This window comes from Asterias amurensis, chromosome 8 (genome assembly GCF_032118995.1).
Source record: "Asterias amurensis chromosome 8, ASM3211899v1".
Lineage (NCBI taxonomy): Eukaryota > Metazoa > Echinodermata > Asteroidea > Forcipulatida > Asteriidae > Asterias > Asterias amurensis.
The window spans coordinates 21,168,115-21,377,148 of NC_092655.1; the positions used below are offsets into that span (position 1 = coordinate 21,168,115).

The 209,034-nt window shown below is 37.2% G+C and overlaps 4 protein-coding genes and 1 long non-coding RNA gene across 9 annotated transcripts; 3 read left to right on the plus strand and 2 right to left on the minus strand.

Moving 5' to 3' along the window:
- Positions 1-413: 413 nt before the first annotated feature.
- LOC139940952 (tRNA (34-2'-O)-methyltransferase regulator WDR6-like) lies at positions 414-32,862 on the plus strand. Its single transcript, XM_071937357.1, has 25 exons — positions 414-555; positions 1,611-1,709; positions 2,591-2,666; positions 3,030-3,218; positions 6,019-6,166; positions 6,621-6,824; positions 7,316-7,378; positions 7,726-7,773; positions 8,459-8,519; positions 10,026-10,179; positions 10,717-10,868; positions 12,075-12,181; positions 13,167-13,370; positions 13,871-14,029; positions 15,204-15,281; positions 17,032-17,283; positions 18,956-19,019; positions 19,820-19,882; positions 20,424-20,653; positions 21,734-21,963; positions 22,807-23,342; positions 24,420-24,569; positions 26,210-26,313; positions 27,826-27,893; positions 29,280-32,862. Exons 1-25 carry the CDS (start codon positions 477-479, stop codon positions 29,344-29,346), a joined length of 3,585 nt encoding a protein of 1,194 aa, XP_071793458.1. The 5' UTR covers positions 414-476; the 3' UTR covers positions 29,347-32,862.
- Positions 32,863-35,735: 2,873 nt separating this feature from the next.
- Positions 35,736-182,842, plus strand: LOC139941150 (cGMP-specific 3',5'-cyclic phosphodiesterase-like). Of its 5 annotated transcripts, none has more exons than XM_071937604.1 (20): positions 35,737-36,910; positions 67,293-67,451; positions 96,437-96,526; positions 100,796-100,936; positions 110,985-111,080; positions 116,912-116,982; positions 134,310-134,373; positions 137,080-137,280; positions 138,595-138,738; positions 139,787-139,936; positions 151,573-151,680; positions 152,211-152,320; positions 154,150-154,237; positions 160,424-160,524; positions 162,123-162,200; positions 165,035-165,173; positions 166,355-166,438; positions 170,450-170,624; positions 172,845-172,896; positions 176,798-176,932. In XM_071937604.1, exons 1-19 carry the CDS (start codon positions 36,266-36,268, stop codon positions 172,847-172,849), a joined length of 2,649 nt encoding a protein of 882 aa, XP_071793705.1. In that variant the 5' UTR covers positions 35,737-36,265; the 3' UTR covers positions 172,850-172,896; positions 176,798-176,932. The 5 variants fall into 5 exon arrangements, with proteins under 5 accessions (XP_071793704.1, XP_071793705.1, XP_071793701.1 ...); XM_071937605.1 differs by lacking the exon at positions 170,450-170,624 and adding an exon at positions 170,006-170,105 and having other exon boundaries at positions 35,738-36,910; XM_071937600.1 differs by lacking the exon at positions 172,845-172,896 and having other exon boundaries at positions 176,798-177,021.
- Positions 56,142-58,047, minus strand: LOC139941152 (uncharacterized). Its single transcript, XR_011786542.1, has 2 exons — positions 57,845-58,047; positions 56,142-57,209 (listed from the first exon to the last, which is right to left on the minus strand). It is a non-coding gene; the product is annotated as an uncharacterized lncRNA (long non-coding RNA).
- Positions 182,843-184,607: 1,765 nt separating the features above from the next.
- On the minus strand, positions 184,608-192,754 carry LOC139941151 (protein FRA10AC1-like). Its single transcript, XM_071937606.1, has 10 exons — positions 192,711-192,754; positions 191,892-191,959; positions 191,225-191,308; positions 190,179-190,224; positions 189,286-189,365; positions 188,043-188,211; positions 187,518-187,677; positions 186,621-186,878; positions 185,939-186,014; positions 184,608-184,745 (listed from the first exon to the last, which is right to left on the minus strand). The coding sequence occupies exons 1-10, from the start codon at positions 192,738-192,740 to the stop codon at positions 184,703-184,705; spliced, it is 1,014 nt and encodes a 337-aa protein (XP_071793707.1). The 5' UTR covers positions 192,741-192,754; the 3' UTR covers positions 184,608-184,702.
- Positions 192,755-192,949: 195 nt separating this feature from the next.
- On the plus strand, positions 192,950-207,051 carry LOC139940401 (N-acetyl-D-glucosamine kinase-like). Its single transcript, XM_071936630.1, has 10 exons — positions 192,950-193,150; positions 194,661-194,745; positions 196,325-196,423; positions 197,128-197,269; positions 199,084-199,194; positions 199,912-200,024; positions 201,212-201,299; positions 203,491-203,591; positions 203,946-204,024; positions 204,613-207,051. Exons 1-10 carry the CDS (start codon positions 193,113-193,115, stop codon positions 204,792-204,794), a joined length of 1,038 nt encoding a protein of 345 aa, XP_071792731.1. The 5' UTR covers positions 192,950-193,112; the 3' UTR covers positions 204,795-207,051.
- The last annotated feature ends 1,983 nt before the right edge of the window (positions 207,052-209,034 follow it).

Here is a 209,034-nt window from a genome sequence, read left to right on the forward strand (position 1 = left end):
CCAGCCAGACTTACAGTTACCATTTCGGCTGCAACTTGTACCCCACTCATTTCATGCTTGGCAAAGAAATTTGCTGAGCAGTATTTCGTGCTTTTGAAACACGGTTTCTCCATGAAATTGCCCCCCCCCCCCCCTCTTTCGTTGTTCTTTATCTGTGGTTGTGGAAGCCGACGACTCTCAGCTCAGAAGCGAACATCATTGTACTAGCCAAGAATCCGATGGAGAGAAGAAAAATGAAAATTAAGTTTCTGTTTTAGATTTGGGACGAACATTAGGGAGCAGAACGGAAAACCCATGACAGTCACAGGTGGGCGGGACAACCCCACCACACACACCAAGGAGAGTGTGTTAATGGTATTGGTCAATTGGTGGCGCTGTTCATTTTTTAGAAGTCCGTCGTCTGTTCTGTTGTGTTGTGTACTTCTTCAGACATGCTGGATATTTTTTATTAGTTGTTCGCTTTTATTTCTGCAGACATGATGAGAAACCTCATTCCAGAACTAGTTTCTGCTCCTATATCAGCTCTAGAAGTGCAGGGAAGTCATATTTTATCAGGTAATTATGTTAGTGTTAGTGTTAGTGTTATCGAATTTAATTAATCAAAACGAGGAACGCACGACACGAGAGATCGAATGTCAATATCCATGTTAGGCTCCAGGCCTGATAATTACGCATTAGTCATTGAAATAATTATTGCATTGCATTTGTTTGTGGGAAATGTTTCCGTATCGCGCCACCACTTTTTCATTCGATATTCTAATTTACCTCAATATGATATTCCTTTTTTGTAAATAAAAATGATTTAAAAAGAGTAGCCCCACTTGTGTGGCCAAGGATAGCTGAATCCTTGGCCATACAAGTGGGGCTAGAAAAAGGGGTGGCGTGATACGGAACGTGCAGAGACACGAAAAAAACCAAAGCATTGCTGTTGTTTAATCAAATCAGCGCATGTGATCATGTGAGTAGAGTTGTGCGTTGGTGAACTCTCATTATACCATGAGGGTGTATTATCTTGGCGCTCATGTTTTTCATCCATGCGGTGAAAATAAAACACTTTCGAATCTCTGGTCGATGAGACTGTCTGCCAAAAAGGTAGTTGAGATAACGTAACCCTCCTCCCGGCGGCAGAGCCGGAGGGTTACAAGCCAAATTTGACTCGTACAGGGCGAGATGGTCTAGTCAACAGATTTGCTCAATTTTTACCACTTTCAAAAATCATGACACAAATTTTAGGAACACGAACTTAATCCTCAATCAGTGGCTTATGAATAACACTCAAAACACAATTGAGAAAATATTTTGAAGAAAAAAAGAAAAAAACTTACCAGATACCGGAGCGAAACAGTCACAAATTTCCCAGGTTCTATTTTAAACTTTTCACATTGAAGATTTTTGACTTCCCGATATGTTCAACGCTTTATTTTGTGGTCACCAAGCGCTGAGCCGCAGAGACCAGCCTGTTGGATTCAACCCAGGGTCTCCAGAGGTGGGAGGCGAGGCAAGACACCACTACGCCAACCTGACTTTTAGTCTTGTGCTTCACAATTCAGCTTCTCTGCCAGTTAAGATGACTAACCTCCCAAAATATTTTTGTTTCAACACAATTACAGGGGAGACGTCTTATCTTCATATTTACAACTTGAATACAGGAAATCATTTGCATCAATTACGCGTCTTGGGACCTCACATCATCCATGGCATTTGTAAAGGTATTCTTTGGGAGTTGTCAATGACTGGCAGTATTTTCACTTATGAGAAGAACTGGTCGTTGACAGCTCAATAATTTAATCAGTGTGCTGTGATCTTTTTCAAGCGAAAAAAACATTGGTTCTTTTGAAACAACTGGTTAATTTTAGAACCTAAAAGAGGTTTCACACATGGTGTCATTGCAAACCTTGGTTATCATACTTAGCATTAATGGCAGTGGACACTATTGGTTACTCTCAAAGACCAGTCTCCTCGCTTGGTGTATCTCAACATATGCATAAAATTACGAACCTGTGAAAATTTGAGCTCAATTGGTCATCGTAGTTGCGGGATAATAATGAAAGAAAAAACGCCCTTGTCACACGAAGTTGTGTGCTTTCTTATGCTTGATATTGAGACCTCAAAATCTAAACTTGAGGTCTCGAAATCAAATTCGTGGAAAATTACTTCGTTCTTGAAAACTACGTTACTTCATAGGGAGCCGTTTCTCACAATGTTTTATACCACCAACAGCTCTCCATTACTCTTTACCAAGTAAGATTTTATGCTAATAGTTATTTTGAGTAATTACCAATAGTGTCCACTGCCTTTAAAGGACATTGAGAAAAACAAACGAAAGTCAAAGGCCCTATAAACATGACTTTTTAAAGTAATTTGTGACTTATTACAAGTCAGCTTATTACTTATTACCTAAAGTATGAAATAATCTCACAATATGACTTGTTTAATGTCATAAATGTTTCACACAGGCATAGTTATGACTCTTCTACCTTCTTGTACTAATACATCATTATGAGATGTAATATTCATAACTATTACTTGGCATTAGACAATTTACTTATAAAACAAACATTTGACCTTTGAATTCTCTCATAATATTCAGGTAAAGATGGTGTTTGTGCAGTATTTGGACAGAAAGCAGTTTGCATTATCCATCTAGACTTGGAGGAGAACATCAGGTAAACAAACAGCGTTATTATTACAATATTGTTTTGTTTTTTACCCTTACCCTGATGTGTGTTAGCACTGTATACTCAGTAGGCTCCAGAGTTCTTTGGAAAAAAATCACAGGCATATTACTTGTTTTTCTCAACGAACTTTGGAAAGTACTTAGTATGTAGCGCCAACACACATTGGTGAAAGAGTAAAACCAAAAACAAAATTCTCTATCCTTGATGCAAATTTAACATTATTATTATTCTTTTACTTCTGTTTTTAATGTTTTGATGTTTCAATGTTTTTACTGTATGCGAGCATTTGAATTACCCTTTTTGGAATGTAATAAAGATTAATTGAATTTAATTGAATTGGTGTGTACACAGGATCAAGACACTTTGTGACACTCCGGAGTTTCCAGATTGGATCTTAGATGTGTCTTTCCTGTCGCATGAGACGTCCGAGACGTCTTCAAACTGTCTTGGTATCGTCTTGGCTCATAATTCCGTCATGCTCTGGGATTGGGAGCTCAAAGTCTGCATAGAACACGTCCATTGTGCTGAAAACTGTATTCTGTATCCTTTTATGTGATTGAATCTGTCCTCAAATTGGCTCATTGCTTGTGTTTTGTTAGTTTGTTTGGTTGGTTTGATTTGGAGATATTCTGAAACTACAAGTTGACTTGTTTGTTTATGGGATCGCTACCGTAATCCAAGTCCTGCATTGACAACATGTACAGTGCTTATGTTGTTGCTTGTGTCCAAATTTAGAATAAAACAACTAGGTTCCAACTTAATATAAAATGATAAAAGTAAGGGGTCTCAAAGTTGTATATTAAAAAAATGAAAATCTGGGGTTTCAAATTATTTTAAAAGTATACATGTTGGGCGCGATCGGTCCATCTGCGCGATCAACCGATCGCGCTGCGCTATTGAACGATCAAATTAAGATCAATTGGTCGCGCAGCAATCGGTCGATCGCGCAACAATCGGTCGATCGCGCAATGACATGTTTGCGCGATTGACCGATTGCGCTACGAGTATTTTTTCCCCGTTATCAGCGGATCGCGCAGGAAAGGCTTTGCGCGATCTACCGATCGTGCAGGAATGGGTTTGCGCGATCGACCGATAGTGCAGGAAAAGTTTTGCGCGATCAACCGATCAGGCAGGAAAAGTTTTGCGCGATCTACCGATCGTGCAGGAATGGGTTTGCGCGATCGACCGATCGTGCAGGAATGGTTTCGCGCGTTCAACCGATCGTGCAGGTAAACTATTCCTTGGGGCAATTTCTCAAAGCAATAAAATTCATAGCAGGACAAATTTTCAGTATCACCATAGTGATTTATATAGTGACGTCACACTACGATTGATTTGCAGTTACAATCAATGTTACATCTTTGTGAATTCGGCCCCTGAACATCAGCCGATCGCGCCAAACCATTCCTGCACAATCGGCCGATCACTCATAACCATTCCTGCACAATCGGCCGATCGCGCCGAGCCATTCCCGCACAATCGGTTGATCGCGCATGCTCGTTTCCGAATGTTGCACGATCGACCGATTGTTGCGCGATCGACCGATTGCTGCGCGACCAATAGATATTTCAATAGCGCAGCGCGATCGGTTGATAGCGCAGCGCGATCAACCGATCGCGCAGATTGACCGATCGCGCCCAACATATACATTTCTCACTTCCAATTAGTTTACTTGTAAGAAACTATGATTTGAAAAATATTAGTTTTGGTTTTTACCCATACACTGATGTGTGTTAGCACTGTATACTCAGTACTTTCCCGAGTCCTGTGAACAAATATCACAGGCATGTTACTTGGGTGGGATTCAAACCCACAACCCTTGCAATTCTAGAGCAGTGTCTCACCGACTAGACTACCGAGGTTGCCCGGTATGTTTTGGCAGCGGGTACCGCAACGATTATAAGAGATGTTAAATTTGCATCGGGGATAAAGAATATTAATTTTTTTTTTTTTTATTTTTTTTTTATAGGTAAAAATACCAAAATTAATATTCTTTATCCCCGATGCAAATTTAACATCTCTTATGAATTGAAACTTTGCATGGCAGGAGTACATTTAGGTGATTTGCAGTGGCACCATGTGCATTAATCTCTTTTGAGAAGTTTTGGTTCTGAGCAGAACTGGTTGATTGTCCTCAGGAGAATGCTGGTTTCCTTCTAGAACATGAGTTATCTCTAAGATACTAAGATATCAATATAAACCACAAGGGAAACTGACTGGGTAAATTTTGAAATGATTTTTGGGGTTAAACAAAGAATTGACTAGAGTGGGATTCGAACCAACGACCTCCGGATTAACGTGCCGGCGCTCTATCAACTGAGCTATCTAATGTTGTTGGTGTCCCTATTTTGTCAATATCTTTGTTCAGGGTGCCAGTCAGAAGCCATACAACCGTTAACTGCCGTGTAGCCAGGGATCACAGCCAAATTACGATACAACCTGGGAAGCGGCAGCCAGGGGATCACCTTAAGGGGATGCGACTTTTTGTTTCAGATATCAATATCAAAATACCAAGAGGCAACTCTGGCAGATACCATCTGTATTTCTACACTCTATAATTCAAGCCCCTTTTCCTTAGCCCAATTTTCTTCTAGTATTATTTCATTATTTCAATTCAGATTTGAACAGAAGAAATTAAGAAAAAAACACTGAAATGTAACATTTAAGATTCCGGACGAGAGAACAGATTGGAGAAAGTCTCCTGTCCATGACTCTGCGGGATGGACAATTACAAAACAGAAAAGAAAGACATACAGTATAAAACAACATTTTTGTAAAAAGGCAACACAAGAAAAGGAGAAAGGGGTAAAAGCTGATACAAACTTGGGCTTTGTGGGCCTGCGACAATTTAATATTTGTTTGGAATATTCCCAAAACACCCAAATTCACCTCTGGGCGGTGCCATGAGTGTTTGGAGACACTTTATAATTCAAGCTCCTTCCTTAAAGACAATGGACACCATTGGTAATTGTCAAAGACCAGTCTTCTCACTTGGTGTATCTCAACAATATGCATAAAATAACAAACCTGTGAAAATTTTAGCTCAATTGGTCGTCCAAGTTGCGAGATAATAATGAAAGAAAAAACACCCTAGTCGCACGTTGTGTGCTTTTAGATGCTTGATTTCGAGACCTCAAAATCTAATTCTGAGGTCTTGAAATCAATTCTTGGAAAATTACTTCTTTCTCGAAAACTATGTTACTTCAGAGGTAGACGTGTCTCACAATGTTTTATACTATCAACAGCTCTCTTTTGCTCATTACCAAATAAGGGTCTATGCTATCAGTTTATTTGAGTAATAACCAATAGTTTCCAGTGCATTTAATCTTAACATTGCTAGTTACTCAGCTAAGATTCTTGGTGACACATGGCAAGGTATGACGGTGTGTGCTGGTACAGTGTTTAATCAGGTTGTATTATGGACACCAAGAGAGGAGAAGGATTCTATGGGAAGAGTACAGGTGTCTAGAAGGCTGATTGGACATCAGGTAGGCGTGCGCAAGTAAAAATTATGATGCAAGTCCATTTCAGATGAATACATTTTTTCACACGGTCACCCTAAACTGTGATAATATAATAATATCAAAGTCTTATATAGCGCACGTATCTTCCAACAAGGTATTCAAGGCGCTTAGTATATACATTTAACAGAAGGATAGTTTATTGAAGTTATGAATTATGAGACTCAGTTATGTAGCACCTTATAAGGATTTACAAGGTGCTACGGCGCATTCAGCAGCCACAGCAAGGAACACCGGGGCGAACCCCCTTCTCTTTTAGATAAAACTGCACTTAGAAGAATGAGAGGGGACCAGTTGCTCTTTGATTGATGCCTCTTGTGTGTGTTACCATACTTCAGCGGGCACGTAAAAAGGATCGGCTTCAGGCTGAATCAAAATGTGCTTGATTCTAGCACATTTTAATGATATGTTTGTGTTCCAGGGTGTAATATTCAACATGAGTTATCATCATAAACGTAATCTCCTTTGCTCTGTGTCCGATGATCGCAGCATCCGCCTGTGGCATCTGGATCTTGAAAGCATCCCTAGGGTACAAAGTGATGATGCCCAAAAGGTGTTGTATGGTCATAGCGCAAGGGTGTGGGATGCTAAGATACTGGATGATACCATTGTCAGTGTAGGGGAGGTAAGTGAATCTCAAACTTGATCAACCTTTTTAAAACATTACACAGTGTTTACAGGAAAGGATTTTATGAAAGGAAATGGTCAAGGTAAATATTAAATTTTTGACTTCAGAATAATGGAATTGTTTATGTAGCACTCTGTATTGATTAAAAGTAACTCCCTTTCAAATTGTTGACCCAGAGAAATGCACATGGTCACATTAGCTTCTCATGGGAAAAAAAATCCTACAATTTCTGTTGACTGAAGTTGGTATTTTTTACTTAGACTTTGACGGAGCAGGGGTCGATTTCACAAAGAGTTAGGACTAGTCCTAACTTAGGACTAGTCCTAGGAGATATACAAATTGCATGGATAGTCCTAAGTTAGGACAAGTTACTGATTCTAACTCGAGATAAGACTAGTCCTAACTCTTTGTGAAATCCACCCCATGACCCTTTAGGAAAAACTTTTTCAAAGTATGTTCTTTTAATGTGTTCACTTTGATTTATACAGGACGCAGTCTGCTGTGTATGGAATAATGACGGTGATATTATCCACAGATTTAGTGGTCATAAGGTAAGGCCCACAATTTTTCTTCAAATTAATTACAATTTTGGGTTTCTGAAATTTTAAAGTGTGAACTTATATTGTTCAGTCCAGTGGTTTAAAAAACAAACTCTGATTTGGTTTAATAAAAAATTCTTTCAAGTCTTGAAATTAACTCGTTATTAAAAAAATAACTGACTAGATTGGAGTCAGACACACGAAGGTCTGGATGTTAAGTTACCATTGACTTGTATTGATTGCATTATAATGAAGTCAGGCATCCAAAGGCTTGGTTTAGAGTTTGGGTTTCTGTAGGATTTGATTTTTGTGGAAAGTGCTTTATAAGTTAGTGTAACTTTTTCTCGGACAAATTGCAGGGAAGAAGTATATGGAGCCTTGCTGTCCATGAAGACCAGAAAACTATTGTAAGTAAATTGTCTGTTTATTTTAGATGACCCTCATCAAATGGTAATAAGGATTATAATTACTCCATGCCCTCTGCCCACCACGTTCAACATCCCAGTTGCTATCTGGGAAACTGTTGCACTGAATCGCTCCTCCTGGCACTCTTTTTATCCACTCAGGGCTTTCAGTTTGATCTCAAGCCTACATCAATGATTGTGACAGATGCTGAACTCATCGTCGTTTACGACGGGATAGGCTAAGATGATGCCGAGGGAGCCAAACCCGCCCTCCCACCCCAAATGTTCTCAAACTCTAAATACTCTTCCCCCTCTTCAATCAATCAGTTAAAAGAAGTTTATAAAGCGGCAAATACAAAAGTTTGCTCTAAGACGCTGATGTATGGGCACCAACAGGAGAAATGTTATTGATAATACACCTCCTGAAACAGGTGAGCTTTCAGGAGTGTCTTGAATGTATGCAGTGAGGTGGTATCTCTGATGCAATGTGGAAGTTTGTTCCATATTCTGGGTCCGTATACAGAAAATGATCTATCGGCAAAAGAGACACAATGGGTTCTAGGCTCAACAAAGTGTAGTGAACAGGAGGCTGATGATCAAAGTGGTCGCTGTACAGAAGCTCCCAATGCAAAAATTTCAGACTTGCAGAAACCCATTTCCATTTGTATGTATCATTGAATTCAATCAGGTGACTGGTGGTGGGGATAGCAGTATACGTATGTGGTCCATCGCAAGCAACCAAGAGCAATGTAAGTCATTTATGTAATTATGTGAACCAGAGTAAATATTTGCACCCTTCTTCACAGCGAATACATTTATTTCAGAAGTCATTAATCAGTTAAGTATGCTGGTAGGGAATGGGAATACCTAGATATCCTTGTGGTATCTCAGCATTGCAAGTTGGTTAGGCATTGTCTTTTCTAAAGATATGTTCATGTTAAATGTGTCACCAGTGTGTCTGATCCATAGAGCTATATATATTGACTAGAGCGCTAACACCCCGTTATACACGCACTAAGGTTTTGAAGCCGTGTGGGCGCATCCATGTTTATGTACAAACCAATACAAAAGCTTGGAATTTTGTACGGCAATTGTACGGCTATTTGCATGATAGTGCGTTTGTTCTTTTCTGTGTGTCATCAAACCAAAAATGCAGCAAATGTGAACGCACAATCTGCTGATCAGCGTCACAAACTGCGAGCGTCATGTGCGTCATGTTTAAAAGGCGCGCGTATTTTTTTAGTAGTCAATATCAAGTCGATGTTATGGTTTTCGTAGCGCGGACGTACGCGATTGGGCAGTCGCGTATACGTTAAGCGCACACGCCGAATATTAAAAAAATCGCTGCTATGTGTGTTCTCTTAAAATTAAAATCACTCTGAATTCACGCAACACATCAAACATGTCTGCGCCTAGGGTGGCTTCAAAACGCAGAGCAAGTTAGGGCCCTAGTCAATATATATAGCTCTATGGTCTGACCTGGTTCCTCCTATTAGGAAGTTTGAGTGTGAAACCAGGCTTTCTGCTTTTCCGAGATGTAGAACAAAGAGCCATTATGACAGCAACAGCATTTTTTACGTCTCCTTGCCTGGTGCATGTTTCCCTTCATCCTACAATTTAGACTGTTTTTAATGGAATATAAAATCCCGGCTTTTATTCTTTTTGGGGTCTAACTTGCATAATAAAATGATTTTTTTTAAGGTATAATGCCACATGCATGCTCTGTTTCATCCATAATGTTCTCATTAATTCTGTTACAATTTTGTGTAATTTTACAGGAAATCACTAATTTTACTGATTTTTTTACCTTTCGCTCAATATGACAAATACTGTTGACTCAATGAAATCATGAATGGCCCATTGATGTAAAGTGCATTAAGGATATTGTGAAATGAGCAATATAAGAACTATGTATATTTGGTTTGCAGTAACACCATGTGTGTATCTACTTGCCAGGTAGAGTTGTTCTTAGAGAACTGTCTTGCTTTATTCTACTGCCACGGAGTAGATAATCGGAGGTTCGGGAGACTTCTCAGTTCTGAAAAGAACTGTCCTGCTTTTTAACTATTACCAGAGCGGATGGTATAGAAAATAGACTGGACTGCTACTTTGGCTTATAGGATCGTAATTAACTGTACTGCCGTGGAGTCAGTTCTGAATTGGTCTCAACGTTTCGACTAGCTTGCTCTAGTCATCGTCAGGAGACTACAATATAAGTACTAGTTATTATTTATATTAATATTATTATATTATAGGTATAAAGACTGAGGAATTGGATTCTGTGAGAGAAGCTCAGCTCCTACTGAGTAATAGCAGCACGGATAATGAGTTTAATGATGCAGACAAACTCGTTCCAAGACAACTCGCTGTACTCGACTCGGGAAAGATAATCATCATGACGTTAAATGGGTAAGTTTGGCTCAAGAATAAAATAATACAACGTCTTTACTATTTCTCCTTGACCAGTCCTCGAGAAACTAAGTTATAAAATTTATATGATTTTTTGCTTTATCAGGATGGACTCGTAAGGCCTGGGACCAATTTTGTAAAGCTGCTTAAGTTTCAAAAAGAAGCTTAGCACAACAAAATAATGCTTACTTGAATAAGGTCAAACTACCATGTCACATGTATAATTTGTGACTGGTATCTTGCTCATTTCTGCAAAGCAGAAATGTTTTTTAAGCAATATATTCTGCCTAGCAGCTCGGTGAAATTGGCCGAGTCACACTGCAGTGATAACGATAACGATACTGATAAAGACGCAAAGGGAACACAATCTATTGGTTGAATGAGCGTGTGCATATTTTGCGTGGAGCAATTCAACCAATAGAATGCGTTCTCTTTGCGGCGTGATCGTTATCGTTTTCATTATCGCTGCAGTGTGACTCGGCCTTTAGACCTCAAGGATAATTTTCTTCTGTTTTTTTTCTTCCCTTTTTCCATTAGCTGTTTATTAAGCTATACTCTTCATAGTAAGGAATGGCGGTTACTTTCTCAAGATGTAAACTACCAATCCTACAGCATTCTTACTGTCAGTCCATCTCATCAAATAGCTGCAATAGCAAATATACACGGCAACGTCAAAGTTATAGCACTCGGTAAGATTCCTTTTAATTTGGCAAGATTTCTTTAAAGACACTGGACACTATTGGTAATTGAACAGTCTTCTCACTTGGTGTATCTCAACATATGCATAAAATAACACACCTGTGAAAATTTGAGCTCAATTGGTCATCGAAGTTGCGAGATAATAATTAAAGAAAAACACCCTTGTCTTGTCACACGAAGTTCTGTGCTTTCAGATGCTTGATTTTGAGACCTTAAAATCTAATTCTGAGGTCTCGAAATCAAATTCGCGGAAAATTACTTCTTTCTCGAAAACTACATCACTTCATCAGAGGGAGCCGTTTCTCACAATGTTGTATATTATAACACCCCTTACCAATATTCTGCCTTTTCATTGGTTTAGAGCGCGTCACATGATATGTCTTAGTTTTGCTAGACGACGGCCGTGTGATAGTGCATCGGTTTGCCGTGCGCTAGTCCGAAAGACTAGCACACGGCGTGCAGTACCCAGACGTCCGTTGCGTGTACGAGGATGATAAATTATTAGTCTGTAACCATTTCGGATTACATGACACTACATGCAGAGCACAGTAAAAGTTTTCGCAATCTGTATTCGCGGCGTCCGTGGATTGTAGCATTCAGGTCTGTAACTTAATAGTACAGTTTAGAAATGTTTGGGGTGTTATAAAACAAATATTGGCTGCTTTTACTCGTGCAATGGTTTAAACTATGACTCCCTCGGTGATCCCCGGAGCGTTCTATTTTCCCTCAGCTTCGCCTCGGGAAAATAGAACGCTCCGGGGATCGCCTCGGGAAAATAGAACGCTCCAGGGATCACCTCGGGAGTCATAGTTTTAACCATAGCACTCGAAGCAGTCAATATTTGTATACTATTAGCCTCTCCCAATTTGTATCAAGTGTATGATGTCGGTGCTTAAAATCTCAGACACATCAGCACTTGTACCCAAACAGCTTAAATATATTTCTTCCTATTTCATTCAACAGTCTATGATTTTATCAAGCATTAAAGTCGTGTTACACTCCGTAGCTAGCTCTCGCCAGATCACAGCTCTCGGGTGAGGCTGCAGTCTCATGAGAACATCACAAGTGTCCCAGGAGTTGCGGAGAGAGTAGCAACGCTATCATTGTGTCAAACATTTAACGACTTATCCACCAGTCTATAAAGCATCAGGTATTGCAATTTGTTGGTCAGTTTCTAGTGTTTCTTTTTTGTACAGACTCTGGTCGCACCCTTGTTGAGGAGGCCATTTTCTCAGGAAAGATGTTGAATTTATGTTGGATGGATGAAGAGAATCTATTTGCATCAGGTCCTGACGGATTAGTGGTCAGTGTTTAATCCATTCTTAATCTAATCTCAATAAATCTAGAGCCTAACAAATATTCAAACATAGTGCTGAACTTTTTTGAAACAAAGCAACCAATCATTTGAAAGTTTGTAGAAAATAATGAATTTGGTTGAAAAATCTGTGTAAAGGCAATTGAGTGCTTTGCTAACATTCAGCTGTTCATGGCAACAGCTCAGTTTGATTATCAACAATGGAAGGGTCTGTACAGCTCACATAGGATAGTAAACTGTGATAGTGTTCTGGTGACGTCTCTGGTTGATGGTGCAATGTGCAGAACATAATGAAATCCATGTTCTTCACTCTATATACATGTAGTATTGTTATACCTCGGTAACAAACTATGAAGTTTGATTATGGTCGAGAACCAATCACGTGCCGTGCAACAAATACGCATGAACCACAGCTGCACAGCGCGGCGGGTAACATGAGTGATGTTCACCGGTGTACATCAATTTGATCGTTCCCAGCGTTGAACGATTTTCACCGCTTAGTACGAAACAGCCGCGGGTTCGATGGAACAGTGAAGAATGGTTTCTTGTTTGAACAACTGTATTACTGTTCGTCTGCTATTAAACTTTGCATACTCGTCGTAATTAATGTTTAAAGATGACAACAGAACTTTGAGAAGAGGAATAATCATGTTACCAAGGTATAACAAAACAATTGTTGCACGCTGTGATTTGGGGTCCATGGGTTTTGTACACCCTCGGGGGAAAATGGCACCCTCGGCTTCGCCTCGGGTTCCATTTCCCCTCTCGAGTGTACAAAACGCCATGGACCCCGTCACAGCATGCAACAATTGTATAAGGTTTGCGGTATAACCATGTAATGAAAATCTCTAAGAAAAGAACCATTGGTTCCATTTAGAGAATACCAATACATGGTGTTTTGCAAACCTTACTATATCATTTCAAATCCTACTTTTCTTCATTCTAAATAAATGCAACCAATCTTACCCTCTAGTTCTGGTTGAAGCTGAGCAGATCATCCGACCGATTTAGTCTCGGCAAACACACCTCATTCAAACTACCTGAAGCCCAGCAACGATGGTTAACGACCATCACCCTTATTCCACACCAAGAGGGCGCTGTTGTCTGCGGAGACCGTAGGGGATCTGTACTCTTGTACAGCCAGCTGCAACGAGGAAAAGGGGAAGAGGACTTGGAGGTTAGCTAATGTGACCAGTCTTTTCACTTGGTGTATCTCAACATATGCATAAAATAACAAACCTGTGAAAATTTGAGCTCAATTGGTCGTCGAAGTTGCGAGATAATAATGAGAGAAAAAGACACCTTGTCACATGAAGTTGTGTGCTTTCAGATGCTTGATTTTCGAGACCTCAAAATTCTAAATCTGAGGTCTCGAAATCAAATTCGCAGAAAATTACTTCTTTCTCAAAAACTACGTCAATTCAGAGGAAGCCGTTTCTCACAATTTGTTATACTATCAACCTCTCCCCATTCCTCGTTACCAAGTAAGGTTTCATGCTAAGAATTATTTTGAGTAATTACCAACAGTGTCCACTGCCTTTAAATAATCAAATGTAGTCCCTCATACCTTGCAGAGAATTTTGTATGTTAAAGCGTCACTGAGTGAGGGACATGCACGCTACATAAGAAGCCACTATTAGTTCATAATTATTATGTTGATTTGTTGTCCTTTCTCAGCCAGCTGGTCCAGCACACTGTCTTCTCGGGGTACACGGTAAGGCTGGTGTAACTCATGTTTGCCACCATGCTGGATATGTGTACAGCTCGGGTAGAGACGGCACATACAGACAGTATGGGATACAGGGGACAAGACTTCAAATGCTGAACACATTCAAGGTATGAAATGTCCCCAGTCTATTACATCATTGGTTTTAATGATAAATCAGGACATGTCCTCTGACTTCATTGGGTAGTTTTCAGACTGGTGCCTGAGTGGACTTCATTTGAGAATGTTTAATAGTTTGGGGCAGTCCGGTTGGCATAGTGGTATCTTACCTTGCCTTACACCTGTGGGACCCTGGTTCAAATCCCACCAGGGGCACTATGTGGATTGGGTTTTCATTCCCTACCTAACTGCATGGGTTTTCCCTGGAATATATCATTCTTTGGGGTTTCCCTCCCACATTTAAAACTGAAGTGGTGGTTGTAGAGGTATATCTCCCTGCTTTCCACCTCTAGGACCCTAGTTCAAATCCCATCGGGGGCACTATGTGGATTGGGTTTTCACTCTCTACCTGAATGCATGGGTTTTCCCTGGAATATATAATTCTTTGGGGTTTCCCTCCCACATCTAAAACTGAAGTGGTGGTCGGGTTGGCTTAGTGGTATATTTCCTTGCCTTCCACCTCTAGGACCCTGGTTCGATTCACACCACTATGTGGATTGGGTTTTAAGTCCCTACCTGATTGCATGGGTTTTTCCAGGAATATATAATTCTTTTTGGTTTCCCTCCCACATCTAAAACTGAAGTGGTGGTTGGGTTGGCTTAGTGGTATCTTTCCTTGCCTTGCACCTCTAGGACCCCGGTTCGAATCACTACTATGTGGATTGGGTTTTTCAGTCCCTACCTAACTGCATGGGTTTTCCCTGGAATATATCATTCTTTGGGGTTACCCTCCCACATTTAAAACTGAAGTGGTGGTAGGGTTGGCGTAGTGGTACCTTTCCTCGCCTTCAACCTCTAGGACTCGGTTCGAATCACATCTGGGCACTATGTCGATTGGGTTTTCAGTCCCTACCTGACTGCGTTGGTTTTCCCTATTATAATTACCAGGGTTTTCCGTTCACATCTCAAACTGAAACTTCCTTTCTTGTCTTCTCTCCACTTTTTTTGGGGTATTGCTAAATCTTTGCTTTTCTGGGAGTCCTTGGCTTCACAACCAGAATTGAAAAAAATGAAATAAATGAAACAAAAATGGAAATAGTTGGTGGAGCGCTTGGACAGTAATCAAGAGGTTGCAGGTTTGAATTCCACCTCGAGTAATTTTTGTTATCAATTTTTTTTCGACAGGTTTTCAAAGGCTTCAATTGGATTGAGAGTATAGCATTCACATCATCTGATGATATTATGGTATCGGGTTTCCATTCTGTGAGTTCGGTTTTCATTTTTTCTAAATAAATTAAAGGGACACTTTTTTGCCTTGGATCGGTCGAGTTGGCCTATAAAAAGCATTTTGTAACCGTTTGTTATAAAATTGCAAATGATTGGAAAGATGTTTTAAAAGTAGAATACAATGATCCACACAAATTTGCCTCGAAATTCGGTGGTTTTCCTTTTGCTTTGCAAACTAACGCGGTCGGCCATTTATGGGAGTCAAAAATTTGACTCCCATAAATGGCCGACGTGTTAGTCGACAAGGTAAAAGGTAAACAATATTTGTGTGGATCATTGTATTCTACTTTTAAAACATCTTTCCAACCATATGCATTTTATAGCAAACGGTTACAAACGCTTTTCAAAGACCAACTTGACCGGTCCAAGGCAACGTGTTCCTTTAACATTCTAGACTTCACTTTAGTTGGCCCTTTGGTATTATATTGTGGGAATTTTCAACATACATGTATAACTAATAACATGTAGTAAAGCCATTATACACTTTCGGTAAAAAAAAAAAAAAGTTCACAGATTTACAAATAACTTACAGGGTTACAGAAGGTAATGGTGAAAGACTTCTCTTGAAATATTATTCCATGAAATGCTTTACTTTTTGAGAAAACATTAAAACAATTATCAATTCTCGTTATCGAGAATTACGGATTTATTTTAAACTCATGTCATGACACAGCGAAACGTGCGGAAATAAGAGTGGGTTTTCCCATTATTTTCTCCCGACTCCGATGACCGATTGAGCCAAAATTTTCACAGGTTTGTTATTATATTTATAAGTTGTGATACACGAAGTATAATGGCTTTAGTTTATAACCAAAAAAAGATTATCTCTATCGTAGCGGATATTTCACAAAAAGAGTTAGGAATACTAGTCTTAATCTAGGACTAGTCCTAGGAGGTATTTTAAAAGACTTCAGGCTAGTCCTAACTTAGGACGAGGAGTAACTCGTCCTAACCCGAGATATGACAAGTCTTAAATCTTTGTCAAATCCACCCCTGGACATGTTTGGTAATTGTCAAAGACCAGTGTTCTCACGTGGTATATCTCAACATATGAAAAAAAGGAACAAATCTGTGAAGATTTGGGCTCAATTGGTCTTTGAATTTGCAAGAAAATAATTAAAAGGAAAACACCATTGTTGCGTTACTTTGTGCGCTTTCAGATAAAAAGGCACAATAAAAGGCTTCAGTTGAAGTCTTTTATTACTCGAGTGAGAAATTGCCTCTTTCTCACAATGTTTTATACTATCAGAAGCTCTCCATTGCTTGTTACCAAGTAAGTTTTTATGCTAACAATTATTTTGAGTAATTACCAATAGTGTCCACTGCCTTTAAGTAGCCTTTAACTTAAAAGTTAATATTTTATTTTGTCTTCTCTTCATCACTGAATTTTTGTTAGGGGCTTTAAAAAAAATAATAAGTTTGACGTTTAAAATGAATATAAATGCTAGTTGCCGAGTAAAGTGTGATGTCACATTACCAACTTCTGTGGTCATATGGACAACACATCTTGAGATGAATCGGAATAAAGATATTAAGAACATAGTGAGACCACCAACGTTAGGGCTAAAAAGTTCAGTAAGTAGAAGACAGGCACATTAATTCGAGGTTGCAGGTTCAAATCCCACTCTAGTAAACTTGTCTTTGTCCAAGCCCCAAAATATTTAATAGTGACCCTGAACACTTTTCTCAATTTTGAAGGTTTTGGTGGTTTTTTCCTTCTTTGCAGTCATCATTCCTCATCTGGAGTACACAGAGTAGTGAGAAGTTGGTTGAGATTCAATGCGGTGGTGGTCACAGAGCTTGGGGTTTTGCCACTTGTATCCCCACCCCAGGGGGTACATCCCCCACCGTAGGGGACAGGTCGGCGGGGGTTGATGCAACTGGAGGTGCCAAGGCTGTCTTTGCTTTTATCAAGGCAAAGAAAGTGATTGTGTGTACAGCGCCAGCGCAGAAACTTCAGCAACATCCTATACTAAAGGTATTTACACTTTCACCTACTTGCACCCCTCCACTCAACCCCCTACACTACCCCTCCCCTCCAATCACTCCTTACCCTACACTACCCTCACCCCTCACTACCCCTAGTGGGTAGCACCCACCCCTCCTGATTGATAAGCAATACGATGAGAAGAAAGCGTTTTTTTGCATAGCCCCAAAAAGTTTGCCACAATTGCATCTGCTATCGGCATGGGCAAATTTAAAGATTTGGGATCAAACTATGTTCGGTGATTTGATGGTTTCAAATGATACAGAGTACACTAGCGAAGACATTTTATCAGTGCGGACTTAGTAAATCAACCAGAGTTTGAGATATAATGAGAATTTTGTGAAGTTGAGTTTTTAGTCGAAAAATGTGCCAAGCCAGTATTGCATGCAATTATGTCCTCTATGCAATATTATTTAGAGAACATTATTGCATATGCAATAATGTCCGCCAGACGGTTTTGCATATGCAATCTTGTTCGCCCGGATGCTGCTGCATAATGCCATTGTGTCCGCCCGGACACATTTGCATATGCAGTTGTGTCCGTCTGTGCAAAACCGTCCATGCAGTAAATCAATCAAGTTTGAGATATAATGAGAATTTTGTGTGAAGTTGAGTTTTGAGTAAAAAATCTGGAAAATGTCCGCAGGATGGTTTTGCATATGCAATCGTGTCTGCCGGGACGCTGCTGCATAATGCAATTGTGTCCGCCCGGTAGATTTGCATTTGAGTCAGCCCCGTGCAAAACCGCCAATGCAGTAAGTTAAACGCCCTTGGTCGACGGAACACGTTCGCCCTTATTTTACAAGCATACACTGTAGCACATATTGTTCAGTTCAAGAGTAAAATGTGTGCATGTCAGTATTCCAGCATTGGGAGTTCAATTGGTGACGTTGACTGAGAAGGTCTATGGTGGTGAGGGTTGAAGTTCCATAAACTGCATTTACACTTGTCAATTATCTGTTGTTTGGCGTATCTTTGCCGATTGGATAAGAGCATCTGTGTTTCTGATCAGCCAGAGTGTGGGTTCAGATCCTGGTCTTGACACTTGTGTTCTTCAGCCGCGCCACGCATCTGGAACTCTCTACCACTTAATCTTTGGTCTTGTCTTTGTACTGCAAAATTCAAGTCTCTTCTCAAAACTTATCTTATGTCACAGGTTTTCAATGACTAATTTTGTTGTGTCAGTTTTTCTTTGTGTTGTGTTTTATTTTTTTTTTATTTTTTTTTTTTTACTGCGCCTTGAACACCCAGCAGGGTGGATATGTGCGCATTACAAGTCTTATTATTATTATTATTATTATTATTACTATTATTATTATTATTATTATTATTATTGGTATTATTATTATTATTAAGCAAGACACTTAACCATTGCTTCGTCCTTCGGATGGGAAGTAAAGCAGTTGGTACCGTGTGTTGTGTTTGCAAGTAAAAGAACCAGGTTTCTGGTAGTGGCTGCTGAATGCGCTATTGTCAGCCATTAGAGTGCTTCATAAATGGGTCTCAGAATTCCAAACATAGCTCTGTTTCAATAAATCAGTTGACAAACAAATAGTGAGTGCTTTGGTATGCCACTGGGTGTGTGATAAAGCGCTACATAAGAACCCAGTATTATTATTATTATTCACCCTCATCAATCATGTGTTATATTTTTACTCTGCAGGAGAGTTTGCATGGACGGAAAGTGAGTTGCATCAAATATCTAGCTAATGTAGCAGTACCTGAAGGTAGGCTCGGTATCAGTGATCTCTACAAAGCATTCTGACTGATACCATTAAATAACTAAAAACTCCTTCCAAATCCTTACCCTGGTTGTTACTGATTTTAATGTGTTCAGTATTATGAAGCTAAAGAATCTAAGAAGACAAGAATTAACTATGAATAGTAAGCTTGTGGGTACAACCACGTGTAAATCTCTTTTGTAGTAGTGTTGACTCTGGAAAGAGCCAGTGTGGTATGCTCTACTCATCTTCAGGAGAAAAGCCAACACTCCAAAGGAGATTTCACACATGGTTGTTCCCGCAAGTTGACTTTTGTTAGTTAATTCTTTTCTTATTTTTAGTAACATGCAAAGCTTCAAAGACCACTTTCTTATAATAGTAATATAATAATAATAATAATATCGAAGTCTTATATAGCGCACATATCTACCAAACAAGGTACTCAAGACGCTGAGTATATACAAACTTTCAGAAAGATAGGTTATTGCAGTGATGAGTTCTGAGACCCAATTATTTAGCACCTTATAAGGTGATACAGCGCATATAGCAGCCACAGCCAGGAACACCGGGGCGAACCCCTTCTCTTTTCGATAAGTGCTCTGAGTTCTTTTACATGCAATGCAAGGACGAAACAATGGTTAAGTGTCTTGCTTAAGGACACTAGTGTCGTGGCTGGGGATTCGAACCCACACTCTGCTAATCAGAAACACCAGAGTTTGAATTCGGTGCTCTTAACCGTTCGGCCACGACTCTTCCACTTAAAAAATAACAGACTGTAAGCAAATCTGTTTTCTTGTTTCTTGAAGGTGAATGTGCATTGGTTGCCTCAGGAAGTGAAGACAATGCTGTGAATATTTCTCTTGTCATCTGTATCCTTTTAAATTCAAATAATTTTTAAAATCCAATCAAAAAGGCAAGAGCAGGACTTGAACCTGTGACCTTCAGATTAACATGCCGGTGCTCTACCAACTGAGCTATCTAGTAATGTTGGCGGCCTTCCTATTTTGTCAATGTCTTTGTTCGGGGGGTGCCATTCAGAAGCCATTAAATCTGTTACTGCTGTGTAGCCAGGGAATCACACCCAAGTTTACAATACAACTAGGGAAGCGGCATTGGTGGATGAAACTTTTTATTTAAAATATCTTGACTTTTTAATTCAATTTTTGGTTTGATGATACCCAAGCCTATACATTCGTATGGACTGTAAAAGGGGTAACCCTGTTTCAGCCCTAGGAGTAGGTGGCAACGGCCTCTGGAATAAAATAATTGTAGCCCACACCATGAAGTGGCCTTGCGGCCTTGTGTGTCTGGCGACTTGCATAAAATAAAAAAATCAACAACAAAAATCATTGTTTTCAAACATCTACATTCAAAAACCTTGTAAAGTTTTCCTCAGCAAGCACCTTGTAGTTCCTCCAAGTAACCCTTCAACGATTCACGTCTTACATCGTCTAAACGTTCACATTTCCAGCGTACGCTGTCTTGCCACGTGTCCCTCTTCATATGAGGTCATGGACCAAGGAGAGGTCACAGGAGGTCATGACCCAGGTCAAAGGTTACTGTTGTTCTCAGTTGGAGGGAGGCGAACCATACAGTGTTGGAGAGTGCGAATCCCTACAGAGTGCTTCGTGAAGGATCAGGTTGGTCAGGATTTGCATATGTCAGAATTCATATATAATTGTTTAAAATTCCCTTTGCCTTTAACCTCTGCTGATGGTATACTTAATTTTTTGGTTGCCCAGGTTGTACACTCCTCATGGAGCTGATAAAGATTAAAGGAATATTATTGGCCCAATGATCATGGGTCGATTTCACAAAGGTAGTCCTAACTTAGAACTAGTCCTAGGACTCTTTAGGGAGTTCTGAAAAACTTAAGACTAGTCCTAAGTCAGGACAAGTTTAACCCCTCCTAACTCGAGACAAGACTAGTCTAAACTCTTTGTGAAATCCACCCCTGTACCCAATTTCATAGAGCTGCTAAGCACAAAAATATGCCAAGCATGAAATTTTTGTCTTCATAAAAACAGGTTTTCCAACCAAATTTCCATGTGGTTTTCAGGATAAGCCAACAACAGCTGAATACCAGTAACAGGCAATATCCATCAAATGGAAATTTTGTTGGTAATCCTGTTTTTATCAAGGAAGAAATTTCATGCTAAGCCAATTTTAGTGCTTAGCAGCTCTATGAAATCCACCCCAGGGTACTAATGTATAGCCTGTTGAGACGGGTATTGTGAAATGCGCTGTATAAGAGCTTGATATTATTATTGTTATTTATAGGATTTGAGGCATTGCATGGTGAGGTATCAATATATATTTGGTTTGCGGTAACACCATGTGTGTATCTACTTGCCAGGTACTAATAAAGCAAGACAGTTCTCTAAGAAGAAAGTCTACCTTGCAAGTAGATAATACACACATGGGCCTAATTTCATAGAGCTGCTTAGCACACAAATTTGCTTAGCATGAAATTTCTGCCTCAATAAAAACAGGATTACCAACCAAACGTCCACGTGGTTTTCAGAATAATCGAACAACAGCTGAATACCAGTAACATGCAGTATGCAACAAATGGAAATCTGGTTGGTAATCTTGTTTTTATCAAGGAAGAAATTTCATGCTAAGCAAATTTTTGTGCTTAGCAGCTCTATGAAATTGGGCCATGGTGTTACCGCAAACCAAATATATATTATTATTATTATTATTAATTGCAACTTCAGATTCACAAGTGGATGAAATCAGCTTGCACAGTTGAGCATCTCGCTTCCTATGGAAACACGGACAATGTCAAACAACGCCGTTGGCTCAAGAAACACGGTCGGCCAACAGATGCAGAGACACGATTTATGTCAGTTTGTGTGTGGAAGGAAAGTGAGGTTGGACTCCCAAAGACTGACGGCAGAAAGATTGACTGTTTGTTAGGCGTGGGAGGATCGGATGCTGTTATTAGGTAAAATTTGTGGATCTTAATATTACAAAGATATGTGATTTTGTAGAAATAGTTTCTCCAAGTTTAATGAACATATTCAACAAGGGAAACTGACTGAGTAAATTTAATAAAATTTGGGGTTTGAAAAGATTTTTTACATCCAACATAAAACATCTGTCAAATGCAAGGGAAACTGACTGTGTAAGTTTTTTAATAATTGTGGGCTGAACAAAGAACAATTGATGGTACCCAAGCCTACAATGGTTTTGAAGGCAGTGGACACTATTGGTAATTACTCAAAATATTTATTAGTATAAAACCTTACTTGGTAACGAGTTATGGGGAGCTATTGATAGTATAAAACATTATGAGAAACGGCTCCCTCTGAAGTAATGTAGTTTTTGAGAAAGAAGTACTTTTCCACGAATTTGATTGCGAGACCTCAGAATTACATTTTGAGGTCTCGAAATCAAGCATCTGAAAGCACACAACTTGGTGTGACAGGGGTGGGTTTTTTTCATTATTATCCCGCAACTCCGACGACCAATTGAGCTCAAATTTTCGCAGGTTTGTTATTTTATGCATATGTTTAGATACACTAAGTGAGAAGACTGGTCTTTGACAATTACCAATAGTGTCCAGTGTCTTTAAGAAATTTCTTTAAATTTGCCATTTAGTTTTATACTATTGGAAATTTATCAAATATATTTCAATTTATCTTTATCGCCTCAGATTTATGTATTTTTCTTTTTTTCACAGTTGTACAAACCTTTGTACAAAAGTTAAGTAAATGTATATTGAAGTGAAAAGTACTTAAAAAAATGATTTTTTAAAATTATTTTATTGCAATTTTTTCTGTTGCAGGGTGTTTACCTTCAGTGAGGATTCCAAAGTGCTGAGTCCACTCCTCTCAACAGACTGCCATCAAGGTTGTCTTCTTACCACAGTCGGCATTGTACATCGCTGCCCATGGGGCACTGTCCCCATACTCCTTACTGCAGGAACCAATGGGAAGATTGCTTTGTGGGATATTCAGAAAGCAATCAAGGAATGTGGTAAAGATGTCAGAAGGGAGCGTTTGAGCAACGAGGATGGAGGATTTTCAAATAATGAAACCAAAATGGATTCAGATGTTTGTTTGTTGTCGGAAGCTTCCATCAGTAACCGTGGTGACACCATGGAAACGAAAATATCACCAAGCCAGGAAGGGGTTCCAAATTCACAAAACTTTGAGACAAACGAAAAGTCACAGTCGGTGCCATCAACTCTGGATGGATCTAGCGACCTTCAAGAGGAGTGTGATGCATTATGGGATAGGGATGAGGACATTGGTAGACTTTTACTCTCGGTGTCGGCACATCAATCAGGGGTCAATGCACTTTGTATCACTAAAATTGATGGTGAGTACCTCGTTCGATTTTATAATCTTATGTTTAGTACTTCAAAAGCTAGAAGTGAATATATGTCCCCAACAAACCAACATTCAGGTCTAAAAAATGTCGAACGTTATCTTAATTCAGACTTTATACATCAGCCATGTTTTAAAAAAAAATAAAACATTCTCCATTTGTGAAGAAATTTTTCCTGTGCCCGAAAGAAGGTTAGAGTCTCAACGTCGTTCTTCCAGTAATACAAAGTACTTTTTCCAATAACAAAAGACCGTAAGTCTCCTGACAACAAAAATGTAGCATTACTGTTACACTTTAGTTGCTAGAATTAACCCCAAAAAGATGTTTTCCTATTCCCATACAAAATTTATTCTTCCTATGATGACTAATGAATGGCAGAAATCGATCAAACTTTCATGCTGGGTTACCTCAGTGACATTACAGGCTGCTCTGTGAATGAGAAAACCAGCTGTCAATTTCACCAAACCCTTTAACCTAAGATTAATTTTAGGACTTAGGGCGAGTTAAGTTTCATATAACTAGACGTTAGGGCGTATTAAACCCATCCTAATTATCTCGACATAGGATTAAAGGCCCAGTCACACTGGCCTCGATAACGAGAACGTAAACTAGAATGTTAACAATGCCCGCCTCGATTGGTTGAATGAGCGTGGGTGTATTCTGCGTGGAGCATTTCAACCAATAGAATGTGTGCTCTTTACGTCGTGATCATTATCGTTTTAGTTATCGCTGCAGTGTGACTTGTCCTTAATCCCAGCGTTTCGTGAAAATCAAATGCATTATTTGATGGTTTTTGTAATGTCTTGAGTTCCACAAGAGCTGTTGCTTCGATGCTTGCTTGGTTTATTGTGTCTTGCTTAATTAATGCACATATAGATATATACTGATCAATGGTCTACTGTGTCAAGGGTACAATCACTGTATGGGGTGGTGGTCTCTATATGCAATATTCAGAAGTAGGATCATAATATCGGAATGTTCGAAACACTTGTCTATAGATTTGGGTAGCTCTATCAGCGTAGTGTGTAGTGCAATGATACTTCAGTTTTAATCTCTCCTTCTTTTCAGATGATCATTATATCATGGTTAGTGGAGGTGATGATAATGCTATTCATCTTGCCTTGATATCAGTATCGTCCAGTCAATCAGATCAACTCATCACATTAAGATTAGAAAGTTCCTACACTGTCAGTCAGTCGCATGCTGCTCAGGTCACAGGTATGTATTATTAAGGGATGAAGCCAAAGGCTAGGGCCATTATTGCAAGGCCACGACCCTGGAAGGTTTTAAAGGGCCATCTGAGAACGAGTCACTACTCTTTTATTCCCATTAATAAATGCCTTTTTGGTTAAAAGAAGTACTAAAGTAGGAAACTCTGTAAAAACTTATCTGTTTTCCGACGTCTTTGAGCTCTGTACGATTGGTGCACATTTATGAGACAGTTTTCGAATATGCATTCGTGCGTGTAGTAATGCATCCTCGTATCAATGGGCTTAAATGGCGCGGTGAGATGAATCACCCTGGGGAACGAGGTTGTGCGCTAACACGCACAAATGCTATCCGAAAATAACCAGTTATAAACAGCTCAGCTGGTCATTATCAACCGTTTAAACACCCCCAAGTGACGCGCTCTCCCAAGTGAAACTGTCTGGGGTACTGACCAGCAATCCACCCTATCATACTGACCATCTTCTATCCTCACCACTTTACTCTTTTTGGTTTCCTAGCCAGTAGCCACCCAATTGTTTATAAATGGGTAACTTTGATTTCAACAACTAAATGTACATTATTCTGCCTAAAAACCATATTTTTCTAATTTGTCTTGCATTATTTTTAATGAAGTATGAGATTTTTAAATTGTAATGATACTAATAGCTGTTGAAGTCATATCCAACAATGACTAGGGAATTCCGCGCTTATGTCAAGCTCATGTCATGGGTTAAAGCCATTATACACCTTTGGTAATCAGTATTGTCCAAGTCCCTCACTTCGTGTATCACAACTTATATATAAAATAACAAACCTGTGAAAATCTAGGCTCAATCGGTCATCAGAGTCGGGAGAAAATAACAGGAAATAAACCCACCCTTGTTTCCGCATGTTTCGCCGTGTCATGACATGTGTTTAAAATAAATCCGTAATTCTCGATATCGAGAATTGATATTGTTTTAATGTTTTCTCAAAAAGTAAAGCATTTCATGGAATAATATTTCATTAGAAGTCTTTCACCATTACCTTCTGTAAACCCTATAAGTTATTTGTAAATCTGTGAACTTTTTTTCTCTTTTCTGTACCGAAAGGGTCCAATGGCTTTAAAGCCAAGTCACACTGGCCCCGATAACGAGAACAAAAACGATAGTGATAAAAATGCACACCCTCGATTGGTTGAATGAGCGTGGGAGTATTCTGCGTGGAGCATCCGAACCAATCGAGGGCGTGCATTTTTATCGTTTTTGTTTTGCGTTCTTGTTATTGAGGCCTGTGTGACTTGGCCTTTAGCAGAGAATTTTTAAATGATGCTAAGCATTCTTCGCTGAATCGCTTACACCGTAAGCAGAGAATGGTGATTACAAGCACAGATTTCAGCAAAGCCATGAAATTGGTCCCATTAGTTTTACAATTACCAGCATTTCTTATCAGAGTTAATAATAATAATAATAATAATAATAATAATAATAATAATAATAATGGCCTCTTGTAGAGCGCTCAGGTCTGTCAAGCATGACGCTAATGGCGCTGTACAAGCAAAAATTTATACAAATACAAAACAAAATAAAGTACAATATATCTATACAACAATGACACTATGAGTTGTTAACCAGCAATTCATCCAGTATTTTTTATGATCTTTTCAACAGGTCTGTGTTTTATTGATCGATTTACAGCCGTTTCTTCTTCGATTGACCAGAGAATGATCGTATGGAGGGTTGATCTCACAGCCAACGACACCCCCACTTTTGAGGTAACCCTGAAGTCCGATAATACTTTATAACAAAAATTAAAGTTTGTGTTGCAAATATTTACTATCTGCTGTTTTCCTATTGGCACCCCCGAACAAAGATATTGACAAAATAGGGACACCGCCAGTATAGGGCTAGATATCTCAGTTGGTAGAGCGCCGGCACGTTAATCCGGAGGTCGTTGGTTCGAATCCCACTCTAGTCAATTCTTTGTTCAACCCCAAAATCGTTTTCCTATTGTGCAAGGAAGTTTGTGTTCTTTGTATAGGGGCCTGTATGCTTTGTTTTTTGAAAGGGCAAGGGCACCAGGGGCCGATTTTCACAAAGATCTAAATTGATCGTAACTGCAAATCAATCGTAGTTGCTTAGTAAAGTGTGATGTCACAATACAAATCACTCTGGTGATACTGAAAATTTGTGTTGCGATGAATTTTGTTGCTTTGTGAAATTGGCCCCAGGGTATTTTCTCCTTGGTATAGAGCACCATAATGCGGAATTGCAAATTTTCACTGGAGCATTTCAAAGGCACCAAGGCAGGGGGTTGCCTCTGGTGCCTTCAATGCACATTTTAAAGTATAGTGGGATAGAGTTTCAATATTAACGAGACAAATATTATGTTAAGGAGAATGGAGGAGAAAAATAATAATAATACATGTACACGGGTTTTATATAGCGTTCTTTCACGGGGTGTCTCAAAGCACTTCCGACATTATTACCCCTGGTCACTGGGCCTTAAATCATTCCTTAAACCATCTCAGCTCCCTGGGGAGTATACATATACGTATAAAGAGTACATTGTATTCACGAACCTAAACTTAAGAGTCTATGCTCTGACTTCAACCATTTCCCCTATTGGTTATGTAACAATTTCAATGAATGTGACTTAAACAACACTAGTTAGTCTATCTAATTTTTTATACGTTGTCAAACGACGGCTGGTCACATTTTATAAATTATTTTACAAAGTATATTGGCATTCTATAGTGCTTGGAACATTATCCAGTACAACGCCAGTTTGCTCAGCTTACAATCAATTATTTTTTCAAAACTGAAAAAAAGTTTTAGTAAATTGAAAGAGAACATATTTTCAGCTACATGTTTTGTTGCACTTCATGCTATCTTTCAGTTTGGAAAGACCATAATTTTCAAGTTGAACTATTTACTTCAGTTTTTAAGAAATCTACACTCTACTGTAGATCATGTTGTGAATCTACACTTAAAGGAACACGTTGCCCTGGATTGGTCGAGTTGGTCTTTGAAAAGTGTTTGTAACCGTCTGTTAAAAATGTAAATGGGTAGAAAGATGTTGTAAAAGTAGAATACAATGATCAACACGTTTATTCCCCCTTGGCCCTGTGAGTGACCAGAAGAGGGGCCTATTTCTGGTCACTCAAAGTCCCTTTGGGGAATAGACGTACTCTAGTTACTTCAATGCCAGTCAGTATGTGTATTTTGGTGAATGATCCCTTATTTTCTTCAGCAGAGTGAAAAATCTAAGCATTGAATATTTTCAGGTAATGCAGATCTGCAGCTCGTTTATCATGATAGCTGATTGCTGTGATATGACCCTCTTCACATTAAGGTAAATTTCACAAGCCTTTCCAGGGCTTGAATCTTAGAAGAAAAGAGGTTGATAGTATAAAACATTTTGAGAAACAGCTCCCTCTGAATTGACATAGTTTTTGAGAAAGAAGTATTTTTCCACGAATTTGATTTCGAATTTGACCTCAAGTTTAGAAGTTGAGGTCTCGAATTCAAGCATCAGAAAGCAAACAACTTCATTATTATCTCACAACTTCGACGACTGATTGAGCTCAAATTTTCACAGGTTTGTTATTTTATGCCTATGTTATGAGATACATCAAGTGAGAAGACTAGTCTTTGACAATTACCAATAGTGTACCAAATCGCCCAAGCCAGACGAGCCATCCTCCCATCAAAATACAGGACACAAGGCTAATCAAACTCAGACACTCGATAATCAGCCTGTTTTCTTACTGGTCAATTTTGTTTATTGTTTAGACCATTTTAATAGTATATTTTTCAATAAAAGTTAATATTTTAAATTGGTATGATAAAATTGATTATACACAAAATAATTGTCTGTCAAAAAGATGTAAGACTAAACTCTCAATTCAAAGTTAATGTTTTCAAATAATATGATAGGATTAACTAACTATATTAAATAACTGTCCAGCAAAAACTATAAGGCTAAAGCCATCTGTTTCTTCAGTCTGTCTATTTGGCTCAAATTTCTTGTTTTGGCATTAGGCTTTACTCGGTGTAGATCACAAAAACTCACACTGTGCAGTGGTGCAACAGTTATCTGAATCCAAACTGTCACAACTAAAGTTTATTGGTAATGACAATGATCGTGGCCCAATTTCATTTAAAGACACTGGACACTATTGGTGATTGTCAAAGACCAGTCTTCTCACTTGGTGTATCTCAACATATACATAAAATAACAAACCTGTGAAAATTTGAGCTCAATCGGTCAAGGAAGTTGCGAGATAATAATGAAAGAAAAAACACCCTTGTCACACGAAATTGGGTGCTTTTAGATGCTTGATTTCGAGACCTCAAATTCTAAACTTGAGGTCTGGAAATCAAATTCGTGGAAAAATACTTCTTTCTCGAAAACTACGTCACTTCAGAGGGAGCCGTTTCTCACTGTGTTTTATACCATCAACCTCTCCCCTTTACTCATTACCAAGTAAAGTTTTATGCTAATAGTTATTTTGAGTAATTACCAATAGTGTCCACTGCCTTTAAACCTCCGTTTCTACATTTAGTGCAATATATTCAACCATATTTTTAGCTCAATTGTGTATTTATGAAAGTTTCTACAATTAGGTTTCTCCTTTCAAACAAACAAACTAGACAATTGGACAGAACATCAATGTTTTTAAACAATCTTCACCAAAATCTAAGATTGAATTGAAAACAACTTTTCTTGTTTCTCCAGGGACGCTGACCAATGTATTGCAGTGTGTGGCCAGGGAGTACAGGTGCTACGCCTGAAGGAGCATTAAAAGTCCGGTCAACTCAACATGCTTTGAATCAAGTCTGTTTCTATGGCAACTCTCAAGTAAAATACATACATAACCTATGTTTTTTATGTTAATTTTATCTTCCCAGGAGTTTGGGGCAGTGAGACTTAAGTTTTTGTATATAAAGGAGCTAGTCTTTTTTATGATGAAGGAGACGTGTTTCCACAGGAAATTTTACTGACTGAGTAATGCTTTTTAAAGAATTCGGGTACTTTTTCAAAATGTCCACAGATTTACATTAAGCTTACTGGGTTTGAAGATAATGATAGTGGAAAGCTTCCCTTCAAATATTACTAACTTAGGTTGTGTAGTTTTTGAAAAAATGAGTAAAACAAGTCACAAAATAATGTTCGTCTCAGGAAGATGACAATTATTTTAGCATGTAAAATCCCATTAACCAGTTATGATATTATACCAAAACCATTGCATAACTGGTTAATACGTTTTTACATGCTAAAAATGAGATGAAAATTATTTGTTTTACTCATTTCTCAAAAACTACAGCACCTCAGTAAGTAAAATTTCAAGGGAAGCTTTCTACTATCATAATCTGTGGACATTGTGTTTTGTGTTAGGTACATAAACAAAAAAGTACATAGACCCTTTAAACTGAAAACTTTTTAAACTACAAATAAATTCAAAGTGAAATATTTCTCAAAATGTTTTATACTATTGATGGTCGATGTAGGCTTCTAACCAAAAGTTGAATGCCCTTAATTTTAAGAGTGATTGCCAAACAAATACCTTCCCTTTAAAAGATAATGTTTTGGATTATTTCTAAATATTGTAACACTATTCCATTTTCCATTTCCATTTATTATTTTCACAGGTAAAAAATCCAAGTACAGACAATAAGAACAGTAAAGAAAACAAAAACATCAATTCTCTAATGCTGGAAAGAAATGCTTATTGTGGAATTCAGTGAAGAAAGTTTATATGATCTAGTGCCAAAGATAAGAGAGTACTTAGAGCCATTAGACACTTTCGGTAAACAGTATTGTCCAAAGGCCCACACTTCATGTATCACAACTTATATATAAAATAACAAACCTGTGAAAATTTAGGCTCAATCGGTCATCGGAGTCAGGAGAAAATAATGGGAAAACCCACCCTTGTTTCCGCATGTTCGCCGTGTCATGACATGTGTTTAAAATAAATCCGTAATTCTCGATATCGAGAATTTATAATTGTTTTAATGTTATCTCAAAAACTAAAGCATTTCATGGAATAATATTTCAAGAGAAGTCTTTCACCATTACCTTCTGTAAACCATGTAAGTTATTTGTAAATCTGTAAACTGTTTTTTTTTTTTTTTTTCTGTTCCGAAAGTGTCCAATGGCTTTAAAACATAAAGTAACAAAATATTTTGATAAATTACGCAGATGAGTGTTTAAAGGCACTGTACACTTTTGGTAATTATCAAAGACCATGGGTGGATTTCTCAAAGAATTAAGACTATTCTTATCTCGAATTTAGGACTACCCTTATGTTTTTAATATCTCCTAGGACTAGTCCTAAGTTAGGAATAGTCTTAACTCTTTGTGAAATCGACCCCAGTATTCTCAATTGGCCAAGGAAGTTGCAAGAGAATAATAAAAGAAACAAACGCCATTGTTGCACAAATTTGTGTGCAATCTGATGCCTGAAAAAAGGCTTCAGGCCTGAAATCTTTTAATATTTGAGTGAGAAATTACCTTTCGCAGAAACTGTGTTACTTCAGAGAGAGACATTTCTCACAATGTTTTTTACTATCAACATCTCTCCATTCCTCGCTTTTATGCTAACAATAACTTTGAGTAATTACCAATAGTGTCCAGTGCCTTTAATATATTCTTAAATCTGTAATTAATCTGTATCCAATTTGACAACCGAAGGAATGAATTCCTGGAGGCTGATTGCATTATACAGTGTAGTCTTTCTACATATAATTTGACAACTGCAACAATTTTATATTTCGTCCGTTGGGAATGGATCAAAGGCATTTGACACGTTTGGTAATTACTCAAAATATATATTAGCATAGAAACTTACTTGGTAACGAGCTGCTGATAGTATATAACATTATGTGAGAAGTGACTCCCTCTTAGGTCTTTTCCCACTAAAATGTTTGAATTTGAAAAGACTTGGTCGAAAGCCTTTTTTCGGTGTTTTTCTTAGGGGGCCTTAGATCCATCAGAAGGCACTTTTTCCTCCCTTTTTCCTGACTTCCTCTTGTTTTTAATCTCAGTTTTAACGTTCTAAAGTGAGAAATACTATACAAAATATCAAAATGTGAAGTTACAGTTGCATTCCTGCTTCATGTATGAGGCCTTAAATTGCAAAGTAGGCTCTTTATTCAATTTTGCTGATTTTAAAGCCATTGGACCCTTTCGGTTCAGAAAAAAAAAAAAAAATTCACAGATTTACAAATAACTTACATGGTTTAGAGATGGCAATAGTGAAAGACTTCTCTTGAAATATTATTCCATGAAATGCTTTACTTTTTGAGAAAACAGCAAAACAATAGAAATTCTCGTTAACGAGAATTACAGATTTATTTTAAACACATGTCATGACACGGCGAAACGCGCAGAAACAAGGGTGGGTTTTTCCGTTGTTTTCTCCTGACTCCGATGACCGATTGAGCCTAAATTTTCACAGGTTTGTTATTTGATATAGAAGTTGTGGTACACAAAGTGTGGGCCTTGGACAACACTGTTTACCGAAAGGGTCCAGTGGCTTTAAGTGTTTCTGCAGACATTTCTGCTTTAGAGAAAGGGTTATTAATACTTAGGGCATGAAGAGTGTATTATGGACCTACACCATATATAAGTCAGCCCCTGTACTTTAAAATGTTCATACCTTTTCCAAGGACCAAATATCATGCCTGCATCTTTAAAGGCACTGTACACGTTTGGTAATTGTCAAAGACAAGTGTTCTCACTTGGTGTATCCCATCATAAGCATAAAATAACAAGCCTGTGAAAATTTGGGCTCAGTTGGTCATCGAAGTTGTGAGAAAATGATGAAAGAAAAAACACCCTTGTCGCACAAATTTGTGTGCTTTCAAATGCTTGATTTCGAGACCTCAAATTCTAAAACTGATGTCTCAAAATCAAATTCGATGAAAAGTACTTCTTTCTCGAAAACTATGTCACTTCAGAGGGAGCCGATTCTCACAATGTTTTATACTATCATCTTCTCCCCATTACTCATTACCAATTAAGGTTTTGTGTAATAATTATTTTGAGTTTTTACCAATAGTGTCAACTGCCTTTAATGGAGAGCTGTTGATAGTATAAAACATTCTGAGAAACGGCTCCCTTTGAATTTCTCACTAAAACATTTTTCCAAGGACCAAATATTATGCCTTCCTCTTTAGCATGCTGAAGCAAAACCAATCACTTAGGTGCTAACTAAATCTCACAAATGTAACTTTTTCAGATAATTAAGTCTAATTAAAAATCCTCAATTATTTTGTACATTTCTTCAGCAAATATTACTGTATAATTTTAACAGGAATCTGGATGTGAAATAAAATAGTTATTTACAAACAAAAATATATTTGTATAAAAGTGCTGCCTTGAAAAGAACGTGCTTTAATATGTGAGTGATGATTTGTTTTTCTTAAAAGTTCTGCACTACAGGGTTTATAAGTAAAAAATATTTTTAAAATCTATTATACAAGAATCGGGCAAAGTAAACATAAAAATGAGAAAGTATATATTTAACAGAGTAACCACTTGCCCTATTTGGTCCGTAGTATTTTCCCAAACCATACCTAAACCCCTTCCCATCGGCCCATCCCTCCTAGAAAAGTATTACAAAACGAATTGTAAAAGTTAAACACCTTTTTCCTCTAGAACCTGTATCAACTTAAAGGAACACGTTGCCTTGGATCGGTCGAGTTGGTCTTTGAAAAGCGTTTGTAACCGTTTTTTATAAAATGCATATGGGTAGAAAGATGTTGTAAAAGTAGAATACAATGATCCACACAAACATACCTCGAAATTGCGTGGTTTTCCTTTTACCTCGTCGACTAATACGTCGGCCATTTATGGGGGTCAAAATTTTGACTCCCATAAATGGCCGACCATGTTAGTTCGCACAGTAGAAGGAAAACCACGCAATTTGGAGGCAAACTTGTGTGGATCATTGTATTCTACTTTTAAAACATCTTTCCAACCATATGCATTTTATAAAAAACGGTTACAAACGCTTTTGTTTTGACCAACTCGTCCGATCCAAGGCAACGTGTTCCTTTAAGCTGAAAAGGTTGAAAGGAACACGTTGCCTTGGGTCGGACGAGTTGGTCTATAAAAAGCGTTTGTACCGTTTGTTATAAAATGTATATAGTTGGAAAGATGTTTTAAAAGTAGAATATAATGATCCACACAAGTATCACTCAAAATTGCACGGTTTTCCTTTTACATCGCGAACTAACACGGTCGGCCATTATGGGAGTCAACAATTTGACTCCTATAAATGGCCGACTGTGTTAGCCGACGAGGTAAAAAGAAAACCACGCAATTTCGAGGCATATTTGTGTAGATCATTGTATTCTACTTTTACAACATCTTTCTACCCATATGTATTTTATCACAAACGGTTACAGGACGCTTTTCAAAGACCAACTCGACCGATCCAAGGCAACGTGTTCCTTTAAGTTTGCTGGATTTTTGCAGTACATTCACATTGCTCGAAATAAAGGGTTTTATTTTCCACAAATGTGGCGCCCGTTTCGTTGAATAACAGCTAATTTTTTGTCGATGCCGAAACCGAGGTAAAATCTTAGGTCGCATAAGTGTGCGTTTTTTATATTATATTCTAGGGGGGGGGGGCACTATTGCTTCTGGCCCCAATGAGTTTCATACTGTAGTTTCCAAGTGTTCTTATTTTTTGTTTAAAGATAATCTGACCCAAGTATGAAAACAAATTCATCATGCCAGCGTATAGATTATTTAAGACATTCTTTCAAACATCGAAACTAATCACATCGAAAGACACCAAACTTGATATTTTACTAGGGTAATTTTGAATAAAAAATTCATAGAAGCAAGTCTCAATAAAAATGTAACATTATTTTTGTCATAATAATATGGTTGCAAATTTATGATTATAAGTGTTTTTGAAGGCTTTACCTCGCATCAATGTTCATCAAAAACATTGGCCTTGCATCGTAACGGAAGCTTGTTGTAAATAATGAGTGATGGAATGAATAAAAGTCGCATCAGCTCAGCAATATCCAATTGTCTGTTGGCAAGAGCTAATGTTCCATTGATATAATAAGCTTAAAAAGGTTAGCTGTCAAGGGCGGGAAAATGAGCTATGTATTGAAATTAATCAATCCTTTGTTTGATTCGCCCACGCATGGGCGGCCAAGGGCGCCCCTGGAAGTGGTTTCGAGGGGGAAAACAGAGCAAAGAGGTAAAAACATTGTGAACGTCTGGGTGTCATACAAACCTCGTCAATAGAGGGCGCTGTAGAACCCACTTTTTTTTGGGGGGGGGGGCAAGACCATAGAGCTATATAATAAGACCTTTTATATAGCTCTATGGGCAAGATATACAACTTTTTTTTTTTTTTTTTTTTTTTTTTGCGCGGTATATTCGATTACATCACCACGCTCTGTGGTGGGGGCGGGGACAATATTGAGGGAGGTGATTTTTACTGATTTGTCTAATTATACAGTTCACTTTTCCGCAAAAAGTGCTGTTGTTGGTTAATTTTAGGCCCGAGTAAAACATGTCATGAGTCATGTTACTTTTTAAAAAGATAAATTTTGTCACTTGAAAACCCCATGCAAAACCATGAAACATGCATCTTTTCCTCATCCATATATAGATATTTTTTTATTGGCGGCATCTTTTCCTTATTCCATAGCGACGTGGGACTCTTCAACATAACAAAATCACTCGATAATTTCCTTCTTCGTTTCCTTGTAACATGGTTGTATTTATTCCCTTTCTAGTAGACACACATTGTTAATCTAATTCCCGGCGTTGTGGGTATAAACCATACGGTCACACACCCCATCATTCCCGCGCGCCCTGCACAGAGTAAAACCCATTTTACCCCATGATTTGACCAATACAGAGTATCAGTGTTGTGGTGTGTACAAAATGTGTTGCTAGGGAACCATATGATGGCTTTTAAGAAATCGTGATTGGATAAAAAATAATTAATCATCACGATGACGTAGTACTCTGCCCTGAATAAAATTTGATAGATTGGATATAACTTTAAAGATGTCAACAAACAGCCGCCGTGCCTTTGTTTTTTTGTAGGATGCGCGTTCGCGTGAAACACGCGTGTCTGTGGGCTGACTGTCTGGTCCAGAACAACATGCACTGAAGGTGCATTCTAGAGCTGCGTGTGTTTTTATCATACGCATCCATCCCATCGCGCCGTCGTACACATTGTACATGTACGTGCAATTTATACACACGCATTTATGTCAGCATCCTTTTTCGCACAACACAGAGAACTCAGGCTCTCGACACATACACGCCACAAATGAAGGTTATTTTCCGGAATTCCAGCGTTTCACCGGTATGGTTTCAAGCAGTCACCAGGTACAGTACACATATGCATTTTAGTAGAGCATTCGATTCGTTACGGTGTTTGACATGTTGACAACCCGTTCAATTCTCGGACTAAAATGACACTGAAAACCATTTGGGAGCTGCAACCGTATCGTGGGAAGTGTCTGTGTGGTGCTATGTCGTAAAATATCGTCTGCTCGTTAACGAGAGTCAGGAGAGAGAATTTCTTCACAAGTCAGATTATTCTGACTGCTTGACAATCACAACTAAATCATGCTCTCCGATTTCACTTATAGGCTGGCTAGTGGTATTATCATAGTTTATAGAATTCCGGCTTTGACTTTGTAGGAAACTGGAGAGGAAAAAGTGTAGCAATAATGTCGGAAAAGAAGGATATATGCCGTGAGGATGTCGAGAAATACTTGGAAGTCCACCATGAAATTGCTCAGGAGATCTTCGCCGCGAAGGCGACCCCAGAGCTTGTTGATGGTTGGCTTTCCAAACATGCAGTTGGGCATGTTGGAAAGAGTATGTCCAGCCACGAAATCGGCTCTTGGCCTGATGTTTCTGCCTGTGCATCAAGCTCAGACAAGCACAAAATGCTGCATTCACTACGGAAAAGTTTTGCAGGTGCTAGTGGGAGTTTGCGGAGCCTGTTGTCACCAAGGAAGAGGAAAGTGGTCAGGAGAAACAAATCTGCACTACGCCAGCTGGACGAGAAAGATTTGTTTATGGAACTGATTAGAGACATAGCGGATGAACTTGACCTGAACACACTTAGCCATAAAATTCTCATGAATGTAAGCATCTTGACGAATGGAGATCGATGCAGTCTGTTTCTAGCCCGAGGAAATCGTGAGAATCGCTACTTGGTCTCGAAGCTGTTTGACGTGACGGAGAATTCAACAGTTGAAGATGCTCTTCATACTGAGGCAGATGAAATCCACATACCATGGGGTCAGGGCATTGCAGGTCACGTGGCACAAACCAAGGAAACCATCAACATCAAAAATGCATATGAGGTTAGTTTAATAATTAAAGCCATTGGACACTTTTGGTAAACAGTATTATCCAAGGCCCACACTTCGTGTATCACAACTTAAATATAAAATAACAAACCTGTGAAAATTTAGGCTCAATCGGTCATCTGAGTCCGGAGAAAATAACGGGAAAATCCACACTTGTTTCCGCATGTTTCGCCGTGTCATGACATGTGTTTAAAATAAATCTGTAACTCTTGATATCGAGAATTGATATTGTTTTAATGTTTTCTCAAAAAGTAAAGCATTTCATGGAATAATATTTCAAGACAATTTTTTCACCATTACCTTCTGTAATCCCTGCAAGTTATTTGTAAATCTGTGAACTTTTTTTTTTTTCTGTTCCGAAAGTGTCCAATGGCTTTAAATAGTATATTTTTTTTTCCCCCTCCCAACATTTATTTAATCTGCCAGGTATCCTGATGCTGCAACTTAAAGAAACTTAATTAAGTTAATGTTGTCGAGGCAACTGTCATTTTTATGAGCAGGACTTGATGAGTAAAGAAAACAGATATTAAAATTAAATTTACCTTTGCTTATTGAAAAAACATTTTGTTTTGCGTATTAAGTAGGCCTAAGTATAGCTTTGTTTTTGTTTTTGTTAGGTTTGAAAAAATTTAAAGTTGGAAACTGAAATAAATGAATACAAATAAATCAATGTCTTGCATTACTAAAAAAAAAAAAAATTCAGCATATTTTGTATTACTTGTGCCAAGTCCCAGCGTGAAGTCTACTTAAAAACATTTAATTTGATAAAAAATCAGGATACTTTAACTTTATTTTACACAATGCTCACTTTTCAATCTCGCCGAATGATTATGAAGTCCAACTCACTTGATCTCATTCACCCTAAAATTGACTAAGTACAATGTGGTTGTCAAGAATCCAAACCTATTTATTTATTTTGCAGTGACCAACAATCTATGTGGTTAAAGTTGTTGTTTTTACTTGTAGGTGGGTGTTCCCACCTACAAGTTTTAAAACAAATAAACAATGTCTGGAAAATATTGATTGACGAGCAGCTGTGAAGTTACCGTTATAGCTTTTGTATAGTGTGCTATTTAGCTGTCAGATTCTTGTATATGTTTTAAAGATAACTTGATCTGTTGCTTTGTGTTGCACACTTGACCTTCCTCAGTTTTTGCAGTGTGATCTTTAAGTATGTAACAAAGATAACATTATTCATACACCAATGCTTTTAGTACTTTTTTGTTAACCAACTGATAAAGCTGAAGCAGACCTTTACTTTAATCATACACATGTTCTTTTCTTTCTCTACATACCAACAATTGTTGAACTCATGTGAACTATTTAGTGAATTTATGAGGACAGGAAGTTGGAATAGTCTGAAATCCTTCCGTAGTCGTGTCATTAGAGTTGTAGTAAAACAAATTCCCAACATGTCAACGAGCCTTATGAATCTTAATGTATTAAGTTGTGTTTGTATTTGGTCGAAAACCAGTAAAACAAACAGATCAATCAAGAGCTGATGATAGCACTTTGTTTCTAAGAGTCAAAAATTTGAAACAATGGAAAAAACAGAACAGCTTTAGACTGTAAACATGTCAGACCATGTATTTGTTTTGACACTTCGTGACTAGACTGTGAATGGCTACCGAAATTATACTCCTTTGATTTCCTGTCCCTGTGAATTCACCTTTTAGTCTGATTAAAGGGACTGCGTACATGTAGGTTTATTTATAAGCAACATTTTAAAGAAAGATACAATAAAATTCCCATTGTCAGGACTGTATGCTTTGTTTTTGAAAAGGCAAGAGCATTCAAGTCATTTTCTCCTTGGGGAAGTTGTATTTTACTACTGAGAGCATTTCAAGGGCACCAAGGCAATGGCCAGGGGGCATGGAAGCAATCACCTGTGTTGCCTCTCTGAGTGAAGTACTACTCAGGCCTGCCATGTTAAATTTCCAGCTGAATACAGTGTCTAATTGCCGAGAAAACATAAAAAAAATCTGTCACATTTACGTTTTTTTTTCTTTCACAAGAACGATAGTTCCATCTAGTTTAAGGGAGCTGGAGGTGATGGTGGGTACCAACCGCTTCCTGGCCGCAGCATTTTCGCGAATGGACACCAACAAGAAATCCGACAATGTTTCATGCATGAATGGTTTCTCAGGTTCAAATTTTTTTTTGTGATAAAGTATCCAAACCATATTACTTTGAAGGGAATTCATTTCTCAAAATAGTTGACACTATCAACAGCTGCATTGCTTCTTACCAAGCATGCCAAGTCAGTTTTTATGGCCATTAACTTTTGGAGTTAAATTTGTGACCCAACCTTCAAGTTTTTAAAAACACACACCGACTCTTTTTTTATTTAATAGAAGTACCATGTTATTACTGAACTCTAACAAATGAATCTGACACTAAAAAACAACTTGAAATCACATTTAGTTTATAAATACTGGACTGGTTTAAACAACTTTAACAAAACAGGCTGGATGTCAAATATGCTTGGTATGCATGCCATGTTAGTTGTCTGTTTCATGTTGTATTACAAAAAACAATTTTTATTTAATGCAATACACATTTCAAAGTTTATAAAATAACAAGGTGTATAATGTACACTACTTGGCCTATTTAAACTGTATGAAAGTGACAAGAAATCATTTGAATTTTTACTTATAAAATAATGAAATAAAGAAAACCCAAAACCAACATACTTTTTAATAAGTGGAACACTACTCCTCGGTGGGATTTAAACAAATCGCCAAGGGGCTTGAGCTTGGCATGTGCCAAGCCCTGCTTTCCATTTCCATTCACTGATTGAATATCAGCATTCGGCATATCAATTGAAAGGATTTCATAAACCGCAGTAACCCGAGCGCTCAAAACTTAACTAAAAAATGGTTTCTTGCGTTAACAGGTGCTGGCAATGAAGCCGCCAGCCCTTCCTAAACCTGTCAGAAAGGGATTTTAAACCCTGACAATTTCTTAGTTTGATTTATTTGACAAACGATTTAGTATGTAAGGAAACAAAATCCTAGTTTGAGAATTATTAGCAGTTTTAATGAAAGACCACAGCAGTTGGATTATGTCAGGGTAGCTCATTAGGGAGTTGAACCTTGGTTCATGGGCCAGTAAAAGAGACTTTTATTAATTAATAAAATAATAACAATAACTGTCGTGTAATAGCCACCTAATAAGGTGCTTAAAGCGTGTAAAAAGAAAAATAGCATAAACATAGAAAGGATGAGCAGACAAGAGGAAAGAAGGAGCAGTAAGGTAGAAACAGGAAGCAAGGCCTACTGAAAAGCTGTTTGAAACAAATGAAATTTCATTCTGTCTTTATATATGTGTCTACAGTGCTACTATAATCCCGAGGGTGAGGGTCACTGATTCTAAAGGAACGGTCGAGGTTTTAATCAACCTGGCTAGCTGGATCAGTTGGCAATCCTGTCGAGCAAATTAACTTTTTCAATTTTCTTTACAATACCTAGGTGCTTTACTGGTGTGGGTAATCCTGTACATAGAATGACACACGTTTTTATGCTTTGTAAAGTCTAATCAATGTTCATGTACATGATTCAAACACGGAGAAAGGGAACAGTTTTATGAGTGATACTTGTCACCATATGATCTCTTTGGTCCAATTGTTGTAATATTACTCTCCAACTACCAGTAACAAATACTCTATTTGATTGGATCCGTTTTCAATCATTTTTATGATCAAACTTGTCTGGAAACAATTTCTGATATAATGTTTCCCCATTATTAACGTATATGTGAGATCTATCATGCACATCTTTTGCTGACAACAAAGTGTAGGTCCATTCAATTCGCATGACAGCAATAGATTGGCATCCATACATGCAACTGTGGTCCAATAGGTACAGTGTTTTCTCATTTTACCTTCGTTAGTTCTATAATGGATGTGATTGAAGACCATATTAATTTAATAATGAAAATGTAGCCACAAATGCACCAAGGAATTATGGTGTGATCACCATCAAAGGAAACGCAGTGAAAAGCCTACTGTCTCCATAGGACTGGAATTTACATTAAAAACACTCAGTGATGTGGCCATTCATTATCTAGTCTGTGGTGAAATTGTTGTTTGTGGATTCTCTTCCAGTAAGCCATTAATTAATCCTTCCTTGGTGTTATACATAGACCTCAGTCATGTTCCAGCTGTCAACTCCAAGCATAAGTCCTGTATTAAATTAAGAACAGACTACAATGTACACATTGTTGCATTGTTTAACGATTTTCCATGTATAGCAGAGCAGAATGCTACATACAATGCATCAGTTGCTACTCAAAATTCACCAATTTGCTTCTTAAAATGTTAGCATTTAGTGTTAAAAATAAACTAGTTCAGCCAATTTGCTACTTTAAATGTTAGCATTCAGTGTTAAAAATAAACTAGATCCAGCCTGAGTTTCTGGACGAAATCGTTCCCTGTTACATTGTAACATTTCTTTTAGGAGAATTACTTTTTTTTCCATTAATATAAAACATCAATATGATAGGGCACAGGGTTTTTATTTTCAGAGAGCAAGTTGCAGGTTCCCATTTTGTAAAAAAGAAAGAATTTGAGTGGAAATAATTTGTGAAAAGCAAGTACCTGTACACCACAAGAAGCGTTTATTTTATTTTAATTGTTTTATTTTATTAAAACAATTTTTTTTCTGGGGGGAGGCTTTTTTTGTTGTTGTGAGGATTAGGTTTAATTTTTTTCTCTGGAGCCGAATATCTCTGGATGTGAGCCCTTTTCAAATTAAACCAAGGCTAAAGCTTTGGATTTGGCTAAGGTAATAAATTAACATATTTTGAAAAGGTGTGCTTTCCTTTACTAGTTTTTAAGCACAGCTTAAGTCGAAGCTCAGATAGATGATGTGGTTGTGAAAAGTGCCATATAGTTGCATTGATTTCAAGATAGCGATAAAATGTGTAAACAACTATCTTTGCACTGTAAATGGAGAAGACAAAGCTTTGCTTTTAATGATATATCCAATGACACAGCTAACCATATTATCTGTATCAGTTTGTTTTTAAGCCGCTTACTCCAGGCACAGCAGTTTAATCTTGAGGATTAGGGATGCTTATTGACAACAGAAAAATTTGAATAATTACAATTTAGTACTTAGCACACCTGATAAAAAAAAAGAGTTACACAATATTACTATTCACTACGCAGTCAGTCATTAGGGTCAGTATACTGAGGTCAAGGGGAATAATTCATATAGGCTGGTATTTTTTGGATTTAGGTGCCTGCAATATTGTGCTATTAAACTAAGCATATAAGTCAGCATCTGAAAAGCGTAATTCCTACCTGGCTGGATTTATTTTTAGATTTGTAATGAATTTCCAACAATATCCGAACCAAATAAATGTATTTAAAGACAATGGACATTGGACACTATTGGTAATTTTCAAAGACCAGTCTTCTCACTTGGTGTATCTCAACATATACATAAAATAACAAAGCTGTGAAAATTTGAGCTCAATCGGTCATCGAAACTTGCGAGATAATAATGAAAGAAAAATAACCCTTGTTACACAAAGTTGTGTGCGTTTAAATGGTTGATTTCGAGACCTCAAGTTCTAAACTTGAGGTCTCGAAATCAAATTCGTGGAAAATTACTTCTTCCTTGAAAACTATGGCACTTCAGAAGGAGCCGTTTCTCACAATGTTTTATACCATCAACCTCTCCCCATTACTCGTCACCAAGAAAGGTTTTATGCCAATAACTATTTTGAGTAATTACCAATAGTATCCACTGCCTTTAAATGTTTTTGATTGATAAATTAAGGAAAAACATGTATTTAGTGCTTCTGAATAAATTGAGCAATAACAGTCGTTATAAAAACCAGGGTTTTCTTCAGATGTATTTCGACAGTTTATAGGGCCAAATGAGCGAAATGTGAGGTTATTAAAAGTATTTCTTTATTATTATTATTTTTATTATTATTACTATTATTACATATGTGTAGTTTATAATTACATTATATATTTTTGTTGGGAGATTTGGACTTCAGATCAAGTCCTAGAAAAATGATAAAGATGAAACCATTTTAGAATGGCCCATGAATTAGGGCTTTGAAATTGGGAAGATGGACACCAAGAGACAACAACATTCTAATATAAGGACCTCGTTTCAATTCAGCTTGCTCAGGCCAAATCTCCAAAATTAAAATTAAAATTGGGGAGAGAATCTGAATACCCTTAAAACTCTGAGCCTCCAGAGCAAACATTTACAACCAACCTGATTTGTTTCTTATGATCGTGCCTGCAGATCACATTCATTTGTCAACGTCATTTAAAATGCTGAGGTCATTACTAATAATATTAAAGCAGCTCCAGGCTTGTCTTCACTAACAATAGTGTCCACTGCCTTTAAGCACCTCATGAATATTGCCTTGGTTTATGGAAGCATTTTTAACGTTTTCAATTTTATTTTTCCATTGTTTGGGTTGTCTAGTGAGTATTAGTTGTGTGTGCAGACCTTTCGTTCTTGAAAGGTCACCAGGCATTTTCTCTTTGGTAAAATGGTACCTCTATGAGGAAATTGTGAGACATTAAGGCAATATGAACAGGGGTAATAGAGACAATTGCCTGCTGTGAGATGATTTAAAGTTTCTCAGTGATTGACGCAATGTCGATTTGATTTGTTTTAATTTGTTTAAACTAAAATGCCCTGGAAAAAAAAAAAAATGGTATGACAGTGTTTTTTGTTATATAAGTGTTTTTTTCCCCCTCACTTGTCGTTGTCCCTCATTATGTACATACTGTACCAGTACCACATAACAAGTACATTTTGACAAGAATACCCTCCCGAATCTGTAAGACTGTGCATGTTTTGTGCTTTAAAGGCAGTGGACACTGTTGGTAATTACTCGAAATAATTATTACCATAAAGCCTTACTTGGTAACGAGTAATGGGGAGAGGTTGATGGTAAAACATTGTGAGAAACGGCTCCCTCTGAAGTAATGTAGTTTTTGATAAAGAAGTAATTTTCCACTAATTTGATTTCAAGACCTCAGGTTTAGAATTTGAGGTCTCGAAATCAAGCATCTGAAAGCACACAACTACGTGTGACAAGGGTGTTCTTTTCTTTCATTATTATCTCGCGACTTCGGCAACCTAATTGAGCTCAAACTTTCACAGGTTTGGTATTCATGCATATATGTTGAGACACACCAAGTGAGAACAAACACTGGTCTTTGAATATTACCAATAGTGTCCACTGTCTTTAAAAAAGGATGAAACTTACAAAATATTCCTGCATGTAACAAACTCATCAGACTATGATTAAATTAAGCTCTTTTCTAGTTACCAGGAGATTTGTGTTCCTACTTCATACTACTAGTAAATTGATATTGTTGTGTGTGCGTGATTCACATACAAATGTGCACTCTCTAAAAATCATTTGAATTGTTAATTGTTTTTTGTCCAGATGGCTTTTGGAATCATTATGGGTTTTTTTTTTCTGTGCTATTTTCTACACACTTTGAATATTTGAACACTCATTAATAATGTTGAGGTACCAGTATATGTACTACATGTACTGTTAAGTAGAATAGTAAAACCTATTCATGAACAATAAAAGTACACTTATATTTCAAGTAATTGTCTATTGGTGGTAACATATGGCAAGTTACAATTCATATTGTAGACAGTCTCTGTTTTTTTTTAGTACAGAACCCTGCATCACAATTTACTATGCATTTTTTAATAGCCTGCATATTTTCCCTTCTCTCACACTCACTTGTCCATTAAGCTTGCCAGATAAATTTTATTTCCTTATTAAGACTCCGAATTGACTATAATAACAGCATTGCCTTCAAAACTATGTATGTACACACACATACAGTACATGTACAATGTATTCGGATTTGCTTGTCATGTACATCCTAATACACGCATTTAAAAAAAATTTATCTGATCATACGAAATCAATTTTTATACATCTTAAAAAGCTTAAATCATTAAATACTAAAAAAAAAAATTGATTAGGATATGGTAGACAAAAATAGTAATAAACATTTACAGACGTTTTTTTTTTAAAGAGAGATTTTTAACTGTCATCAGTATGTTGTGGATTGGTATGTGTATGTGTACAGAGTGTGGATTGGATATGATAGTTTGTATGGCTGAAAATTGTTCGATTCCTTAATTCTCTTTTTTTTTTCTAATTATTTTTGTTAAAAATACCTGATTCCAATTTCACAGTACAATTAATTATTCATTATCGCATATCATGAGATTCGATTGTAATTAAACTCAAGTAATTTGAAAAGAATTTAATTTGTCGTAAAATTAGGTTTTGAGTATGCCTACTGTACTACATGTATGTGACTTGTGATGAGCTCATTCGATTCATGTTATTTTAATTTTTTGAAATCATGTGCAATTAGATGTTATTATATTTTCCTTTTTAAATCATTTAAAATTATTAGAGGCTAAAATGATAAGTGAACATGAGGGCTATAAAAATTTATTACATGTATTTCTAACATGTACTTTAATAGTACATGCACCCTCTACCCATCACATAGTAATTATTAAAATTTGCATTTGCTTTGGTGCACAGGATTATTTTCAAAGCATGCTCTGTAGTGTAATAAATTTGCCAGTTGTAGTACGCACTGCTCATTTCAGGTCTGTGTTTAATTGCCCTAGCATATTGCACGAGAGCTGTTTAAAAAACCAGTCTACATGTACATACACTATACGTTGTTAGTTTTTATAGCAGGAAATGTCAAGTGTCGCTTTTAAACATGGAGCAAATTTTTGAATATTTAGAGTACTGTAATGTTTTATTACTGGTACACTGTTTTGCTACGTCCTCTCTCACACATTGCTTTTTTTTTTTTAGACTCAATTATTTTGTGCACACTGGATGTCAATATTGAGTAGAAAATCTTGGTTTTTTAGGTAGCGTCTGATACATTTTGTGTAGCAATCTGCTCTGCTTTAGTTGGGAAATCTCTCCCTGTTAAAGACACTGGACACTTTTGGTAATTGTCAAAGACTACTAACATATGCATAAAAAAAAAAACCTGTGAAAATTTGAGCTCAATCGGTCGTCGAAGTTGCGAGATATTAATGAAAGAAAAAACACCCTTGTCGCACCATGGTCACACAAAGTTCTCGAAAGTTCTCGAAAACTACATGTACGTCACTTCAGAGGGAGCTGTTTCTCACAATGTTTTGTATTATCAACCTCTCCCCATTACCTGTAATCAAGAAAGATTTCATGATAGTAATTATTTTGAGTAATTACCAATAGTGTCCACTGCCTTTTAATATTCCGTTGCTGCACGACGACTCCTGTGTAAATAATAATATTTTTATGCTAAATACCAATTTACTCTATCTATTGTACAGTTTGTATCAGACTCGCTTAATTATGCACAGTAAAGTAAATAAATAAGGATGTAATGTAAAGTGCATACAAGTCGCTTGTTTTCACAGAATTGACGTGCGATGTGAACTTGGCATACCTTACAGGAATACCTGTATATGCATATATTGTACAACACATACAATTTATAACCTGCATTTCTGTGTATTGCGGTGTGCGGGTATGTACATGTTGTACATACAATGCATACATGCCAGCCAGCACATACATGTATTATTACATGTTAGCCATGTAAATACTAGAATCACCATAAACCAGGTCAGTTTACTAGTCCAGCAGCGCACCAGTTATGGTCAGAAACATTGGTGGGTGGACTGCATCCAAGGCCAAGTGCAAAATGCTTGTACCATGTTAGTCTTGAAGTCAAGACGGTAATTGTTAAGCGCGGTGTAGTTACACGGCAGACAAATAGGCAGCGCCTAACGACTTGTCATCAAGTCTAGCAGAAGCACCATACAGGTACAAAAATGTGACCCAATTACAGTTGAGCATACTGTACAAAAGGCATTAGACACTATTTGTAATTACTAAAAATAATTGTTTGCATAAAAACTTAATGAGCAGTAGAGAGCCACTGATGGTATAAAACATTGTGAGAAATGGCTGACCCTCTGAAGTAACATAGTTTTTAAAGAAAGAAGTCATTTCTCACTAAAATATTTGAATCGAATAAGAGACCTCAGCTGAGGTATCAAATTCAAGCATCTGAAAGCACATAACTTGTGCGTCAATATTTTTTCGCAACTTCAACGACTAATTAAGTCAAAATTTTCACAGGTTTGTTATTTTGTGCACATTTTGAGATACACCAAGTGAGAAGACAATGTCTTTGACAATTACCAAAGGTGTCCAGTGCCTTTCGACAGTATCAATCACAAATATGTGGTTTCCTGTACGTTGTCTTTAGAAGGTCTTCGGATAATGTGAAACTACTGTCAAAGCATAAGTTCATACCCAGCAGCAGTCCTTGGTATGCATGGATGATAAAGAATCAATTTACAGTATGTGGTGTCACCGCAAAAAACCAACACCTAAATTAAATGATAATTTATTTTTTAATATGAAAATTTCTGAGCCATAACCTGGGCGGGTACAATGACCTCATTATGTAAGTTTTCTTTTTAAAGATCATTTGCGGACTGTATGGACCTCAATTACTCGAAACCTTAGTGTGGAATGTAATTTCAAGGCGTAAAGTGTCATCATTGAAAACATTCAACAAATTGTTGGTATTGGATCAGTAAGATGCCATAGTTAATGATTGGTGAGAAGCCATTGGAAGATTTCACCAATGTAAATAATAGACTTCTTATTTGTAGGCTTCACTGGCTTCTTACTGCAAGGCAAATGTTTTTTATTGATAAAGAACACCTCTAACACAGATTGTTAGATTGTAATGTTTCGGATGTTGTGAGATGCATTTGGTATTCTGTTAGCAGAAATGTGATCCTTGATTCATCCTTTAAATACAACCCTTTTGAGGTTGGAGGGCACAATTTATTTCGCAGATTGATTCTAAGGTGAAAGTGTCGTGGCCGAGCGATTAAGAGCACCGAACTCAAACTCTGGTGTTTCTGATCAGCAGAGTGTGGGTCCGAATCCTCAGCCGTGACACTTGTGTCCTTAAGCAAGACACTTAACCATTGCTTTGTCCTTCGGATGGGACGTAAAGCCATTGGTCCCATGTGTTGTGTAAGGCATGTAAAAGGACCCAGTGCACTTATCAGAAAAGAGAAGGGGTTTGCCCCAGTGTTCCTGGCTGTGGCTGCTGCGCCGTAGCACCTTGTAAACCTTTATAAGGTGCTACATAATTGGGTCTCAGAATTCATCACTGCAATAACATATCTTTCTAAAAGTTTGTATATACTCAGCGCCTCAAGTACTTTTTTTTGTAGACACGTGCGCTATATAAGACTTCAATATTATTCTGAGAAATGAATGAAGATTGTCTTAAAATTATGTGCTAATTGGGAATTCAATATTTTAAAATACTACAGTAACTTAACCATCCAACATTAGTTAATTTGCATCATCTGAACATTTATTTTATGCAGAATATTTTTTTTGAGAAAACCCCCAAGATAAGTATTTCATAAGATTTATTCCAAAACACTATACAGTACAAAACAGTAAAATATTCCCATGTGACATCCGGCAAAAAAGCCAATTACAGTAAAGCCCCTTTCACACTAGAGCAATTTAGCAAGAAAGGGTATAGCATGGTGTAAAATTACACTAAATGTACCTGTGATTTTATTTGCAAAACCTTGTCAATCATTGCTACATTTTATAACCATGCTAAAATTAAGCAAGGGACCCCGGTTAAATTGATGTCATGTGAATAGCACTTAAGAGTGCACTTAAAAAAAAAATGGAACATATTGCTGAGGTGGTTTTGAAGTGAACTGTGATTAGTGGCTGGTGTGTTAAGTTGATTGTGACCTTTAATACTGTATAGAAACTTTGTATAGATTTATTTGTTTACTGTCATATAATCTCTTGACTTGAGTGTTGTATAGTAGATATTGAATTCTACTACATGAGCTGAGTAGATTACAAGCCTATGATGCATACTTGGAGTGCATTGTTTACAGTGTAGAAAAGGGTTGTATTTAAATTTTGGTCACACCGATTTGTGTGTTTACATTTTGCAATGTGAAGACTCGAGCCTTCTCCAAAGAATAAATAAATGAAGGTTTGACAGTGTTTTAGAAGAAACATTGATGGAAAAAAGGAATAGTTCAAGTAATTTGGTTGATTTAAAGGCAGTGGACACTATTGGTAATTACTAAAAATAATTATCATCATAAAACCTTTCTCGATTACGAGTATTGGGGAGAGGTTGACAGTATAAAACATTGTGAGAAATGACGTAGTTTATCGAGAAAGAAGTAATTTTCCACGAATTTGATTTTGAGACCTCAGGTTTAGAATTTGAGGTCTCAAAATCAAGCATCTGAAAGCACACAACTTTGTGTGACCATGTGCGACAAGGGTGTTTTTTTCTTTCATTAATATCTCGCAACTTTGACGACCGAATTAGCTTAAATTTTCACAGGTTTGTTATTTTATACATATGTTGAGATACACCAACTGTGAAGACTGGTATTTGACAAATACCAATAGTGTCCAGTGTCTTTAAAACATCAAATTATTATTGGATTATATGTCTGAACCATGTGATAGATGTATAACCATACCTAATAATAGCTTTTTCAGTGCAGCATCATTAGCATGTTTGTGAAATAATTTTTATCAGAAAATTTACACATTCTTAGGGTAAGGGGGTTTTAATAATCGTTTTACTGATCCTACAACACGCACAAACAAAGTGCATCGTTTATATTGAAAAGACGCAGCTGTGATGAAAATAGACCTACATAAGTGTGTCCACTGGGAAGTTGTTGGCTTTAGGAAAAATGTACAAGTCTAGCATGGGAAATGTTGACAACTGAAATGGAGGGAAGTCTGCGTTGACTGCTAGCAAGGACACTTACACTGTGTCTGAGTACCATAGGGCCCTTGATGTCAACAAAGATCCTTTTATGTCTGTCAGAGTAGTTGACCTAAAGGTACGTGATTTGACGAAGGACTGTTGGCAGGAAGAAGTCCCAAAAGCAGCTTGTGGTTGAAAAAAAAAAATGCTGCACTTTGACTGACTGATTACATGACTTGGTTGAAAATTGTCAGGTAACCTGCCTATTATGTGTGCATACAGGCCGGGTCTGAAGGTTGTGTTCAAATTGGCAGCGATGATGGCTAGATTTCCGCATCATTATGTGCTGAGGTACATACATCTAGGCAAACTTAGCAACACCCATAGCCAACCCTTAGCAACAGTGGTAGTCTTTGGATACGGGCATCCTTAAGACCAGGTCCAAATTGGTATACCATCTACGGCTAGATTTCCGCATCATCATGTGCTGAGGTATAGGACGTGTTATATATAGAAACACCCTTAACCACAGTTGTAGCCATAAGCTACGTGCATCCTTAAAGTCGTGTCCAAGTTGGTATCTTTGACTACGACTAGATTTCCACATCATCATGTGCTGAGGTATAGGACATACTTAGCAACATACTTAGCAACAGTTGTAGCCGTAAGCTACAGGCCAGGTCAAAATTGGTATCTACGACTACGGCTAGATTTCTGCATCATCATGTGTTGAGTTAAATAGGACCCATAGCAACGTACTTAGCAACAGTTGTAGCCGTAAGCTACGTGCATCCTTAAGGCCGTGGCCGAATTGGTGTCTACGCCTATGGCTAGATTTCCGCATCATCATGTGCTGAGGTATAGGACATACATGTACTTTATAGCAACACTTTAAGCAACAGTTGTAGCCATAGCTGTTGCTACTGATTGGAGTGTGATAGATGCTTGAACACATGTCCATGTACATGTAATGATCAAGTCCTAGCCACAGTCTCTAATTCAGACGTGGTCTCACATGTAGCTCACATGTTTTGGCAGCTACGGCTACTGCTAGATTTCCGCCTCATCATGCAATGGAGTTATAGGATGTCCTTAGCAACACCCTTAGCAACACCCTTAGCAACAGCCCTAGTTGAAGCTGTAGCCAACAATTCGATCTAAGTACTTATCTCGGTGGTCTAGTTAGTAAGACACTGCTCAACAATTGCAAAAGTCGTGGGTTCGAATCACACTCGAGTTGTATGCCTGTGATTTTTTTTTCACAGAGCTTTGAAAAGCACTGAGTATACAGTGCTTGACACACATCCGTGTATAGGTAAAAACCAAAATGAATTCTTTATCCTTGATGCAAACTTCCATCTATTGGATTTATTAGAACTTTGTTTTACAATTTTATTTGTTTTTTCCCTTGGACTGATTTCGCAAAGAGCGAATTGACTGGTCTTTAGTTGTGTATCATTCCTAATTGCTTTGTCTTAGTACAAATCACTATGGCAATGTTGACACCTCATCTTACGATTTATTCCAAGTGCTTTGTGAAATCGAACCCTGTTCAGGTCCCTTCCTCAATGGTTGGTATCCACAATTCAAAGTGTGCATCATAAAATCATCCCCCACAAAACACAATTTGAGCATTTTGTTTTTAAAATATTGCCATTAATGCTGTTTTTCTTAGAAACAAAATTTAGTTTTGGTACAATTTTCTTAAATTTTTGTACAAGGATAAAGACTGCAGTAATTTCCATGACTATTGTAAATATAAATTGGTTTGGGATAAATCTTGTAATACAGAAAGAAGAATTGTTTTCGGTGTGCTCAAACTGAACATTGTAATTTGCGTGGGGTTTGTTAAGATAAATTATAGGGTTGGAAGAATCCCTTTGAAGATGACTAGGCAGAGATCTAATAACGCATTCCTTTCTTCTGTAATCAGTGGAGGTGCACTTGAAATCCCTTCTTAATACAGCAGCCCACGCAAGTGTTACCATGTGAATGTTTGGACACGGACACAACTGCTTTTATAGGTTTTGTATCCTGGGAAATAAATTTTCCATTAGGCAACAATAGTTTTGTCCATTTAGAGGTAATGGCATTTTGTGAATTTAACGCAAGGTCAAGCCACAGCATAATGGAGTGCCCTTGGATTTGTTACCCCAGTCTTAAAATGTACTTCAATATTGAAGCCTGTCAAATCCAACATCTTGTTTTAAGTTCACCAGAGTGCAACTTCTCTCAAGTGTAAACTTACTGAAAAAAATTAACGCACACTGTCCATTTAGACATCTGGTTATCATACACAACTATCCAAGAAAGATCACTTTAATATGTATGCATACACATACCCCAAACTAATTGTACTTTAAAACAAATTTGTTTACAAATAAATTTATTGAGGGTAGCCAATGCATCACAGCTGGTTTTAAGGGTCTGCATTAATACGTCAAATATTGCAGTTGAATATTTTATTGAACCAGCTGGGCCAGATTTCATGGCTGTACTTTTACCAGCAGAATTCTGCGTTTAGTTACACCATCACAAGGTTAGCATCAAAATTCTGGGCTAGCTTTGTAAGGGAAGACTGCTAAGTACGGTAATAATATGATGTTCAAGTTGCTACCCTTGTAACTTGAAAATGAGCTGATATGTTGAGCACTGGATTTTCTCTTTCAGCAAATAGAGCAATGAGATTGGGCTCTGGTCAGAATCTAAACATTTTGAAATCTTACGAGATGTTCTTTTGACAAATTAATGTTCCTAAATCTTAAAAAAAAAACCTCCCCTGGTTGTCCTGAGTATGATGGATTCATCATTGCTCAAACTAACTTGTACTAGCATTTTTGGTAACTTATAGTGTAAGTTTATGGTTTTACTAGCATGTACCGTTACACTTTAAAAGCTTTTGAACAATGGATTTCCATATCAGAATACATCAATTGAAGTGCTGAGATACACAACTGTTAATAGTCTCTTGGAAATAACCTATATAGTCTTATGAAAAAATAATTCACTGAATTCTAAAATACCACAATGTTGATTGTAAATTCCTTGTATAAAACATACTGTACCACAACTGTTCCTCAAGGTTGTGAATACCTGCACTGATCATTAACGGGGCTTGACCCTTCAGTCAGGGATGTTGTGCCCCTGGTCATTGCCTTGATGCCTCTTGAAATGTTCCAGCTTAGAGCTAAAAAGACAGTGGACACTATCGGTAATTGTCAAAGACCAGTCTTCTCACTTGGTGTATCTCATCATATACATAAAATAACAAACCTGTGAAAATTTTAGCTCAATTGTTCATCGAAGTTGCAAGATACTAATGAAAGAAAAAAACACCCTTAACAAAGTTGTGTGCGTTAGATGGTTAATTTTGAGACCTCAAGTTCTAAATTTGAGGTCTCGAAATCAAATTCGTGGAAAATTACTTCTTTCTCGAAAACTATGGCACTTCAGAGGGAGCCGTTTCTCACAATGTTTTATACTATCAACCTCTCCCCATTACTTGTCACCAGGGTAGGTTTTGTTCTCATAATTATTTTGAGTAATTACCAATAGTGTCCACTGCCTTTAATTTGAATCTCCCTGATCTTCATCAGGCAACCATTAATATTAAAGGGTCTGGGTACTTTTTGTAGGCAAACAAAACAATGTCCACAGATTTTCATTTAACTTACACGGTTTGAAGATAATGATAACAGAAAGCTTCCCTTAAAATATTTCGTGCTGTAGTTTTTGAGAAATGAGTAAAACAAGCACAACAAATAATGGTTGTCTCAGTAAGAAAAAAATTATGTTAGCATGGTTGTTATTTATACCATAACTGTCACCGTGTTGATGTAAACATTGAACAGTCGTATACTATACCTTTGTATACGTTTCATATGCTAAATATGAGACGAATATTATTTTTGGGACTTGTTAGCTCATTTCTCAAACTACAGCACCTCAGCAAGTAATATTTTAAGGGAAGCCTACTACCATTATCTTCATACTGTGTTAGTTTAATGTAAACCTGTAGACATTGTGTCCTATAGTCCCTTTAAATAAGGAAACCTACCTTGCCCTTCACTAACAAGAATCTAGTATCAGGCCAGATAAATCATAACTGACAATTATAAACACCTGAACACCTACAGTAGTGTTATAACTCTACCCTTCTAGTTTTTATTAAAATTCTGCTCGTTGTCTGTCCTTGGCTGTATAACCTCACGGCTCTATATTTTCATTCTGTATTTTCATTTGGATTTGATAGCTTTAGAGGTTCCACCGCAATGATTATTATAGGTGTCCTACAAAGACTTATTTTATCTTGCTGCAGGGCAGGAGAGTAACGTTCCAGGGGGCAAGGATCTTTGGTCGAGATGGGATTAAATTTCTAAGAAAGTTTACAGCGGGGCACACAAATGTTGTAATTTTTTCTCGGAATTGATTACTAAACCAGGAAGTTGAAACTACTTGCTGTGGTAATTAAACAGCATGATTGGATGTGGTTTTCTTTATTAAGACAAAGAGCAATGTATGGGATTTGAGGCATTTCATGGTAAAGGTATTGATGTGTATTTGGTGTTGGTAACACCTTGTGATCTACTTGCTGGGTAGATTATGTTCTTCTGAGAATTTGTCTTGCTGATGTATTTTTCTGCCACGGAGTAGATTTTTTTTTGGAACTCCGGAGACAGAAAAGTTAGAACATATACATAAGGACATGATTACACAATTACCAAATTGTACCCCCAATCTTTATACCTGATTACATGTATGGAGATGTTACATGTTAGCTTGATTATGAGTAAATATTATACGATCTTTTGTCAAAGCTTTCGGATGTGATTCAGCTGCAGCAAAAGGTGCTGTGAACTGATTGGAATTAAATTCAAGATGGCAGTTTTTTAAAACAACCCAACTGTTTCATGAATGTACAATATGAATCACGAGTTTGGTTTATGTAAGTAAAATGCATTTTGAAAAAGAAAAAGGTGCCAAAACTTTAATTCGGCATATTATGGATTTTTTTCACTGCACGACGATCTAAACCTTAAAAAAATTCCATTGTTGACGAGAAAGGGCAGTTGTCAGTTTTAATCCTTATGAAATTTTATAATACTGTACATGTCAGCCTGTCAAAGAAAACCTGCATTTATTTACACGAACCCGGCTGAAATGTTCAGTGTAAAAAGCATGTGGCGTTGCGCAGCACTATAGACGTATATATCAGAATGCCATTAATATCTTAGGATATATCCCGACCATTCCTTGCTTTCCTGTATTGACTTACAAATTAGAAAAACTCGCCGTGGGCTACGTCGTTGCGCACAGTCATGCAACAAGGATCATTCGTAGCAATTGTATACATAGAAATAGCACCGATATATTGTGTTGGGTTTGTGATACGCGGGGACAGTACTGTACATCCTTATTTAGGGGGGTACATTTATCATCGAATGAAATGTATGTTCCTGCTACATTGCCCTGAACCGAGCGATTAATCATTCATCAACTTGAATTCAGATTTCAAATGAGGAGGAATAGCGTAGAGTTGGATAAACTAAATATTGGCTGGGAAGCCGCCATTTTATTATAATACAGCCGGGGTTTATCAGAATGAAATGATGATCTTTATAAAATATTGAAGCCCTGTGTACAATATGGTAAACAATTTTGTGCGCAGGGTGCAAGCTGCACAGGGTGCAAGCTGCGCAGGGTGCAAGCGAAGAGGGAAGGCGAGTAAGGTCTCTGCTCAGTTATTTATTTATTTATTTGAGACTTCACCCGGGAGACCTTTTAGTGGAGCGTTGTGTTTTTCTGTGGTGTCCAGGGAAGTAGTAGCGTTGGTTTGCAGAGTATGTGTTAGTTTGCGTAGGGTTTCATGTAGGTTTTCCATGTAGGAATAGTGTCACCCAGATGAACTGAGCGAAGGTGGTAAAAACGCAATGGATGACTGAAGAAAAGATCTATGCAGTCTCAGTCGGACAAGAATGCAGCGCTCACAGGAATGCGCGACCATTCCATTTTCATGATGCAATGATGTCTAGGAAGAAGCTAATTATTTTGGTTTGTTAGTTGTTTCTTTTTAGGCAAAATGTTACAGCGAGGTTGTGATATTGGCAAAAAATGAGGGAGGTGGGACACCTCCTTGAATTGGAATGGGCAGGAAAGGATAATATTGGCCAAACTACAAACTAACATACAATAAAAGTCACCAGTTTCAACTGAATATAGTGTCTACTTTTTGAGAAAACAGCCAGAAACATCACAACAATCTCACACTAATATCGAATCAATCCGTGTTTCACGGGATGACAGTGGGTATACCAAGCTCACCCAAGGCCGCAGCCTTCGTGAACGGACACCAACCCTCAGAAATCTTAGAAATGATCCATGCATGAATAATTTCTCACGGTCAATTGTTTTTATTGAATTGTAATCAATGGGGGCATTTCCGATGAAATAACTTCACATGTCAGGATACTTATGACCATCACAATCTTTATTTTATAACAATAGTAGGCTTTCAGTAAAAACTTTCATTACCAAAGTGCTCACGACCCTATTTAAAATATCAAGTAGATGTACCAGTTGTAGCAATTTACATGCACATATATATATATTTTTGGTTTATGGTAACACCATGTGTGTATCTACTTGCCAGGTAGAGTTTGTTCGTAGAGAACTGTCTTGCTTAATTCTATTACCGTGGAGTAGATGTTCGGGGTTCAGGAGACTCCTCAGTTCTGAAAAGAACTGTCCTGCTTTTTAACTATTACCCGGGCGGATGGTATAGAAAATAGGCCGGGGACTACTACTTTAGCTTATAGGATTGTAATTAGCTGTTTGTTACTAATGTGGAGTCAGTTCTTAAATTGGTCTCAACTTTTCGACTAGCCTGTGTCACGATATTCCTCAGTTTAACTTACTAGCTGTGCCTAATATACACTGTTCTTCTTGCAACACTGATTGGAAATAAACTAGACAATTCAATTCAATTTCACTGTATTCTTATTAACAATTCTTCTTACATTATTATTATTTACAATCATTTATATTTACAAACATTTTTAGTATCAAATTCAGTTGAGTCTTCACAAGTGTATGTATTCAGTTGATCAATACTTTCAAATCGTCACAAATTTGCAATCACGATATAATTATTAGTTGAGGACTTCCAACCAGTTCAGTGGCTACAGTAACCATAATATTACATGTAAGCCATCAAAGTTAATAATAACAATCTTGGTTCACCAAGTTTGGTGCTTGATCTTAACACTGCCTTTAAGTGTGGGTGAGGGTAGTCAGGGCCGCTAACTTGCCACGCCCTTGCTTCGTCACTCGGTCTGGTCTCCGGGAAATCTGCCTTCTCGTCTCTCTCTCTTTCAAGCACATCTCAGAATGAATTTCCAGACCAGAACTCAGTAATAACTCTTAGCTCGGAACTCTAAGCTCGGAACTCAGAACCATCTATAATAGTTGAAACAACCAAGGAAACCCGGAATATTATACAATCGTATTGCTTGAACAACTTTCTTAAAACAATACTCAGTAAAATCAGGTAAGATGAAGTCTTCATTTTGAAATGAGCCAAAATATCTCATTCATAAATATTTACAAGCCAGATCTATTGAACAACTCTTCCATTAAAAGATTTGGATACTTTTTCAAAGTGTCCATAGATTTACATTAAACTTACAGGGTTTGATGATAATGATAGTGGAAAGCTTCCCTTCAAATCTTACTTACTGAGGTGCTGTAGTTTTTGAGAAATGAGTAAAACAATGTCATGAAAATACATTTGTAAATGATTGAAATAATTTTCGTCTCATGAGACGAAAATTATTTTCATGACATTGTTTTACTCATTTCCTTAAAACTACAGCACCTCAGCACATAGTATTTTCAGGGAAGCTTTCTACTATCATTATCTTCAAACTGTGTAAGTTTAGTGTAAATCTGTGGACATTGTGTTTTTTTGTCCTACAAAAGTTACATAGACCCTTTAATCAAATAACCTGCTCTTTGTATTTAGTTAAAGTACAATGATTGCTAACGTCTTCATTCAAAACTGTGACACTTAGAATTAAATAAACATAACTTACGATTTCTACATCATGGTGTACCTTATCTGTACAGCGGCAACACTGGCCCTGAAGAACTTTTCACAAATAGACAATTGCAACTCGGCAATGCCTTCCACAAATAGACTATTACAAAAGTAATGTCTTCAACAAATGTCGCTGCCCAAAATTTTGTCTGCTGTAGCTTAGCTTTCCCTGATGACTATATTCTAGAGGCATGATCAAACTCATGTCTTCTCAATCTTGATTCGAAAATCATCTGCCCACTTTCCCGCTTTAACTCTGACTATACTCCAACTTGATCCACTGGTGCATGACTGTTGTCAATGCCAGACCCTAGCAACTATTGTGAATTTGAAACTTCCCCTTATATTGCAAAGTTATTTCTTTCTCAAGCATGACATCCCCAAAAGCAAATTTGCTGACGAAGCATACATTGAAATCTAAAAGTAAAAGCCGTTCAAATCTAAAAGTAACAAAAAGCTGCATGCTGCATACCTTGTGGTTTTCTTAGAAACTTATAATGGGTGATTATTAGTTTCAAAGAACTACTAAGCTACTGGGCAACACAATGGACTACTGAACTACTGGGCTTACACAAGGAAAATAAAGTTTTGCAGACTCTTCTATTATACAAAAAGGGGGGTTGAGTATTCTGACAGCCTGCTCTAGTCATCGTCAGGAGACTGAGGAGACAAGAGAGAAGTGGAGTTGTTTTACTGCAAACCAAATATTATATATTGATACCTACCTCACCATGCAATGCTTCAAGTCCTCGATACATGTACATAGTGTGGCATCAGGGCTTTATTTTACACTGGACCGCACGTCCGAGGCCAATAGTTGTAGAGCCGGGCCAATATACAAATGACCAGAGATTTCTGGCAGTCTTGTTGTTTTATTCAGTTGATTACTTTGTATAATATCCTTTTCAAATGTTGACTCTGAGTCTGATAAAAAACCTATAAATTGTCTTTAGTAATGAAGTATGTATTAATACTCACCATAAGACAAATGAGAAAGTCTATGTTCTTGTTATAACACAAACATTTAGGCCTAATTGATGTCAATAACAAAAAATGGATGTTCGATGTGGGAAAAAAAATACTCAATTTAAACAGAACCCCATACAATTATGCAATTCAGCCTCAAACTGAAAAACAATCACTAAGGAAAGCTGAACACCATCAAAATTACTATGCATGAAAGACGATACATTTACTACAACCTCAGTAACTGTATATTGGTAAATCTGAAAGCTTGTGCAAATATACAAAATGTAGGTGACTAGGTTTACAATGCAATAAAAACAAAGTAATGTGTAATTTAATAAGCCCTCCTGAAGTCATATACATCAGTAAGCTCTACTTTTTATAACTGTGTGAAAAAAAAGACAATATACTAACCCCAAGTCATAAAACATGCAGGGGTTGTATTGTCACAGTAAAGTCATCTTGTTTTCCATCCAAACAAATATGGCAAACTAGTGCTGGAAGCAAAGACAGTCTAGACCCCTTGTATGAACAAGGGATAGGAATGCTTCGCATATTGCCATGACATGATAAAGGTTTACGGTGGTGAAAAAACATGGCCAAACATCCCCCCCCCCCAAAAAAAAAATATATATATATAAAATAAAAATAAAAATAAAAATAAAAAAATAAAAAAATAAAGAAATAACACATGAGTTTACTTTACTAGCCTGATGCTTAAATCACTGGCCTCAGGTCCGAATTTCATAGCACTGCTTAGCAGAAAATTTTGTGCTTAATACTGTGCGATTTCCTTTTTTAATTACCACACGAAAATAAATGACGACACTATGCAAATCCATGGTAATCGCGCAATATGGCAGCCCAATTTTTCTGCTAACCTGTGAAATACGCTTGCACCTTAGCACAGAAATTTGCTTACTGGTTAAGCAGCGCTATGAAATTGGGGCCAAGTCTGCAGCCCAGTGTAAAATTCAAGCCCTAATAAGTTTTCCCAAACAAAAGTGGTAAGAGAAGCTTAAAAAAAAATGAGTGAACTATTTTGGGCAGTTTTTAATGTATTTGTAATTTAATGCCAATAAATCCTTGTGTTGACTCTTTCTGCTGGCTGGAATTACAGGGAGCATGCGGAGGCTATGGTCTTCATTGCCCTGGTCTTGGCCTTGCTGCCCCTTTGCAAAATGAAAATGGCCTTTTGCCCCCTTAAAGATGAAATTCCAGGCCTGTTTTTCATATGTAATACACAAAAAAAGATTCGTCCAGGAGGAAATTAAAATACAGTGCAGAGGAAAATAAGTTGTCATGGAGGGTGTGGAGATATAGCTGTAGAGAGAAGAGTTAGATGTAGAATCAGGTCTTGCCTGCGCTGTTGGTGGTTAATGACAGCTCTACATGTGATGAGACATACAGTGAATTACACTAGCGAGGTACCCAGAGAGTTAAAAAAAAAAAGTCTCTGCAAAGAGCGACGAAATAACCGCTATCAGTAGGGGCCTTGGAATGCTATCATCCTGTGCTCTATATGAGTGAATTCATTACGGGGTTTATTTCCAAGAGTTGGCGTTGTGGTTACAAAGCTGTGAGTTTTACAGCTGTCCAAACATGCATCGTGAAGGTTTCCTTTTTCCTTTTTGCTCACCATGCACGCGACTGCAAATGTTGCCTGTGATTGGAGTGAGCTACGCTCAAATTTTAAGGGATATGACATCACATATCTAAATGCACCTCCATCTGGGTCTTGTGCAAAAAAAACCTACAACGACCAGACTTAAGTGTTATGTGGCGAAGGCTTTTACATGGTAAAATGGAAACCCTAGAGCTGAGCTCGGAATTGGTTAAGCTTTACTTAATTTAGTTTGTGTAGTTTATAAATGTTAAAGTGATATTATCCTAGTGGTTTGTCTGATGGCCTTATTGTAATGTGAGTCTTCAGATTCGGTTTTATGGTGGTGGATTCATTTGAAGATACTTTGTGGGTAAAGGGAAATGACATTTCTACCTATTGAGAAAATGTTTAGTGGGTGGATGAAATTTCAATAGACCAGACATTGTAAGCCTAAAGCAGTAAATAATAGTGTGTTTAGTGGTGTAACGGGAAGTTGGGGGGGGGGCTGAGAGGGGGACAAAGACAGAACCCTTAACCACCCAAAATGAGATTGAATGGTTTTGTACATTTTAAAATTACCTCTTTATGTCTATCCCCCTCCCATATAAGATTTGTTTTAAAAGAAGAAATGTCTATTTAAGAAGACTGTTGGTTTATGTTTCAAGTGTGCACTGCATGTAAACATCAGTATCCAGTGATTCTAAAATGTTAATTAATCAAGGGTGGGGAAGGCTGTTTTTTTATTTGTCCTATGTACCCATTACAAATACAGTCTAGTTGTAACACTAACACTACTGAAAATAATTATTAGCATAAAACCTTACTTGGTAATGAGATATGGGGAGAGGTTGATAGTATATAACATTGTGAGAAACGGCTCCCTCTGAAGTGACGTTAGTTTTGTAGAAAGAAGCAATTTTCTTACGAATTTGATTTGGAAACCTCAAAGGTTGATGTCTCGAAATAAGGCATCTGAAAGCACACAACTTGGTGTGACAAGGGTATTTTTTATTTCATTATTATCTCGCAACTTCCATTACTCAAATAATCACAGGTTTGTTATTTTATGAATGTGTTGAGATACACCAAGTGAGAAGACTTGTCTTTGACATTACCAATAGTGTCCAGTGTCTTTAAAACATTGCTTTCAAGATAGTCTAGTTGTTAGACCACCAGTTTTTTGGGGTACAAACTAACATAATGGAGCGATCGTTTTTCATGTACATGGTGTCATCACAAGCCCAACTGGAGAGAGGTACAAATATAGTCGTAGTCAAGTGAACATTAATTGATGTGCTGGTTTTTTTTATATGCACAGTTGGCCGAAATGAAATCGTGTCTGGTGTTGGCTGGTGTCTCTTTTGTGATGAGTCTGCTGGAGCGAGTACGTGCTTGTCACTACGCTAGACAGGATTTTAATCAGATCATAATTTGTTCCTGTAAATCGCGATACTGAGACGTAGGCAATAACCCTCAGCCTGGTTTGAGGTTTAGAATTTTAGAAGGCTGTTTGATTTTCATATGACGAATGTAGAAGGGGAAAAAAAGACAAGTCAATTACGCAGAATGCAGAAACTTTTTTTAAGTAATTTAGACTCATTGAATGCAAGCTTGGGCACTAAGTTGTAAATAACATAACCAAGTAAACAGTTTTTATTGTTTTAAATATTTTTTTACAAAATATTAGTAAAATGAAATGTTTAATTTTTTATGCTGTCCTCCAGTATAATTTTTGGGGGTCAGTTTTATGACATCAGCTGAATTTTCTATTTTGATCAAAATTTAAAAAAACAATTTTGACTGATCTCCTTGTATCAAAAATACAAATCCACAAATCCTTTCAAGAATAACCATGACCACTGATGTACGCCAGAACTATTTTCAGCCAACTAATTATTCAATTCAATCGCCCCCAAAGGGACTGGTTTTTTTTTAAAAGACAGAGAAAAAACCTTTCAAGAAGAATGCTTGATGACTGACGGAATCTATTTAAATTCCCCCTGCTGGTGAATATTAAAGGAACACGTTGCCTTGGATCGGACGACTTGGTCTATAAAAAAGCGTTTGTAACCGTTTGTTATAAAATGCATATGGTTTGAAAGATGTTTTAAAAGTAGAATACAATGATCCACACAAGTTTGCCTCGAAATTGCACAGTTTTCCTTTTACCTCGTCGACTAACACGGTCGGCCATTTATGGGAGTCAAATTTTTGACTCCCATAAATGGCCGACCGTGTTAGTTCGAAAAGTAAAAGGAAAACCACGCAATTTCGAGGCAAACTTGTGTGGATCATTGTATTCTACTTTTACAGCATCTTTCTACCCATATGCATTTTATAACAAACGCTTTTCAAAGACCAACTCGACCGATCCAAGGCAACGTGTTCCTTTAAAGGCAGGGTGTACGGCTCGATTGTTTCAGTCATTGCCGGGTGCCAAGAGCTGTATGTCTGTGTCCTTCACTCTGTTTACCCTGCATAACAGGTGACTATTAAATATTCATGGGATGCTTCGTCTCGGACCGCCTATAGTCACTCATGAAATCTGTAGCAATTTTTAAGATGGATTGATTCTTGCTCTTTATGTGTACGACTAAAAGCAAAGATGATGACAGTTTCTTCGATAGAATTTTTCGTTTTTGTTCATCTGAAATGAAATTTCTGTTTTAAATAATCCAATTAGAGCTGGTGCCTGCAGATCTTAGTGAAAAGTTAACAAGATTTTCTTTGTGTGATGAAATTTAATCGTGGTTTAAAGGCACTGGACACCTTTGGTAATTGTCAAAGACCAGTCTCTCACTAGGTGTATCTCAACATATATATGCATAAAATAACAAACCTGTGATTTTTTTTTTACTCAATTGGTCGTCAAAGTTGCTAGATAATAATGAAAGATACAATACCCTTGTCACACAAAGTTGTATGCTTTTAGATGCTTCATTTTGAGACTTCAAAATCAAATTCTGAGGTCTCAAAATAAAATTTGTGAAAAATGTACGAAAACTAAGATACTTCAGAGGGAGCCGTTCATCACAATGTTTTATACTATCAATGGCTCTCCATTACTCATTACCAAGTAAGGTTTTATGCTAATAATTATTTTGAGTAATTACCAATAGTGTCCAGTGCTTTTAAAGTTTTGAATTAAGGGAAACACTTAATTGAGTGAAATGATTTCAAGGTCCGCGAATAATTTGGGAGTTTTATTTTTGTACCACACTTGTTTGACAATAGAAAGACCAACGGAGTTTTGACATTGTTGTTTTACTCAAACAAAACAAAACAAAACAAAACATGTACATGTAATGAACCGTGGACTCACTCACAACCCAGCACTTACAAATGCTCTTATACATGACACCAAGGAGAAAGGCATTTCTCAACAACAATATTTTGTTTGCTTTTACAGAGGGTTGCTAGGTTACCAGGCAGTGCCGAAGTGGTCTCACAATTATCGGCAAGAGAGGTTGACTTAATTGCATTTGATTGAAACGCATACATACAGAAATACTACACATGTTCAAAAATCTCCCAGCTTATGACTTTGGCGCCGGGCTAGTGTCCATATGTCCACCCTGACTTTCAATTGAATCGCAATTAAAACAATTCCAGCACTTCCCCGCATTTCATTTGAATTTATTCTGATGCACTGATTTCCTTGAGGAGACCTCACCATCAAGTTCTTACCTAATTAATGGCAAAATTTAAATGCATTATGTATCGGTATCGGTCAATCAACGTTTGTAGAATGTTTACTCCAATGTTTGTTTAGATTTGTTGTTTTTCCTCCTGCCTAGGAAACATCTATTATATTTACAGGGTAGTTTTGTTGTACTATTTGGCTTTTTAAAAATTTACGGTATGTATTATTGAGATATTATATATAGGATTTGAGGCAGTCTCCTGACGATGACTAGAGCAAGCTAGTCGAAACGTTGAGACCAATTCCGAACTGACTCCGCGGCAGTACAGTTATTACGATCCTATAAGCTAAAGTAGTAGTCCAGTCTAATTTCTATACCATCCGCCCTGGTAATAGTTATAAAGCAGGACAGTTCTTTTCAGAACTGAGAAGTCTCCCGAACCTCCGATTATCTACTCTGCGGCAGTAGAATAAAGCAAGACAGTCCCTAAGAACAACTCTACCTGGCAAGTAGATACACACATGGTGTTACCGCAAACCAAATATATATTGAGATATTATATTTTCAAACATTTTTTCAAGGTGATTTCCCCCCTCAAGGGAACTCGGTAAACTCCCACAAGGGGATATAAACACCAAGCTGGCAACAGCCAATCTCTATCATACAAACATTGGTTTCACATAATTATGATTTACACAAATCAGAAGTTGTGATTCAGTAACAATACGTACTCTAGTCATTGTGAAACCAGCAGTAAGCTTCGGGGATTCGAACCCACAACCTTGTAATTGCAACTCCTGTAGTCTAACCACTGGACCATGGTGACCATGCTAGGGTTGGTTTTGTCTGTCTATTTATGGTAAAATTCAACTTCTAAACATTTCTAATGCTGACACTTCTGGCGCCAAATTATAAAATCTGGTGGAGCTTGTTTAGAATAATTTGATGAGATGAAGAGTACAACACCTTGAAAGGGACGTTGGTGCATATTGCTTCTAGACCATGTAGACCATGCGAAAACACAAGGACATGTCCCTTTTCTTTCTGATAAATGCACTGGGTTCTTTTACGCCCATTACACAGCACATGGGACGAAGAAGAAGAATAATGAAGAAAGTGTCTTGCTTAAAGGGAAGGTCATGCGTTTGTAAATCACTCTAAAAATTAATGGCAAAATACTTACAAGTACAAAGCATTTTGAGAACACTTAGAAATAATGTGATTATGTAAAAAATGTTTATGCCCCAAAATTTTTAATCTGAGAAATGTTGACTGTTAGTAACGTTTTTCAGGGCAGTAGTCATAGGTAGTTGACACATTTCTATTTAGTAGTCATCGTAGATGTGGTTATTTGCAAAGTATGAAATTTGTCATACTTTTATTTGCTAATTAGTCGGAAATGAAAGCAGTTGGAGCTATGCAAATCAACTGTTTCCGATGCTGTAGTTATATATTGAGGTTATTATATTTAATGACACTTTATGAAAGTAAAATTTACACCGCGACTCTTCTATACCAAGGATATTGTCCTCATTTTATATGTAAATTACTACCTACTTGCTTACTACCGAGCAACAAGTTTAAATGTACAAAAACCCAGGACAATGGTCAATTAAACAAATCATTAAAGTTACAAAAACTGTCCGGGGTTACGGTCTAGAAATTTTAAATGGTCGATAAATTGTTGGATTATTCACAACAGACTTGTCGTCTGAAGCTTGCTTGATTGATCGAGTGATGAACTTTTAATGATCATACGTCATTGAATAGTACAATTTCAGACAAACCACATCCAGAAATGGTTTGCCTTTATTGGACAGGCATAAATGTTGTTATCAAATAATTTGATTGCAAATAACAGGCCGGGAATTCTATCTTTAAGAGGGCAAGGTCATTTTCATTTTGCAGAAGGCGCTTCTGTGGGAAATTCTTTAAGTCTAGAGGGGAAGTTTTGGGGGGGAACCAATACCAAGAACAGGGCAACAGAGGCCGTGTCGTCTGTGGTCTACGTGTAATTCCAAGCCTGTAATAACGACGGAAGACGCTTCTGGCAGTCGAGTAGTCACTGTCTCTATATGACTTGTTTCCTTTTCCTTGTTTGCTTTGAAACAGAATCTCCAGCTGAATCCTGAACTTGAAAAGTCAACTAATCTAGTAATATTCCAAGTTGCTATTTGAAAACTTATCAATTCCCCCCCCCCTAATACTTTTGAGTTTTGTTTTGGTATTAATTTTGTTTTTCTTCTTATTCTTAGTGAGTCCTGTGGGAAACAATCCCATAAGCTACTTAGGTGTGATTTGAACCAACAACCAATTGTAGAACGCCTTAAAGGAACACGTTGCCTTGGATCGGTCGAGTTGGTCTTTGAAAATCGTTCTGTAACCATTTGTTGTAAAATGTATATGGTTAGAAAGATATTGTAAAAGTAGAATACAATGATCTACACAAATATGCCTCGAAATTGTGTGGTTTTCTTTTTACCCTGTCGACTAACACGGTCGGCCATTTATGGGAGTCAAAATTTTGACTCCCATAAATGGCCAACCGTGATAGTTCGCGACGTAAACGGAAAACCGTGCAGTTTCGAGTGATACTTGTGTGGATCATTATATTCTACTTTCAAAACATCTTTCTAACCATATGCATTTCATAACAAATGGTTTCAAACGCTTTTAATATACCAACTCGTCCGATCCAAGGCAACGTGTTCCTTTAAAGGATTTGGGTTCTTTTTCAAAATGTCCATAGATCTACATTAAACTTACAGGGTTTGAAGATAATGATAGTGGAAAGCTTCCCCTCAAATCTTACTTACTGAGGTGCTGTAGTTTTTGAGAAACGAGTGAAACAATGTCATGAAAATACGTTTGTAAATGATTAAAATAATTTTCGTCTCATGAGACGAAAATTATTTTCATGACATTGTTTTACTCATTTCCCTAAAACTACAGCACCTCAGCACGTAGTATTTTCAGGGAAGCTTTCTACTATCATTATCTTCACACTGTGTAAGTTTAGTGTCAATCTGTGGACATTGTGTTTTTTGTCCTACAAAAGTTACATAGACCCTTTAATGCTACACCACAAATTATCTCTTATTGTGTTTGTTCTAAATGATTTAAATTTGCCAAAACTAGTTAATGGCTTGACATTTCAACCCTAGCAGAGTCTTTATCGAAGGCTAAATGATGGTTTAAACTTGTTATATGTATTTTCTTCTGAATAGGATCCTCGCTTTAATCCAGAAGTTGACAAGCGAACTGGCTACCGCACTTACAGTATTCTGTGTATGCCTATCATCAACCACGATGGAGAGGTGATCGGAGTGGCTCAAGTCATCAACAAGGTCTCAGGATCTCATGAGTTTACCAACAAAGATGAAGAGGTATGTACCTTTAAGAAATTATCGGAATAGGGCGGGGCCAACCCTGCCCTTTTTATTCAGGCATGGGGAGGAGTGGGGGCCACCAATTTATTTTCTCTTGATGCAAGATGAGGAGGTTGGGACCTTTAAGAGTGGGGCGGGGCCAGCCGCACCCTTTTTATTCAGGCATGGTGAGGAGTGGGGGCCACAAGTTGATTTTCTCTTAATCCAATGTTTTTAAAACAACAAACAACAAACCAGTTTGCACAGCAAACCTTTCATTGGTGCCTTTAGCTCCTGAAGGTTTACACAGTAAGGTCTCCATGGAATGATTTCCCTGGTAGCACATCACAAAATGCTACACAAACAAAGTAGCAGTTGCTACTCCTGTTGTTTTAGAATTTAGTGTGCACCAAAATGTGTTCATTTCACAAGTTTTAAATTGTATACGTTAAACAAAAATTGTTTTGATATTGGTCGGAATGTTTCAGAATGCAAAAGTGCTGAATGAAATCATTCTGTTTTTTACTCTTTTCACTATGGGTCTTGTCAACAATGGTTTTGTCATTAATTTTAATAGACCATGTTTACAAGGATTTTTTTTAAGAACTCAGTGTTAAAAAACTAATTGAAGTGCTTCCTGTAAGTCATACAAAAATTATTTCAATATTGCGTCCTAGTGTTCTTTTGTTGTTTGTTGTCTGTGCAGTTTGACTGTCTTTTGGTCTGGGCCTTAATCTTCAGTTACGCGGTGCCCGTATATTGGAGATAGTTTTGCACGTATACTCAGACCTAGTTAGTAAAATAAGAGCTATCATCGAACATTCGTACGTGCCTACTGGACTGTCGAGGCGAACTCATTCCAGATGCCAGAATTGATTCCCAATCTTGGCTTTCTAAAATATTTCTCTCAGATTTCCCCCTTAATCCTCTGTCTGCAGACAACAAATCAGTACTTTTTTTCCCCCAACGTAAACTATTTTCAATCCGGAAAAAATATATCATCTGGATTCAGATGGGCTCTTGTGATGCCCATAAAGAATATTCACCGCCCTTGAAATATGCAAATTGAAAAATGCAAATTTGTTTGAATTGATATTCTAGTGAATACCCGCCGTGAATGCGATTATTAAGACACATTTTTTTGATCCCCTATAAATAATAGAGTTTTAGATTTCAATTAGTCATGCAATTTTTCACACTGCATGATATTCCATTATTGGTATTTAATATGCGGCACTGTGCGGACTTGTTAGGCCACAAGGCCTACCAAGCACTCCATGCCGAGTGATTGATAACATACCTGCCCTGAACGTGAGTCCCATCCCGTGAGGTGAGCTTACTCGTTGGCAAGATTATTTTGGGAGCTACAGCAAGAGCAGGCCAGGAACCCCGGGCGACCCAGGGTCTCTTGGCCAGATTATAGGGACCCTCATTTTGATTGAATGCACCCACAGACAGGCAAAGCCATCTTGGATTGCGGCCAGCTCATTAAGAAACATAATCGCCAAAGTTTGAAAGCAGTCAGTTCTGTTTAAAGTTGACATTGATGTAGAGTCGGATGAAACATTTTTGGATCACGACCAAATTGTGTGCCTATATGGTTCACCGGAAATTCATTGACTTGTAATAGACCAAGCCTGGAATTTTATCTTTGAGAGGGCAAGGTCTTTTGTATATTGCAAAGGGTACTTGAAATTGTAAAGTCTATGGGAAACTTTTGAAAGGGCACCACGGCCAAAACCAGAGGCAACAGAGACAATGGCCTCAATGGTTTCGGTGTAGTTTCAGGCCTGCTAGACATCTACTCATAAATTTTTGTCTTGAAATCCTCCTTACAGTGCACCATATTGCATCCATGTCCTGTCATTACAGCCTCTCGTTTGTTTTGGTCGTCTAGTGGCGGATGATTTCTACTTAGGCCTAATACAAAACGTGTCTAAGATGCATCAATGCTCCTTATACATCGGGCGAATAAACACTTAAACCTAAGGTAATGCATCCATACTTAAAGCAGTCTGTAGATGTCATCTTGGGCAAATACTGAAAATACGTTATTTTTTTTTAATATGAGTTCTTAAGAAAAGTTGATATTTTGCGATGTTGAAACTCTGTTTGGTTTGGCGAAAAACGTCAATGTGTGAAGCTTGCAAATGTCCTTGAATTCCTAAGTAGTTGTAATAAGATATTACTTTTCTAGTTTCTTAAGTAGAGTTTGATGACATAGTCTGGGAAGAGATGCTATCGATGCTTGGGTCTCCTCATTCTTAAAGACACCTTCCTGTTCTTGTGTTCCTCCTAAAGATAAACATTCCACCAATAGTTATTAGTAGAAGAACAGAATCAAAGTAGGATAAACAGTGTGTTGAGTCAAAATGTTGAAGTAATGGTTAAAGGCAGTGGACACTTGGTGAATTTTTTTTATTATTAGCATTTAAAACCTTACTTGGTGACGAGTAATGGGGAGAGGTTGATAGTATAAAACATTGTGAGAAATGGCTCCCTCTGAAGTAATGTAATTTTTGAGAAAGAAGTTATTTTCCACTAATTTGATTTCGAGACCTCAGATTTAGAATTTGAGGTCTCGAAATCAAGCATCTGAAAGCACACAACTTCGTGCGACAAGGGTGTTTTTTCCTTTCATTATTATCTCCCAACTTCTATGACCGATTGAGCTCAAATTTTCACAGGTTTGTTATTTTATGCATATGTTGAGATACACCAACTGTGAAGACTAGTCTTTGACAATTACAATTAGTGTCCACAGTGTCTTTAATGTAAGTTTGAGCATTGGAAAGGGATTTTGTTTTACTACATTCATGATGTAGACTCAATGAAAACCCCAAACTCACGTAACTTTGATTGCATCATTTTTTTTTAAACCTCCAAGGTACAGTGTGCGATTAATAAATTTCAAGTTATACATGTAAACCAAGCGGGAAACTAAATGGATAAATTTTTATACTTTGAGGACGATGAACATAATTTTGTATAGCTAGAGCAGGATTTGGGCCAAAGAGCAGATCCTGCCCTCATCAAGTTTTCTTAGTTCGTCTTCAAATCATTTATTGAATTGACATACTATGATCCAAACATACTAGCGATCCATGTAGCCTTCATGGCTTCTCTCCATCGGAAATCAAATATTTTTTAATGAACTTATGGAAATCAAGTCGGTCGAGAGTGCATCTTTAAACGATGACACTGAGCTGGACAGTCCTTCATTGGTGCCGCTGCCGCCGAACAAATTCATTGTATCATCTTGAAGCAGCCAAAGCTTGATTGCACCTGCTCCGTAAATGCCCCTGTCTTTGTTTGCAGCTCCCCACCCGAGAGCTGGTCCGTAATTGAACAATCTCTTGATGAAGAGGATTCGGACTGCATTCAGCAGCTGGGATGGGGAAGGATTAATATGCAATTGATAAAACTCATTTTCTCTCATTTGGCGTGTGCTACCTTTCCCTAATAATGCATAAGAAAAAGTGGAGAAAGAAGACAGGAAGATGTTTGCATCCGCGGAAAACTGAAATTATGTCAGAATGGTTGAAAGTCTTTTATCTCCCAAAACATATAGTGTATTCAATGGTGATTCAAGCATTGGGGGATCATTCAGTACAGGTTCAATAGTCGTGATAACAGACTAGCTAGAAATTATGGAGAGGGTTCGTAAAGGGACAAGGATTATTTTTTTTACAAATTTTGTTCCCTCAAATTATCATTTTGTTCCCGCAAAATATTATTTTGTGCCTTTGAAATATTATTTAGCCCCAGGAAACAAAACAATACTGCAGGTATTTGATGGGAAACAAAATATTATTTTTGAGGGAACATGATATTATTTTGAGGGAACAAATAATATTTTAAGGAAACATAAAAATGTTTTGACATTAGAAACAAACTGAAAACTCGTGAAAATTGGAAATCTGTAAAAAACTATTGTTATGTAAATACGCAAGAATGAGGTTTGGGGCCGCGGAATTGGACACGGTATTAACCTTATCCCGTGTGAGAAAACCCCCCAGAAATAAAGTCATGTGGATTAGGTATCAGTGTAATCAACAAAGAATGAGGAAACATACATTAACATCCACTGCAGTTATTTGAAATGCTTGAAGTTAGCTCAAATGGATCTTTGATTACAGTGCATACAATGAAAATGAATATGAAAATCCCGGGATCTGGGAATGTGATTAATTTGGAGTCATGGCCATGGCTTTCTGTGCTTGTTATTTTCCCATTACTCCGCTGAACTTGATTGAAGAATGCCTTCGCTGTAAAAAGAGTGCATGCGTTTTTTTTAAGGTAATGTATTGATTTCTTATATTTATATTAAAAAAAATCTTTTTTTTCCTCTTTTAACACATTGTAAACACATTGCCTTTAAGGGTAGGGTCATAGATTGGTTCCATTGCAAGGGTCATGGGTTCGAATCCCACCCGAGTAATATTTCTGTGATATTTTTTCACGGGACTGGGGAAAGTACTGAGTATACAGTGCTAACACACATCAGTGTATGGCTAAAACCAAAATTAATATTCTTTATCCCCGATGCAAATTTAACATTTCATTTTCATTTTTTTCATTTTCATTTTATTGGAATCACATTTCGTGGCCCACAGGCCAAATTGCGCACGATTTACATTAATTAAATAGTAAAAAACATTGTTATTATTATTATAATTATTATTAAAAGATATTAAAAAACACACATGTACGGGACTTGTGGAATACAAACAATGATGAATTGCAATAATACAAAATAGCACAAACTATCTATTATTATATTGGTTCTTGACAATTGAATGCTGATTATATGCAAAATTATCAAGAAAGATACATTAAAGGTCACATTAGCAAGTTTCAGTCGCTACTCGTTGATAAAAACAGCAACAAATTGTCATTTTTTCCCAGTTGAACAGCAAACCCATCCACTCTTAGCGAGGTGACAGCGGGTACCCACCACATCTCTGGTCGCGGTATTCATGAATGGACACCAACTGTCAGATATCTGAGAAACGATTCGAGCATGAATCGTTTTTCAGATTCAAATGTTTCTATTGATTTCCTATAAGGGGCAGTTAAAGGCAGTGGACACTATTGGTAATTGCTCAAAATAATTATTGGCATACAACCTTTCTTGGTGACGAGTAATGGGGAGAGGTTGATGATATAAAACATTGTGAGAAACGGCTCCCTCTGAAGTGCCATAGTTTTCGAGAAAGAAGCAATTTTCCACGAATTTGATTTAGAGACCTCAGATTTAGTACTTGAGGTCTCGAAATCAACCATCTAAACGCACACAACTTCGTGTGACAAGGGTTATTTTTCTTTCATTATTATCTCGCAACTTCGATGACCGATTGAGCTCAAATTTCCACAGGTTTGTTATTTTATGTATATGTTGAGATACACCAACTGTGAAGGCTAGTCTTTGACAATTACCAATAGTGTCCAGTGCCTTTAAGAAAGAAAAACGAATTCACCTGTTGCTTACTGCCATTATCATCTTTATAACAAGAAAACCTTTCAGATAGCAACCACACAATTTTTGTCCAGGTTAATTTCCAAATACGACCCAGGCTTTAATGTGAAATAAACAGCAATGTTTCAGAGGTATCGGGTATCAGCAATGGAATACTGGCTGCATGCTTACGAAACACGATCATTTATTTGTCCTTTTCATCATGGAGGGGGAGGGGAGGTTGATTCTCTGTTTACACTTGTATGGTGATAACGTTCGGCTTATGTATTCTGGCCCAGTTTCAAAGGAAAACTGTGTGGATTCAAAATGGTCCTACATATCGCTGAGATTTAATTTTAGTTGGTGGGTCGGTGTAAGATGTTCCTAAAGAACATTTTACACCATTTTAAAGACACTGGACACTATTTTTAATTGTCAAAGACCAGTCTTCTCACTTGGTTGATCTCAATATGTGCATAAAATAACAAACCTGGTAAATTTTAGCTCAAATGGTCGTCGAAGTTGCGAGATAATAATAATAAAAGAAAAAAAAAACACCCTTGTAACACAAAGTTGTGTGCTTTCTGATGTTTGATTTTGAGACCTCAAATTCTAAATCTGTGGTCTCAAAATCAAATTCGTGGAAAATTACTTTTTTCTCGAAAACTACGTCACTCCTTCAGAAGGAGCCAATTCTCACAATGTTTCATACTATCAACCTCTCCCTATTACTCGTTATGCTAATAATTATTTTCAGTATTTACCAATAGTGTCCACTGCCTTTAAAGGATTCAGGTACTTTTTCAAAATGTCCACAGATTTACATTAAACTTGCAGGGTTTGAAGATAATGATAGTGGAAAGCTTCCCTTTGAATATTACTAACTAAGGTTGTGTAGTTTTTGAGAAATGAGTAAAACAAGACACAAAATCATTTTGGTCTCATGATACCAGAATGATTTTAGCATGTAAAATCCCCTTAACCAGTTATGATATTATACCAAAACCATAGCATAACTGGTAAATACGTTTTTACATGCTAAAACTGAGATGAAAATTACTACTTTTACTCATTTCTCAAAAACTACATCACCTCAGTAAGTACAATTTCAAGGGAAGCTTTCTACTATCATAATCTTCAAACTGTAAGTTTAATGTAAATCTGTGGACATTGTGTTTTTTGTTAGGAAAAAGTACATACACCCTTTAACATGAGGTTATAGAATTGTAATTTTTCCGCCACATTCATGAGGACTCTACGCCTATCTACAGGATAATTGAGTGCAAACTTAAGTTGACCCTGGAGCCCCTCTTGAAGTGTTCTCTTCTGATTAACATTTTGATGTACTGTGTAGCTGTACATGTGGCTTCCTAACATCATTGCAGTTACTGGACAAAGTTTAGAACTTAGCGAAATAATGCTCTGTAGTTTAAGTTGTCGAAATAAAGAGAGAAATTCTCTTGTCCATTTTGTACATGTTTGGACAAGACTCCCAACTTGGCTCCTAGCGTCATCATGTTCGTGCGTGTCGGTTAAAATATATGAGTTGATCGTAGCTGTCATTAGGTCATACACTAGGTTCTGCATCATCAGGGGCAGTCATTTTGGACGTGTGACATCGAGCAGGTCTGAAGGGGGGTTATTGGTTGCAAGGCGCCGATCAGTCTAGCGTTAACATTTACTGCCAAGTCTTTAAAAAAAGAAATTGGTTCGTATAGATGTCGAAGAGTACAGTACACGCTGAGGATGTGCACTTAGGGAAGGATTTAAGTCCTACTTACCGGAGAACGCCCAAAGTTTTATTTATTACTTGTGTAAACATTTCTCAAAGTAGATCTCCTTGAGAAAGGAAAGATTGTTAGGGTTACATTATAGAAGACTTTGCTGAAAGATAGATCTGTCTATTGGGGCATTGAAAGTCAAATCTCAAGTATAAGGGATCCTTGTCAATCTTTACTGACGATAAAGAGTGAAAAAGGGTACTATTTTTTCTGTGAAATGTTTCCCTTTGAAAATAAGTAATATTCAAGAAAATGTATCAGCTAATTTCGGTTGTTACAACAATGTGTTTACATGCTGAAAATTGCGCATTGTTTTTCACTTTCTTCTTCTGACTCGTCGCACAAATGGATTAGGCCTAAAGTTTGATCACACAATACACATTATCTTTAGACCAATTATACAGATTTAAAAATTAAAAGAAAATTTGCCTCCTGTTTTGGTGTTGTCTGAGGCTTTTCCTTTTCTTTTTTGAAACTCCTTGTGGATGAAAATTTTCAAACACTGAAAAGTTTCTTCAGTTAGATAAGGATGCAGCCAAGAATATGACAACTGACATTACTAATAAATTTTGGCACTTGCTTCTTAATAATAATTCTGTATTCTTTATCATAACCCCCCTCTGCTGTGAGGAGAGGCACTGACAAAGTCAGTGCTTAATTTTTTAGAAATTATCCTCAGAAGCATGAATTTACTAAACATTACATTGTTTCTTTTGCAAGTGGCGACACCCCCAACCCCCCCCCAAAAAAAACAAACAAAAAACACAAAAAAAAAAAAACCCACAACCCCCCCCCCCCCCCCCCCAAAAAAAAAAACAAACAAACAAAAACCCCAAAAGAACAACAAAAAACAGGTCACTGTAGAACCCCACAGAGTAGTCCTGTTTCCCATTCAGAAAACTTTGTGGTCGTGCGGTCTTTATTTTTCGTTTAAAGCCATTGGACCCTTTCGGTACAGAAAAAAAAATAATAAAAAATCACAGATTTACAAATAACTTACAGGGTTTACAGAAGGTAGTGGTGAAATACTTCTCTTGAAATATTATTCCATGAAATGCTTTACTTTTTGAGAAAACAGTAAAACAATATCAATTCTCGTTAACGAGAATTACGGATTTATTTTAAACACATGTCATGACACGGCGAAACGCGCGAATATAAGGGTGGGTTTTCCCGTTATTTTCTCCGGACTCCGATGACCGATTAAGCCCAAATTTTCACAGGTTTGTTATTTGATATATATAAGTTGTGATACACGAAGTGTGGGCCTTGGACAATACTGTTTACCGAAAGGGTCCAATGGCTTTAAAAACTTGTTTTTTGAAGGGGTTTAAACCGTTCACCAGTGACTAGTCGACGCATGAAAGAGTTAAAGGTAACTGGATGAGAAACTGTGCTTGGTTTTTAACCCTTACACCGATGTGTGTTAGCACTGTTACTCAGTATTTTCCGCGAGTCTTGTGAAAAAAATATCACAGGCATGTTGCTCGGGTGGGATAAACACATCTTATATGTAAAATTGTTCTCTTTTTTTTGTAGATTGAATTTATCATAGCTTCCTTTGGAGAGACGCTTGTATTTGCGGTGTAAAAATTCTTTGGAAAAAAAAAAAAAAAAAAAAAAAGAAGATTAAATTAACTTCTGACCCTAAAAAACCCCATCTGGATTTGTATCAAAATTCAATTAATTTTTGATGTTTTTTGCATCAAGATTCAATTTAAGTACACTGCTCTGTGCTCATGAAGTGCATAATGTTATTTTACAAAATTATAAAAAAAAACCACCAAAGATATGGATTTGAATTGGCATAGCATGTGTGTTTCTTTTAAAAAAAGATGAGTACAAACTAACTTGTTAAACATCTGGTTTTTCATTAAAAAATCAGTCTCAAATTCTGCAGTTTTGCACTGCAGCAAGAGATCAGAAGAATGCCGCTATTCTATGGTGTTCTTTTAAACCAACCTCTACTCTCCAGTTACCATCCCAGCCGACTGGCCACCATGTACAGCACTGATGATAGGATTACTAACCAACAGAAAAAAAAGAGAGAGAGAAGAAATATAAAAAGAAGGGTTCAGTGAATAACAGGATAAGAACAAAACTCTCCCCGCCGCCATACTAGACCAGAGGGTGGCATCGTTTAATTTCCACAAACAGGATCAGCGAGAGCAGGGGCTTGTTGAGGCCAACCGAAACGGATTTGTTTTCGGTCAACTGGATTTGGAGGCAATTATCCTTTACCCTGTCCTCAGATGAAAGGCCCTAAATGGATGGGGGTGTGTATAGGTCTGTGATAACACTGAAAGCAAATTAAAGATAGCAGGCGGACAATAATCACATTTTGGTGTCTTTTGGAGACAGAAAGAGAGAGAAAAAGTTGAATGTGAACCTGTGCCCTCAAGGTCAATGTTAAGGTGTTCTACCAAATGAGGTTTCTGAATTTCCTTATAAATTTATTTGCTTGTGGATTTTTCCCCACAAAACTTGGGAAAGTTCTGAGTATACTGTGCTTAATACACATGTATTAGTGTAAGATTAAAAAAAAAAAAATATATACTCTTTATCCCCGATATGAAACATCTGATGTTGAATTTGCATTGGGATAAAGAATATTAATACGGTTTTATCCGTACAGCGATGTGTGTTAGCGCTCAGTAACGTCTATCTTATCAATTTCATTTTCTTCTTTAAAAGCTTTTCCGAGTTTGTGGGAAACCAAGCAAGACGGAGTACATCCGTGATTTTATTGAGCTATTACTGACTGATAGAATAAAAGGGTTTTGGTTTACTTTATCAAGTGTAAGAATCATTGAGGACTCTCCAGGTTCAAGCTATTGATGTGAAATAGAATTATTACAATCCAACTCCCATGCCTTTTCAACAGTGGAAAAGCAATTGATGAGGTGTAAATATTTTAGCACAATCGATCTTTTTTTTTTTCATTAGGTTTTCTGGGGCTCCAGGTCTGCCGTCTTGTGGGCGAGCGCTTTGTAAAGTCATGATCAAAAGCTTGTGCAGATTAGAGCCCATCGCTTGAACAAATTCTCATAAAAGTCGCAGAGCGGCCTGCCTGTTTTGACAGTTGGGCTGGGCAAACACTCATTTGGAAGCTGGTGACGTGAACACAGAAGCAATTGGATTCTGTTTTAAACTAAATAAACAATGTCATGCCATTCCCTGGTATGCAGGGAGTATTTCTCATTTCCATTGATTTGTTGCAATGCCGCCTTAATCAGCCCCTATTGAAGAGTGGCCTAGATGCTGATTACTTAAATGATCGTTTTTCTCCCGTTATTCTCTTCTTTTAATGTCTAGCAATCAGCTCAATATCAAAGTCCTTGATTCTTTATCATCTCTTCCTATCATTGCAGACAAGCATTTTTGATTGAAGCATTTCGTTTTTGAAACTTGGAACAATCTTTGAGGAAAGTCTGAACAAACAGGCATTTCAGAGACATTGTTTCTGACGGTTGTGTGTATAGGTATTCCCATCAATAGCAAACTGTGATAACTTCCTCCTTGGAGAATCTGTATGTGTTGTACCCTGGAATGTGATGAACGTGATGTTGGCCCAGTCTGCACTACCAATTTGCACAAATTATGGCTGCGTATTGCCCGTACTGATTAGTTCATTAATTGGATTTCAGGGCAAGATAGCCCCGAGGCAAACTCCCTTCTGCCCATGATGTGCTAAGTCTTCGAAAGTAGCATCCCCCCTATATATCTGTCCCCTAGACCCACTCCGGTTTTTTGGTGCCCGCTGTTCATCAGAGAGACAAACCCATATTTCAAAATTTAATCATCCCGGACTGCTAAGAAAATACTGCAGCAGTGTGTAAAATGCTGGGCTGTAAAAGAGGACAGAGTTTCCCTAATGCAGATCACACGCCGGGTGATTAGACGCGGCAGAGGATTTGCCCGTAGGGAGAATGGGGCATGGCTCAGCATATGATTTCAGGATTGCCTCTCCCTATACATAGAAAATTATATGACCCATTTATGAGTAGTTGGTGGGCTGCAAAATGGCTAAGGTAAATATTGTTGGAGGTAATCTGTAGGTCCAGTTGGGGGATGGGCATAGCAGCCAATTGCAGAAGTGTTTGCCTCGGAGTGTGTGAGTTTTTGATGTTCCAAAGTAATCGATTCTGGTGTACATTGGCCAGGAATGCTTAGCAATCTGTTATTACTGAGTACCGAGTATACAGTGCTAAATACACATTAATCAGTGTAAGGGTAAAACAAAATTTATATTCTTTGTACCGATGCAAGAACTAACATCTATTAAATCGTTAATTGGTTTTAAAATCAAGATAATATAATTAGCTGTTGCAAACTGCTTACCAACCAAAAAGGAGCTATGATATAAATGCAAAAAGTTGCTAATGGCCTGATGTTTCAACCCTTATCAGAGTCTTTCTCAAAAGCTAAATGACAAAACAACCAAAATCATAAAATATCCCCCACTTCCCCCCAAAACCCCCAAACAATAAATAAGTAAAAAAATTACAAAGAAATATACTGAAACAATTAATATTAAAAAAATGTCCTGTCCCAGACACAGTTGCTCCGCAAAATATAGTGGTGTGCTTTGCATGAATGTGTGGAGCGTGGACAATCAATTATTTGTGATTTATGCCTCTGTAGACACTGCCGACTAGAGCATCCTTTATGGTCAATAGAGTTTCACATTCAACATGCGTACATTCTACCTTAACCATTGATAAATGACAAAGCCTTGGGATTGTTATTTGATCTACCCATAATAATAATTACCTAAATAAATAAATATAGTTTAAGGACATTGTACGTATTATTTTTGAGTCTGCCATGTTTCATCGTTTTTGAGATGTGGAGGAAAGTGTTGTCTGATGAATTGGTTGGTTGACGTTGAGGAGCAATGACAAACATGCTTTTCACTTATTTCAGGGACATTGTTTATGATCGAGTTACAATGAAAGAGTAGTTCTATCTATCAGGAGGTTGCCTTCCTTTACTTCCTGCGAGATACGTGCTTGGTCCCACGAATGTCACGGCCAGTTCCATACTGCTTACTGGCAAAAACAGTTCATCATCCAAAGCGGAGACACTCATAACCAAATAGTTTGCAATCCATCTGTAAGCAGGGCCCAATTTCATAAAGGTGTTTAGCAAAAAATTCTGCTCATCAAATTTCTTTGCTAAGCAAGAAATGAGTGGGGCACCGGTGTCAACAATGTAAAGTTTATGGAATGTTGGCTGGAACCTGTTTCTGCCTAGCAGGATATTTCTGTGCTTAGAAGTATTGTGTTCTTACAGGCCTTATAAAATTGGGCCCAGAAGTTTTCTGCTTACTAGCAATTAGTTTGTAATCCAAAGCTGAGAGACTCATCTGTAAGCAGAATCCTTTCTGCTTACCAAATAGTTTGCAATCCATCTGTAAGTAGATTTTTTCTGCTTACTAGGAAACAGTTTGCAATCTGAAGCAGAGGCATTCATCTGTAAGCAGACGCTTTTTGCTCACTAGCTAACAGATTGCAATCCAAGGCAGGGGCACTCACTGTTTGCAGAACTTTTCTGCTTATCAAATAGTTTCAATCCACTCTGTAAGGAGATGTTTTAATCCAAAGCAAAGGGAATCATCTGAAAGCACACAGTTTCTGCTTACCAAATAGTTCATCTGTAAGCAGATGTTTTCTGCTAACAAGCAAACGATTTGCAATTGAAAGCAGACATTTTCTGCTTAGTCTAGCAGACTGTTTCTGGAAAGCGAATAAGGCATCAATGCAATTCCACTTTGATCAGATACAAGTGCAGTTTAGAACCTTCCTGATGATTATGTATGAAATAGGGCATGGTGTTTCGCATTTGTTTCTTCTGTAGTTAGCGCAATAATCTGCTTACAACTTGCCTTAAAGAGCTTTGTCAAGGACGTCAGTCCACATATTAAACAGGAATATTTTGTGGATCTTTGGTAACAAAGTAACAAAATGAAATGTAGCGTCCAGTGAACGCTTCCCCTTGTATAGCAGAGCAAAATGCTAGGTGGTACTTTGGTGGTGGTGGGGGGGGGGGTGTTGGTTACCTCTAAATGCAGAAATAATTTGGGTATGTATTTTTGCTTTCTAGTAACCCATGCTTTGAATTCAATTTTCAGAACATACCTTGAGCCTTCAACTTTAAAACAATTTCCACATGTAGGGTAGATAGATACATCCATAAAGAACATTGACACAAAACATGTTATCTTTAAAGTCAAGCATCATGTTTAATATAATTTGTACAGCTAATAAGTCAACAGTCATCACTCCGGTACATCCCAGCAATTCTCTCCCTGTTCGACGACAGATGCGGACACGGGGCCAGCCTCGCTCTCTCCTACTTGGGGTCTCCTTCTCATCAGAGTACCCTCACTTCGGCTCTCTGGCCTGTCTGCGCCGCTCGGCATGTTTACCAGGTGCCCTTGGTGGGAAATGAAAGGCAAACTTAAAGCCAGCGGAATGTTTGCAAATGTCATGCATCATGCCTGGCTACATTCTTGCCGTTTTTTTTTCTTCTTCTCTCTTGCTCTCTCCCCGTGATGGGCTCCATATGAAGTTTCCCAACATTGAGGTTAATAATATCTCACTGCATGCTCATAATACTGCATACCCATGGCCTCATTTCTCTACCGATTTAAAGATGCAGTACAAATCAACTAACGAAACAACGTTTATGAGCCCTCAAAAGTGTAATTACTACAATAGTTTTGGTGTTTGGTCTAGTTAGAAAACACTCTAATTGCATTAAATTAAAAGTACATTGTCAGTAGAACTCTACTTTTAGCATGATATTGGTTCAGAGACATTGCACTATTATTAATCCAAAAGTATTTTTTACAACTCATGAAGAATTCGCCTCCTTGGCATTTATGAAATTTATGAGCCAGCTGCCCTTGACATAGTTTTCCCACAAGAATTTGAAACTTTAGCCCCCACAGTATTTTCCAGTTTACACAGTTGCTTTAAAACGTAGTTGTCAACATAAACATGATCAAACACATTGTTTGATTTATCTTTTCTTTTTTAATGGTGCAAAGCAATGAATCGTGGACACATGACCTGGCGAGTGTATAAAGCAGAACGAACAATTTCAACAAGGTGGACAATTTGTACTTGCTGCTCAGCGACAGCAGTAACTGATTGAGTCAGCTTGCCCTTCACTCATCACTACTAACTTTCAACACGATGAACTGTTTTGAGATTCCGGGTGAGCGTGTTTCGGTCCAACATCAGAAGAAAAAAAGTTCTGGAAATCTTCCACATATTGTCTCTATGGAATTAACCTTTTAGTTGGTTGTTTATACGTTTCACCCCAGCCCTCTAATTTGTCAGCCTCTTAGGCCTAATTGTGGCTTTGGGATTCCGTCTGCTATTCTTTGTAGGTGTCTATCTAAGAGGTACCCCCTCCATCTTTGTTGGCATGGTGCCCGTCCCGTCTCCAATTTCCCTGTCTTCATTTTCTTTTGATTATGTTAGGAGCACCTGTCTCGACTCGGAGATGAATTTGTTGTCACCCCCGCCTCTCTTGTTGTAACTCTAACCATTATCCTTCTCCTATGGCTTTCGATTGCAGAGACTCTTTTTTTCATCTTCGCTCTGGTCTTGGACCATGGTCTCTTAACCATTGGGGCAATATTATACACAGACACGGTGTTTGACTTTGAGTGATATATTACAAGGCCGTCTGATTTTCATCCGAGATGCAAGTGGAAATCTGTCGTCCAATCCTCAGATGTTTGACTATTGAAGGTGATAGCTGCTTTCCTACATGTCTGTGTGTACTTAAGGTGTAGTGATTCAAAACATCAATTAGTTCGGCACTGTGTACTTTAGTGATTATCGTGCATCTTCGATGACATACCTCATTCTGTTGATTGTAACATCTGAAATTTACTTCAAATTCATTGTAGGCTCTTGTGTGGTTAAAAAAAAGTAAACTTCTTAATTTAAATATCTTAAAAAGGTTTGGCTACTTTTTGTAGGATACAAAACACAATGTCCACAGATTTGTTATTAAACTTACACAGTTTGAAGATAATGCGAGTAGAAAGCTTCCCTAAAATTATTACTTGCTGAGGTGTTGTAGTTTAAAAAAGAAAATCGTAAAACAAGTCACAAAAATAATTTTCAGTCTTAGTGAGACAAATATTATTTTAGCAAGTACAACATATTACCACTTCGGGTTAAGAACTGGTATTTAACACGTGCTTAAATCATTATTTTCTGGGCCTTTTTACAATAATATTTTTACAAACAACAATACCTCAGCAAGTAAAATTGTAAAGTTTAGTGTAAATCTGTGGACATAGTGTTTTGGGTTACAAAAAGTACCCCAAACCTTTAAAACCATTCCTGGTTATATAAACCAATGACTTCTTCCATACTGGTCATGAACACTGTCGGTTGAATATGATCACAAAGTATTACGTGTACTTTGTTAATTAGGTAGGAGTAAACTGATAGCCGTGATCTGAATTAAGGTTAATTTTCTAGAGATAGTAAAGGGGCGATTGGTATATTTGATGTTGTTTAAAAACTCATCTTTTCCACCAACCCTGACCACTAGCACTAACACTTTCGTATTGTACCACACTGACGTCCTGGATATATCAAGGTTCATTTTTGGTGCGGAAAATTTTCAAAGCTTCTTAACTAAAATATTACCTGCAAGAAGTTAATAATTCTGACACATTGACATTCCAAAGTTTTCCGCCCCCAAAACGGGCCGCAATATTTAGGACTCTGTATCTGTGTACAGCACAGAGGAAGAGTCCTATGTATGGGGCTTCTTTTCCACAAGCAATGAAGACTTTTCATACTATTTTTGTTTTTATTAAGATAAACTGGAATGAAATTAGTATTATTTTACTTTCCTATAGAAAAGTAAACAATTGTGTTGATAACATATAGTTGAGTAAAACTCAGTGCAATTTTTTTTTGTGGGGGGTAAGAAAAAAACACATTTTGTTCAGCTGGCAAAAAAAATCTATCACAAAAAGCAAAAGTCCTTTTAAAGCACTTAGGACCAAAATAGCTCTGTGCACAATGGGCAAATGCATAGCAACGAAGATAAACAACCTTCATCCAATCCGTGTTGTGACAACACACTCTTGTTTTACGCTGGTTTTCAAAATAGCATTGTGACGTCACACTCGGACTCGATCCGAACAAGACAATGGAAAAATGCATAGCAACAAAGATATAGACCATCTTCATCCAGTTTATGTTGTGATAACACGAACTGGTTTTACGCCGGTTTTCAAAATAGCATTGTGACGTTCCACTCGGACATGATCCAAACAAGACAAAGGAAAAATGCATAGCAACGAAGATATAGACCATCTTCATCCAGTTTATGTTGTGATAACATGAACTGGTTTTACGCCGGTTTTCAAAACAGCATTGTGACTTCCACTCGGACATGATCCAAACAAGACAATGGAAAAATGCATAGCAACGAAGATATAGACCATCTTCATCCAGTTTATGTTGTGATAACACGAACTGGTTTTACGCTGGTTTTCAAAATAGCATTGTGACGTCCCACTCGGACTTGTTCCAAGCAAGACAATGGAAAAATGCATAGCAACGAAGATGTCAACAAACCTTCATGAAATTTATGTTGTGACAACATGGACTGGTTTTCTGCTGGTTTTCTGAGGCATTGTTACTTCAATGTTGATTTCACATTGTGCGTATATGGGTCTTGGCTTTAGAACCACGCAGGGCACCGCCAACGGTGAGAAATAACACCAGTTTAAAAAAGTTTTAAAAGAGGGCGGCGGCTAATTTTTCTGATCATATTTCATTGAAATTACAAGAAAGGAAGCAGTCACACTTACGATGAAATAATAACTAAGCACAAAAGAACAAGGATAAAAAAGACAAATTAGTTTTTTAGTTTTTTATTTTGTTCAAGTTGACCTTGATGATATTCTACTCTGTGAGTTTCTTGCCCCCCCCCCCCTCCTGTCTCAATGACTGGTTGATACTCTTCTACATCTTGGTGTTCTCACAGTGTCTTGTAAGTCTTATCCTGATGACGGTAAGCACTGGTTTAGGAAGGTCTATGAACAAGGTTTTAGCAAGGATGGTAAAAGGGTGTCATCATTTGCTGGAAATGTAAAATCTGGGTGTCCAAATTATTCACTTGCAATGCATCTTCAGGCCTTGAACTTTGTTCTTGAAGGGGCACAACAAGTTTCCTCTAATAAGGGCCACTTCTACGAGGACAAATTTGAATTTGTATTGGAACTTTGCAAAGGACGTCACAGCTAAAGCAAAAGGCGCCACAACAATAGCTGTTGGTGCCAAAGTTTATTTTGAGGCCTGACTTTACAATACATACATGTATATTAGGACACACACAAATGTAAAAGCGGGTGTCCAAATTTAAAACAGGGTGTCCAAAAGACTCCCCGACACGCCTCTGGTTAACAATTCATATGGGAACACTCGACCTTTTTTTTTGTTGTTAGAAAGTACATTTTATAAGTGCGCATCTGTGAAAGGCAAGTCATCGTATCAATTATTCAGTATCGCTCGAAGACAAGAGTTTTATGAATTGATAAAATATGTTGCTTCTCAGATTTGGTCTGGTGCATAGGAGTCCGTGACTTTGTCAAGCTCAAACAGATGTCTGTGACAAGAATACTCATGTGTTTAAAGGATTTGGGTACTTTTTCAAAATGTCCACAGATTTACATTAAACTTACAGGGTTTGAAGATAATGTAGTAGAAAGCTTAATTCCCCACAATTACTGAGGTGCTGTAGTTTTTGAGAAATGAGTAAATTAAGTCACAATTTAGCATGTAAAAACTATATGATTATATCATGACATACCATAACTGGTTAATACATTTTTACATGCTAAAACTGAGACAAAAATGATTTACTTGACATTGTATTTACTCATTTCACAAACCTACAGAACCTCAGTAGGTAATATTTTAAGGGAAGCTGTCTTCTATCATTATCTTCAAACTGTGTAAGTTTAATGTAAATCTGTGGACATTGTGTTTTGTGTTAGAAAAAAAGTACATCTATAGACCCTTTAAGCCCAGTACATACTTCATACTAATGCGAAGCAAATTGTGACGTCATAGGGCTTTTTTCGCAGCGAAGGTATAGCAGGAGTTGAGCACAAGCCAACTGACGCAAATTACTTTTTTTGCAAATTTGTGACGTCAAAGTATGCATCGCACTACATTCGCAGGGTTTATGAGACTGGCTTAGGTTGGCTGACTGCCCTTCCATTCTGTGGGATTGCTCATTAAAACCACTAAATACAGACATTTCCCTTTTTGTTTTAATGTTAATGTTTATTTCATCATTGTATGTTTTTTTATATAGCTCAATTGGTCATTGAAGTTGCTAGAGAATAATTGGGAAAAAAAAAAAAAACTTCTTGTCACACTAGTTGTGTGCTTTCAGATGCTTGATTTCGAGACCTTAAAATCAAATTCTGAGGTCTCAAATCAAATTCAGATATTTCAGTGAGAAATTACTTCTTCCTAAAAAACTACATGTACGTTACTTCAGAGGGAGCCGTTTCTCACAATGTTTTATACTAAAATCAACAGCTCTCAATTGCTTGTAACCAAGTAAGTTTTTATTCTAACAATTATTTTGAGTGATATAACAATATTGTCCACTGGCAAGAATCAAAGTACTTTGAATCTGATATCTATCAAATACCTGTATGACAAATGAGGTTTAAATCTTTTTCTCAGGACGGGTCAAAATATTAACAGTTTATATGTTAAAGGGAGTGGTATACCTTTGGTCAGTACTCCAAAATGTAATGACCATGAAAACTGACTTGGTAAGTAGCACTGCAGCTGTGTTGATATTTCAAACATTTTGAGAAACATCCTTCAAAGAGGGCGGTTGTTCGAGATAAAGGGATTTAGAAACATTCAAATCTGCGAATTGTGTATTCCAATTTCGTGTCAATTTTTCCTGCATGGACATAATAACCGCTCTAGATTTTCAGCAATCTCTTAAAAAATGCTTCCACCTTTTGAAATACTTTTTTTTGCACGTTAATTTTTTTGTAATACATATACATACATGATTAAAGCAATCAAATGGTTCTAAAGACCAATGGTATACAATGTTGACTTTAAAGGCCGAGGACACTATTGTTAATTGCCAAAGACTAGCCTCCACAGTTGGTGTATCTCAAGATATGCATAAAATAACAAACCTGTGAAATTTTGAGCTCAATCGGTCATCGAACTTGCGAGATATGAATGAAAGAAAAAAAAAACACCATTGTCACACGAAGATGTGTGCGTTTAGATGCTTGATTTCGGGACCTCAAATTCTAAACTTGAGGTCTCGAAATCAAATTTGTGGAAAATTACTTGTTTCTCGAAAACTACTCCACTTCAGAGGGAGCCGTTTCTCACAATGGTTTATACTACCAACCTCTCCCCATTACTTGTTACCAAGTAAGGTTTTATGCTAATAATTATTTTGAGTAATTACCAATAGTGTCCACTGCCTTTAAACTGCTTGAATATATGTTTGATTTTGGCGTAGTTGTCCTGTGACAACTTTGAGAGCCAAGCCCTGTAGTCTTTTGGACCACCACCCCCCCTCTACCAAAAGGAAGAATGAACTTTCTATCTAAATGGTCATCTTCTAAATGGTCATACATGTTACTGCAAATGTTTATCAAGAAAACAAAAGTTCAATCATTGTTGATATAGTATGTGCTGATTGATTATACTGCATGCTTTTCTGTAGAAATGTGTGAAAACACTTCATGTATGTGGTGCAGATACCTTTTTAAAATTAATTGTGTTATGATTTATGAGGCCTTGGTATGTATTAGTCAAGCTAAATTACATAAATTATACAAACATCCATCTATTAGCCTCCATGTGCAGTGTACTGCAAAGCAAAGCACCATGGCACTTGAGGGAAAAACAGACAAGAAATAGCACACATACACGTTTTGAAATAATGGTCAATATTTTAAGATGATATATTCGTTAATGGGTTGCAACACTCGACTAACGATTGTAAAGGATCATCAAGCAACCTGGCAACGGTGCCTTTTGGTTGATTTCCCTGGAGACAGGTCTAGAAAATACCTGGTGAGGTGTAGCTGTAAACATAAACTGGAGATTGTACAGCTACAGCCCCTTTCACACAAGGGCAATTAAGCAAGGGTCCCTTCTGTAAAAGTTTACAAAATGAACCTAGTCTGAAAGGACAACAATTGTTTGTGTTGTCCAAGTTTTCTTGCAAAATCTTGTCAAACATTGCTACATTTTACAACCATGCTTAAACTAAGCAAGGAACCCCAGTTAAATTGCTATCATGTGAATAGCACTTAAGCGTCTCGTTTTAATAAGATACAAACTTTCAGATGTTTAGAGTTAAACCTCAGCTTCCTTATTGGAGTTGGCCTTACTTCAGACGGCCCCCAATATCAGGGCATGCTATATAATATCAAAGAAGTGTTCAGCCTACCTGTCTGCATATTGGGACTTCATAAATACAGCCTTGTAGCACACTGCATCACATCTGTAATTTGTCTACATTAATAATCCGGGATCACCTTGGGAGAGACAAAAATCTATTCCCGACAGCCAAACATCAATATTTTTGTAATTGCACCTTATATTAAAAAAAACCAAAAACATCATCGTCATAGAGGTAGCTGTATTCTTTTTGGGAAAACCCACCAAGAGGGACGAATCTATTATCCTTGCTGCACTTACCTTATCTGAAGATGATATGTTATTACAAATGTGATCGTAGCATCCAACAAAAATCTTTTATAAAACTGTCTGCAATCGTGAGTTGAAGTCTACAAGAAATAGACATTTGCGTATTCATGCACAAAACTACTAAGCAAACAAGCATTAAACGAGGTTGATCATGATGCAATCAGTTAAATGAGATAATTAACAAAACCGAAGACAGTGTAAACGGAGACTTAACTCTAATTACCCGTGACTATTTCCTCGTTAATTAAGACCGAGTCGTTGCGTTGCACTTTCTGTGATGACACTTTTTTTGTTTAAGGTAACAGCGGATAAAACCTTCCACTATTTAATTTTTTTTCTTTCTGCACATCCAACAGCGTAAGCACCAATGAGAGGATGGATAAAATATTAAATTACATAAAATTGCATAATAATAATAATTATTTAAACAGACAAAACAAGACATGATTTAAACAGTTTTGCTACATCAACATCTTGGTGAAGTTTTCTTTTGTTTGGTTTAGGTTATTTTTAAGAGAAACCGATAAACTTCCTCCTCCTGATTTTCCCAGATTGAAGATTAATCAATATTTCATACTCGCCAAGAAAAACTAAAAAGATTACTTCATGTTCGTAAGAAAACATCAAGCAATTTTACCTGAAACATTTTCCAGACTGTAATGCAATTAAATTTTCCACAAGTCCAATTTGGAGTAATTTTCCTTCCTTAATTCCATGACGCAAGTGAAGCTTTTTTTTTGACAAAGAAAATTAATTATCTTTGCCCACCTGTGTGTTATATTTGTCACAATAATAATCACTGTCATTGATTGGCCATCCAAGGTCTCTGTAAGGAGATACATCTTAAAGGGCAGGTTTTGATTTCAGGAAAAGACTTCTAAAGTACATCTGCATTCCGCTCAACAGAAGAAAAAAAAATCATAAATAAACATTCTCAAAATCTTGTGCAATTAACAAATTAAAGTCTATCAACTAAATTTGTACAAATTCTGTGTAAATAAGTTTTTGGTTTTAATATAGGTTTTCCAAAAGTGAAACATAATTGTTTTTAAACAAAACCACAATTCTGTCCATCTTATTTGTTCAATCCAAAATTAATTAAACCTTACCCAGTTGTTTTCACTTGTGGTTTATTATTTGAAATAAAGTTGCATCCCCTCAAGATCAAACTTGGGTGTGATCCCTGGCTAAAAGGTAGTTCTAATGTCGGATGGCTTCTGACTGACACCCCTTACAAAAATATTGACAAACTGGGAGATCGCCAACACAGGGCTAGATTGTTACACTCAGCGGGTAGAGCGCTGCCCGGCACAATATAAGGCCGAAGTTAAACGTTCAAATCAGGCTCTTCTTATGCCTTTATAAAGTTTAATTTGTTCAACCCAAGTTAAAAATTAAATTTTCCCTGTCAGTTTTCCTTGTGGCTTATAACTTCTAACAAATCTCCTAGAAACAAGAGACATAAAATTGTCCAAACATTTACAAAGTTGTGTGCGGTGTACCTCTGGTTTAATATGATAATGTGATAACTGTGTTGGCTAACTGTCCTTGGAGTTGTTATGTAAATGTGGGTGCTTAACACTGTACAGTATGATCACCTCAGGAGCACTGACCTCACTAAAAAAAAAAAAACGTTTGCGCTCAATCCTGCGCAAATATTTGGTTCAAACAATTGTCTGTCAGATGAGCTTGATCCAGTTGTAGAATTGTTTTTTATTGTTTAATAATTTTATAAAATGATTCCTATTTGAGTTTTATTTAGATTATGTACAATCAGTGTGTGTGCGTGTGCGTGTAAGCAGGTTAAGTTTTTAAGAAATTTCCACAGTATCAAAAATGAAAGACATTATCACTCAATGAGTGACCAGTTTAAAAAATACAATACAGTAAAAATATATCAAGATGAAAATAAATACGACACAGTTTTTTCGAGCTTAAAGAGAACAACAGGTTCCCTAGTTGGTAGAAGTCCCCAGTTGGAAAGGTGTGTTGGAAACCAAGTGTTGCCAAAAAGTTAAACTACAATCAAATAGGAGCAATAGAAGGTCCCTGGTCGCAGGTGTTTTCAATCTTGTTTTAGCACTACATACGAAGTGTGGACCTAAGAACAAAAGAGGTCCACATAGTGTAGGGACTTGAAACACTTTGTGGGCTTACACATGTCCACAAAGTTGTTTGTACAGTGTTGAGGAATAGTGTTAAAGTAGTGTACACAGAGCTGTGTGGGTGTGAGTATACACATTCAAACCGGGGACTTAAAGGCCCGGTCCCACTGCAGCGATAACGATAACGATAACGACACAAAGAGAACGCATTCTATTGGTTGAATGAGCGTGTGCGTATTCGGCGTGGAGCAATTCAACCAATGAACACGTTTTCTTTACATTGTGATCGTTATCGTTCTCGTTATCGCTGCAGTGGGACCGGGCCTTAACAAAAGAGGACAATAGGGTCCCTGGTTCTGGAAAGGTCCACAGTTGGAAAATGGGTACAAAACCAATTGGAGCTGTTGTAAAAGTTAGTATTATAAACAACAGAGGGACAATAGGAGGTCTACGGTTGCAGTCGTATACAAGCTTGTGTGTGTGTGTGTGCTACTGGGTGTGTCTTCCAGTTCTTACATCGGACTAAAGGCCGAGTCACACTGCAGCGATAACGAGAACGATAATGATCACGACGCAAAGAGAACACATTCTATTGGTTGAATTGCTCCACGCGGAATACGCACACGCTCATTCAACCAATGGAATGCGTTCCCTTTGCGTCGTTATCGTTATCGCTGCAGTGGGACCGGGCCTTTAAACAAAAGGGACTCAAATGTTTTGAACACTTTTTATCCAAAGCACTGCGGATCTCGTTCAAAGCTAAGTCCAAACAATGTGAGATCAAACTGATCCTCTTGATTTACAGTAACTCAACATCCAAACCGTTGGGCTCTGATTATGTTGGTATAAAAAATAATAATAAACCCATTACAAAAATAATCAGTTTACTGCAGTTCTCAGTCCAACACATTTTCAGTAACTCAACACCCAAACTGTTGAACTTTAATTATGGCGGTAGGCCTATATACCAATGTAAAGCATGGTTAGTTTACTAGTGAGGTCCTCAGTCCAACACCAAACAGTAAATCAACCCCCAAAGTGTTGGATTCTGATTTGGTGGTATACATAGCATAATCAGTGTACACTTTTGCAATCCTCAGTCCAACACCATTCATTAACTCACACCCAAACTGTTTAACTGTGATTTTGGTGGTTCACATAAACCCATTAAAAGAATAATTAGTTTACTATTGCAGTCCTCAGTCCGACACTATTTCAGTAAATCGACACCCAAATTGTTGAACTTTAATTATGGTGGTATACATACCCCCATGTAAAGCATGATTAGTTTACCTTAGTCTAACACCATGCAGTTACTCAACACCCAAACTGTTGGACTTTGATTATAGTGGTAAACATAAACCCATGTAAAGCATAATCAGTTTACTATTGCCGTCCTCAGTCGAACACCATTCAGTAATTCAACCCCAAAAGTGTTGGATGATGGTATAAAATTAATCCATGTAAGACATAATCAGCTTTCTAGTGCGGTCCTTAGTCAGTTACTCAACACCCAATCTGTTGGACTCTGGTTATGGTGGTTTCCCTGGGGTTGATTTCACAAAAAGTTAGGACTAGCTAGCCCTAGGAGACATTAGTCCTAAGTTAGGAAGAGTGACCCGTCCTAACTTAATAATAATAACAATAATAATATAATAATATCATAGTCTTATAGCGCACGTATCTACAAAACAAGGTACTCAAGGCGCTGAGTATAGACAAACTTTCAGAAAGATAGGTTATTGCAGTGATGGATTCTGCGACCCAATTATTTAGCACCTTATAAGGGTTTACAAGGTGCTACGGCGCATTAAGCAGCCCCAACCAGGAACAGCGGGGCGAACCCCTGCTCTTTTCGATAAGTGCACTGGGTTCTTTTACATGCGTTACACAACACATGGGACCAACAGCTTTTTGTCCCATCTGAAGGACTAAGCAAGTGTCTTGCTCAAAGACACAAGTGTCACGGCTTGAGATAAGTCTAGTCTTAACTCTTTGTGAAATCCACCCCTGATCCCGTGTAAAGCAGGATCAGTTTACTAGTTAGCAGACAATTATTGCTTAATAAGTGTCTGCTAAGCAGAAATGTGCAGAATATCATTCACAAATTGTACATGCCACATAGTAGTTTGGCTGGTAATCTTATTGTGGTAAGCATAGTTTTGTTATGCTCAGCTACTGTTTGTGCTTAAAGCAGCTCTATCAAATTGGGCCCTGGTTGGGTGTGGTTGCAGGATCAGTTTACTAGTTCAGTCCCCAGTCCAACAAAATCAAACGTAAGGTGCAGTTGGATTTTGAAGGGTTGGGGTTGGAAGACATCGAGTGGATCTTTGTTAAATTGTGTCGAATCATCGGGGACCTCGGATAGATTTGCAAGCATGGATTGTCATTCTTGTAAGGGCAAGGCCATTCTATTCTCCAGGAAAGGCCATTTCCATTAAAAAATTGTTAGAGGGGAAATTGTTAAAAGGGGCTGAATCAAGGCTTAGATAACTACGTTATAGGCCATGGACTCAATAACACTTCAACCTTGGATGTTCCAAAAATAAAGACAGCTGAAGACCAAGATGTTATTTTCAATGGCAAAATATTCCACCTATATTCACATAAAAAACCCTTAAACAAACCATCAACAACTGCAAAACTTTTGCTTAAGATGAACGATTGCCAATGAATAGCTTGTTTAAAGCCATTATACACTTTCTGTAAACAGTATTGTCCAAGTCCCACACTTCGTGTATCACAACTTATATATAAAATAACAATCCTGTGGAAATTTAGGCTCAATCGGACATCGGAGTCGGGAGAAAATAACGGGAAAACCCACTCCTGTTTTCGCGCGTTTCGCCGTGTCATGACATGTGTTTATAACAAATCTGTAATTCACGCTAACATGAATTTATATTGTTTTACCGTTTTCTCAAAAAGTAAAGCATTTCATGGACTAATATTTCAAGAGAAGTCTTTCACCATCACCTTCTGTAAACCCTGTAAATTATTTGTAAATCTGTGAACTTTTTTTTTTTTTCTGTACCGAAAGGGTCCAATGGCTTTAACATCAACCTGGGATATTCCACCATATAAAAAGACAGCTGAAGAACAAGATAATATCCACCTAAAAAACCTTTAAAGGAACACATTGCCTGCGATCGGTCGAGTCGGTCTTTGAAAAGTGTTTGTAACCGTTTGCTATAAAGTGCATATGGTTGGAAAGATGTTGTAAAAGTAGAATATAATGATCCACACACATTTGCCTCGAAATTGCGTGGTTTTCCCTTTACTTTGCGAACTAACACGGTCGGCCATTTATGGGAGTCAAAAATTTGACTCCCATAAATGACTGACCGTGTTTGTCGACGAGGTAAAAGGAAAACCACGCAATTTCGAGTGATACTTGTGTGGATCATTATATTCTACTTTTAAAATATCTTTCTAATCATATGCATTTTACAACAAACTGTTACAAACACTTTTCAAAGACCAACTCGACCGATTCAAGGCAACGTGTTCCTTTAACAAACCAACAACAACATTTGCTCATGCCTCTACTAGCTAGTTTGAACTTCAAGATAGCTGGGTCAATTTTATAGAGCTGATTTGAAGCTTATTGCGCGACTTCCCATTTCATAGTACTGCTAACCTCAAGGACTGGAAAAGGCATGCCAACTTCTGGTGCTTACCATGCTTACTGTATGAAAGAGAATGAGGTCATATGGAAAACTATGGTGAACGCGCAAGCTGGCCACCTTATTTTCTTGCTGACCTGTGAAATACGCTTACACTTTTAAAGAGCAAATTGTCTTGCTATAGTTAGCATGAAAATTTGCTTGCCTCTAAAGACTGGACACTATTGGTAATTGTCAAAGACTAGTTTCCACAGTTGGTGTGTCTCAACATACATGTATGCATAAAATAACAAACCTGTGCAAATTTGAGCGCAATCGGTTGTCAAAGTTGTGCGATAATAATAAAAGAAAATTTAAAAAAACCTTGTCACACAAAGTTGTGTGCTTTCAGATGCTTGATTTCGAGACCTCAAATTCTAAATCGGAGGTCTCAAAATCAAATTCGTGGAAAATCACTTCTTTCGCGAAAACTATTCCACTTCAGAGGGAACTGTTTCTCACATGGTTTTATACTATCAACCTCTCCCCATTATTCGTAATCAAGAAAGGTTTTATAATTTTAATTATTTTGAGTAATTACCAATAGTGTCCACTGCCTGTAAGCAGTACTATGAAATTTGCCACTGCTGGGTCTGTAAACAGACATTTTTTGCTTACGGAATTGCCCTTAGTACAGTTTTATTTTAATAAACACTTCTAAACCGTAATCAAAATAAAAGGCATGCTTGCTTGCTGGCAATTCTTGTACAGTAGATGAGTGATGCAACAATACAGTTCCTTTGTGAATGCGCGCACACATTGTCAAATCGTCTCCAACAAAACACAATTGCTTGTACTCATGTTTGTCTGCTACAGTAAGCAGTTTTGCTTAGCGGTAAACCTCCTTGTTGAAATTGGGTCCATCTGATGGAGCCATTAGCTGTTTCAATTTGAACCCAAACCTAAAGATCGAATATCCATTCTACTTGATTCACAGTTTACACACATCTGAGTGACGTTCATTAATCATCTATGTTGTATTAGAAACATACATGTAGTTCTAATTACTGGATGCACTTTTTACTGGGGTTATATTGTCAATTGAACCATTGAGAAGAATGGGTGTAATTGCTCGTAAATTTATTTTATTGTAAAGGTTTCATGGTTAATTGAATTGCAAATAGTGCAAATTGTATGGAAACTCTATATGCTCTGTTTGTCATGTTGTACTTTTTTTTCTCATTAGCATATATTTTGGTTTTGGGTACATGTGTGTATTTTGTTTGTGCAAAGAGAACTTCAAAGAGTGAAATACGGTTTACATCTATGTTTTAGGATGCACTTTTAGCTTGTGATAATCACCCTCTTTCTAAACAAACCATAACAAAATTAAAGGAACACGTTGCCTTGGATCGGTCGAGTTGGTCTCTGAAACGGCTTTGTAACCATTTGTTGCAAAATGCATATGGTTAGAAAGATGTTGTAAAAGTAGAATACAATGATTCACACAAACATGCCTCGAAATTGCATGGTTTTTCTTTTACCTCGTCGACTAACACGGTCCGCCATTTATGGGAGTCAAATTTTTGACTACCATAAATGTCCAATTGTGTTAGTTCGCACAGTAAAAGGAAAACCACGCAATTTCGAGGCAAATTTGTGTGGATCATTGTATTCTACTTTTACAACATCTTTCTAACCATTCATTTTATAACAAGCGGTTACAAACTCTTTTCAAAGACCAACTCGACCGATCCAAGGCGTTCCTTTAATCAAACTGTTTTACAGTGTGGGTTGGTACTTTTATTGTTTCTAAAAGATTTTGTTGAAATAAAAATTAATGACAGGTTGATTAGAGGCACTTGACTTGTGTGGTAGCTGTCAAAGATCAGTATTCTCACTTGGTGCATCCCAACATATGCATAAAATAACAAACTTGTGAAAATTTTGGCTCAATATGGTCACCAAATTTGCAAGAGAATAATGAAAGAAAAACACCCTTGTTGTAATACTTTGTATGCTTTCAGATACATAAAAAAAGGCTTCAGTTGAGGTCTTTTATTATTTGAGTGAGAAATTAGCTCTTACTAAAAAACTAAGTTACTTCACTGGGAGCCATTTTTCATAATGTTTTATACTATCAATAGCTCTCCATTGTCCGTTACCAAGTAACTTTTTATGCTAACAATTATTTTGAGTAATTACCAATAGTAACCAGTGGTTATGTTTGTTTTAAATAGACACATCGGTTGACGTTCTCCTCTTGTGTTTTTTTCTTGTTTACTCTCTAGGTCTTCAGGAATTACCTGACATTTTGCGGAATTGGAATCATGAACGCCCAGCTGTTTGAGATGTCAGTCAACGAGTACAAACGCAATCAGGTAATTATGTCCATTGGACTTTCATACAGACGTCCTCCTAGGCTAAGGCTGCTTCTCAAATCTGCTCCTCGTTTTTCAGCCAACTAGCATTGACTAATAGATTTTAGCTGAGAACAAGAAGATTGCTAGGGGTGTGGTTGGTTGTGGTTACTTTTGTAAATGAATCAGGTATTGCGTTTTTTATTTTTTTATTTTTTTACATCAACTACTGGTCCACACGAAGGTTGTAAGAGTCATCATCCAAATTTACACACAGCTGCTTAAGCAGAAAATATTTCTTAATAACTGTCTGCTAAGCAGAAATGTGCAGAATATCATTCACAAATTGTACAAGCCACATGGTAGTTTGGCTGGTAATCTTAATCTGGTAAGCATAGTTTTATTTACTTAGCTACTGTTTGTGCTTAAGCAGCTCTATGAAATGTGGCCCTGGTTGGGTGTGGTTCGGTTTGGTTGTTGTGATTGAATCAGGTCATGTCATGATTTTTTTTTCCACAGCAACCACTGGTCAACAAAAGGGTCATGGCCCGATTTCGTTGCTAGAGGAACATTACATAAGTGGTTTTTGCTAACAAAGATTTGCTGGGCAGTCTAAGTTCTTTAGTTTGAGATCGATAAACCATATGGGTCATTAGAAAATAGTGAAAAACCTATTTATACACATTTTGCATGACATTGATTAATTTTATTTTTTATAAAACGCTCACTGAGTGATAAAATCCAAACATGAAATTAGTTTTGTTTATTTCTTAACAAATATAACATTTCAAACAGAAATATTTCAAGGGATGTTTTCTACTATCATCATCATTAGACCGTGTAAGCTTTATGTAAATGTGTGGTCTTAGACAATTTATTTTCCTTACCAATGCTGTATTGTTCCTTTAAGCAGAAAATACTGTCTAGAAAATTTATTTGCTATGCAAAACAAATTAGCTTTGGAGCAAATAAATATATCTGGTTGTATAATCAGCGACATTTTAGTGCAAACTTCGTAGTTACTAATTACACAGTGGAAGGCAATAGCCAGCGTGGTATATGGTCCCTGAAATTGATGCATCTTTGCTGTATCTGTGTGTTTTTTTTCCCTCAATTACCAACCAATACACTCACATCTCAAGACATTTTTTTTATCATCTTTGGTTTTTAATCTTTAATCTCATCAACATCAAGTGATTTACCTTTCAGTTGTGGAAGAAGAAAAATAAAAACCTAGAAGAAAAAACAAAACAAAAAACGAATGGACAAAAAAAAAGTGAAGAGCTGAGATAATCCAACGAGATGATGCGTTGCTAGGCAACGCCATGCACTGGTGAGGCCTGTTTGCAGTAGTTAGCCATGGGAGGGAGTAAAGAGTTGGATTTCTTTCCGCTCGATGACCTGAATCAGCATCTTGTAATTCCCAATGGAAGCTCTCCCTCTAAGATGGTGAGAAAGCAACAAAAAAAGACAGAAAACCCTCACCGGCATTCCAATAGTTTTTGTGACGGCGGAGAGCATGTTTTATTATACAACAGTGGAGACTCTTAAATTTGTTTGGTGACCTACTTTGATTTATCACTGTATGGATTAGACAATGGCTTCGAGAATAAAGGAAGCTCTGTAGGGTCTTACACTCAATTCAATCAACATTTGTTTCCACATTGGTGGTAAAAAAGGAGAATATCATGTAAAGGCAGTGGACACTATTGGTAATTACTCAAAAAAATTATGTTCATAAAACCTTACTAGGGAATGAGTAATGGGGAGAGGTTAGTAGTATATGAACATTGTGAGAAACGGCTCCCTCTGAAGTAACGTTTTTTCGAGAAAGAATTTTTTTTTTTCCAGGAATTTGATTTTGAGACCTCAGACACCTGTCAGATTTAGAATTTGAGGTCTCGAAATCAAGCATCTGAAAGCACACAACATCGTGAGACAAGGGTGTTTTTTCTTTCATTATTATCTCACAGGTTTGTTATTTTATGCATATGTTGAGATGCACCAAGTGAGAAGACAGACTGGTCTTTGACAACTACCAATAGTGTCCGGTGTCTTTAAACAAAGTAAAAAAAAATGAGTCAAAGACATGTCAAGAACAGGTCAAGAAAATATTTAATGAAAATGAAATGAACAAAATATAATGTAATGGATTCGGAGCAGACCAATATGGGGGCATTTACAGAAGCCAGAAAGGCTTGTTTTAAAATGCCTGACAAATACCAAACAAAAGGAAACAAACAAACAAACAAACAAACAAACAAACAAACAAACAAACAAACAAACAAACAAACAAACAAACAAACAAACAAACAAACAAACAAACAAACAAACAAACAAACAAACAAACAAACAAACAAACAAAACATGTTCTCTCATACTTGCTTATCTTTGGTGGAGGATCAAGGACAGCAGCTTTGTTTGGGATGAGGGAGTTGGGTGGGGACAGAGTTAAGAATGGATGACAATGGTTTGCCTTTAGTCAACAAGACGTGAGCCTGCAAATTGCGAAGCAATCGCTGTTAAATCCAGCACTTAACGTCAAATTTAAAAAGAGGATTACAGCTTTGTCACAATAAACCAATCCATTAGCATTGTAGCATGTGTCCTGTTCATGTTTAGTTTGAAAATAAGTGTTTTTTGGGTGTGTTAAAGCGATGATGTTTGTTCACTGTGTGTCCTTAAAGGGAAGGTACACGTTTGGTAATTACTCAAAACAAATATTAACTTAAAAACTGACTTGGTAACGAGCATTGGAGAGCTGTTGATAGTATAAAACATTGTGAGAAACGACTCCCTCCGAAGTAACATGGATTTTGAGAAAGAACTAATTTCTCACTAAAATAATAAAAGATTTCTAGCCAGAAGTCTTCTATTCATATCTGAAAGCACACAAATTCGTCTAACAAGGGTGTTTTTTCTCTCATCATTTTCTCGCAACTTCGATGACCAATTTAGCTCAAATTTTCACAGGCTTTTTATTTTATGCTTATGTTGGGATACACCAAGTGAGAAGACTGGTCTTTAGCAGTTACCAAACGTTTACCTTTCCTTTAAAGGAACACTACTGAATTGGTAAGAAAAATATTTTTCTCTAAGATCACAGATTTACATCAAACTTACACAGTCTTACGATGATGATAGTAGCAAAAATCCCATGAATTATTTTTGTCTGAAATGTCATTTTTGTCTGAAATAAATAAAACTATTTTCCCGTTTTAAGTTAATGGCTCAGTGAGCTTTTTATCCACCCCCCTCTTTTTATCTAGGTCATGCAAAATGTATTTTTCAATATTTTAACGTGACCCAGATGGCCGATTGATCTCAAACTTCTAGAGGTTTGTCAGCTTATGCATAATGGTGGATTACATGAGGAGCTTACACTGCTAGCAAATGGTTTTTAGCAGAAAAAAAAAATTGCAGAAAACAAATTCAGTAATGTTGCTTTATGGATGGTTGCATAGCATCGGTCTTGTTCAAGAATAATGAGTATTTTTTACTTGAAATTGAATAGTTAAACCGACTGCTGACGGAAATGAGAGTGCTTGTGGTAATTTAAAACCAAAACAAGATATGAAATGGCAGTAAGTGGCATGAACCTTCGATTCAAGAAAGATTTTTTTTTCCCGCCAAACATTAATTTGTCTTCACATGTAAGACACTAAAAATGTTTAATCAAAATCTTGGGCATTTATGGAAATGTGCAAGTCCAAAATGAGATGTTTTTTTTGCTGAAAGATTTTAACTCCATTTTGTAAAAACTGTCACCCAAAATGGTCTTCAAGTAAGAGTCTTTAGCAATAGCTGACTTAATATAATTTTTTAATATTGGTTGTAATCCAGTTTCAATCAGAAAAATGAGAGTCCAAAATGATATTTTTTGCTGAAAGATTTAAACACCATTGATAATAACTGCAAACCGAAATGGCGCTCAAGTAAGAATGTCAGCATTAGTTCACTTAATTTTAAGTTTTTAATGTGAGCTGTAAATGCCTTTTCGGCATTAACCTAAACCAGTTTTCATTTTACAAAAATGTGATTGCACAATGAGATAATAATTTTTTTGCTGAAAGATTTGAACTACATTCATAGTAACTGCGACCCAAAATGGCGCTCAAGTAAGAATCTCAGCAATAAGTCACGTAATTTAAGTTTTTAATTTGGGCTGTAAATGCCTTTCCGGCATTAAACCTAATCCAGTTTTTCATTGGGAAAAATGAGCACGACTTTGCGCTGGGCCCTTGTTGGCCATCAGCATTGACCGTGTCGTGATCTTGTTGCCCATTGCAGATGTTACTGCAGCTGGCCCGTGGCATCTTTGAGGAACAGACCTCCCTGGAGAGTGTCGTCCACAAGATTATGAAGGAGGCCATCACGCTACTGAAGTGCGAACGCTGCTTGGTGTTTCTGCTGGAGGATCATGATAAATCGGTAAGAGGGAAGCGAGGGAATCAAGCCCTTGTGATTATAGGGGGAGTAGAGCTGAGGTATTATGATAAAAAGATGCCAGATGAGGGTTGGAATTGATGATGACTCAGCAGATGAAATTGATAAAGAAGAAACAGGAACCGATAGAAAAACTGTGGTATTGGTGACACTTTTGTGATTCGGATGATAAACATGAAGGGAAATTGATGTGACAATGATGATGTGACATGAACAGGGATGACAATGACACACATTTTGATGACATATTCAATGATCAAATGTTATGCGATGCCAATACATAAGGATGAAATGACATTAACAGTAGCATTTAAGGATGACGACAGTAATGTTAGTGGTGATAGGGATAGAGCCATTATAAAGTATGTGACACTGACAGTGACAAGAATGGTGATCAAACTCAAAGGTCATGTTATTTATGGTGATACAGGTGATGATCACTGTTACAATGACAGTGACAAGTATGAGATAGTGTTACTTTGCTTAGACATTGACAACTATGAGGAGAATTAATGTGACAGGAAAAGGAAAATGCCAGTGACGCCACTCAGTCAGGCAATTATGTCAACCTCAGATAGAAACTGAATTATGATGGTATTAGATTTATTTATGTTTCAGAAAAAAGTAGTATGGCTCCCCTTATGATTGATAGTGAATAACGGGTTTCTGCAGTCAGGGATCCCAACTAGGAGAGATAATGTATTGTGTGAAAAATTCTTTGGAATGTGTCCAATGGTGTATATCGCAATAATCATTCAGCGGGTATTATAGGCATACGGTGCAATGCATGCCGTCGGTGAGATATAACGCGGCGACTCCAAATGCCAAAGCCGTACCTGCCGATACAGCGATTATTCCTGCAGGATTTAGTGCCTGAGTAAATTCCACCATATTGAAAGGATTGCAATTGCGGATTCACTGTCAATTAAAAATTGAATGCCTTTACTGCGCTTGTTGCCAGGAGACTGGAGGTGATGCTAAAAACAGAGCTCCCGAAACCCATGCCTTCTGGCCTCTCTTGTTGAATTTACCAATAAAAATGTCCTGGTTTTTACCGGTTATTTTTTTATCGCGGACATTTTTCCAAGAGTAATTGTGTGTTCTTTAAAGTTGAGTGTGAAACTGAATGAAACGTAGACTGTGCAAACAGTGAAAGTGATGTGTAAAAAAGGAAGGGCTGACCTGGTACTAAAGGAGAAGATGAAGAAAAAAAAGGAGATGATTATGATGATGAGGTGGCGAGAGACAGAGGCTTTGAGCAAGGGGGGATAAAGATGATGAAAAGGCTGCCGGTGATGAAATGTAGATGAATGGTACGGCTGGGAGACGGTTTTTGAGACACGGAGAAGAGAAAAAGAGGCTGCAGACGGTAGAGGAGGATGAGCAGTGAAGCTAGATGATGAGTGAATTCCCAGATGGAGCAAATGAAGACAGCGATTTTTCTTCTTCCCAGCAAGGATTTTTTGTCACTCTCCCTCCGTCTTTCGTTTATGATCAGTGCGGGTTATATAAAGAAAATGAGGGCATGTTTCGGGGCGGTCGGTTGAAAGAAAGAAAGAAGACGAAGACGAAAAAGGGAGGGTTGTGTGTTAATTTTTTTTTTTTTTACCTTCTTGAGCTTGTCTTCATATTCTAACTCACCATGTCGCTCGGTTTGGTCTTTAAAGATGAATGCATACGAGAACCCATCTAGCAGCTGATTAAACTGCATGCATCAGCTGTAGCGTATATAGGTATACTAATCAAGTCACATGAAGTAAAGGTCAGCTGTTTATTAATGACAAAAGGTCATAGGTCAAACTGAGGTGTACAACAGATTTGATTTTTTATACGTAACGGCTTAGTCTAGTGCTTGTTCTAAAATAATTGTGATGGAAGAATTAATTTCAATTGTACGGCCAAAGAAATCATATTGGTTGGTCAATGTCCTTCAACTGACATCAAAATGGGGGGGGGGGGGGCAGGAACCCTGAGTTTACCAGAGACATTTGTAAATGATACAAGATGTATGTTTGTTTTGAATTATTTGTTTGTGGAGTTTAGTTATCTGGCTATTTCAGGAAATTTACCCACCTTTAACGATCAATGTTTACTGTGTCAACGAATAAAATACCTGAAAACAAATGAAGTTGCTAATTTTGTTTACGAGGGACAATGACCAGCTATGATTGGACAGAGGAAATGAATAAATGAAAAGCTTTAATAGTAACGATGCCCGTGTAGCAACTAATGAAAACCAATTATTTGATTGTTGAAATAGACCCTTGCACAGTTGCCTGCCGGTTGTTCAGTGTGGACACCCCAGTTGTAGCGCTGTAATTACATGTGATTAACATTTAGTAATCATAGTCTTTCTAATTGGACACACTGTACTGTATCTATCCCACACTCGTCACACTAACTCATTTTTACGTTCACAGTCACCTTTAAAGGCAGTGGACACTGTTGGTATTTACTCAAAAAAATTATTAGAATAAAACCTTAATTGGTAACAAGTAATGGGGAGAGGTTGATAGTATAAAACATTGTGAGAAACGGCTCCCTCTGAAGTGCCATGGTTTTCGAGAAAAAGTAATTTTCCACGAATTTGATTTCGAGACCTCAGATTTAGAACTTGAGGTCTCGAAATCAACCATCTAAACGCACACAACTTCGTGTGACAAGGGTGTTTTTTCTTTCATTATTATCTCGCAAGTTCGATGACCGATTGAGCTCAAGTTTTCACAGGTTTGTTATTTTATGCATATGTTGAGATAACTGTGCAGGCTAGTCTTTGACAATTACCAATAGTGTCCACTGCCTTTAAGGAGTGTCTGAAGCTTTGCATGGTGCGAAGGATAAGAATAAACTATAGATAATCAAACAATTGTGGGCACAACTATGTAATAGTTCTCTTTTCTAAGGGAGTGTTGGCTCTGAAAAGAGTCGGTGAATTTTCGACGAGTATTCTCTACTTGTCTTCAGGAGGAATGCTTTCTCCTGAAGACGAGCAGTTTATAATGTTCGTAACGTCAAGACCACACCTGCTCTTTCACTTAGGATTAATCTTAGGAGTTGGGATGAGTCCCAACCCTGCACTGTAGCATGCAGACCTTAAGATTGATTCTAAGTTAGGACGAGTTACTCGTCCTAACTAACTCGTCCTGACTCGAGATAGGATTAATCTTAGCGTTTCGTGAAATCGGCTGCAGGACAACTATTATTTATAGTTTACCCTTACAATCGCCTTTGTATGTAACTACAGACTTGCAACAAATCTTCCACTGAATCTGTACAGAAAAAGCAAATAAGGCATATTTTATTGTAAACATAGTAAACATGTTTTATGCAGGCTTCCTTTTTTGTTCACGGCACTGCATCGTTTGGTTACTAAAATTATTTTTGTTTTGTTTTACATATATACACTGATGTGTAAGCACTGTATTCTCAGTACTTTCTTGAGTTCTGTATAAACGAATTACAGGCCTTTACTTGGCTGGGATTGGAACCCACGACCTGTGCAATTCTAGAGCAGTACAGTGTCTTATCAAAAGTCAGTCTTTTTTTTGGTAAAACGTGTTATTAAAAGTCAGTCTTTTTTTGGTAAAATGTGTTTGAAGTAGGCTCGCAGTAAATTGCACCAACTTCAATAACCCCCTTAAATAAAAAATAAAAACAAAGAAATCAACCGATATATTTCTAATAACAGAATGGTGTCATTGGCAACCAGACTAGTGAGCAAACAAGTTCATCTAATCAAAAAAGATAAACAAATATTGATGAGTAAAAGTGGCATGTTGAGTTGAAGTCACAGTCACGTATTGACGTTCATAATTGTTGACTGTCTGGGAAGTGATATGCCAGAGCTATTAGAATCTTTAAAGGAAACATGTTTGGTTTGGAACGTCAAATAATGGTTCAGTTTTTTCATGAATTGTCTGAAAACATTGCTTGGTGTTTAAGTTGTTGGTTTGATAAATTGTATCGTGAGGCTTTGATCTGTAAACAAGATGTTGTCACTTTCAGAAGGAGGTAAAAACTAAAATACGATTTTGACTTTCTTGTAGCAGACCTCAGACAACTTTGAAACTCCCATGTTTTTCATGATTTGTTTTTAAAGATTTTGTTTAACCATACATGTAGGAGTCCCCCCTAAAATAAAAATGATTAAAATAAATAAATAAATAAATAAAAAAGAAGGAAAAAACCCTTTTAGTACGAACACCCTCCCAAGGGTGTAAAATATCTGCTTTAGGGTTTCTCCTATCAACCCTCTTTTGTTTTTACTTCTTTGATGAGACATTTTTTTTGTTTTTTTTCTATGTCATTTTGGTTTTTGAAATTTTCATATGGAAAATAATGTTAAAAAATGGCCTGACGGAAAATAATGTTATAATAGATATTAAATTTTCATTGGGGATAAAGAACTTTAGTTATGGTTTTTACCACACACCGATGTGTGTAAGCACTGTATGCTCAGTACTTTCTCCCTGTGAACTAATATTACAGGCATATATTACTCGGCTGGGATTGGAACCCACGACCCTTGCAATTCTAGAGCAGTGTCTTACCAACTAGACTATCGAGATTGCCCGGTAGCTAGAGGCAGTTCGAATCCTATGTTTTGGCAGTGGGTTCAGTAGTAGACGTTAAATTTGCATCAGGGATAAAACAATTTTTAATTTATACCCATACACCGATGTGTGTTAGCACCGTATACTCGGTACTTTCCCGAGTCCTGTAAAAAAGAAAAAAGAAAAAAGAAAAAGAAAAGTAAAACTCAATTCAGTCTCCCTTTAAGGCTTTTGTTATTTCTGGGGGAAAAAAAAAAAAAACCTGCTCGATGATTGAAACAAGATCAAACTCAATGGGGGAAAAAAAAAAATGTAAAAGAATGAAGAAAAAAAAAACCGACAAAATATGTACAAGTTTAGAAATTACTTTATTTTATTTGTCTATCAGTCACGCTTGCACAGACTAAAATGAAAAGAAGCCAGTATCTTTATCCTCAGATTTTGAGTGGGTTTTTCATTAAGGTCTTGACAAGGTCAGGATGGACAACAGTCCTTGCTTTCCAATTAGCGCATTCACATTCGAACGTCTAGGTCATGCATTAACTTGTTATTGAAGACCTACATTGCAACTTTCTTATTAAATGGCAGTTTTATTTACTCCCAATAAAAATATAAAAAAAATAAAACGCAAGGATAAATCCATGAACAAGGCACTGCATTATTTCCATGTGGATTGGTGACTGTGTCCAAGGAAGATGGTTGAGTAGTTCATAAGGCAGTATACAATTTAGGTTAAGTACGGTACAAGTCGAAAAAAAAATCAACGTAACACAAGAGTTGGCCCATGTTGTTATTTTTGAACCCATTGGCTGGAAGGAGTGGTAAATTTCCTGGGTGTTCTAAGAACCCATGGGCTATAAGGAGATCTCTGTTACCAGCGTGTACATTAGTACATTCTCTGCAACAATCGTGGCCTCCCGTTATTTAAACATCCAGAAGGTTGTCAGTTAGACTGCGACAACTTGAAATTAACATGCTCGGGGAAAAAAACAAACTCAGTGACGTCAATGGCCGGCATAGCTCGGTGGTTGCCATAGAATAGGCTGTTGTGAAACATGGCATCTAGATGGGGCTGCTATGATCGGTAGTGAATGACAATTACATAGTGTTCAAGGAAAATGATTCGATCACCCTCTGATTGAATTTTTCATTATCAACAGGCAGTTTGTGTACAGGTTTTTTTAAAACTCCTTTATTTGACCCAGAGAAATAAAATGTTGCCATCTTATGGATAACCCTGACTCACCATCCCCGCGTGAAGTTATTGCAATATTTTGGGGTGTAATTGATAGAATGTTTGAGTCAATGCATTTGAGAACTCATTTGATTTGTGCCTATCACGATCATAAAATACATTTATATAAATACTTTGAAATGGAAAAAATAAAAAAAAAGTCCTTGGTTTGAATTGTTCATATTTAAGTTCACTCCATTGCCTTTAACAGGGTGCCATTGAAGTGTCAGTTACAAAAGTTCGATTTTTGATATTAGATGACCTACTCTTTCTCGGAATTTGGCAATATTGTCCTCGCTCAAAGGTTACTGAAATTTCAGTGTCCAATTAAATCCTCTTCGGTGAAACGACAGTTGCCAATCAACGTTATCGTTTCGTGTAAACAAACGTCATGTTTACATTTCAAAGAACAACTCCCACTATCTGTGCTTATAGTCCTTAGCGAGACCAGGTCACTGTTACATCTGAGGTTTACTCTCAACACTTTAATCAGCTATTTTTTCCAGATTACTCCAGGAGTGCCTAGTCATCAGTGTGGTTGAACCAAACTGAGATAGTTGCTTAGGGATACCCTAGAATGTTATCAAGTGTATCATGGGTACACTTTTTGTTTCAAGGATACCAAATAAACAACATATAAATATTGAGAAACTCTTTGCAGATCTTAAATTTGACAAACTCAAGAACTTGTTGTCATTGTTGACACAGCGATTCTTAATTGATAAATAAATTATAATGACACAGTAATGAACAACACAGTAATATGCCTGTGATTTTTTTCCCCACAGAACTCGGGAAAGTAATGAGTATACAGTGCTACCACACATCGGTGTACATGTATATGGGTAAAACCCAAATGAATATTCTTTATCCCGATGCAAATTTAACATCTATTATAACATTGAGATAACTTGTTGTTTATAAAATGGACACGAAAAACGGTGTGTACACGTGATTGTGAGCACATAAATTTCTGACAGTGTTGAAATTGCCTCGATCACTTTTATTTGTTTTCTTGCAAAATTATAATATGTCAAACCACTATCGGAACCTGCAGCATGGATATATGGCATTCATCACTTCCTGCATTGGAGTAATTTATAATTTAATATGACACTAAAATTGATGCACTTTACCCTTGTTGAGTGACAGCCAATTAGCTCGTTAGTAACTAATGTTCGTCAGAGTCATTAACCTCTGTGTAGGGAAGCATTGATTGTTTAAGTCAAGTGGAAATGGCACATTCCGGTTTTCTTTAAAGGGCTTGCAATAAAGAGATGTTTAACTTGTATCGGGGGTAAAGGATATTTATTTTGATTTTACCCATATACACGGATGTGTGTTAGTACTGTATACTAAGTACTTTCCTGAGTTCTGTGAACAAAATCATAGGCATATTACTTGGTAGGGATTCGGAACCCATGACCTTTCAATTAATAATTGTGTAATTTGTTTGTTTATTAGAAGAAAACGATAGCGACTTTAAAACATAAAAAGAAGAAAAAATAGAGGTAGTGAACCACATTAATTTGGAAAAACATAATAAGAATGTTTTGCGTAGAATAAATTTGTAACTTTTAGAAATTTAATATGATACAAACTGGAAAAGTAACCTCACTTGATTCCTTTCTAGAGATTAATATGATTATGCGAACTGCTGTGCCCTAATAATATAAAACAAATAAGTAGGATTTAAACTTGTGTTGTCAACCACCGGTTCTTTTCAGAACCAACACTACTCAAAAGAGATTTGTCACAGGTGCTACCGTAAACCCTAGCTAACATACACATAAAGTATCAGATTTTGGAGTACTGTGCATTAATCTTAATCTGTAACCCTCATAGACCTTTTTATATGTGTACACGCTACGCACTTAAATCGATAAGTGGTGGTTCTGTGACCACAAGAGGGTGGTGTTTGAATTGTTTGTATCGTGTCATGCCTATCGGTAAAGATCACCGGATTCAAACTCCGTTGTTTCTGACAGCGGTTTGTGGGTTCGAGTCCCAGTCATGACACATGTGTCCTTAAGCAAGATCTTTAGGATTGGGCGTAAAGTCGTTGGTCCCGTGTGTTGTATAACGCACATTGGTGTTCGTAAAAAGGAGTCAGTAGATCTCATAATTCAAACGTAGTCCCACATACCTTACGGGAAAATACTGTATGTTGAAGTGCCTTGAGCGTCACTGAGTGATGAGGGATATGCGCGCTAAATAAGAAGCCACTATTATTATTGTTATTATTATGACTACATCTTATGTAACATCTAATTGTCACTTACAAAGTATAATACATTAATCCTAGTGTACAGTGTGGGTGTAAGTTCGGAATGGAGTGAAATGTTGTGATGATGTTGTGCTAAGATTATTTGTATGTCTTGAAGATTACTTGTGTAACTCACCTAAGAGGCATCTTGCTTCTCCACTTTCATCTCATTTCTCATTCATAGTCTGTGAAACTGTTGATAGTTATGACTGTATGCTGTGTGTGACGATAGAATGGACCAAATAGTGTATTTGTTTTGTTTTTCTCTAGTAATGTGTGCATTTTTTATTATCAGTGTGTTTGGTAGACTGCAAGTCATTTGAATGAGCACATCGCACATGCACCATACCACTGTTGCACTGTCACACGCAGCCATATCACTTAATCATCATTCTGACAACATGGACGCCATGGTGTCAACAACAACAACAACAACAACATTGAAAAAGTCATCCCAAAATGTTGTAGTGAAACGTTCCTTTCTGTCAGTGAAACTTATCAGTGTAGATTTGGAATGCTGATCATGATCACAATCCAAATTTTCATCACAAAGTGCGGATTCCTGTGTACACAAACATCAGGAATTTCACACACGGACTCAAAACCTGTATTGGGACCGGAATGATCCCAAAGTGTTTTCTATGTCAATATACCTGTGCTTTTTTTGTAAGCTGACATTATTCTGGTGATCATAAAGTACTATTCCAGTGAGACCAGATTTTGAAATTGAAATGCAAAGGGGTTCTTATGGCTGCTTTTGGCAGGCCACCTTGGGTAAAGTGTTTCTTGGGGTGTTATTTTTGTAAAATATGTTTTTCCAACTGGTACTCAGGACAACTTTGGAGTGGTTTATTCCTACTTCATCTTCTGGAATGATCTCGATCACAAAGTCTATTTTGGTCATTGCATTGACCCGTTTTTCCTTTTATTTATTTGTTATCGCAGCAAGCAGGTGGCCTCTGCTAACAACAAAATCAATACGCCAATAACTCCGTGCAAAAGTTTCAACAGATTTTTATTTGTCAATTTTTTCTTCTTCTGCGCATTGTGCAATTCAAAGAAAACCACTTTCACTTTGACGTTTGCGATAATTTTGAAGGAGTGAGTAAAGTGGTTTACTGGGGATGTTGCTTTATTTTCAAAGAGCGATTATTTTTTATGACAGCCCCCTTGAAGATAAAGAAGAAGGGCTCGCACAGTTTCACTCAGCTTGATCTTTGCACCTTCCTCCCATCTCTTCTTTCTCTCTCTCTTTATCCCTCGTCCTCGTTTCTCCTTCATCTCGTTTTCCCCATTCCTCTTGTGATGTTTGCTACCCATCATCATTGTCTGTACATGGTTTGATAATCACACCCTCTTCACATTACAACCATCCTTTTACTCTCATCATGTTTTGATCTTGTCTCGTGTTCGTAATGTCGTTTTGGGCTGCCTGTTGTGCCGCCATTATTTTTATGCCGTGATCTGCATATCAAACCGCAATGTCCCTCATTCTTACCTTTCTCGATGATCTTTCTTCTATGTTGCTCTTTATACTGTGCGTCCGACAACAATGTTTATATCTTCGGATAATTTCCTTTCTTGATTCATGCTCCCTCTCTTGTTCCCATCTTATTTATAAATTCTTCTCCATTCCTCCATCCCATCTGCACTACTCATAATGATTTGCGATAATCATGGTCATCATCAATACTTGTTGTCACATTCTTTTGTACACATTTTTATGTTGTTTTCACACACCAAATGCACTTCATTTTTGCTTTGCACTGCACCACTTTTTTTATTTTTTATTATATTTTGTATGCCTCAATCTGATCAATGCTAAATGTAACATGTTAATCACCCCCCGAACACATATGCTTATCATGCTAATTGTTTTTATCCGTTGTCTCTGTTTTGCTGTATTCTTCCTACACTTGTTGGTCCCCATCTGTGTCTGTCTGTCTGTGTATTTCCTGCTGCACACTCTTTGATGTGCAGGCCTTTCCAAATGTGCTCAATGTAGGCCAGGGCCCCAAGAAGGCACTTGAATCACCAGTCTCCATCAAAAGCTATGCAGATCTCGACTTGACAAAGGTAAATATTCACTGCTGCATGCTTGAGTCAAGTCTGGAAAGTTACCCCCTTGTCCCCTCCCCTCCCCCTACCTCCCTGGTACAGTTCTGAGGCCCTGATAGCGTAGTAGAGACACATTTCTCATTCTCATTTCTCAAGTATTCAAATATTAAAGCCCTTTTTAAGAATCTAGTCAGTGTTTTCTTACATTCGTCAGCTTTTTGATGTGATGAGGACGTGTCACAATTGGCAGCAGTTTAGATCTTGAACTGACTTGACAATGAGAGACTCAAATTTCAGTATTTAAAAGCGAGAATCGGGGTTAATAGACCTGCCTCCTAGCTACTGTGACACCATTTCATTAAGACTGGAAGGCTACGTCGTTAGCCTTGTCAAGGAAGTCCCCATCAGTTCTACAGCAGCTCTTTTGTCTTATTTCAGGGGAGGCTGTATAGCTCAAATAGCTCTGTATAGCTGGATATCTTTAAATAGAATAGAGAGGGGGAAAAAAGAGGGGAAAAAAGAGAGCCAAGAGTTACCCATAAGATTGAAATTCACACCTCTGGCTTTTTTTCCGGCTAAGAACAGAACTGAGCTTAATAGTCGGAAATAAATCCTAAATGGATAAAAGTGATCCGGTTGAAAGGAAACTTCCAGACTTGACTTTATTTTTACTTTTCTATTTTAATTTTCCATTTTGCCATTCCATAATGAACTTCATTACGCTCCTCTGGTCAGAACATTACTCATGCTCGACTTCGTTCCATTTTTATTTTTATTTTGGGGTTCCATTCTTTTGAACCATTCCTGCTCCTTTGGTTTTTCTTTCATGATTGCTTCATTTTGCATGTTGACATTAAAGCTTTATGTCCAGAAACAGCGCATGGTTTGTTTTGAACAACAAAAATATTTATCAGGCTCATGAAAGTTGAATTGTTTTTATGATATGTACTAACACGCATGATTTGAATGATATTGATACAAAAAACCTGAAATTATTGAAGGAATATTTCACATAATTCCTTGCAATAATAATGTTTTTGTTGTCATTAATAAGGAATGAATGTAGATATAGAAGGATTCCTCTGTTTAGCACTTCACTTGAATCTTTACCATAAATGTATTCAAATTGATCGTGCTAGCCCAATTTCCAAAATATTGTCAATTTTGTTGAGTTTCTAATGTGTTGTTCTTCCCCCTTGGTTGGTTTAGTAGGATGATCAGAATTCTGGTTCACATTCGAATGGACATTTTTTTATATTTCTTTCCCTCATTGTAATAATTGAGTTATATAACTTTGTGTTTTGTTTGTTTGTTTGTTTGAATGTGAGAGTCAAAGACAAAAATAAATGACGATGTTGATGGAAAATTGAGAGATTTGTGGAGTGTTTCGAACAAGTCAACTTTGTTTAATTCTAGGAATCGACTGCATCGCTTATTAAAACATTCCTTACATTTTTCTACCCCATCAGTAGATGTATTCTTTCATCCTACACAAATATTCGCTTTCAACGATGTTGAATTTGATTTCGGGGGAAAATGGAAGAGATTGTGTAAATTATGTTTCACAAATCCCAAAGAGTTGGTTGATTATAGATTCCATTTGTTTTTATCATTAAAACAAAATTAAATGTTGTAGATGAACATTTCCGCAGTTTTTTTCTTCTTTTATAAACTGAAGCGTTGTGTTTTTATTTCTTTTTGTTGATTACTTGTTGAATTTATTTCCAAGGATGATTATTCACTGCAGGATTGGCAACTCTAGACGAAGGCTGTTTTACGCATCTGTTTTTGGTTTGTTCTTTCGGCAATGAATTATTTCTAACCAAAATGCTAACTTCTATCGGAGGTTGAAAGCGTATACTCTTTTTTGATTCACCTGGGTGTGTTGTTAGTGATGTGGAAACTCCCTTAATGCATGGTGGTGTTTTTTTTATAACTTTTGATCTGTGTTTTCCTCGCCATACTAACTTGGAATCTGGCTAATCCATGAATTCTGATAAAATAACATCATATTTTCCTAACAATTCTGCAACTTCCATTTTCTTGGGTTTGATTGATATTTTGTCTTTTGTGAACTTTCATTCCTGATCTTTTACCAGTGTGCTGTTTCTCTAACACCTTTTCAACCTTTTTCAGTGCTGTGTTTTGTTAACCAGAGTTTTACCATGTGCTGCTGTACATTGAATGATTGCATCAGTGTGGAAAGTTCATTCACCAGTAGCCCTGGCGGCCTTACTCTTTCGTATTATACTACAGTGACGTCCTGGATATCAGGGTCCATTTCTAGGGCGGAAAATTTTCAAATCTAACCTGCAAGAAGCCACTAATTTCAACAGATTCACATTCCACGACAGCATACATTTTTCTGCAGTGGGTTTTGGTCGCATATATTCCTCACAAATCCGTCATTTTCGAGAAATAATGCAGCTCCTCCCAGCGTAAACAAATTTCCTGTTTTGATCATAGTCTCACAGTCTGCGCAAGTACACGGCGCGCATATCTTGCATTGTGTTTGCATGTTAACGCTGAGTGGTCAAGATACGGTGATCAAGAATAACTTAAGTTTGTTTATGTCTTGTTACACTGTTTATGTTTTGTTACACGGAATGTACGCGCGCGTATGAACGGCAGCAGACAACACTGTGAGAATACGATCAAGCCGGGAGTTTATTTAATGTTAGGAGCTGCATTATTTCTCGAAAAACGATGGATTTTCTGAGGAATATATGACGACCAAAACCTACCGCAGAAAAATGTATGCTGCCAATGAATGTGAATCTGTTGAAATTGAGTTATGAAGCTTTGAAAATTTTCCGCCCCAGAAACGAGCCCTAATATGTAGGACTCTGTGTCTGTGTACACCACAGAGGAAGAGTCCTATATAGGGCTATTATTACCAGATACAACCTTGGGTAATTGAAATGACTTTAAGGGGTCAGATTTTAAACAACCTTGCAGAGTCAGATCACATGCTAGGACTTATGTAAGGTTATATCAATTTGACATGACTGTAAAAGTTTCAAATCGTATAATTTATCATACAAAACATTCAGGTCATATCTCTGGCTATGACCTTGCTAAACCTCATCGTGTAGATACGACCTTAGCAAATGGTATGACCTTGTACTTTTGCACCGCTAGCTCTGTATCTTTAAAAAGGTAAAGCAAACCTTTCAAGGTCACATCCACTGGTAAGAGCAATACTAGGTCATACTTACAAGTTGGTCAGACAACTTGTAAGTATGACCTCATATTGCTCTTACAAGTGGATGTGACCTTGAAAGGTTGTACTGGTTGGTATGACCTTTGTATGACCTTGCAAGATCATTCTTATAGAAATGACCTAAAAATGGTGGCACTAGATGCAAAATTTAATATGCAGATGCTATTAATTTATAGGGTACCTCTTTTCTTTGGAAGAATTCTTTGTTGAGCCTAAAAGGTACGACAAAGCCATTTTCAGGACGGTATCCCCACCACCCTTTCTTATTTCATTCACAAAAAGGAAAAAGGAGAAGAAAGAAAGCTTGATTTTATCCAAAGTCAAACATCAAAATGACTTTATGAACGGCATCCCCCACTACTCTTTCTTATACATTCGCAAAAAGGAAAAGAACGAAAGGCTGGACAAGTTGTTCGAGGAGTTATTTCTTGAGAGTCTGGGTACCTGATTCTTACCAGTAGAATCCGGCTTCTCTTGTGACTTGCGAAATTAATTAAATCAGTCGTGCCATCTTGCCGTGAGTGTAAAATAAATGATGTGTCAGCAGTACACCCTTCGTAATCCATACATTCCTTAGGCGTCACCATATCCCATCTTATAGAGACAATATCTTCCCAATTTATACCCTTCTCTTCCCCCGCCCATATTGATTGAGACACTAATGAAAAAAAAGAAGAAGAAGAAGAAAAAACTATAAAAATAAACAATTATGAACACTGTATGCTGCTTATGAGAAAAATAGTTTTAATTGGGTCACTGTCTGTAAGACCTACGGCCCTAAAAACTAATTAAAATCATTTGTTTTCAAAGATTTGAAATTTACTGAGAATAAAATTGTTTGTTTTCTTTAAGTCAAGCAGGGGTCATTTCAGAGGAAAATACGTGCACGCCAACAAAACAATCACAGCAGATGTCAGTTTACGAATTCAAACTTTTGCAACCTAAACTTTTTTAAACACAGTTTCTCTTAAATTTTTACTGTTTCAAGTGTACAACGAAAAGATTCTGTAAAATAAACAATATATGAATAAATGTTTTGAAAAGAATATAGTTCACAAAACAAATTTGTAAGCAAAAGTATTGTTACCCAAACTCGATGGAATGGAACTATAAAAAATTGTTTTCTTGGTTACATACCGATACACAGTAAAGGCTCTCTTACATGTAGGTAATTGATTTGAAGTTTTAATGGCAGTATGAAACAATGGCAAAATTAAACCAACTTTTCACTGTTTCTGTTTCGGGAATGCATCCGAAATTGATCTTTCAAGTTTTAGCTGAATCTCTGATTTCGTTCAAAGGCTAGTCATTGAGACGATTACATTATGCAAGATGCATGCCTACTTGTTTCTGAACCTACCACCATAGCCCCATCTTGAAGGAAGTTTCTCGCATGAACTGGCACGTGAAAAAGTCAGCGAGAATTGGAAAAGAAAAGAAAGAAATATACAATGGGAAAAAAACAGGGCCTGAAGAATGGTTGTAATTAAATGGCACATTGAATGTTATTGCTGTATCCTGTGTACTGCTGAAGTGTTTTGCACTTGCCTCTGAGCAATGATGGCGCACTGTTTTGGGCCTAACAATTACACAAGGGAGTTCCTTTTTGTGGTGTCCTCTCTTGTGAACATTGTTGGCCAGCTTTGCCCGGAGATCCCCTCCACAACACCGGCCAGGGAAATGAATATGTGACACTGTAACCCCCAAAAGCCCACGGGGAAAAAAAGTGGGCTACCGAAGAACCCAGTGCTTAACACCGTGCGCTAGTAATAATAACGCCACGAGGCCCTGTTTGTCCAACTCACTTACAAGGGGCTTCGGCGCTTTTAATATCCCTGGCAAGGGGATGTACTACCTTAACCAGGGTGAAGATGCAGAGAGTTTGCCGGAACTCCGCCCCGGGGCGCTGGAGGAGGCCAACTCTTACATCATCAGTATTTCGACCATGTGTAGCAACACCTCAAGTATTAATCAAGTTACTGATTAAACAAGTCTTAATCTACCCTTTCCCTTCTTATTGAGTGGAATTGGCTAGATTCTAAATAAATTAACAGCATTTTTATGGCTTCTGATTGATTCTGGCAAGAAAAAAAAAACCACCAAATTAAATAAATATTGTTTGAGACGGCCTCAATAAAGAACGATAAGTTTACAGAAGTTTTGCAAACAAATCTAGCGCTCAGAGACAAAGCCTTTTTTTCCCAAATTCAAATTTGTTGGTGACTCTTTCTCTAAAGCTAAATTGCTTCAAATGTGTCGTTTCTTACAATTCTTTTTTTTCCATCAGCTTTTCAATGCTCTTTACCAAGGTCATTAATTTTTCAGAGCAATTACCAAAGGCACCTGTTTTTAGGAAAGTAGGTGTTCCCTGGGGTGTTTTAACAAAAGAAATGCAAGTAATTGTCTCTGCATCTTAAAACAAAAATTCTAAAAAATAATTGAATTATCTCAGTTTTATAGAAGGTACGTTAATCACAATTCTAACCCATTTAACTTCTACAATTTGATACTTTCCTTTTACTTGAGGACGATTGATTGAAACGCATTTTTGAATCAAAATTTTTTGTCAAATGTGTTTCCTTTCCTTTTCCCAAACCTATTTTTCTTATGTTATTTTCTTGCTCAGGAATTCCACGCCGGTTTCAGCAAAGCCTTTGACCTCCATTGCCAGAACAAGGAAGAGATCAAACAGCCCAGGTGAGTTTAGCTTCTTTCTCTCAAGCAATTTTGTTTTTACAGGGATGTAATTTCTCCGTTTGTTTACAGGAAATTCATTTTTGAATAAAAAAATAATAAATAAATAATAATTTACAAAATTTAAACAAATAAAAAAATTCAACATTATCAAACCCATTTAAAAAATTCATCAAATTCAAGATAACAACCAATAAGAACATCCCAGATTGCATATGAGGGCTTTTAAAACCAAAGATAAATGTATGGACGCAGACTAGGCTTCGTGCTCACAAGCCTTCACTCTCCCAAGCTTTCACGCTTTGTGCTCACAGTTCAGACGCATCCCCGGTTCAAACAAGAGGAATTTATTGTGTGTGGTGAATTAGTCAATCCGCCCCCTCCCTGCCCGGGGAAGATCGATAAGAACCATTATGTAGCATCTCATCAGGTGAAGTCAGTTTAGGTATTTTTCACTTTGTGCACATTCAAACGCAAACATACCTTTTACACAAATGTCACACCGTCTCACTCTTCGCCAACGCAGTAAAGTGCTTACACTGCGCAAACCCATCAGCAAGCACCTTTCCGACATCTTAAACTACGGAGTGTAACCTCTTCAGAAAGCTTTGCTTAATAGCTTTCGTGAGCTTTATCATGTACCCACTCACTCCCTCTGGCTTTGAGAAAGAAAAAAAAATCCAGACGAAAAGAGAGAAAAAAAAAAATCTTTCTGTCCATCAATTTCCATGAGCGTTTTGATATTTTCTTCACCGAGAATGATATTATTTTAGTATTGATAAATAGTCACTTCTACCTGAGGTCATGTTGGAGTAAATCGGGGAAAATGCATTTAGACAAGAACAAGATTATTCTGTGTCTCCCATGGGGGGGGGGGGGGGGGGGTTAAGATTATGCGCTGTACTTTCACGGGTTCCAAAACTGATTAGATGTTCCTTGACCAGATCACTCAAGTCAAGATGTTGGGAATAAAATAACTGTCAAAACTGTTTCTACCCTGGCAGAGAGTCTTTCTCAAAGGCTTCAATAAATAAATAAAAGATATTGACTGATTCAAGAAAGGGCATAATTTTCTTCCTAGAAATAAGAAAAGAAAATACATTCATAAATACCTCAGACGGTTTTGCTATTCCTTTTTGGCGGAGAGCGCGTCACTTGGGGGAGTTTAAACGGTTGATAATGACCAGCTGGAGCTCAGTTTATAACCGGGTACTATGTGCTAGGCTTTGTGCAAGATGTTTCTTGCTACGGGGGAAGATGAAAGACCCTAAATTGGATGTATAAAAGGCCGAAATGAATTTCCCATCGTGGATAATAAAGTGAATAATATTGCAATACAACCCAGTTCTGTAAGGCACATGTACAGAAATCACATACACTGTTCATTGGAAAATTACCAACCAAAGTAGAATCAAGTCAGCACTCATAAAATTGACTGCAGAGTCTCTTTCAGGCAGAACAGAGCTTTGTGCTGATTTACAAAGCTTTGAGAGACGAGGGTAGCTGAAACAATTTGGAAAAGTTTGGGAGTCTTAATTGTAAATTTTGGTTTTAGAGTTTGGCCACATCGGAAAGTAGAAGTGTTTGAATTAATGTCAATTTCAAGAATCGATAGTGGTAGAATTTTAGTGACAAATATGATATCAGGTGGTGTTGCAAAACTTCAAGCAGGTTTTTGTAAATCGATAACCCGTTTCACACGAATTGCAAAAGCGAAGCTAATTTCCTGTGTCGCAATTAGAACAACAGCACATACTGAACTTTTTTTAATAAACGCATACTGATTGTTTTTGACACGTTTTTTTTTCCCCCTTCCGCGTACACCATCGAGTGAAGTAAGCACTGGGCTCATGTCTGAAAGTGCTACATTGCTAATTCTTTGAGTAATCTATCGAACCAAGGGAACCTCGAAAGCTGTCAACATTTGTCAGGTCAGACAGAGAGTCATTTGAGATATTTGACTTCATCTCTCTCGTCTCTTTGTATGACTGTAAAAATATTGCAATCTTTGGACGGCCCCTAACACTGCTATCTCTAACATATCATTTCTAGGGTATAAGAGGAGCATTACAGAATCAGAATTTATGTAATCCACCATACACATAAACTGACAAACCTGAAGAAGGAGATCGATCGGCCATCTGGGTCACAAGAGACTGATAGTGAAAAACTTATTACAAACTTTGCATTTGTAATCGATGCATTGCATCAATGCCAAAACAAACATGAATAAAACACTCACTGAGCGATGGATTCCAAATGATAAACTCCAAACGAGAAATTACATTATTTATTTCTCATCAAATATGACATTTCAGACAGAATTATTCCAAGGGATGTTTTCTACTATCGTCATCATTAGACCGTGTAAGTTTTTTGTAAATCTGTGATCTTCACGATTTTTGATTCTTACTAATTCTGTAACGTTCCTTTAACAATTAATCACATGTGAATGATTTCCAGGCACAGTTTTTAAAAGCGGTTGGGTTGGCGTCGTGGTACCTTTCCTCGCCTTCCACCTACTAGGACCCCGGTTTGAATCCCACCGGGGGCACAATTTGGTTTTTAAAGACAGTGGACACTATTGGTAATTGTCAAGACTAGCCTTCACAGTTGGTGTATCTCAACATATGCATAAAATAACAAAGCTGTGAAAATTTGAGCTCAATCGGTCGTCGAGTTTGCGAGATAATAATGGAAGAAAAAACACCCTTGTCGCACGAAGTTGTGTGCTTTCAGATGCTTGATTTAGACTTCAAATTCTAAATATGAGGTCTCAAAATCAAATTTGTGGAAAATTACTTCTTTCTCGAAAACTACTCCACTTCAGAGGGAGCTGTTTCTCACAATGTTTTATACCATCAACCTCTCCCCATTACCATTTTGAGTAATTATCAATAGTATCCACTGCCTTTAAGTCCATACCTGACTGTGTGGGTTTTGCCTTAAATAAATATTTGGGGTTTTCCTCCCACTTCTAAAACTAAAACTTCCTTCCTTGTCCTCTCCATGAGTTTCTTGGCTAGTAAAGTGATTAAGTTCACCTTTCGGAGTGCCCTTGGATTTACAACTAGATAAAATGAACAGTTTATTACAATTGTGTTTATTTCAGTCCAATCAATTCAATTCAGTTTATTGGTCCTACCATGGAGGACAATTTCCTTGCATACAAGCTATACACAATATAATTACACACAAACAGAAATGCACTGAATATGAGTCAAATCAAATTTAGGTTCAGAGTTATTTCCATACCAATTAGGCAGTACAGTATCACGGGAAAACTACATCAAAATTTGACATCATCTTTTGATGAAAGACTTGTTTCGAGAATGGTCGATATTACTTTTGTAACCTAGTCTTAGGTAACAGGCTCTTAGGTTAATTGAGGTAAGAAGACAGAAACTGTGTCTTTACCACGGCACTTTGTAAACCCTGCTGCTGCATAAATCGATTTTTATGTTTCATAAAATTTTAAAACCTGTCTTAAAAGTGTTTCTTTTTGCTCCAGCGCCATGAGTACCTTGTTGGTGAATTCATGCGCTATATAAGACTCTACTACTATTATTTTAAGTAAGAATCAAGTGCTAGCACTCAAAGCAAATATGAACACCTTCAAATATTTTAGGAAAACTACGCTCTGTGTAGTTGTTGCTATTTATTTATTCTGGCAATCATCAGTAGTCACGAAGATTCAGTCGAACCCACGGACTTCAGTCTTAAGATACTCAAACCCCCGGAAACTAGACAGGGGACACAACAAAACCCATTATACAGAAAGCAAAAACCCATCATCCCAGTCGTCACGACTTTACGTTGACAAATGTTAAAGTTCATTATATTTATTTATGATGACTCCACATGATAAGGTGTTGAAACCGATGGAAAGCCAGCTGTGGTTTATGACTCCTTGAAGGCATTACTGATGACCCAAGGAGTAGACAGTCAATATTCGGTAGCGTTCGCGGGGGGGTAAGAGAATTCAGAAATAGGAACACGATCATCCAGGCACGAGTATATACAACTACGAGATTTCAATTAATCCGCATCGGAGCTCCAACGTTTACTGGAGTGGGGAACTTTCCGAGGGGACTTTTTGTGTGTAGCCAACCTGCTGAATGCGAGAAAACACTGGGGAGAAATCTGAACAAATAGACGGAGATTGGCTACTTACCTCGGACGCATATGCCCTCAAGAATATGTAACTGAATATGTAACTGATAGTTTGCGGAGATGTGCTTTGATTTTGAAATGCTTACTCAGTGTTGATTTCACTCCGGAATAATTAAATTTAACAAAGACTTTGTTACATTTTGGAAAATCTGAATTGATTCTGAGAATGGATACTTAAAAGTGGGGGATAAAACTTCAGGATGAAGTGAACAATGCAATAAAGAAATAAAGTGGTTGAATCATGTTTTGTGGGAGGTGTGGTAATTGAATCATTCACAGACTATCAAATAAATTCTGAAGGCAATTACAAAAAAAAAAATGGCTTACAAGCTGTTCCTATTAAAGGCATCGACACCGTTAGTAATTGTCTAAGACCAGTCTTCTTGAAATATTCAAAAATAACAAACCTGAGGAATATTGAACTCAATTGGTCATCAAAGTTGCGAGAGATTAATGGAAGAAAAAACACCCTTGTTGCACAAGTTGTGTGCTTTCAGATGCCTTGACATTGAAACCTCAGTTCAAAATTAAATATTTTAGTGAGAAATTACTTCTTTCTCAAAAAAGTATGTTACTTCAGAGGGAGCCGTTTCTCACAATGTTTTGTATAATATCAACAGCTCTCAATTTGCTCATTACCAAGTAAGTTTTTATGCTAACAATTATTTTGAGTAATTACCAATAGTGTCAAGTGCCTTTGCCTTTAAATTTATTTGAAGTAATGCCGATGCAAAATTTAACATCTATTAAACGTCAAAGAAATGAACAAATCAATTTAATTGGGAATGTCTATTCGCCAATTATTCCTGCAGTTGCTGCTCGTGATTAATATGCCCTAATCACTAGGATGTATGATATAAATAGGTCTATAATTGGAGGGGGACAGTTTTTACTTGGGAGTTCATAATCGCAGTGAGGAGGCAGTGCTTTTTTTGTGGTCGTTGCATCGTTCCCTCATACTTATAGCAGTGATTGTTCTGGGTTATATACATGACCATTAATTGGAGCTTGATTGATGTGAATTGAGTGGTTCTTTTTGGATCCCCTAATAAGACTCCACTGTTGTCTTAAAGGAACATTACAGAATTTATCAGAAAAGAACTCGTCTAAGGCCAAAGATTTACATCAAACTTACACAGTCTGATAATGTCATTTTTTATGAGAAATAAATAATACTGTAATGAATTTAATTGTAATAAATTAAACCGTAAATAATTTCCTGTATGGATTTTATCGCTTAGTTAACGTTCTATTCATGTCATGCAAAAATGTTCAATCGGTTTTTCTCTATTTTCTCAAGACCAAGAAGGCTGATCAATCTCAAACTTCTACAGGTTTGTCAGTTTATGGTGGATCACATAAAGTGCTTATGTTAGCAGAAACCAATTTCTTTAAAGATACATGCAGAGTTGTTCAATGGTTCTGTTTCTGGAATGTTTCTTTGTGAAGACGATGTCATTTATAATGAGATGTTCAGGCCCTGAATTTCGTTGTAGACGAGGGACAGCAATCTTCCTCTTGTAAGGGTCACTTCTTTGTATGATGAAAATACATTTTGTATACTGGGATGCTGCAGTGAATTCAAATAAAACAATTAATTTTGCTGTCATTTATTTCTGATATATGTATTGAACATCAATGAAATGTGTTTTGTTTATTTCCGACATATCTGACTTGCGTTATTAGCGAATAAGTCATGCCCCCCCCTTTCTGGATTGTTACCGCCCCCTTCCATCGACGTCACGTCGGGAATTCAAACATATCGGCGGCAAAGAGAGTCTGGACCCTAACTACACGCGCCTAGGTACCAGGCCACACAGTGCACACGTCTCTATATGCACACAGCCAGGGGGCTCGACGGCTCGGGTTACCGACATGACGTCACATTTATGCAAATGAAGTCTCTCTTTTAGGGGCGGGGTGGGTTCCCCTAATCTCTTGAAAACCAGTTTTAAAATACTTGCGCATTTAATAAAAAATAGAAAAAGATATTTCAGGTTTAAAAAGTCATGTTTAATCGTTTAAATGAAGAAAAAAAAAAACTGCAGCCACCCCTTAAAGGGTTTGGGTACTTTTTGTTGGACACAAAACACAATGTCCATAGACGTTGGTTTAATGTAACATTAGGGCCTTGTCACACGAGGTAACTTTTACAGGTAACTTGGAGACAACCAACTGCAGTGCATGCTACAGGGCCACTTTGGTGGGGCACAAGTCTTTTTTCAAACATTGTCTTACGATCAACAAGAAAAGTAGGTGAACATTGAAATGTGAATGGCTTTCCTTCTTGGAGATTGCCTGGAACTGGATGCTTGTAAAATGCCTCGTGTGACCTGGCACTAAAACCTACACGGTGCTGTATTATTGAAATATGAGTAAAATAATGTCACAACAAATATTTCAGAATGTACAATGTATTTAAAGGCAGTGGACACTATTGGTAATTACTCAAAATAATTATTAGCATAAAACCTTTCTTGGTGACAAGTAATGGGGAGAGGTTGGTGGTAAAAAACATTGTGAGAAACGGCTCCCTCTGAAGTGCCATAGTTTTGGAGAAAGAATTAATTTTCCACGAATTTGATTTCAAGACCTCAGGTTTAGAACTTGAGGTCTTGAAATCAACCATCTAAACGTACACAACTTCGTGTGACAAGGGTGTTTTCTTCTTTCATTATTATCTCGCAACTTTGATGACCGATTGAGCTCAAATTTTCACAGGTTTGTTATTTTATGCATATGTTGAGATACACCAACTGTGAAGGCTAGTCTTTGACAATTACCAATAGTGTCCACTGCCTTTAAGCGACTAGACTCTTGAAAATATGCTCTGTGATTTTCACTTTCTCTCTCTCAAATGCTCGACGATTAATGAAGCTGAAACTTCTACAGTTAAATTATACTACATGAGCATCTTCATTCAGTAGGGGTTCATATCATGGCCAAAACTTGATCTACGAAAGGTATCAAAACCCTTTAAATCAAGTCCACAAAAATAAAATACTTTGAAAGAAACATTCTGCAAAAAATTGAGGCAATGCATCTTTGATTCAAGAAAAAGAAGATCAATGCTTGACATCACAGCAATTCCAAAGATTGGATTTTTTTTCTCTGAGCCATGAAGAAGATGTGTGCCTCAGACGCATTTTTATCTGTCAGCCAAACGTGGTAAAGTACTCAACATCGCCCTAGCTTGCCATTATCATCCAAGTGTATCCAGACTCGAGTCGAAAGACCGTTTCTTAGCGCAGACATCGATGTACGTGCTTGATAAGATTCAGGAAGGGGGGGGGGGGGGTGCTTCAGGGATACCTATCCCCTCATGAGGCTGTATAAGGGTGGGATAAACACATTGGAACGCATGTAAATGATGTTTAATGCCTTCTTGGCGATGACCTGTACAAAAGGGAAACCACATCTATTTGTACTCGCTTTCTTTGCTCGCGATGATTTCCGTATGGGGCAGCGGTGAAGTGCTTGCGATGTGGCTGGCTTTCAAACAAGCTTGTAGTCTCCAGCTTAAAGGGCATATAGAAGGTTCAAATAAATAACTTCTCTGACAATGTTTAACCTTTTCTACAAAAAAATTTAGAAAGTAGAATTAGCTGTTGCCAACTGCTTACCAACTAAAAGGACCAATCGTATAAATGCGAAAATAAAAGTTTGTCTGACGTTTCGAACCTAGCAGAAGTCTTTCTCAAATGCAAATTGACAACACACAACACACATGAATGGGTACTCTTGTTTAACAGAAGCAGTCGAGTGCAAAGGAAATTTCATGTGGTTATCCCATGAGTCTTAAAGCGAGCTGTGATAACTTTATCCAGTGAGTACATTCAATAATGTCCATGGCATGTCTTGCATTTGACATTAAAGTATTGACTGATATTTGTTCAGTTAGTCTGCTGTTCCATTTTGATATTTAAAAGCAGGGGATACTTTTAATATACTTTTTAATATGATTTAATTTTTAGTTGTTGGTATACATTCCCTTTTTCCACACCTCAAAAGAATAACAGAAACATCATTTTTTTTTTCTCCCCAATTTTTTTGGACATACATAAATGTTAAATTGCCCGGGTAAAGACCAAAGTAAAAAAAATCAATTAAAAAAATCATCATAGATGTGTTGGACACCCCCCCCCCAAAAAAAAACAAAACAAACAAACAAACAAAAAAACACCCCTCAAAATAATAATTAGTAGTTTTTTTTTATTTTATTCTTTCTTTCAACTATTACTCCTTCTTTTGATACTATTTATTGCTTGAAGTTGACAAGAAAAATATATTAATTTGGCTCCCTTGAATGGAATTTTTTGTCAGGTGCTGTGCACTTTATAAGTGCAGTTTATTATTATTATTAATGACAATCGACAAATTAATTTGTGTTGGGTAATTATCTGGTAGACTTTGCACATGTTCAACACCTCAAGAAGGTAATTGATGCACATGATTAGTACATTAAAAGTACAGGTGCGATCTAAATCGGCGTTCATGTTCATGTGCCACGGAGTAATTTTGAAATCTAATAAATTGCTTTTCCAGTCTCCAAGAAAAAAAAAGAAAAAAAATGATTGCAATTCCCGCATGTGATTAAAGTTTTTCTAGTGTTTTGTTAGGAGTGCCGATAATGAGTGCTTATTAGATGTTGTGCGTGTAATGAACATTGCGCTGTTAAGGCACTGGGCACTATTGGTAGTTTCTCAAAATAATTGTTAGCTTAAAAAATTACTTGGTAACGAGCAAAGGAGAGCTGTTGACAGTATAAAACCTTGTGAGAAACAGCTTTCTTTGAAGTAACAGTATAAAGAAAGGTTTGCGGTAACATAGTTTTTGAGAAAGAGGTTATTTTTTACTCAAGTAATACAACAAATACAGCCTTTTTTATTAGGCATCTGAAAGCACACAAATTTGTGCAACAAGGGTGTTTTTCCGTCAGTATTCTCTTGCAACTTTGATGACCAATTGAGTCAAAATTTTCACAGATTAGTTATTTTATGCATATGTTGGGATACACCCAAGTGAGAATACTGGTCTTCGACAATTACCAAATCTTTCCAGGCCCCGATTTCACGAAACTCATCGCAAGTAGCGACGCATCGTAGGGTTTGCGATGCGTCGCAGACCTATAAGACACTTCGCGGCTGCGACGAGTTCGCAACTTACGACGTGTAACCGGTCGCAACTTGCACTTGCGACGCGTCGCAGCGCTTCATGAAATCGGGGGCTGTGCCTTTAAAGGTGGAGTAGAATTAAACTTATCAGCAATATTGTTCTAGTCTCACATTCATGTCCATCTTCGAGAAACATGGAGCATTCCCAAGACCAATGACTCCTTGATCCAGATGATAATTTTTCCAGACGTGCCGCATTTCTTAAATTGTAGACTCTCTCTGAAGGATTGTGGTTTTTTTTTTCAAAGCTAAAAATAATGGTCCTGAGAAATGATTGGGTAAACCAGAAATACCAATGTGTCTGAGATCATCGGACATAGATGGTGTTTTAACCATAAAACAATATCAGGGGGTTGTGATAAACAATGGCTCAGTAAAAACAACCAATCTTAGGTCTTGTCTTTGGACCATAGTGTTTCAAATCTCTTCTCAAAACTTATCTTATATGTCACAGGTATTCAAGGACTAATTTGTTGTGTCTGTTTTCTTTTGTGTTGTTTTTGGTTTTACTGCGCCTTGAACACCTAGCAGGGTGGATATGTGCGCATTACTTATTATTATTGTTATTTTTTTTGCCATAACAGTACAAAACAAAATACATTGACAATATTACCCCGGAATGGGCAAGGGTCAACAAAAGCAAATACATACTATGATCCGTAGATCTGTTGCCCCACATCTGGGGTACACGATAAAATTAATATAGATTTAACATAATATAGTACACAAAGCAATAATAAAAGCAGATAATTATACAACCAATAGTAAATAATAAATATCTAATAAGAAAAAATAAATTAAAAATCTAATAAGAATTAAAAATAAATTTAAATTAAATGAGTAATAATAACAGATAAGGTAAGGATAAACAATAAAAGGAAATAAATAAACAAATAAATAAAAAGTAAACTTGTAGATAAATTAAAATGACATAAAATATTGCACAAGTGATTGGGCTAAAGCTACTATTACAAGTCATAAGATTTATTTTAATAGCTTATCTAAACCCAAATACTCTTGTATTTAAACGGAGTGTGTCTCTGTCGAGGCAGTAGATGTCACCACAGCCCCTTTAAACCATTTTTTTAGTCGTATCTGCGAATATTTTGCAGATAAACTGTAAGGCAAACATTTGTGTAGCTCAGGAGTTTAAGGTTTTCCCGACAAACTAATCTCCTGAGAATCAAGACGAATCCAGTGCATTACCAGAGAGGGTGGATAGTAGAGGCATTTATAAATCACAATAATCATCTCAGCGCATCACATTTCCTAACATGTGATCTGCCGAAGCAAGGGGGGGGGGGAGAGACTCGTAGAGAGAGAACAAAATAATATCAAGTCAAAGCATCGAATTCCAAAATGTACAGCTGTTCCGTCTCATCATGGAACAACGGGAAGAAGACGCGGGGAGGAAACATTGGGGAGTAAGGAAAACTAGATTTAAAACATTTAAGTGGAGGGGTGGGAGACGTTGCTGGGAGAGATATGATTGAAATATTTCTGGATAAGAATCAGAGTCTTCGTTGGTGTTAAATTTCCAAGAGTGCTCATGGTTCGTTTTGGTGCTAGATGCTTCTTATGAGATCTGGAATGCTTGTTGCCGTCAAGGGCCAAATTTCACAGAGCTGCCTCAGCACAAAAAGCACAACAAAATTATGCTTACTAGACTAAGGGTGCCAGCTAAAATACCTTGTCACATGTACAATTTGAACTGGTATCCTGATCATGTTTGCTTAGCAGCAATTCTTTTGCTTAAGCAGCTTTATGAAACTGGTATCCTGCTCATTTTTGCTTAGCAGCAATTTTTTTGGCTAGTAAAGCAGCTCGATGAAATTGGCTCCAGACTGGCGAACCTGTCTGTTTTAGATTTTTTTGGGGAAAGAGTGCTCTTCTTGAGTGCATTGCTGGATTGCATTTTACGGAAGAGAGGGGGGAGAGGTTGTTTGCATTGGAAGATCCATGTGGGAGGGAAGGAAGGAAGGAAGATGGTCAGCAGTCCTTCAGGTCTGCATTAATGAATCCCTGCTCTGGATTTACTCTCTTTTTAGCGTTATGTATGTGACGTGTAAGTTGTCCTCTCCGGAAGACGATCAGACCACACTAACCAAAGCGTCAAGCAGAACAGACAGGCTCTTCTCAGGGCCACCACTACTCACAAAAGAGATTCTACGTGGTAAAGGCAAAGTCACACTGCAGCCATAACGAAAACGACAATGATCATGAAGCAAAGAGAACGCATTCTATTGGTTAAAATGCTCCATGCAGAATACACCCACGCTCATTCAATCACTTGAGGGCATACATTGCTAACGTTCTCGTTGTCGTTCTCGTTATCGAGGACTGTGTGACCGCGCATTAACACGTCAAACCTTACTTTTTTTGAAGTACTTTTCCACCACATCTTATCTTACGTAAGTTGTACTGATATGACAGCAATTGCCGCGGTGCCCAGTGCCTTTCCTGTGGTGCTGTTTGCAAAGTTAGGATACAAATTAATATTTTCCTCATCGTAGTGCCCCTGCTCTTAGGAAAATTGCTGTGCTCCTTCAAGAGCGAAGTTTAAGGCCTGATGATCAGGGATACAAATAATAAAGTAAATTTATATTTTGCGCTTTTCAAAAAATACTTTTTTTCGGTGAGACTGTTCTAGAGAGCAGCAGCCAAAGTGTGAATGTGGTTTTTTTCCGCATAAAATAATCTGGTGTTAGGAATATTGAGATGATAGTTGGAGGTTCAAAGAACATTTGAGGTGTTAAGACATTTATTCCAATACTGGCAACAACAAACAAAAGCATCAAATGCAATTCAAGCATTATATAGTCTACATAATTGAAACATACATATAACATGGCTGAAGATACTCCGTTAAGTTACTACCAACATGCAGGGAAAATTGGATGCATAGTGCTTTTTAAAAATGTACCCTGGGACAAACAAGACGTTGAAGTTCAAACATATTCATAAGATCAAGTGGAGCAATGTCACCCTTTGTAGATGTATATTAAAAACAATTAAACTGGTGAAGTTTACTCCATGGGTAAAAAAATTTTGTTTGACTCGCCCGGCCAGGTGAGGAAAAAAACTTTACATGTGACCCCCTGTGACAAACAATTTTCAGTCTTAACCACTAGTTGAAAACCTCTTTACCACACATTGATTCCCTTATTTGCTACTCAACATTAGCATTCTGTGAGCACAAAATTTGTTCAGTCAAAAATATTTTGCTGTGCAAAAGTGCTGGATGAAATTGTTCCCTGTTACTACACGGTGTATGGTACGAATGTAGTCAATATTATTTGAAAACATCATCATGAATGTTTTATGTTCAGTTATTAGAATTGATGGCGCGACATAACTCATTTTAGACACCATGGGTGGCACAACCCAAGAGAGCCAGCCTGTCTGATAGAAAACCCATAAAATGTCCAATGATTGGTTCAATATGTCAGTTTCTCTTGCTACCCTCAATCTATTACTCAATTTTGAATTGATTAAAAAACATATTTTTCCAGTCGATGTAATGTATTCGTGGAGTTTTTTTTGTCCGTTTCGTCAGAATCTAATGTTAAATGACAGACAATGTGGAGTCACACTGAGTAACTGGGCAAATTATCGTCTTTTATACCGGGGGCACCATTTCATGGATGTGCTTAAGCGCAAAAAGTAGATAAGCCACACTGAGTGACCGGGCAAATTATTGTCTCTTATAAACCAGGGCACCATTTCATGGACGTGCTTAAGCGCAAAAAGTAGATAAGTCACACTGAGTGACCGGGCAAATTATTGTCTCTTATAAACCAGGACACCATTTCATGAACGTGCTTAAGCGCAAAAAGTAGATAGTCACACTGAGTGACCGGGCAAATTATTGTCTCTTATAAACCAGGGCACCATTTCATGGACGTGCTTAAGCGCAAAAAGTAGATAGTCACACTGAGTGACCAGGCAAATTATTGTCTCTTATAAACCAGGGCACAATTTCATGGACGTGCTTAAAGGATTTGGGTACTTTTTCAAAATGTCCACAGATTTACATTAAACTTACAGGGTTTGAAGATAATGATAGTGGAAAGTTTCCCTTCAAATATTACTAACTGAGGTTGTGTAGTTTTTGAGAAATGAGTAAAACAAGTCACAAAATAATTTTGGTCTCATGAGACCAAAATTATTTTAGCATTTAACATCCCCTTAAAGGCAGTGGACACTATTGGTAATTACTCAAAATAATTATTATCATAAAACCTTTCTTGGCTACGAGTAATGGGGAGAGGTTGATAGTATAAAACATTGTGAGAAATGGCTCCCTCTGAAGTGACGTAGTTTTCGAGAAAGAAGTAATTTTCCACGAGTTTGATTTTGAGACCTCAAGTTTAGAATTTGAGGTCACGAAATCAAGCATCTGAAAGCACACAACTTCGTGTGACAAGGGTGTTTTTTTCTTTCATAGTTATCTCTCAACTCCGATGACCAATCAAGCTCAAATTTTCAGAGCTTTGTTATTTTATGCATATGTTGAGATACACCAAGTGGAAAGACTGGTCTTTGACAATTACCAACAGTGTCCACTGTCTTTAACCAGTTATGATATTATACCCAAACCATAGCATAACTGGTTAATACGTTTATGCTAAAACTGAGACGAAAGTTATTACTTTTACTCATTTCAACTACAGCACCTCAGTAAGTAAAATTTCAAGGGAAGCTCTCTACTATCATAATCTTCAAACTGTGTAAGTTTAATGTAAATCAGTGGACATTGTGTTTTTTGTTGTGAAAAAGTACATATACCCTTTAAGCACAAATAGTAGCTAAGACACACTATGTTCACACTGAGTGACCGGGCAAATTATTGTCTAGTTTCAAAACCAGGGCACAGTTTCATGGAGCTGATTAAGATTATGTTTTAATTATGTTTTACTCATTTGTTTAATTAATTAATTTTAAAATTACTGTTTTCCTCCCTATAGTACTTCTCCCTCTCAGTTTTTCTGTGTAAGATTCAGGCAATTTTAAATAGTAATGTAATGTTTTACTCCAATTTTTTTAACTATGTAACTGTTCATGTAATTCTGCTGCTGGCAGCGAATTGAATAGAATTTTAGTAAACCATTGAATAATAATAAGATTCAGCCAAAAACAAGCTAAGCACACCAACCTTAATATCAGAATAAGGTTACTTGCCAAATTAGCATGTCTCTTTCCAATTTGAGAAAATAGAATTAGCTGATTGCAAACTGCTTACCAACCAACATACATGTATGACTTGTATCCTGCTCGTTTCTGCTAAGCAGACAATTTTTAAGCACCATTTTCCTGATTGAGCAGCTCTATGACATTGGCCCTTGAGCACAATGTCATGATTTGCTTTTAAAGGCAAGGGAAACTATTGGTAATTGTCAAAGACCAGTCTTCTCACTTGGTGTATCTCAACACATGCATAAAATAACAACTATGTGAAAATTTGAGCTCAATCGGTCGCCGAAGTTGCGAGATAATAATGAAAGAAAAAACACCCTTGTCACAAGACGTTGAGACCTCAAGTTCTAAATCTGAGGTCTCGAAATTAAATTTGTGGAAAATTACTTCTTTCTTGAAAACTACATTACTTCAGAGGGAGCCGTTTCTCATGATGTTTTAGACTATCACCCTCTCCCCAAGACTCATAACCAAGAAAAGTTTTGTGCTAATCATTATTGTGAGTAATTACCAATAGTGTCCACTGCCTTTAAAGCCATTGGACCCTTTCGGTAAACAGTGTTGTCCAAGGCCCGCACTTTGTGTACCACAACTTCTATATCAAACAACAAACCTGTGAAAATTTAGGCTCAATCGGTCATCGGAGTCGGGAGAAAACAACGGAAAAACCCACCCTTGTTTCCGCGCGTTTCGCCGTGTCATGACATGTGTTTAAAATAAATCCGTAATTCTCGTTAACGAGAATTTATATTGTTTTGCTGTTTTCTCAAAAAGTAAAGCATTTCATGGAATAATATTTTAAGAGAAGTCTTTCACCATTGCCTTCTGTAAACCCTGTAAGTTATTTGTAAATCTGTGAACTTTTATTTTTTTTCCTGAACCGAAAGGGTCCAATGGCTTTAAGCGCAAAAAGTAGCCAAGTGCAACAAATATATGCTTATCAGAATAAGGTTTCCAGCCAAAATACCATGCCAACATGTACAAGTGACTGGTATCCTGCTTATATTTGCTAAGGGCAACAAATTTTAAATCTTTTTTTCTGCTAATGGCACCATGCAACAGTTTGTAACATCACATTCACAAGATCTGTACAAGAAAACTCAAACATGATACCTTACTTAAAAAAATATATATTTAATTTCTTTTTCCTTAGTGCTTTTATGAATTCAATCCACCAAAGTGAAAATAACAACGGCAAGTGAAAGTAGCTATAGACAATTTTTTGCTATTAAAGTCGCCATCTTGTAGGTCAAACCGTACGCCAACCAAACGCGTACATCAATGAAGCATGCAGCTCGCAGCATTGCCGGTTTGATTTCTACGGCACATGCACGCACACACACACGCACACGCGCACAGACGCCATCTTGTAGGGCAGATATTTGAACGATGACATCATATTCAATATGGTCTATAAATAAAATCTTGACAAAACAAATTCTGAGTGCAGTGTCAAAAGTTTTCACTCGTATGTTTATATACATGTACAGAAAGATTAACAACAGCAAGTGCTGTACATACATTTGACCTTGTTCATGTTCACCAAAAAAAAATAGGTCACGAATTTTGTTTCATTTATCTTAATCAGCTTACACTAGGTATACCTACATTTAACTCCAGACTAGTTCTCGGGATAACTCGTTTCACCCCATGTTACACTACGATTTTCAAGAGGAGAGTCGTAATGCCAGACCGAAAATTGTTTTCCCTTAATGTTTGCGGAGTCAAGATTGAACGTTTTAATTAAAATCCCATTAGGTGATAGTGTTGTGGTTTAGAGTAGAGGATCGTGTGAGCTGGGATGTGTTGACAAACCAAGAACCTTTTCCCACTCTGCAAAAAAAAAAAGGGGGCAAATCCATCAAACTAGAATTGGAAAATACTAATAACTTGGCCTTGGCTAGTCGCTAATTGATTTTGCGTTTTTTTTTCTCTCTGCTGAGATGAAATATCCAAACATGACTTTATGCAGTTCAGCTCTTAGCTGCGAGTAAGGATGATTAGCCCCCCCCCCCCCCCCTCCCAAATTATTATTATAATGCTTTTTACAATAATCCCCCATTGTGGGAGGAATGAATTATGGCAGTTTAATAATGACATGGAATTCAGGCTTTCTTTCGTTTTTTTTATATAAAATAATACCTTCAATAGGGAACATGTGCATAACATGGTTATTAATAACTAGTCTCATCTCACGACAGGATTTGATACCAATCCCTCCGCTCACTAGCGACCGGTTTATATCCCTTCAGAATTGTAAAATAGATACAATAATAAAAATAAAGATTGCATGGCTACACAGTTTTTCAGAATGGGAATTAGAGGACTCTTGAGGGTGCTATTGTGACCTGTTTTGGTGTGGGTCACCATTTATAAGAACGGGTACAAAATTAATGTTTCCATATGATAAATTTATCACCCAAACAAATATGGTGTATGAAAGGAAGTTGGATATATTTGTCAATTTCCAGTAAACTCGAAAAAGGATCAGCTGTTCATCATTTCAAATCAGTAGATTTATAAAATATTCTTTAAAAGTTGAATTTTTTTCCTTCGCATACAAGAAGTGATAAACCTTTTACCTGTGCATGTACCTGTTTATTATTTTTATCCAATGGCTGGAAAAGTGTTGTTTTTGATACTTTTTTACTTCTTACAATTTTTTCCATAACAGGCATTTTCATGTCATATTTAGTTACAGAGTGAACATTTTACTTTATTCTATTACATGTAAGTCCGAATAATACACACACAAAATAACACTGATTTTGTTTTTTTTACTCACAGTGACGAAGTGCTGAAAAAGTCTGTCTACTGCGAGATCGCCAAATACGTCTCTTTGACAGGAAAGGTAAGAATGTTTTTCACCTCGTTGTTTCCCTCCCCCCCCTCTCCCCTCCCTCGTTGCGAGGCAGTCATTGCACTGTCCGTTTGACCAATTCTTTTATCTTCCCAATCGTCAGTGAGAAGTAGATAACGATCTACATAATTTGTCTCCGGTATGCCTTATTGCATTAGGTGCAAAAAAATAAATTAAGCCCCTGAAGAATTTTTCCTGCAAATGCCGGTTGGTGGTTACGCTTGTAAAGACAGTGCCCCCATGTGCCATCATCAAAAAGTAGGCTATACGGTTTGGGTTTGGGTTGACTGATTTGTTAAAACGAATGTGGGGGGGGGGGGGGAGTTTTTCAGTACCTGGGATTGAGCTATACTGTTACAATGTACATCAAGTTATTTTGGTATGGATCTTGTACAAAATGAAAAAGAAAAAAAAAAGAACTGAATACAGAATAATTTTGTGCGGATCCCTTTTATTTGTGGGAAGACTGTTCATTTAAGGGGGGGGGGGTGCCCTTAAGGGATCGTGATTGTATATCTTTTGATCAAATAAAGCATTTCTATAAAGCAGAATTAAGGACTACCTAAAACCTCAAGCACTTCTCTAGATCAGAACAGAGAGTGAATTTTATATTGTAAAGAAAGAAAAGACCACCTGCACTTAGATCCCCTTAGGTAAGAATGTTCTCACTTTCTCAAATAAACACGGATGTAATATTACACTTATTCAATTATTACAGATTAACATTAAACACGCGTATGTAACATTTTTTCCCCTATTATTTCAATGTTGGCTATCACAGAAAGCCATTTTTTTCCCCTTCTTCTTCTTCTTCCTAAGTTGAAATTAATGCAATAAAAATGAAATTTGACACAGATAGGTACTTGACTTTTGCATGCCCGATTCAGCGTTTGCAATACAGACACTAGAATCACTCTTTGTACCGTGTACAAATTATCATCGCTTTCGCCCGCGGGCATTTAATATAAACATGCCTCGTGCGTGTGTTATTGAATCACCCATGCCACTCGGAAATATCTGCAGCGCTTTTGTGTTGCATTTCTTGAGAAGGAGTTTGCAATGGCACGCAGGCGTAACAGTAACCCCAGATGAGTGTTGAAAAGAAGCAGCGTCTAGCTAAGAACAAGCGTAGCAGTTGAATCGTGAAAACAGTTTGAACAAAACGCCGTGGCCACCAGGGCCCAATTTGAGCCGCCACTTTGAGGGAGGACCCTCTCAGAATGATTGAGTATCATATTTTATTACCGGCCTGCCTTCATGTTTGTGTTTTGTATTGTGCCCCCTAGTCCCTGCTCCTTGTTTGCGTCGGGACAACATCCCCCCTCTCAAAGAAGGTGAAATTAAAGGATTTTTCTTTCTTCCTCGAAGTGTCTCGGTAAACTAAGTTATTCTATCTACAAAAAAAGCATGCTAACTTGATCAAGAATATAGCGCAGAAACTTAGTTAAAGGGCATATTCTAAAATACTAGGCTGAGCAACTAGATACCACGATGGAGCTCTTTCAAAATGCACAACCTCAAACCTCTTTCTTCCTCAAAGTGTCTCAAAAACTAAAATTATGTTCTCTACCAAAAAAAAGCGTGTTAACTTGATCAAGAATATAGCACGGAAACTTAGTTAAAGGGCATATTCTAAAATACTAGGCTGAGAAAAAAGAATGAGCAACTTTATTTCACAATGGAGCTCTTTCAAAATGCACACCCTCAAAAATTACTTCGATAAACAACCAAAAACTATAATAAAAAATAAATAAAATGTCAATGATTTCCTGAATTCATACTGACCTGGGAGAATTTTATTTTTATTTCTTGGTACTCGGCCAAGAAGTTCTTGTTTATTTGTGAATTCTGATTACGTGGCTAGTTGATGAGCAGTAGAAATGATGTTACTTAGCGTATAGGATTAGTAAACATATCTCTTGTCAGTATAAATAATATCAAGAAGACTCAAAACTTATTGGAAATAGATGACTTTTGTGTATATATTTGTTTTGTGGCTATAAAACCTAAAAACCTCAGATAGGAAAGTTCAGTTCCTCTGGTTAACATCTGTTTCATCTGGTTTGTTGTCATTTTCATGAAAATGTGAAATGGAACAGGAATTTGAAACGGTTCACCATCTGGTGTTAGCTTTTTGGTAAATATACAAACATCCCACGGAAACATCTTTACCGACGACGTGTTGTTATATTAGTGAAATATAAACAGAATTGTAGAATCTTAGCTTAAGAACCATCTGGGAATCTTTTTTCCACATTTTTAAGAGTCCTTAATTTATCTGAGTTTTGGAACTGAGTGAGATCTTTCGAAGGCCGTCTTTGAACTTTACTCTTTAAGGGGCAGAGCAATTTACCTCTGGTAAGGGGCTTGACAAATTTTGTAAATTTGAACTTTACAAAAGGTTACCACAGCAAAAGCACAGGGTACCACAGCAATTCCTATTGGTGATGTGGTTTACCAGGCCTGCAAAGGCTTTAACCTGTCACAAAGAGTTAGGACTAGTCTTATCTCTAGGTAGGACAAGTTACTCAGTCCTAACTTAGGACTAGCCATACGTTTTTAATATCTCCTAGGACTAGTCCCAAGTTAGGACTAGTCCCAAGTTAGGACTAGTCCTAACTTAGGACTAGTCCTTAGTCCTTTTTCTCATCCATTCTCTCTTTCACCCATCTTGCACTATTTCATCTCTCCCCATAGATCATCAACATTGAGAAGTTTGAAGTACAGACACAATTCAAACTGGTCTGCGAAGCAGACATGGACTTCAAGATCCGCTCCCTGCTCTGTCAGCCGATCTACAACAGCCAGAACAAAATCGTTGGCGTAGCCGAGATGATCAACAAGACCGGGGTGTCCGTTAATCTCAGCTTCACCGACCAAGATGAGAATCTGTTTGAGGTAAGTTGATCCTCGTCAAAGAGGTAAGCTGATCCTTGTCAAATTGAATTCTGCTAATGAGTGACCATATTTGAAGCTTGTATAGTCTGCTTTCAGGAGCTAGAAAAAAATTAAAATAAAAGAGCTAAGATGGCAAATTTGTTTAGTGGAATTTTACATCGAAACTGTTGGGAAAAAGAAATACTTGTGACTGAAGATGGGGATTTATGAATCCTCTATGAAAATTGATGACAAATAAGAAACTCCCAGTGATGTTCTATTAACAAACCTGTCCAAAAAAGTCAAGTATTTTTCTAGGAAGTCATTCTCATGCTGAAACTAGGGTAAATGGTTTAATTTTATTGGCGCTTGCCTCGGCAACATCGAGAACACTTATTGGACTCTGGTGAAGGTGTCCAATGCTTCCACCGGTCCCAACTCCTGTGATGTCATTCCGGCTCTTAAATCCGAGACAGAAAAAAAAAAGAACTTAAAAGAAGATGTCCCGGCAATACATTAATTAGTAACCCTTGGGAAGTTAATAAAGTTAATACATCTGTCTTGATCCTGGGCAAACTCTGAACGACCCGGGGGCCACATGTTAAGACGAGCCACATTTCTTGGTGTGCTAAGTGGTTGCTATGGTACCCAACTGCAAGAAATTGGATTTGTGTAATCCCTGCGAGGGGGGGGGGGGGGGCGTTGCCGAGATGCACTACTAATGCTTACGTGCGTTGATTGGGAAGCAGTTTGGAGGTGGGGTCGCAATATGGAGGGAGGGGACATGGGACAGAGCATTCATTTGATTAAGGTAGTACTCTTCAGCATACGTCATAAAAAAAAATATTTTACAAAAATAGGAGAATTCTACTTCAGGAGCACTTGCAAGGTCATGGCCTGTTTTAAGGAAGGCTTTTGGGAAAGCCTTGCTCCAACCCTATGCCCTCCACCACAGTCCCTGGAGGCAGAACTCCTGTACAACACCTGGGCCCAATTTCATAGAGAGCTCTGCTTAAGCACAAAGTGTAGCTAATGCACAACAAAATTATTCTTACCAGATATAGGGTTACCAGCCAAAATACCATGTCACATGTACAATTTGTGACTGGTAACCAACTATTTCTGCTAAGCATGAAATTTTAAGCAATATTTTCTACGTAAGCTGGGGGTGGATTTCACAAAGAGTTAAGACTAGTCTTATCTCGAGTTAGGAAGAGTTACTCGTCCTAACTTACATGTAGGACTAGCCATACGTTGAAATCGACCACAACTCTATGTAATTGGGCCCTGGCTGTACTGAAATCTTATTACAATGTATACTTGTTCTTCTTACAGGCATTTGCGATCTTTTGCGGGCTGGGCATCCACAATACGCAGATGTACGAGAACGCAGTGAAGCTGATGGCCAAGCAACAGGTGGCGCTAGAGGTGCTTTCCTATCACGCAACGGCACAGCAAGATGAAGTAGATAAACTCAAAGTACGTATACAAAAAATAAGTAGGATTTGAAACTTTGCATGTTGAAAATCAGTAATATAGTATGGCTTGCTGTAACACCATTTAATGATAATCTCTAGGCTGAGTTGGGGGTGGTTCTGAAAAAAAAAACCTGTAGGTTTCAAAATCGGCGTTTCGGACAGTATGCTCTGATCGCCTTCTTTTTTTTTCTCCCTAGAAGACAGTCAGACTATACTGATTGAAATGTGGAGTTCAATCAACGGCATTTCAAAACCACCCCAACTCAAGTTAAGATTATCATTACATGGTGTTACCACAAACCTTACTGTATCAATAATATGAACACTTATAGTGCGCTGGTATCCTCTGCAAGTGATGCTCATGGCACAATTGTATAGAATGCAAGTAATAAACCACAAGGGAAATTGACTAGGCAGATTTTGAAGTGATTTGGGGGTTGGACAAAGCAAATTGTTGTTATTTGATGTATCTGAAATAAAAAGTTGCACCTGCTTGAGGTGATCCCCTGGCAGTTGCTGCCCAGGTTGTATGGTAAACTTGGGCGTGACCTCTGGCTGCTTGGCAGTTAACAGTTGTATTGCTTCTGACTGGCTTCCCCGATCAAAGATATTGTCGAAATAGGGATACTGACAACACAGGGCTAGAAAGCTCGGTTGGTAGAGCACCGGCATGTAAATTTTGGAGGTCTTCGATGCAAATCTCGCTCTAGTCAATTCGTCTTTGGCCAACCCCAAATTATTTACAAAAATGCAATTACCCTGTACTTCCCAACCTAAACAAAAATAAAAATAAAAAAATCGGAGGTGTGTTCGGCATCGTGTACCTTGCATAATGCGATACACTACCAGGTATGCTGAGGTCACATGCTCATTTTTACGCACAAAGAACAGCTATCGTCCAATGATCTCCCTCTGGGCTCAGGGATGGCACTTTTTGAGAGTGGACGCCCTATGCAAGGGGTCTTTAGTAGCTCTGATTCCATTGGTAAGCCAAGATTTCAAAACCGTTTAATATCGCCCCTCTTTTCTGTTCCTATTTCTGTCTACAGACAGCCGGGCCAGTCGAGAAATTAGGAAAGATGAACCTTCAGAACTTTTCCTTCAGTGATTTCTCCTTGCTGGAAGACGAAACTCTACAAGCTGCGATCTGTATGTTTGAAGAGTGCAATCTCATTAACAAATTCCATGTCCCGTATGACGTAAGTCTCATTTCTTTACCTTTACATCTCCCCCCCCCCCCCCCTCTTTTTTTTTTTACAGGAAAGTGTATGATGGATGTTTTGAAAAGATTTATGCAAAAAGTAGTTTATGGCCTGACGTTTTGACCCTAGCAGAGTCTTTCTCAATCTAAGATTTATTTTTATTTCATTTTATTTTATTACAATTCTATTGTAGGTTGACCCACTGTTTGCTCCGGATATTTTATTTTATCTCCAAGTATATTAAAGGCAGTGGACACTATTAGTAATTACTCAAAATAATTATTAGCATAAAACCTTTCTTGGTGACGAGTAACGGGGAGAGGTTGATGGTATAAAACATTGTGACAAACGGCTCCCGCTGAAGTGCCCTAGTTTTCGAGAAAGAAGTAATTTTCCACGAATTTGATTTCGAGACCACAGATTTAGAACTTGAGGTTTCGAAATCAACCATCTAAATGCACACAACTTCGTGTGACAAGGGTGTTTTTGTCTTTCGTTATTATCTCGCAACTTCGATGACCGATTGAGCTCAAATTTTTACAGGTTAGTTATTTTATGCATATGTTGAGATACACCAACTGTGAAGGCTAGTCTTTGACAATTACCAATAGTGTCCCCTGCCTTTAATTTAACTAACATTTTGGCGCTGAAGCCTTCGTACATAAATATCTAGTTAGAATTGACTGATAATGTCCCTACGGTCAAATCCTTGACCATATCTCATTAAAATGTTAATTTTTAAAACCATGGATTACTAAACCATGCCCCAGTCCATCGCCTACCTCGTGTAACTTCAGACACCTTCTCCTTTAACAAAAGGAAGTTTGATTTATAGGAGAATAAATAGCACAACACTTCTAACGTCGCAAGCGTGACCCTCATTTCCTAGTTCCCAGCCTTGAATAACGGCAAATTTGCAAGTGGTCAATTTGAATATTATATAAATAAAGAAGTAAAAGTTTAAAGACACTTGACGCTATTGGTAATTGTCAAAGACTACATGTAGTCTTCACAGTTGGTGTATCTCAACACATGCATAAAATAATAAACCTGTGAAAATTTGAGCTCAACCTCTCCCTATTACTCGTAATCAAGAAAGGTTTTATGATAATAATTATTTTAAGTAATATCCAATAGTGTCCACTGCCTTTAAATAAATTATAGGAACCAGGGATTTAAAGGGCGGTACCTTTTGTAATTACTCCAATAATTAACAGGCCTGATACTTCCCGGTCATTGCTTTGGTGCCCTTAAAAAGCTCCAGTAGAAATTTACAAATTCCTTAAAGGTTGCCCTTTACAAAGGAGAAATGCCTTGGTGCCCTTGCTCTTTCAAAAACGGAACCATACAGTCCTGAATTAATGACCAAAAGACTGACTTTAAAAAACTGTAAAAAGCACTGCAGCTGTCTATAACGTATAACATTTTGAGAAACTATTCCCTTCAAAGGAATGTTTATAATAGAAAGAGGGCGTTCATAAAACGTTTCAATCTGGGAAACTAAAGATTTATCAGATTGTGTATTCCAATTGGTAAAATTTTCCCGCGTCAACATAACCGCTCCAGATTTTTGGCAATATCTCATAAATGCTATAACCTTTTGAAATGAAATTTTTTCACAGTTTAGTTTGATTGTATATGTACATTATCTACGTCTGAAAAATCAAACAGTTTAAAAAACCAAGGGTATGCTTTGTCTCGAGGCAGTAGATGATTTATTTTACTATCGGAGAATCTCCTGAAAATGTTGTGACCAATTAAGAACTCACTCCATGGTAGTGAAGTTAATAACGATCCTATAAGCTAAAGTAGTAGTCCCAGCCAATTTTGCTACCTTCTGACCAGGTAGTTTAAAAAAAATCAAGACATTTCTTTTCAGAACTGAGATTGACAAGTTTCCCGGAATATCTGAAAATCTACTCCGCGAAAGTGGAATATATACATGTAGCAAGACAGTTCTCTAAAGAATAAAATCTACCTGGCAAGTAGACACACACATGTAGTTACTGCAAACCAAATGTATATTATATAGGATTTAAGGCATTGCATGGTGAGGTATCAATATATATTTGGGGTGCGGTAACACCATGTGTGTATCTACTTGCCAGGTAGAGTTTATTCTTAGAGTGACTGTCGTGCTTTATTCTACTACCGCGGAGTAGATGTTCGGGGGTTCGGGAGACTTCTCAGTTCTGAAAAGAACTGTCCTGCTTTTTTAACTATTACCAGGCGGATGGTATAGAAAATCGGCTGGGACTACTTACTTTAGCTTATAGGATCGTGATCAACTGTACTACCGCGGAGTCAGTTCTTAAATTGGTCTCAACGTTTTGACTAGCTCATGCAAAATATATTGATACCTGACCATGCAATGCCTCAAATAACATATATCGGAGAGTTATAACAACACATGACTGGCAATCACTGCTGCTGAGAAACAATCATTATCGTCAAGACAATTGTCTTTCTTCCGTTCGAATAAAAATGCGATTATTTAGACTTCTGTTTTGATTATTTTCCCTTCTGGAGATTATTGGATAGTTGGAAAGTTGATTGAAATTGCTTAAGAATCAGAAAGGCTTTTGTTTTGTCTCAATCAAAATGTTAAGGCATTCTAAGAATTTGTTTGATTGCTTTTGTGACCTTTCTGTTTTGTTATTAAGATTTTTTTTGTTAGCTGTATCAGAACGAGAATATCATATAGTTTACTCTTATTCCGACTTAGCCGACTTATTCGGACTTAGCTTTTTAAAAGATACAATCAAACTTTTGTTATTTTAGTATAATGTAGTCTAATATTATTCTGACTTAAATAGCTTTTCCCAGGATTTCCTTGTTCAATTTTGCAGCAATCCATTGTTCCATCAAACTTTTTTATTTTATATTATATTGTTTTATAATATATAATGTACATTTAGTTAAATATTATTCTGACTTAAATAGCTTCTCCAAGGATTTCCTTCTTCAATTTTGTAGCAATCCATTGCTCCAACAAAAACTATGAAATTGGCCCCTAAGTCTTTTTATGTCCGAGATTTGAAATTGAGCTATTTGATATTCATAAATCCTGCTCTCATACAAAGGAAATAGTTAATGAGCTTCAGATGGATGGGGCTCCTTACCTAGTCTACCCATAATAACACCATCATGCAAAAATGATGTGTCATTTTAAATTGATGTAGTTTAGAATAAGTGTCTTCGTACTTGGTAGTATGATCTGATCAGAACAGAGTAAGAGAGCTTTTTGACAGGGCAATTTAAAATGAATAATTGTGCAAAGGTAGAAAGCATACTAGTAATGGGGAGATGAGAGACTGGCTTAATATGCATCTCTGTTGGGAAATCCTATGTTAGTTTTCAAATGAGAGTTTAAAGCTTGTGTGTTGTGGGACACAGTTTTGATGTAGGATTTGAGGGCTTGTATCATAGATGCAGAGAAATGTCAGACATCAATTCAATTTCAATTCACATTTATTTCCACACTGTAAAAAAACACAACATTACAGAATGCATACTATAAGTTATCACACAAGCCTTTGTGGAATACAAAAAATATAGCGCTTCTGCGTCCCATATCCAATGAGGCCTTCGTTGGATATGGGACGCAGGCCTTCGTTGGATATGGGACGCAAAAGCGCTATATTTTTCCGTATTCCACGAGGGCGCGTGTTACAACGAATGTATCTTCCAGTCTCTCGTGCAACGCGCAAAGTTAAAAATGTCAGAACATTACTTCGCGACGAACAGCTTGCATGCCCACAAAGTTTAGAATGTAATTTTTGCACTGTCCGTATACGGAGCATGACGCATTGACACTCACAATACGCACTGTGCAATAAAAACACTGGAAGTAGTATATAGGTTTTTATACCAGCCTCCAGTTTGAGCATCTGATTGGTGGATTAGCGCGTACTGGAAGATAAAATGTAGTATAACATTTAGAGCGGGTCACATGATATGTCTTAGTTTTACTAGACGGCAGCCGTGTGATAGTGCATCGTTTGCCGTGTAATAGGGCATCGTTTGCCGTGTGATAGTCTGACGACCATCACGCGGCGTGCAGTACCCAGACGTCTTTTTACCCACCTCGAACCCAATCAGTTGTGCATCTGTGTATCTGAAACGCGCGTACGAACGTTACGTGTACGAAGATGATACATAATCTGTTAGGGTGTAATAAAACAAATACAGACTGCTTTAACTCGTGCTATGGTTAAAACTTACGACTCCCTCGGTGATCCCCAGACCATTCCATTTTCCTTAGGCTGCGCCTCGGGAAAATAGACTGCTCCGGGGATCACCTCGGGAGTCGTAGTTTTAACCATAGCACTCGAAGCATTCAATATTTGTATTATAGCAAACAGTATATGTAGTTAAAGATCTAAATAGTTAAAGAAAAGGGACAGTATGGGGGCTGATTTGATAAGCCGAGGTTTGTAGTAATCAGCCTGTGGACAGACAGAGACAAGATAAACGGACAAACAGAGGACGTACGAATAGGAACAAAACAACTTACAAACAACAACAACGCTTACTTAACTAAATTGAAAATATTATGTATTTATGAAAGAAGGTGGAAAAAATGATGATATACCAGGCAAAGCAGTCAATAAGCTATGTTACATACTGAGATATAATGACTCTTTTGAGATAGATGACTTCTATCTGAATTCAGACTTTTGTATGTCTGAATGAGGAAGAAAAAAAATAGCTAACAGTTATTTCCCTTAGATATCAAGAAATCATGTTCTTTGATTTATTTCTGTAGTGCTGAGGATACTGTTCCCAAAAGCTCCTTGAAGTCTATAACCCCAGGGTTAACAAAAGGTGGGAATGCCTTAACTTCAATGTACATCCTAAAATTTTGATCCTAGTTTCAAACTGTTTCAGCAGTGACTCTCAATACTGTTTATGGTGATACACAGATGCACAACTGATTGGGCTCGAGTTGGGTAAAAAGTCGTCTGGGACGCCGTGTGAAGTCGTCAGACTCTCACATGGCAAACGATGCACTATTGCACGGCAATAATCAATAATCAATTATTTTATTTACACCATAATTTAATCCTTTCTAGAAAGAAATGTTGGCTAAAAGAGCCAGTTGAATGTTCTTGGTGTTTCTGGTTCACAAAGCAAGACCCTTGTTTACAGCTTTTTCTTTTTTGACCTTTCTGTTTTGTAATTAAGATTTGTTAAGCTGTATGAGAACGAGAATATTATATAGTTTACTATTATAACGACTAGCTTTTTAAAAGATTCAATCATTTATTTATTTATTTTTTTGAGTATAATGTAGTCTAATATTATTCTGACTTAAATAGCTTTTCCAAGGATTTACTTGTTCAATTTTGCAGCAATCCATTGTTCCATAAAACTTTTTAAAATTTTTTTTTTTTAAATAATATAATATAATGTACATTTAATTTAATATTATTCTGACTTAAATACCTTCTCCAATGATTTCCTTGTTCAATTTTGTAACAATCCATTGCTCCAACAAAACTATGAAACGGGCCCCTGGTCTTTTTATGTCTGAGTTTTGTTTACAGCCTTCCTCCGACTTGCAAGCTACAGTGATTAACTTCACTTATGAGGCATCCTACGTTTCATTACCAGAAATAATATTAATAATAGCAACAAAAGAGCCGGTTGATTTATTCTGGATGGTTCAACTAGTGCTCGGTAGTTGACATCAGAAGACACAATTTAGTATTCCGTCTTAAAGGCAATGGACACTACTGGTAATTGTTAATTGTTAGCATAAAAACTTACTTGGTAACGAGCAATGGAGAGTTGTTGATAGTATAAAACATTGTGAGAAACGACTCCCTCTGAAGTAACATAGTTTTTGAGAATGAGGTAATTTCTCACTAAAATAATAAAAGACTTCAGCTGAAGCCTTTTATTATGCGTTCAGAAAGCTTACAAATTTGTGTAACAAGCGTGTTTTTTCTTTCATTATTCTCTTGCAATTTGGGTGATCGTTTGAGCACAAATTTTCACAGGTTTGTTACTTAATGCATATGTTGAGATACACTACAAGTGAGAATACTGGTCTTTGACAATTACCAAATGAGCCCAGTGCCTTTAAATTGTTTGTGAGGTGCATATATACAATCTTAACCCCAGGGCATTCAAATCTGGATAGATTTAACAAAGACGGGAGAGAATCAGGCAGTGATGAAATGGCAAATTAATTTTTCATCAAAATAAAACAGTCTGCAATTGGTCAGGTCGAGAACGGCTTCTTCAAATTGATCAGAACTGTCGCCTTGACACTTAGCTTCAATCAATGTTTGGCGCTGTGTGCGAGATTGGTGTTAACGTCTTTCATGGAAGCTGCTTTGTTAAAGATTTATTAGGAGTAACTTTTAAAGACTATTTTTCTTTCCAGTGGAAAAACATTTCATTATACAGGACCTTGGTTTTTTATTTTTATTTTTTATTATACTATATACAGATTTAATATTGGTTGGTTTTTCCACAATAATTACTTATACCTTTAATTCGGGAGCATTCAGAATAGTCAATTTGATTTCTTTTATTTTAAAACTGTTTTGACCCACCCAAAGTTTTGAGTTTTTTAATACTTAGATTTTTTTTATTTTATATTTTGATTCTTAAAATATTGTTTTGATAATAAAATCTCTACAAAGTAATGCCTCAATTGAAACAGCTTTTGAGATCAAAGGTCTCCAACATCAGTAGTTTTCCATTGTTTTCCCCCCGGGTTTAAAACAAACAACTTTTACTTTGGACTGAAGTTGACGACTCGGGCAGCTTGGTATTTTGTCATCTTTTTTCTTCTTCTTATGTTAATTTATACATCCTTCCTCTCTTCTTTCTTTTTGATAAAAACTGAATTTCAATTTGTCAAAATTTTAAATGTCCCCTTAGATCTGTAAATTTGTTATTTATCGTCTTAATCATCACGTATTATCCTCCACTTTTTCCCCCGAGAAATTCAAGGTGTGAAAGAAAATCACCCACAAGGCTAGAGGAAGTCACAAGTAAAGGACGATGTATTGTTTAGTCTCCGTACAATTGCCCTACATTCCCTTTCCTTTTTACCTTCCATCCCCCTCGTCTTTCACCTTCCTGTCTGCGGTCGAGACCTCAGGTGGGGACTGGACCCTTTTTATAATTGGACAACTTTGTTACTGTATTGATTGGAGTCCCTCCCCGTGGGCCCCAAATTGTATCAATTGATTGATGACTGATATTGCCCCTTGTAGTTCATGTCATAAGGCCATGCATGCATCGTGTCCAGGATATTTCAGCTTTATGTTCCATATGAAACAATTTCTTGAGGGAACAAATATTTGAAATATAATTTATTTTAATATAAGACATTTAAGTAGCGCATAATGCAGGAGCCTCGGCACAAAAACATAAAACTATGTAATGGATTATAAAAATAAAAATAAATTGTTACAAAAATATAAATTGATACAAATGAGTCTTTAACGGCAATGGACAGTATTGGTAATTACTCAAAATAATTATTATCATAAAACCTTTCTTGATTACGAGTAGTGGGGAGAGGTTGATAGTATAAAACATTGTGAGAAACATCTCCCTCTGAAGTTTTCTCGAATTTGATTTTGAAAGATTTAGAATTTGAGGTCTCAAAATCAAGCATCTGAAAGCACACAAATCTCGCAACTTCAACGGCCGATTGAGCTCAAATTTTCACAGGTTTGATATTTTATGCACATGTTGAGATACACCAAGTGAGAAGACCGGTCTTTGTCCAGTGTCTTTAAAAGTCCCTTGAAACTCTGAGGAGAATCAGTTTGGCGATTGCGAAGAAACAAGTCATTTCATAATAAAAGTGAAATTAAGTTGAAGGCTTTTTGACCATAGAAAAAGTAGTTCGAGTCAGTAGGGAGCTTTCTACCAGCATTATCTATAAACCGTGTAAGTTTACTGTAAATCTGTGGACATTGTGTTTTGTGTCGTACAAAAAAAAAAAACCCAAATCCTTTAAGAGAATTTGATGTAACACCTCTGAAGGTGTTCACATTTTTTCGTCTTTTTTTTTTGCTTTTCTTCTTATTGCTTTCACCTTTGTTCTCATCAAACACGCTCACGTAACCATTGTCAATTAATTTCCATGACAACTGGAATCTTGTGTCTGAGAGGTCTCCCAGCGTTTTGATGTAAAGGTCGGAGGGTTTTTACTCGTAGAGGATATTAACACTTCCCGTTTCCAAGTTAGACTCCCATCTGTACAAACAATCGGTGGAACGGATTGCCTCTTGTTATGTGTGTATTAAACGTTTCGAGTAATTATTGAGCGGCGCAGCCGTGTGTTCGTGTGGGATATTTATTACCCTCGATCAGAAAGAGAAGATTTTAAACCGGGGAAAAAGAGATAAAAAGAAGTGTCCCGAACTGGCTCAAATTATTTGGAACCTGTATCTAACCTTGAAAAACTTAAATTGGTGCGGCACCCGCTGCTAAAATGTAGGATTCGAACTGCCTCTAGCTCCCGGGCAATCTCGGTAGTCTAGTTGGTATGACACTGCTCTAAAATTGCAACGGTTGGGGGTTCGAATCCCACCCGAGTATTATGCCTGTGATTTTTTTTCACAGAGCTCGGGAAAGTACTGAGTATACAGTGCATAACACACATCGGTGTATGGGTAAAAACAGAGTTAATTTTCAAAGCAAATTCCCACCTTAAATAACTTCATTGATTGAGACAAAGATTGTAAGAAGGTTGTAAAAGTATCATCACGAAAGAATCAATCCCTTTTTTTCACAATATTTTTCCATTATTTTGTTGTTGTTATTCAAAACTTAAAGGTTATTTTTTTCTGCAATTCTTCTTGGAAAGTAAATAAACAACAAAAGTGTTATTTTATAATTTGTTGACATGACATTTCAAAGTTTCTGATAAGGTATATATTTTAGCACCCAATAATCACAAGTTGTATTCATATTTCCTAGCCTGTCATAATTTGTTATCTTTACTAGTCTACGGCAGTGATAGCCCCACCTAATACACTTTTACATTTCTGACATTAAACTATTGAGTTTTTTCCATATCTGTCAAGCCACAATCCATATCTTTTGCAATGGTGTTTTTTCTTCAATCGTTATTTATTTCTGAAGCCGTAGGCGAGTCAGATAGATATGAAAAGCACAGGACTCTGTGGATGTGGGGCCGTTATTCGCTAAGTGAAGACTTGTAGTGTCCTGTGCAAATTGTCTCGGAGCGATCTTAAAGACAGGGTGATGTCAATACAACTACTACTCGCCTCATAAATATGCTCATTTTTTCTTCTAGGCACAAAGGTGAAGGTCTTTTATGATCATCCGGTAAAACTTGGACATTTCACTTTAAATTCATAATAATTTTTTTTTTTTTTTTTTGTTCCAAAGGAACATTTCCCCATCATCCTTGGGAAGGGTTACAACAATATTTAAAATATACAAATTGCAGTTTACATCATGACGGAGGAGTTAGCAAAAGCCTCAATGTAAAACCATAATATAGGATTTGAGGCATTGCATGGTGGGGTATCAATATATATTTGATTTGCGGTAACACCATGTGTGTATATCTACTTGCCAGGTAGAGTTGTTCTTAGGGAACTGTCTTGCTTTATTCTACTGCCGTGGAGTAGAAAATCGGAGGTTCGGGAGACTTCTCAGTTCTGAAAAGAACTGTCCTGCTTTATAACTATTACCAGGGCGGATGGTATAGAAATTTGACTGGACTACTACTTTAGCTTAGCTGACGATGACTAGAGCAAGCTAGTCGAAACGTTAAGACCAATTCCGAACTGACTCCGCGGCAGTACAGTTATTATGATCCTATAAGCTAAAGTAGTAGTCCAGTCAAATTTCTATACCATCCGCCCTGGTAATAGTTATAAAGCAGGACAGTTCTTTTCAGAACTGAGAAGTCTCCCGAACCTCCGATTTTCTACTCCACGGCAGTAGAATAAAGCAAGACAGTTCCCTAAGAACAACTCTACCTGGCAAGTAGATATACACACATGGTGTTACCGCAAACCAATATATATTAAAACCATAATCTAATTATTTTGAACATTGAATTCTTTTAACTTAGCAGACATCATAGAAATATACTTGACTTAGTAGGGTACAATACCTTTGTAGATGTACAATAATTCAAATGAACACTTAAAGACACTGGACACTATTGGTAATTGTCAACGACTAGTCTTCTCACTTAGTGTATCTAAACATATGCATAAAATAACAAACCTGTGAAAATTTGAGCTCAATTAGTCGTCGCAGTTGCGAGATAATAATGAAAGAAAAAAACACCTCGTCTCACGAAATCTAATTCTGAGGACTCCAAATCAAATTCGTGGAAAATTCGTTTCTCACAATGTTATATACTATCAACAGCTCCCCGTTACTCGTCACCAAGTAAGGTTTTATGCTAATAATTATTTTGAGTAATTACCAATAGTGTCCACTGCCTTTAAATGCTAATTGTCATTACCCGTATGTTGTTGATTTGATCGTACTTTTTTAAGTGTGATTGTCAGAATAAATTAATCCAGGTAGTGTGTTTTCGTCACCGATAACGATTTCACAAACATGTACCTTAGCACCCACCGATGATGGTCAGTGGTAGGCTTGGATATCATTTAATGCACAGCCAAGAGTACGTTCTTATGCTGTAACCATTTTAGTCCTTGCATTTTTGAATCGCCAATGGTGTACCTCTACCTTAAGTGGGCTCGTATTCTACCACGAAACCTATGGATGAATTCAATCCCCTAGTTATAACTTCACTCTACTCTTGCCTCATTGCCTAATTCATTCATTCCACTTAACCGTTAAAGGCAGTGGATACTATTGGTTATTACTCAAAGTAATTATTAGCATAAAAAGTTACTGGGTTACGAGCAATGGAGAGCTGTTGATAGTATAAAATATTATGAGAAACGGCTCCCTCTGAAGTATCGTAGTTTTTGAGAAAGAAGTAATTTCTCACTAAACTATTTGAATTGAATTCGAGACCTGAATTAGCCGAGGTCTCGAATTCAAGCAAAGCACACAACAACTTATGCGACAAGGGTGTTTTTTCTTTCATTATACTCTCACAATCTCGACGACCAAATGAGTTCAAATTTTCACAGGTTTGTTGTCGTATGAATATGTTGAGATGCACGAAGTGAGAAGACTGGTCCAAAGATGTGCCTTTAAGCAGGAGTCCAAGGAAATTAACGTAAAAGCCTTTTTGCAGAAACCCGATTAGTGACAATTGAGATACGGCCGGGCTTACATAATGCATTAGTGTCAGACGATAATCGGTGAGTTGAATTGTGATGACCCATTTGAGTGACCACTGTCCGATGATCACCCTGGGTCTAGCGCGGAGGATTTGAGTTTGACCAGTGAGCTGCCGTGGGGGTCCCTACGCCACTTCAACTGTCATTCAAATGTGAAGTGGTGCATATGCTGTACGCATTAGCAGAACAGCTCCTGCTACTACATGTAGATAGATACCTTGGAATTTACGCTGATGTGCAACAGATTGGGACTCGCCTCTCGCAATTGAATGAAGAAGAACAAATGCGGTCCATGTGTCAATCATTATCTGATTGTTTCTTTTCTTTTGTTTTGTTTTTGTCTCTCCATAGGTTTTATGTCGTTGGCTGCTGAGCGTTCGCAAGAACTACCGCCCCGTCATCTATCATAACTGGCGACATGCGTTTAACGTAGCACAGACCATGTTTGCGATGTTTAAGGTACTAACTTTTTAATCCTTTTTTAAGTTGTAATTTTATCAAAGATTTACTGTTAGACTATGCAGCAAGCAGTTTGGTTTAACTATTAACAAACTTTAAGTTTTATGATTTTTTTCGTCTTCTAGTCTTTTGATATTATATAAAGTTATTTCATGAAAACATTTTTTGTGAATGACCTACATGTATTCCCTCAAAAAAAAAAAAAGGGAAAAAAGAAGAACAAAAGTTTGCAGTTGAAAAAAAAAATATTACAGTTGATGTGTCTCTAAATAGTTATCTAAAGTCCTCTTGCCAGTAATCACTTTAAAGGATTTGGGTACTTTTTGTAACACAAAACACAATGTCCACAGATTTACATTAAACTTACGCAGTTTGAAGATAATGATAGTAAAAAGGGTGCCTTAAAATATTAGTTGCAGAGGTGCTGCAGTTTTTGAGAAATGAGTATAAAAAATATAATTCTATGCAGCTGTTTTTTTATTATTAATTATTGTAATTGGTGCTTTAATTTCTTTCCTTTCAATTTTCAGTCAGGAGGAATGAATAACGTCATGACAGATCTGGAATCATTTGCACTCCTTGTTGCTTGTCTTTGTCATGATCTTGACCATCGTGGCACGAACAACGCCTTCCAGCTCAAGTAAGTCTGTAAATTTGAACTTAGCGATTTTAAACCGTCTTTTTTTTCCTTCCCAGTTTTAGTGTATTTATATTTTTAACTTTTCTAAATGATGTGAAAATTAAACTCAACTCAGCCTCTTTAGTGCTGTGAAGCTTTTATTTTTGAAATAAACTAAGCAATAAGAAAAATATATATATACAAGGTCTGGGAAGGCACAATGCTTTCGTAATTTTCTTTAAAACTTTTGCCTTACCGTAGACAGCCCCCTGCCAACTAATAAGAATTATGTCCGAAGTTATAAAATAAATATATAAATAAATAAAACAGCTTGAGAAAGGGAGACTCTCCATTCTGCGCTAAAAAATCTCGCCATATTGCGCATCAGCGTTGCCAATGAAGCTGAAACTCCGACCTGGGGGGTGGGGGGGGGGGGGTGGGCACACACAGGTCATGTAGAGATGATTAGACGGAAGGGGGAGGCAGCGAAGCATGTGTGAGGTGAAACTTGCCTGATGCTTCTAGACCGTTTGACTCTCCCTAAACCCGACGGAGCTTTGTGACTCGTCGTCGGGCTGGCTGATTCAGCTGTCTGGGGCTCTGTCGTCGTCGCGTGCCGCAGGAAGCTGCGGTTAGAATCCCTCGGAATAAATTATGAACATATGCGACTGCTAGTGATTTTGACTGAAGTCATAGAGTTTGGAGTAGTAGATCTTAAATATTTGGTTTGCGATAACATCATGTGTGTGTGTCTCCTGATGATGATTTGAACACTCTAGTCGAAACGTTTAGACCAATTAAGAACTCACTCAGTGGTAGTGAAGTTAATAATGATCCTATAAGTAAAGTAGTTGTCCCAGCCGATTTGCTACCTTCCGTCAGGGGAATTAGTTTAAAAGCAGGGCAGTTTTTTTCAGAACTGAGAAGTCTCCAGAAAAGTCTACTCTGCGGTAGTAGAGTATATATAGCAAGACAGTTCTCTACCTGGCAAGTAGATACACACATGGTGTTACCGCAAACCATGCAAGTTTCTTTTTTAAACTCAAGAAACTTTCATTTTAAAACGGAGCCCAGTTACTAAAGAACACATTTATTATTTTTGTTCTCCTTCAATAGATGCTGTCTATTATCAAACAAAAATAGAAAATAAATCTAAAAACTAAGAGCCTCTTGGTATTCAAAACCAGTTAATATGCTGATCTGATTTTATAATTTGTTCTACCTTTACATCAACTCGGTGCTCTCCCAAGTTCTGTAACAAAAATCAAGAGGCAAATCAGTCATGAATGTGGGATTCGAACCCATGACCTTTGCATTGCTAGACCACTAGACCACCAAGCTAGCCCGCTGGCTACGGTCAGCTTGAATACTTTGTGCTTTAGCAGCGGGTACTGATTTAAAGACACTGGACACTATTGGTAATTGTCAAAGACCAGTCTTCTTACTTGGTGTATCTCAATATATGCATAAAATAATAAACCTGTGAAAATTTAAGCTCAATTGGGCGTCAAAGTTATGAGATAATAATGAAAGAAAAAACACCCTTGTCACAGAAAGTTGTGTGCTTTTAGATGGTTGATTTCGAGACCTTCAAATTCTAAATCTGATGTCTCAAAATCAAATTTGTGGAAAATTACTTCTTTCTCGAAAACTGCGTCACTTCAAGGGAGCCGATTCTCACAATGTTTTATTCTATCAACCTCTCCCCATTACTCGTCACTAAGGAAGGTTTTATGGTTGTAATTATTTTGAGTAGTTACCAATAGTGTCCACTGCCTTTAATACATTTATTGATTTATTTAAAGTATTAGTTTTGTTTCTTATTATCTTATTTTGTTTTCTTTGTTCAGGACGTCATCAGCCCTGTCTCAGCTGTATGGTACATCCACTATGGAGCATCATCACTTTGACCACTGCATCATGATTCTCAACAGCGAGGTAAAAACACGTACTTGACCCTTTTGAAACTTTGACTCTGACCCTTTTGATTCTTCTCCTCAGCCATATTTAATCCAAACCATTGGCTTTACTCCAGTCATGGCTAGGTATCTGCATTTATCCTATGGCTGTGGCTGCATAAGCCATAGCTGGTGTTTACTCTATTCAAACAGTTGTTAAGCTCAAAAAAATTTTGCTTACCAGAACAAGGTAACCAGCCAAACTACCATGTCACGTGTACAATTTGTGATTGGTGTCCTGCTCATTTCTGCTACGCAGACAATTGGTAAGCAATTTCTTTTTTGGTGAAGCAGCTCTTTGAAATAAGGTTACCAGCCAAACTATCATGTCACATTTACAATTTGTGACTGGTATCCTGCTCATTTCTGCTAAGCCAAAAAGTTGGTAAGCACCAACTGTTGTCATAAGCGCAACAAAATGTTGCTAACCAGAACAAGGTTACCAGCCAAACTACCATGTCACATGTACAAATTTGTGACTGGTAGCCTGCTCATTTCTGCTAAGCAGAAAGTTGGTAAGCAATATTTTTAGCTGTATGAAGTTGGACCCTGGTCATCACCACGACTTCTCATCGCACTGTTATTGCCTGATCAATGACATTCAATTAGTATCAACAGTAATTAATATCATTCAATTAAATTACCATCATCAATTAATATGAACATCGGCAGCTCACACTAATTGCCGAAATAAAAATACAATCGCTCACCTCAGTCTCAATTACATAACCAACAGAGGGCGCTTCAAGGGGTCAGAAAGAAGTGCTTTTCACACGCCGGCAAATTAACTGGGGTCCCTGGCTGAATTTTAGCATGGTTGTAAAATGAAGCAATGTTTGACAAGTATTTGCAAGATAACTTTGACAGTAGAAACAAACTGCTGTCCTTTCACATGAGGTACATTTTTATAAAATTTTACAACCATGCTACAATTTAGCAAGGGACCCTTGCTAAATTGCTCTAAAATTGCTCTTGTGTGAAAAGGGCTCCTTGCTAAAATTGTTCTTAAATTGCTCGTATGAAAAGGGACCCTCGCTAAAATTGCTCTTAAATTGCTCTTGTGTGAAGAGGGCTGTAGGTGCTGTATATTTTACCGCTCGAGCTGCTCGTACACTTTTTATAGGGTCAACGGCCTCTAGTACATATGTTATGTCAAGCAGAAGGTCATGTTACAAGAATGTGACCAGATGGAGTGTTCTGACAGTGTTCAATGACTGGCTTTTCACCAGTGTTACCTCGATTATATTACTTCATGTCGTAGTGTCGGGAACAGATCGATGTTGGTCAATTTGACAGCTGGAGGAATAATATCTGTGTGAGATTATTTTTAGTAAACCAAACCCAGTTTCATGGCTCTGCTTACCGCCAAATTCTGCGCTTACGATCACCATTCTCTGCTTACCAAATTTCTGCACTGGCTGTGTAAGCGTAGAATGCCTAGTAACGTGGAGTACACACGCGCACAAGCCAAAATTCCCCGCTAACCCAAGAAATATGCTTGACGTAAGCACAGAATTCCCTGCTTCCGCAAGCGCCGATTCTTTGCTTATGGTAAGCGGGGCCATGAAAGTGGGTCCTGATCCCTCGATGCACTTCACAATTTAAAAAGGGCTATATTTACAAAGATACTATAGACAAGGACTTCTGATGGTTATTATTGTGTCCAGTGTGTGGTACTGTGCCCTCTTGTTGTTTAAATAAAAATGTAAACATACAAGTGTGAACATACTGAGAAAATTATGAGAAAAACAAGACACTGTCATGAAAAATTTATTTTTGAAGATTTAAAATGTTCAGAGAAGCTTCTTGTATTTTCGTGTGAGTATGCTTTCATACCTGTAAAATACAACCTCATCCAACTTAGCAATTTTTTTTGTATAGCTGCTGTTTTTGGCCGACGTGGTGACTTGAATGCATTTATAACGGCGTGACAATGACAGCCCACAAAGCAACCTCGCTTGACTCTAAAATCATTGACGTCATTACATGATTTGATTTGTTACAGAGCCTTTGTCTCATTGGCAAGGACACATTGACACGAAATTTATATTTTTGGGCTGGCAAGATTCTCATATTTATTATTTTTTACCCCCAACTGCATTTCAGAGGCAAGACAAATGCACAAAGAAAAATAATCATAATTATGAGCTCAACTCAGTGGGTGCCGTGTAAAATTGTTCACATTTTATTCATAAATTTGTTTAATGTGTTTTTGTTGTGATTAGGATAAGCAATGGGCTTTAATACTGGCGGTACATTTGATGGTTTATTTTGATTCATAAAGAAAGATTTGTCTGAATATGTTTTGTCAACAAAGAATAATGTGTGACTATTTGTCAAAACAGTATCAGACACTGTTTTAAAGGAACACGTTGCCTTGGATCGGTCGAGTTGGTCTTTGAAAAGCGTTTGTAACCGTTTTTTATAAAATGCATATGGGTAGAAAGATGTTGTAAAAGTAGAATACAATGATCCACACAAACATGCCTCGAAATTGCGTGGTTTTCCTTTTACCTTGTCGACTAACACGTCGGCCATTTATGGGGGTCAAAATTTTGACTCCCATAAATGGCCGACCATGTTAGTTCGCACAGTAGAAGAAAAACCACGCAATTTCGAGGCAAACTTGTGTGGATCATTGTATTCTACTTTTAAAACATCTTTCCAACCATATGCATTTTATAAAAAACGGTTTCAAACGCTTTTGTTTTGACCAACTCGTCCGATCCAAGGCAACGTGTTCCTTTAAAACATTGACACTCACAATAAGCCATTTGCGCGTGAGATTTGAATAATGTCTGGTACAATGACTCGCTTGGTTACAATGCACTGTTAACATTTGAATTCTCAGACTATCGAGACAGTTGCTACGCCGTGTGATTAGGGGCAAGCTTTTGCGTAGTTATGAATGGATGTTTATAGCACTATGGTACCAGGGTTTGCTCGTCCTGGCGGTTGCTATACAAAAGCTTGTCCCTAATCACATGGCGTAGCAACTGTCTCGATAGTCTGAGGAATTTAAATGTAAAGGGTGCAATGTAACTAAGCAAGTCATTGTACCAGACATTGTTCAAATTTAAATCGCAAATGGCTTATTCATATCAATCAAATTCACAAGAGTCATCTGGTTAAAACCATTTAGTATACTCCAGATGTTTTCTTAATTCCCCTTTTTCACAAAATATTGCCTTTTTATCACAAACAAAAAAACCTGACTTTTTACTGGAATACTATTTTTTGGTGGGCAAAGGGTTGGCGTCTCTGGTACATGCCACATTAGGCAAATTGCAGGCGACCAACTCAAACAATCTTAAAGAAAGAAGATATTTTCTGCTGTCACAATCTTTTCGGATAGATAATGTAGTCCTTAGGGACATCCCCCTCCACTGCATCCTACCACGGCCCAATTTCATAAAGACTATAAGCACAAAAACTTGCTGAGCACTGAAAAATATTGCTCAATAGAAACGGGTTACCAGCCAAAGGTACATTAAGTGTCCCACTTAATTTTTGCTCAGTAAAGAAGTTAATCAAGCATTTTTTTTTTTCCCAGCTTAACAGCTTTATACATGACATCCTTAGCACCTAGCTCCCTTAGCAAGAGTCATATGTAGCTGCTAACTCCAAAACAACCCTAGAGTCCTCATGAGAGTTGTGGTAAAATTACAAGTCTGTATTAATGAACCCAGAAACTGACACAATCCTAGAACAATGACCTCTCCGGAGTATGAGACCACAGGCCAAAGTAATTGGTTGTAATGTCCCCACAGATGTGCTTGACGATAAGGTGGCCGACTACCATGCATGGGAAACTGTGTTAAAGGGAATTCACAACATACTAGCAAAATACAGGTCTGAGATTACACAGAGGTCACCGAGGTCATGACCTCTTTTGCCCCAGCAGCCGATTTCACGAAACGCTAGGATTAATCCTCTCCTCCTAACTGTAACTCGTCCTAACTTAGGATGGGTTCAATACGTTGTAGCGTCTAATAGTTACGGAACTTAACTCGTCCTAAGACTTGAAGCGAAGGTACACGTTTGGTAATTGTCAAAGACCAGTCTTCTCACTTGGTGTACCCCATCATACATGTATGCATGAAATAACAAACCTGTGAAAATTTTGGCTCAATCGGTAATCGAAGTTGCGAGAAAATGATGAAAAAAAAAAAAAAACACCCTTGTTGGACGAATTTGTGTGCTTTCAGACAGGAATTAAAGACTTCTAGCTATAATTAAAGACTTCTAGCTAGAAGTCTTTTAACATTTTAGTGAGAAATTACCTCTTTCTCAAAACTACGTTACTTCAGAGGGAGCTGTTTCTCACCGTGTTTTATACTATCAACACCTCTCCAATGCTCGTTACCAAGTAAGTTTTTAAGTTAATATGTTAGTACCAAACGTGTACCTTCCCTTTAAGGTTAATTTATTATTAATGGTTTATTTTAATCTGAATAAAAAACAACCAAAAGGTTGACAACATTCAAATTTACAAAGTTTTTACAGAATTAAGAAAAATGGAATTAACAATAAACAGGCAAAATCTATACATAAATACACAAAAATTAAAAGAAAAAAAAAACTATTTTAATCCTAAAATAGGAAGAGTTTGGTGAAATCAATGGCTGGTCTTGGTATTGGTGCCCCTTCAAAGTTTCATAAAGACTTTAAGGTTTCAAATAGAAGTGCGTTTTGCAAAGTGAAAATGGCCTTGCCCTCTCAAAGATTAAATTCCAGGCCTGAAAAAATATTCCACTAACATATCACTATCAAAGTACCGGTATGTGTGAAATGTTGTCTTTAGTTGTACTTCTCCTCTCCTTAAAGGCAGTGGACACTATTGGTAATTACTCAAAATAATTATTAGCATAAAACCGTACTTTGTAACGAGTAATGGGGAGAGGTTGGTAGTATAAAACATTGTGAGAAACAGCTACCTCTTAATTTACAAAGTTTTCGAGAAATTTGATTTTAAGACCTCGGATTTAGAATTTGACGTCTCGAAATCAAGCATCTGAAAGCATACAACTTTGTGTGACAAGGGTGTTTTTTCTTTCATTATTATCTCGCAATTGGGGAGAAGTTGATAGTGTAATACATTGTGAGAAAGTACTTTTCCGCGAATTTGATTTCGAGACCTCAGAATTGGATTTTGAGGTCTTGAAATCGAGCATCTGAAAGCACACAATTTTGTGTTTCGTGGTTTTTTTTTCCTTCATTATTATCTCGCAACTTCGACGACCAGTTGAGCTCAAGTTTTCACAGGTTTGTTATTTCATGCATTTGTTGAGATACACCAAGTGAGAAGACGTTGACAGTTACCAATAGTGTCCAGGGTCTTTAAAAGTGAATTGTAAATTGTAATTTTATAAATACTTCATTCCTTTATATTGCCTTCCCTAAAAAAAAAAAAATTACAGTGCATGTCATTTTACCGTATTCTCACTTACCAAAATAAAAAATCCAAAAAGCGTAATCCAAGCTTGTTCTTTCACACAGTGGCGGTTTAGGGTAATCCATATCTTAATTCAAAGAACCCTAGACAGTGTTACCATTGTTGCATAAACCAAAGATTTATCACTTTACAGTCTGAGATTGCTCAAGTGTCGTATTCCTTGTCGCTGGTTTAAAGACACTGGACACTATTGGTAATTGTCAAAGACTAGTCTTCACAGGTGGTGTATCTCAACATATACATAAAATAACAAACCTTTTGAAAATTTGAGCTCAATTGGTCGTCGAAGTTGCGAGATAATAATGGGAGAAAAAACACCCTGGTCACACGAAGTTGTATGCCTTCAGATTACGAGACCTCAAAATCTAATTCTGAGGTCTCAAAATCAAAAAGTTACTTCTTTCTCGAAAAACTACGTTACTTCAGAGGGAGCCGTTAGTCTCACAATGTTTTACACTATCAACAGCTCCCCATTGCTTGTTACCAAGTAAGGTTTTATGATGATAATTATTTTGAGTTATTACCAATAGTGTCCACTGCCTTTAAATAAAAAAATCCTCTAAGATATCACTCTCCGTGTTCCCTTGAGCACCGGCTTGGTTGTGATATCCATTCCTAAGGCTCCGTACTTTAATAACTAAAAGCAACCCGTTGGTTGTGTACACTTTTATTGCCTGATTGTTGATGTTTGTGATTCTTGTCTTTGTAAAGGGGAACAACATCTTCCAGTTCCTTTCTCCTGAGGACTATAGGGAATTGATACGAATGCTGGAGAGTGCTATACTCTCCACTGACTTGGCTTTGTACTTCAAGTAAGTTTCCTTTTTCGTTTCGCTAGCTTCTACTAGACCCCCTGTACTGGCAGCACTCACAGACACTGTCTACCCAGGGTCTGCAACTTTGGGAGTCAGATTGCATGTAGAGATGTGGCAAACATGTAAACATGCATGTTTTCGCTTAAAGGAACATTACAGAATTGGTTTTTGCTAACAAAACAGTTGCTGGCAGTGTGAGCATTTTATGTGATCCACCATATACATAAACTGACAAACCTGTAGAAGTTTGAGATTGATCGACCATCTGGGTCACGAGAGAATAGCGAAAAACCGATTACAATTTTTGCATTGCATTGATGGCAAAATAAAAATGATAAAAACGATCACTGAGCTATAGGTAGATTATTTATTTCTCATCAAATATGACATTTCAGACAGAAATATTTCGAGGGATGTTTTCTACTATCATCATCATTAGACCGTGTAAGTTTTATGTAAATCTGTGATCTTCACGATTTTTGTTTCTTACCAATTCTGTAACGTTCCTTTAGAGGGTCTGTGTACATTTGGTAATGAATCTGAAAACTATTGGCAATACAAACTTACTTAGGTAAGAAGATAACGGCAGCTTTGGATAGTAAAATACATTTTGAGAATTTTTTTTCAATTCAAAGTATTGCCGTTATGGAAAAAAAATATATCACTTTTTATCTGAACAAAATTTGAGAAGCGTTACTGACAGTAACTTTTGTTTCTTACCAATTCTGTAACGTTCCTTTAGAGGGTCTGTGTACGTTTGGTAATGAATCTGAAAACTATTGGCAATACAAACTTACTTAGGTAAGAAGATAACGGCAGCTTTGGATAGTAAAATACATTTTGAGAATTTTTTTTCGATTCAAAGTATTGCGGTTATGGACAAAAAATATATCACTTTTTATCTGAACAAAATTTGAGAAGCGTTACTGACAGTAACTTTCTCAGATTGTGCAATCGAATTACAGAATATTCTTCTGCGTGGACATTTTGCTTCTCCAGATTTTTCGCAATATCTCAAAAATTTTACCACCCTTTAAAATGAAATTATCACAGTTTAGTTTTGTGGTATATAGCTACAACTGTATAAGATTGCAACCAACAGTTACAATGTCTTTAAAATGCTCTTTGCACAGTAGTAGCATATGTCAAAGCTTACGCTTAGATGTGTAACTCCATACTTTTAATTATCAGGGATGATGTTCTTCCTACTCTAGTCTGATTTCCAATTGTTTTGCCCTTGGTAAAATCAGAAAACTTCTTGTTAAATGGTCTGGAAAGTCTATTAAAGCCTAGTTAGAAAATGTAGATCAGCCCTTGTACTCAATAAAAAAAAAATTCTTCAAGGAACAAGTATCATGGCTGACATACAAATGTATATATATGTATATATATGTATGTATATATATATACACACAGAGATGGTAAATTTCCCCCCTCATTTAGTGACGAAAGAAGCTTGCTGACATTTCACTTCAAAAATAGAAACAGCCGCATTTTCCGCAAATGGAATTTCTCATGCAAATCCGTTTTCTTATTATAGCTCCTATAAACTTTCCAGCTGGTTAATGTTGTCAATGGTCTCTTCTCTTTTATAGGAAGCGTAATGCATTCTTCAAGTTGGTTGAGCAGGGAGAGAAGGATTGGCAGAAGCCGGTAAACAAAGACTTGCTCAGGTAGGCTTCATTACACCGGCTTCCTCCACCCCCACCCACCCACCTCTTCCCAACCTTCTCAATCCATGTAGGTTTACTTCCCCCACCCTACCTACCGAATCCCTTATCCTGGGCCCATCTGCTTATAATGGCTGATTTTGTGCTTACTGTGTGATTTCCATGCCTTTGAGAAAGACTTTGCTTTGATCGAAACGTCAGGACTCTAACTTTCTTTGTGCAAAGGATAGAGTTTGCAGTTAATATAGTTAGCATGTTCATTAAAGGCAGTGGACACTTGGTAATTACTCAAAATAAATATTATCATTAAACCTTTCTTGATTACGAGTAATGGGGAGAGGTTGAAAGTATAAAACATTGTGAGAAACAGCTCCCTCTGAAGTAACATAGTTTTTGAGAAAGAAGTAATTTTCCATGAATTTGATTTCGAGACCTGAAGTTTAGAATTTGAGGTCTCGAAATCAAGCATCTGAAAGCCCACAACTTTGTGTGACAAGGGTGTTTTTATATTATTATCTCGCAGATTCGACGACCAAACTTTCTGGGGTTTGTTATTTTATGCATATGTTGAGATACACCAAGTGAGAAGACTTGTTTTTGACAATTACCCCAATAGTGTCCACTGTCTTTAAAGCGGATATCTGCTTTTTTTATTGATCAGGACAAACTTTAATTTCCTTTTTTTTTTTCTTTCTTTTTTTCCTTAATTTTTTTTTTATCAGTATTTGTTTGTTTCCTTACATAGTATTGGCAAGCCTTATACAAGCTTAGCAGCAATAATGTTCAACTACATTAATGTGAGATAAGCCTAGTAACTGGATTATGGGGTGCCCCAATTTGACCAGCGTAAATACGTGACACGCGCTCACTTGACGTTACACGATCATTCCAATACATCATGCAGTTTTTCAGCTCTTTTTTTTTAAGGGTCCACTCACAGGCCTGCGACCAATTTCACGAAACGCTAGGATTAATCCTAACTCGACTTAGGACGGGTAACCCGTCCTAACTTAGAATGGGTTCAATTCGTCCGACGCATTTGGATACGGAACTGAACCCGTCCTAAGTCCTAAGATCATCCTAAGTTAGGAAGAGTTTGGTGAAATCGACGTCAGGCCCTCAAAGACTTTCTCAGGAATTTTCACATATAGCAAATCTCATCCCTGGGGTATTGATTTCTTAAATTCATCTTTAAATTAAGCAAATGCGACACTTGTGAGGTATTGTCCTATTGAGATTATAAATTAAATTCAGCCCTCGGGGAAATTGCAATTAATAAAGAAAAACGTAGAGTGAATAAGAGAATTTAGAATTAGAATGTTTTTTTTTGTCCGCATCATAAATATACAGGAATTTTAGTTTCCATTGGCACATAAGGATACAAAAATTATTAGTTAAAAACAGGTTCAATTTATCAATTAAAAATAAAATTATAATCAGATACAAGCAGAATAAATTTCATACAAGATTCGAGATATATATTTTGAAATTTCTCCAATCAAAATTTCTTGAAGACATTTTTTTTATATAACATAAATCTACGTCACCAATCCGGTGGGTATGTGTATATACACCATATTCAATCATGACCTCAAGCTCAAATAAAATATAAAGATAAAATATACAACTGACTATACAAATTAAATACAATACGTAGAACCCAAAACAACAGCACTTTGTTTAACCATCATCCATTTTTTGTTTGTAGCATTCACGTATTCTTTTTCAACCATACAGGCACGTGCTTAAATGCATACGTGCTCAAAAGAACATTACAACGTCTTTGTATGCATACTATTAATTCGCATGACTGTTCAGCCATTGTAAAGTGGATGTAATTTGGCCGATCCGGGGTTAATATTAATACAGTACCGTCTGCATGGATAATTACACGCAGTAGTAAAGAAGGGTTGTATTAGAAAGACGTAAGTGTGTACACTCTCTACGCAAAGCAAGCAGTAAACAAATTGCTTTTTTCGGATTTGGCGGATAAATTTAATTGTGATTTGGTTTTTTTGTTGCAAAATGTTTGATCAGCGGGGGAAATTCCAGATGATGATGGCTTGGGGCTCATTCTTTGTCCTTATTTGCTGTTAAATTATAATATATCGTTGGCTCAGAGCTGTAAGGTCGTTAGTGCAGTTTGTATGTGTTTCATAAAATTGCTTTTGCATATTTTGGGGTCCCGGTGAAGGGAGTGTATTGGTCAAGCGTGGTCTCCAAAGTAATTGTTTTGCAAAAAGAAAATTTCAGTTTGTAAAAAAAAAAAAAAATAATATTATATCAACATTTCATAAACAACTATCAATACGAAAACAATAACTAATGTTGTCTGCGTGCTTTTAAAGGGAAGGTACTCGTTTGGTAATTACTCAAAACAAATATTAACTTAAAAACTGACTTGGTAACGAGCATTGGAGAGCTGTTGATAGTATAAAACATTGTGCGAAACGGCTCCCTCTGAAGTAGCATAGATTTTGAGAAAGAGGTAATTTCTCACTAAAATAATAAAAGACTTCTAGCCAGAAGTCTTTTATTCCTATCTGAAAGCACATAAATTCGTCCAACAAGGGTGTTTTTTCTTTCATCATTTTCTCGCAACTCCGATGACCAATTGAGCTCAAATTTTCACATGCTTGTTATTTTATGCTTATGTTGGGATACACCAAGTGAGAGCACTGGTCTTTGACAATGACCAAAGGTGTACCTTCCCTTTGAGTAAAGCCATTAAATAATTTCTTGATAAAAAGACACTAAATGAGTAAAATATTTAACAGTTAGAAATAATACTCTTTCTGTGATGTTCTTTGTTTATTTTTATTTTGTCATCAATGTAGAGGGATGATGATGACAGCCTGTGATGTGTCTGCCATCACCAAACCATGGGAGGTTCAGCGCAAGGTTGCTGAGCTTGTCGCAAGTGAGTTCTTTGAGCAAGGAGACATGGAGAGAGAGCAACTGAAAGAAGAACCTATAGTGAGTATTAAAGGGTTTGAGTATTTTTTGTACGACACAAAACACAATGTCCACAGATTTATATTAAACTTTCACGGTTTGAAGATATTGATGGTAGAAAGCTTCCCTTAAAGGCAGTGGACACTATTGGTAATTACTCAAAATAATTATTAGCATAAAACCTTACTTTGTAACGAGTAATGGGGAGAGGTTGGTAGTATAAAACATTGTGAGAAACAGCTACCTCTGAAGTAACAAAGTTTTCGAGAAATTTGATTTCAAGACCTCGGATTTAGAATTTGACGTCTCGAAATCAAGCATCTGAAAGCATACAACTTTGTGTGACAAGGGTGTTTTTTCTTTCATTATTATCTCGCAACTTCGATGACCGATTGACCTCAAATTTTCACAGTTTGGTTATTTTGTGCATATGTTGAGATGCAGCAAGTGAGAAGACTGGTCTTTGACAACTACCAATAGTGTCCACAGCCTTTAAGATAGTACTTGCTGAGGTGTTGTAGTTTTTGAGAAAAGAGTTTTTGAGAAAAGAGTAGAATAAAATTTTTGTTTCAGGAGACAAACATTACTTTAGCATGTCCAATGTATTTACCAGTAGTGGTATATACGCGACTCTCCTGAAAAATCCCTCTGTCATTTTCGGGTATTTTTTCTTCTAAAAAACTTGACGACTAATGAAGCTGAAACTTCTACAAGTAAATTATATTATGTCCACTTTATTCACAGTGAGTAGGGATTCATGTCATGGCCAAAAACTTGATCTATAAAAGACATCAAAACCTTTCAACCACTTTAGGTCAGTATTCTGAGAAAAAAATTCTGTGCCCAGACACGGTGTAATTTTTGGGAGCATCTTGAGTAATTTTTTTTCCTTTGGAAACATCATTGCCCAATGAAGTCCTGAGCTGACAAAGGAAAGACAGCAAAGGTAAATAAAACAAATAAATCTTCAGAAGTGCCTGGCACTGTGTTCCGTGGCTTGCGTCCGTTTTTGCAAATTATGGTGAGCGCTACTTAAATTGTCTTACAAGACAACATCAAACCCCAGTCCTTATTATAAGAACCTTTTTGTCTTTCAAGTTGTGGATACAACCTTGAAAGCAGCAGCCAAGGGATCTCTCCTTCAGGGAGATACAACTTTTTCATATTTAATATTGAGAAATTTCTCTTCTTTTTTCCCCAAGGCAATGATGGACAGGAGGAAAAAGAGTGAACTTCCCAAGATGCAAGTTGGATTCATCGATGCAATATGCATGCCGGTCTATAAGGTAAACGCTAGGTTTTATTTCTCTTCATACTTTACTTTGAACTGTGAGCTTATTCTTTTAAATTTAACCACGTCACATCTGTATCCTGACAAATTTAACCACAGTATTACCTTTCGAAACTTTTTAATGTTTTTTTTTAATTTATCGTTTTCCTTTGAAATTTGTTTTCCATAATTGATTCCTGATTCTGATCTTGTACAAACATCTCTGGTCCAGTAAACATTTTGAGCGACAAGTCCCTGTAGTCATGTGGATTTTCTCCCAAATTTGAGCCCTGATAGAAGTATGACAATAAATACATGACGATGGCTAGAGCAAGCTAGTCGAAACTTTGAGACCAAATTAAGAACTGACTCTGCGGTAGTGCAGTTAATCATGATCCTATAAGCTAAAGTAGTAGTCCCAGCCAATTTTCTATACCATCCGCCCGGGTAATAGTTTTTAAAAAGCAGGACAGTTCTTTTCAGAACTGAGAAGTCTTCCGAACCCCTGAACATCTACTCCGCGGTAGTAGAATAAAGCAAGACAGTTCTCTAAGAACAAACTCTACCTGGCAAGAAGATACGCACATGGTGTTACCGCAAACCAAATATACATTGATACCTCACCATACAATGCCTCAAATCCTATATACGACAAAAAGACAAAACCTTCGAAAAAGTGCACCATTTATTCCTGCTTTAGTGGAGATTTTCCTTTTCCTTCAAAATTTGCTTGGGTTTGTTGACCCAAATGAATCGTTTTATTGGATTCTACCAAGAATCAAAACTGATTATTTGAGGTTTAAATACTTAAAAAAAAAAATAGTGCTGAAAAGTTTGTGATGTTTTTTTTCCCTTTGAAACAAATCTCCGCTCAGAAATAAAAGGTATGATAGTATGGGTGAGATGCATCAGCATTGGGTTTTGTATGAAGCATATTATGACATTAGCTTGTGACAAAGTATTTGGGAAAGTCACTCAATGTTAATTTGTTGTGACTTGTAAGTTTCATTTGACTTGATTTTGACTTGAGAATTTTCATTTCGACTCGAGAATTCTCATTTGAATTGCCCATGATGAAAACTGCATTGAGTCCCATTACAATGTATAATTATTTAATGCCATATGACTGTATGTGAGTCAGCCCTACTACATGTACATCTGTGCTTCTGCCTTTTTTTCACAGTGACTTTTGATCTGATATAACATTTCAAATTATTAAAAATGTACTTTTACCTGCAGGTTATCGTCTCTCTGTCATGATGCAACACGTTTTCTTCTATAGAAACACTACTCATTATTAGTCATAACCAGATTAAAAATTATCCCATTTCAACCCCCCCCCCTTCTACTCCTGCGCCCTGATAAATCATCCCCAAAGGCCAGGGCTCGATTCCACAAAGCACTAAGATTCATCTCAAAGTTTTGGCCCAATGTCAAGGCTCTGCTTACCGTAAGCAAGCAACTGCCATTTGCAGTAGCAGGGCATTTTGTGCTTAATACACCTAGTGCACTTCACAGGTTAGCGAGGAATTTTGGCTTGTGCGCGTATGACTTCACGTTACTAGGCGTTCTACGCTTACACAGCTAGCGTAGAAAATCGGCACTTGCAGTATTAAAGGAACACGTTGCCTTGGATCGGTCGAGTTGGTCTTTGAAAAGCGTTTGTAACCGTTTTTTATAAAATGCATATGGGTAGAAAGATGTTGTAAAAGTAGAATACAATGATCCACACAAACATGCCTCGTCGACTAACACGGTCGGCCATTTATGGGAGTCAAATCTTTGACTCCCATAAATGGCCGACCGTGTTAGTTCGCACAGTAAAAGGAAAACCACGCAATTTCGAGGCAAACTTGTGTGGATCATTGTATTCTACTTTTAAAACATCTTTCCAACCATATGCATTTTATAAAAAAGGGTTACAAACGCTTTTTATAGACCAACTCGTCCGATCCAAGGCAACGTGTTCCTTTAAGGGGAGAATGGTGATCATAAGCGCATAATTGGGGGGTTACCACAACCATGAAATTTGGCCCTTTCGTCAGTATCATCATAGAGATTTCTACTTTGCTAAACAATTAAGATCAATCGGCTCTTGCACCCAACCTTAGCTCTTTGTGTAATTGGCCACAGCCGCACTATGTTGAATGTTTTCTGGACTCTCGCCCTTTTCCTACAATATTACTTCTTTTTGTGCATGAACAGAAATAGAGGCATGGACTTTTTGATCCCTTAAACCTGACCAAAACCAACGTGGAAAACAAAGCGGAGTTTGTTGTTTATCCAGATAAATATTTGTGCCATTTCAATCAAACTTACAGAAGAAAAACCCCCCAAATAACTTACACTTTCTTGACAATTATTAACGGGCCCGTACCCTTAGTTTTTGAAAAGGCAAGGGCACCAAGACATTTTTCTCTTTGGTAAAAGGACACCCCATTTGTGAAATGTAAATTTCTACATAGCATTTTAAAGGCACCAAGGCAAAAACCAGGGGGCGTGGAGGCAATCACCTTTGTTGCCTGTATTAAAGGAACTCAAAGGGAATATTATGATTTGTAAAATAGGTGTAGACACAGACGATAGGGCCAAGCTTTAAAAACTAGCTCAACATTTTCTGGCGTAAGCACAGATCCATCAAGTCTTATACCCCGTCCTATTGTGCTCATATTCCTGCACATTTCACCTTTTTCATTCACCCCCACCTAGTCCACTTATGACGTCTTCCATTCACAGACCACACACTAAGGTCGTGTCCGAAAGGGCGACTGCGGCTACAGCTACGACTAAATCACGCCCGTCTGCGTAGTGTTCAGCACAGGCAGATGTGCTGATCTAGCCGTAGCTGTAGCTGGAGTCGCCGTTTCGGACACAGCCTTCCAATTCATCAACCAGTGAACATAAATATAATGCAGTTGGGCAAAGCCCCCAGTTGGGTAAATCATCCATTTAGACAGAGACCTTGTGAACTCTTTCATGTACTGACTGGTCGCTAGTGAATGGTTAAAATCCCTTCGAAAAAATGAGTGTAATACAAAAAATAAAGATTGCATGACCATACAGTTTCAGAATGGGAAAGAGGACTTGTGAGGTTGTCATTGCGCCTTTATTTTTTCATTTTATTATTTTTTTTATTATTTTCTTTAAATAAATGGCGCATAAAAGGGTTAAAGGGGCAATGTCGTCAAGATCAAAGTGGGCATCTGGCTGCACATAGAATGAGGAACTCTCGCCCAGTTAAAACTGCACTTACGCATGGTCTCCATATATGGGAAGGAGGGCGTGCGTGTGCAGTAACTGGGTGAGAGTTCACAATTCAATGTACATCGACAGGCCTGCTTTGACCATAACCAAACATCCCCTTTAAAGAAAGCTTTTAAATGTTGAATTTCAAAAAGATGTACCTGCACTAAAAGAAAAATCAAATCTTTTGTTATCTTGATTTGGCATTTTACTGTGGGTATTTCTGGGCAATGTGAGACACTGTTTGCACATCTATTATGCCTGCCGCACTTTACCATTTGAAGTTTTCTTTTTGCATTTGGCATTTGGTTTCTATGTCTCCATCTTTCCTACACACCAGATCTTTTCGGAAAACTGGCCAGGACTACTGCCGCTGTATGATGGTGTTAAACGTAACCGTGACAACTGGCTGGCTATGTCCGAGGGCAGAATTCCCGAGGGTTAGGCAATTTTCTCTCAATCCATTTTTCATTTTGCGTATTAACACAGTTCCACATTGATTCAGACTAACCATTGTTTTGTTTTTCTCTCAACATGCCTTTTTTTGTTGTTTTGGCAATGTTTTAACCTTTTGCAGGAGTTTGTTGTGGAGAGCTGAAGCTGACATACGCTGTTAATGTTTGAACTACCAGAGCTGGCTTCTTTCATCTACTAAAGCTCTAACACCATCATTCAGGATCTTCAGGATTTCTCTGTGGGCTTGCCCTGAGAAATCCAAACCCGGGGGAAAAGCCATTGATCATGTTTATACCTATCGGTCATCTTGTTCTTTTCGTTGCCTTAGAATCTAGCCGATTTGATGCCACAATTGGCACCGCTGTTCCAAGGGGTACAAAACAACCGCAGCCACTGGCAGACCCTGGCTGAAGGGGAGGCCGAGCGAATTGCCCGAGAGGAAAAAGAGATCCAGGAGAAAAAAATGCAGATTAATGAAAGCAACAAGGGGAAAGAGCGTAAGGGTGAGATAGAATGAAATAGAAACAAAGTAGAAAAAGCTCAGGGGGGAGCTCGGATGGACCTCCGTCATGTCTCCTCCTGTGTGTGTGTCTCTGTGTCACATCCATGCATCAAGTCGACACCTTCACTACCATCATTCATCATCACTCATCTATCTTGCTGCTGCTGCTGCCGCTGCACATGGCATGGTTACGTTTGGAGATCGAATACGACGGTCCCCCGTTTCTCACTGGTCACCACTACCATCACCACCAACCATTCCAGGCATGCGTTGTTGTCGTTGAATCTTTCTCTCATCATCTCATCATCAGACTGGAATGCAAATAATGATTCTCCGCCATCTTGGTTGCCTTGCCGCACTCACATTCACATAAGTTATATATGAATGAATTGGTAACCAACCTACGCACTACCAGTATGCAATGGTTGATTGCATGCATGATGTGTCTTTCTACTTTTCTGCACTTTCTTATAGCAGCTGGCTGCATGAAGGGCTGGCCGCTAACGTCTTTTGTTTTTTTACAGTGTTGAACTGGAATGTCGTCTTTCTTACTTCTGATTTTGTATCTTATTAATTGGACTATTATCATTAACAAAATGTCTTATTGTGAATAGATCCATATTTGAAATGATTTTTTGTATAGATTTTTGCACCAGTATATGACAAAATAACTTTTGAAAAATTTGTTCTCTTACACCATCATTCTGTACATCATTTGTACATCATCATCTTCGTAGAAATTTGTCAGAATAGATTTATATTTGTTCTATTTTTTTTCTACTTCAAACACACTTTTATATGTAGGAAAAAAAGGTTCCAAATATCAAATTATTGACAATATTTAAAACATGTGATTACTTTGTCACTTTTTTAAAAGTCTCATTTACTAAATAATTGTTTATGTGCAAAACTTCTTTTGAATACTTTGATCAATTATTTATTCAGTAAGACAATTGTATTTGTTTATTTTGTCTACACACTGTATGTCTCTTTTCCTGCCGTTAAAACTTGTTTGTTTGTCTAAATCGTCCGTAAATTTCTCCTTGATTTCAAACCAACTCTACTCTTTATTCACAGTTTCAAACTCTTCCACTTCTTGTCTTGTCTCTTCTTTTATAAAATGCTAGAAAATAAACCCAAATCCCAATCAGTATTCCTTTTATGGCACATCAATGAACGAGCTTGCTGGCCCATCTCAACTTCATTCGTACCCAGTAATCTGGCTGAGAGAAAGAAACGCAAGGAATATACCATGTAGGTCAGGGGTCATCACGAGGTCATCCTGAGGTCTATGCATGAAATGAAAATCAGCCAAACAGAGCATGATTTCATTCACTCTCTATATTTTTCTCTCACACTCTCTCTCTTAGCATGTCACTTTAACAAACTTCACGATCACATGGCAACCTCTGACGCATTTCTGTTTTTTACTTCAGCCTTGTCAGTTTCTTGTTTATGATGATAAGATAAAGTGTCGGTAAAGATTGTTTTGTTCAAAGCGGGTGAAAACAAAACCAGAAATTCTTTTGAAATCAGACGGAGTTAGATTGAGGTGGACAAATTTGAGTACTTAGTTTATACAATTGAAAACTATTTCTATATAATTATTTTATAGTTTTCATGAATATTTTTCAGTTCTGCAAGAACTGCTTCCCTGTCAATAACTAGAGAAAAACTCATCAACTTTTATTGTATTAGACTGGCCATTTTCATCTATTTCAATCTTACATTTTTCAATCGGAACCAAATGTTTATAATCCAAAGCCATGGAAACAATAATGATTGCAATCAGAAATGACAAATATTACATATTACTAGAAACACAAGAATGGAAACATAAAGTGTTTGTAACATTTAGGGTTTCCGTAGTAATCTTACATCAGGGAAAGTATCCTTCCTTTGACAAGAGAGTAAGAAACTGACCATGTGGAACAAGTGCTAGAGGATCATAACTGGGTCACTTTGAATGCTTGTATGTCACGATAATGATGTTGATTTAACTTCAAAATGGTGAATGTTTTATTTGTATGGGTGCTTTCAAAGTCTGCAGTTTAAACATTTATAAAGAACAAGTCATTCAACGTGGTAGAGGGGTTTTGTTTGATGTTTCGGCAAGGGGATTAGGGTAAAATTAAGTCTATACATTTTCCACCACTTTTTATGTTGACTCCCGATTATCCCCTTTTTTTGTTGTCATTTTTCACACCTTGTGGATCTTCAGTTTAGAAAGCGAACCACGGCCAGTGCGTGCCGACACTAACCAACAGAACCCCGTAAGTGTTTTAATCAATTTGGGAACTTTTTCTCTCCAGCAACGGTGTGAGGTAGAATCTTGCAGTGCTTTATTTTGAATTTTTTTTCTTCTCTTCCCTATCTGTATTCATTTTTAGGGGTCACTTGGTTACCGTGGTAACCATGCTGTACCCTCTACCTATTATATATTTATATATATATAATAATACCTGCCTGTCATTCATTCATTCTGCCATATTTCATTTCTATGTTTTCATTCAGTGTTTTTTTTCATGACACACACACATCATATCATTGCCTGTCTGTGCTACTTGGGCACCCACTAAACTTTTATAGCAACTGCCGTCACCCAAACAATATACCAAGTTAAAAAAAACGGTCTTGTGAGGCCTCTTAAGGTGGTATTAAATTTAATATAAATAATAATAATAATTTATTATATTTCTTTTGCGTCATCTCAATCCGAGGATGTTCCAAGGCGCAAATTACACCATTAAGCTTCAAATGTTTACTTTATTCCTAGCATTTGCCCCAGAGTTAGAACAGGCTTTTTTTAATCCCAGATTGTGTCATCTTTGGATTAATCAATATTTAAGCAGAATCTTGACCAAATAATGTCTCAAAAAAAAAAAAAAAAAAAAAAAAAAAAAACCAGCTGTTTTGTGGGACTTTGCTAGCTCTCCTTCATCTTATTTTTCCACTACATGTTCCTTGAAGTCATAAGTTATTTACAAATTTCAGTTCAAAAGAACTTTTCAAAATAAGTTATTCAGAAGATTGGTTCATTTTTATCCACTTTTTAAACAACTTTTTTTTGAAATGATATCAAATTGAGAAATGTAACTTTTTTTTTTGGGGGGGGGGAGGGGGGGGGCTGGTTCTGAGGGTGGTGAGGTCCTTTCAAAAGAGATAATGTCACTAACACATTTCATGTTGTCCATTTTTGTTTTTGTTTGTGCTTTCACTTTCAGCATTGTCTAGCAGTGAAAATCCCTGATATTAATGTCTTCATTATTAAATTAAGTTGAAAACCTAAATGTTGTTTGCAAGTCCTATAAGCAACCTTATCCTTCTGAGCTCCCTGATTAAGACAAGGCATTTCCAGACCCTTTTGGGTTGAAAGCATGATTTAATATTAGCCCCTTTTTAGTCTTATCATTATGACCATCTTAATTTCCTCAAAAAGTCAGGTTTTACTCTCAAAACATTTAAATGTGAAGGTTCTATGGTTTAGGAAGCTTTCGAACACATTCTGGTAATTGTGATTTTAATTTAAGGAATTTTCTAACTCGTGAAATTATCTTCATTTGACGAGTAAGTTCAGCTTTTTATAAATGTTTAAATTCATTTGAGTAAATTTTTGGGAGAGTCTATTTTTATTTAAATTAACATACTTTCCATCTTAATCGCTTTTTGTGGGAAAAGAAATCTCTCTTTGAAAATTCATTTTTCTTCCAGTGCTTAAAATAACCCAACACTTTGATTAATAACTTTTCTCATCATAACAACTCAAGTTTTTTTTACTACCCACTGCAAAATTTCTGCCTGCGCATGTTTCTTGTCTTGTTCTTTGCATGCATCTTAATCCACTGTCATGCCACCCTACGATACTCCGGTTCATCTGGGTACGGTCCTCCTTTGCTTGTAGTTTTATTTTTAAATCAATGTTGCAAGTGCTGTCAAATGCTTCGCTTCGCAAAGTCAAAAGTGTCATTGGATTCTTGGCCAAACGATGAACTGGTTACAGCCAAGTCATTGCAGATGTACTGGCCCAATTTCATGGCTCTGCTTACCGTAAGCAAAGAATCGTCACTTGTGGAAGCAGGGAATACTGTGCTTACGTCAAGCGTATTTCATTGGTTAGTGTGGAATTTTTGCTGGTATGCTTGCGTACTCCTTATTACTAGGCATTCTCAGCTTACACAGCTAGCACAGAAATTACGCTTGCACGTAAGCAGAGAATGGTGTAAGCGCAGAATTCGGCGGTAAGCAGAGCCATGGAATTGGACTCAGGAGATTGATTAAATTAATGGCATCATTTTCCAGAGAGTTGACCAACCCTTCAAAACCATTCAATCGCATGGGTTTTGTAGGGTGGCACAGCTGCGCACAGAACTAACTGTGTTAATGCATTCAACAAACTACACCATATTTCAGGCCAACATTAAAACCAAAGTAGATGGTATGGAACACTTATCCTAGAATCTGCGCTTGCTGCGCCCTGTTATGCATATGATTCAATGGGTCGCCAGCGCAGAATTCTGCGTTAAGCAGTGCCATAAATACGGGCCTAGGAGGGCTAACAAGTTCTTTAGTTCCATTCAAAAACCTTGCACAAATATGTGATGAAATAAAGAGTAAATGGCCGTAACTGCAACCTGTGGTTGTACAGTTCACTTTTGATCAGAATTCATGCATCTTGCTACAACATTTGCTCACAGAGGAGAGGGTTTTCTTATTGTCTGATGGAAGGCTCACAAATCTTTGCCCAAATTATTCAAAAGGCACTACAAAGCATGCATTGTTGGATGGCATGAGAAATGTATATAGTTATCACACAAGCCCAAGTGAAATAATGGGAAAATATGGTGCTTTTGCGTCCCGCAAAAGTGATATTTCTTCCCATATTCCAAGAGTGCATGTGCGGTAACCAGTTTATCTTTTAGCAAACTTGGCGCTCAGCTTAAAATAGCGCAATGTGCAGAGTTCGAACACAGCTTAGAACAAGGCGATATGGGCCAAGCAATAATGGTTGATAACACACTACTGTTGCTATGGATCGACCAATCAGAAATCAAGGATTCAAGTTTGCTTGTAGATAATCCGAGATGTTGCAGGAATATAAATTTGGGCAAATATTTGATGAAGATCAGAGTGGTAGAAAAATCCTGCTTGTCTGACTGTCGTTGCCAATTGCTTGCATTTGTTTGAAACACTTGTATGTTCTGTAATCGGCCATCATGCAGCAACAAAAGTATTGAAAATTAATCACAGCTTGCTTGGATGTATATTTTTTACATTGCTGATTAAGGATTTTCACTTGATCATTTTACCAATTGCCAACTGTTTTATTTGAGTTGAAGAAAATGTTTTGGTTAATCTTATCTAAATCAATCTACTTCCGTGTCTGGAAGGTAACAATTCAAATGATTTAAATGGGAAGGCACCTTTTTGAAGTATTTGACAAATTCTTGCGTAAAAAAGAGAATATTCACAAAAAATGGAAACCTACAAGTTTCGAGTGTATGGTAGATATTGTTTCACTCAATTGCTGAGAAAAACTTTAGAAAATTATGAAAAATAAAATACAATGATATATTGACTAGTTTGAATTGGAATTATCAAGTTGATATGCTGCTCTCTGGTAAGTCTGACTGAAGTCATGATGTATACTTTTCCTAATAATTATTCAATTTACCAATTATTGATCAATCAATTATAGAACAATCTACAAATTTTTTAGATCAATCTACCATTTTGTGATCAATCTACCAACTATAGATAAATCTACCAATTATTGATCAACCTACCAATTATGGAACAATCTACCAATAATGGATCAATATACTAATTAAGATCAATCTACCGATTATAGATCAATCTACCAATAATAGATCAATTTACTAATAATCAATTTAGCAATAATAAAGCAATCTACCAATGAGGTTATGAACCTCAATACAATTTTGTATCGGAAGAACAGCAGTTGCTTTAAAGGAAATTGTCAAGATCTGTTTGGTTTTGGGGAATAAAATAAATTTGTTGTAGAAAGAAATTGTTCACTCAAAAGTTTGTGCTCCTAAAGAAAAAAAGCGCTCTCTGAGAATTGTATCATAAATCTGTCAGCCATTTGAAAGAAATTTCCCTCACATTGTATACCTCACTGACTCTTGTCTATCGTGCCACTTGTCTTAATTTCAGATGAGAAAGTCTACCTAGCCAAGGAGGCGCAGGAGAAAGCCGAGGCGAACAAGCCTTCTTCCTCCAGGGACAACACTAAGAACCAGAAGAACTCCATCGGGAGTAACACCAGCGGAGCAGGAGAGCACGGCCGCATGAGCAACGTCGTCAGCAGCCAATGCAAGGACGCCCTGGCCCCCAACAAGAATAAAAGTAGCTTCTGTGTTCTGGTTTAGTCTTGAACTCCTTAAGATAATGTCACTGTCTGTGTGGCCGGCCTTCTTATAATAGTCCCACTGTTGTGAGGTCATACATCTATTATACGGTTGGAGGTACAAACCCTTTGAGAAATCTGTGAGTTAATATTTTGTCTTAATAATTGGCACAGTATTGTTTTCAAAGCGCCCCCTAGAAACACATTCTAGGAACTGCCACGTAGATGGTTGATTTTTCCTAACGGTCTCGAATCCTCCAAAATCCTACTCAAGAAATCGTCTGACTTTTGTAAAATATGGTATTGCAGTCCAGGGCATACCAACCTTATCTAGTCCAAATATTTGGGGACTGCCAAAAAGATGTTTTGCAAGGTTTGATTTTTTTCTAACGGTCCCGAATGCTTCAAAATCCTGCTTAAGAAATCGTCTAACTTGTTTAAGATACGGTGCGACAGCCCTTGGGGCCTTCCAATTCTAAAATCCTACTCAAGAAACTGTCTTAAGCTCCAGCCGTTGATTTCACCGAACTCTTCCTAACTTAGGATTAATCTTAGGGCGAGTAAAGTTTCATATCCAAAGACAAAGGAAGCATTGAGGAACCCATCCTAAGTTAGGACGGGTTACTCGTCCTAACTCGAGTTAGGATTAATCCTAGTGTTTTGTGAAATCAGCTGCAGGGCATACCAACTTTATCTAGTCCAGATATTTGGTTGTTGAGTGGCCATATAGTGGAGGATATTTGAGGATTGTTAGGAATCACTAGCCAAAGACACTAGGGAGTTACAGATTAAAATAGTATGTGTTAAAATGTGCTACTTAAGGGAGAAAAACTGCAGGAAACATTGATGTTGTGTTTTTGTTTTGGGGGGTGGGGACAACTTCAAGTTCTGGTATAGTATTCAAGCACAGTATTCAAAGTTTTTGGACAGGGATTATTTTAAATTATTTCTTCTCTTAATCTCTTAATCAGCATTGGAAATAGAAGTTTCACTTATCTTATTGATTAATCTGTAATATTATCAGATTAAGCTCTTTCAGAGGATCAGCACTTGTTTTTGATGACTTGTAACCGTTGCCTGTTAAACAATAGTCTTCTCAAACGAGATCTATATTTAATTAGATAATGCCCCCTTTTTAATCATTCACATTGCTATTTCCATCGTGATTCTTGCATCTTCTATCAATAACTTCCCAAACTTTCTCTCGTTGGATTGTACTAGTTAGGGAAACCTTGTATATTTTTAACAGTGAACACAACATACTCGTTGTGTGTGCAATAAACACAATGTCATCAGGGGGCATTAAAAATAAACAATAAGGTGTTTTTAAGTTTCTTTTTATGCAAAATATTGTACATTATTAAAGCATATTCAAGACCTGTACACTAAAAATTAAAGAATTGTGTTATTTTCTGAGTTGTGTTAATAGCATGTTATGTTAATGTTTTATTAATTTATTGGACATTTACCCACGATGTAGATTTGATTGATTTTTACAATATTTTAATTTGTGCCAAAAATCTTCTGCTTGCCATAAATTTTAAAAATTAAAAATGACGGGTCTGTGAGAATGAGGTTACATTACCGTCTTTTTTAATTGCAATAATTTTGGCATTGAGTTTAAATAAGTCTGTTTCAACTACAAGAAGGTCATGGACAGTTGAATCTTAATATTATCTTGCAATTGTACTTAAATAAAATTCTACCCCAAAAGACTATTTCTCTGCCCGGGGCATGTACATAAATGAAGGTCTAACTAACTTAGGCCATAAGGTTGGAGGGGAGGGCGGGGGAATTGAGGGAGCGGGAAAAACCCTTCAGAGTTAGAAGCCGAGAGCTGGATGGTTGAATTAATTTAGCCATGTGCTTTGGCTTGCTTCCCTGTGTTGCGTTCAAGACTTTCTCAGGGTTCAGTGTTTAAACTCAATGTAAATAGTGTTATATACAAAATAGAGATATTTCAGCATATGTAAACTAGTTGGATTTTGTGTTCCGTTTCAGAGATATTATAAAAAAATGTTGGAGTTTTTATGAATTTTATTTGACGAGTTTAGTCTTTCAAGATAGTGTTGGGTTGGAGAACAAAAACTATTGTCTTTGAGATTCCACAGAAAATACAAAAAATGAAAAACAGGGTTTACCAAAAGGAAACTGATAGACTGGTTCTGGTTTGGTGACTCTTAAGACGGAATCAGTATGAGATGAGGTACTAGACTGGTGTTTTGGCTGCCTATATAGTACACAGTTCTAAACCCACTTCTGACTGAAAGATTGCAGCTCAGGGTGTTTTTGAAGCACTTTTAATTATAAATCAATTTAAAGTATTTAGCTTTGTTTAACAAAGACCGTGTTAAGAAGTGTCAACATTATATTATAGTACTTTCAATTTTAAATTTTGTACTAGCAGCTTTTCAGAGTTTAGTGAGTAAACGCTTTAAATATATATTGAAATTTTAAAAAGAGAGTTTAACTACCAAGTGATTTATGCATTAAATAGAAATTATTTCAATATTTCACCAGATTTGATGTGCACAAAAAAAAAATTAACCGGCAATGCTAGCTAAGAGAGTGTATGTATAATGTATAGAGAATGCACACCCCTTATATGAGCAGTGGTATCTTCCAAAGCACATGTATAGGTAGGCAAAGCCGGAAGACAATATTTAAAAAACAGGTAAATTTAATGTTGATGTGTTAATATCTTATGCAAGTTTTGTTACTTGGGTCCGACAGAAAATAGTTTATATATCAAAATTGGCTCAGTGAGTATTGCTTTCATATTTCAGTAGAAAAGGCAAATTTATTTCTCATTTTGCTAAGCTACTGATTCAATGTAAACCAATACCACCCAGGCAAAATTTCTTTCAAATTAAGTACTTGATGTAAAAACACATAAACAAAATGGTATTCAAGTGTAATAGAAACGACCATTTTAGCACAAAAGTACTTGAGTTAGAAGAACAAAAAAAAAACATTTGTTCTTCTTTTTGGGTAATAACGAACAGGACTAACATAAGAACTTGTTTTCAGTATGTTCTCATTTCAATACTGGTTCTTTTGGCCGTAAGGTACTGTCTTCAAGATACAATTTATTTATTTGGTTTTTACTTTTATGTTTTCTCATGAAAGTACTTTAACTCACCGTGTGGGGGAGTTTGATATTGTTAATTTGGGAAGATAGTTCCAATCGGGGTAGAAGTATATCCAAATTTGTGATAGTTCAACTCTGATCCAGTGAGCTACATGTATACAAATGTTAAAGGTAGCCTATTGTCCTCAAAAGGATACACAATTATATCTGATTTGGGAGATAATGGTTTGAAACAGGGTAGAATTATACCTGAATCAGGGTACAATTATACCTAAATCGGGATAGTTTGGCTGAAACCCGTTGATAATTGTTAGCTTAACAATTCAGACTCTCACGAGAACCCTGTGTGGTTATTCATCCTATTTTTGTCACAGAAAATAAGCAGAAGAACATAAACAATTTAGAGTTGTTGACACAAAACTTGTGATATTTTCCAGACAGTCACTTGCCAAATTAATCACAAGGGACTGGTCAGTATTATTCTTCATGTGTGCTGTTTTATTTTCCAGTATTGTACGTTTAGACAATTGTATTATTAGCAGCTGGCACCGTTTGAATGAGAGGAAAGTTGTTGTTGTTTATGTTTACTATTGTTAATTATTTGTTGAGTTATCCTACTGCCCTGTTCAAGCAAATTAGTTCCAGAGGCTTCACAAGACATAAGGGTGAAATGTAGAGGGGACAAAAATGGGGTCCAAACTGGATTCTCATGCTCAGATGCAAACAGAAATTAAGTTTTTGTCTCGAGACCAAATTCCAATGGCCGAGTACAGTGTAGCATGAAATAAGCTCTAGACCCAATTTCATAAAGCTGTTTGGCAAAAAAAATACTGCTTGGCAAATGTCTTTGCTAAGCAAAAACTGAGTGGGGGACCAGCCTAAACAATGCAAACTTTATGTAATTTTGGCTGACACGTGTTTCTGCTAAGCAATACTTTTCAGTGCTTAGCAAGTATTTGTGCTTACAGGCTTTATAAAAGTGGGCCCTGTTGACAAGAAAGAGCTTCAAAAACTTAGCAACTGGATTAAAAAAAAAAGTGACTTCTTTCAGTTTTTTGCGAGGGTATCTATCAATTTGTGGCATTAAAATTAAAATCTATTTTATTAATAAAAAGTATTTTTTAGGAAGCCTTGGCTCAATGTTCACCTTTTCAGTAGTATTGTTAGCTCTAATTTTCTTGATTAGTTCTCACAAGTTCTCAATGAATGATTACAGGAGGTTGTGGCAGTGTTTGTGTTTCTTATTGTAAAGAGAATGAATGAAAAGTCAGCGAATCTGGATTTGTCTTTTAAAAAAACAATCGTTTGTAAAATTGCAGGTGTAAGTTTTGCCTAGCTAATTCAACTTGTGTTCATTTAAAATATTTAAAGCTGAGATTAAGTGATTGATGATAAGTTGTAAATTTGCAAGGTTTGAAATAGACAGGTGTCTGAACTGGTGAGGGTCAAAGGTCATAAGTTTTAACCTCTGACCTTCACCTTAAACAAAAAAAAATGCTTTGGATAAATGACGCCAATGTGTTTAACAAATCTTTTTATGAATCTGTTTAGAGTATCTAAGAGAAAATGGTTTACTGAGTGTGACCCCTTTCCCATTCTCGGTCAGTTCCAACCTCTCCTGCCCCAAATCAAGGCCTACCTTTCTGCATTGGCCTGCCCCCTAAACCATCACCTCCCGAAACCATCACCCCCTTTTTATCGCATTCAGTTCATGCACCTTGGTAGCAGTCTTAGGACACACACTGTAGAGTCAGCCAGCACACATCAGAGACTTAAAATCTCGGCTATAAAAAAAAATTACTAATTTGTTTTTCAGAATAAAGAACACTTGAAATTTGAAATCCAACTAACTCCTTGTTACTACTTTGCACTGATGATTCAAATAATAAGCATTGTTTTTCTTTGTTTTAAGTTGCTGATAAAGTACAAGGAACATGAAGTAACTATCAAAGATTGTATTGTTTCTAGTATTTACTCAAATTCTTTTATTCCATCCATTAATTAACTTCACCGAGTTGCAATATTATTACTGCCACATAGTTGCAATAAACTGTTGATTAATATTGAAGGTCTGAATAAGCTTTCTTTATTCCATGCGTCTCTGTTTAAAGTAAATGATTATTTAGTTGTCTGATTTCACCTGATGTTCCTGGTTTGATTGGCTGCATATTAAATACTAATAAAATAATAATAATGAAAATATTATAAAGCGCGCAAATCCACAGAAGTGATCATGGCGCTAAAATGCAAACAATAGCATTAATATACAATAACAACAACATAACTTAAAATGTAAACCTAAGTTGAGAGAAATCTAGAACATGTGGTATAGAATACAATAATACAAATGCAATATTTAAGAAAAAAACATCCTAAAAGGTAACAAAAATAACAATAATTAAACCATTGAATCAAATGCCTGTTTGAAGAGATGTGTTTTCAGTTGTTTTTTAAATTGAGTCAAATAAACGATGATTTTACTAGTGCAGGCAGTTTGTTCCATAGACGAGGGGCAGCATGTGAAAAAGATCGATCTCCCCATGAATGTTTGGAAATGGGCTCAATAAGGAGGCTAGAATTATAAGACCTGAGTTTTCGAGGAGGATTGTACGAGTTCAGAAGATCACAGCACCTTGTAAACCATTACATGGTGCTATGTAACAGGAGTAGGGCTCATAACTCAAACATACTGCAGGAAAATACTTGTGCTTCAGCGCCAGGAGCATCACTAAGTGAGGGATATGCGTGCTATATAAGAAGCCACTGTTATTGTTATTATTAGGTGTTCGGCCACCAGCCGAACAACTATTGTTATTGTTCTGTTTTTTTTTGTTTTTGTTTTTTTTCTGCGTGTTCTTCTCCTCGAACGTTCTCGCGCGATTTTCGCAAAAACTAAAGCTTGTATGAACCTGAAACTTACCATATATATTGATCTTAATGAGTAGACGAAACAGCAACATTTTTGGAATGATGACGTCATTGATGACGTCATTACATTCAAAAAAACGCTAAAAATTGGAGAGTTCATATCTTGAGAACTACAAATGCCACACACAAGATATTTGGTGTATATAAAAGGTCTTGTAATTAGCTACAAAAGTCGTGCACAACGTGACCTCATGTGACTTTTACTTCCGGTTGAAACCGGAAGTTCAAAATTTCAAAAGTTCATATCTCAAGAACTATATATCATATTCGCAAAATTTGAATATCAGTTTGAAGATCAGTTATCCTGCTCAAACTTTTGCACAAACATAATGCCAGTTGAATTTTGCCTTCTGGTCGTAAAAGCGCGCGTTTGTGTTGACCTCCATTCATTACGCGTAGAAACCAGATAGTATCGCCATTCATGTATGTGAATGCTACTATTGTATTGTGGGTGTGTGGGTGTGTGTGCGTGTAGTTCATGTAGGCCTACATTGTATCCATGCTCTACGACAAAACAGCACTGCGTGGCTGTGGGCATTACGGGTTGTGTATACACATGCAGACTCCGTTGAAGGCGCGCGTAATTCAAATTCCACTACACTGGGATTCGCCTCATCTTTCTTCGTGCGATTTTGAACAAAATGTTAAACTACTATGAACTTGAAACTTATCATAAACATGAACCTTCATGAGTAGATGAACCCGCAACTTTTTTGGAATGATGACGTCATTGATGACGTCATTGATGACGTCATTATGCTCAGAAACACGTTAAACACTAGAAAATTCATATCTTGAGAACCTCAAATGCTACATACAAGATTCTTTCACTACATGAAACCTCTTGTAATGTTCTACAAATGTTGTACACAACGTGACCTCATTTGACCATTCACCCGAACACCCTGAGTTTGTACACAAACTCTCAATTTCTAGTTATTATGTTGTTGTTCTGATGTAACTTCTGATGTAATATCTCTGTAAGATCGTCAAATCGGTCTATTTGAAGCCCGATTCTTTTAACAGTTGAATGTTTTAACTATTAGAAGAAGAAAAAAAATAATTTCTGTATTGGAATGAGTAGCTGTCTTCCTCTGAACAAAGCCAACGAATTTTAGCGTGGTGTTTGCTTCATACAGTTGAGAAATTGCAGGAAATATTTCCTAGTCTCGTCTCCAGGTTCTGTATTGAACGAGTAGCTTTCTTCCTCTGTCAACAAGGCTATTCGATCGTGGCCTGGTGCTTCTTACAGTCGAGAAATTGCAGGAAATAATGGGAAATATTTCCTAGTCTCATCTCAAGGTTCTGCAGTGAAAGAATCCTATCTAATCGAAGCCATCCAATCTCAGCCTGGTGTTTGTTACAGTGGAGAAATTAGAGGAAATATCAGGAAATATTTCCGAGTGAACAAGTGGCTGCCTTCCACTTTGATGTTCAATTAATCCAATCTTAGCGCTTGAGTTACAGACGCGTAACCACATGGTGTTGAGAGAAGTATTTCTTAGACTCTTCTCAAGCCTCTAACTGGAAATGTTTCTGTAACCTTCAACCGCTTGCAAACAAAGCCCCCATTGTCAGCCTGGTGCTTGGTACAGTCAAGAAATTGCAGGAAGTACCGCCTAGTCTCTTGTCAAGGCTCCGACAGCATCTTTGGTGGTTATAATATTATCATCTGGTTGAGCAAGAAGGGACGTCAGAGAAATATGTCTTGAAGGTATTCTTCAAATTCTTCTTCCCTGCAATATAAACATTTATTCATAAATACCTCAGACAGTTTCTCTACTCCTATTGGTGGAGAGCACGTCACATAGGTGTGCATAAACCTTTTGTTAATGCACACTGGAGCTCTGTCTATGCACACTGAGCTGGCTTCCACGTGTCGGGCGCCAAGATTATCACGCGGAATGCGCAAATCATAGCTATCAGTGCAAAATCTAAGCGTGCGCCAAACACACAACCCACGCGCCTCGTACAGATTCTTCACAAAGTTTTGGAAAAAAATATTTCAAACCTTAAATTTTCAATTGTTAAAGTGTCTATAACTGTATTTGTTTCTGTTTTTTAACATAAGGGCATTTATGAATGGGAATAAAAGAGTAGTGACTCATTCTTTAACGTCCGTTTAAAACCTTGCAGGGTCGTTGCCGTGCGACACACGGCCGCCGACCCTGCCGGCTTTAAACGTATGTTGAAGAACTCGTCGCTACCCTTTTATTCCCTTATTTATAAACAGACTTATTAACCAATTAGTAACAATTAATACATATTTGGTTTGCAGTACACCATGTGTGTGTCTACTTGCCAAGTAGATTTTTGTTCTTTAGAGAACTGTCTTGCTATTATTTGTTACTACCATTGAGTAGATTTTCGGAATTCGGCATACTTCTCAGTTCTGAAAAGAACTCTTGCTTTTTAACTAATACCTGGGCGGAAGGTAGAATACTGTGGTACCGATGAATGACAAGACTTCAAAACGAGTCGTTCGAGTGAGTTCGTTATCGCACTTGTAGGTTGCTAGTCGGTGGTCAACCACAGGTCGACTAAATGTGTGCACTCAAACTTGCTCAGCTACTTTTAAAAATTTTTTTTATGCAAGTCGCCAGACACACAAGGCCTGAAGGCCACTTCAAGGTGTGGGCTACAATTATTTTTTTTCCAGAGGCCATTGCCACCTACTCCTAGGGCTGAAACAGGGCAACCCCTTTTACAGTCCATATATGGATGTAGGCTTGGGTATCATCAGTACGAAGCCTGGCCGGTAGAGCAGAAAGCACTACCTCCCCAATTTTACGTAGCAAGTGTCACGACCGAGATTGGAACCCACACTCTGCTGATCAAACACCAGAGCTTTAATCCGAAGCTCTTAACCCCTCGGCCATGACACGCTTGTTTTTACAATACACCTAAAATATAACCTCTATGCAATTACCTTGACTTGTCTTCAACGATGGGTGCAGGACCACTCCAAAACTTGCTGTCTGAAACCTCGCTACCACCTGCAGTAGCTGGAACAAAACATTGGAAATAAATACATAAATCATTAGGTTGGGACTCTAACTAATCATACCAGAGCTGCCAGTATTGCATATTGCAATCGGGGATTTTTTTTTACAATCAGGAAGATAATTAATAATAATGATAACAATTTACATTTATACCATACTTAAAGACACTGGACAATATCGGTAGTTGTCAAAGACTAGTCTTCACAGTTGGTGTTTCTCAACATATGCATTAAATAACACACCTGTGAAAATTTGAGCTCAATCGGTCGTCGAAATTGCAAGATGTTAATGAAAGAAAAAAACACCCTTGTCACACGAAGTTGTGTGTTTTCATGCAGATGCATAATTTTGAGACCTCAAATTCTAAATCTGAGGTCTCGAAATCAAATTTGTGGAAAATTACTTCTTTCTCGAAAACTACAGCAATAATGGTTAAGTTTCTTGCTCAAACCAACACTCTGCTGATCAAAAACACCAGAACTCGAGTTCAGTGCTCTTAACCACTCGGCCATGACACAACACAAAATTGGCTTTTTAAAGGACTGTGAAGCTGCACTCTTACTAAAAACATCAAAAGTACAGTTGTACAAAAAAAACTTATTTTACCTTCATCTTTTTTCCCATGAGATGTCTTCTCTTCATATTCATCTTCTTCCGATGATGATGATGACGAGGAACTCTCCTTATGCTTACGCCGTTTCTTGTGCCTATGTTTCTCTTTGGCTTTAGACTTTTTGTGTTTCTGTTTTGATTTCTTTCGATCGGGAGAGGATGTTTCACTTGTGGATTTGGTCTTGGGTTTCTTCGTCACGTCTCGTCGTTTATGATGAAAGTTGAGTTTGTATGAGCATTCTGGACAAAGTCCTGTGTGATGGGAAATGAATGGGCAACTATCTGAATCTGAATCTGAATCTGAATCTGAGTTATAGAGTTGACAAAGAATCCTAGTCAGTAACCTTTTGTAGAGAAGACAATGAAAAAATTTGAGTTTTAGATGCGGGAGAAAAACCCCTATTGAGAAAACCCACACAATCGGGGCCCAATTTCATGGCTCTGCGGAAGCGGAAGCAGGGAATTCTGTGCTTACGGCAAGCGTATTTCACAGGTTAGCGGCGCATTTTGGCTTCTGCGCGTGCGTACTCCGCGATACTAGGCATTCTACGCTTACAAGGCTAGCGCAGAAATTCGGCGCTTGCACGTAAGCAGGGAATCGTGATCGTAAGCGCAGAATTTGGCGGTAAGCAGAGCCATGAAATTGGGCCCAGGTAGGGACTGACAAACCTAATCCACATGCAAGGCTCCAGTCCAGGCTCAAAACCGGGGTCAGCAGAGGTGAAAGGCAAGGACAGAAACCACCGAGCCTACCCGACTGACCAGTTGGTCACTTGAAAACTTTTATCACAAGAAAATAATCAAATCATTGGCCCAATATTAATAAAAAATTTTACAGTTGAGGCTACACATGTGAACAAATAATATAGTTGATGTAAGAAACGGACGTACTTAGTTTGACGAGGGCATTCTTTTTCTCTTCGTGTTCAACATAAGCAAAGTTAATCTCCCAACTGCGTAATCCTTCCGTCTCTGTGCACCGCTTGTTGCCGCAGCTAAAATGGCCTTTGCCCTCTACAACCTCCTTCTCAACCCTCCATCGAAGTGCAATCTAAACCAAGAAGGAATATAGAAGTTATTTAATCCTGCTTTCTGTCAGTTTTATTTTGAACGTTCAAAGTAAGAGTCAAGACAAAGAAAAGTAAAATGATTGCATCATCTTGATCACAAACTACAAAACAAATAGGGTCCTGCAGGGAGTACAGGGGCCAGTTTCCCCAAGCACTAAGATTCATCTTAAGACGAGTTGTCAATATCACCATAGTGATTTGTTTTGTGACATCACACGATTTAAAGTTAAATTTAATCTTAGTTTTCTGTGAAACTGAGCCGCGGCTCTGTGCCTCTTTTTTAAACAAATGATGTCACATGAAGATGGCACACAACAACAATGGTTGATTTGATACAGGTGTGTACCTTGTTTTCTTTGTATCTGCTGAGGTCCGTGATGCAATACTCTTTGAAGAGTTTATCCCAGTACTTCTTAGCGAGCTTCTTGGCCCATGAGGATTCAGCTTCATCCGCATCCTCCCATAAGAATCGATGATTCTCACGAATCACATCCAAGTCTGTCTTATCATTGGCACTAGGATTAATGAACATGTCAAGATTGAAACAAATCTATCTTAATCAGGGATGGTATACTTTTTAAGGTAATCACTCTTAAAGTACAGCATATTTTGATAGATACAAGTATTTTGAGATTCATTTTACTTCAAAAAAATATGTTCATGGAAAAAGATATCAGTTTTTATCCCTCAAAATGGGCCATATTTTTGACCGCGTGAGGGCGCTCTCAATCACTTCCGGGGTATATTCATTCGTACCCAAAACAGATATGAAAAACCGGAACACATTAACAACACAGACATCTAATCCATCACGGACAATAAGACGTTTGAAGGAGCCGATACAACCCACCTCGAAAGCAACTTAAAACTACGGTGCAACAAAAGTGACAGAACGCCTATTGAAACTGTGCACGACAAATCGCATATACACCCGGAAGTGATCAAAATACTCTTGAGGGCGCCCTCACGCGACCAAAAATACGGCGCATTTGAAATTCCAATCATAGAGTATTCTTCCTATTGTATCTACAGACAATCGAACAGTTCTAAAAACCACAGGTATACTTTTCCTTAAGGGAAGGTACACGTTTGGTAATTACTCAAAACAAAAATTTACTTAAAACTGACTTGGTAACGAGCATTGGAGAGCTGTTGATAATATAAAACATTGTGGGAAACGACTCCCTCTGAAGTAGCGTAGTTTTTGAGAAAGAGGTAATTTCTCACTAAAATAATAAAAGACTCCTAGCTAGAAGTCTTTTATTCCTATCTGAATGCACACAAATTCGTCCAACAAGGGTGTGTTTTCTCTCATCATTTTCTCGCAACCTCGATGACCAACTTAGCTCAAATTTTCACAGGCTTGTTATTTTATGCTTATGTTGGGATACACCAAGTGAGAAGACTGGTCTTTGACAACTACCAAACGTGTACCTTCCCTTTTTAAGTCTAAAGTGTCTTGCTTCATTATATAACATAATGTAACAACAGATGTAAACAATTCTTATGTCCTCAAACAAAGGCTCTTTTGTTCTGTACTGAACGATTTTGTACAAAACACTATTTGGGATTTGATCATAGTTACTTACGTGTTTCTCTTGAATGGGTTTTCTTTGGTACCAGCATATGCCAAGATGTAGTTATTCACAAGCTGTTTGTGGCGGCCATACTGCGGAACATTGTCAAGGAAATCATTCAAAGTGTTTTTGATTTACAATTTGAAAGAATCAGGAGTGTTAAACCTTGACTGATGCAACAAATATGTAATGTGAGCTAAATTTTTAATGATGTTTCGAGCGAACTGAGAAAGCGAAGTGACTTCTTTGCCCCACACCAGGAAAACAGCGCATACCTGATTGTTAGAGTCAAGTTTAATAGTCACTTACCATTCGCATTAAAGGCAGTGGACACTATTGGTAATTACTCAAAATAGTTATTAGCATAAAACCTTTCTTGGTGACGAGTAATGGAGAGAGGTTGATGGTAAAAAACATTGTGTGAAAAGGCTCCCTCTGAAGTGCCTTAGTTTTCGAAAAAGTAATTTTCCACGGATTTGATTTCGAGACCTCAGATTTAGAACTTGAGGTCTCAAAATCAACCATCTAAATGCACACAACTTTGTGTGACAAGGGTGTTTGTTTCTTTCATTATTATCTCTCAAGTTCGATGACCGATTGAGCTCAAATTTTCACAGGTTTGTTATTTTATGCATATGTTGAGATACACCAACTGTGAAGGCTAGTTTTTGACGATTACCAATAGTGTCCACTGCATTTAAGTATGAACAAGGCTTCACTGAGAATTTGAATTAGTAAGTTATTCTAAATTCAGTGATATAAATCATCCCTGTTAATCTTACATTCCTAGTCAGCATATAGCAGCTTTTCATTGACACTATCAAGGGGAGGGAAGGCTGGGAGTAGGGGACTAAGCAAAGACAGGAATAGTACGTTCGTAGGAATATCACGCTTTCAAAGGATACAGCATTCAGAGCTAGGAAATGAAATCTCTGATTCTTGCTTTCTTCCCTGTTTACAAAAGGAATCAAAATGATCAGAATGTAAACAGAACACACACTCTAGCTACCGGGCAACCTCGGTAGTCTAGTTGGTAAGACACTGATCTAGAATTGCATGGGTCGTGGGTTCGAATCCCACCCAAGTTACATGCCTGTGATATTTTTTCACAGGACTCGGGAAAGTACTGAGTATACAGTGCTAACACACATCGGTGTATGGGTAAATACCAAAATTAATATTCTTTATCCCGATGCAAATTTAACATATATTAGAACACATACAAATATTTTGCTTAAAAATCTTTACAGATATTTCTAAGAGCTCACTTGATTTCTTAACAAGGGGGTTCATATTCACAAATATCGGACCAGGGCCCACTTTCATAGAGCTGCTAAGCACAAAAATTTGCTTAGCATGCAATTTCTTCCTTGGTAAAATACAGGTTTACCAACCAAATTTCCATGTGATTTTCAGTATAAGCAAACAAAAGCTGAATACCACTAAACAAGCACTATCCAACAAATGGAAATTTGGCTGGTAATCCTGTTTTTATTTGGGAAGAAATTTCATGCTTAGCAAATTTTTGTGCTTAGCAGCTCCATGAAATTGGGCCCTGGAACTACACAGAGGCCATGGAGGTCAATGACCTCTGCTGCACCCGGGCCCAATGTCAGAAAGCTGCTTTTAAAGCACAAAAGGTTACTAAGCATAACAAAATTATGCTCAGCAGAATAAGGTTATCAGCCAAAATACCATGCCACATGTACAATATGTGACTGGTATCCTGCTAACTTTTGCTTAGCAGAAAATTCTAAGCAGTATTTCTTGCTTAAGCAGCTCTACAAAATTGGGCCCTGTTCTTTGCCTTGGTGCTATTTCAACAGATTTTAAGATTTTCCGATGGAAAAGCCCTCTCCACAATGAAAGCAACCTCACAGATCTGCCTTCTCTTCATTTTGTTTGTTACCTTTTTGATGAACTAACTTCAGAGTTCTACAATCTTTCTTACCTACTGTACTCTTCTCTTACGAGTCTCTTAGATGGAAGAGCAGCACTTGAATGGTGACTTTTGGTGGCTAAATCATATCTTGATCTGAAGATAAAAAAAGATTGTAATCGTTAGGCGTAGTAGGAGGGAGGGTGACAAATGCACTTGGTTTCAAGTCTGCGATTGTGGCTTTTAGTCTACCCGTTAGCCAAAACATTATTGCCTGAAATAGCGCCCTCTAGTGGATTAACCCCAAACATTAACCTATGATTAGGGCGTTTGATAGCTAATCTGTTGGAGAGTTAAGTGTGGCTGATGCTGTTAAATAACCGCCATCTCATCTCAGACTTGAAATCAAGTCTAGGTAACAGATGGACTGCCTCTCTGCTCCTAGCTCTAGCTAGATGAAAAATGTTGTTATTTCTTGGCATTGTTTCATATCATGATCAACTAGATCGGAAAAGGTGTCAGACCGAGTGGAAATTTTCCAATGTTTCCCATGTAAGATAGAATCTACAAACATCTTATTCATTTTCCTGACATTTTTCCTGAAAACAGTGTTGTGCAAAGAATAAACAATAGTAATATTTTACTATAAACAATGTCTGGCCGCGTATGGTGGTGGTTGTACATAAATGAATGGCTTCTAAAGGGTTAAGTAAGGGAAGGATAGAATCATTACATGTACCTTCTCTTTGCATCCTGTTCCTCATCAACTTCAAACTCAGACCCATAGTCCCCTGCATTGTGGCCAAACTTGAAGAACACAATATTGAAATAAAATATAAAATGAATACGTTTAAAATAAGAAATTAAGACCCTTTTATTAATATTAGCTAAATGTTGAGTTGTCTATTTGAATTGACCTTAATTCACTACTTTACTTACTAATATTGTATGGGTGACATTTATAGGTCAAATCCTTTAGTACCCAAGTCTATTTTCTTTCCAGAACTTGTCAATTTTTTTCCTTTAAAGGCAGTGGACACTATTGGTAATTACTCAAAATATTTATTAGCATAAAACTTTACTTGGTAACAAGTAATGGGGAGAGGTTGGTAGTATTAAACATTGAGAAACGGCTCCCTCTGAAGACTTCAGAGGGAGCCGTTCAGTGAAGTGGAGTAGTTTTCGAGAAACAAGTAATTTTCTACGAATTTGATCGACCGATTATCATTAAGCTCAAATTTTCAAAGGTTTGTTATTTTATGCATATGTTGAGATACAGCGAGTGAGAAGACTGGTCTTTGACAATTACTAATAGTGTCCGGTGTCTTTAAACTTTTGGTTGTTTTCACATGAAATTATGACAATATTATATTCGGGAAGATCATTATTTCACAAATCAACAACCCATTCTTATTAATGTGGTTCACTCGACTAGACATTGCTATTCTGTATCATCGTCTACATTATTAAATACAACAAAGATGACATAAACACCGATCAAGGGAGCACTGTGTTTATGCCACCTTTCTTTAACAAAAAAGCTATAAACTGGGCTTACCTGTTTCACAAAATTTATGTCTCTCGCCATTTTCACAAGTTTGTTATGATTTGTGATAAAACTGTCAAAAGAGGGCTCACTTCATCGAAAATGAAATAATTGTTTTAACCTGCAGAGGGGGCTCTTTCTGCTCAACTTACTCGACAGGCGTTTTCCAATAATCTTTAAAAGGTAACTACTAGCAGCGACCTTACTTGACCCCTTATATTATTGTTGGTGATTTAAATGCGGGTGATCATTTCAAGCAGTTACCTTTTAAGAGAATGCTGTAACGTGTTTGGTTACGAATGATTGAAAAGTGGCGGCTTGAATTATTCTTAATTGTAAACAATCTGTTTCCGGGTTTGGTGAATTATTGAGGTCTGAAACACCGGAGAAATTTATTTGTTGCCAATAAACAAAATGGGTGATGGGACGGCTGTCTATGGCGGTATTGAAGGGTGAGTAAAATCTACACATTTCTAATCTCAGCAGAAAAGAGTAGGCGTATGTTAGTCCTTTCGGAAAAGTTTTCGTATAACAATAGGCGTATGGCATGGCGCCACCACTTTTTCATTCTGTTTTCCTACACTCCCTTATAAGTACAGTCTGTTAGTGTTGGTTCAATGTTTGTTGGCAAATGTGTACTGTAGTGTAAGTAAGTTTATGAAAGAAGGTAACCGGTAACCATGATCAAACTTTAAAAAAAAAAGGATCGACAAATGCCAGTCAATTTGCTCTACTCCCCCCCCCCCCCCCTGGAAAATACTTAAAGTCACCTGGAGTGGAAGTGGTATTTTTTCAAAATAAAGCTTTTGTCAATAATATATGTGTTTTAATGAGTGGAATGTGAATAAACAGTTAACTGAGGTTTAAAAAAATCAGTTCTTATGTTATTTACAAATTTAAGAGTAGACCTTGACCCAAGAGGGCGCTGTTTGTGACGTCAATCGAGGCAGACTTTGCCTGTAATGCGTAGAGTAAACACAATAATTGCAAAGTTCATGTACGGACCAAATCGTGAGTTTGTACTTTTCAAAAAAAAATGTTTTTGTTTTTTTCCGGCAATGCCGACCAGGTGTATTGCTGCTGAATGCAGAAAAACACTTTTTGAAATGTACCAACTCACGACTTGGACGTACATGTACTTTGCACGTGTGTTTACTATATGCATTGCAGGCAAAGTCTGCCTCGATTGACGCCACAAAAGGGGTAGGCGGAGTCAGCCCCCAAACAACTTTATATATTTTTTAAACATATAAATCGTGACAAACGATTACTAAAAAAATTGTTTTATTGTTCGTAAGCATATACTCTTATGTTTGAAAGAAAACAAATTCTATTTCCAGGTGACTTTAAGGCAAAAGTTGCCTACTAGTACTACAAGTATAAATTCACCCCATATCAAAGTCGACCCCTGAAAAACAATCTCACCCTGAGACGGGGAGTCGCCCCCGCAAAGACAGTCATTCCCCGAATTTAGTCGCCGCGCCCAACCATCACAAAGTCGCCCATTATTTTATGGCGCAGTTGCCCACCCAACACAAAGTTGCATTCCTTCCCTCATGACAAAGTCGTCCTACCTACAAAGTTACCCTGACACATTTACCTCCCACAAAGTGGCCCCAACACAGTTAAGTTGCTCGTATAAAAAGTTGCCAGACACCACCCCCCCTCCCCATCAAAGTCGCCTCCTGACACAGTTCCCCCCCCCCCCCCCCGGCCCCCAAGTAACCCCATGTAAAAGTGCAATTAAGTCCTAAACCTCCAAAACCAAGATAACCTGTAAACAAAATTAGTTCAATTTAAAAACAAATAAGTAAAGTGGCCCCTGGTCTTTGCCCTGGTGCCCTTCAAAAGTTTCCCATAGACTTTAACATGTTTTTAATGGAAGTGCCCTTAGCAAAATGAAAGTGACCTTAACCTCTCAAATATGAAATTTCAGGCCTGTATTCTTTTGGTTTTTTTTAGGGGAGCAACGCACTCTAAGATGGTACTGATGTCAGGTGATGGCGCTATACTCGCATGGTCAGAGGGGCCAAGTACTAACCACTGGGTAAGATGAATATCAACAAAGTGTTCAACGCAATAACAGAAACGCCAATGAAATCATCATTGACGTCTAGATACTCCTAGCCCACCTTGTTGGGCGGTTATGACTCTTATATCAATATTAATAACAGTTGCTCTTGAAAATTATAATAGCTGAATCTTGAAAACTAAAATAGCTGAGTTGTGAAAATTAAAATAGCTGAGTTGTGAAAATTTAAATAGCTGAGTTGTGAAAATTAAAATAGCTGAGGTGTGAAAATTAAAATAGCTGTTGTGAAAATTAAAATAGCTGAGTTGTGTAAATTAAAATAGCTGAGATGTGAAAATTTAAATAGCTGAGTTGTGAAAATTAAAATAGCTGAGTTGTGAAAACTGTCGGCCTAATAGCTACTTGAAATTTAAAATAGCTGCTCTTGAATAATAAAGTAGCTGTCCTTGAATATTAAAGTAGCTGCTCTCTAATACCGGTAGTTGCTCTTGAATATTAAAATAGCTGCTCTTGAATATTAAAATAGCTGAGTTGTGAAAAGTATTGACCTAATAGCTATTTGAAATTTAAAACAGATGTCCTTGAATATTAAAATAGCTGCTCTTGAAAATAGAATAGCTGCTCTTGGAAGTAGAATAGCTGCTCTTGAAAATAGAATAGCTGCTCTTGAAAATAGAATAGCTGCTCTTGGAAGTAGAATAGCTGCTCTTGAAATAGAATAGCTGCTCTTGAAAATAGAATAGCTGCTCTTGGAAGTAGAATAGCTGCTCTTGAAAATAGAATAGCTGCTCTTGGAAGTAGAATAGCTGCTCTTGAAATAGAATAGCTGCTCTTGAAAATAGAATAGCTGCTCTTGAAAATAGAATAGCTGCTCTTGGAAGTAGAATAGCTGCTCTTGAAATAGAATAGCTGGTCTTAAAAATAGAATAGCTGCTCTTAAAAATAAAAAAGCTGCTCTTGAAAATAAAATAGCTGCTCTTGAAAATAAAATGGCTGCTCTTGAAAATTAAAATAGCTGCTCTTGAATACTATTCAATTAGCTGCTCTTGAATAATAAAATAAATATTAAAGTACATGTAGCTGCTCTCTATAAAAAACTGGTAGTTGCTCTTGAATATTAAAAAAAGCTGCTCTTGTATATTAAAATAGCTGCTCTTAAAAATATCTGTTCTTGAAAATAAAATAGCTGCTCTTGAAAATAAAATAGCTGCCCTTGAAAACTAAAATAGCTGCTCTTGAATACTATTGAATTAGTTGCTCTTGAATATTAAAATAGCTACTCTCTATAAAATACCGGTAGTTGCTCTCGAATATAAAAAATAATGCTCTTGAATATTAAAATAGCTGCTCTTAAAAATAAAAATAGCTGCTCTTAAAAATAAAATAGCTGCTCTTGAAAATAAAATAGCTGCTCTTATAAATAAAAACAAGTGCTCTTTAAAAAATAACTGCTCTTGAAAATAAAAAAAGCTGCTATTGAAAGCAAAATAAGTAGTCTAAGAAGTTAAATAGCAGTGCATTAATGAGCTTTTATATTTTCCTCTTTTTTAAACAAGAACCGATCCTTTCTTTTGTGATTTTTTTCTGACTGCAGTTAATAGGAGTGGAGGAATGTCTTGTCCGCATCAATAATATGGCCGTAGAATCCAAGAGGAAAGCTGGACTGGATGTAGACAAACCACTAAAGTCATTGGTAAGAAACAGGGTTATCCACTAGAGTATCATCCACTAGGAGCCTGGCTGGTAGAGCAATGCATTTACCTTCCCAATCTTGAAGCAATTATGTTTTAAAAAGTGCCTCGCTCAACTAGTTAATAACGAGGAGTCCCCTCGATCCACTTAAGTGGTAGTGTTCCGTCCAATTTCCTACTTTCTGCCAGGTAGCAATGTAGTTAATGAACAGGACAGTTCTTTTCAAAACTAGTTCCCAAAGACCAACATCTACACAGCAAAGTAGATATATAATAATAGTGGCTTCTTATGGCGCTCATGCGATTCCAACATTATTACCCCTGGTCACTGGGCCTTAAATCATTATTTAAACCATCTTGACTCCCTGGGGGGTATACAGTCCAAATATGTAGCGCACTTAGCTTATCAATCACAAGAACCATCTCTGCCCTCGCAGGTACCCATTTACCCCTGAGTGGAAAGAAGCTTATGGTTAAGTGTCTTGCTCAAGGACACAAGTGTCACAACCTGGATTCCAACCCACACTCTGCTGAACAGAAGCACCAGAGCTTGAGTTCGGTGCTCATATTCACTCGGCCACGACACACCATATCGCATGGTGTGCTGTGGTAATATACATTCCCACCGTTTTTCTATTTCACCTGTTACTCCCATCTCCCTTTTGTAATCCAATCTCCCTGTATTCTACCTTCTATCCCCTACCAGGGTTTATCACTAAGTGGCGGGGAACAGGCAGGCGGAAAGCGGAGAGTTATTGACGGAATGAAAAGCGCATATCCTAACGTCAGTGAAGCCTATCATATGTGCACAGACACGTTTGGTGCAATAGCAACAGCTTGTGAAGCAGGTGAGTTCTGAATAACTAAAGTTAGAGTCCAGGGTTTGAATCTTACACTGGACTGTCGAACAGTAATACCCCGTTCACACATAGACGCTGCCTCTATTACAATGGAAAAGTGGCCGAGAGCGTGACCAATCGTGGGCCAAACGTGGGAGGATCGCCATGAGCGTGGTTTGGTCGGGGTGGGATCTCCTAGGATGGGAAGCTGCAAGCTCTCCCCACGCTTATTTTGAACATGTTCAAAATAAGCGTAGCCGGGTCGTGGCTAACAATAAGCGGGGCAAAGTCGTAGTGGGAACGCCATTATTGTACAAGCAGCGTGGTAGCATCATGGTGAGATCTCTGTGGCCGTAATAAAAATGCAGCTCGTCGGCAACCCTTTTGAAGTAGAAAACCGCTCGGTCGGCATTGGTCTGAAACACTTTTACGTAGAAGCAGTAAAGTTCGGCGGAGTCTTCAATTTGCCAAATTGCTGGATTTTGACAGCGATCATACGCCGACTTGATAATTTTTTGAGATCGGGGTGATTGGCATGATCTTCGTGAGGTCATAGGCCAATGATTTCAGTTTTGGGACGGTAAAAACTCAAAACAGGACAAGTTCAGCGCCCTTGTTTTTTTTTCTTCCAGTTTACCATCTTTGTTTCAAAAGAGTGATGTTCAAATGTTGAGTTTGATTCTCACAAGTATCTTTTCATCTCGCTGGGTAAACCCATAAAACAGAGGAGATAAATCTTCTCTCAGTGTTTGTTCAAATGAAACATTAAAGATGATAAAACTTAACATCTATTAAATTTAACATCTATTATGATAAAACTGGATGATAAAACTTTTTGATTCTTGTCTCTTCTTATTCTTGTAAATAAAATCTCGGTCTAGTAAAAATTCTGAGCTAAAAGTCCTGCCGACCATAAAAACTTACTTGGTGAGAACCACTGCAGCTGTTGATAGTATATATTAATTTGAGAAAGGCTTTACAAGTGATATTTATGAAAGTGAAACTTTTACAAGTGATATTTATTGTATCTTTCTTGATAATTTTGCATATAAATCAGCATTACTTTGACATAAACAATGTATTCATGTATGCATATTGTACATATATACCCTAAAGCCTGGTTCATACTTCCTGGGAACTCTTTATGCAAAGTGAATTTTATTGTGTCATAGTAAGTTGGAAAAACAGCACACACCGATGATTGCACACATAAAAATCGCTTCACATTTGCAGGAAGTATGAATCAGGCTTCAATCTCCATCTGATCACTGGACACTGTTTCGTAATTAAAAAACAACTTAAAGGGAAGGTAATTACTCAAAAAAACTGATTTTGTAACGAGCATTGGAGAGCTGTTGAGAGCTGTAGGAAACGACTCCCTCTGAAGAAACTAGTTTTTCAAAAAGAAATTATTATTATTTCTCACTAAAATATTAAAAGACTTCTAGCTAGAAGTCTTTTATTTGTATCTGAAAGCAAACAAATTCGTCCAACAAGGGTGTTTTTTTCTTTCATCATTTTCTCCCAACTTCGATGACCGATTGAGCCCAAATTTTCACAGGCTTGTTATTTTATGCTTATGATGGGATACATGAAGTGAGAACACTGGTCTTTGACAATTACCAAACGTGTACAGTGCCTTTTAAAACTCACCTGTTTCCAGTTGCTATTTGAATTTGTTTTGTTATTCACTGCCTCTTGTTGCTGAGCGCCATGATCTAGATGGAATGGCGCTATATAGAAATCCTGTTATTAATATTCTTATTAATCTGTGATTGATTTACTCAGAAGTGATTGAGAGATTGTTTTCCCTTTACTCCTAGGTGGTGTCGTATTGATTAGCGGCACAGGTTCCAACTGTCAACTTATCAATCCTGATGGACAGAATCATGGCTGTGGGGGATGGGGCCATCAGATTGGAGATGAGGGCAGTGGTAAGTTTAGTAGTAGAGGACTAAGGACTTTAGATTTAGGACTCTAGATTTAGGACTCTAGACTTAGGACTCTAAATTTAGGATTCTAATTCTAGACTTTGGACACAGGACTTGGTACTAAAGACTTGGGACTCAAGACTTGGGACTCGAGACTTGGGACTCAAAGACTTGGAACTCAAGACTTGGGACTCAAGACTTGAGATTCAAGACTTGGGACTTAAGACTTGGGACTCAAGACTTGAGACTCAAGACTTTGGACTCTGGACTTTGGATTGCAGACTTCGGACTCGAGACTTGAGACTTAAGACTTGAGACTCAAGACTTTGGACTCAATGCTTGAAACTCCAGACATGAAGCACTATACTTTTGACACAATAACTGGTACTCCAGACTTGGGCCAGACTCCAGACAGGTGGAACTTTTGAATCTAATTAAAGTTCTATCTTTGTTACCTAAGCACCTGAACTTATACATGTATGTTTCATCTTGAAATGGAGAGCAAACTTTGAATGAGAATTCAGATAATTGTTTTATGTTACTTTTTGCTTAGTTAATGGCCTGACGTTTCGACCCTAGAAGAGTCTTTCTTTTAGCCTTTGAGAAAGACTCTTGGCCATTACCTAAATTTTTGCATTTACACCATACTTCCTTGTGGTTTTCATTGTGGTTGGTAAGCAGTTTGTAACAGCTAATTCTATTCTCTCACTTCTTGCTTAGCATACTGGATCTCCTTAAGAGCTGTAAAGACAATTCTTGACGCTGAAGACAACATGATCGAACCTTCACATGATATCACATACGTCAAAAAAGCCATGCATAACTTCTTTGGGGTAAGTCATATATGGTGATTTGATCAATAGATTTTGCTTTGTCCTTTTCATAGTAAGGCAGTGGACACTATTGGTAATTACTCAAAATAATGTTTGGCATAAAAACTTACTTGGTAACAAGCAATGGAGAGCTGTTGATAGTATAAAACATTGTGAAAAACGACTCCCTTTGAAGAAAAGTAGTTTTCAAGGAAAGAAGTTACTTTCCGCGAATTTGGTTTCAAGACCTCAGAATTAAATTTTGAGGTCCCGAAATCAAGCATTTGAAAACACACAACTTTGTGTGACAAGGGTGTTTTTTCTTCCATTATTATCTTGCAACTTTGATGATCGATTGAGCTCAAATTTTCACAGGTTTGTTATTATATGCATATGTTGAGATACACCAAGTGAGAAGACTAGTCTTAGACAATTACCAGTAGTGTACAGTGTCTTTAAAGCATTTGTTATTTTTTGTCAAATACATGCAGAGCTATGTTAGAAATATAACACCCATTTATGTAAAAAGCCCCCTTTAGTCAATTCGCGCTTGTGTAACTATGTCTATGTCCGCTTGTCTGTTTTGTCTGTTTGTTTTGTCATAGCTTGTCTATAAGTGCATCCCATAATAAGGTGTGCTTCTGGGATTTGCCTCATTTTCGCTCCCCATTTGAGTTTTAATATTATCATTCGGTTTCTTATAGTGTCCACTGTCTTTAGTGAATGCTAATTTGCCTTGGGGTAATAATAATACACAGTTCTTTAGTGCTTTATTACATCCAAGGGCGTCTCAAAGCGTTTGTTATTTTTTGGTTAAAGATATGCAGAGCTATGTTAGAAATATAAGACCCATCTCAATCCCATTTATGTAAAAAGCCCCCTTTAGTCAATTTGTGCTTGTGTAACTATGTCTATGTCCGCGTGTTGTCTGTTTTGTCTGCTTGTTTTGTCATAGCTTGTCTATATGTGCATCCCATAATAAGGTGTGCTTCTGGGATTTGCCTCAATTTCGCTCCCCATTTGAGTTTTATTACGATCATTCGGTTTCTTCCTGTAATCTTAGTTTTTTTCTTGTAATTTTTTGTATTACTGTATACCGTCTATGTACTTGAACTTGGTTTTGTGTTATAGAAATCTGACTTGATCTGAATATAAAAAAACCCCACCACCTTAAGATCGTTTAAAATACTGTTTCCTTACCTCGTCAGGTATCGGAGAGTTTTGGACTCTTGGATCACTTCTACACCAATTTTGACAAGACCAAGATTGCTGGATTCTGTATAGTCATAGCCCAAGGTAAGTCAAGATTGAGTGAATCAGATTGAGATTGAGTGATTTAGTAAATCAAGATTGAGTGAATCAGATTGAGATTTAGTGATTTAGTAAATCAAGATTGAGTGAATCAGATTTAGATTTAGTGATTTAGTAAATCAAGATTGAGTGAATCAGATTTAGATTTAGTGATTTAGTAAATCAAGATTGAGTGAATCAGATTTAGATTGAGTGATTTAGTAAATCAAGATTGAGTGAATCAGATTGAGATTTAGTGATTTAGTAAATCAAGATTGAGTGAATGAGATTTAGATTGAGTGATTTAGTAAATCAAGATTGAGTGAATCAGATTGAGATTTAGTGATTTAGTAAATCAAGATTGAGTGAATCAGATTTAGCTTTAGTGATTTAGTAAATTAAGATTGAGTGAATCAGATTGAGATTTAGTGATTTAGTAAATCAAGATTGAGTGAATCAGATTGAGATTTAGTGATTTAGTAAATCAAGATTGAGTGAATCAGATTTAGGTTTAGTGATTTAGTAAATCAAGATTGAGTGAATCAGATTTAGATTTAGTGATTTAGTAAATCAAGATTGAGTGAATCAGATTTAGCTTTAGTGATTTAGTAAATCAAGATTAAGTGAATCAGATTGAGATTTAGTGATTTAGTAAATCAAGATTGAGTGAATCAGATTTAGCTTTAGTGATTTAGTAAATCAAGATTGAGTGAATCAGATTGAGATTTAGTGATTAGTAAATCAAGATTGAGTGAATCAGATTTAGATTTATTGACTTAGTAAATCAAGATTGAGTGAATCAGATTTAGCTTTAGTGATTTAGTAAATCAAGATTGAGTGAATCAGATTTAGATTTAGTGATTTAGTAAATCAAGATTGAGTGAACCAGATTTAGATTGAGTGATTTAGTAAATCAAGATAGAGTGGGTCAGATTTAGATTTAGATTTAGTGATTTAGTAAATCAAGATTGAGTGAATCAGATTTAGATTGAGTGATTTAGTAAATCAAGATTGAGTGAATCAGATTGAGATTTAGTGATTTAGTAAATCAAGATTGAGTGAATCAGATTTAGCTTTAGTGATTTAGTAAATTAAGATTGAGTGAATCAGATTGAGATTTAGTGATTTAGTAAATCAATATTGAGTGAATCAGATTTAGATTTAGTGATTTAGTAAATCAAGATTGAGTGAATCAGATTTAGATTTAGTGATTTAGTAAATCAAGATTGAGTGAATCAGATTTAGCTTTAGTGATTTAGTAAATCAAGATTAAGTGAATCAGATTGAGATTTAGTGATTTAGTAAATCAAGATTGAGTGAATCAGATTTAGCTTAAGTGATTTAGTAAATCAAGATTGAGTGAATCAGATTGAGATTTAGTGATTAGTAAATCAAGATTGAGTGAATCAGATTTAGATTTATTGACTTAGTAAATCAAGATTGAGTGAATCAGATTTAGCTTTAGTGATTTAGTAAATCAAGATTGAGTGAATCAGATTTAGATTTAGTGATTTAGTAAATCAAGATTGAGTGAACCAGATTTAGATTGAGTGATTTAGTAAATCAAGATTGAGTGGGTCAGATTTAGATTTAGTGATTTAGTAAATCAAGATTGAGTGAATCAGATTTAGATTTAGTGATTTAGTAAATCAAGATTGAGTGAATCAGATTTAGATTTAGTGATTTAGTAAATCAAGATTGAGTGAATCAGATTTAGATTTACTAATTTAGTAAATCAAGATTAAATTGGACACTATTGGTAATTGTCAAAGACTAGCCTTCACAGTTGGTGTGTCTCAACATATGCATAAAATAACAAACTTGTGAAAATTTGAGCTCAATCGGTCGTCGAAGTTGCGAGATAATAATGAAAGAAAAAAAAACCTCATCACACGAAGTTGTGTGCGTTTAGATGCTTGATTTCAAGACCTCAAGGTCTCAAAATCAAATTCAAAATTACTTCTTTCTCGAAAAACTACGCCACTTCAGAGGGAGCCGTTTCTCACGATGTGTTATACTATCAACCTTTCCCCTTTACTTGTTACCATGTAAGGTTTTAGGCTTAAAATTATTTTGAGTAATTACCAATAGTGTCCACTGCCTTTAAAGCAGCATTGCATCGGAAAAAAAAACAATGAATTTTGGCAGGACCCCTGAAAGTTTTCTGGTGTGTTTATTTTACTTTTTTTTGTGCCAGGTGCGGCAAAAGACAAGGATCCTTTGTGCATGGAATTATTCCATGAAGCAGGGGTGGTCTTAGGACGTCATATCCTCGCTGTCGCACCCAAGTTAGACCAGGTAAAGCATCAACAAAATAACTTATGTTTTGAGTAAATTTATTTGTACCCATGTTTTACCCGTGGTAGGGATTTGAACCTTTGTATTGCTAGAGCAGATGTCTTACCATTAGACCACCATGCAAACTCAGTTAGTAGACCAATGGTGTGGAAAATAAGGGTATAACAGTTTAATTTTATCCTTGACAATTGCTTTGTGGAAAGTTGATTGTGTTCAAAACAGGCCAGGAGAGCATTTGAAAAACTCTTACTGGCTCGAATCCTACATAAATCACTGTCTATTGAAAAGATTTATCAACATCATTTTAAAATGATGTGCTGATATGTTAATTCGTTGCTTTCTGTCTTTTTGCAGACCCTTCTAAATGGGCCAGAGGGACTTAAAGTTGTTTGTGTTGGCTCTGTATGGAAAAGCTGGGATCTTCTAAAAGAAGGTAAGTTTGACTTGTAACCTACTATACACAAGATGGATGCCAGACCTGTACTAATCTGCACCATAGTGGAGTCATCTTTAATATTTTCATATAAACCAATGGTACCATACTGAGGCTGATTGTGCATGTAGTCTGGCACCTTGACAATAATTGAGGATAGTCACTCATCGTCATAGGGTTAGTGTTGAACAGCCACTCTCTGGTTTGCCAAACCAAATTCTGAATTAAGTACATGAGAAGTTCGATGTCTGAAACAGTGAGAAGTTTGATGTCTGAAACAGTAAGGAGCGGCTGTATGCGCTAGAAGTCGAAAGATCGACTGTTGCAGTTGTCCGGAATGAATCTGGAGTACCTTGGTTTCAGATGTCAATCTTGTCATGAAATGAAACTAATGTAAATGCTTGGTTAAGTTCACCTGTCTGAAACCAAAATTTATTTGGTTTGACCTTGAGTCGCTCCTAATCTATTTGGTTCGGCGCACCTGTCTGAAACGGTAGTAATGTACTCATTATGTTAATGTGTAAATGATGAAGACTCAAATATTTATATATGTGTTTTGAAATTAATTTATGCCTCTTTAATTTTTAGGGTTCTTACAAGGATTGAAACCTCACCACAACAAAAATGTTGAAGTAAAACACATAACATTAGTCAGTTTACTTCAGTCGTCCGCAATCGGTGCAGCTAGACTAGGTGCCGAGTCGATCCAGTGTAAGCTTCCAGTCGATTTCAAATCCAACGTCAACGTGTTCTTCACAAAAAGTGAGTAGTGAAAGTAGTAAATGTAGGTGTAGTAGTAGACAGCAACCCAAGGGGGCCACAAGAACTGCCTGGTTTTAAAGGGTGGCGTAATTGTATGTGGATTTAACGTGTTTAATGTGCATTGTTGTGGTGGATTCATCATGGTGGCTATTAACCGCTTGCCTGGTTTTGAAGGCTGGAGTAATTGTAACAAAAACTAATATGAAGTGTTGTGATGGATTCGTCTCATGATGGCTAGTAACCCTTTGCCTTTCAGTATTTGATTTGAAAACATTCCGCTGAATAGGTTGGAGCAACTGTGTATTTGAAATATTTAAAGGTAGGGTCATAGATTGGTTAGTATTCCAAAAATTAATTGACCAAAAATACTTAACTTGGTGAGAAGCACTGCAGCTGTTAATTGTATAAACTCTTTTGAGAAAGGATTCCCTTCAAAGTAATGGCTAGGATAATTTTTCATTCCGAAACATTTGAATTTGAGAAACGATTCATGCATGAATCATTTCTCAGATTTCTTTTGGATGGTGTTTGTCGTGAATGCTGCAGCAAGAGATGTAGTTGGTACCCACCTTCACCTAGCTAAAGGTGGATGGATTTGATGTTCATGTGGAAAAATAATGTGACAGTTTTGCACTGTTTTCTCGACAAAAAGACACTATATTCAGCTAAAACTTTGACTTTGCATCTTTCTTTATAATTTTGACAACAAATCAGCAGTATTTTAATAAAAACCTATCTATGACCCCAGTAAGTTAATATTGAATTGTCACTCAATAGACCTTTTTCACAGGGCATCCATCTTGTCTTACCGCTGGACGGACTTCAATTTCTTTTTATAAACAAACTTAGCCATAAGAGTGTGGAGTATAAAATCAATGCCAAGTAGCAACGTGTGCAAAGTCTTATCAGCCAACTAACCCAACTGGTCACTGTGGTTTAGTCCTTAGACTGCCCGACTTGCCATCACAGAGTTGGTGGTTCAAATTCTACCAAGCTGACCTCACTATCACTAGAATAAGTATTAAGTAGAAATGTTTGCGGTAACACCATGTAATGACTATCTCTAATGAGTTGGGGGTGGTTCTGAAAAGAACCGTTGGTTACTCGACGTTTCACTCAGTATGCTCTGATCGTCTTCTGGAGAAAGCTGGACTCTGATGCTGCATGCTGCTTAAGTACTGTGGAGGCGGATTAGGTTGGTGATGCACGAAGGCAGGAAATATAGGCGGGAAATGGAGCTCGGTAATGCATGGTGAAACCTGCTCTGGAGCCTTGGGTGGAGTGTAGGGGGTGTGTGCTCACTGAACTGTGTCAGTAGGATCAAGCATAGGGGATAGCGAGGGTGTGGGGCCTAGGTGACTGAGGGTATGGATGACCCAAAGCAGTCTAAATAGATGAATCAATAATGGAGTGGGGGCCTAGGTGACTGAGGGTATAGATGACCCAAAGCAGTCTAAGGGGTTTGGGCCTAGGGAGTGCCCGTCGATATAGAAGATCCATTGGTCGGGAGGAGGGGGAGCCAGATGAAACGTCGAGTTGAAACCAACGGTTCTTTTCAGAACCACCCCAACTCATTAGAGATAGTCATTACATGGTGTTACCGCAAACCTTTCTATATAGTATTTCCACCATCCAGAATAAGTATTATTGTATGGCTACTGAATCACAGCCTCTTGGTTTTGTGCAATTCATAATCATAGACGTTTAAACCAATGTTTGTATGGGAGAGTTTGGCTGTTGCCAGCTTGGTGTTTATATCCTTTATAACCCCTTGTGGGAGTTTGCAGAGTTCCCTTTATGGGAAGATCATCTTGAAAAATAAAAATAAATCAACTTTGCTTTAAGGAGACTCCCTCAAAATCACCACATTGTATATAAAGTACCGTATGTGTGTTGTTGTGTTAGCAAACTGATTGAGTGGAAATAAACAGAACAGGGCTCTGCTTAGAATTGTAAGCCAAGAATTGCTGCTTGCGAAAGCAGGGAATGCTGTGCTAACCTCAAGCTTATTTCACTGGTCAGCAGGGAATTTTGGCTGGTGCAAATGCATTCTCCATGTTAATACTAGGCATTCTATGCTTACACGGCTAGTGCAGAAATTCAGAGCTTGCATGTAAGCGGCGGAAAACAGAGCCATTGGGCCCAGAACTGAATTGTGGTTTAAAAACATTGGACCCTTTCGGTAAATAGTATTGTTCAAGGCCCACACTTTGTGTATCACAACTTCTATATCAAATAACAAACCTGTGAAAATAAAGGCTCAATCGGTCATCGGAGTCGGGAGAAAACACATGTGTTTAAAATAGAAATGACATGTGTTTAAAATAAATCCGTAATTCTCGCTATCGAGAATTGATATTTTTTTACTGTTTTCTCAAAAAGTAAAGCATTTCATGGAATAATATTTCAAGAGAAGTCTTTCACCACTATCTTCTGTAAACCCTGTAAGTTATTTGTACATCTGTGAACTTTTTTTTTTTTTTTTTTTCTGTACCGAAAATGTCCAATGGCTTTAAACAAAACTCTAAGACACTAAGTTTTTCTCAGGATATTAAATTGTTCTCTGTCCTCACAAAACAGGAAAGGGGAATCTCATTTTGGGGGGGAGGTATTAAGACTCTCATAACATTATTTGTTATCCAGCACAATTTATGGTCAGCATGGAAATTCTGTTTTATATTTGTCTAATTGTTTACATAATTGCCAAATGTATTTGTTATTACAAACTCATACTATAGTATTTTTATTTGAAATAAATTGCATTTAATCATATAATTATGTAATTATTGTAGTTGAAAAGAGTTCTCTGTGATGCCCAGAACATTCTGAATTCTCCATTGTAAGCTTAACATAACTCGCTGGCTGAAGGCTTAGTAGGAGACGGGAGAGGGCAGCGGAAGAGGGCAATTGTACTGTTGATTTGAAATGCTTAAAGGCAGTGGTCACTATTGGTAATTAATCAAAATAATTATTAGCATATAATTAGCATAAAACCTTACTTGGTAACGAGTAAATGGGAGAAGTTGATAGTATAAAACATTGTGAGAAACGGCTCCCTCTGAAGTGAAGAAGTTTTCAAGAAGTAATTTTCGACGAATTTGATTTCGATCCCTCAAATTTAGAATTTGAGGTCTAAAAATCAAGCATATGAAAGCACACAACTTTGTGTGGCAAGGGTGTTTTTTTTCTCATTATTATCTTGCAACTTCGACAACCAATCGAGCTGAAATTTTCACAGGTTTGTTATTTTTTTCATATGTTGAGATACACCAAGTGAGAAGACTGGTCTTTGACAATTACCAATAGTTTCCAATTTCTTTAAAAAACATTATGTAAATTATGTTAATTACATACACAATTGTTTCATTGTGAAACAAAATACATGTAAACTTAATTGTAAATATGAAGCTTTGGTTTAATTTGTAATCATGAAGCTTTGGTTTAAATTGTAATCATGAAGCTTTGGTTTAAATTGTAATCATGACATCTGATTGTTCTATAAAGTACTGCACGTGATAAATATTGCTGTTCGTTCCTTTTGAAGTAACTGGTCTTTTTTTGCCATAATTACAAGGGGTAACCATTGCTGCTCATTTCTTTTGCTGTTTCAGTCTTTTTGCCATACTTAAGCCTTGCTGTTTGTTCATTTTGATGTTTCATGTCATTATTGAGTCAAAATTACAAGTGGTAACCCTTGTTGCTCATTCTTTTTGGTGGTTTATGTAATTTGAGCCAAAATTCCTTTTTAAGTTTCATTTGATTTTTTGCGATTATTGCAAACGTTATCAAATTTACGCCAAAAAGTGATAAAAAACCAAGATGTAAGTCCATCAGTTTTATCAAATTTGGGCCTGAAATTTACCAATTCACAAGGGGTAAGTCCATCAGTGTTATCAAATTTGGACCTGAAACTGAACAAATCACACGGGGGTAAATCCAGCATTTTTATCAAATTTTGGCAAAAAAGTGAAAAATTCACAAGGGGTAAGTCCAGCAGTTTTATCAAATTTGGGCCTGAAATTTACCAATTCACAAGGGGTAAGTCCATCAGTTTTATCAAATTTGGGCAAAAAAGTGAAAAATTCACAAGGGGTAAGTCCAGCAGTTATATCAAATTTGGGCCTGAAATTGAGCAATTCACAAGTGATAAAAAACCAAGATGTAAGTCCAGCAGTTTTGTCAAATTTGGGCCTGAAATTGAACAAAATCACAAGGGATAGTCCAGCAGTTTTATCAAATTTGGGCCTG

Coding starts and splice junctions, on each gene's coding strand:
- LOC139941151 (XM_071937606.1), bottom strand. CDS start 192,740: ATGGCGAGAGACATAAATTTTGTGAAACAG. Junction 190,225..191,224: donor GTAAGAGAAGAGTACAGTAG/GTAAGAAAGATT, acceptor TTTTGTAAACAG/GGAAGAAAGCAAGAATCAGA. Junction 186,015..186,620: donor TCATGGGAAAAAAGATGAAG/GTAAAATAAGTT, acceptor GTTTTGTTCCAG/CTACTGCAGGTGGTAGCGAG.
- LOC139941150 (XM_071937600.1), top strand. CDS start 36,266: ATGTCGGAAAAGAAGGATATATGCCGTGAGGATGTCGAGAAATACTTG. Junction 116,983..134,309: donor GAAGAGATCAAACAGCCCAG/GTGAGTTTAGCT, acceptor TTTTACTCACAG/TGACGAAGTGCTGAAAAAGT. Junction 138,739..139,786: donor ATGAAGTAGATAAACTCAAA/GTACGTATACAA, acceptor TTCTGTCTACAG/ACAGCCGGGCCAGTCGAGAA.
- LOC139940401 (XM_071936630.1), top strand. CDS start 193,113: ATGGGTGATGGGACGGCTGTCTATGGCGGTATTGAAGG. Junction 201,300..203,490: donor CTGTATAGTCATAGCCCAAG/GTAAGTCAAGAT, acceptor TTTTTGTGCCAG/GTGCGGCAAAAGACAAGGAT. Junction 203,592..203,945: donor TCGCACCCAAGTTAGACCAG/GTAAAGCATCAA, acceptor GTCTTTTTGCAG/ACCCTTCTAAATGGGCCAGA.
- LOC139940952 (XM_071937357.1), top strand. CDS start 477: ATGATGAGAAACCTCATTCCAGAACTAGTTTCTGCTCCTATATCAGCT. Junction 23,343..24,419: donor TTGTATCACTAAAATTGATG/GTGAGTACCTCG, acceptor CCTTCTTTTCAG/ATGATCATTATATCATGGTT. Junction 24,570..26,209: donor GCATGCTGCTCAGGTCACAG/GTATGTATTATT, acceptor TCTTTTCAACAG/GTCTGTGTTTTATTGATCGA.